At 40.4% G+C, this 278,840-nt stretch overlaps 1 protein-coding gene and 1 long non-coding RNA gene across 3 annotated transcripts; one reads left to right on the top strand and one right to left on the bottom strand.

The window, feature by feature from the left end:
- Positions 1–48,257: 48,257 nt before the first annotated feature.
- Positions 48,258–150,432, bottom strand: ERICH1 (glutamate rich 1). 2 transcript variants are annotated; one of them, XR_014317102.1, is made up of 8 exons: positions 150,407–150,432; positions 136,440–136,631; positions 120,464–120,598; positions 87,875–88,249; positions 85,302–85,496; positions 76,575–76,756; positions 50,352–50,432; positions 48,258–48,305 (listed from the first exon to the last, which is right to left on the bottom strand). XR_014317102.1 is itself a non-coding variant. In XM_082755803.1 (6 exons), exons 1-6 carry the CDS (start codon positions 150,426–150,428, stop codon positions 76,683–76,685), a joined length of 993 nt encoding a protein of 330 aa, XP_082611929.1. In that variant the 5' UTR covers positions 150,429–150,432; the 3' UTR covers positions 76,188–76,682. The 2 variants fall into 2 exon arrangements, 1 of the variants encoding a protein (XP_082611929.1); XM_082755803.1 differs by lacking the exons at positions 48,258–48,305; positions 50,352–50,432 and having other exon boundaries at positions 76,188–76,756.
- A 300-nt stretch (positions 150,433–150,732) lies between these two features.
- LOC309876150 lies at positions 150,733–269,912 on the top strand. Its single transcript, XR_014317127.1, has 5 exons — positions 150,733–150,813; positions 232,067–232,121; positions 268,873–268,925; positions 269,053–269,244; positions 269,733–269,912. It is a non-coding gene; the product is annotated as an uncharacterized lncRNA (long non-coding RNA).
- The last annotated feature ends 8,928 nt before the right edge of the window (positions 269,913–278,840 follow it).

The raw sequence follows: 278,840 nt of genomic DNA, 5'->3' as shown, positions 1-278,840 counted from the left end.
CTGCACTACAGCACTGACCCTATATCCCTACCTGCCCCATCTCACTGCTCCACAGCACTGACCCTACACCTACCTGCCCTACAGCACTGACCCTATATCCCTACCTGCCCCATCTCTGCTCCACAGCAGTCACCCTACACCTACCTGCCCCACAGCACCAACCCTATACCCCTACCTGCTCCATCTCGCTGCCTCATGTCAGTCCCCCTACACCTACCTGCCCCATCCTGCTGCCCCACAGCAGTGCCCCTATAGCTCTACCCATCCCACCTCAGTGACACTATACCCCTACCTGCCCCACCTCGCTGCCTCACAACACTGACCCTATACCCTACCTGCCCCACCTTACTGCCCCACGACTGCTGCTCCCCTCAGAGCAGAAGACTGCTGGTGCACCCAGCCCCAAGCCCAGTAGCTCCCAGTTTGGTGGCCGAATGGCCCGACGTGGACGTAGCGCCCTTGGCACCAGCTGCTACTTCTGACGGTTCTCGTTTTGTTTTTAAACAGACAAGCTAGCATTACTCTGTAAAAATCCCCGCCCAGGCACTCATTTTTCCATTATTCCGAGTTAGGGTCAGGTGCCCAAAGAACCATGAAAGTGCTCTAAAAAGCCATTGCTGTTTTTTCTGCCTGCTTGTCATTACTCCCAAGTTTTCCAGCGAAAGGCCATAACCCTCATGCACTCCTCATGCATCACGGAAAGACGTGCAAGTCCTTCCTTGACTGCCTGAGCATTTTGGGGGCAAAACGGCAGCAATTAGGCAACAGCAGTGCTTCACCTTGCACATTTTTGGCTGCAATGTGCTCCTACCTGCTTAGCTGGAAAAGTGCTGACCTCGGGTGGAATGCCAGCTCCACATGCTCAGCATGCATAAGGGACATTGCTTCAGCTTCATCCCAATGCTATACGATCACCCACAGAGTCAAAGTTTGCAAATCAATAAAAAAACACTCTCACAGAACATCCTTATCCTGTAACTTCAGAGGCATCATCCTCGATCAGTGCAAAAATGAGATTGTAGTACTGATTAAAAAATTCTGTAATGACTAAGGAGTGCCCTGTAGGTAACTGTATTTATTACCTAACCACACAAAAGGCATGCGCTTCCCTTGAACCCGAAGTCACAGAATTTACTCCAGCACAGTTCTAGCCCTCCTGCCTGAAAATGAACTTAGCAAAATAATATTTTCATGTGGAAAGCAAACATACCAATGTTGGAAGTACTGGAAAAGCCTTTAGTTTTATGGTACATTTCTAAAAATCTTTATCTCATTTTCAGTCCCTTCTCCTGCAAGACTAAAAGCTATTAAGAATGAAGCCCAGATTTCCATTTTCCATCCTGCATTAATATTAACCAAATCACAAGAGGATAGGAGACGAAACACATTCTTAGTTATTAAAGACAGATCAGGCTTAGCATGAGCTTCCTCTAGAAGGCCAGGTCAATTTATAACTAGTTATTTATCTTCTCACTCCTTGTTTTATAAATTTATTAACAAAAATCAAGTAAGCAGGGCTCAGTATTTCTAATTTACACTGACTCATATTTGGGTAACTTTAAGTAGTAAAGTATTTCCTTTTATTTCAATTCTGTATTTATACTCTTAAAAAAATCATATATGTTATCAGTCACCACGTGGCCATAATATTTTAATCCATTGCCCTCCTTATGCTATATTTCTTACCCTTATCTGAATCATCAGCTCTACCATTAAGCTTCAATCCTGCAAATATTTATGACTGTGCTCAGATTTGGTCTCATGAAGAAATCCACTCAGCTTTCCCAATACAACTATGCACACAGAGAAAATTAACTGCATGCCTTTCAGGGGGTCTTTTTTTAGTTTTCTTAAGGTTTTGTGTTTGCTTGTTTGTGTAATTCTTATGTTTTCTCTTAAGCTTTTGGACATTGGTATGAAATCCGGGCTTTAACCGAGTCTCTGAAAATAGGTCCAATTGACTTCAGAGAGTGAGCATCAGTCCAGATTTTCTGTTTCTGTGAGACCCCAAGGCATGGTTGAGCACTGAAATGTTCTTCTAAACAGAATATTTCTTTTGCTGCTGATTTGTTCTACAGACTTTGTGCTTACAAATTTGTTATTTCCTTTTAAAACTAATTATGCACATCTAACCAAATTTTCCAGAGTATGAAGATGACATCCACGGAACTGCCCAGGATGAAAAAGAAAACAAAACACTTAAATATGAAGTTTCTTCCTCTAAGCATCTAGACTATGGTGTTTTCTTAAGTGCTGTGGAGGGGAAGTCTCTGAAATCCTCTTTGAGAATCTTATTGGATGGTATTTAAAATGTTACAAACATCTTTATAAATATCATTATGAGGAAAAATGGATGATTTTGCCTCTGAGCTCTCATCCTGTCTTCCTTAAGGGAAACACACAAACAAAACAGGAAAAAAAATCAGGAGGGAGGTAATAGAAAATACAGCCTTTGTCTCTGACTCTCATGGAAGACTGAGCTGTTTTGAAAGCAAAGCCAGACAACATGTCTTTAGCAACCACTTCATCACCTGGCAAAACATTTTGCTACCAAAACAGTGGTTTCTCCTGTGCTCTTTTCATCCAGGCTCCCACCCAGCAGTGGACGACATTGCTTTGGCAGACTGAACCAGACTCTAAGGAGACAGAAACCAAAAGGGGAAAGGTAAGAAAGAGCAATAGAGAGGTGACCTGCTGTGCCAGACAATGGCAAGCAACTGCTGACACTTGGCAGTTTCAATGTACTTTGGTGACTCCAGGCTGTAGGCTGCCTGTGCTCCATCCATGGTTTCAGGATCTCTGTTTACCCTAAGATCTTCCAGGGCTTGCCTTTTAAATGCCTCATGGCATATTTTGCTCATCTATGAGACCCACGCAAGGGGTCTATAACTCTTCATTTGGCAAACTAATCCAGACTGTGGCTCCCAGTCCTGAAAAGCATACAAACTGAGAGAAAGTGAACATAGCTGCAGTTCTGCTGCTCTAGGGAAAAAGCAGAAAGAAGCCAGGGATGGTGAGCCATGTTGTGTCAGAGGTGACAAATCCACTGTTGGTGCCACCACCAGCAACTTTGACACTCAGAGGGTTTAAGCAAACTGTTGGAGATGTACATTTGCTACTGGGAAAAGGCTCACCACTTCCCAGCAATGTTGGGCATGCATTAGGAACATCCTCTTCCTCCAGCAGCAGCCCGTACTTGGCCATTTTGTGGTGAGAACTGTCTTCATGGCTCCCTGCCAGGATGTAGCACAGGCTCTAGAGTAGCCACAGAACCTTTCCTGGATTCCTACCCCAGGTTAGAAGCAAGGGGTTTCACTTTCTGGAAGGTGGTAGTGCCAGAGCCCTAGGCTGGTATTAATCTCATGAAATTTTTAACATCTAGATATGTATACGCACTCATTCTCCCTTTCCAATCAATGTAGAGAAATACTCTGTGGTTTTGCCTTTTTCATCATACCTTCCTCAGCTGCTTACTGTAGGCATCTAGCTATAACCATAGCAAAGCTCATAAAAAAAGTAATGCCTGTGTTACCTGCTCAAAGCTGTAGAAGGGGAGGCGACTTCAGTGACTCGCAGTAAAGGAGTTCAGTGATGGTAAGGTTTTTCTTCTTCGTGTTTTCCCCCCATACACTTTCTAGTGGTTCCCTAGCAATATTTTAAACTGAACCATATGTAATATGTATGAGAGAATACATATTGTGTGATATGATACGCAGTTTTTATGACTGTGAATTCTGAATGACTACAGTACATGAGTTCTGCAAGTCATCAGAGTGTGCAAATAAAATATTTATGTTTCACCCTCTTATACAAAGATATTAGTCACATTTGCTGCAGAAAAGCTGTTTTAGAGCAGTGTGAAGAAGGTTGCATTTTAACTTTTTTGGAACTTAATTATAATTCCTGATTAAAACAAGTTGTAAAATACAGGAGAAAAAAAGAAAAAAGAAAAAAGAAAAAAAGAAAAAAGTCTAGGCATATTTTCTATATTCTTAAATAACTATTTTAAGCCTTTCTAACATCAAAGTGAGGTCCAACACTTTAAGGCAAAAGAGATCTTCTGTCTCTAGCCAAACTCAGTTCTTATTGATAGAAATAACACTTTGAAACTGAAATGATCTGATTTAAAATAGTGAAATGTATCAGAAAGCTTTTTGTGGCTTGGCATATTACTTATTCAATGAGTCCCTTTGTCCAAAGAAAATGTGTGAGGAATAAAAGCAAATGCTTCTGAAAGATCCACTTATTAAAAAAATTGACAGCTGGCTGAATTGACTGGAAGTCAGTTCAAGAAATACCAGAATTTTTAGAGGAAGCAGGTTTAGTGCATGGAAATGCATACTAAATTAATTTATACTCTGTCATTGCAATTTATTATAGAGATTTTATGTCCCCAGGGATGACATAGCAAAAATAGAAGAAGACCAGAACTGATGACAAAGATTGTTAGACATGGAAAAACATTCTTATGAAGATAGGTAAATACTATGCTTTAAAACAGAAATAAATAAGAGGAAATGGAATAAATGAAAAGAGACAAATACTGAAAAGGTACTGAAATAGAATTGCCTTTTCTCACCAGACATATATGAGGAAACATCCATTTAATCAAAGGATAATAAATTCATAACTGACAAAAGGAAACATATTTTTCAACCGTGTAATTTGCACGCTGTGTGAACTCATTTCCAAAGAATGTCATTGAAGTAGGATTCCAGAAACAGGAAGTTTTGAGGATAACAAGAACATCAGGTAACATAAGTAGAAACCAAAAAAAGCCTCAGATTTGAGGGAATATGCTAGTTTTCAGAAGCTAGATGTTAATAAAAATGTTAAAAGACTGAATTCTATGGTTTTCTACTGCAGGATTTCTTGTTGCAATGTAAATCAAATTAGCAGTAACCTCTATTGGAAGTAGGAAATTAGGATATAGACTGATAGAGCAGACGTGACCTCTCTGTTCTTACGTAACTTTTCCTTTCTATACATCCTTTTCAACAAACCTTCCTGGGCATAAAAGGATTAACATGCAGTGACCTGAATTAGTAGTGTTCTCTGCAGTGCATGCACTGGATAGAAACTGTGCTCAGAAGACTGCAAGTGCTAAAATTTCATTGTCTGCAGGAAACAAATGTCAGAATCTTAAGTGGGTGCAGTTCATTTTTCTGCGGTATGGTGGTTTTTGTATTACCGTGCTCAGAAAGAGATTTCCAAGAAATCTAGTGCATTTATGAATTTGAATTATCAAAAACTAATGAGAATTAAAAATTACCAGACTAACTCCTGATTATTGAAGCCACAGGGTATGGTACTCATGAGATATATTACCCAGTCTTGTACAAGAACAGCAAAAATAATCAATACCAAAATAATCAAATCCTCTTTTCTATTCAGATATCAAGTTAGCAGTGGAAGTACTAGAGTTAAGCCTGAAGAAACGTCCTTGACACTTTATTTAGTTGACAGTAAAACTTTAGTTGCAGATTCGGACCTATTCTGCCTGAAATGTATTTACAGATATACCAGGAATCACAACAGGCAAGGCATTTTCTGACAGATAGGGCTTTTTGTTCTACCATTATCTGAACAAAACAAAGCATGTTGGGGTTCAAAATGTGTCTGATTTGCCTACATACTGATGTCTACCAATGCAGCTGCTCAGGCTCTGTACTATGGGGATCAGCCAAGATATAAAATCATAAGATCATTTTTGTTGGAAAGGACCCTTGAGATCATCAAATCCAACCACCCACGTAACACTACCAAGTCCAGCACTAAACCACGTCCCAAAGCACCACATCCACAGGTCTTTTCAATAACTCCAAGGATAGGACTTCACCCGGGCAACCCGTCCCAATGCCTGACTGCTCTTTCTGAGAAGAAATGTCTCCTAATTTCCAGCCTGAACCTCCCCTGGCACAACTTGAGGCCATTTCCTCTAGTCCTATCACTAGCTACCTGTGAGAAGAGACCGACCCCCAGCTTGCCACACCTTCTTTTCAGGTAGCTATAGCCAGCAATGAGGCCTCCCCAAGCCTCCTTTCTACAGACCAACCAACCCCAGCTCCCTCAGCCACTCCCCATGTGTCTTGTTTTCTTGTCCCTTCACCGGTTTCATTGCTCTTCTCTGAACACATTCCAGCAACTCAGTATCTTTGTTGTAGTGAGGAGCCCAGAATTAAACAAAATATTCGAGATGCAGTCTCACCTGCACTGCCTATAAGGGGACAGTCACTTCCCCAGACCTGCTGGCCATGCCATTTCTGATGCAGGCAGGATGCCCTTGGCCTTCTTGGCCCTGTGGGCACACTGCTAGCTCACATTCAGCCGGCTGTCGACCAGCACCCCCGGGTCCTTTTCTGTCAGGCAGCTTTCCAGACACTCTTTCCCAAGCCTGTAACACTAGCTTGGGTTGTTATGGCCCACATGGCAGAGGTGACCTGTTTTCTTTGGAGAGCAAACTTTTCTCTACAGCTTTGGTCCAAATCTACAGCACAAGGCTGCAGAGCTTGCCTCCATGTTCTCTCCTCGCTCGGAGCATTGTGAGGTGAGTTCTCGAAAAAAAAATCTGAAAAAAAAAAACCCGCTACAGACAGAACAAAGCGATTGACAACGAATAACACTCCAGAAACACTGCAGTTCAACATTTCTTGTGCCAATTGACATCAGCAGTGGAAAGATAACAAAGGAACTACTCAGTGTGGAGGGAGAATCTCAAGGCACCTGCATACGACTCTCCTGGGGCCAATTATTCTGCAAGTATTTCTCAGTGATGCAGCGAGCACATAAGCTTTCACTAGACCATGCAGGAAGGAGCTCAGATTTTTTAATTAAGTCCTGTTTAAACTCTGTTAGCTGTCATTCTGCCTCTTAGAGCCAGGTGCTAGCCCAACCGTAACCAAATCTTCAAGCCCTCAGAGCAGAGAAAGGGCTAGGGAAAAAAAAAAAAAAAAAAAAAAAAAAAAGTGGAAAGTGAAAAGGAAGGTGTGTGAATCAAAAATAGATTGAGAAAATAGATTGAGAGGGCAGTGGAGCAGAACACCCTTCAACATCATCCATTGCTCCTGGATTGTGCCCAGGGAAGCAATGGATGCTGCCCAGGCTGATAGGAGAAGGAAGCACTTAAGCACTTGGCTGATAAGAGAAGGAAGACTGGAAGCACCTGGTCAGTTGGCAGGGTCCCTCCTGACTGTGCTTGCTTTTCCTGGTGGCTTGAATGGCTACTTTGGCCATGGCAAGGAGGAGGTTGATGAATAGGTCCTGTGTTTACCATCCCTTGTGTTACAAACATCTCAGGTAATCATTAACGAAAATGTGCTTGAAGAGTAAGCATTCTTTAATCTAGGAGGGACTGAAATGCTGTTGTGCATCAAGAAAGCCTGCTTTTTGTACGTCATGTGTGATTTAATGCTGAATTTTGTTTACTTGTAACTTCTATTCTTTCCTGACATTTAAAATGTTCCTTATTTGCCATAGTAATAATGGGCTTCTGATGTGAGAAAGCAAATTACACGCTTCCTTTATAGTGCAGCTTCAGTGCAATGATCTGAAAGTACTCACTTATATATTAGTGAATTAATCCTGACAACATATTTCTCAAATAACATCTTCATAGCTGGAAACTGCAGCTTATCTTTTTTGCCTCTTTTGCAAAGTTTGCTATTACTAGAATCAAACAACAAATCATGATTAATAATAATGTGCTATATATGCTGGAAGCCAACATACACATATTTTTCTAGCAAGCTTTGTCAAATCAGTTACAAAGCAAGCAGCAATTTCCTGACTTTGCATGTTTACTTACTCACTGTTTACTTACTAACCTGTTTTCTTTTCCAATACCACATGTACACTTGCAAGTATTGTTGCAGAAATGTCAATAAGTAGTCATGGATTGTATAACCAAACTATAAATAAATTTATTTCAGTGATCAAAAAAACAACTTATTCTCATCTGAGCAATACAACCTCATTGAAGTCACAGAAGCTTTTATCCAGCCTGCAGCAGAACAGGAGCATAGACATTGCCTCATTTATGTTTTTCCCGAGTCTTCCAGTTCCACAATGTCCCGTTCCCTCAAAGTAATTGTCCCATTGGAGTTTTGATTTCTATTGCTGTAGGATCAGTGTGATATGAAGCCTTCATATTTGAGAAATACTTTTTATTTTCTCCACTGCTAGCCCAGATTGCGGGCAGGAAGATATTGCAGGCAGTGCCTCACATAAATTGATAAGACACTTAAATACCATGCTTCTGTCTGGAAAGAAAGAAAGAGAATGAATCTCCTCACCCTGGAGAGAAGGGAATGTGTAAAGCTATTTATGGTGCAGCTGTAGGAATAACCACGTTTACGAACAAAACAGAAAAGATGCAAAAGCAAGGAATGGGAACCAATATCCTGCTGGAACAGCAAAGGGATACTTGCATTAGGGGGACCGAATCAAAAGTCCATAATGCCCCCCAGAAGTCGATTTGTCCATTGTGTTAGTTTGCACACATCCAGAGTGCCCAGCACTCAGGTATGTCTTTACTCTAGAAGCATAGTGTAGATTTTCAGAAAAGAGACCTTACCATCATTTAACTCCCTATTGCTGGCAGAGGATAAAAGTCTAGCCCAAAGTCTACTGAGCATTTCAGGTCTTACTGTCATCCTAAGATACGGACACATAATCACTTTCTCCTTCAAACACTGCATAGTCTATGAGCATGAGGATGCCAGTGGAATGCTGAGCTCAGATTCAGAAATATATGCTCAGTTTCTAATTTATGGGAGTAAAGAATTATGTGTGGTATAGAAGCGCACTATGGAGGCACAGAATTTTAGTTAAAAAAGAAAATGCCATCAAATACATTGAGAAATTAAGTTTGAAGAGTTGCAAAATGGTACAAAATACTAGCTAAGCAACTACACTGAGCCAACGGTGTGATAGAAGGTGTTAGAGATATGGCTTATAAAATTATATGCATATAGTTTTCATAGCGTTCTGCAGTGTAAGACTTGTCAGTCATGACCATTCAAAGTTCAAAATTATCTTAAAGCAAGTTATTATAACCTCAGTAAAACCACATGTGAATCTCCTATTCAGAATTAATCAGTTAAATTAATTTTGCTTACTATACTTTGAAAGTCTTTGAAAAGTAGACTAAATTATATTTACTCCTCATATATAGAGACTTGCTATTAATATGACCTTGATTTCATTTAATTCACTTTGCTTCCAAAGTAAAGTATGCAAAATTAAATTAAGGTGCCCTTTAATTCTGAACCAGTGTCCACACAGGATTAAAGGAAGTTTTATTAATCCACTTCAAAGTCACACCTGTAGTCAACTCAGATCACTTTCCCGAATGTTCCTACATAATCAAGGCTAGTGTGACACACAAATGTGGGAAACTCTGCTGTAGCTTGGATAATGACAGAGTAAGAAAGAGCGTTATAAATATTTCCACAGAAGTCATTACTCAGTTTTGATTATTAATTACTTTTCTAATAAAGTATGCAGGAGCCAGTGGCATTTTCCTAAATTTGCCTAAAGAAAGTGCCATCCCTATTAATGTTCTTCTCATTCTAATGAATTAGCATGAAAAAATATGTTCCCATGCACAGGCTAATGATGCAAGACAAAGTTTCTTTTTATTTCTGTGCTTCAACCAATTTACTGAAATCCTGGCCTCACTGAAATTTTTGATAAAAGTTTTTATCAATTTAGCAGAGATGTATTTTAATTCAAAATAACAGTATATGAAAGGGAGAGAAAAGACCTATATATGTATGTACAGGAAGATCAATTTAATCTAAACAGGTATTTGAGCAGATTAACTCTCGGTAAGACTTTTCTCTATGGGTAGATCAAGTTGTTTTTAATTTGAAATTTCCTAATCATGTTAATGAAAATGCTAGTTATACATCCATGGCCTTTTATTGTCCCTTATGCCTTTGAGATCAATATTAAAAATGAGATTTTGTTATCCAGTTAGAGTTCACAAGAGAAAGATTCGCTTCAGCTGCTTCAAAAACTATTTAAATGAGAATTGCTTTTTCTTCTCCATTCCCTCTTGATCACAGCAGTACTATCAGATACGCAATATGAAAGGACATCTAGCATTTACCCCATTTCTTCTGGCAGAGTCTTATCTAAGATGTTTCTGAATGAATACTAGAAGTGAGGGATATAGATTTCAGTGGATGTTGGACCAAGTCCCTAAATTCTGTTTTGCTAAAATTCAGATTCTTTTAAGTTATTTCCACCTGAACAGTTCTAAAGACTCTCCAATGGGGAGTGAGGAACACAACTGAAAAAAAGCCTGTCCAAACACTGAGGCACCTTTTGCTTGATCACATGTTGGGTTCCAAAGCTGGAGCTCCAGCCCTCTGAAAACTCTGGTCCAGTCCTGGCAGATTTGGGTTTTACATGTAGTGCTGCAGACACAAGAAGTAGTGAGGCTCTGAGTTTGAAGCAGAAGATTCAAATCACAACATTTTCATTATCTACACTTAGGAAATCTGGATAGCATTTTACAAGGCTGAGTCTTTGCAGACTTGCCAGTCCCTAACTTCACCGTCATTGAAAATGTTTTTCTTATCATTTAATCATTCCAAAGCCAGAACTCATGCAAAGTGCTTCAAAAACCATAAAGTTTTCAACAGTCATTTGCTGTCCGCCACTGTTCTCAATGCAACTAGCATCTAAATCCAGTGCAGATCACCGAGGAAACTGGAAGTTTGATACCTTACAAGAAAAGAAAAGAAAAAGTTTGAAAAACTTTTGAAAAGTTTTGAAAAACTTTGAAAAGAAAAGGTTTCTTATCTCCGGTAAGACATAGACCTACAATAATGTATATTTTTCACTTTTTATGCCAATTAATTTTTTAGCTCCAAATAATTTTTCCTTAGGTGTTCACTAATAATATGTTCAGTCATACTTACTAGAAAGGTCTACTGTGAGGCAGGTATGGATGAGCTAGTTAGTCTCTGAAAACTTACAGTGATTTGTTTGTGTGTCTTATTCTTAATGTAGGTCAGGTAAAAGAGACTACATCCCTTATGTTTGGGAATAAGGGAATATAAAGCTTGCTTCAGCCATGAGGGGTTTATTCCAATCTAGGAATTCAGTTTAGGCTAAAGCTGGAGAGATTTATGCTGGCTGAGAATTTGCTTATGCTTAAGAAGCTTATTTTGATTTGGAAAGTTCAGAGATTTTAGCACAGGCTTCAATTAGAAGAGTTTACCTTCCGTGGGGGAAATTTGCATACCAACACTTATTTCTCATAAGAATTTTGTAGTTTAAATTTGCATACTTTTCATTAAATTTAAAATAATGTTATTTATTTTTTCATAGATTTTCCATTCCTTTATTTCATCCACTGCTGATGAACCTACATATTCACGTTACAGTAATATTCTAAAATCACCAGCTTCTTTAAAATCCCACTGTACTCTTCTCCTGTCCTTAGTAGTCCCAGTAGGTACTTGGCATACATCCCTTTGCTTTTAAAATTGTGATAATTAACTGTCTAGTGCAGTTTTTCATTTGGTCATCAACTCACATTTATTGTTAGCAGAAAAATCAAAAAGTTTATCAGTTACTTGGGACTGAGAAATCCGCATGTTTCAGAAAAGTGTAGATCAATATCAAAAACAGTAAGCTTGCATTTCCTATGAGGACAAATGTTTAGATGTACAAATGCCATTGTAAATAATTCCCCATTGTCTGTGGTGCTGTCGCATAGTGCTGTAATCTCATAATCCTGCTTCTACAAACATGTTTTTAAACCTTCATGCTAGATTTGGCAATTGGCCTGTCCATCTCGAAGGTAAGCACACACCATTATGTGCGTGTGCACAGTCAGTCATCCTGCATTTTGCTCTTAAGAAATACCCAGTAAGTAAAGTTTCCTTTGAATTTCAAAGCAAATAACATCTGGTTTAGTCATCCTGTGCAAGGTTTCTGGATGAGTTCAGCAGCACAGGAGCCTGCACTTGATCAGTCCTGCCACAGCCTTTAAAGGCAAATATTGAACTGTTTCAGATGGCATAGGATAGCTCAGCTGTCAAACCACCAAATTAATCAATCTATACATGAAAGATTTTAACACTCCTCTTTTTTTTTTTTTTCTTCTCAAATAGAGGTTTGGCATCTCAGTATAAGACAGCAACACATCTTATGTCTGATGAAAGCCCAGCAGTGAGGCCATTTCAGCAGGAACTGAGAACATCCCACTGACCTAGATAGCAAGCTGGGTACCTGTTGTCCAGCTAAAACCTTCTTTAAGCACCAAACTCCCCAAGCACAGGGCTGGGACCATCGCTATACTGCAAGTGTCCAGCTTCCCCCGGATTTGCCAGCAGCCATTTGAGGGGAGGAGGCCTGGCCTCCACTGCAGCCACGGCACAAAAGCTTTGGTTTTCTGGCCCACAGTGGGTCTTTGCAGGTCTCACAAAGGGTGCCACCATCTCTTGTTTACAAGGTTGGTTCACAAAAGAGTGAAAAAAAAGAGTGTCTCTGCTGCTGGGATCCTGGGCATGGCAGCAGTCCTAGCCTTGCCCTCTTGCTGAAGCAAGATATTGCCCCGCTGGAAGGAGGGCAAGTGAAGGACAGAAGGAAAGAGAAGAAGAGCCTGGCAAAGCAGGAGTTTTTCTTAAAGCTGGAATGAATTATCCCTAAGGGACACTCCTTCGTGACTGTTGCAGCTACTCAGTTTCATGCAAAGAGCAGCTATATTCCAGAAAGCAGGGCCTGGAACTCCGATTCTTTCCTTTCCCATTATTATTTTTATTATTATTACTTTTATTATTATTACTTTTTTTTTTTTTTCCTGCAGAAATGCAAAGAGGACCTGCTCCCTGCATTTCTACAGACACACAAATGGCAGCTGACCTTGTCCCTCACAGCAGATACACAGAGAACACTCCTCATGTTTTCTCCATAAGTGTCCTTTCAATGACTGTGGTACAGTGTGACATGATATAGAGAGAACTATCATAGCAATGGAGCTAACTAACATGATATAGAGAGAACTAACATAGCAATGGAGAGTTTATTTTACCATGTAAAAATAAATAAATAAATAAATAAATAAATAAATAAATAAATAAATAATCTCCATTGCTAATAAAATAAAAAAGGAGGATTTGCTCAGATTGTTTACCAAAATACTCCTCCAAAAATTCTGGTGCGGCACGTGCAGACATGGGTTGAGTTACTCAACATGGAGACCCAACGGTGGTGCATCAGTTCCCATTTTGTTCAATGATCAGTGCCCCCATCTTAACCCACTGCCAGTAATCCTCAGGCTACTGAAGAAAGATCCCCAGCAGGCAGGATCTGAGCCAACCAAAATGAGGACATCCTTCCGTGACTCTTCTATAAACCTCTGCTGCCTAGCAGAGGTAATGCAGCCTCTGTCTTAACCACAGCTGCAGGAAAGAAAGAGAAATATATAGAGGGCATGAACCTGAACATATATTGTTGCATATTTTTATTTATTTAATTAAGCCTTGTGTTCTGGAGAGATCTTACTGTTGAATTTTGAGAATGTCACCATGACGTTATCTTTGACAATAAGTATAACAATAACAAGGCAAACAAAACAAAAGCCCTATACCTAATGACAAAAAAAGTGCAAAGCAACTCAGCTAGTCATACATATATGCAGAGATTTTCTCCATTAAGCAAGCCCATAGGGGAATGCCTGAGTAAACAACTGAATTACACTAGCATATAAATCAATAGATCTAGTCAATAAAAATGGCCATCCCAGTGCTGACCCCCCTCTATGAAAAAAGTCACTGGTGTTTCTCCCGCGGGTCTTCAGAAAAAATAATATAACATTAGCAAAGCCTAGCTTTTGTCTTTCAATGCAGTCCCAAGCAGGGGTGTAATGCATGATGACACGAGTCAGAGAATAGATGACAAAGATCAAAAGATAGTTGGGCTTTTTGGTTGGTTGGTTCGTTGTATATTTTGTTTTGTTTTGTTTATTGATTCCTTTTGCTTTATGAAGGCAGGAGATGTTAATAATGTTCCACAGTCTTAGATGAGAAGCACCATGCCTAAATTTTGCAAACCCAGCTGAAAAATGACTTAGTGACCACTCCTTACCCCCCTGTATTGGCAGTGCAGTGGCATTTCTAATGGGTTTATTGCTAGATATGCCTACTAGAGATGGAAATTATCTGATTATTCTAGAAAGGAAGTATGGTCTAAATGAATATTGGCCCCTCATGGTCCCAAATCCCATGTGTTGTCTTATGGGGTTGTTCCTCTTTATTCCAGTAGAATTTTATCACTGCAGGCACAATGAGTTACTTGGCAGATAGGCATTGCTCTTGAAGCAGCAATGGAAAATATTTTTATTGCAGGGTAAGTGTCCATTTTTACCAGTTTTACTAGGAAAAAAAAATAAAAATAAAAATAAAAATAAAAATAAAAATAAAAGCAGTAGCTTTGGCACTAAATGTCCTTATATTGCTAAAGTGATAAATGGCACCTTAGCCATGTGCATTGGCTAGTGGGACAGAATATCCATAGCAGCAAGGTGTATTATCAGAATGAGACACTCCAGTTTTACTTCCTCATCCAATTCTGCAACTGTCGAATAGTGAAGGAGAGCCGTTGTTGCATCTGTAGTTTCAGTCTCAGAATGAACAAAACTACTGTCCACAGTAAAAGAAAAGAAGGCGCATTTTATATTTGATGGAACTCTTATCCATTTTTTATGCATGTGTCAAAATGATTGTTAGTGTGCTATTGCGCTATAAATCTGTATGTTGTTAAGTTTAAGATAATCTGTACCAAATCTGTCATGCTTATTACTATCTATCACCCTTGTTGTTATCTGCTATCTTACCATGCCCATCTGTGAATGATTAAGACATCTATGAGTAAGTAATGTTATAAAACACAGAAATATTGCAAGAAAATACTATTGTACTGTGGCTTACTGTAATATTTGTCTCCCATAAAATGTAAGTAAGTGTTTTTAACTTTGGCATGGAAGAATGAATTGCAGCACTGTAAAAAACGTGATTTTTTTTTTGCAAAAGGAGGATGCTCTTCATCTAGCGTAGACGTTGGCATTCAAAACTTTCTTGCTGATATTTTGATTTTTATGTGCTTGGTGATGCTTCTGTGTTAGTTGAAATGTAAAAAGAGAACACTTTAATATAACACTACACTTATGTCTCAACTAAAAGACTGAGAGTAGAGCACATATGCTACACCATCAGAAATAGCAGAATCCTTTATAATTATTTAGTTCAAGCAGAAAACAAACTCTTCTGTACCATTTGCTCTTCAGCTAATGAATATCTTGTGTGGTTGGAGGTGTTCCATGAGCCGTGACCCTATAGTAAAGTTTATTTCTCTTGCCTTTTACAGTGGTCAGTAGCTATTTCATTTTAAGCTATTGTATAGAAATCTAAAGCATACAACTTAGCACTGCCAGTGCCTGTGGGGACGTTGCCAGGCTGCTGCAACACAACATGCGAGTCCTTCAGGGACAAGTTGTGTCTTGAAGCTATTAAAGTTGTGAATGAAAGATGCAGCGAAGTTTTGTGCATTCTGATGGAGCTGGTATTGCTGATGTTGGATATTGGATGATAATAATTTAGCCTGTGGTATATTAACACACAAAAAAATAATAATATGCAAATGTAATTAAGATTATGGCATAAGCTGCAGAAAGGAAAGAGGTGGAAAGAGAAATTTTATATTCAGTCCAGAATTGCTGTGTGTGATGTACAACGTGATGTATAAAGTGTCTAGTGTAACTCACTGAGGTGAAGATTTTGTTATGTTTCAATTTAATGCAACAGAGCAAGGTAGAAATATTAGATTGGTAGATCCTAGAGCTTTGTGTGGCCCAGTTTTTACTTGAATGTGGATCTGGGCATGGACTGGATTGGTTTGAAAAAAAAAAAAAAAAGCTGAAAAAACTGTTCAGTGGAAATCAAAGTCAAGGAAAAGCACCATGATGAAATCCTCAATATTATAAAGCACCTCATTCTGGTCTCCACAAATTCACCCGACAAAGCTAGAGCAAGAGAACAGCCTAAATCTAACCCAGTCTGGAAGAGTCCTTGCCTTAGTCCTGGGAAGACAGAATAAAGCAGATCAAATAAACACACATAAGGGAATGAAAAGTTCAGATGACAAAGACAGAAGAGAAAACATTTACTTCCTTGTTATTACTGTAGTCATTTATCTCCTGATTAAATTTTGTTTCTGTTCTGTGCCTCTTGCCAAGTGTTGGTTCATTCTCTTGCCACACTGGGGTACCACTTACCTGGCAGGAGTCCTCTGAGTGTCAATAGGTTAGGTTCACCTTTGGTTCTTCTTGGTTTAATGTCTTGGGAGGGTTTTGCTTTGGTTTTGTTTGTTTGTTTGTTTGTTATCAAGATTCCTGAGTAAAAGGTATGGGAGAACTATAAAATATCATTATTATTACCCTGAGTTTTAGTGAGGTCATAATGAACCTGACATAATGGACATTTTGTGGGGAGGGACTCTTTGTCAGGGAATGTAGTGATAGGACACAGATTAATGGCTTTAAAATAAAAGAAGGGTGAATTTACGTTAGATATAAGGAAGAAATTCTTTACTCTGAGGGAATGAGGCCCTGGCACAGGCTGCCCAGAGAAGCTGTGGATGCCCCATCCCTGGAGGTGTTCAAGGCTGGATGGGGCTTGGGGCCCATGGCAGGGGGGTTTTAAGGTTCCTTCCAACCCAAACCATTCTGTCATTCTATGGTTCTATGAAATAATAACAGTGCCACACTTCAATCTCATTCTGTATTTCTCATATAGGAAGAGTTTTGACAGAGACCTTGCAGGGCTTTGTCATAAATATGAGTATAAGGGAGGAATGTGTTAGCATATTCAAGGAGGAAAAAAAAAAGCATAATAAATATCTTAAGATCTAGATACTTAAATATTTATTTAGACTCTATGTTTAGACACCTAAAGATGGAATTTAAAGCTGCTGAACAATTCCAGATGTCCCCATCTTCAAAGGATGCTGGGAATGCTGCAGCCCCCTCAGCACTGCAGAGCACCAGCCTGATATTTAATCATGCATTCAAGTAACCTCAGACATTCAGTTTGGAAGATGCTCTCTGAAACCTCTGGATATTTGAAAAAGCAACAACAAAAGAAAAATAAATTCTCTATTAGCAGCAGTTAGCCTTCCCCAAACTTTGGGAAATCTATGGGACAGCTTTCTGTAAATGCTAGCAATAGCATGAGGAAACCAGTTTCTTTTCTGTTTGATGGAATTACTGCCTAAATCTCATTCTTTTGGCTCTACAGTTGGCAATGCTCTTTCAGAACTACTGACTGCCAGCGTAAAAATGTTGGGGCTGAGTCAGCAGCCATAGCACGCTGTAAATATTGAAGCTTGTGGAAAGAAGTGCGGCGTGGGAGTAACCTTTTCCTCCCTTCTGCATACTTCTAGGCACTTCATGCCCTTTTGCACAGTTACAAGTGCTTGAACATGAAGCAAAGAGCTGTCAGAGGCTGCGGAGCCATGCTGGAGGGGGGAGCACAGCTTGTGCCCCCATTCACTTGGCTGCCAAACTGCCTACAAGGTGCCCTCAGCTGCAGTGCGTGGAGGGGGGGTTAAATGAGATCCGTGCTCATGCTGCCCGCGGCTGAGCAGGGAAGCTCAGTGACTACAGGGAGGTGGAGATTTGTCTGCTCTAAAGAAATCCCAGCTGCCCATTTAACCACTACAGGAACAGCGAGGGCTTGGGGACTCATTCTTGCTGGGTCGGGCAGCTCGTTCTGCCTCACAGCAAATCTTGTGTGCAGGTGCTGAGATTTACACACCGACATGCAGAAATACCCTTCTGCCTCACGTGAACGTCTGGGATTCAGCCCTTCCTTTCAAGGTGTAATGCTCTATGGAGAACAAAAGAGCCAGTGAGATGTTTTCAGTGCCTGGCAGCTGGTGGGTGAGGAAGATAATGCCACCCAAATGAGTATGTTGTATCTCTGCTCGCAGACCAGTGGATTAACAGCGGTTCTAAGACATCACAGGCACTCGTTTCCTGTCTGCTCGATGAGGAAATGATACGCATTTGTTGTAGACTAAAATACCACAGCGAGAGGTAACCCAAGCCAAACGGATCACCAAAATCACAGGAACACCACTAAAATGTATTCCTGTGATGTTAGGTCCCCTTGGTTTTAGCCTGGCCCTGGTTTTGGGGGTTTTGTTGATAGAAGGTGTATCATTTTCCATAGCTGCAAGAAACTAAAAAAAGAAAAAAAAATATATATTTTTTTGTCAGTATAATGTGTTGGTATAATTAATTAACTCTTAGAGATAGTATTCCTGACTGACATTGCCACAGCACAACCTTTTTTAGGCTCAGGTTTAGCCTTCTGTAGGCAACCAGGAAACAACAGCAGCTTTAAGCATGCTGGCATTTCAGCTGCATTCCCACAGGGATAGGACATCTTTCCCATCACAGTAACAAACAGAGGAGCTGTTCTGGTGTATTTCAAGATATGCAAAAGGGGGACAAAAATTGCAAAGAGAACACATTTGGTGACACACACCAACCAGGTGTAGCCAGTGTTTCAGGGCATGAACTGAGTAAAAATTTCAGGGGAGGTATGCAAGTACTTTGTATCTGAATTACATTAAAAGTCTGAAAGAGCATCCTATTTCAGTACAAAGGGTTTGGTTTCATCTAGGAACAAAAGAAATATATATATACATATAACAAGATAAAATGTTTTTCTTGTTTTGTTTTGTAAAGGTCCACCGGATATCGTCCAGGGAAAATCAAAACCAGAGCTACAAGTGTGTGCAGAGAAGTGTGTGTGGTTTTACAGCAGGAAGGGAGAAATGAAAAGATATGTTCAGAGCATGCTGATCATTAGTGCTAGACAGGAAAGAATGGATTTTTTGTTTGTTTTTTTTTTGTTTGTTTGTTTGTTTTTATTTTAAAGTAAAAAAAAAATAAAAATGCAACCTATATTTGTATTTCTGTTGTAGCAGAGCTCATGGAGCCTCCCTCCAGCACCAAACCTGTCCCTGTCCCTGAAGGACCTCTCTCAGGGGAGAGGGGCACCCACCAAGTGGCACAAGCTGTTGGAGTCCAGGATGAGAGCTCTGAGCAGACAAAGACAAGGGTACACCCAAGGCCAAGCTCTGCCCACCAGAAAGCAGGCGGCCATCTCATTATGTTGCAGCTCCATGTAGTTGAATAACTGAGATCTCAGTTGAATGCCAGTGACTGGAGCCCTCAGCCAGCTCTGAAAGGAAGCAGTAATCAGTCCAGACACTTCACAGGGCTCTTTCCCTCCACTGTATATAAAAAGTGTGCTTATGACCAGGCAGATACCTTCTACTCTTCTGAAAACAGTGGTTAAAAAAAGCAAACATGCATGCAATCACCCATGTCCATCATCTCCAAGACAGACTGCATGAAACTGAATGGCTGGCTCTCTTCAGTTACAGGCAGTAATTTTGACATGTAAATGCACACTTAAAGTGCTTTATCAAGGCTCTTATTATTCCTGTACAGTTTAGCTCTGCACTATCCCTCTATTACTTTGGTAGGTGCACTTACAGCCAGGGAAACCCCACCCCTATGACTGTGTTATCATCTCGTGTTTTTCAAAATTAGCTGTTGGTTATGCTTCATGTGAGATGTGCTGTGAAATCCCTGTGAAAAGACGGATATTTGCAAGAGCAATGGACCGTGGAGGAGAAAGCAGAAAGATATGAGATCATTGGGTGCTCAAGGGTGTACATCTTTTTGTTAGCCAATATATCCAGCATGAGAAAGGGCATGTGAGCATAGACTTTGAAAAAGAACACTAACACTGTTTGTATTAAATGCTTTTTTAGTTAAACTTGAAATGTATGAAATTTTTAACGAGACTTGTATGGTGGTACCATAGGCAGTGAGATTCCCTTTTTACAGATAATGTTGTAATTCATGCAATAACAGCAGGGCACATGGTGTCCCACAGAACCACCTGGGGCCACCAAAATCAGAAAAATATTTGGTTGTTTGCTCTTTTCCCACCATCCTCAGTATGCTTTAGGTTTTGGTTAGCCTTGAAGAGGTTAGGCAGTTGGCCTAGATGGTCTTTGTAGGTCCCTTCCAACCGAACTATTCTGTTCTGTTCTGTTCTGTTCTGTTCTAATAAATTTGAGCTTTCTGTGGGTGCCTCACATGACAAGGTTTTATTGTTTGAAATTACTCTGAAGCGTATATTTTCCCTTCTGTGATCCTATACTACAGAATAAGACAAAACCATTAAAAGCATTTCTCTGGGAGATCATGCAGATGCCTACAAGAAGCAGTTTTTCATCACAAAGATAAGAGCAGCTGCAGTGAGTCAGACTGAAGGTCTGTCCTTCTGCTGTCTGACAGCCTCCGGTAGCTGTTCCTCGGGGAAACAGCATTACAGTTCAGAGCAGTGTTTCTCCAGACACACTTCTCTTTAGCTTTCATCAGTCTCCTACTTATGGAAACTAGCCACCTTTGACAAAATATCTTCCTAAAAATTTGTCCCGTAGCTTCTTGAAGCAGTTACTCACCTGACTTTCATATCCAGTAGCAATGCATGCTAACATTTTGCTTCTCCAACGCATGAAAAAGCATTTTCTTCTTTTTAATTGCCAAACTTTGCCAGAGGATTTCATTGGATGATCCCTAATTCTCCTGTCTGTGCCATCCCTGGTTGTAAAGAATTCTGTAAAAGCTGGCACACCTCTTTGAAGGTAACAAGTCATAGTTTTTTTCTTACAATCTGCCTTCTGTTCTGGTTTTCTGTGGCATCATCATGGCCATGGGCAGATGCTGTCATCAGAGAGGAATCATCTCCTGTACCAGATTCTGTTTCCCTAAGGTGAGAAAAAAAAATAACATTTGATATTCAAGATGCAGCTACACCATGAATTTCCATGATAGCCCTAATTTTCCCTAATTTTGCATTCCTGACTGATACTTCATTGCTGCTGTCCATGCTGACTCCTGTGGCTCCATTACCTCTTTTAACTCTGGTGGCATAACCTTGTGCATGTCCATGCTGAGAAGAGCATCAAGGAACTAATCCAGACCAACAGCAACAGAACAACAACCTGTATTAGCATCTTGTTTTCCAAATTATTCCTCTGATCTTGTTTATGGCAGATATCCACAGTCAGCCCCATAGAATACTGGTGGTGTCCTTGGAGGTCCTGGGAAATACCTGAAGTATCACAGCATGGTTTGGGTTGGGAGGGACCTTAAAGACCATCCACTTCCCACCCCTCTGTCATGGGCAGGGATAGAAGTAGCTACATGCAAACCCTCACTTTATTAGTTTCTTCAAAAAATGATAGATACACTGTAGGTTGAGTATTATTGTGTTAGTAGATCAAAAGACTTCTGCTCATCTTTAGGAAATAAGCATATTTTTATTTTGAATTGTGACAAATACGGTTTGTATTGCATTCATGGCTATGAGGTATGTAAAGTTACTTCCATATATACTGTACTTGTTAACATATGTCTGCAATAAAATACAATAGAAAAACAAGGCATGGCAATTGCTGTTTAGTAAAAACAAAAGTTATAATCATATATTTAAATAGATTGCATTGCTATAGAATGAAAAATTGCATTTCTATAGAAGAAGCCAGGAGAATAAACATGCAAATGTTTGATAACTTCGTGTATAAATTTATTATGCTGTGATTAATGCTCAAATAAATACCTCACTCTCCAGTCCAAGCAAAATATTTCTCAGGAAAGTTTTATTTCAAGTTTTTCTCACATTTCGATGGCAGGTAAGGAATGAGAATGGGGATGGGAAAAGGAAAACACATTTTCTCTGAGAACTGACTTCTTTTTCCAGACTCACAGATCTGTCCAGGACATCTCCTCCCCCCCACCCCCTTATTGGTCATTCAGAAAAAAAAAAAAAAAAAATCTAAAATATTAAAAGATTCTTGTGCAGATAGTGTTGGTTTGGGCAGCTTTCCCCTTCCACTCTTCCTCTGGCAGGGCTGGGATGCTCCTGCTCACCCTCCCCACCATTCCCACTGGGAACTGGGCAGGGAGCTGAGACACATTTGGGGTTCCTCTTCTCATCCCTAGACTTGACAGCACCGCAACACAAAACTTGGCCACCCTGACACTGCTGGAAGACCTCAGATTGCCTGCCCTCAGGGCTTCTCAGCACTTGGAAACCCTCTGAAATAGCTATTGCAGAACATTATCTGGGCACACGTCCGCTCTGGATGCTCCTGTTTCAGAATAGGAGTGCTTTTTTGGACTGGCTGTGATCCATATTCAGAGCTAATTCTGTAACAGCGTGGCAGCACAGAGACTCAAACCAAAATAGCTACTCAAAAATAATTGTTCTGGAATAATAATTACAACTCCTGTTTCTGCATCTAACATAGTTATTCGGGAATACCTCTTCCAGTGTGTGAGCCCCGAGTGTTCTGCCACCTGTGTTTTTCTCAATCAGGTGAAGAAAAATCCTTTTGCCAAAGTCCTGGGAAATAAAATAAAAACCTTGGGAAAAAAAAATGCTTCTCTAGACTGCAGTTATTTTGACAATAGATCAATCAAAGGTATCACACATTATTTTTGGTGCCTGAAGAGATGAATTCTGAGCTGTAGCTTCTGTTGCGTCACTGAGTTACTCACTGCTTTAAACTTAAATAAAGATGATTCATGGGCAATTAATGGCAAGGAAGAGAAATGCCATTTAGGATGCTGAAGTGATACAGAAGTTTATTTATTTGACATTGTTTTTTGGACCGGGCTTTACAGGTATTGGCAACAAGTGCTCAAGGGGTAACCTCAAGCTGGGTCCTTGTAGCTGGGATCTCAAGATCTCATTTAAACCAAAAACGCTCCAAACTGTCCCAGTTGTATGGCACTCTGGTGCAAACCAGTTTGCTTGTCAGGTGGGGAGAACAAGGCATCAGGTAGGGATTGGCTCAAATCTGGGCTCGCCAGCAAGGCCAGATGGGTACCACCAGTCTGAACTACACTGCCAAGGCTTGGGAAGAGCTTGCCAAACATCTGGGCTGGTCCCCAGGTGGTGCAGAGCAGACAGGGTTGGCTCTGTGCCTCAGGGCCTGAAGGACATTGCCCAGGGACACACTCATGGCTTGTGCTCCACAGTCCCCAGCCCCAGGGAAGGTGCCAGAGAAAGCAGAAGTGATGCTGGATGGAGAGAGCCAGCCAGGTGTTTGCTATATATGTTGCAGTAAGGAGCACTACAGATCAAATACTAGTTCTAGTAGTAAAATGTAAAGATAAGGGTCAGAAAGCACAGGAGGAAAGGCATCGGTGCCTTGAGCTTATGGCACTTGGCAGTGACAGCTCCTCTCTAACTGGTGGTGCTTCAGAGGACCAGTCACCACCAGGAGCTGCCACCAAGCTGAGGTGCTCTGAGGGCCTCACTAGGAAGCCCTCTCTCCATCACCTGTAAGGGAGGATTACCTGGCTCTCAGAAAGCCTTACAGTTATTAAAAGCCCTCCAGACTTCCAGGGCTGTAATAAATTCTAGCATACAGCAAAAATAGGAAGACTGAAATTTCTCCGTGTTCAAGATCCACAAGGTAAAGTGCTAAGGTGGATGTCAGGCTGTTGTGTCTCTCATAGTTGCTGCTACAAGACCAAAGCATAGCAGATAAACACCAGGGCACTTTGTTAATTCCTTTATTAGCACTGGACAGAAATAGGCCTCTGCTATTTGCTGCGAAGAGTTAAATACTGAATGAGTACTGAGGAATAAATTGCCATTATGAATTATGAGTTAATGGGTGATGAAAATGTATAAATTATAGACATAAAATAATTATGCAAATTATATTCCTTCATCTGACCATTTATTTAGTGGAAACACATACACAGTATCTTTGCAGAGGGACCGTGGTGGCGGAAACTGTCCCATTGATGTATAACCTGCAAGCGTTGGAAGTAAACAAACTTCTGTTATAAATGGCATGGTCTTCCTTTCAGGAACCTCAAAGCTTTTCCTACAGTAAATAACTCCTTAAGGTGGTCCTCAAAAATATCACAAGATGGTGATGGACCTCTTGAGGTCACCTGGTCCTAACCTCCATCCAAATATACGGATGAAAAATTGGAGGCAGAGAACTGGCAAGGGAAGGGGAGGATTCAGGGTTTCCCTTTCCTTAAATTTCATGTCCCAGTTTTACCGCTGGCAGCAATGCATGGCTTTTTTTTTTTTTAAATTACAAAATTAGGGACAGTTTATACCCTTCCACTGCTTGGGCCCTGTGGTGCAGAGGACCACAGGGTGGTCCTTTGCATGAGAGACTCCTCAAGCCTTCCCCTTAGTGAAGTGTCCCTTCTCCGAACACGCTGCTGCAGCATTGCTTTGCAGGAGGTTTTGGGTGCAATCCAGTACATCTATCTTTGTTTTTCAAGCTGGTCACATACAATCCTCCCTGGGTTTTATGGTTATGCCGGCTGCTTTCTATTCAGACTAAATGAGCAAACAATTAAATATCCCGCTGTTCAGTCAGACCTAAAACAATGGTAGTAGCTGCCAAAGGCTAGACTGAATGTAAACACTAACACTGGGAATTAATTAGCTCAGGGATTGTCTGTGCATGTGTCTGTGTTATAGGAAGCAAGAACAGGCAGAATTTCAGCAGAAAGCCACGCAGACAGGAAAAGTCACATTTGTAAGTCAGGAATAAAAAGCAGAGGGCTGTTTTTTGGACAGAACGCTAGTCGAAGGGCAGGTTTGGAAATATGAAAATGGAAATTGGCTCTGTCTGATCTTTGAGCTTATGAGAACACCATTTGCCAATAAACATGACTGTATCCAAGAAATAGCTGACCATCGTCATTTTCTCCTGTTGACAAGGATGTAAAAGTCACTGTTAATGAGTTGGGCACTCATGATAAAAAGAGTAAACATATGATGTCTGATCTCTACTGTTATCCATCTTGGGTAATTAAAAGTTTCCTGTTAATTTGAAATCAGAAACTTGCACACCAACCTTGCTACCCCAGCTGTAAGCATTGCTGAAGCCTCGCAGCACCAACACAGCCCTGGCTTTGGCACAGCTCAATGCACAGATTTATTAATCACTCAGCCAGGCACTGCAGGAACTTCTAAAACACTTCTTTTGCTGATAGCCGCAGCAGTGAAGAGCCTTTTGCTGATAAGTGGGATTTTTAGCCGTGTTGGTTGCTTGTTGAAATGAAACTGCTGCTGATACAAAAAGCTTTCAGACGAAACTGGGATGAGGTAACTGGAAAATAGGACCAGATGTCCTGCCAACACCTGTATCACTTCAGTCCTGTGCATAAAGCAGCTAATGGGAATTAAAGTGTGCTGGCTGTAAGAGACAGGAGCCAACCCCAGCTCCTGAAGGACCAGGGAAGAACCCTCCATCAAGATCCTGCCTCCTCACCAAGAAGAGCAGCAACCAGCCCATGGCTTATTTGATTCAGTAGATGTGTTAGTCATCGAGGCAAGATATCAACCCACTAGCAGATTACTACATTTTGCTATACTTGTATGCAAAGTGTGCTCATTAGCACAGACTTCAAGTGCCCTGGCCTCTATCATTCCCAGCCATCCTGACCTCATAAAATCACAACTCCCCTTGCAACAATTGCTTTTCTGCAGGTCTAGGCTGAGGTTAATCACTAGCTTTAAGTATACTGAGTAAAAAATAGGTTTCAGTGGGTTAAATAGCTACTGATAGTTACTGTCCCTCAGCTTCAATGTGGAACGGCTGCCTGAGCACACCATAGAAGGCCACTTGTTATTATGAATATATAACCTCAACATTAAGTAATAATGATGGCTGAATTGTTATTGCTGAAATGCAATGAACAAGAGAGAATGTGTTTTCAAGAGCAGTAAATATACAGTAGTCATAAAGTAATCCCTGGAACAAGTATTGCCATGCAGAAGCTTTCATTTTCTCTCTCGTACTCCCAAATCTAATCATACTTTGCTATTTTTTTCCTCTTTTTCCCTGTTCCTACTCTCCTTTCTCTCTATCATTCTCCTCATTCCCACTTAAAACTTTCTGCTTCCTTGCACATTTATTTGCAATAAATAGGAAGGAAGTACTGCAGTCCTTCATTTTAGTGGCTCTTCACAGTGGAATCAAGATAAAATACAGAAGAGAAGGAAATAAGGAGACCTGCTTCAATTTCTGCTAACTTACTGCACGTCTGAAGTTCTCTCTGTGCTGATTTCCAGGGTTACTCTGTGTTCACATTACCGAATGTCTGACATTTATCTTTCGTTTTGATTTACACACACTCTAATTAATACAAATAATAAAGGAGAGAACTCTGCTGTGAAACTACAGAGGTTTACAAGTTGCTTTCAAATGTTTATTACTTTGCTAAAACCTGGATCCTGTAATCAGCTTCACAGATTATTCCTTGCATTCATAATGTCCTACTGACAACAAAATTGAAAGAACTGACAAAACAAAAGACGAATTCTCTATGGAGAAGATCCCAGTGTTAACATATGTCTGTTACTGATGTCAGGAAAGAAAGAAAGCAATAACGTAAGCCTCAATGAGCAGTTTTTTTCTGCAAGTTGAAACAATCTTTCTGATCAAACATTGTATGGGTCTGTGTCCCTCAATTACTAATTGTTGCATGCAATACCCAGCAGTAGCAATCACTCAAGTGATTCAATCATGCAATCACTCGATTTCTCAAAAAAAAAAAAAAAAAAAAAAAAAAAAAAAGTTATTCACCTAAAAAAAATAGCAGTGTCATTTGAGGAAAAAAATATCAAAGCAGCAAAGAGTATTAAGTGTGAAGTAACAGTAAAGAAGAGTTTTCCTACTGCCCCCAGCACAGCACAGGAGCTGTAAGGCTGTAAGGAAGATCCAACATAAGGAAGAAGAAGCTTCTCTACCTGTTACTTCTTTCTTCAATTAAAAAATAGGATTCTTTTTTCTCTTAACCAAGCAAAGATGGGATTCAGAAGACCTGGATATTAGTTTGTTGCTTTTGATCTAAAAGGTGTTTGTTTGTTTGTTTTCCACTTCCATATTACCAAGTAGATGGCCAAGAGAAGTATCTGCTGCTCATGGCAAGCTCACAGTACTTTTGTGTCTCTACACAACACGGTAAGTCTTCAGAGGCTGCCAAGCCAGCAGTACCACAGGGATGAGAATTCTGCTTTCCCCAGATAATTGCAGTTTAAAGGTAGATCTTGCCCCCGATCATATCCTACACACCCTTTCTGAGCTGGCCCCACCATGAACCAGACTGGATCTATGCGTGCTGTGATGTGTTGTCAGTTAAACACGTAGAAAGAACATGTGCATTTTATCAGTTCCATGCAAGTCATCAGACTTTTCTCTGCCTTTACCAGTTCATACCATGATCAGAAATTCTGGAATAAGTAAACACTCCTCAATCACTTCCAGCTGTAAGAAATTGGTCTCAAAAGGATATGAGCATCTATTCCAAGTTCTTGAGCCCTGAGCAACAAGTTTAATTTGTTACTTGTCACATTAGATTGCAAAGCAATCTAGGCATTTATACAGAATTCTATAATAGGAGGAATTTATATGTATTCAAATCAAAACATTTTCAGTCTGCCATGCAGCCAAGGAAGGCAATGCCTATTTATCATAGTCTGCTGATACTGGTTCAAAAGGCCATTGCATTATGGACAGAAATATAGACATAGTCAGTTTTCCTATCACCACAAGTCAGCAGCAATGACAGGCCCGCTGACAGACAATTCAAGTATTCTCTTAAGTCCTCCACCCTCAAACCCATATTTCACTGCTTCAGCATACCTATTTCACTGGTAGCATGAACTATCCAGAGGCTATTCAGGGACACTTTACAATGTCAAGCCTTTTGTTCAAAAAGTGGTCCCAGCACAGATCCTTAGAGCACCTTTCCCATTGCGTTGGGTCAGTAGCTCAAGCCTACGCCTTTCTACTGACCTTCGTTCTCCCCAGAGGCAATCAGGAGTATGTAGCCTATCTCGTCCTAATAGCTCCGTGTTAGTGGAGGTGACACCAGTTAACACAGTTCTTCTACGTGTCTAATCTAACTTGCACATTGCTTTTGCACTCTCCAGGAGCTGCACCACAGAGGGGTCAGGGGCTCCATGCAGAGCTGGAGGTCTTCCAGCAGACAGCCCAGTGTTGACTCAGGGGACAGCACCGAGAGAACTCTTCCCCAGAAGAGTCCTATTGCAAGGTGAAAATTAAGACTTCTTCCTCTAACTGAGAGAGAATTTCAGCCTTGGCCATTCAACACAAACTCGACTTGGGGAGTTTTCATATGCCAAATACCCTGTGTTATGTTCTGATCTTACAGTTTTCTTGGGTTTTATGCAGATACTTAAGCAAATTACCCTCCAGTGTGAAACTTCTTTACTGAGTGCCACAACTGAAATACCAGAGTGCAGGCCAAAGCACCGGGCCACACAGGAAGGTTTAAGCAGGAATTAATTTAGGTAGAACAGTATTTGGACCTAATCCCAAGTGCAGGAGCTTGGTTATTTAGTTGTAGCACAGCTGTTCACGTCAACGTGCCAGAAGCAAAAAGCATCAAGGAGGCTGGGAGAACACGAAGAGCACGGCCTCAAGGGGTAGCACAAGGAAGAGAAGAAATGTATTTGGAAATTAATAATTACAGTCCAACTGCAATCAGAAAAATAAGAGTTTGTAATAGTCAAAGCACTTCATTTGGCTTATATTTTTGTTTTAAGTCACTTTCTCCTTTATGACTGCAAAAGTCAAGGGTAAGGACCCCTTGTGTATCCACGATGTGGATCATACCTGTACCTCCTCTTGTGTCTTCTCATTGGAAACACAAAGGACAGCCTGTTCCTGATTCACACCACAGCAACAGCAAGGCCTGCCTGAATACATCAGCCCAAGGCAATAACAACAGCTTTCTTTAAGGCAACAAGATACAAGTGCTTCCTTTCAAATCACACTACGCTACTGAAAGATAGATTTCACCTGTCATCCCCAAGAGAACCAGCTCTGATTTATACCAGTGTAACTGAAGACATCAACACACCAAGGATTAGCAGGCTACTTTCATAATAGCTTAATAGTAATGGCCCAAATACATTTCTCTGACCCAACGGGAAATACAACGTAATTCCAGATAGGTTGCTTGCTTTCCACTGAGAAAGGAACAACATCATGTTTGCCATGGAGTAAAATTGTTCAGATTAGCAGTTGTTGTGCCGTAGCTAACACACAGTAAATTTACAGGATAGCATGCTTACAGGTCCGTAATCCTGAGAGCAGCATCATGCCCAAAGGCCTGGTGAGACAATATGAACGGGTTACTCAACAGTTGAATTTAATTAGGATTCCAATCAGAGTGGAAAAAGGAAAATAAACAACTAATAATCTTATGCTAAAAAATCAGGATAATTAAGCTAACACTCATATTTATATTTAGAAAATATGTGCAGCTGTGTCAGATGAGGAGGTTATTTTCTCCAGCATATGCTTTCCTGCTAGCTGTCCTTCTTCCATTGTAAACTTGCCCCATGGCCTGGGAGATGTTGGGTGTCTTCCTTCTGGGATTGCTATGTTCATCAGAGTGAACAGGGTCAGCCAGGACACTTTAAATAACATCTCTTTGGTGACCTGTCCCTTGGACTATGAGGGATCAGGGACAGGGAGCTAATGGAGGAGTCTTGATTGGGGAGCAGAAGGTGGGGAGCCTCTCACCTGCTAGCTGACTTGCAGGAAGAGGTGTGCTTCTCCTCCAGAAGTCCCAGCTTTGAAGTCTCACAATAAGAAAAGGGAAATTTTCCAGAGTCTTGTTTCTGGATAAGAAATATTAGAAGTAGGCCCTATCTCTCCCAATCCCCCTTCTTTTCTGCTCCCTTGTTCCCCTTCTCTGTTCAGTAGTGCAATGTTCTCCATAATTGATAAGAAGCTCAACATGAGCCAGCAATGTGTGCTTGCAGCCCAGAAAGTCAACTGTATCCTAGCTTGCAAAAAGGAACCATCACCAGAAGGTCAAGGGAGATGATTTTCTTATTCTGCTCTCCCAAGACCCTACCTGGAGTGCTGCATTCAGCCTACAGGAAAGCTGGAGAGGGACTCTTTGTCAGGAAGTGTAGTGATGATAGGACAAGGAGGAAGGGCTTTAAGCTAAAGAAGGGTGAATTTAGATTAGATATAAAGGAGAAATTCTTTACTCAGAGGGTGGTGAGGCACTGGCACAGGTTGCCCAGAGGAGCTGTGGATGCCCCATCCCTGGAGGTGTTCAAGGCCAGGCTGGATGGGGCTTTGAGCAACCTGGTCTGGTGGGAGGTGTCCCTGCCCATGGCAGGGGGTTGGACCTAGGTGATCTCTGAGGTCCCTTCCTACTTAAAACATTCTGTGATTTGTTTTGTAATTGTGTCCTTGTGGTGGCACATCACTGTACTTCTTCTGTCTCTCCTGCTAAACCAGACCCTTTGCTCTCTGGGACATCATTCATGTGGTGGGCAGAGGTTTGGCTGAGACAGACCCCAGGAGGTGTGTACTGGAGCAGCTGGTGCTCTGGTTGCAGGTCTGGAGGCAGCAGGAGAGTTTCTTGTCTTTAGTCTCAGGCTCCAAGGGTTGTAATCATGATCAGTATACATAGTTCTTGTTTTCATCTTTCTTCTCCTTCCTTCTGAACCTTCCAAAACCTCATCTGCAAACACATTATTGCTTGCTTTCAAGCTTTCTCTTGTTTCTATCTTCTTGGTTTTGTTGTTTTTCTCTTTTCTCTCTCTCTCTCTTTTTTTTTTTTTTTTTTTTTCCCTTCAACATTACCTTTTTACCTTCTTCTTTCGGACCTGTTGAAAACACATTTCCTCCAGGAGCTGAGTGCCATGGCCACAGCATAACAGACTGTACTCTACAGGGGGCCCTGCCACTGGGATCATCTCTTCCTTGTACTAGCTGATTTAAGAAGATCCTTATCCTGAAAGATTTTTTTTTTTTTTTTAATACATAGGTGGAGAAATTGATGGTAGAATTGGGTGGCTTTTTGATGTGGCTGTTTTCCTGCTAACAGCAGGAATTGCGGAGCAAACAGCAGTGCCTGTGCTCAGGGTTCCCAGCTTCTTTCCCTGCCAGGGTGCAGCTGAAATATTTATTTCCTCTTCACAGGGTCACGTTCCAGTTCCTGTTTTGACTTCGGTTTCTCTAGGCTCCTGTTCTGCTGTTTTTTCCTGTTTCCCTTCACAAAGCAGCAGCTCAGACATCCTCCACCTGAATGTGCCTTGCCCATGCCTTTGTGTTATGGGCCAAGGGCACTCAACTCTCTGCCGCACTTACTGGTTCTCGCTGCTACCTGAAACACAAGAGCGTTGTAGCTGAAGCATGTCAGATTATAGTAGGGTTTTGTTATATTTTGGGAGGTTGGATTTTTGTTTTTACTCTTTGATAGTTCCAAATCCTCATCTGGTGGCAGTTTGCTTGCCTTTTGATGACAAAGTTAGCAAGAAAAGGGGCTTCCATCTTGAGCTTATGCATGAACTTATTTTATATTCGAATGGGGATGTGTGTGTGCAAATATGTCTTCCAGGAGCTATATATCTGAGCCATTGCTGATGCCCTGAGGTTCTGGACAAATAACGTTAAATCACAACATATAACTTGTCGCTTCTGGCTTGCTAACAGAAGAACTGACGTTGCAGAGAACAACAGAATGGCTTTGGGGTGTGTGTGTGTGTGAACGGAGCAGTTTTCGTTATGTATGTAAGACCCAGCTGGTTTGACAGCAAAAGCATGGATGATGAATGGGAAATGAATGTAAAAACTGGTCTTGCAGTGTTTGGGCTCACAGGCAGTTAACCTTTCAGGCTCAGCTGGTGCACAGTGTCTCCTTCACAGGAGCACCCCGAGGAAGGATGCAAAGTTTGTAAAGTCCAGAGTAAAATTAAGTTGCAAGTTACTATCTTCACTTTGGTTACTTTTTACGGGAGGGCTGTTTACTGCAGGTGAAGTCACTGGTGAGCAGGTTACACTTAAAAGAATCTTTATTGTTGATGATTGGAAGAAAAATACTGACTGGACTCATTACATTGAGTTACACCAACTGTATACCTAGTAGTAGGTATCAAATGTCCAAAATAAAAAATTAACCTGAGGTGGACAATGTAAAGCAATAAATATCACAGACTAGTGAAAGACTCTTTCCAAAGCTTTAAACAACCCCATCTAGACAATCCTGATTCTTCCAGCACTGTGGTGGGAGATTGAAGACACTGACTTTAACGCAGAATGTTTTGACAAAATCTGTTGCTGATCATTGAAAGAGTTTTTTTTTGTTTGTTTTGTTTTAAAAAAAATAATACATAAAAATAAGAAGCATGCTATTTGCCTCAAGATTTGCCTAGTTCTATAACCAGTATCCAGGCTGTTCCTGGCTCTGATATTCACAGTGTGAAGCCAGAACTGAGCTTTGCAACCCTGTGAAATTGGCTGCTGGAGACACCCCATGACATGGGTGGTCCTTGAGGTTTCACTCATCCCCTCTTTTATCAAAAAAGGATCAAGAGGGTGGCTGGTCTCTATGTGCAGGGTGGTGACACGTGCTCCCCAGGGCAGCAGATGGAGGCTCCAAGCTCCTCAGGCACCGTGGTGGGACAGGGCAAGGGGGACAGGGGTCTGGAGCCTAATTTTATGCCCTCTTTTGAGAGCTGAGAGCAGCTCCTGAGGCACAGGGAGAGCAGAGGTGCCCTGATGTGCCTTGAGAAAGCCCTTCTGGAACTTCAAACTGAGAAATGACACCGTGGTATCCTGCTCTTGCTTCTTTTCATTTTAATACCGTTTCCCAGTGAAAATATTTACAAGCTAAATATGTTGTTGGTGATAAGAGGGCTATGTAGGAGCTCTTTTAATGTTATCCCACCACTGTAGGATATTCCTGCCTCGACACTTTTGTCCAGATGCTTATTATTATTTTGTTTTTATGGATCACATTTAATTGTCAGGAAATAGCTCAGACAAAACTTAAATATTATGCAAAGGTTTCTGAAGATGGCTCCATTACTGAGAACAATGACTGGTAGGAGATTTCCCTGGGAGTGGTGCGATTTATGTCGTGGGGAGACTATCACGTGCAGCTTGCTCCAGAAATATGAAGCTACTTCAGTAAAAACATTTGAAGAGCCAATTATCTAAAGCACTTGGAAAGTATTTACAGGGAAGAATGTGCTTTTTGGTATATTCAAAGTAATGCCTATCATTGCATTCACTTCTTACTGAAGCAGAATACTCAGAATTCTCTAGAAAAAAAGCAACTAATAATTATTACATGAAAGGGAACGTGGTGGTTGCAGAGACTTGAGACTGCAATTCTGAGAAATAGCTTTGGGCAACTCGGCTCAGAGAGAAATGTCTATGGACAGCCAAGAGCAGTGATTGATTTCCCATTTTCCAACCACACTGACACTTATCTGATCAGACCAGTCATATATAAATATATATTTTTAAAATTTTTTCTCTATGGCTTTCCACAGAAGTGCTTTCAGTTAGCTTTTATGACAGAAATTCCAGTTTACTCATTTAAGTTGACAGGCATCCTCTTTTTTCTTTTTTTTTTTTTTTTGAAAAGTTATCCAAAAGTTTGCAATCTTCCAAACTTTTTACAAATGTATAAAACATGGGTTACTAAACAACATATCTATTTTTTTCTTCCTTAATCTTTCAGAAACAAGTCTACAATTTTATAAAAAAGTCTGGAGAATCCAAGAGTAAAGCCCAAAAGTTTTAATGATATTTATTTGATGGCAATTTTGTGTGAATTTAGATCCTAATCCAAACCCAGTGTAGTCAACACAAGCGGTATCATCACCATCAGACCTTCTCTGCTGTCTGTGGAGTGTTGTCTCATTATAACCAGGGAGTAACTGGTCCCTCCTCTCAGCCCATTTAACTACAGACATAAAACCTAGTAGTCAGAAGTCTTCCTATCAATAGATAAGTTTTTTCCACTTCCTGTTACTTTTTGACTTATTTCCACTCTCAGCCTGTCTTTCACAAGGTCAGATGGGTGGAAGCTGTTGCTCTCCACCTGAGCCCCAGATGAAGCTTGAAGAATGACATGACTTGCAATTAGAAATACCTCTTGTAACACCGACCTCTCTTGCTGTGTGGTGTGTGGCACAGTGCCACGAGCTGGTGCACCAGAAAAACTGAGGAGGCAGGCAAATGAAGTGCAAAGACAAGACTGACCAGGCAGGATGGGCTACAAATGAGGTGCAAGCAAGGAAAATATAAAATCAGTTTCGATTCTGAAGGACTATCTTGTCAAATTATTCCTTCTTGCTAGATAGCAGAGTGCTATCAAATGAAGTGGGGTTGAATTCACATGAGTAAAATTTTATTTTTTCCAGAGTGATGGAGTTACTTAAGACTGGGATGTTTTAAGATATCTGGTAGTGTTCATTCCACAAGCTGAACTGCCTCTTACTTCAGACTGTGATGTCAGTCCGCTCTGTCCTCAATGGGATTTTATCTTTTAGCAACCCCAAACTTACCATATCCCATGGGGCCACACTTCACATTAGTTGCACTTTGTCAGAGAGACACCCTAAAGAGTGAGTTCTCATTGATTGTAGAGAATTCCCCTCCCTTGTTCCCCAGGGTGTACCATTAAATAATGGGTTACATATGCAGTTACAGACTTGCTGTGCCACTCTATATTCTGCATACTGATAGGTGTGCAGCCAACCCAGCAGCAGAACCTGCTGAGCAGAATCCTGTTGGCCAGCCCTACCACAGCAAGGAGCATCCCTCATTTTAACAACAGAGATTTGGTGCAAGACCAGTGTGTCTTCATGGGACCGTCATCCCTGTGGGGTACATAGAGGGCATTTTTATGGAATGGTTGCTTTTAATGCTTCTTCTCAGGGAAAACTTTCCTGAGATAGATAGATTTCATGTTTTTCTTCAACACAGGAATTTCATGAGACTTCTGCTTCCATTGAGGGTGTTGTCAGGGGACGTTCCTGAGCTATTGTAAATATTAAAAGCAGCTAAGTAAACGTACTGCTGACATAATTTTATATGCACCCACTTAAATCTGAATGGAACTAGTCAATCTAAATGTCCAGAATTGGACTGAGGACTCAAAGCGAAGGAAAGGGGAAAGCCAACCCACCCACCCCTCTTTGTACACCAAAGTACTTCAGGTGAATATTCACTCCAGAAATCCCCTCACAATCATTGTATGAAGTACAATGGTTGGGCTTGATGATGATTGGATTTGATCGTAAGGGTCTTTCCAAACAAAATGAGTCTTTGATTCTAAGCAGGCTTTGACCTACAGCATTTGTATATGGATGGCATTTAAAAAGTTGTTCACCACCCCTCTAGCCCTGATGTAATTTCTGTTTCCGTGTATCACAGTAGGAGCAAACTGGATCACTCCTAATAGCCCAGCCCTTGCATTTGGTCCCAAGCATTTCCTACTGTGATAATAACCCTGCACATTTCTTTGCTTGCTCTCCATAAATGTATTAGTAGGCACAAGGAACCACTATGTATTAAACCAGTGTTGGTGGCCGCAGCACAACAGCAAGAGCTTCACCCAGCAGCTTTTGCATCAAGTTAACATCTTCTGCCTTCTTTAAAGATATTTAGAGTTTAAAGTGACAGAGATTGCCTTATTCCCAGTACAGTGTTCCACGGGGTGAGGCAGTTTTTTGGCAGCGATGAGAAGGATGAATCATTTGTCTAAACCACTCAACCTTGTTATACACTCAGCTGGTAAATAGAAGTCGCACCCAGGTCTGTGCTCACAGACTCCTAAAGAGGAACATATCTCATCACTTGTAGAAAGGAGGAAAAATTAAATTTGCTAACATTACGATTTTCACAGCACTTAAAATAATCAGCAGCTGGGGCTAGGAGTCCATTTATTTTCCTTTTCAATTCTCTGTTCTCTTCTGGTTCTTCCTTTATCTTTTAAGCACAGATACAAGGGGCTGACTGAATTCTTACTCACTGCTGTTATGTGAAACTTTCCTGGTTGGCAAAACTAATGGTACATCAAAAAAAGTCTGCCTTCTTACATCTGTAAAGGCAGGAGTTTGCACAGGTAGGTTTATGAATATGTCCTTGTAACAGGGATGCTTTAAGGATCTCATCTGGAGATGTGTCCTCAAATTCCTTCCAGTAATGGATATTCAGATTCAGTTATTCCGGAGAGCAAGTCTACGAGTCATCAGAGATTACTTAAAATGAAAGATGCACGTCATTTTTATGGATCATCCTCGGCAGGCAGCACTGAAAAATGATGTATAGTGAGTCAGACTGGATCCATTTGTTGAGGAGCCTGAGGGTCCAGGTCTCTGGGCCTGCCATGTGTCCAACACATGGCTCCAACTGGCTGCTGCGGGGTGAGAAAGCTCTTCCATGCTCCTCCACTTGGTATCTCAGCGGGGTTTGCATGGAGGTCATTGCCTCCAGCAGGGCAAGGCTGTTGGCTGGTTGTGCAACTGATAAAATGATGCTGGTTCTGACAGCAAATGTTAAAGTTTCAACCCCTCTGTCTGCGAAAGGTGACCCAGGATATTGCCAAGAATAGCTTTGGCCTGGTGTTGGCCCAAGTTCTTCAGGTTGTCCTAGAGCTGGTTGAAAAAAGAGCTAGATTTCAACAAGAGATTAACAGAGATACTTGAGATACTTTTCACTGAGTATTTTTATCTTTTTTTTTTTTTTTTTTTTTTTTTTTTTTTGGACCAGTTCTATTTGCGCCTACATTTCTGAAAGAAATATCCTTTCTCTTCTCTCTTAGTCTTCATACTTCACCCACGCCAGTGCTGTGTGAACAGCTCAGAGCTAAGAAGGAAACCCACAATAACATTTTGTCTCTCGATGATCAATAGCATGTGAAATAAAAGCTCTGTTACTAAAAATAAACAAGGAATTTCTGCTTTCGCATTAACTTGACTTTACCTTAGGCATATAAACTATTATTTGGGTTACATAATGTTGATAGTAAAAAAAACAAAACAAAAACAACCAACAATAACACTGGGCTGGTGAATTGGATCGTGAACAACAATGGCAGTAACAGGAAGAGTTACTTGTACTTAGAAAGTCAAACATTAGAATGGGGCATAAAATAGATAAAATGCTAAAACTGGGCAAAAACTGCAGAAATGGGAACTGAAACTGTGCTCCTTCACCAAAACTGGACACCAAACTCCCTCTCTGGTCAAGGGAGCCAAGGGAGGCTCCCAGAGAGGAGGTGGTGGATGTTAAGTGCCTCAGGGGGCTTTGCCCTGTGGATGTGCAGCTGTGGCTGCTGAGACCAGGTCTAACTCTGAGACCTTATGGTCCAGCAGCCCTACACTGCAAGGAGAAGGTGAGCACAGAGGTGAGAAACTTGCTGCTGTCCTTCCTCCCATGAAGGGACTGCGACTGCAGACGTCCTCAATGGCGCAGTATTGCAGTGCGATTCTCTCAGGACTGGGTTTTTCACTTGAGGTGATTGCAGCTGTTTACCGCTTGCAAACAATCTCACAGCTCTGTCTTGGAGATTATAACAGAAACATTAATTAATTACGTTTAGTGAATTACTTTTGTTGAAGTTCACTCAGTCTGTTTTTGTGTGTGCAGTCACATTACTTTGGGGAACCACGGGAAGAACAGGGAAGGCACTAAGAGATCCATGGCATGAAGTTTTTGGCCAGGTTTCATACTCGAGCTTTTGGATGCTGTTCTGCTGCTGCTCGATGGTGTTCCCTGTGCACCCCCTCTGCTGGAGCAGGACCCTGCCTCCTCCCCAGCCCCAATAAAGAGGCCACAGGTGTCTGCTCGTGGAGCTCCTGGTGCCACCTCCAGCCCTCCTCATCCTGGGACGGGTGCTTTGACTGCTGGGCTGCCAGGGCTCAAAGTGCTGAAGAACTGGCACAGGCTGCCCAGAGAGGCAGTGGGGTCTGCTCCTTGGAGATCTTCAAATGCCACCTGGACATGGCCTGGACACCCTGCTCTGGGTGGCCCTGCTTGAACAGGGGTTGGGCCTGATGGGCTCCAGAGGTCCCTTCCCACCTCAGCCATTCTGTGGTTCTGAGCTGTGGCATCCACCTGACGTGGCACTGCTAATTTCTGTGAGGTGAAATTTTGTGATACCTGAAGAAAGCCACCTGGATTTGGCTTCAATGTCTTTATAAATCTAAGACAGACTTTTTTTTCTTCTTTTTCTTTTTCTTTTTCTTTTTCTTTTTCTTTTTCTTTTTCTTTTTCTTTTTCTTTTTCTTTTTCTTTTTCTTTTTCTTTTTCTTTTTCTTTTTCTTTTTCTTTTCCTTTTCCTTTTTCCTCTTTCTTTTTCTTTTCCTGTAATTTTATGGACTCTTTACCAGGAAGAGTGGGCAGAACAACAAGAAATTGACTCTTCTGGCACTTCTTTTACTAAATAAAATTGAAAACTGATGACTTCCAGCTCTGCCCTTGTACTGAACAAAGCTCAGTAGCACTTGGCAATGCTGCCATGCATGTTGATGTGCCTGTACATCAAACTGCAGGAAGGAGAAGGTCTGAGATCCTGAGTCCCTGCTTGAATGTTAGGTGGCATCCTCCATCTGGTGATTCTCCAGTATCAAGCACTGGTTGATGTGCTGGCCTCTCAGTCTGGTCTTGGTGAGTTTCTTATACAAACCAGCTTTATCCAGAATTAACACCAGGGCTGCCTGGGGCTGCGTTATGTATCCATTAAAATATCATCAGGCAAGACGACCTTAGCTTTGCCAGAATGCAGTGTGAAAAGCACACCAGCTTGGTGTGAGAGCCCTGCTCTAGATGTCCGCACGAGACGGCCTCCTGCCCCCGCAGGGGTTTGACAGAGATGACTTGTGCTGTGATTCACCCCATCGATCCTGTGCTCCTGCTCGTCCCATGTTTGTACAGCTGATGTTTTTCCCCAGGCATCAGGCTTTTTGCACTTATCCTTCTGGAATTGCACTGCCGGTTTGAGATCACCCTCCAGATTTCAGATCATTGTGAATTCTGCTCCTGCCTTTAGGCACTTGCAGACCTTCCTGGGTTGATGTTTTATGCATACCCACTTTCATAATATGAGTCATTAGTAAAAATATCAAGCAGCCCCCGTTCTCAGCAGCGTGCAGCAACCCATTCTGTACTTTTTCTCCCGGATACCCAAAGAATACTGTTCATTCTTTGTAGTTATCAGATGAGATTTCATTACAGCAGCTCATTTAAGAGTGTATTTCCCCAGCTTGCTTACAAGACTATTCTGTGACCATCTAACTTACGACAGTGCTTGCCCACTTGCTTGTTAGCTTGTCAGAGAAGGGAACTGGGTTGGTTCCACATGATTTATTCCTGGTAAACAAGTTAGCTGCTTTTTATCATCTTAGTTTTCTGTGGGTTTGCAGATAGCTACGATTACTTGTTGAGTACTCTTGAGTGTTTGCTGAGTGCTGTTGAATTGCAAGCTGATCCTAGGCTTTTTAGGATATTTACCCTTTTTCAGTCTTCTGGGAACTCACCTGAATTTCAGATACAACCACTAATGGCTCTGAGTGCTTCAGCCAGATCCCAACGTACTCCAGAGACAGATTCCTCAGGTCCACCTGATAATAGCACAGTTATTAGGTGAGTGCTTGCTCTCTAGCAGCAGCATCTCTCAGGTAATGGATTCTGATTCTAAAATACTACTTAAAGTAACCATACACAGGTTATATTAATTAGACATAACATCTAAGAGCACTGTTTCAGACTTTGTAGATACAAAGCATCTGAGACTTTGGCATAACTCCCTTTCAACATTATCTAATACAGCGTGGACACTTTCAGTGAGGTTGATGGTCTGAGCAATTCAGTTATTTCCTCATTCTCTCTGTGCAGATTTATTGATGCCTTTCCCCCTCCTTTTATTAGGAGCCGGTGACAAATAAGGCAGGAAAAACATTCTATTGCTCCCTTTTGGCTTTTCAGAAACTCTAACAGGTTGTCTGGGTGACCTGTCACACTTTGCATCGTGCTCATTTGCATGGAGAACCATTGGGGCAGGATATTATGTTTAGCTTGTTTGTGCGTGCCAAGCACAACAGGGAGATCCTTGGGGCCTCCAGCAGCAATTGCAACAGCAGTTGTAAACATCCATTCATTAAGGACTGATATCATCCCTGGCTGTATGACACTTAACAAGCTACTTATGCAGCTGGAGGAAGGGAAGACCGCTGAGTCAGTTGCTGATGGATGTGGAGCCAGATGACTTAAGATCTTGGCAAGGTTGGATTTGTTCTCAGGAGGAGAGGACCTCAGGCACCCAGGAGGCCATCATTTCTGTACAAGATTTTTTAATTTTTATTGCAGAGACCATTATTTTCATCGCTGCATCTCTACCTACAACATCAGCTCATTTTCTGCGCAGTAAATACCAAGGCTTTTTGGTGGCTTTGCCTGGCAGTGTCTAGAAATGGCCACCATGGGCAGAGCAGAGGCATGAAGGCAAGGGTGAAGTACGGAAATAGCTGCCAGCATCCCCATCGGACAGGCACGTAGAGCCTGACGCTGCTCTCCACATTATCCATTTCTCTCCCACGGGGCAAAGTGGATGGTTTGGGGTTCTTGGCGCCACCTCTGCTCACGCAGCACAAAGCACACACAGCACTTTATTTACGGTGCAGCACAGATCTGCTGATAACTCACCCCTGGCGATATTGCACAATTACTTATAAATGCCTGCATTGAAAGCAAATGAAAATTATTATTTATGGAGAACTTCTCAGCAGTCCCTGGGATTAAAGAATGTAATAACCAGTAACATTTTATGCCAAGCATTGTGTTAACAGAAAGAATACTATCATATAGATATTGACAAAAGAATATTTCATCAGAAGGGCTGTTAGACTATGAGCATATGCAGCGTACCTTTAAAGGAACCAAGCAAATCAAAGTGGAGCACAACTCACTTTTTACTCAGATCTCAGAGATGACAGTGGAGTTCACGAGGAACATGGGATGGCCCATGGGTGGAGGTGTTTCAGTACTGATGTGTGTAAGATCATTTCTTGTGCTGCTTCACTCCCCGTGTCACATGCATTGCACTGTGCCAGGGTGCTGGGCATCTCAGAATGACGAGCATTAATTCTGCCTGAAGAGGACTGTGGCATCGTTAGCTTGGGACAAATGAGTGGCAAGGGCAGTGTGCTTTGCTTGTGAGTACACATTTACATCTCCAGTGTAAGTGTAATCTTACTCAGTGCTGCTCCAGGCTCTCAGGGTTGTCCAAGTGCCTCAGGTCAGTGCCCAGGCTCTGCTTTCTTGGACTCTGCAGCTGAGCTGCTCCCTGTGAAAGCTATCCAGATCCTGGCAGTTGTGCCTCTGAATTTGCTAACTGATTATCTCAGTATCTGTCCTCAATGGGAAATTACTGTCTCACCCCCCCTTGGGCTTTCTAAAGGCGAGGTGCCCAGTCCAAGTGATTTCTCCACATGCTTTCTGAGTCAATGAGGAGAGAGGCACATGTTTGGTGGTGGAACTGGCCCTCCTCTTCTGGGCACCTCCAGAGGGGATCAGCTGCTCTCTGGACATGTCGATTTTTGGCACTGGCTATAGAGAAAACCTACAGAAATAGCTTGGGCTGAGCATTTAATATGCAGTGTCTGAGTTTTAGTGAGATAAAGGTCTAGCATCCAACTTCAGTGGCAACATCCTTGAGCAAACTCTGGGCTTTTTAACGTGTTACGCAGTGAAGAAATATTTTTGCTTTTGTGTGGGAGGGCAGCTATGAAGTGGAAGTCAGACTGCATGATTTAACAGAAGAAGGAAAACAAACACCAAACCCACAAAAACCTGTTTGTGACCCAGTATAAGCTGGTGGGTTTACATTCACCTTCCTGTCTTTTTGGCACAACTTACATTGAGACTGTGGGAGAACTAAACCACAGCTCAAACTACACAGGGCTCGAGTCCCCAGTGCTGCTAAATGTCTGCAGGAGCACTGGCTGATGGCAGCCACCTCTGGCTCTGATGGATGCTAGGCTCCCTGCATGGCCTGTGAGGTCGGATTTAAACCTCCCTTCCTCCTCCTGGAGGGATGTTTGCTCTTCTCTCTTGCTCTGTGCTGAATTATGCCTATCCTTTCATTGCACACTGCTCTGTATGATGGGGTCAGCCGAGGCCTCGGTGCCTTTCTGCTCGGCAAGGAAAAGGCCAGAGAGATGTAGGCAGGGACGCGAATACAAAGAGCTGAACTGTTCTTTATTGAAAAATTGATGAGAAGGAGGAAAAATACATTGCAGATATCTTTGCATGGCCAACACTGCCGGTGTTTCTGCAGTTTCTCCCCTTGGGATGAATATTGTCAAATTAACAGTCTAATTCCAGCAGGGGATGCAACAGTATGAAAAACCCTTAGGTGATGTCTGCAGCCTTGGAAGTGAGGGTAAATCCGGGTTTTCTGTGCTGTCCCCCCACCCTTTCTTTCCCCATCTACAGTGAGGGTCTACCACGATGTGGCTGGGAGCAGCACACACTCCTGTGCACCTTTTTTTTCCCTTTCTTTAGGGCAAAGCTTTCTCTTTAAAAAGAATTATGGCTCAGTTATGACAGGAAAGCCACACGTTGCTTGAGTTATTCCCAGCCAGTGATGATTCTGTTCAAGCCTTTATGCATTTTGGCTTTATGTGCCACCATCCCTTTTGGGCTGATAGTTTAAAGTTCCTGTAATTCATTACCGAAGAACACACAGTGAAGGACAAAACAATTTGTTATTTGCTATTTTTTAAAAAGATTCAAAATGTTTATCAGCAACAGGGTCACTCTCCATTGGTATTTCTCCCTTACTCTGGTTTAAATCATGGAAGGAAGATACACCCCCTTTCCCCAGTCAGGAAAATTACAGAAAAAAATAAAATATTCCCCAAACATAAAGTAAATCCCTGTGTAAGGAAACCATGCACGTTCCTTCAGCTCATTTTAAAGTCCCTTCAGGCGGCTGCCAGGCCACAAGGTGGAAGTGGCTTCCAGAAACCACTTTGCTGTCCAGCAAAAGCCAGCCCTTGCTGCCCACAGAGGGAGCTAATGGGACCCAAATTTTTGGTGGCTCGTGCTCGCTGAGATGAGTCTCGACCACAATTTCTGAATGGAAACATACTGAAGCAACTACTGGGAATTAATCCAAATCCTCACTCAGTTTGGCATCAGACACGTCCTGTAACCACCCTGCCTCAAATTTTTCCCTTGCAGGATGGATTTCATTAGAGGGGGTGCTGTGGATTATATGAAGCTCCTACAAACATTGGAAAAGGATTGGGTTACTGTTTTCCAAGCTTATTGTCCTCTTAAGATATTTTCACAGACATTCTGCTATGGAGGTGGAGAAACATCTTTTTCTGGGCCTCCTTGGACTGTTTTTATACTTGCAAACACTCACTACAAAGACAGGAGAACTCTGATTAAAAGTCAGTCCCATACCATAGCTCATGATTACATGCTTAGTTAAAACCTGAAGTGAACATAGCTCCAGGAACCATATTAATCTACTGTGTGATTAAACTACCTCTCAGATACCTTGTTAATTTGCTGTCTTTGTGGAAGAGTAAAAAGAAAGTCATATGAAAGACAAGACAGATTGAGGGGATTAATTTATGTTGTCACTGGCTATTCATAACTAAGGGGGAAAAGCAATGATAAACATTGACGTCTTTTGTTTGTTTTATCATTGATGGGAACTTTAATTGGGAATTGAAAAGGTGATGTGGACACAGATCATACTGACAAGGATGATTGAGTTTTCAATGGTGTGTTACCATCACAGCAGCACCCAAAACCTCAGCTGAGGTCAGACATGTATCTGGCACAAGCAAAAACACAGGGTATAAAGATAAGGGTTTCTCAGCAAGGTACCAAGGGTTGTGCAGTCAGAACAACCCAGAGCCATGCAGCAGCTCCCCTGAGGGCCAGGGCCTTCCTTAAACAAGGAGCTGGATACCTGCTTTGTCCAACATGAAACTCCAGGGTAGCTGAAGGACAGAAAATAACCCATCCCACTTGTTTGTTTCTTCAGACTGTATCAGCAGATGTGTACATAATTTAGGGATAGAAGAGATCTTGTTTTGATTTTATTCTCTCTTTATATGCAGATTAAGTCACAGAGTGACGATTCCATTACCACTGCCAAATGAGTGACCAAGTGTCTGCTGACTGGTAACTGTTCGAGTTCTTCTTGGTCTGTGGCATATCTGGAGATACACAGTCTTCAGGTCTATAACCTCCAATTTTATAGATCAATAATGCTTTAGAGTGGGAATTGTGATACAAAACCATAATTTTCAGAAGATCTGCAAAAAGATATCACAGATGTTGCATTCGTTTTATACTTTACTTCTTATTGAATGAGTGTGAGTAAATGTTCCGGGCTGTCCATTGTGACGAAGATGTGAAGAAGACAGAAAGATGTGAAGATGTGAAGAAGACAGAAATTCTGCTTTGGAGAACTTAGTATACATATGTGAAAGTTTTCCATTCCAAGTGGATTTAATGGACTTTATTTAGCTCAACAGGCCAAGCTTGAATGCTCCCTGATATACGCTAGTAATGCCATTCCCCTCAAACCACTCTCCACTCTACATCTATTTGAAGAGAATACCAAAGATGTTTGGTTTTCTGATTATTTAATACTTTCATTCCACTTGACTTTAGGAGGTGGACTCGGGCACACAAACCACGCTGCTACAAAATCTCCTGGGATTCCTTCTCAAAGAATAAAATAATTAGCTTGATGTATTGAGGCATAAATCAAACTAGAGAAGCGACTGCTGACAGAATTGGATTTGCTTAGTTAAAATTGTTTGGCATCAGGAGATATTAACCTATATTTGCCTGATTTTCAACAGAAAATCTGTAAAACAAATTTTATGAAATGGCTTTTAAAGTGTATTTGTGAAGAAGGTCTAATATTTACTTATTTAAATCCTACTTCTGCTTCAATATTTTTACAAGCTAGCAAAGGTAAAAAGTATTTCCTGGAGCATAATTCCACAAACATAACAACTTATGTTCCAAATGAAATCCATTGCTGGTGTTTCTTAAAAGCCTTGCAAAAGGCTTTGAGCAGCCTCCCGAAGCTCACCAGGCTCCCAACTTTCATCAGCATTCAATTGCTGATAACTTGCCAACATTTCTGAAGTAAAATCCATATAAACAAAAGTACAAATATGTTTAAAATGTAAATGCTTTTTGGGGGAGATCAAGGAAGAGATTAAATACCTCCGTTTGGCAAAGGATACAAGGATGTTCCTTAAACACCCCTTTGACTTCAATGAGACATAAACATGTGCTTGAAGTCTGGTGTGCTCAGAGCTTGAAGGACTAAACTTGCAGGCAGGTTTGGGAATTGCAACATGGAGCAGCATCCCACCCAGCTGTCGGGAGCCATTCTTCTTACTGGAGTCTGCAGGCTGAAATTAGCTGTCTATAAACATGGCAAACTTAGGTCAGGTCCAAGAGCAGAAGATGACATGCTGGCTGTGGTGAGGGAAAGGAGGTGAACTAAGTAAGTAATGAGGAGGAAGAAGTCTTCAGTTTGTCCTAATTCTGAATGTAGGCCCCTTCCTGTAGTGGATGTGTAGCTCTGAGAAGGTCATATCATGACTCTCCTCCTGTAGGATCAGGAATTCACGGGACCATGCCAGTCCTGCCAAGGAAATCATCTCAAGAGGAAGAAGGCACAGTGCCAATGGCTCATTTGTAAGAATCTCACTGGTTTTACTTCTTCCTCTGCCAAGGAGTGCTTGTTCTAACAAACAAACAAGAGGACAGAGGGAAGAGGGGATGTTATCTTCCAGCCATGTTTTGGGCAAACCTGTCTCCCTCCCAGCCACAGGGAGGATAAGAAGATGACTGTATCATTGCGCACCCACACAAGGTTTAATGTCCTCCTGCTCATCATGCCCTGGTTACCTGGCTGCAGAGAAGCCTGTAGGTAGATCTTCCAGAGAGCCTCAGCAGCAAAAGGAATAGGCAAGGGAATGTCCTTCACGGCCAGTGTGAGCTGGCAGCTGTGGTTTAGAAAATCTAAATTTTGGATTTAGATTTTTACTGCAGCAGATATGCTTGTTGTAGATGCCTACATCTTCTGCTGGATGGAATCCTAACTTTTTACCCAAAGATGACTTTCAGCCCAGGCCCAAATCACCATCATCAAATTTGAATGTATCCTTTCTGTAATTAATTTCCATTTTACCTTCCTGCTGCTTCACTCTATGTTCCTGAGGCTCCAAAGTCCCATATCTTTGCTGAGTTCTCCATGGCCCCATTTGTATATTGCCTGTGTTGACCTTCTGATGGTTTCATTGGTCCCAAGTAAAACTTCCAAAACTATTGAAAGCAATTCTCATGGAAAAAATACGTGAGCTCCATTTCCATGATGCAGTAAGATGAGCATGTGTCACTGGTCAAGTTATCATTTATTTTAATTTGTTCTAGTGTATCTTCTGAAAATCATATTGTTATTGTACTTAAAATTGCACCATGTTATTATACTTGGCTTTTATCTAAGAGAAGAATTCATATTAGCATAGTAATGGAAGTGATAACGGCTGCTGATTTTGCATTCACCTTGCAGGAGTGCAGGAAAGTAGTTGAAAGAAACACAGCTCACCCAGATCATGTGCATTGATTAGAAAGTCATGATTATTACACACAGGGGGGAGGGAGATGTCACTCCATATATCCTCAGTCAATGTGATGAAATGCTTTCCAGCTCTATCACTTTTGTCAAAAGAATCATGTTTTGTTGTTGTTGTTGTTGTTGTTGTCTATTTTAATTTCTTGTAGGTAGAAGACAGAAGATGGAATATTCCATTACATGATGATTTTAATTTTAAATATAAACAGAAGGCTGTACAAGATGGAGGCAATTTGTGGTTTGGTAAATTGCAAAAAAAAATGACCTTGTAAACAATGCTTTTCTAATCTTCAAATTAACCACAGTTGTGGGGAGAAGAGAGACATCTCTTGGAGGGGGTGAGAATGGAAAACAGGGAGCAGAACAATTTGAAAAGAACAGGTAAGAATTTCAACCTTATTCAATTTGTGGTTTGTAAAATTGAGCTGAACAATCTGAAGACTTCAAAACATTCAGCTGTGTAGGATGCCCCTTAGTGGTTGAATATAAATATTGTTGACAGAAGAAAGAACTTTAAACATTGAAAAAAAATGCATTTATTAACAGAGAACAAAGGATTTCAAACAATAACATATGTACAGAAGTGCCTACTAAGCCATGTTTACATAAAGCATCAGAAACAGCTGCAAAATGCTAAACAGTAGTGACAGACCATTCCTGAATAAGGTATTACATTGAGTGAACAGAACAAGAAAACAAGAGAAAAGGAGGGAAAAAAGGTCAGTCTCTATTTTATTTTAATCAGAATGCATATTTTGGAATGACGAGTTTCTGCAGAGGAATAATGAACAGTTGTTGAACTCTACAACAAAACCCAACCCAAATTTTTTACTGATCCTTTCTAGAGTTTCTGTACAGTATTACAAAGTTATCTGGTCTGGTGTCACGGTTCCTTTCCAATAATGTACTGATGGTATAGCCTCCAGCCATCTCTGCTGTTGCAGAAGGGTATCAGCACGTGTTTCAATAAACAAACATTTCTACACAAGAGGTATCAAAAAGATGTCTAAGATTCAATAGTAAAGGTTACAGTGCACAAACTCAGTAATCCACGTAAATGTGTATCTCAGTTAGATATAACAGTAAAAGTAGTCTATGAGAGATGACTTTTATCTGGTTTAACTCTTGTCATGTTTCCTTTTCAAAATCAGTCTTTGCATAGGAGTCAACGTGCAAAAGCTGTAGCAAGGCAATGCTAAGCATGGCATCCTCATCAATCTGCTTACAACTACTCTGAATTTAACTCTATCTTATACTTTCAGATGTCCCTTTATGTATGCACTGGATAACAAAGGAAATCCATTATATTTACAGACAATGCTTGGAAATCTGATGCCTCCATTAGTCCATGATTCTTTTTTCTTTCTTGGAGAAATCTGTATTCTTCCATCCTTTCAACTTTGCATGTAGAAATCGAGGCTGCAAAGTGCAAAGTGTTTCTTTACGTCCACATTGGTCATGGAGACAGAAAAGCTACTCATCAGCACTACTGACACAAGCATTTATTTCTTGGGCTACGTCCCAACACAGCTTAAAGGGTCACAGGAAGTCTCTTCTGTTGAGCCAACTGGTGTGTGCTGTAGCTGGAGAGACTGATCCCAAACATGCCCAGGAGCAAGGCAGTCCGTTGCAGCAGTATGTCCGATGAGTTGACAACTATTTTTCCTGCAGCTTGAGTCTATGGGGAAAACAGGGCAAGTTATAAACTGGTTCTGCTGAGTGCGAAACAAAAGCAAGGCTCTGGAACCTACAAGGCAGTTTTTTAATTTTTCGTGTCATTCAATATAGTATGATTCTGCTTTCTGCTGAAGAGTGTTTGGCACAAGCTGTTAAATGTTTTGGAGGGATTCTCTTTTTATCACTTTGTAAGACAAAGGACACATTTCTGATCTGATTTGTCTTTCATTTATAATTCAGTGATTTCAGTGACGGATTTTCAGTGATGGGGTTCCCTCTGGTAACTTGGCTGAGAGGGAGAGCTGCTGAATCAAGCTTAGAGGCTTAGGAATAAAGGAGAAAAGACTTTCTCATTCTGTGAAATAGAAAGGTCTCTTCCTTCCCACAGATTAGCTCCTAATACAGTGATGCTCCCTTGAATGTTAGTTATTAATTCAGGAAAGCAATGGATCAGTAATGTCTTTCATTAGCTCCACAGGTAGCACTAGACCAAGCAGACAAGCTTTAACACAGGTTTGCTCTTCATCAAGTCTGACAAAGCAGCAGGAAATGCCAATCAAATTAAAGATAAAAATTATTTACTGATTATCTGAATAACAATAAGAAAAAAAAAATACTGTTGTTTGCATAATACAAGTGTATGATACACCGACCAAGAAGCAGAAGCATATTTGCATAGATTCCCTGCAGAGCAAAACACAAATTCTTGCACATATTGACACTGTGAGTTAAAACATATTGTGCATCTTTCTAGTTGTGGCATTTCTTATATGAAATGATGACTAAGCCTTACACAAAGACTTCATTCTTTAAGCTCTCTCTTGCACTCAATGGATGGGAACCACTGAAATGACTGACAAAGCTCCAATTCCAAGGAGCCTGATTTTCACTTCCAGATTCTGTAATGTTTTCTGTCTGAGCTTTGATAACCAGAGCTCAGTGCTCTGACCTTGATAAACGTGGCTGACAGTGTGGCTACTTCAGCAGGAGAATAAACACAAAAGAAATTCCAAATAATATTACTATGGAATGGTGATATCAAAAGATAAGCGGGGATGCATGGAAGGAATTGATTGCTAGGGCTGAAACACAGTAGCCTTAGCTCTGCCATATCACTTCTCAACCACCAAAGGCTATGAGTTTGAATGCAGATCGCATTGCTAACAGCTGTGAGATTGTCCCACAAAAGAACATACATTCTGTAAATATCAGAATATGGAATACAGTAAAGAAGATGCCCTACTTTGTAATATCTTCCCCATGGGTGTTTTATTCTCAATTATTCAGCTGATTTAAAATATTTTCTAACCATATTGTTATTTTTTCTTCATATAACAACCAATACTCTGGACCCTCAGTGTTCCAGAGGTCAATACTCTCTGAGTTTTCTTTATCATCCTTACGCCCTTAGATATAAAGAAATTCTTCACTCAGAGGATGGTGAGGCACTGGCACAGGTTGCCCAGAGAAGCTGTGGATGTCCTGTCCATGGAGGTGCTCAAGGCCAGGCTGGATGGGGCTTTGAGCAACCTGGTCTGGTGGGAGGTGTCCCTGCCTATGACAGGGAGGTTGGAACCAGGTGGTCTTTAAGGTCCCATCCAACCCAAACCATTCTGTGATTCTGTGATTCTAATCATAGAAGTCAATTGAAGTGTTTCACTGACAACTTGTTATAATTCCTTTGAAGCCCCATCATTTTCATTCCCATTAAAGTTTCCCTACTGCCCCAAACGCAAAAAATCACTCCAAGCTAAAATGAGGGAGAAGGATTTTAAGTTTAAGTACTGCAGAAATACAAGCTTTGTCCAGTATTCTGCATTTGGTATTCCAGCATGATAACAATTATCATGAATTATCATAATGCATTTACTTTTCAGCAGAGGCTTAATTAAGATTTCTTTGAGTTGTTATGAATGTTAACCCACCAGAAGCCAGGGTTCCCTTGGGTTGGTCATGTAATAATTTGAAACAAAATCAGTCTGAGCAAGAAAAATACTGGTATTTCAGAGATCTAATTAAAAAGAGAAAAAAGTCAGAATTTTCATACCTGCAACAACCTTATATACCCAGGTGTCATTCTCCGTAGAGGAATAACCATTATTTCTAAGTATTCGTGGAACTTCTGTACCTGCAATTTTAGAACAGAGAAAACATTACTAATTCCCAAGGATTCTTACACAGTGACCTCCAAATGAAACAGAAGATTAAATCTAATATGCTTTGTTACAGAGCCAAAGCACTCCAAGAAGCAACATATGCAAACATTTTTTCCTCACCTGGTGCTCTTCTCCTCGTAAACCCCTTACATGCTAACGTTCTGCTAGTATATAAAGGCCAGTTCAGTTGCATAACCTGTCACATGTGATCTGTCTGCAAAGCTTAGGTGTTGGCAGAAGCCACAAGTGTCTTGCCTGGGGCTAGGTATGTCTGAGATATCAGAAGGTTCTTTGGGAATGTCTGAAGCTCATTAAGAAAGCAAAGCAATAGCTGACCTCCTTCAGAACAAAAGGGCCTAAGTCTGTCTTATAGATAGCACTGGACATCAAAAAAAGAGGTCATTATAGCATTTTGTATCATGGAGTGACAATGCAAATAGGATTGGATTGCTTTTATGTGACTTAGAGCATGTATTTATATCCACAGGACAACCTGGCTGTGTAGGAAGCTTAATTCAGCCATGACCCAAGTTGAAAGGATGTGCTAATATAGGAAGGCTATTTGGAGGCACATTTAAAAATAAGCTTTTTCTTTTCTGATAGCATTCTCTTTTATGCAGTGTTATACGTGTTATTGCCCTTTTTTTCCACTGCTGAAACTTTACACCTAGAAAATACGTAATCTAATATTTGTTATTACTATTATTACTACTTTCTCTTAACTGCGATTTCTTTTCACTGCAGTGAGCTTGGATTCAGTTCTGCTCCTGGGGTTACATAGTACACAATGTGAAAAATGGTAATCAGTAACTCTGGTCTACAGAATCAATTTCTCTTTCTTTAAGCAGTGTCCATGGACACACTGTGCCAAGAAAGCTCCTTTTTCCCATTATCAATATATGCAACTTGAGTAACGATAGCAAGGTACAATTTAGCTCCAATTACGGTCACACTTCTAAACACAAAGAGTCAATCTCCAGGTGATGTCAGCCAGTGTGTGCACTGTGAACTCACATTGCTCATCAGAAGTGCTCAGCAGAACAGCACTGACTCTGTATTGGGTTTACATGGCAAGGGTTTGGTATCAGGGGGCTGCAGGGATGGCCTCAGTGAGCAGAGCCCAGCAGCTGCCCCATGTCAGGTCAGAGCCAGCTCCAGACAGCTCCAAAAGGGACCTGCTGCTGGACAGAGCTGTGCCCAGTGAGCAAAGTTGGTTGGGCCTCTGGAAGAACAGACTGAAGAAAGGGGAAAAAAAAAAAAACAAAAAAAAAAAAAAAAAACAAACTAACAAAAAAAAAAAAAAAAAAAAAACAAAACAAACAAACAAAAAAAAACACTGTGCAACAGCAGCTGGGAGAGGAGTGAGAAAGTGAGAGAAGCAGCCCTGCAACCCCCAGGGTCAGTGCAGAAGCAGGGCAGGAGGTGCTCCAGGCATGCAGCACAAGTTCCCCTGTGGCCTGTGGAGAGGCCCCTGGTGGAGCAGGCTGTCCCCCTGCAGCCCATGGGTCCCACATGGAGCAGATCTCCACGCTGCAGCCCCCCCATGGGTGGAGGAGCCCCCGGTGGAGCAGGTGGATTTGGCCTGGAGGAGGCTGCGGCCCATGGAGAGCCCCCGCAGGAGCAGGCCCCGGGCTGGAGCTGCAGCCCGTGGAGAGGAGCCCACGAAGGAGCAGGGGGTCTGGGGGGAGCTGCTGCCCATGTTGATTGTTGAATGATCTCCCTGTCCTTGTCACAGCCTGTGAGACCTTTTCATCATATTTTTCTCCCCTTTTCCCTTTGAGGAGGGGGAGTAAGAGAGGTTGTGGTGGAGTTCAGCTGCCCAGCTGTGTGAAACCACCACAGACTTTCATTCTTTTGGTCTCTCTCTACTATGGCATTCTGTAGCTTGCAGAGAAATATTCTTGCCATAAACCAGCAGAAACACATAATGTGCCTACTTGGAGAAATACTCTACATTAGGAATTCCACGATACCAGTTATCAAGAATTATTGTAACTCATTAAGCAGGTGCCTAGTTAATGTCACATGAAGGAATGATGCTGTTTTATTCTGAGGCTCTGGTTTGCAGGCAGATCTTATTTTTCTTGTGCTGCACCACATTTATACCATACAAACTCTCTTGGCATCAGTGGAGTTATGTCTCATCCATAAAAAAGGTAGTTGAGTTGCACTAGTCCTGTACCATCAATCTAAGTACTAAAATAGTGGGAAATTGCTAATCTGGGCATTTTTTAACATGCATTTGTACAATGACTCCTTGCTAAATCTTAAATGCTATATACTTCAGCTATAGGAAAGACTGTATTAATGGGAAACATTTGGCATAAAATTTGGAGCCAGCTGAAATTCATGGAAATAATTCTTCCTGATTTGGGTTCATATTATCATAACAGGAGAAACCACTGAAACACAGCCTATTAGTAAATACAAGTTACTGTGCCCATACAAACAAGTTTGGGGTTAAAATCAATACTGGAAAAAGGCAAAAGTTATTTATTTATTTATTTATTTTATTGTTTCTCAGAGTACTCCACGTGCTAACTTCTGTACAAACAGAAAAGCACCCAGCATCGCTGCCTGGAGCATGCTGCTAGAGCCTCGGAGCCTGCATTCTTTTGGAAAGACACAGAATGCTGATTTTTTTCCTTTAAATCTCCTGTCTGGCTCATATGCAGAGCAAGAGATAGTTATTGCAGTATCAAAATTTCAGTAGCTTCAAAAATGTACTACTGACGATTTTTGTAATTGTGTGTGTGATTCTTTCAGTTCAGAGGATGGCAGCAGAAAGGAGAGGGGAGCATCCTGGGGCATGGCATTCAGGAAAGGAGAGCTTTCCAAGCATGCATCTTTGTGCTGAAAAAATAAAAGGGAACAGAACCAGTATGCCTTGCATGCCACAGCTGCCTTTAAAAGTGATTTCCTGGCCATGCACAGCACAGTTAAACTGACGAATGTTTCTTGTAATTGCAGGTGTTACCAAAATCTCTATGACTTTCCTGAGGACTCTAAAAGAATCACATGCACAAGTCATTTCTGGAGGACTTTGAGCAAAAGTCTGCCTCAGTTCCTTTGAAATCAGGACACTGATTTAAGGAAGGTTTTGTAGCCCACAGCAAGCCTTTGTCCACTCTGATAGGCATGCCTCAAATATTAAGGATGACATTACACTGTAATCATTTCTGGACTTGTTGCTTTCCCTATGTGCCCCAGAGTTGGTTAGCTTCTCTTTCACACACAGCTGCTTCTCTCATCATCCTGAATTAACAATCATTCTGCTGTTGTCTCTTAAAACCGGGCTCAACTTTCCTGATTTTTGTTGGTGTCTGTGCTCTGGTCAGTGATTCCTGTTTTCCAGCTCATTTTTTCTATCTACTTTCCATTATATTTACTTTTGTCCTCAAGAACAAAAAAGAAAGGCAGCTTTTTCAACATTTCCCTCTACATCAAAACTTCAAATTTAGTGCCAGAAATTTCTCTTCAAAAGAAAGACTTGTGCTGCTTTTGTCTGGTGGTTAGGACTTGCCATTGCAGACCCTTGAAGCTGCTGGTTTGTGGCACTTGAGAGAATCTGGATGGTAGGTGAGTCTAAGGCATACAGCAGTCCACTGCATACTGTTTTACCACTGTGTTTTCTTGTTTCTTAAACATAAAACAGAATAATATAGAAACACAGAATGGTTTGGGTTGGAAGAGACCTTAAAGACCATCTCATTCCAACTGCCCTGCCATGGGCAGGGACACCTCCCACCAGACCAGGTTGCCCAAAGCCCCATCCAGCCTGGCCTTGAACATTTCCAGGGATGGGGCATCCACAGCTTCTCTGGCAGCACATGTCGGTGCCTCCCCACATCTTTAGCCATCATGCAGCAGAGGGGGAGGGGAGTGAGGCAAGCTGGCAGGGCGCAAGAGCTGCGAGCACCGGCACAGTGAGAGGGTCTCACGGGCTGGTGAGAGCAGCTTCTCACATTTGTGTGGAAGCCCAGACTGCAGAGCTGCAGCCACACGTGGCTGCTCTGCGAAGGATGCTGAGTCAGGTTCACCTGCACAAGGACCTATCAGTGGAGTTTGCAGCTGCTGCCATACCCCGAGTCTAACACAGAGAGAGTTACTTCTGGTCAGAAACCAAAGAAGAAAGGGGAGGGAAAAGAAGAGAGGAAATAAAAATGGGGAAAAGGGAAAGCTCAGTGGCCAGTAGGAAGATAAGTGATGGAGGTCTCCAGGCGAGCAGCCTCCCCAGGGCTCCCCTCCAGCACTGCAGGGTCCCCCAATAACACTCCTGAAGAAATAACACAGGTTTCATTGGGACCTGCTCAAAGTCTTGGTGGTAGTGATCACAAGGACACACTACAGACATGTTAATGGCTTTGCTGGGGCAAGGACCATGAGGCCCAGGAGGGGAACACCCTGCCTCAGGGCCCTGGGGGAACCTCCTGGGTGGTTGGGGTGATGGGCACCCTGCTGCCAGGGGAAGGAAGGTGCACACCTGCACACAGGAGGCTGTCGGTATCACAAAGGCACCCAAGGCCCTGTGCAATGTGGTGGTAAGTGTGCCTACTTGTGGGCATCAGTTATTTGTGATCCGCCATATGCTCAAGTGACTGAAGCCAATGTCTCCCAGCAGCTGTTGCTCCTCCTACATGATAAAGACTGTTTGCAGGACAACCCCCATGTGCGGTTCCATTTTTGAGCAATAAGTTGGTTTTAAGCAAGATTCTCCGCTGGCTTTGGGGGTAACTGAGCTTGCTTTACACAAGGCCTTCAAAACTGATAGAGGTGCAGTATTGCACAAGAGGATTTTCTCTAAAGCAAATACAATTTTTATTCCATACCTGGACAACAATAGCAAATTGCATCATTTTCAAGTCAAAATTTTGAAAATAATTAAGATATTTAACTGAAGAAGTACTTTCCAAATTCACCATCCTTACACAGGCCAGGGAAAGGAATATGTCCAGTATTCTGAACTTACAGGTGGCTTCAACTCTGTGTGCAGGATGGGAGTAACACACGATACTGTCTGTCTGTGCAAACAAATTAAACAAACCATATGAATGAAACAAAGCAGCAAATCTTCCTCTACACACAACCATATGAAAAACGTGGGGCTTTTTGTACTTAAACGGTCCTTAGATCTGAGAGTACTTCCTCACAAATCATTACATGCAATATTTAACAATGAAAGGGAAGCTAACAGGAATTTTGCCTAAAATAAACGTAACTTGAAACACCAGCTCTTCAGCTGTAACAGGTTTGGGCACCATCAGCTCATAGAAGAAAGCCGTGGTACTGCCCCAAAGAGCCTACAATCCACGTGGAAGCAGATGGATGCCAACAGATGGAGGAGCACTGAGAAACAAAGAGAATATAGCGCTTGGCATGGGAGGCAATGTTCTCAGCTCACTCACAGTCAGATTGTTTCCAAATTTTTGTAGGCGTTGCAGCAAAGTACAGTGTTAAGGAGGGATCTGAAGGTGGCTAATGAATTTTAAGATGATGAGACAGGCAAGGAACAAGAACAATGTTAGTCATATTGTTGCATTACACAGTAATATCTTTGTGGAGCACAAAATTAGAGAGCTGTATTGAAGCGTGCTGCTGGCAGAAGTAGGAAATACTGTCAATAAAAGAGGACTGGAACACTGTGTGGATGAGCGGAGGCATAGATTGACAATTGCAAACAGTACAGTCCTCAAAGTCATCTGAGGTTATGGTTAGACAGTAGCAAGAGACTGTGTTGCTGAGGCTTATGGAGTTACCAATGAAGTAGCTTAAACTACTCATTATTTCATGCTGAGAATTGACTAGTTCACTTCCCACAGCTCCAGTGTGAAGTGGTTACTCCCGTATTTGCAGCCAGTCTACCCACGTTGCTTTGATGACATTGAGGGACAGAATAATAGAAACAGACAAAAATTTAACAGCAAAAAGCCGCCACAGAATACCAGAAAATCAAGTTAATTTCTGCTATGAAGAAAGGAGAACTTCTGCTGTGAAAGAAAATTGTATGTTAGAAATTACTGCAGATTGTGTCTGTTAGAATGTACATGGGAAAAAAAAAAAAAAGGAAGAAAAAAAGAATTGGATGTATATTTTCTTAAAAGAACTCTGTGAGCCCTTACTGTGATGCAATTGTAGAAATAGGAAAAGTGATCAGTGAAAAAGTGATAGAAAAAGTGTGGCATTTTTTTAAAAGTATTTCCAAAATAAAGGTAGGTGAGCATTGCTGTCACTGGCAGTAGCACAGACAGCACAAAGGCACTAGCACAACTCCCCTGGCATGTGCTTCTGGCCACTCAGGGCTAGATTCCTCCCCTCTAGCCTTAGACCTGTACAGTGTAGATGGCTGCCTGTGAACTAGTTGCTGTAAACCACCAATGTAATTTGCCTATTTTAGATATCTATGCTGAAAAGGCAAAGAAGTGATGATTGATAATACAATGAGATAATACAGCCAGCTCAGATGCAGACATCAATAACATAAACACAGTCACATGGATTGCACTCCATTGATTAGAACAAGAGAATTCAAAGAAACCTTGTACAAGTAAGGGTTACTAAGATGACTATTGTGTATGAAAAGCATAAATCACCAGAAGCAGTTATAAAAAATTGTCTTGTTCAACCTTGCAAAATGAACACTGGAATGGATACAATTGCTTCTTATAAATACAAAGAGGAACAAATACCAGAGAAAGGGAACTGCTGCTTAGGCCAAAGGTTAGCATTGCATGCACAAACAACTCCAGCCATGAAGAGATTTATTATGAAAATAAGGCAACTTCTGATGTAGAGTGGATTTCTGAAACTTTGCAAAAGAGAAAGCAGATGAAAGTAGTTTTAACATGTAACTTAGCCTTTCTTCTGTGTCCCTAGATCTTATGGTACTGCATGGAAACTTCATCATGTAGTGTAACAGTTGACAAAGCAGGTGCATAAATTCGTAGTAGACACCTGATTCCTTATTAGCTGCTTTAAATCACAGACACCAAGGGCCATATGACACGAAGTAGATTCTTTGGAACAGTGCAACTTCCATTGTAGTGCCTGGTAGTAAAGAGCTGACAGTTTTATGGCAGTGTAAAAGCATTCAGAGAAATTACTCTTAGACTCCTAATAACACAAGATGTAGTAACAAAATGACTCATCCTCATTCTTCTTTATATTACATTGAACTTTTACAGCACAGCATTCAATTGAAATAGTCCAGGTGGGGCTCCATGTACCACTGTAGTTAACTGCCTCCCTACTACGCCTTCTAAACAGCTGTTGCCCAGGAATTTCCTAGGTGCTTCTTGCTACTGTAGAAAATACAGATTTATTTTAAAGTTTTCTGCCTAATACCTATGAGAGTTTGGAAGGAAGAAAACTGCTTCCTTACTTATATTTGTGACAGGCAGCTGTCAGTGGTTAAATGCCTGCACATCTTGTCACTACTCAGAGAAGATCTGTAACTGGAGACTTTCTTTGTCTCATTTAGTGTTAGTCTTTGGACATGGAGGGTCTTCGAGATCCACTCTTTCTCAAAAGGCCAGTACAAGAATGCTACTTAAGTTCTCCTTGTGGTGGTTTCACCCTGCTGGGCAGTTGAACTCCACCACAACTGCTCTCTCACTCCCCCTCCTCAAAGGAAGAAGGGGAGAAAACATGATACAAAGGGTTCAAGGGTTGAGATAAGGACAGGGAGATCACTCAACAATTATCGTCATGAACAAAACAGATTCCATGTAGGGCGATTAGCTGTCCTTTCTGATTTTATCATGTGTGTGCTTCCCACAGGCAGCAGCTCTTCAAGAACTGCTCCCACATGGCTCCGTACCATGGGGTCCATCCGTCAGGAGCAAAATGCTCCAGTACGGGTCCCCCATATGTGGGTGGCAGCTCCCCTCAGACCCCCTGCTCCTGCGTGGGCTTCTCTCCACGGGCTGCAGCCTACTCCAGGCCACATCCACCTGCTTCACCAGGAGCTCCTCCACGGGCTGCAGGGGAGCTTCTGCTCCATGCCTGGAGCAACTCCTGCCCTCCTTCTGCACCGACCTTGGCGGCTGTAGGGACAGAAATGTGTTTCTCTCACTTTTCTCACTCCTCTTTCCCAGCTGCTGTTGCACAGCAGTTTTCCCCCTTTCTTCAATCTGCTCTCCCAGAGCAGATTGCTCTCAACCAGCATTGCCAACTGAATCACAGAATCAAAGAATATCCTGAGTTGGAAGGGATCTATAAGGATCATTGAGTCCAACTCCTGGGTGTCCAAAGGACCACCCCAAAATCATGTCATATGTCTTAAAGCGTTGTCCAAATACTTCTTGAACTCCATCAGGCTTGGTGTCATGACCACTGCCCTGGGTGCAGAACCTTTCCCTCACACCCAGCCTTGATTTGTACAGCTTTGCAGGAACTGTGGATTGAACTGCAACAGGAAACTGGGCTAGCAGATACGGGCAAGGTGAGGAGAGGGTAGAAGCTTGTCCACTGTGCAAGTGACATTGCACCACAAGTGCTTTCCTGTTGTGTCTTTTGCTTTAAAGCCACTTCTGGAAAGTGGGTTGAGTATTTAAAACTCAGAGGGGAATAATGACTGTCTTTTTTAAGCAACAGCTTTATGCCTTGCTGCTTCTGAGATAGGCTCAGGAATCAGCCAGCACAACATGATACCAGAGATGCTGGAACACTGCACACTGTTCTCATTGGCCTGGGAATTATCTCAGGTGAATATTGGTGGAAAGATTTATCCACATCAATTGTTTTGGGAAGGTTGATATCTAGCAGGCAGTGAACAAACTTCCAGCGGAGGTCCCAGATAACCCTGGAAATAGTTGGTAATAGAGCTTCAATGCACTGTCTTGCAACAATCCCCGTGTTCAGATCACATGCCAACTACTTCAGCAAGGAGGTGCAATGGAAGCACGCACAATGCAATCCTGACAGTTTCTGAAGAAGGTGGGTATAATCATACACCATAATGCCATTTTCTAACTATTGTGTCACTGCTGTTCTGCCTAGGGAAGCTTATGGCAGACCTGTGGATATATCTGGATACACACCACTTACAAGACGCATCATTACTCAAGAGCACATCCAATCCTGTGACTGTGCCAATTACCTGCTATTAATCCAAGGTGGTATGTTATTTGTTGTCTAAAGGAGTGACATATAATGGCTGCTATTTGGCAAAGAACCAAGGCATTAGGCTCTTTCTTGTGAAAAGCCTGCATTTTCCCTTCCACTTAGAAGAGATGGAACAAAGAGAGGTGAGCTCGTTAACGAACAAGGCACACCCCTTCAACTCTGGTCTCCTTCCCGAAGTCCACTAGATTCCATCTACATCAGGACACCCACCAGATATTGGCTCCTGTGCCAGGCTGAACACGTGTTCCTGGCTAGTCAGTCCTCAGTGGGTGTTTTTCATTGTAAGAATCAATATTATAAATCGTATTACAATCTGCAATGAGAACTCTTCATGTTGTGTCCTTTGCTGCTGATGAGATAAAGAGCTCGGCTGTCTCAGTCTGCATGGTCTCACAGACATCCCTCACTCCATCTGCAGAGTCCCAGTTGATGAGAGGCTCCATCACAGCATCCCAGGTATCTTCTGCAGCGTGATACACAGTGAACAGCTATACAGACCTGCTGGGTTGTTACTTATTCAATACATATATACACACAGCCCAGAGACTTTTGAATGTGTATGAAGCTGGACAGATAATTCCCAGCAGTTCTATATTGCTGCTGGGAAATTTTCTTAGTAATTCTGTGCGTATAAACAGGTGCCTGTGCATCTATTGAACAGGATTCCTTCTCCTCCTCCTCCTCTGCATCCCACACTGAAACCCTATTACATATATGCCAAATCTTCACAGTGAATCCCACAAATGTGAAACCTTAAGAAATAGCCTTCTGACATGTAATTCTGGAAGTGCAGGTATCTGAGTATGGCAGCTGAGGATAGAAAGCCATGAGATCTCCTGTGACGCTTGACAATGACTCGAAGGCTTGTGAAGAACTGTCATATTTTATGTATGAGAAAGACCCTAACATACAGTACCCTGTCACCTGTAACTTGCTTTTCTCTGTAGCTAGGGACATTTTTGATTTGTCTCAGAGAAGAGCCACAGCATGGAAAAATATATGCAGTAAGGAAGTTTGAGGTACCAGGACTCTGGAATGGAAAAGGGTTTATTCTAGGAAGATAATATGGATATATTCAAAGCACAACCATAATTTTTGTTCTAATTCTGAAGTACTAATTTACAACAGAAGTACACAACTCCAGTCAATCATTTCACTGGTACATCTCTGTTCTTTTCAAACAAATTTTTCAGATACTCAAAATGCGTGGGTTAGTATATTCCATTTGGTTTTATAAATTGTGAGTCATAAATCCTACAATGACGGTTTGTGATTTTTTTTTTCCCCAAACTAAAACTTCAGGGTTTACACTTCAAAGCACCAGATCTACTAAAGATCTGCTAAAGCCTGAAGAATCTTCTTTTTGGAAGGGCTGGAACTTGTTCTACATGTGATCACAGTAAAAACGAACCTGGAGTTATTAACAAAATGCAGAATTTTATACAGATTTACCCTTACTGCATAAAGAAATGTGTCTGAACATTGAGAAATTCTAAACTATTCATCTGAAGTTTTCCTTAGTGGACTGATAAGAAAGTTACTTACACTTGGCAATTATGGATATCTAGATCTGTAACATCCACAGAAAGTTTCTAATTTGGAAAATGTAAATGATTTGATCCATCCTGGTAGATATAAAAGTCTGAATATATACTGCTGTATGCTGCAGGTTTCCACTGCACAGGCTAATGAATTAGTTCACCTAGAATACAAAAGGTCTGTAAATTGTCCTGTAAGACTTCAAACTACAATATGATAAGACATAATAAATTACTGGAGCCTTCCAAGTATGATAGAAAATGCTTTAAAACTATAAACTAAATTACATGGTTTTAGTGGGAACTTTTCTTGTTGAATTTCTGTTCTTGCACACTTTCCGACACATTCCCTTGTTTTGTTTCCTTGTAATTGCCTTCACATTGTCTATTGTATATGGTTCCCACCCATTACTATCTGTCTTACAATTTAAAAGTTCTAATCCCTTAATAGGACTTCTATTATTTCTGGAATGGCATTGTGCCAGCACAGTTGCGGCTACTTAGCACGATTGGTGATCTATATTTAGGCCTAATCCCGAGTAAAGGTACATTTCTTATGCTGTGAACTCTCTAGTTGAACCCTGGAAGATTCTTCCATCAGGTTCAGCAGGGTGAAAAACAACCTACGCAGGAAATAAAGCATGAAAAATTCATTAATCAAAAGAGTAGCATTTCTATAATGTTTATTTTTTCATTAGGCAGTCTTTATTCTGATTAAGTGTTGTGGCTGTCTGACTGTGAGGCCAAGCAGAAATGATTAAAACAGAATTTAAATTACCTAGGAGCAGAAAGCAAAACAAGAGGGGAACAGTAGTGAACATCTGCACTTAAGCATGACACCCTGGACTTAGCACTGACTTCTCTCTTCAGAGACTGCATCTCCCATATCACGAGACTAAGAGATCACTAGGACCAGATGGTATCCACCTAAGGGCTCTAAACCAACTGAAGGATGAAATAACACAAATGTTAACTGCGGTGTGTAACATCTCAGAGAATTGTCTCAGTATCAGAGGCCTGGTAAAATGGTGGTAAAACAGCAAATTGTTACAAAAGGTTCCAGGGGTGAGCTGAGGAACTACAGACAGCTAGTGGGTCGAGGGAAGTGACTGTCCCAGTCTGCTCTGTGCTAGGGCGTCCTCACCTTGAGCACTGTGTGCAGGTTTGGGTACCACAGTATAAAAAAGAACATGAAACTATTAGAGAGTGTCCAAAGGTAGGCTAAAAAGATGGTGAAGGCTCCAGAGGGGTGAGGGCAAGACATATGAGGAGCAGCTGAGGTCCCTTGGTTTGTTCAGCCCAGAGCAGAGCAGGCTGAGGGGAGGCCTCATGGCGGCCTGCAGCTCCCTCACGAGGGGAGCGGAGGGGCAGGCGCTGAGCTCTGCTCTCTGGGGACAGCGACAGGACCCAAGAGAACGGCATGGAGCTGGGACAGGGGAGGGTCAGGTTGGGGGTTAGGGAAAAGTTCTGCACCCAGAGGGTGGTTGGGCACTGGGACAGGCACCAAGCCTGCTGGAGTTTGGACAATGCTCTTAAACATATGGTTTGATTTTTAGGTAGTCCTGCATGGAGCCAAGAGTTGTGAGTCCCTTCCAACTTGGCATATTCTATATGTCTATGATTCTGTGAGACCAGCTATCCTGATGTCCTCGTTCAGCAAATCAGTAATCACCACTGTAAGGAACAGAATGAGCAGACACATGGAAAAATGCATTGGGCAACAGTCCATGAAGCTTCATGGGAAGGGAAGAGACATACTTCATAAGCCTATTATTATTATTATTATCATTATTATTATTATTATAGGAATTGGCAAATAAATGGTCAAGGTATACTAAATTGGATTTTTAAAAATTGAAAAAAAAATCTCTTAAATGGAAGTCTCATGGGCTATGAAGATCCTCATTTGTATGAATAAGCAATTACAAGACTAAAGAAAAGGTAGGAATGCCAAGTGTTCCCACTGGAAGGAAATCACCAATGCAATCCCATGGGACTTTGTGCTGCGATCTGTGCTGCTCAGCAAAGTCCTAAATGACCTGCAAAAGGTGATGAATAATGGGGGAACAGAGACTGCTGATTCCACTGTGTTGATTACAAAGACAAAAATTGAAAGCTGACTGTGCAGAGCTGCAGAAGCACACTTTGATCATGAACAACTCGTGATAAAATGGCAGATGAAATTCTATATAGGGTATGGCAAAGGTGTACAGACAGCTATGTAGGCTGATTATGACCATTCAGGAATGAAATAGCATTTCTATGAAAATGTCAGCTCAGTAACCAGTAAGGGTCAAAAAAGCAACCAATTATTTGTAAAGGACTACAGAACAAAGCAAAGAACACTTCAAAAACATGCGGTGAACCTGTGGTTTTAATAACATGGGCAGTTTCGGTTCTCCATCTCCAAAAGGATGACGCAGAGTTGAAAAAGATACAGGGATGTGCAAAAAGTATATAATCAAAAGTAAGAAAAGTTTCTCTATGAATAATGTGTAAACAGGACTCTTCAAGTTAGACGTGTCCTTTTCTCTTTCCTGCTTCATTATTTTTTTCCTACGTCTTCCTCTACTTCTCATGTTCCTACCAACATTTCTGTAGCCTTTTCAGACCTTCAGACAAATAAGATTTTTTGAATATGGACTGGATTTTCTTTCCTTACCCTGAGTTCAAGGGAAGGGTTTCTCTAATCTTCCTGTACTCCTCCAAGGCAGGAATTGCATAAGCATTAACATCCCCCTCACATACAAAGGAAAAAAAAATATTCCTTTGAGATTTTATCTCCTTCTTGCACCATAGCCTTGTCAACAAGGTTTTTACTGATTATCAGATGTTGATTTCTCCAGTTTCAAGGCTGATGGGCTGCTTTCAATGCAGTGCTGTCCTGCGAATTAGGAGCTGCTGTGCCACACTGTCTCATCCTGAAGGTAATTTCAGAGCTCACTGCAAACTTCTTCCATTTACAGCACTCAGAAATATCAGTTTCGGCCAACTGCTTTTCCCTGATAGGTAGGTGGTATTACTAGCTAGGCACAGTTCAGTCACTTATGGGAAATTTGTGTTAATTTTATTTGGAAACTGGAGTAAAGGCACTGTAATAGCCAGGGGGTGCAAATACCCTGGCTGCTTCAACTTAAAATTTAGCTCTGAACAACTTTTGACTCCAATGGAAAACTCACTCTAGCTTGAGAGACATATTCAGGGAGTCCCACTCATTTAAGCCAAAGAGAGGCATTGAATTAATGAGAAAGGCAATGCTTCAATCCTTGGCTCACACCATTTCAAAGACCAGTGTGTGGTTTGGTCCAGGAGAAACAGGACTGATGGGCTGCAGGCTGTCCTTCATGTAAGTTCCATGAAGACCTTCCATGAGATACATATCAATTAATTGCTACAAACCTTTACATTAAAGTCTTTTCCTACCAGAGATTGCTTTTTAAACTCATCTATAGTGTTCAATGGACATAGATTATGCAGAATCCTCCTTTGCTTGGTTCCCTGTCATCTGCAGCACTGACCTTGGTTAGCTTAGTGTATTTTTGTGAGCATTAAAAGCTCAGTGGAAGGCTACCCTCAGTGTGGCAATGTGAAGGAAAAAAAAAAAAAAAAGCAAGTCATTATAAAAATGCAAAGCACAACCAAGGGAGGGTGCTTTAATTTCAGACAGACAGCTGTAAAATTGCTTAGTAAAGATAGTTGGAAATTTCTGTTTGCATTTCCTCCCAATTGCAATGCAGAGGTGAATGGCTGTGTACTGATAGAGCCATCTGTCTTGTGGGTGCCTGGAGGAAGCCTCTGCACCAAAGCAATACTGCCAGTTTTACAGTTAGCATCCTGGTGCACAATACTCTTGAGCTGAGAGCTGAGCTTCCACCGCGTGAGGGCATTGCGCAGAACAGAATACTCAGCTGAAATGACTCCTGCTCACAAGCACACGCTGACAGATTGGGAAAAGGAATAAATATTCCTGCAGGGCATAGCGGCAACGCAAGCACACGGCTCCATGCACTGAGATAACATCAAGGTCCATGAACTCAGATTTGAACCCAGAGAAGAAAAAGAACAGAAACGGTGTGTACAATGCCTTTATTGGGTAGGCTTTCAGATGACTTGCTTATCCTGGACATGCACAGAGAATGACAAAAAATGTGGGGAATCAGGAAAGAGAAGGTGGCAGACTGGCCTGGTTTGTATTTCTAACAGCTATTTTTATTCTTTTGGTAGTACTATAGGGTTCTTTTCAAATTTCTTTGGTTGGCTTCACAGAAAACCCTATTTAAGAGACTTCTGTACAAAGCATTAGTAATTTCTAGGTAACAGTAGTTCCGATGATTTGGATCAGCCTTGGACAACTGGATCTGCATTAAGGTTGGTAAAGAGGCCCCTCAGTTATTCAAAAGACTAATGATCCTCTTATGGACCCTCTTATGGAGTGCCAACTCAGCTTTGTGACTTTTACGTCCCGAGTTTCCCACCACTCCCATCTGAAAGTGCAAGCCTCAGGTAATTCACGAGGGTGTTGTTAAGCACAGCGCACAACGGCTCTGTGAACCACCATCACAATCTACAAGTGAAAAACACAATCACATATGCATATAACCCATCTCTCCTTCCCTCCTGCTCACATCACCTTGTTGCCAGCTGCTTCCCAGGACCTTGCCATGTTCAGATTCTCATCACGTGGTACCTGCCAGGCAGTGAGACGGCTTTTTGGTCTGTGAAACGGGGCCTTACACATCCTGTAGGGCTTTTGGAGAAAGTGGAGTAGGCTTCTTGAAACACAACAGTCAGATAAGTATTTGTACCTCAGGTACCCTGACAAGGACACCTGAAATGTTCTTGGCTTGATGTTTAACTTCGACAGCTTTTGCTTATGCATGAGGGAATCAGATTGAAAGAAAGTTCCCAGGACATATTGACAGAAACACCACTTTTTGTTCCCTAAAAAGTTTAGGGGAGAGTTAAAACACCTTTTGGAACCCTAGAAGACATGTTCTGTGTTAGCACAGAGACAGAATTTAGGAGCAGGAGGCTGTATACTGTGTGTTTGTATGAGGGGTTCATACAGCCACAGGTCAGACTCTGGCCAGGGCAATTAGACTTTCCTCAAGGAAAGCTGCAGAACTGCATTCACCAGCTTTATTTGCACAGAAGAAATTGATATATTGCTCTGAATCTCTCTTATCTTTGGCTGTTTTTTTCCTCCTTTTTCATTTTTTTTTTTTTCAGTTTCTGGTACAAAACATTTAATGCTGCCTTCTAACTGCAGGCTCCTGCAGCTGGTGCAGGGGTGGTACCAGTTGTAAGTTGTTTCCTTTCATCTTTAGCGCTGGTGCTAATTGGCCTTACTGTGACTTTGCTGGTTGCTGTGCTGCTATGCTGTTATTACTCCACTGTGTTTCCACTGTGCAGCTTTGGGGCCAGCCTGTGATACAGCCTTGACTAAAGGGAGCAATGAGGGTGATGAACCATCGCACTGAAGTGAGAACCCCACAGGCAGCTCGATCTCATATAAGGATCTTCCTGAGTATTTGCTCCTGCATTCTTCTGGCCTGTGACAGCTCTGGACAGACTGACAGGGACTTCTCTATGCTGTTTCTAGCTCCTGCAGAAAATGTTAATGCAGCCTGCATTTGGATTCATGGCACCAGCTGCCTCTCCTCTGCAACTGGGCATTCCACAAGTAGCAGAAGCTGGGAGATAAGACGTTAGATGAACATCTCTAATGAATCCTCACACTGGTGTCGAACAATCGATGAGAGTATAGATGATGTTTAGGTAGTTAATGCTAATACTGAGAGTTAAAGGTCTGTGCTATGCCCCTGGAAATGTGCTCAGAGAACTGCTTCTGTAAAAGCTTGAAAATTTGCATGCCCACTGTAAAACCATGAATGCAACTTCCCACGCAAATTTCTAAGTTTCAAACTGTATTTTTCATCAGTAGATAATGTGCTTTTTGCAGGGATCTTCCTTCAATTATCGGCTGCAACACAACCAATAATACACACACTAGACACCATCACAGGATTGTCTTGTTGAACACAGAGAATACTGGAAACACAACAGCACATTGCATTTTGGTGACAGAACTAAAGTTATGGATCACATATTGCAGAAAAAGAAACAACTACAATTTTTCCTTTGATGTTTAAAAACAAGGGGTCTTTCAGAATAAACATTCTTAACTAACACAAACCATTCCCTGCAGAGCAGCAAATGCAAAATAAACACATAAGACAAAGTTGAAAGGCCATTTAAGTGAATGCTTTTCATGTATTCTGCTTCCTCTTAGATATACTTTAAAAACAAAGATTTACATATTTTTGTAATGTGTCTTTAGTTTGGACTCTTATCCTTACCTAAAAAAAATAACGCTTGCTCTTGCAGAAAAATGAATAAATATTTGTCGAGAGCAGCAGTCATTACAAATTGTGCTATTTAGACTCATGTGGAGTTACCTAGTGCCACATGACTTTCTGACCAAAAGAAAAAAAAAAAAAGCATAGCAGACAATAAAGTGCATGTTAAATTATAAATCAGTTAGATGGTCTGTGTTCAGTTTTCCAAAAGAAGGAAGAAATAGGGCATTGTGACTGGCATAATTTCTCTATTGGATCTATTTCTCTTTGGATCCCATAAAGAATTGTATTTGATTCAACACCGTTCAGAATTTTTATTAATGATTTGTAAGAAAACATATAATCATTGCTGGAAAAGTTTGCAGATGACTCCAAGATTAGCAGCCAGTAGGCATTAATGAAAGCAGTATAGGCACACAAAGCAATCTATCATTTACTAATTTAGACATAGTCAAAGAAAATTAATGTTGATATGACCACACAAAAGGTCAGAACAAGAAGGACAGAACCTGGGACTATATCCTAGAAAGCAATAAATTTCAAGATTAGCTATGGGTTCTTTTAACATGGCAAATAATTCAACATGGACTCTACACAATCGTATGGCAAAAAGTGGATATAAACGATGGAGAAAGTTGGCACTGCTGAGATTTTAAATGAGGTTCTGTGTGCAGTTCACACACACTTGTTCTCTAAGTGATGTAAAAAAAAAGGAGACAATGTAGAAGAGAGCCATAAAAATGATTTGAAGACTGTAGAAAATGCCTTAAAGCAAGTAATTTAAAGAGACAATCCTCTCAGGTTACCAAAAAGGAGGTTGCCTTGTAGCTTGATTACAGTGTTCAAATGCTTTTACAGACAAAATACTGGCTAGTGAGGGGCTATTTTAATCTAGTGTAGAAAAGCATACCAAGAACTAATGGTTGAAAGTTAAATTTAGACAAATTCAAATAAAAAAAATAACACGGATTTCTAACAGTAAGAGTGACTGGGTAGTGAAATAAATGACCAAGGAGGCTAAGTCTTCATTTCTTGATGCCTTTAAATCAAGCTTGCCTGTCTCTGCACAAGACTTCCTTTAGCCAAAAAAACAAATTGTGCTTTTGTCAGAGTCAAGTTACTGGTCTCCATCCTGAAGTAAAAGGAAAATTTATGGCCTGATATCCAGATGGGGTCACAGAAGATAATCTCCTGTCCTTTTCTGCCTTAACCTCCATCAATCTATCAATTTACTGAGAGAATACAAAGAAAAAAACTCCCTGAGTGACTTTTGCCATCTGTATAACAATGTGATTCAGAGCAGACTGTAAATCACCCGGTAATAAGTATGTGTCAGACACTATCAAGATTAATATATTCTTGCAATGCCTTCTAATTTAAAAGTTTAGAGTTATTTAATATTTTACACATTAATTTTATACTGGGTAATTGAATTAATGTGGAAGGGTTAAGCAGACGGGCTAATGAAACACTGTGCCATGTACTTAGCTTAATGTGGTTGGAAAAATCGATGCACTTTGGTCTGTCAGTTAGCAATCAGAGATTTAATTGAATAACATGTCAAGTATTTTAAACTGTTTACCAATGTAAATAGAATCCAGCACTATAGTAATGGTAATAAGCTAAGGTGCTTTCTCTGAATTCCAAGCAGATTTGAACACGACCTTCACTTTAAGCTCCTACCACATCAGATTCAGATCAAACAGCTATCATTACATCTACAGAGCTTGGCGATTACTCCTATGATTTGATGCTTTATTTGCCATCGGTTCACTCTCCCAAACACAGGTAACGGGTAACCAGTTTGCTTTAGGCCACCTTGTGCATGAGTGCGTAATGGGAAGGAGAGGAAAGGAGGAGAAGCCCCTCCTCAGCATGCGCTGGGTGAGTTCCAAGCACAGCTGTACTCTTTTCTCTTCTCCCTTTTACCACCTCTGGGCACTGGTTTCCCAACAGAAGGTGTGAAAGCAGCAAGAAGAGGGGTCATGGCCCCATCCAAGCTGAAGAAGCTTGCCACTACCAGACCAGCACCTTGAGCAGGTGATGCTTTAGTAATGCAAAATGTACCCTCCTGTCTTAGTTGCAGTGAGTGCATTTTTTTCAACAAGATCCAGGTGCCTGCAATGTAGATGTTTCCATCTGACCTGCTTGTTTATGCTCCCATAACAGCCAACGTAAAGGCAGAAGTTCTTCTCTCTGTACCACTGTTCTCATCCTAAAATAGATGTCTAGAAGTGATCAGTTACACCGGGCTGTACAGGTATCTATTTCATCCAGTGATTTTAAAGGTTCTCAGATGGAAATATCTACACTGCAGAAATCAAAGTTAGGAGAAGTGAATCCCAGCCTGCAAGCCTCCAAGCTCTCCTTAGGAAGATGAACACTGCCTCCAATGCATATACTAGGGAGTACCTGGTCCTTGTTTCAGTAGACAGATCACGTGTGCAATATAAAATGATTATGCTATTTTTAACCATCAGCACCTTGCTTACAAAATTTTCTAGCATATTCCTTATCATAGTTTAAGCTGTTACATTACCCTAGCACACCTGAGATGTAATAGCATTGTGCTGGGTGCTGTACAAATTCACAATCCCTGCGTCAAATTGCTTCTAGCTTAAGAAAAAACAGATGAGAAAATAGGCAGATTGATGTGGGAGTATACAGATACAATAAGGCAACATTAGTCATCACAGTAGGCAGTTGTCTTAGCACACTACTGACCTAGCTGCTGCCGAGCTGTTGGGCAGCATTATGGCAAAGGACTGTTTTAAAGAAGGCAAGGAAGAAGACAGAAAGACTGCTCTGTAGAGGTCTGTGGAGAAAAACCACACAAGTGTTAATCTGAAAACATAGCAAATGGGTGATGGAAGCTTGTACCAGAGGCAGAGAGAATGGAGGAACCATCTGTGCACCGAGGGACTGAGGAGACTGGCAAAGATCTTGAAAGAGAAGAAAAGCAGCCTCTAGTTGACGCAACCTATAGCAGCCTACAGTTGATGTAACAGAAAAGAAGGAATTAAACCAGAGATTCATTCCTTCCCTATTTTTGTGCAGACCTCTTCAATCTAAGATAACACTTTTTTTTTTTAATGCACCCTAAAATAGGATGTAACAATGTAAAAGAGAACTACAGCTTGTTTATGTATTTTACAGCTGTATATAGTTCATTAAGCTGAACACAGACTATTTATTCTACCAAGTTAAGCACTTGGCTCGGAGAATGTCCTTATTAAAGCTGTACGTTTGGCCTTTACTGACTATGGAGCACTTATACTGTTTTCAAATAATACATAAAATACAAAGTTCTTCCCTAGATTTTTAGACGTAGGAAACATACACAGCATTTCTAAGCTTCTCCTTTTTCTTTATAAGTATGTAGTGTGTTTTTCCGCCGTGGCTATGTTCAGCATATATTTGGCAGTTTAAAAATATAATTCTTCTTCGTTTAAGAAAACATGTATTAAAATCGTGAAATACTCAGACATTATAATTATCCTATTCAAAAAAAAATTACTTAGATGCAATGCAGAGGACCAAGTAGTTAACAATGAAGCTAAATTAGCTACACAAGCACATGCAATGCAGCCCTCCTTACGTACAACCTAGGGTTGAAGCAATTATTCACAAAATCTTAACTACAACCTGAGGTTGGCCTAAATATCAGCATTTTTCCATTCTTAACAGTTTTTTTTTTTTTTTTTCCCCACTTCTACTCTTTACTGTTGATACAGCATACCATACAAGCCTAATACACACAACTTTTCATTCTACATCTCTGGACTGTTTTTATGATATACCTGATACTACTGAGTGAAGTATGTTTTCTTCAAAGACAGCTTAACAATTTTCTGCTTTCATGCTGCCACTCACCACTTTTTTTCCTTCCGTGGCTTTTTTTGAAAGGCTTTTTTTTCAACATGGCATTTCAGAGATTCAGCCTACGGAGCAGCACCCCTCTGTACTGGTACAGGGGAGAAAAGCCAGCTGCCATAGAAAACACTTTAGGGAATTTATAACCCTACAAGACTGCAAAGTGCTATAAAAATACTGCACCATTTAAGAAACAGTAAAACTCTATAGCAATAGGGACTGCTCCCCATATTATCTTAGCCACAGAAGAAAAGAATTAGGGCCTTAAAGGCAATTTTGAGAATAAACCATGTACTTATATATAGCAACAATGGCTTTGGACTCATACTCTTGCATACAAGCAGTGACCAGATATTCACTACTGCAGAGGCTCAAAACTACTTCATCCTGTTTTCTTTCTACATGGAGTAGGGAAGGGACCAACATCTACTCAGAGCCCGTCTTCATCTTCACTTCCACCAAGCTGCTATTTCTCCCTTGCTATGTAATGTTCAATTATGCAAACTAGAAAATCAACTCTTGAATCCACATGCAGGCTGCTTTTTAGTCAATCCTTAAATTTTTCCTACTCTTGGAGTCTATGTAAGCTTTTTTTTTATTAATGTAAAAGTTATATCTTTTATGTTGATGGAGCTACGTACAGTGGAGTAAAAACACACTGTGTTTACTGATAGAGATTAATTTACAGTTTTCAGTTTTTATATCCTGGATGTGTTGGTTATAACCCTGTTTGGGTAAACAATAAAAGGTATAGGGAGAATCAGCATCACTTCTTTTAGAGGAGCACAGAAAAGTGACTACGCATTAAAATTCTGGTGTGTGAAATCTTTTTTACTGCAAATAGAGTGTTAAACATTGAACCAAATAATGCTTCCCCCTGTCATTTTTAGTACATTGCCTAACTGATACTATTATAGGATGGGTAATGTCCTTTTCTTTTGCTTTTAAACTAGATCTTTCTGCTGTGTACTCCCACATGTTGCTTTAAAGTGTTCTTCTGCATCTTACAGTTGAGCACGCCATTGTTTGGTGTGTTTGTTTCAGAAACAAGTAAACTTGTGTGACTGTTTTTATCTCCAGCGACGATCTACGACATATCTGCTTGGATATGGTCCTATTTTCTGAACTCTCAGACATCTCAGATTTTACTTTATCCTCTGCTCTTTATAATCCCTGTTAGCGGTAGGTTTGATAAGTGTAAGATTCAGCTCATATCACAGGTCATTTACAAAGACATCAGATATCACTGCCACTGACTTGCTATGCTCTGAAATGTTTCCCAGGCTAGCTTTGTTAGGACCAGTTCATTTCTGCACTAAATATAAGGCTCAGACAGTGGTTGAAACGAAAGGAAAAAAGAGAGACTGAAACCAGTCTTTTCTCCATTATTGCCCCATTCAAGCAAAAGAACATTTTTGATTTAAGAAATTTTATTCACATTCTGGGATTAGACTGCTGACAGTACAAATATTGCTGATTAGCAAAGATACCCGTATCTGTTCCTCTGTGTGCAGCTATTTAAGATTCAGCTTAATTAATAAATCATTTTACTAGTACGAGAAGTGGCTAAGCATTGAAACAGAAATAATAAAGAGAAATTCTTAATGCAGAATTCTGTTATACTAAGGATGGCATTCCACGATTAAATTCTTTTACCACCTCTTTGAAAGGTCCTACCCACAATGAAAACCATAATAAAGTTAAGGTCTTATCATAATAAAATTGCCCAATAAACTGCATAAACAACTAAAAAGCAAAATAATATTTCAGCCCAGAAAACATGTTTAAGTAAAATCTGGTAAACTGACCACCAGCCTACTCTCAGTTAATGTGCAACTTTTTCCCCACCTATCATACATGTCACATATATACATATAAAACATGTTTCTACATCATCAAAAGTGTACTTCTTTTGGGAATCTTAGCTTCTCCCAGTCCATAAACAACACACAACCCTTAGCACTGTGTGTAATCAATTCTAGGAAGGTAACAGATAGGAAGTAAATGGAGCGTGACCCTATCTAACTACAGCATATACAGGGACTTGTATGGGCTACCAACAGCATAGAAGGTTTTTCAAGTTTTGCTTACTATGACTAAGAACCAGGGGACTTTCTGCACTCTTTCCTTTGTATGCTTGGGTAATAGCAGGCCTTTTCTTGACATACACGGGTTAAAAAAGTCAATAAAGAAACTGCTTATGCAACAACTAAATCCATTACCTGAGGTGAAAATAACATTACTAAGGTTACAAAGCCAATCTGTAAGGGCATGTGGAATGTTCATTCATGTCAGATCAAGGACCTTTTCACTTCAAAGGGAATCATAAGTAACAGAGAGAGCAATAAACAAAACCCACAGCAAGCAATAACAGAGATTATAGTAAGGACTAAAGCTCTCCAGTCACTAATTGATGGTCCATTAAGAAACTACAGGCATAGCTCTGGAGATCACCAATCTGGACTTTGTAACATAAGAAGGGGTAAAAAGATAAACTGGGTTATGGATACACAAGGAGGGCCTGTGGGACGATGCATAATTTATTAAGGAATGTTTAGGAGAAAGGCTAAAAGAGAGAAAAAGGGGGAATGGGGAGGAAAAAGGGGAGATTAGAGGAGAAAGGCTAAAAGGGGGCAGTCACATGTAAGCAGCCACAAGTCAGACCAGTTATCTAACTGAACCCTGCCCCTGATCCCCACAGTCCATTCCATTTTCTAATTAATCCTTTTAAATTATCTTTGCATGTAAATCTCATTCTCTATCCCCTGTGTGAGTGCTGCAAATTCCAGATACCCTCCAATGCAGAAGCTAGAGCAAGTGAACTAAGAACCAGCATCTGGAGACAGACCTTGGGTGACAGCAGCCTCCACGTCTGTGGTGCCAGTCACTGGACTGAGCGAGGGTCTCAGCATCAGAAACCAGGGGGAACAGTATTTTTATTTTCTCCTAGTCTGATTTGTGTGTCTGTGTACATGTACAAAGCTTCAAGCTGGACTACTCAGTGAGTAGGAGGCTCAGGGTCTGGGCAGAGAGGCCGAGGCCAGGCTGACAGTGGAAGGATCAGGGTGCTTGTGTGACGGGTCTGAAGGTGTGCATCTGTTGGATGGAGTGCGTCAGGCTGGACTAGATGAGGAGCAGGAGACCCAAAGAGCAGCTGAGAGGGCCCAGGATTCAGGCAGGGATATCAGACAGGCTGAGTGCTCGTGCTGACATTTGAGGGATCCGCGAATGTGAGTATGCCTTTGCATCTAGAAAGTGAAGGTATGTGTGTTTTCACTAGTGAGCTTTGGTCATAATAGGGCAGAGAAGATGATTCATAGAATCATAGAATATCCTGAGTTGGAAGGGACCCTTAAGGATCATCAAGTCCGACTCTTGACACTGCACAGGTCTACCCAAAAGTTCAGACCATGTGACTAAGTGCACAGTCCAATCTCTTCTTAAATTCAGACAGGCTCGGTGCAGTGATTGTCTGTACTTAGGTTTTATGCAAGGCTTAGCAGGGTTACTCATGGGTGTTGTTAAAGACAGTGCCCTGACTGTGGCAGTCTGTCAGTCAGAAACACGAGAACTGCAGGTGCATCCATCGTTGTGAGACGGAGGGACTGAGGGACATCCAGGTCTCCAGGAGCACCAGGTTGGGCTCCAGCAAAGGAGCAGGAATCAAATCCCCAGGTCCTGGAGCCCATCAAAGGCACCAGCCTTATAGCATCCCTTAACACAGTCCCTCAAGTATCAGGAAATGCAGGAATTACAGTTGTTTGCACAGTCCTAATTTTACCTGTTTTGGACTTGTGTTTTATGATACTGTCTTTAATTACACAGTTCCATTTATTTTTTTAATTTTCACTGTACGGGATAGATGATGCTTACCTAATGAGCTGCTATATACCCTTTTGGTGTGGTTATGAAGCCTCACTTACTGCACAACATTCACACCTCAATCTGAGGATGAGGTGATTCATTTCCTGTGGGGTCTGTCTATAGGGTACCTAGGTGCTCACATTCAAGTGACATTTTCTTTATTCTCCAGCTGCGGGGCTGAGGCACACAGCAGCTCAGTGAAAAACCACAGCTACAATTCAGTGCTTATGTGTTAGCAAGTCAGGAACTTCACAATGGGGAATATGCTGTTAGTTTCCTCTGTGTGAGGCCTGATTTAGATATCTTTCCTAACAGATAAAAACCTAACTCAAGTTCTCCAGGGTTGCACACACTTGACTTAGCCATAACACCATTTTTTCTGTACCTGCTATCCTTTGGCATGACCCTTCTATTTTTTTTTCTAACTAATGAGAAAGAGGTATGGTTGTATATACAAAAGTATCACTAAAACAGTGCCTTACAATAGGATATACCAGGCAACATAATAAAAAGACAAAGCAAAAAACATGCTGTATTTATACAGTACTTGCCAGTAGTATATCTCCAAGCACATGTTGGCAGAGATAAATATGTTGTCCCCATTGTACTGATGAGGAAACCGAGACCTTAGGACATGAAACAGCTTCCCCTATATCACCTGTATCAGGTAAATGACTCAGCTGAGAGAAGAGTCCCTCGCTTACAAAGCATTTTTTTTCAGGGTTTAAAATCGTTTTACAACTACGCCATGGATATAATCTATTGTATCGTCTACACAAAGATAAATGCTAGTGCAGAAGGACAGCACAGTAATCAGTAAGAGAACCCAGTTCTGTAGTTCTTCAGTCAGTGAAGCCCACAAAATCGTAATACACTGGGCAATGGAATTGTTCTGAAAAGCTCCTGTATAATTCCAAAGAGTACCTACATGATGCAGGTATAGAAATTTATTGACTTCCATAATTTATCAGTTTATTCAGCAAAAATACAGTCCTCAGATGCATTTTTGCTTCAATTTAATAAATATAAAAATACATATAAAAATACAATATTTTTATGTTTCAGGTAGACAGTTATATATATCACATAAACAAGAAAAGTCAAGATATAAAACTTCCAGAAAGGAACTATCAATTAATAAACATAAAAATTACTATACCTCTTAAACAAAATACTTGTTACAAACTTAATCATTTTAGATACGGCCCATATCCCAAAGTGAAATATACACACTCATCCAGCTGGAGATTCAGGCCATACAGCGTATGTGTAATTCTTGACCAAGAACAAAAATCATATGTAGTTGTACCGTTTATTGTCTTCTGGAGTTTTTAACAATGAAAAATAATTATTTTACCTGAAGGTGTAGAATGTATATTGACAGTGCTCTTCCTGAATAATTGCTACTTGGTTAAGAGCTTGTATATTAAATTTTAACCCTGCACATGTGGACCCAGGCAAGGCTTTATTTCCTGTTCCTCACAGGAAGGATATCTGTAATCCAGTAGTGAAACAGAGTAATGACTGTCTTGGTATGATCTGAAACAAAGAAAAAATATTTATCCTGAAATATCTCCATAACATTTCTGAACATTAAAGAAAAACAGTTATGTGAACATCTGTTTCTATTTGATATCATCATTTCTATAAAAACAATACAGACATTGGAGCTTAAAGGCTAATATATATGAATTTTTAGATAAACAGGTGCATTTTCTTGAAGGAGGTCAGTTATTTGTATGAGATACAATTTTGGTTCTTTATTATTGAATGCTTCATTTATTATGGTTCATTAATTCAGAAGAAAGGATTTAAATGATCTGACCATATGGGTAAGGCTAAAAGAGTGCAATCTTCTCCATTTCTTTCTTTCTGGAGAGTAATTTCACACATTATTATTTACATTACAGTAGCACCTAGAAGTCCAAGTTGTGAATAAGTCTTCTTCTGTTAAATCACATTTAGACAGCTGTATTAAAGCTCACAAATTTCCCGTCTTAATTCAAGGTTTATCTATTTAACTTTATTTATTTTTAATGATAGGAATTTCTACAGTACTTATCACACAATATCACATTTAAGATGATTCTATAATGTTATGCTAATGCAACTTTCACATTTCATTTCCTTTTCTTTGAATGCTCATTCAAAAAAAAAAAAAAAGTTTAAATTTAATCATTTTAGGGCTTCTGTGTATCTGTATTGGCACACAGTAACTCTATTACTTCTGGCCTGTGAAATGTATCCCCACACACAAAGGAGACATATATAAAGGACAAATCTCCAAAAAATTACAGTTAAAAGAAGCTTCTAGCTCATTGGTGAGTGATAATTTCCTAGGCAACACGGGAAGAGTATATTTGAGACCCGACACTAACCAACATAGGGAAAATGTTAGTAGATAATGGAATGAAGATGAGTAGAAACCAAATGAGTTCATAAATTAGGAGATAATGACATATTTTTTAAAATTAGGTGATCACCTATGCTTTAATAATTCATGTGAAATGAGAATTAAGTAGCCCTCATTTCAAAGCTATCGTTTCCAACCAGCAAATGGAGCATTACTTCCAGGTACAGCTCTTTGCTTTTGCCCACTGCACTGTGCAGGATCACAAAGGCATATGGCCACCTGGTTTCTGATAGAGGCCAGCAAAGCTCCCATCACTAGAAATGTGTGTCTGTTTGACTTGTTAAGCTTTCTGTCCCCTGCATTTAGAGAAAACTGTAGGTGGAGCTATGTGTTTTTCATTAAAGACTGCAAAATAAATGGAAATAGCAATAGGACATCGTTCCTTTTTTAAAACCTGAGAACAACGAAACTTTAGCTAACCATTTGCAAACAAAATTTGTTGACCACCCTCAATTTTGTATGATCACTGAAGTACAAGGTTCTATGCAGTCTCCCATTTATGAGGTGATAACTAGACAGATCAATCAGTGTCTCTTAATCATAGGGATTCTTGCTCTTTTCAAGTATGTTTTTCCTCTTGGATGAAGGGCTAAATATAATACATAACTGTTGATCATCTGTTTCAACCTCTTTGGCAATTTACTCTTCCTGAAGAAGTTTTCTGACCCACCTTCTTATACCTTTATTTGACATGGCAAATAGTGAGATCTAAGAGCTGAAGATAAAACAGAGAAACTTTTATTTTATTTCATTGTTGCTTTCTTCTTTTGGCTGAACCCTGTTTCCAAATCTGAGTAACATGCTAGGACACATGGAGGAAGTTCTAACGCATGCTCTTCAAGCAGTGGTTTTAAAACTTGTGGCCTTCCGCAGACCTTGGGCAATCCACAGCCTTATTCTAAAGCAGTGAAAAGTACTGTGAAAAGTAACAGAAAAACAAGGCTGCCACCAGCTAAGGCTGTCACCTTGCTAAATGGAATTTGGTACAATCAATGAAAAATTAAAAAAAAAAAAAAAAGTTATATAATGATATGTTTACTTAGTAGTTTACTAATGGAGAATGTGTATTTATATGAGAAAGACAGATTCCTTCTCAGTGTTTTTTCCTAACTCTTTCCTTCATTGAAGTAAATTAAAAACTGGGCAAAACATAGCACCCATTATTCTTTCTTTGATGCTGGCACCTTTAAGTAGAATCATAGCTAGAGAAAAAGGGTTAACATGTTGCTTCCTGAACTACAGGAAATAAAATGGGTTCATTTTGTGAAAATAAGACTCCCTGCTAAAATTAAGAAAAATTGTTTTATTTTCAGTATGTTAAGAAGGAATAACCTTTCCTTTTGGGACATCATGTCCCAGTAAAAATAGTCAAAACCAGAAAAAAGGCAAGAAAATCACACAATCTTGTAAAAAAAAAAAAAGATTTCTATGATGTAGTCTACATTTTTATCTTCATAAACAGTCCTACTCTGCATTTCTATTACAAGAACTTGAATTTGCTGAGACAACAGGTTTTTATAACTGACTATCACCTGCTCATTGGAAATGAAATCTAAAATTTTAGGAACTGGGCAAGACAATCTATTATTGAGACAAAGATAGTAAAAATAAACATATAATTAAAAGGCTAATTCAAGGTAAAATTTTATAGCATTATATTCTCATTCACTGAAAGCCCTCTGTTACAAATAGAATGTATTGTTAAACTCTGCTGAGCTAAATTAATATCTAGCAGGTGTTCAATTATCCTTTAATAATTCATAGCAATATATTTTCTTCTCACATTGTTGTACCTCATGAATATCAAATCAACTAAGTTACACCACTGTGAACCTGGCATGAGATTAGATTAGAGCCTGGAGTGACAACAGTTACTAGGAAAAAAATCAACAGGAAGAGTAAACAGTTTCAGGCTGTACCATCAGAAACATAAATGAATTTAAAAACATCACTCAGAAAATTGTTTTCTGCTTTTTCAAGTGACAAAGACATCCACCTGAAAATCAGGGTAGTTGCATGGATGTGTTTCTAATTTGTTTCTGTTTTTTCTTCTCTCTGCAATTTGATATTTCTGGTATATAAAAGGAAACAGCAGCTTGCCTGAAGGCTGCAAAACCAACAGATTTCCTACTGTATTCAGTAGAATTTGGCTAAGGCCTGTAAGAAATATCAGGAATGTGGTCACTTCAACAGCTCCACTTTGATTTAATCAATAGAAGCTGAATTAGGTCATTTAATAAAAGGCCAATTACCACAACCACTATTCCTGCTGAGTCCTGCTTAGTTTGCAAGTGTGTACTAAATCCAGAGAGACTATCTGATAAGAATTAATGTCACAGAATCTAGTCTTGAAATTGATGATTGAATGCAAGACGGATTTTGTTCCATGCATACCTGGATACTTCGTATCTATCTGTCGTGGTTTAACCCGACCGGCAGCTAAACACCACGCAGCCGTTCGCTCACCCTCCCCCCTCCCTCTCTGGGACGGGGGAGAGAAATGGAAAGTGAAGCCCGTGAGTTGAGATAAAGACAGTTTAATAAGACAGGAAAAAAAAAAAATAACAAAAATAATAATAACAATAATAATAATGATGATACAATGGTGATAATACGAAAGTAATAATAGTATGTACAAACAAGTGATGCACAATGCAATTGCTCACCACCCGCTGACCGATGCCCAGCCTAACCCCGAGCAGTCCGGCCCCCTCCCCCCGGCTAGCCACCCCTATATATTGTTTAGCATGACGTCAGATGGTATGGAATACCCCTTTGGCTAGTTTGGGTCACCTGTCCTGGGTCTGTCCCCTCCCAGCTCTTACTGCACCCCCCAGCCTGCCCGTTGGCAGGACAGAGCAAAGGCTGAGATGTCCTTGGCTTAGTATAAGCACTGCTCTGCAACAATTAAAGCATCGGGGTGTTATCAGCACTCTTCTCATTCTAAGCCAAAACACAGCATTCCACCAGCTACTAGGAAGAAAATTAATTCTGTGCTAACTGAAACCAGGACATCTATCCACCCCTTATTCCATACCATTTATGTCATGCTCAGGTTACACTCTTTTCCATACATTCTAATTAGTCACCTATAGTAATCATGGTAGTGATAACATACAGTATAATATACTATTTAACATGGTGCAATTCAGTTCATGGGCTATTCTCACCCAGTATTAAATCTCCTTGAGGTACACACCGGACCTCTCCGTTCTTTTGCATCACCCACCAAGTATATCCAGGTCCCTGAGCGAAAACAATTCCACGAATAGGTTTGCCTTTTCCTGAGGCAGGAGTAGCCCAGACTGTTTTACCCAGCATATTTTTTACATGCACTACAGGAACTTTATCCCCATCTACAGTACGTAACAGGTTTGATTGGGCAGGTCCAGCTCGGTTGGTAGATCCCCTAGTATTGACTAACCAGGTGGCCTTTGCCAAATGCGTATCCCAGTTTTTGAACGTCCCAGCGCCCATTGCTTTCAAGGTAGTCTTTAACAGGCCATTGTATCGTTCAACTTTCCCGGAGGCTGGTGCATGATAGGGGATGTGATACACCCACTCAATACCATGTTCTTTGGCCCAAGTGTCTATAAGGTTGTTTCGGAAGTGAGTCCCATTGTCTGATTCTATTCTTTCTGGGGTGCCATGTCGCCATAGGACTTGCTTTTCAAGGCCCAGGATGGTGTTCCGGGCGGTAGCATGAGGCACAGGATATGTTTCCAGCCATCCGGTGGTTGCTTCCACCATTGTAAGTACGTGGCGCTTGCCATTGCGAGTTTGAGGGAGTGTGATGTAATCAATCTGCCAGGCCTCTCCATATTTATATTTCAGCCATCGTCCTCCATACCAAAGAGGCTTTGACCGTTTGGCTTGCTTGATTGCAGCACATGTTTCACAGTCATGAATAACCTGTGCTATAGCGTCCATGGTCAAGTCCACCCCTCGATCACGAGCCCATCTGTATGTTGCATCTCTACCTTGATGGCCTGAAGTGTCATGGGCCCATCGGGCTATAAATAATTCACCTTTATGCTGCCAATCCAGGTCCACCTGAGCTACTTCAATCTTAGCAGCCTGATCCACCTGCTGGTTGTTTTGATGTTCTTCAGTAGCCCGATTCTTGGGCACATGAGCATCTACGTGGCGTACTTTCACAGCCAGGTTCTCTACCCGAGCAGCAATATCTTGCCACAATGCAGCAGCCCAGATAGGTTTGCCCCTACGCTGCCAGTTGTTTTGCTTCCATTGCTGTAACCATCCCCACAGGGCATTTGCTACCATCCATGAATCGGTGTAGAGATAGAGAACTGGCCATTTTTCTCGTTCAGCAATGTCTAAAGCCAGCTGAATGGCTTTCACTTCTGCAAACTGACTCGATTCACCTTCTCCCTCAGCAGCTTCTGCAACTCGTCGCGTAGGACTCCATACAGCAGCCTTCCATCTCCGATGCTTCCCCACAATACGACAGGACCCATCAGTGAACAGGGCATATTTCTTTTCATTCTCTGGCAACTGGTTGTACAGTGGGGCTTCTTCAGCACGACCCACCTCCTCCTCTGATGATATCCCAAAGTATTTGCCTTCTGGCCAGTCCATGATCACTTCCAATATTCCTGGGCGACTGGGGTTTCCTATTCGAGCCCGCTGAGTAATCAGTGCAACCCACTTGCTCCATGTAGCATCAGTTGCATGATGCGTAGAGGGGACCCTTCCCTTGAACATCCAGCCTAGTACCGGTAATCGGGGTGCTAGGAGGAGCTGCGCTTCAGTACCGACCACCTCCGAAGCAGATCGAACTCCTTCATATGCTGCCAATATCTCTTTTTCAGTTGGAGTATAGCGGGCCTCAGATCCTCTGTATCCCCGACTCCAAAACCCCAGAGGCCGACCTCGAGTTTCCCCAGGTTCTTTCTGCCAGAGGCTCCAGGTGGGGCCGTTCTCCCCGGCTGCAGTGTAGAGCACATTCTTTACATCTGGTCCTGTTCGAACTGGCCCAAGGGCTACTGCATGGACTATTTCCTGCTTGATTTGTTCAAAGGCTTGTCGTTGTTCAGGGCCCCATTCAAACTCATTCTTCTTACGAGTTACTTGGTAGAGTGGGTTTACAATCAGACTGTAATTTGGGATGTGCATTCTCCAAAACCCCACAACACCTAGGAAAGTCTGTGTTTCTTTTTTGTTAGTTGGTGGAGACATAGCTGTTATTTTGTTGATCACATCCATTGGGATTTGACGACGTCCATCTTGCCATTTTATTCCTAAAAACTGGATCTCCCGTGCAGGTCCTTTGACTTTCGCACTGGCCATATGGGACTATTGAAAGGTGAATGAGTCTTGCTGATCACTCCTTGGCTCTCCAATTGACGAATTAGCTTATGGATGGGAATCAGGGAGTCTCGGTTGGTGCGATATTGCCGCCGGTGCACAGTTGTGGTAGCAATTGGCACTTGCTGTTCTTCGACCCTCAGCAACCCCACAACAGAGGGGTCCTCTGAGAGACCAGGCAAGGTAGATAATTGTTTAATGCCCTCTGTCTCTAAGGCAGCAATACCAAAAGCCCACCGGAACCCTTTTGGGTCCTTGCAGTATCCTCTTCTAAGATAGTCTATGCCAAGGATACATGGAGCATCCGGACCAGTCACAATGCGGTGCTTTTCCCACTCATTCCCAGTCAGACTCACTTCAGCCTCCAATACAGTCAACTGCTGAGATCCCCCTGTCACTCCACAAATATAGATGGGCTCTGGCCCCACGTTGGGCGCCAAAAAGACTGTCGTGGTTTAACCCGACCGGCAGCTAAACACCACGCAGCCGTTCGCTCACCCTCCCCCCTCCCTCTCTGGGACGGGGGAGAGAAATGGAAAGTGAAGCCCGTGAGTTGAGATAAAGACAGTTTAATAAGACAGGAAAAAAAAAAAATAACAAAAATAATAATAACAATAATAATAATGATGATACAATGGTGATAATACGAAAGTAATAATAGTATGTACAAACAAGTGATGCACAATGCAATTGCTCACCACCCGCTGACCGATGCCCAGCCTAACCCCGAGCAGTCCGGCCCCCTCCCCCCGGCTAGCCACCCCTATATATTGTTTAGCATGACGTCAGATGGTATGGAATACCCCTTTGGCTAGTTTGGGTCACCTGTCCTGGGTCTGTCCCCTCCCAGCTCTTACTGCACCCCCCAGCCTGCCCGTTGGCAGGACAGAGCAAAGGCTGAGATGTCCTTGGCTTAGTATAAGCACTGCTCTGCAACAATTAAAGCATCGGGGTGTTATCAGCACTCTTCTCATTCTAAGCCAAAACACAGCATTCCACCAGCTACTAGGAAGAAAATTAATTCTGTGCTAACTGAAACCAGGACACTATCAGAACCTGAAGGGCTGTCACAGAACTTTTTTACATCTTGAAGAATCCATATTTAACTGTTTAAAAGTGTCCATTTCAAAATTTATCAGCTATGAGCTCTGCAGGCAGGAATTCTCTCTTTTCTGTATTATAACAAAACACAGCATACAGTGTGCTCCAATCTTGACTGTGATCTTTGGCCACTATCATGCTGTAAATTATTTAATGATGTTGTGAACAGCAGTCTCTTCTTTGAATGTTATTGCTAAGCATCTGAGAGCTATGATCTTATTTACTCTGTTACCACACTACTACCATTTGAGCCATTACTTTTAAAAGAACTTAGAGGATGATCTGAAATGGTTGAGATTCTCTTGTGCCATAGCAAGTGCTCTCAGCTCTGATTAAATTCCTTGGGAGGCAAGAAAATTCAGCACATCTTGTAGATTTGGCTGCTGCCACCAACAAATGTACTAATGACAAGTATGAATGAGCATTTAAATATCAACTGCTTCAAAAATGAATTGTTATGGACCTTGTATGGGCTACATGCTCATCTCACAATCACTTGAGCAACTATTAACTGTCCAAGAAGAAATCTTACTAAAATTACAGGGGATATAATAGAGAACAAAAGGAACATGAGTGGAATCAGACTTGGGCCTCAGGGATGAAAGGGTTTAGTAACGTAATATTTTTTCTTTTTATAAATGACATTATTATGTTATTTATTATAGAGACTTTGCTTTTTTACATAATTAACAGTGTTTTTAGCAACTTAAAACTGACATTTATATTTAAACAATAACAAACCAGTAAAGCAAAACTAGCAAGCAAAATCTATGTGTTGAAGAAGCCATGTAGGTAACCAAAAATGAAATGAAATAATGGGCTTTACTGATTCATATGCATGTAAAATACATCTTACACTGGGTGACTGAAAACTCCAAGATAAACATGTTAATTTCAATGATTTAAAAAGATTATAAAGACAGCATATTAAAATATTCTTTAAACATGACTAAATATTAAAACAATTCAGACTAAAAATAAAAAAAATTTAAGAACCTTAATCATCTTGTACTCTGCAGTCATTGCATAAAATGAAGTTTCTGTACTTTTAATTCCCTGTTTCTTGTTTGGTTATTATTATATTTTCTGTGGGAAATATGCTTTCAGATATTGTATAAACACATATTTACCACTTCTGCCACAATTATTTACAGCTTCCCTATACAAACCTCTGACAAATCTGAATTTTAATCCACACAAAAAAAGAACATCAGTGAATGATCATGCCTGAATGGTACATACCAGGAGGCATCATGGAATGTTCTTGGAATTGTTTCAAAGCATCGTTCAGTCTGTCAATATCCTGTAGCAATACAAGGGATTTCAGCTGATGTAGATGGGTCACATCTGAGGAAGATATGTTGCGAGATTCAAGATGTTGTAAAAGTTCTTGAGTAGTTGCTGAATTTACAGCAGAATCCGTGCATTCTGATTTATCTGGAAAACAATGGGAAAACACATTCAAAACATTCAACATGTATGGAGAATTTTCAAAGATAGTGCCTTCCTTTTTAGTGTAACTTACAATCAGACATCATGTACTAAAGAGCAGTCTGTTCATTTTTTCATTATTTAAACAATGATAAGAGGGGAAAATACCAAATTCAAAAACTAAAAAGGACAATAGAATTCATCATGACACATATGCAAGAGGAATCTAAATTTGGTATGACGACGAGACTGTACAGTAGACAAAAGACTTCGCTTCTTATACAGTACATATTACAAAAATCCACACGTGGAGACAGGAAACAATTGCATGGAGCTAATGCAAAGCACTTCTGGAGGCATCCAATTACCTTGTTACTGTACTTTAATGTTTTTATTTAACAAGCGGATATTACAGCATGCGACACAGCAGAGAAGGACACACTTTGTTTCTATGGTGCCAAAGCACAAATTAATTCTCCCATTCCAGTAACAATGGAACATCTCTTTAACCACACTCCCTTTATAAGTTAAAATATTTATAAGTTATAATCTTTCTTTTTTTTTTTTTTTAACCAGCAGACCAAGTGGTAAGAATAGATTTTTCCCGATTCAGCTTTCTGACATAAGCACAAGAAGTATAATCCAATGTGACCACTTGAAAACCCTGCTAAAAGCAATGGCTTCCAACTTTGTCTAAAAAAAAAAGGGGAGTGTTAAAGTCACTCAACTAGAAAAGGCAAACAGCATGATGCCAGAGCTATATTTAAACTAGGACTTGCCTAACAAGAAAGTTAGTCACACCGATGTAAGGATGTGAGATCTTACCAGCAGATGGCCCAACCTTCTGATCTGCAGGTTTGACAGCAGGGCTAGTCAGTCCGTCTGCCACTGCTAAAACCTGAACTTGATGTCCTGGGAAGCCAGGCAGCTAAATAATTTTTATTTAAATCTACATGTGACACAGCTGTGGACAATCGACCAGTTGTCTGTTCTGGACCACGTGTTAACAACAGAATGGTTAACTGAGTTTACAATTTTACTCAGTTACTCTGGATTTACACTACAACAACTGTAAAAAGCAGTGTAGTTTACGTTTACTTAGCTATACACTGAAGTAGTAAGATCCTTGTTTCTGGTGATGGAAATACATTAGCCAGAAAGTAGGATGGCTTTCAAATGCTAGACAGTGCATGAAGACCTGACACAGAGGAAATATTGTAACAGTAAGCATAGAAAATTCTGTATATAAATCTTAAGAAAAACAAATGAAAATGCTGATGTCACCCTAAGAGGGTTTTTAAAGTAATTCTGTAATCTAGAGATGAATTTTATGGGAGTAGGGGCTGACAGCTCTGACTGAAAATGGACTCATACAGGTAGGTAAGCTGTTTAGTCTTCATGTAGCTCCACAAAGACAGTCAAGGCCATGCACTTTGAAAATATTTTCACTGCTTTTTTCCAGTTTTACAAGGCAGTTATCATTTTAAAGCTATGTTCTGAGCTGAACAACTAAAGAATGCTTTATCTTGCGTTTAAGATAGAACATTTAATTCTAGATGATACCAGCATAAGCTGGTATATGTACAGATCATTTTAATTATCATTAAAACATCATTATTTCTGGAAGGCATTAATGACATAAGCACCATACAAACAGCTGTTTTGGAGGGCAACAGAAGAAACATACTTAGCTACAACAATATGAATTTCCCTGATTTTAGTGTCCAGAATGAGCATTCAATAGGCCATTAGGGAAAATATCCATGTAAACCTATTTAAAGTGCTATGTAATGTGCATTGAACATCAGATGACACTCATCTCATTCACAAGTACTTTATGCCAATACCCTTTCCCAATGCCAACAGTATCTTCCTCTTTCCTCTTGGATGCAGTCTGTCTAGATTTCATTATACATTACAAATAAATCTCCCCCTGGGAAGGAGAGCTTTTCAAAAAGTAGGTTGGTTCAGAGATAGCAAGCATGAAAGTAGTTTAGAATAGCAATTATTGCCCTCATTTGGAGCTTTTTGAAAGGAAGTAACCCTTCTGGATGTTTGCTTTCAGAGAAAAGAAGAATTTGGTTCATTTAAACCACTACACTTACCCAAGCACATTGGAATGTTTTAAAAATGAGAAAGGAATATTATGTGCATTTTCAAAGACAGAGAAACAAAGACCACAGTTTTCTACATTGATGTGGATGCTTTAATGTACACACCAGGACATGGGACAAATGCTAAGCATCTGCATCTCTTACAAATTCAAAAGATAATTCTCTGGTAGATTTGGACCATTCTACAGAAATAAGAACCAGACACCTATTTTCTCAACATGTTAATACTTAAAAAAAAAAAAAAAAAAAAAAGGAGAAAATGATACATACTGTCAGCAAAATAAATTTGTTGTGTTGCCTGCAAGAAATCCAGGATGCTATCTGCCTTTTCATCTATGTCTTTTAAGCCTGCTGCTCCTTCTCTGTTGTTTTTGTCAGGCTGATATGTAAAATCCACACCAGTATTTTTTGTTAGCAAGCCAGCTGCTCTCATTTTTTCTTTCTGTCGCTTCTTTTTCATTTTCCTCTTTTTGTTTTTGCTCATTTTGGGGCTGTCTATCTGCTGCAGCTGTAAATTATCTTGAACAAGAGTCTCTTGCGTTCTGGATTCTGTTTGTTCTCCATGCAGACTTTTAGAATTTTGCAAACTGCTCTTTTGTTTCTTCCTTCGAATGCGTTTTCTTTTGGTTTGTCCTTGATACTCCTCTGCAGATTCAAAAGAGAAATGATAGTTGTAAATAAGAAGATCTGTAATAAGCATTTTGGAACTGCATACAATGAAATATTACTCCCTTCAAACTCCGGGACGTCTGAGTGGCTCTAACCTTACTTTTATGATTAGAATGCCTTTCAGTGCTACAATGTCAAAGCCAACTTTTGTGAATGCAGAGAGTAAGAAAAGTTCTTTTCCCTTCTGCTTTCAGAAAAGATTGTACTGTCCTTTGTGCTATATACTTTACATCACATTTACTCTCTTAAGGCAGATACTGTGGTTCTACGCAGAGTGAGGTCAAAAGCATTACCAAGGCAAAAACCAATATGGGCATGCTGGGGGACATGGGATGAGGAGCTCCTCCAAGAGGTCCACACAACCAGTTGGTAGATTGACCAAGAAGGCAAGAATGCAAGTAATTTACAACAAAAGACTGATGTGTCCCTCCATGGTAGTTCTGTGCCTTAAAAACACCACTCATCCGTTTCTGACTCTTCTACTTTCTCCTCCTTAAACATCATTTCCCTTTGGGATACCTTCCTGCTAGCTCAGCTTTGGACATCAGCTTTATAGGTAAAGCACGCAGGGCATCAGTGACCTTGGCAAGTAATCTCTGATCTCTTTAGCAGCCTGTCTTGGTTCTGCCATTCCCTTGTTATATTATAATTTCCTTACGAGCTAATTCTTCAAAAGGCTCAAATGTCAAGGGAAGGAAGTCCCTCTTGCTCTCCAAGACAGCTTTCAAGTTGCTCTGTTCAGATCTTATCACCGTGCACAAAGCCAGAACTCTGAAGTCATCTCTGACCCTGAACTGACTTGCTCCCACACACACTCTCCTGTGAATGTAAGCCTTCCTGGCACCAGCAAGGGAAGACTGCCAGAATCCATCTTGCCTTTGACTGCACTGCTGCAGAAATCTGTATTTATGCCTATAATAATTTCCTGTCTAATTAACTGAAATCCCCTCTTCCATAGTCTAACGAAACCCTCACACATTTAATCATGGAGCCCCGAGAGCCAGCGTTCTTCCAAAGCCTTGCTGCAGAAGGTTCAGCCATTTATCCTTCCCTCAACCTCTGCCTGCACATTTCTAAATTTTTTACAATGTGCTGAGCCCAGTGGGCTTTTTTTCCTGGTTTTATGCCATTCTCTCAGGGTCAAGGATCTTTGCTTGCCCAATGCCGGAGTCACGCAGCAGACACCTGTAGCCCATCTCCTGTTTCCAAACGCTCTGCAGTGTCCTGAACTGCCTCTGACATCCTCAGTGTGCTCGGCTTCCTCATCACTCCTCCCCCTCCAGTCTTTGCCTCTATTTTCTCCAGAGTCGGAGGCCCTCTCTTTCATTTCTGTTTCTTTTTCTGTCTTGAACTCTGTCAGCTCTGAGCCACTTTCTCTCTTTAAATATCGCTACAAGACTTTTAGTTCTTTAGCTGACAGATGACTCACCGCAAAGCAATTTTCCATACTTTCTATGAAGAAGGCTGTGTAAAAATAAATGCGCTGTATTGTAATTGAACACCACAGCGTGCTAATGACACACCAAACGTCACCTTGTACCCACAGCGTGGAATGTTTTGCATGCATGGTATTTGAACTAAATATCTTTATACATGATTTGGGCATATGGGATGTGGGAAAGATAACGGCTGTGCAGTCCTGTAGGAACGAAATATCAGAACCGAAGGCAGATATGAATGGTGAAAGATAACATAAACAAAACATCAGTGCTTCATCTTAAGATCTCCTTTGGAATTGCACGGGAGTGTTTTTGTTCCAGTAGGTGAATTCCCCTATGATCACAGATCCGTTGTTCCTCCTTAAAATCTCTCAGCCCTCGGTGAACTTGAACACGCAGTCTGCTAACACAGCTACTCTAATTCGTGCTCTCAGCAAAGTGGCCCAACATGCCTTTTAAGCATCGAAGATCCAGTAAATCACAGCAAAACTATGGCACGTTGTGCAGTCAAGCACCCTCTGTTGGTTTGAAACCATTTAAAAAGATGGTACACAAGGGAGAAGAGGGCTTAAGATAATTGAAGTTTTGAGTCAAATCCAGAAGTTTCCTTATCCATGCTAGCTCAGGACAGCAGAAAGTCTCAGAGGGGGTGAAGCTGTCAAAATGCAGAACGAATTTACTCTTCCCATATATATGTTATTAGGATAAATGCCTGATTGAAAGGAAATCAGAACTGTGCTGAGCTTCCTCCAACACAGGAGACAAATCAAACCCAAGACATTACCTGGTTCTCTTTAGGAGTTAACCTGGCAGTCCTCTAGCAGGTTGTTTTTGACATTCTTTCCTCTATATATCCCTTATATTTCCCACATATCATAACATCTCTTCAGTAAGACTGAAATTTTGCCTCAGTTATTCCAGGATCCTCCCTGTTGGACAGTCAGCAGATTTCAGCCTCAAATACTGCCCCCTGTGAGGGAACTACTAGTGATTTGGCATCAGGAACAGATACAATTAGATGCTGATAAATGCAAAACAATGCACAGAAAGGGGATTAATTTGGACAACTCGCGGCTACAGTCAGAGTGACCTGTTATCAATGCAGGAAAAGCAAAACAAAACCCAAGCCTGCTTTCCATGGACCTGGTGTCACTATGAAAACATTTGTTCTGTAAGTATCAGTGATCAAATCAGCAACCACCTTGTTTGCATACCAAAGAAACAGCATAGAAAATAACAGGAACAATATTACAAAGCTATTATATAGATCTGTTGTACTCTTCAAGCTTGTCATGCTTTATTTCGTAGCATAGTCCCAGCATAAGATGTTGGCAGAAGAGAACATGGCTCTCACAGAAGTTATCACAGACATGCCCAAAAGATATCTATTATTTGACTTGAAACAAAGATTAATAAAATGGGCTTTATTTCTGCCTCCTCATGCACGAAGGTGAAATCTAATTAATCTGAGCAGTTTCACAAGCAAATAGAAAAAAGCAAACACTTAAATTCTGAACAATACAATTAACTTATTGAATTCACATGTGTGTGGTAAGCACAGAAGCCAAGAGCTTAATGGGATTCACGAAATGGTTGTTTATACAGGCAGCAAGGCTGTAACAGCTATGCTAGCACATAAATAGGAGTTGTAGAAGAAATATAAACCACAATGTTTAAGTCACAGCCCTCAGAGTGACATTAAATGAAATGTTCAGGGGGAGTCACCTCCTGTAACTTGAGCTGTCTGAAAAGTAAATACTTAGTGCGTACTTAGACCTATGCTCCTGCTAACAAACCGAGAGGCTGGAAGCTTTATCCCTGGAGGTGTTCAAGGCCAGGCTGGATGGGGCTTGGAGCAACCTGGTCTAGTGGGAGGTGTCCCTGTCCATGGCAGGGGGTTGGAACTGGGTGATCTTTAAGGTCCCTTCCAACCCAAGCCATTCTGTGATTCTATGATTCTATGAAGTTTCCTAAAGCAATCTGCCTCATCCTAAACCACCTGGGATAAAAATACACCCTAAAGGTCTGCGTCTCTCTCTCCCTTCCTTTCTTAATTACAGAGGAAACGTAGACAGGGAATTTGGACTGGTTGCTTTCATTAACCGAGAAGAATTAGTCTCTTTAACAAAAATTAACAATATGGATGAAAATGCTTCATAAAAAAAGCCTGTATTTTTTGAATTTTTACTAATGAAAAAAATTCACTGTTCTATGCTCAAACCCTTTTGACCGACTCTCTACATTTCTAAGCAGTAGGGAGGGCCTGATAACATTTCAGGATGTGTGACTTTGGCTGCAATAATTTTTACTATGGACTACTGAGGCTTGCTGTGTCTAAGAAGCATAACTGTAACTACATGGCATGTGTACTACACAAGCAATCTTAATAACATGTTGATTAGATACTTCAGTAACACTGACAGAAACACCAGCTTTTGGACCACGCAAACTATAACCACAGCTGTATTGTCAGCTTGTCCTAAATCCACAAGAGCTAATGGTTTGTTTTCTCTCTCTGTTCCTTAATGGCCTGTCACCTCTCTCCAAAGACCCATCTCTGCTCCACAGGTGGCTTAATTTATCACATAATCTCATTATCTAGAGGCAAGTGTCTTTAACCTGCTTAGCCCGGACTTGGTGCCCTCAGTCAGACTGAGCCGAGTAGCTTCCAAACAATGCTTGTGAACATTTTCTAGCCATGGTCATCACAATAGGATAAGCATTCCTTGCTGCCTTGGTAAGAACACTCTCTTCAGGAACTAAGATTTGAAAATACCTGTTCGCATTTTTGTCCTGCCTTATTATTTTTAGCCTTCCCTGATGCAGTTTACCATGCGGCTCCACTGTCACACTAGTCTGCCGGACAGAATGATGTGGCAGTGGCCCGAAAAATGAAATTTAGCACCAAAAGAAAAAGTCATCAACTAACAACTTATCTCGTCTGGAGTGAAGCATTTAAAACTCTTCTCCATGCAAACTGCATGTCACTTTAACAGAAGAGGCACAGCTCCATCGATAAACAGACCTGAAATGAAGACTCAGTTTATAAAAACTGCTTCCTACATTTTGATAATGGAAAGTCAGCACATTCAGTTTGTATCTTAAAAAAAATATTAAAAATCATGATTTACATTAGGACTTTGAATATGCTGACTTTATTTATTAACTTGTTTTATATTAGTGAGGTATACCACGTAATTCATCAGGGCAGACAGGGAGACACAGAGATTAAATGCCCTACGGTGAGCAAACTGCTGCTGCTGGCTGTATCTCCCACTGAGACTAACCATTGGGCACATTGCTGGCAGCCACATGATTGAAAAGAGCTTCCTCGAGTTCAGGTGTGTTCTTCCAGTTCCTTCAGACGTTGGCAGATGGAAACATTCAGGGAAAGTATCATGTAACACAATGAAAAATGGGAGACTATTTGCTTAGGGGCCTGCACGTCTAAGGTATGCAAAGTTTCATATCATGCCAAACTGCAGTGTTTGGCTTTGAGCATCTGAGAATAAACTGATGATGTTAAGGATTTTTAAGAATCAAGCCCCTAAAAATATTATTAGAACATGCCTACATTCCTGTAGAACAGCCCAGCAACCCCAACAGCCAAAAAAATAATAATAAAAAAAAAAAGATAAAGTAGCCTGAGGAAAAGATAGTCAAAGTACATCCTCTGAGCTCCTCTGCAATGTGCTCATCATAACTCAAGTATGGCAGCTGGCTCTCCTGCTCAAGGACCAACTCCCACAGAATGCTTTCCGGACGTTGTTCATGGTAATTTTGTTCTTTTGCTGAGATGAAACAGGATGTTTCTCTCTCCTTATTATTCATCCAGTTTAAACTTTTCTCCTGTGATATAGTAATGGATTTTCCACGGTGTACCAAGCAGTCAATGCAGAAGAATTTCATTTTGGTTTATGATTTTGCAAGAGAGAAAAAGTGTCATTTTTAGTGCAAATTAAAATATCAGCAGGCTGTAATTTGACCAAGATAGAAAACCCGTGGATAACAAATGCAACAAAATGTAATGGTTCATTATAATAAAAGCAATATTGAAAAGATCTCAGGAGCACAGGACTTCACGTTAATATTTTCAGTCTCTTGTGTTATTTTGGAAATCACTTCAACCTGTCATTCGAGATGACCCCTCCACTTCTAATGGTTTTAGTTAGCTTCAACACTTTTGATGTTGGAGAAACCTGCAAAAGACTGGAAGCTGTTCATTAAAGGAACTGTCTTATGTTTGTTCTTTCATACTGCTCTATGTTCTTAAAGTCACAAATGAAGGGTTTTTACAAAAATGGGTAAATGCTGCATAAACGCTGCCCGCCACAACAGATTGCTGCCTTTCTGATTTAAAGCAAATCCAACTAACAGTGATGACAACAATTAATAAAGGCAGATACCACATAGTCTGCAATGGGTTTGTATCCTAAATGCTTACCTGGCTCTATACACAGATGAGTTTCTTTTATTCATAAGCTGTACTGAACTCCTGCCATTAGAGGTCACAACAGATATCTGCCTGCTACTGTAACCTGTATCACTCAGTGGCCATACACAGCATTCAAGATATGGTAAACTGCATATTTATACAGTGGTGTAATGATGTTCATTGTTCAGTACTTTTTACCCTAGTAATTCTTATAATTTTATTTATTTTTGACTGCTACTGAAATCTGAAATGTTCTTTTCACAGAGTAATTTATCATACTGCAAAAACTTACTCTTGCTTGGCAACAGCCAGGTGAGAGCCCATCATATTACAGGCAAATTTGGTGTTTTTTTTTCCTAACTGTATCACATGACAACTATCTGAAATGAGTTTCACCTGCCATTTTTGAAAAGTCACTCAACCTAAGACAATATTGCAATAAGCTCTTGTCTTCAGTACAGTCAACAGCTGTGCTTCATTGGGAAACCTTCTGACTTCACTGTTCTCTCTTTTTACCTGACCAGTAATTGAATGCAAGCCTTCAGTTGTGACCTCCTCTATTTTGAGAAGTGCTATTTTCTGTTTCTCTCAATGCCTACTCTGAGACTTTACCTTTTACATTATTTCTTAAAAATCTTTGGTGAGGAGCTTTATCAAAAACTTTGGAAATTTAAGGAAAGCACATCAGCTGTAGTACCAATAAGGAATGGTCCAGCACTGAATTCTCCAGTTTCTTCTGAAGATAACATAGACACAAAGAATTTATTTAAGTTCTCTGAAACAGGTCTCTCTAAGAATGACTTCTACACCATGATCATTGGCTCAACCAACTCTGGAAGGCACGCTGGTCCTGAGGCATCAAAAATAAGACTTACTACTTCTGATTCTTTGCACATTTTCTCAAACCTCCTGTAGCCTGCCCTACTGTGTTTTTACATTTAAATCTGTTAAAAACGTCATTTTCAGCTTTTAAAATGGACACCCAATTATTGCTCACAACTTCCTTTACTCTGTCATCTAGCTGTGCTGTCTTCCTTTAGCTTTTTCTCAAGCCTTTCAAAACAGGTGGTGGGTGCTGGCCTCGTATTTCACATATGGTGTCCTCAAGTAGCTCCCTCACCACCTGGTGCAGCTTCCTTCGCTCAGCTGACACTCTTAGGTTCTTCTTAGTAAGAATCTTTATTTCTGTGTGCATCACAGAGAAGTGGATCATAGCTGTTGTGGTTGTGTTGTTGCTGTGTCAGTAGGATTTTGAGCCTCATTTCATTCCAGCTGCTGTTGCAACGTGCCTCTTCTGGATCCCAGGACCCATCTCCACTCAGGACAAAGTCCAGGGTCGTATTTCCTCTAAAAGCCCCTCTAACCAACTGCTCAGGTATTAGACGGATCTTAAAACAGGCTGCACAACATCCTAATATGTGGCAGTCACATAACCTGCACAGGGAGAAACTAAAGACCCCATCATTGCCCTTTATCTGCTGCTCCTCTGATCTTCCAGCACCCAACAATGTGTATTCACCATCCCAGCTGGACACACGATGAAACAGAATCTGAGCTTGCTTTGCTATTTGATACGTACACTCAGTACACAAACACATTGATCTAAGGCATCCAGGAGATACTTGAAATGATTCCAATGAATAAATTAATACTGACAATATGTTTCAGGCCTCCTGTCACTTTATGCAAAATGTGCTTTACGGAGGCCTTATTAAGTTTTCCTAAATAATAACCTAGCTGTTACAGTTCAGCGACATAATTTTTAAACGAAAGCAAATATTTTGACCTGTTAATGATCCTTCTCATTAATGTTATTATTATTTCTGATTTCAAGCTCCCTGTCTTCATTCATTTTGGTTTTCTTGGGGTGAAGTGCAAACAACCTGAGCCAGTCATCTTTGAAGGGAGGCATCACACAGCATTTCCTACATGGGATCATCTCAGTGGTGATTGCCAAAAGCAGTGAGAATGATTGTGTTGACTCAGTGAGAAACTCTTTGAGAAATTCAGTGAGAAAAATATAGAGAACAAAGCAGATTCACAGCCATGAACAAAGAACAGAGATTCAATGACAACCAGTAACTCTTTTGAAGGCTACCAAATCAGAAATGCTCAAGGATCCTAAAGCTGCCTACAGTGTTTTTGCAGTTTAGCAGCTGCAAAGACTAATTGCTTCTAAATACAGAAATCGCCTTAGTCTTTGGCTGATAAGATTAAGTTTTTGTATTTGAACAGACAGTATCACCATGAGTTGGAGGGGGAGATTTGTAACATTTGTATTAAAAATGGGAGACATTTGATGTCACATGTACACTAAAAAACTTGTTCTTTCACCTAACTTTGCAGGCAACAACTTTATATTCAAATAATTTTCTTTAAAATCTTTTTTTTTTTTTTCTCCGAGATCTAGTTTCCAATGACTGCTTAGGTTAAAGAATCCAAACCTCTCATTTTGCTCAGAATAATATCAGAAATGATAAGAACAGCTGCAAGCTTAAAATCCTGATCAGCATTTAAAATGATCCTTCCAAATATACCAGCTAAAATGTGCAAGAAGTTATTTAGACTACAGGACCACAGGCTATTAAATGATAAGCAACCTAATGGAAACCTGATACTTAGTTTTCCCTTGTGGTAAAACAGCACCAAAGAGCAGATCTAACAGTACATGGATACTGAAATAGCAAAATGAAGACACTCATCAACAAAACCCAGACCCAATTTATCAACTTCATATCAAAGTAATCAAATATTTACAGGTGGTAACTTGTTAATAGAATTATTGCAGTATTTCACAACATTTCTTAACTTTTTACACAGCATGCAATAACCAATCACATTTAACATCACATATGAAAGAGATGCCACAACTACAATTTATCACATGCTTCTCTAAGTGAATCATATTTCAGAATACATTGGAAAAGGGAAGTCTGAAAGAATGTAAATCTTCCCTGTGTTTCATTTTGCATTATTTCCTTTATCCATCTGTCTTTGGATACTAACTCCTATTTTAATTAAATTTCATGCCAAAGTGTCTAAGCAGTTTTGTATAAAAAAGGATGCTTTAGAGTCTGGGTTCAGCTTATTTTTATCAATCACTCTGTAAATCACACTGTAGTGATAGTTCCCTTTTAAAGAACAGTTGAAAACATTTGTGTAAATAATTTCTTTATGACCAAGTGTTCTATGTTAAGCTAATCGTATACATAAATATGTGAACAGGTATGCTGTGATAATGAGAAATACCACATGGAAGACCCCAAATAGCTATGTAAACCAGTAATCTGCCAATCTGCAATAGTCGGGAATCTGGTGCCACAGTCTTTCCAGTGCAGTGGGTTGGTCTTGGTTACAAGCTGCAGTGGGGTTCTCACGGGGCCAGAGCTCTGAGGTCTGACTGCTCATTCCTTTTTTCCACGAGGAACACTTTTAAAATACTGCAATGGTTTTAATATAGGAAAGCTAGGTTGTACTCGAACAGGTACTAGGACAGGTGACTTTCTGGGGGTGAAAACTCAAAATAAGGCAAATGAAAACTAAACAATCTGGAAACACATCTCCATCTTTGCAAACCAGTCCTCTTTACTCAGGCTTGCTCTCAGTCCAGCACATTGGTGACTTCCACAGCTGCAGAAAAGTCTACACAACCCCCTTTGGATCCTGAGAAGTCCCTCTCTCTATCACTTCTGAAGCCTGGGAACCTGCTGTTCTTAGCTGATGTCTGGTCTCTGCTATGTACAGGCTTGGCCACCATCATCTCTCCACCACGTGTCTGCCCTTTGCTGTCTAGAGAGTTAAACTCTTTTAGCAAATGTCTCCTTGTCAACTAAGGACTCTATCTTAGCTTCTCTCCTGGACAGCTACAGTGTTTCAAATAATTAAATATGATGTTATAATGTAATGATTCCTAACAAAGCGCAAAAAAAAAAAAAAAAAAAAAAAAAAAAAAAAAAAAAAAAGTGGTACCATGCTCTCCATAAATGTTTAGGAAGTGACTGGAGTAATTTTGATGTTTGTATTGGGTTTACTTGACAATGATTTGGAAGCAAGGGGGCTGCAGGGGTGGCCTTGGTGAGCAGAGCCCAGCAGCTGCCCCGTGTCAGGTCAGAGCCAGCTCCAGACAGCTCCAAAAGGGATCTGGTGCTGGACAGAGCTGGGCCCAGTGAGCAAAGTTGGTTGGGCCTCTGGAAGAACAGACTGAAGAAAGGGAAAAAAAAAACAAAAAACACACTGTGCAACAGCAGCTGGGAGAGGAGTGAGAAAGTGAGAGAAGCAGCCCTGCAGCCCCCAGGGTCAGTGCAGAAGCAGGGCAGGAGGTGCTCCAGGCAGGCAGCACAAGTTCCCCTGTGGCCTGTGGAGAGGCCCCTGGTGGAGCAGGCTGTCCCCCTGCAGCCCATGGGTCCCACATGGAGCAGATCTCCACGCTGCAGCCCCCTCATGGGTGGAGGAGCCCCCGGTGGAGCAGGTGGATGTGGCCTGGAGGAGGCTGTGGCCCATGGAGAGTCCCCGCAGGAGCAGGCCCCAGGCCAGAGCTGCAGCCCATGGAGAGGAGCCCACGCAGGAGCAGGGGGCCTGGGGGGAGCTGCTGCCTGTGGGGGGACCCATGCTGGAGCAGTTTGCTCCTGACCCATGGACCCCATGGTACGGAGCCATGTGGGAGCAGTGCTTGAAGAGCTGCTGGCTGTGGGCAGCCCCCGCAGGCTCAGTTCGGGAAGGATGGCATCCCGTGGGAGAGACCCCACATGTAGGGTTAGGGACTGGCTCAGGAGCTGCCCAGAGGGGTAAAACCCCAATAATGTTCTCCACAAGCGATCAGACATTACACATGCTCTTTTCTCCTAGAGATTGATCCTCATCTACATTTGCTCTGTGTTACTAGATCTCCTACTTCTAGGCATAGCAAAACATTACTGGGATAACACAGATCAGTCAGTCTATCATTTCCAAGATTCCTTATGCTGCTTCCTATAAATGAAGCACTTAAAATGGCAATGTGAGCACATTGACCAGTCTTTCCACCATAGTAATATGCCGAGTTCTTTTTAGTTCCCATTTAATTTGGTGAAAACCAAGTTGTTCAGCATCTCACTGAAGGATAGTATCCTTCTTTGAAGATGAGAGACTTTCTTACTGCTTTCCAGTTGTATGACATGATCTGTGAAATAACCCTGCTATGATAAAGGAATATTCATTCACCTGCCTACACTTCATGTTATATTTTATACACATCTTAAAATCTTTCATCTGCCTGCAGAACACATGTTTTTCTCATCATATATTGCATCCTCAGTACAGAACAGTGGTGATGCTATTGCTTTCTTTGCTTTACTTAGTGTATTGCCTGGCACCTTTACAAACTGAAAATTAATTTTTTCTTTTCTACCTCATAGAACTTCAGGTATCAGTAGTGATATGTCATAGACTACACATAATATGGCACAGACATGCATAATTTTTCTTTTCCTTTGATATATTTATACATGTACCTAGATGCCTATTACTGATTATCTCGCATGCTTTAGTGCACTGGCTGATGTATGCTACTAATAATGCCTTTGGGAGGAAGGCAAATTTCCTTGCCATAAAAAGCCATCACTTCAGAAGAATAAAAATGTTCTCCCAAAGAGAGCTTATTCTTATGCAAGCACCTAACTTTAACCTATATGCTGGCTTTTGGGAAGGAGCTTCTCCCTAAATGAAATACCCAGGAGGAGGTAAGAAAACTGAGACAGAAAGAGAGGGGAATAAACCCAGGTCTAACAAGTCCCTCTCTAGAATCACCTCAGTGACTCTTCCTTTCTACATTTTCCACAATCTGGACAAGATTCGGGCAAAAAGATGACAACACAGGACATTTAGTAGCCCTAAGAGTTTATTGCAATACCGTGTCACTGAATAAAGCCTGGGACACATTAACTCTGTTCCCATGTCTCTAAAGTCTTTGAACCTCTAGGTAGGGGCTGGAGGAGCAAAGTCCCTCCCACTGTAAGCAAAGAGCGGGTTTGAGACCACCTCATAAAACTCAACAGGTACAAGTCCATGGGGCCCAATGACATGCATCCCAGGGCCCTGAGGGGCTGATGGAGTTGCCAAGCTTCTCTCAGAGACTTCGGAGAAGAACTCACTGAGTGTAGCCCTGCAGAGAAGGACTTAGGGTTCTGGTGGACAAAAAGCTCGACATGAGCCAGCAATGCACACCTGCAGCCCAGAAGGCCAACTGCAACCTGGGCTGCATCAAGAGAGAAGTGGCCAGCAGTTCGAGAGAGGGGATTGTGCCCCTCTGCTCTGCCCTTGTGAGGCCCTACCTGGAGTGCTGCGTCCTGGTCTGGAGACCCCAGCACAAGAAGGATGTGGGTCTGCTAGAGCAGGTCCAGAGGAGGGCCACAGAGATGATCAGAGGACAGGAGCACCTCTCCTGTGAAGAAAGGCTGAGAGAGCTGGGGATGTTCAGCCTAAAGAAGAGAAGGCTCCAGGGAGACCTCACTGCAGCTTTTCAACACAGGGGTTTACAGAAAAAGACGGAGAGCAACTTTTTGCTCAGGCAGATAATGACAGGACAAGGGGGGATGGTTTTAAACTGAAAGAAGGGAGATTTAGATTAAAGGGGGAAATTCTTCACTCAGAGAGTGGTGAGGCACTGGAATTTACTTGATGGATTTTTCCTGAAGAGATACAATTACATTATCAGGCTATAGCCCAGAAGCTTAAACTTTAACATGTGCACATAAATAAAAAACACCCTCAAAAACCCCACTTCCATCCTCCTCGTCTGGTTCTGCCTAAAAATAATTTGATTTGTGGTGCAAAACTGCTTTTCTTTACATTTGCAATTTGACACTACTCTTTCCAGTTGTAGAGACTTTTCAGCCGTAAACATTTCTGTCCAAAGTGGAAAACACCCCGCATCGCATTTCCAAAGTGGGTATCTCAGCACCATTCCCACAGTGAGACACTCAAAGTTTGTCTAAAACTTTGTCTCAGCTTGAGTAAGGGACTCAGTTTTCAATAAAGCAGCTCTTCTGGAGTAGTGACAATGTTACAAAATCACATTATCTGGCAAAGTATTTCTTCTGCATTGGATTTCTGCTATACTTTAATTCAAACCTTTTCAAAAGCTGAAAACAAACGATATAGAATTTTTCCCTAATAAAGACTTTGCTTATAGTCTGTCTCATCTCACTTATTTTCAAAAGGGTATTCAGGCTCACTACATTAACGCTGCAGAAATTGTTTCCACCAGTACTTAGGGTACCCAAGTTATAACTGATTTTTCCAAAGTTTTCTAACACTAAAAAATGTATTTTATATTCAGAGCTCCATGACACATCCCACACAGAATTTTGTTTAAACTTGAAACAATGTAAAAAATGACTTCTTCGTTTTATTTGTACAGAACAAAAAGCAGCCTGGTTATAAGCTCCAGTTACAAAAAATCTTCCCCTACATCATTAAGCCAGGTGGCATAAAGTGAAGGAGTGAAGGTGCTGGATCTAGATGCAAGGAAAATAGGCTTCATTTGGCCTTTTCTTTTGAACTTTCAGAAGACAAACACTTTTACAGCTGATTAGACAATGCAGGCTGGCTAACTTGGTATCAGCGATTTAAAATGATCTGCATGCCTCTGGAATAATTACATACTTTACATGACTGCTACTGATCTATACAAAATACCTGAGTCTTTTACACTCTGCTCCTATTACTCTTGTATCACAGGATGGATGAGATTAAAATTGCTTTCTCAGTAATTATGCGTTTTGCATAGAATTTCTGGGTGGTAGTATACTTTATTAAAATAGTAACCCCTTTTGTAAATAAATTAATGGGCTGTGTTTCTACACAGGTCCTAAATATACAGGTTTTTACGCACAACTCAGCTACGTTTCCATTCTTTCCAAAAGACAGCTAAATGAGTTGCAAAATGAAACCAGATCATGTTAAGGATCATCAGTGCTGCTCACTGATGAACAGCAACAAGAAAGCAGGACTGGAACTCAAAAAAAGTTACTTAGACAAAAACAAAATCCAAGAAATTTACAGTAAGACAGGCTACCTGCACAGCTCACCAGCAAAGCCAATTTTCTTAAAATTTCACTGGAATACTGAGCTTGAAACCACACTCCCAACCCTTCAGGAAAGCTATTTTAGTCAAGTTAGAAAAGAGACAACCCACTCCAGGTTTCTGCAATCTCAAAGAATTAGCAGCTTGACTTTGGAAGCCAGCTCTTGCATTCACAGGACTTATTTCATCCTGGAATACCGAAGAGTTCACAATAAACCTCACAGCAAGTGGCATGACCAACAAAATGCACTGATGGCTTTGGGCTCCCTAGAGATAATGGCCAGAGGTCTGAGCTCTGCAAAAGCAGGACTGGCCACCTGAAGAGAGACATGAGATGCTTGGCTCAACAGTTTTGGCTAGTTTTTTGGGTGAGAGAAGATCAAGGGAGAGTACAGCCTAGATTTTTACTACTCTCTAATTCATCACAGGAGAGATGTGACAACCAGGACTTCACACAAGATTCACTTCTTCTGCCATTACCTTATATGCAGCAAGTAGAGAGAATTTCCACTGTACTAACAAGGACGGTGATGCAAAAAGCTGGCAGAAATTCACCAGAAAACAGACTTCAAACAGCTCAGAATAATTCAGAGCTTTTGATTTATTTAGCTTTTAAGATAAGCATTTCACTGTAAGGAAGTTTAAGCGTGCAGAATTACTATCATTAAAAGAGGAGGCAAAAAAAATTGTAAATAAATTTGAACTAGGATACATAACATACAATGATGTTATATTACAAACTGCTAGACGCCATTTCTCTTTAGTATATGCATATTTAACCAATAATGTTTTTTTTAACAAACCAAAAATGCCAGATATAGAGAGAATAGGAAAAGCACTGTAGATGACAACTGCAGAGCAGAGTCAAGTAATTTAACCACTGCATTTTTATGTACACATTTTTCTACATACATACAACAGTTCTTATAGCATCTATAAAGCTTTTGCTGAAGTTCTCAACACTATATATAAGATTTTGAGCTAAACACTTAAAGTATGGTGTTTATTTTCAAATGCATTCATTTCTGAGTATTAGTGGGTGCTGTACATTTTTAATAATTATATTAAACACAATTTTTAATAATTATAATTACAATTTCCAGATGTGTGCCAAATGACATTATGTATCAGAATTTTTCTATGGGAAAACTAATTTCTAAGATTATTTAAACAGAGATCTAAATTCCATGCAGTCACTGAAGTATCTTATCATCTATCTGAAATTAGAAATACTGGTATACGTGTATATAAGCACACATACAAAGACAGGAAACACTGCAGATGGTATTTGATCGTCTTTCATTCTTTCTTGATATATTCTTTTTATTTTTAAGAAAAAAAAATCAAAACTGTAGAATATTTAGCATTAAAACATTCAACCCATCAAAACAATGTTCAGGACCATGGTTCCACAGTTTGGCTGAGCAGCATTTTAGAACTGACTACAAATGCTTACTTCACCAGGCATCTACATGCTTTAAAAACAGTCACGTGTAAACATAGCTGAAGAATCACTGAGGAGTAGAAAAACTGAGAGACAGCATAAAACGTGTTTTTATTTTCCATTTAAAAAGCCCAACAGAAAGTGACTTATTAGTGGAGATAAACGTCAGATGAAAATGAAAGAGCTGTATCACTGTTTTATTACTTCAGGTCTTGAAGTCTATGGCTATGTGTTGCCACTTCTTAAGGAGCTGTAAGAAGCACAAAGTAACATTCCTCTCCTCTATACTGTTCGACTATATACCAAGTGAAGTACTTGAAAACAGAACCAACCAATTCTCTCCTCTGGCAGAACATGAGGAACCATGGACGTTATGCTCTTTTCAGTAAAAGTGCTACAGTGCAGCTACGGTATTTAACTGAGATGTATAAGCTACCACTATATTCGCTCTCCCTTCTGAGGTCACAGAACAAGAAACAAGCTTTTCCAAATAAGCCTGATCCTAGCTAGACTTATCACTTGTTGTAATGCCATTAGATGCCTTGCTCTTCTGCTGATTATATGGGCAGTTTAATAGGGCATTGTGATGGGCTTCAGTGAAGGAACAAAGCCAGGTCCTTGCACAAATCTGTTCTATCAGTCCAGGATAGGAAACTACAGAGACCAGCCCAGTACCCCACAGCAGTTGCTGCCTCTCTGTGCTGATGTATCAACACAGTCAAGTTCAACCATGTTCCTGTACACACACTTTTGCTCATGACTTTATGTTTGGGCTGCCACAGCATTTTTTTTTTATTATTCAATAATATATTGTTTGTGATATATTTGTTATATTGTTTGTGATACGTGTATTGCTTGCAATATGAAAAGTGCATTGATCTGAGCATTTAGTAACATTCCCTGGGAATGACTCTTAATTGGGATGAACACTCAATTAAGCTACCTTGTCTTTAAATCCAACACAATTGTTTATTAAAACAGCACCCGAAGATGCTTGGACTTACTGTGTCAGTATCTATATAGACAACGGAGAGAGACACACAAAGACCCAAGGTAACAGCTAAGGCTGAAACCAAACAAATAAAGGACTTAAGGGGAAACTTGACCTAAATTTACTAGTTAGTAGAACTAAGGTATCTTTGCAGATCTTCCTTGTTCTTTTTCATCTTTTAGTCAATATACAGTTGCTACACTTGAGCACTAAGAGATACTTGAGAGGTTTTCACATTATTCACCGTTTTTTCTAAAATACTAGCTGAGTTAATACAGATGTCCCTATATTTAATGCTAGTCACTTTTCATAAAGTTTCACAGCAAATCCTTTTTCTATCCACTTTACAGATGCATGCCTCTGTCATTTTTGCAAATCATTTACTTACATATTGTTTTATAATCATGAGGATAAAGCATTCTGTAAAAAAAATTGGCATGTTAAATGAAGAGTACTGTCTTTCTAAAGGTAAGGGTTTAGAAGCTAACGGCCAAAAAATAAGATGAACTATTTATTTGTCCAGGCTGAGAAAAGATGTTTCCCATTGTAAATACTCAGGAAATGCTGAAATACTGATGGAACTGAGAGCATATTAAAAATATAAACATACTGGAATGGTCTGTGAAAACTCTGCAAGACTAAGCCATCCAGATAAGCAAGTACTTAGATAAGTACTTGGATATCTAAGTTGTATTTAAGACAGCAGCATAAAAGGAATTAGGCTCATCATGTATTCAGGAAGCGTGTTTTGTATTAGATTTTTGCTAGGTTCTCATTGAGGTGTTGCAATCATTAGTACCATTTTACTTAAGATTACTGCATCTAGTGTACTGTTCAAGCTACCAAAATGAAGACTTTATCTAATTTTATACCTGGCATTGTGACAGTGCAAAAACAAAGCAAGAAAATGCTTTTTTTTTTTTTTTTTTTTTTTTGTGGCAAGCTGTGCAAGAGTGCTGATATCTGGTGCGGTGTTCTGCTTTCACCTTCGTTCAGGTTCCAAAATCACGCTACCATATCACCCACTGTAGTGGGTTTACGTGGCAAGGTTTTGGTAGCAGGGAGCCATAGGGGTGGTTTCTGTGAGAAAGATCTAGAAGCTGCCCCATGTTTGGGAAGGGCCCCATTGTTTTCCAGATCCGAGCCAATAAGCGATGTTGTTTTGCGCCTCTGTGAGAGCATATTTAAGACAGGGAAAAAACGCTGCGCCACACAGCAGCCGGGAGAGTCAAGGGAGTGGGAGAACAGCCTTGCACCAAGGTCAGTGTAGAAGGAGGGGGAGAGGTGCTCCAGGCGCCGGAGCAGAAGTCCCCTGCGGCCTGTGGTGAGGACCATGGTGAAGCAGGATGTCCCCCTGCAGCCCATGGAGTACCACGGTGGAGCAGGGTTCCACGCTGCAGCCCGTGGAGGAGACCACGGTGGAGCAGGTGGCCCTGCACCGACGGAGGCTGCCGCCTGTGGAAGACCCCTGCCGGAGCAGATTCTGGGCCGGACCTGTAGCCCGTGGAGAGGAGCCCACGCAGGAGCAGGTGATCTGGCAGGAGCTGCTGCCCGTAGGGGAGCCAGGTTGGAGCAGTTTTCTCCTGAGGGATGGACCCCGTGGTACGGACCCATATCTGGAGCAGTTCTGGAAGAGCTGCTGCCTGTGGGAAGCCCACGCCGGATCAGTTCATCAAGGACTGCATCCCGTGGGTGGGACCCCACAGCACAGGGGACGAGAGTGACCGAGAAGGAGCGGCAGAGAAGAAGTGCTGTAGACTGACCATAACCCCCATTCCCCGTTCCCCTGCGCCGCTCGGGGGGAGGAGGTGGAAAAGGGTGGATGGGGGGGGGGAAGGTGCTTTTGTTTTTTTTTTCCTTTGTTTTCTCACTTCTCTCGCTTGTTAGTTGTAGGCAATAAATCTTACTATCTCCTTATGCCGAGTCTGTTTTGCCCGTTACAATAATTATTGCGTGATTTTCTCGTCCTTATCTCAATCCTTGAGCCCTTTTCACATATTTTCTCCCCATTCCTCTTTGAGGAGGGGGAGTGAGAGAGCGGCTGTGGTGGAGCTCGGCTGCCCACTCGAGCGGAACCACGACACCCACTAAGACTAAAGAAATCTGGATTGAGAGAATGTGTTGGTACCAGTCAGGATTTTATGTCACATTGCATTTTCCATCATGCTCTACACACCTTGAAGTTGGACTTATCAGTGAACTAAGCTTATATTGCATTCTCTCCGTGTTTAATGTGTCTAAGTGCTACAAATTAACAGCTAACATTTATGAATACTGGTTTTAAATCACCCCTTATAAAAAAGCAACCTAAATTGTTTCGTGTGCTTATTAAATTAGGTTGGTGGAAGACTGGTATCATCGGGCTAAAGAAGCAAAAATAGTCCTGTAGAACAGGTTCTGAGTTCTCTCCTTCTCCCTCAGCAGAAAGATGCAGAGAAACAGTTTGTAGGGTGAGATATAGAGAAGTCCTTGCCAAATGTCATCAACCCAGCCAGAAATAAATAGCTCTGAGACAGTACGGTAACTCATTTCTTAGAAAGTACAGGAGCAGGCAGAATGTGTATGAATTCACACCATTTCACCTATCATCACACCAGCTAGGCTAAGACTGGAGGCTCAAGACTATTGTTTAAAGTATCTGCCTCAAGAAAAGAAGGGAAGTGTCAGATGCTGACAGTGGTCCATGGGTCAGTGGAGGTCATGCCCTCCACTACAGCCAGCCGGTGCTCAGCTACTGTAAACTGACAGATTCACTCCCATGAGCACAGCCGTGCTGGTTACCCCAGCTGAGAATCTGCAAACACCCAGATTTTACGCAGAGGAGTTTGAGGTAGAGCATCATCAGCCAGCTACAAATCAGCCAGTTTTGTAAACCGGAGATTCAGCTGTTGAAGAGACCCGCTCTTTATCAGGAGAGACTGCCCCAAATCCAGCTTGCGCAGTGGCTGCCAAAAGAGCCTGGAAATGAAAAGAAACTAACGGTGCACAGATCCAGAACAGGAATACATGATTTTGGTAGCAATAATATGAAAAACTGCAGTAGCTTTGGTCAGCCAGAACATGCTGCCCAAAGCTACTGGGGATCCCTGGAATGAACTTAGGTTGCTGGTAGTGTGTTTTGGATAGATTAGAGCAATAAATTTGTGTGCCGGTATTTCTGACTTTTGCTGTATCAACATAACTTCAATTTTTTCAGTTCCCAGCAGATCCCTAGGAAGCAAGAAGGTGAGCGAGACTGATGTATGGCACAGGTATTGTGTATCCTGTAATACTGAGCAATCACGAACCTAGAGTGAAGTATGGGATTTTCTTTATTTCCATTAGCCTACTATACGCTTCCACAGAAGGCTCTGGCAGAGTGCAAGTTACTAACAGGGCACGCTCCAAATACGAACCAATTTCTGCTTGCAGGGCTAAGATTGAAGGAAGATAGCACGAAACTAGCAAAAAGAATTATTTAACAAAAATACTGGAAAGACGAGATGAAGTGCAATTTTCAAAGCTTCCTTGATACACGTTACAATTGTACAGAGGGTTGTTAAGGACTTTAAAAAGACTGAAACCTGTAAATTTTGTAAAGAACAGTATCCACGGGCAAAGGATATGAGATTGGGAAATTTCCCAAGTGGAGGCTGAATGGAGACGTGCTACTGAAAGCTATTTCAATGCATGGCTGTAAGCCTACAAACTGCCATAAATTACAACAGCTGCTATAACAAAATAGTGATAAAATGAAATCATTGGGTATGCTTGTTTCTGGCTTCCAACACAAGGCAGAAGCACTACCACAAGGACTCTATCAGCAGCATTTTCTGTACATTATACAAAATACTTACATAAAGCTATTATGTATTAGAAGAGCCATGGTTATTACCATGCACACATTCTTTTTTCCTGCCATCTTCATTTTCTCCTTCATGTTAGAACCAAGCTTTCTGCTCTGTTTTTATGGTGTCCAGAGTATTTAAACAGTGTGGTAGCTTATAACAACAGAAATTCTGCATTCAAACAGCTTTCTTCTTGCACCCACCTCTGTATTTTTTAAATGTGAGAACTGAAATAACAGCGTTGAAACAAGCCAGGTTAGACACAAAAAGCGACATGAGCACTAACAGTGAGAAGAAGAGCCAGGGTCACATTCTTCTGCTTAGTATTCAGAAGTGCATTGTCTGTCAGCAGATGTTTGGGTTTTAACTGTAGGATATCAACATGTTGCTTTGGTTCAATACTAACAGGTTCACAAGCTACAGCAGAGCAGAAGCAGTCACCATTTTACATGCACCACCTATAGGCAGTCAAAAGGAAAATGCCACATGCATTAACGGTAACCAGAAACCTCTCCAAGATCTACAAAACAACCAAATCTCCTTCCACAGGTGATGAGCTGAGATACAGAATGATGAAGCACTCGAGCAGTCAAAGACACAGATGAATCTGTGTATTTACTGACATGCCTTCCCCCTTAAGCCAGTACCCTACTGACTTCACCCTGCTGCTCCATGACAACTTAACAAAAGCTTAGGTCTTGATTGTGTTCACTGTTAAACAAGGAGGTGAAAGTAGCCAAGTGGGGTCACACTTTGGGAGTGCTGGGGGTCTGCTCAAGTGAGGCAGCAACTGTGACCACGCTGACTTTTTGCTTGGATCTAGGAATTGTGGTGGCGGCCTGTCCTCTCTCTCTCTCTCCTGTTTCTTACCAGTTGCCTCAGCATGACAACAGTGAAGTGACTGAGTGGGCTGGGGGCAAGAGTAGAAAATTGGTATGGGAAGCTAAAGGAATGCAGTCAGGAAAGGTAAAAAAATAAAAAAAAATAAAAAAAAATAGAAGGCCACCATGCCTCTTGATTCAGTGATGCTTATCTGTCAGAGGAGGGGATGCTCATCAAAAATGTTTGAAATCACTGTCATCTGAAATCAAACAAAAAGCAAGGAAAAAATGCCACAGAGATAAGGGCCCTAATTTTCTCTGCTTCACATACTGCCAGCTGATTAGCTGAAGCTACTTTAATCAAATTACAGACTTGTAAACAAGAGATTCAGTCTGAGACCCTGATTGTATCATCGAGAGTGAAATAAGAAACAAAGAAATGATGAAAGGCAAGTGTACCACAGACAGGGAAGGTAACAAGCAGAGCAAACAAGTCTCAGTAAAATGCACTTGTTCATCAGTTCTTATTCCGCTCAAGCACACGCTTGCCTTTTGGGTTCCATCAATTGCTTTTACTCTGTTGAAATGTGAAGGCATACCCCAAGATCGGGGTTACCTTGTTTTCTGCACTATGGAAACACAAAGCAGTAAGATCTCATTTCAAAGTTACATTTTTGTCATGCAGGTACTTAAGGCTTTCTCAAAAGTATGCACAAAATGAATTAATTACAGCTCTCCTGAGACCCAACCTGGAGTACTGCGTTCAGCTCTGGGGCCTCCACAGCACAAGAAGGACATGGCAATGTTAAAAATGCGTCCAGAGGAGGGCCACAAATATGATCAGAGGGTTGGAGCACCCCTCCTACAAAGACAAGATGAGAGTTAGCATTGTCCAGCCTGGAGCAGAGAAGGCTCCAGGGAGACCTTATAGCAGCCGTCCAGTACCTAATGGGGGCCTACAGGAAAGCTGGGGAGGGACTCTTTCAGGAGTGGAGTGATAGGATGGGATTAATGCTTTTACATTGAAAAAGGGTAGGTTTAGATTAGCTATTAGGAAGAAGTTCTTTACTCTGAGGGTGGTGAGGCACTGCAACAAGTTGCCCAGAGAAGCTGTGGATGCCCCAATCCCTGGAGGTGTTCAAGGCCAGGCAGGATGGGGCTCTGAGCAACCTGGTCTAGTGGGTGGTGTCCCTGCCCATGGCAGGGGGGGGTGGAACTAGGTGATCTCTAAGGTCCCTTCCAACACAAACCATTCTGTGATTTTATAGGTATCAAAGACCACATTAACAAAACCATTAACATGCAGCCACGGCTATGGTAAACCATTATCAGTATATCACATTACTACAATCTTTGTTTTTCCTCAATGCATTTTCAGCCTTCCCTAGCATCATAATTTCCACTGAAGCTCTGGGACAAAAATCTTTGCCATTAGACTTCTAATGACATCTTCCAGAGGTTTTTTTTTTTTTTTTTTTTAATTGGGCTGTCTAACAGCATGTATCTACAAGAACTACTGAAGACTTCAGTGACATTAAACAACTTCTAATCCATATCATAATGCGTAAGTTCTGTAATAAATCCATATGTTTGTGGATATATTGGCATTTAGAAGATGTAAATAGTTATAGACAGGGAAAGTTAAAAGTGACTGGTTTATGTATTTTATGTAAACCTTAACTGTATGATTCATAGTTATAGTTCAGATTGATAGCCCAATCCTGTGTTTAAAAAATGTCAGTGGGCAGCAGCAGATTTCATGCTCACCTTCAAGAGGTGCAGACTTGTTTGTTGTGAAATCAAGAGACATGATTACTCGATTCTGTCTGGCTGCTTGACAGATCACAAATTGCTTGTAATACTACTACAAGATACTGGTATCCTGGGGATGTTTTCTGAAAGTGACTGTCCAAGCTACATCTACCTCAAGTGTTCATAATGTCACATGTAGTACACTAAAAAAAAGCTAACCCTAAAGCAGTCACACTAGTCAGCTAGCTTTTGCAGCATGGCGCATAAGCAAGCATCAACCTTGAAGTATATATATAAATTCCCTGGAAATCAATAGGCTAAGTTAAACAAATTTTTAGAATTCTGGAAGTTACTTAAAAGAACAGGTATCATGTTAAAAAGGAAACCTGTTCGTAACTGTAAATGTGACCCACTGGATCTATGTTTATTTATTTACTTTTAATAAGCTTAACACAACAATTAAACACTTTATTTGAACTCTGAAAAAACACATGCTTTTTAAATTGTTATCAATTTCAGAATTACCTGTGGCAATTTTACCTATTAGGAATGTCATTGCATCTGTCAACAAATGTAAGATCTACAGAAAGAACTTTTTTGGGGAAAAAAAATCTGAGGTACAGAGCTGTTCAGATACCTCAGATATCTCTGAACCCAACGTCTCTACTTGTTTGTTGCATCTTTTGCTGTAACTACTTCCAAAATGTCAAGTACACTTAAGCTGAAGAAGAAACTGGCTGAGAGAAAAAAGTTACTTAGCCTCACAGACATCTCCCCTTTCAAGTTATTGATTAATCTATAAACATCAAGAACATTATGGAAAAGCTTATATTAACAGCCTCAGAGTGTCATTGTGCTACAGCTTGCTTTTGAAGGACAACAAACACGAGAATGCCTGAAGTGGTCGACAGCTCAGGAAAATCTGCCTTTCACAAACAGTGAGCCATGCGTTAATTTCTTAAGGACCATGCAATAAAACACTGGTTTAGTGATAAACAGCGGCATGTAAACTGGCAGAGAATTAAAACCAGAACATCCAAAATTAACTAGGGCAATTAGGACATCAAACAGTAATAGAAATTTTAAAAAGTTAACCTGCCTACTAGTACAGAATCATACCACCACTGGTTTTTCCTTGCCTGTTTATTGAAAAAGCACTCTTCCAAGCAGTAACTCTTCCACATTAGGTTATCAACCTGCAAGTGCTTTATTCTATCTTTCCTTTCTAGAAGGGAAAAGACCCATGGTCTGAGGAAAGGAAGAAAGACACAAACATTATAGCAGTACAGTTTTAGAAATAGCTCAAATACTTTTTATTTTTTTCCCCAGCAAATTGTAGAAAAATGTCAGGACATCTGCTTATAAATCATATTCACTTATTAATGCTATCATTTGAAATATAATAAGTGAATCTGTGCTTCAAAAACATTGATCATAATGCTAAGTTAAGAATCGTACTTGACAGCATTTAATTTACATGTGTTATTTGGACATATTTAATGAAGTCCTAAATTAGATGTTATTTTTATCTGCAAGTATTCCATAATTAGTTAGCTGGTGGATTTATTATTTGATGGAACAAGTCTGGAAGGAAGAAATTTTATTACTTTGTTTACAAATGTAGTATCTGCACTTCCAAATTTCCATAGTTCCCTCAAAATGTTTTGTTAAACACTTTGAATGCTCAGAACACAGGGAGTTGCCACAGTCAGGCCAGTTAATCTAGGACCATCGTACCAGCCAACCTAACTACAGCTTTTAGTCATAGATTAAAAACCAGATTCAGAAAGGCAATTGCATGGGTGCTTAAGTTTCTTAGACTTCAAGATAAGTGGAGTTTATTCCAAGTTCTTTCCTGAACTGTAATCATTTATTTAAAATTGGTAATAGTAGTCATTGCTGAGTACTGTTAAACATTACGATTTATACTTGAGACATACTACAAAGACAAGGTATGTTTTTAACACCAAGATAATTGTAAGCATGAATGGATTGATCAGCATTTAGAAGTGCAGGGATTTTTTAATGTAATTTCTTAACTGTCTTCTACTGTTATTTCTTCCAATTATTATTATTTAAATTGATACAGTATTAGTTTCTTCAATGACAACTCTGGGAAATCTGCTGTTATTGGGATGCTGGGACATGTTCAAGTCATGTGGTATGACTCCTAGAATGACAACTGTAAGACGTGAGCTATTAATATATTAAAAAAAAACAATAAATACTTCAGATTTGGATGCCCTTTCCTTATCAACACATACTGCCTATGAATTCAGAACACAGAGATACGGTTTGAGACTGCTTAAAAAAATAGCTGTCAATGTAAAATTGTAATCAAAGCTTGGTTCTGCAGGGACTGGCAGGAAGCTTGCTGCTACTTGGCATTTTCATCAGTAATTAACATTAAAATTACTGTTGATAAAAAAAGCAATGAGAATAGAGAAACGATACATAAGCAGTACTTGGTAATAAAGTCCTTAACAAACAAATGCTAACACACACATTTTAACCACAGTCCAATGCAGCTGTTTATCAGAAACATTATCCAAGAGACTGACTTCTGGAAATGGTCAAGGTATCACTATCTCAAATAACATGAGGTCTTGGTGCAATGCGGTAGCAGAAAAACATTGATACAATTTCTAGGCATATATATTTTTATATATATAAAAAGACAGTAGTGGGTAGAAATACAAAGACTATTTTATTTCAACACATGGCCTTGTAGAAACCAAAAATATTACAAGCAATACTGAGTTCATATTTCAAAGAGGATGTTGTGAAAAAGGAGATACAGAAAAGAGCTACAAAAATAACTTGAGGATTGAAGTAAATATCTTAGAACAACACACGATAAGTGAATCTGTTTTATCAAATCAAAAAGATTGATGGGTGACTTGATTATGGTGCTTCTTTGTGGGAAGAAAACACTGTTTAAAAAAGGCTCTTTACTCAAATGGAAAAAGGAAGAACAAAGCATTTTTCATTTATTTACTTATTTTAAGATAGAGGACAATTAACTATTGGAACAAATAAGCAGAAAGTAGTGGAGTCTTATGACATCTTTGAAATGCGCATGGTATTTATTTATTGTTGCAAACAAGCAGCTGAGCTTTGTGTAAGACCTCTCTAAGAGGTACAGAGGATTAAATTACATGGTCTAATGATTCCCCTGGTTTCAAGCATTATGAATCTTTTTGTAACCTTCTATTTCACAAGTGGTGCTACCTACCACTGAACAGGTTCACTGGCAGCCTTAGCTGCTTAAAACATATTGTTCCCTTGGTGTTGAGTACCTCAGTTCTGTAACGCATCAGATTTCCAACCACCTGCCAAGAATGTAAGTAGTCAACACACGATTCCAACTAACATCTCCTTAACAACAAACAGAGGCTTAAGTAGTATTAAGCCTTCCTAAAATGGCTGCCTTAAACCTTAAGTGAATCTGAAGACACTACAGAAACTTGTCTTTTGCTGATCAGTAAGTTCAAACATTTTTGCCAGCAGAACCACACTTAGAAATGCAGTAGTTTTTAGAAGGTTTACTAAGGATCCCTCCAAAGCCACTATCCCTCATGGACACGGCTAGTAATTTCCTGGGATGCATCTTCCACCTATGTTCAAATACCTTAATTGACTTGTGAGAGAGATCTCTAAGTTCATCACCTCGGTTTAAACCTCTTACTGCAGTAGCACTGATTGGAAGAAATAAATAACAAAGATCAGAAGTCCAAAGGTCAGCTGCATTAACAATTGACTTGTATGCATCTCTCACCTACAATTTGCACTACCCTGGGCCAACAAATATGCTCCAGTGGGTGAGGATACGTACCAAAGAAGTACCTTCCACATTATTTCAGACTTGTCAGCTTTCAGAAGGTAGAAGAAAATGGGTTGCTTTCTTCCATTTCTCTAACTTGACTTCTTTACAGCATGGCAATGGAGTGTCTGAGATGGACTCTTTGTAGCTAAAACACTAGCTCATAATGCACCCATCAGGAGGTAGGATAAAGCACAGTTAGGTCTTGCTCCTTTTGTCTACATAAAAGGTTTCAGTAAAACCAGGTAGGTTATTATCAGGATAGAAACAACAGGATATCATCAGATGAATACTGCACTGCAGTTCAAGAATATGAAGGAAAAATAATTGAGACTTGACAGGAACAAAAAGGGGTTATGGAATTAAAAATAAAGAATTACTCTAAAGAACATGACTCTTTGCATTCTCTGTTCTTTCATGTGCCCTTGACTTTTGCATATTCCTGAACTGTTACACACTGTCTTTATTTTCTACTGTCTCTGGGTCAAGAATTTGCTCTGCCATGAATCTAAGAAACACCAAATACCACTTTGGGACTCTCTATAAAAATATGGATTTAATATTAAAACACTTCATAGAGAAATTATATTCCAGTCCAGTGCTTTGTGCACAATAAAATTATTTTATGTTATAGCCTATTATCTTAGCTTATATTAGAATGTTCAGGAAGAAATGTTGCTGGAGAAATCAAACGGTTATCTTTGAGAAGGAACAAGGCTACACTTTTAGCATTCACATTTTAATGGAAGATACAATATTTCTATTGTTTCACCTGTCTTGAAATAAATAGCAAGAACTCCACAGTTTAGCTTTATCTTATAAAACAAACTACGCAAAACAAATCAAAACTAAGCTACTGCTTTGGAGTAAGTTAATGAATACATAATTAAAGTCTCCTGGATTCTCCTTATTTTGAGAACATCCTTTAAAACATAGTGAATATTTAAGGGACTACTCCTGAAGAAATATTTCTCAATAAAAAGATAATAAAAATAAATAGAATCATAGATCAAAATTAAAGAGCTTTAAGCTATGAAAATATTGACTTCATGACCAGAATTTGATATTTACTTATAGCTCAAAATCACATATTTTTATGCCCCTGTCAAAAGTATAAAGTCCATTGCTAAAATAAAGTTGGCAATGCATTAATATGTACCAATGCAAACACAAAAATCTTTGAAAAAGAAAATAAATTCTCTATATTATTTCCTCTCTTTACTATCTAATTCAATTCTATCAACAAGAGGTAGACCTGAGCACACCATCACAGTGACTCAAATCATAAAAATAATCAAGTCAAGGAAGTTCTTAAAATAATAGAAAACACGGTCTGATATATTGTCCTATGAACATAGGGTAAACTTTACTTTCACTATTTTCTTGAAAGACCAAACAGTCTTAGATTTTTCTTCTGATTATGAGACATTCATCAACCACCAGCTTACACAAAGGAAGCAAACCTGAAACTTTATTTCCATCCCTCTCACCTCTGGGAAGTCACATGAAGAAGCCAAGACACCTCACACAACTCTAAAACCCAACTCTGTTGGGTCATTTACGTATGTATCACAAGGTAATTGCATAAGGTCAGGGGCATGACCGGTCACAATTAACTTATTTGACACAATAGGGAAAATTTTGAAATGCTAAAAACAACATGTAGAGGCAGATAGAGAAACACATTGAAATATGCACAAAGACCCACTTTTTTGTTTTTCTTCTTAAGAAGCTTGTCTGGACAAAATTCATTTCATTATGACAAGACCAACCATAAAATAGCTACAAGCTTAAAGAAGAAGAATGGACAAATACAAATTTATTTTATAGCCGACAAGAAATTAATTTATAACTGTAATTAACTTCAATTTTTAATAACTCAGAAACATGTCATAGATAAATTAGTGTAGTGACTATTTCATTTTTCCATGGATGAATTTAATGCAGTGAAATATCTGCCATAGCGCATCTATTCCCCCTAATAATCTTGTTATATTAATTTAGATAGACACAAATGTTGTTTTCTTAGTTTATAGAAAAAGTCATGCCACAAATCTGCAATGAAATGTAACTAAGTTCATAGAATGGCTGAGGTTGGCAGGAACTCTGGAGGTCCTCTGGTCCAACCCCCTGCTCAAGCAAGGCCATCTAGAGCAGGCTACCCAGGACCATGTCCAGGCAGCTTTTGAAGATCTCCCAGGAAGAGACTGCACAACTTCTCTGGGCAACCTGTGCCAGTGCTCCATCACCTGCACAGTACCAAAGTGCTTCCTGATGTCCAGATGGAACCACCTGTTTCTCATTTTGTGACCACTGCCTCTTGGCCTGTCAAAATTTTAATCCCAAAATAAGGTCAGAGTATTTTCATGAGATAGAAAATAACTTTCTAGTTTATTGAACCTGCTTATCTGAATTTCCACAAAATTTATTTCCCCCACTTCTGGGTCCAAAAGCTAAAAAAAGCCTAGAAAGGCACTAGATGCACCACGTAATCTGTAGTAAACATATGTGCACTTGAAGAAATTTAAGAAAGCACAGCCTCTCAGAGGCTTAACCTTGACTGAGTTAAATGAACATAGACTGAAGGCACTCATTTGACATTTATCATTGTCACATTTTGACTGATCCACTTGGGTGTGTGAGGGATTTTGTTATATTTTTGAAAGCCACACAGACTCTGACCTCAGAATCAGTCCCTAGATACTTGCTCATATGCATATCTACTATTAATGGAAGGATATTTGAAAGTTTTTTCTTTAATTAAATTTATTTTTTTTCTAAACTGAGGAGTCAGACAGGAAACTCTCAATAACACAGTATCTTCAAGAAAGGCAACACTGCTTAGGTAGTAAAACCTCTGAGCTTTTACCTCTACACACTACTAGAGGTTAAACTGTATCACTTTTCTGCTTTACTGTAGCCATCACTTTTCGTTTTGATGTATTTCTAACTATTCTGGGTATACAACCATATCTAGACCAGGAAACTAAATAATACATGGCATGATTTTTTCCATATTTTCTTTCCATATTTTATAAGCATTGCCTGAACTTGCAGCCTTTGACCCAATTTTATTTAAATCCTTAAATTAAATACAATAAAACACATATACCAGAGTAAAATTAACCATATTCTTCAACTCTGTAGGATAAGCACAAACATCTAATTCTGTAATCCACATTCAGAACAAATGTGTGTCTTCAACTGTAGCAAGATCTAGCACATAAAAAAGGACAGTGAAACACTAGAATACATGGAAAAAGGCTGGTAAGACAATCTTCCTTCCTAGAGGTTTTTAAAGAACAGATTAGGAAAATGCCTGGCAAGAATGACATTTATAGTCAAGCTTACCTTGCAATCAGAATGTAAAAAGCCTAAACAACACTTCAGACTTATTTTTTCTTGATTCCATGATAACCTATAAAGTCACACAGTAAACCAACCCGAAAACGTGTCTCCCAAAATTCCATACGTGTTTGTTAACTGTTAAAGCAGAACCTAAAATTCAAAACCTATTCTTACTGAATGAACACTGAGACTGGGATCAGCTGTAAGAGATCACCATCCAGCTCAGTACTGTCACTAAGCAACACCAGAGCACTACTTACTCCCATCGTGGTTGAAGAGTATTTTTTGTTTGTTTGTTTTCAGTACTAGAGGAAAAAAAGATTAAAGCCAAAAGAGCAAGTAAAGCCATTGTTCAACAGTATATCCATTGTAAAACTAGACAAATATTTATATGTCCCTAAGAAGGGACAATATAATGCAACCCTAAATTCTCTTCTGCTTTACTGCTATGCAATATATGACCATCTAGCATGTACCATATAGTGATTTATTGCTAGATTTTCAACAGTAACTGAGTAACTCTACCACAAAAGATCTGTACTGATACCATGAGTATATCCTAAGATAAGGGTATAATCTCGGTTGTAGAAGTGTTGAGAGGGTTGGGCTCTGAAGTTATATTTAGAAGTCATGCAAGTCCCTGTATAAAAGCAAATGTTATAGGGCTATTTACCAGCTAAGTATTATGAGACTTAATTTACTCATTTGCTGAACACAGAAGAAGGGAAGTGTTCCTCTAATGTCTGAAAGGAAATCACAAAGATTAAGCAGAGATCATACAACATGGAGGAGGAAAAAGACTGCTTTAATATCAGAGTAAGCAGCAGCTGGAACCTGAAATGCTGTAGAACCCAATGAATTGTCCAAAGATAACTACGTAATTAAAATGTAAGGATAATTTAGGAATAGAATCTGGACTGAGCGCGAATCCTTTCTTACAACGGGAAAAGCAAAACTTGCAAGTTGTGCACTGAAACACCTTCTTTACCTTAATCCCAATAGAATCAAGATGTACTGTTATATTAATCTGATAAAGTTATTTCTTCCCTTATCCAAGACAAAAGATCTCTTAATTTCACAGTGAGAAAGAACATTCAGTGTGCCACCACCAGTCATGCTCTACATTGACTCTGTTGCACTAACCTCATATGCAGATTCAAGTATGTATCAGGCTGCCTTCATGGCATGTTTCCCCACACAAAGGTGAGATGCCTTCCCACGTGTTACAAGCAGGATACTAACCACAGCCTGTATCAAGAACAGAGCTCTGAATAGAGTACAGACCCAATTTTCAAGCTGAAAATTCACCCATGTGGGTACTGTTTTCAAAAGGCAAGGCACACTTGCCTTTCTGTATTTGCAGGTTGAATCTCAGGTTTTCCTTAGTGAATCTCCAAGTAGAAATAGGCAGTATTTAGTAAATTACTATTTATTAAATATTTTACCTCAGCAGGCTTACCTAGATGTTTACTTTGCTGTGGACTGCTCTTAGTAGCTGTTAATAACATAGCAGATGACAGCGATACACAATTTTGAACAAACACATCCATAGAAACATAGCAGTTGAAAAAAACTAAATGGATCTGTCTTATGTAAGCTAAGCACTTCTTTCTAAGATGGAATCACTTTAACTGCAGCAATAACATTCAGAAAAACATGTTTTTTATTGAAGTTCACTTAAGAGACCATTCCTCTACAGATCCTGTTCTGCTTCTCTTCTATCCTTTGACAGGTTCTGAAGTTATCTGGTCACAGCTTCTCATCAGAACACCTCTCAAAGCTTATGGATTGGTATTGATTCCCTACCACATCCCAACAGGTGAACTTCTCCCAACAGGGAGAGGTAAGCCTCTGGTAACTCCCCAGAATATCTGCGTTATGACTTAGTAAAACAGGTGTGATCTAGTGTTCTTCTTAAAAATAATATGACAGTAATCACGCATTATATACATGTGGTACTTGAATGGGAGAAGCTGAAGACTTAGTCTCCAGATATACTTTATGTTATTTCAGCAAGGTCAACAGCACTGTATGGTTATAAACAAGCACTGTATCTGGTCTTCAAGCTAACAAAGGATATGAACCCATACGAATATACATCTCAATTTTGCTTATGTTGCAAAACAGTGACACCCACTGGCAGCAAGAGTTTAAATACTTAATTGTTGCAATTTGGATCTACTTGGTGATGCTTGCTAGCAAGTTTCTCTGAGAAAAATTCATCACAGTAACAACCATACAAACTTACCTGTAGAGTCAGCACTATCCTCCGAGTTTTCAGAAGCTGAAATACTATTAGTATCTTGAGTAACTGCAACATAACCCTCAGGAGGAAGATTCACTGTGTACATTTTCCTTGGAGGCAGAACTGTATTGTCACTACCTACAAAACAGAAAAACAAGGTGTCTTGCTATTGATCTCAGTAAAGATTTTCTCAAACATTTTGCCAACTAAATCAAGAAGAACAAGTGGTCTCAAAATCATTAACGAGAAAAAGTGAGAGCGCGTCAGATGTGGAATACTGAAATTATCGTACGACCAACAAAATTGCACTGAATTCTGTAGCAGCTACAAATAAATTAATTCTCCAGAGGTTAGTTCTTTCTATTAGAAACACTTTTTTTTTTTTTGTCATAGAATCCTTCTGCCCTAACTTAAGAAGCTTCCACTTACAATGATACACTAAAAGACACTACATATTTCTCCCTATTCAGCATGAGCAGACACTATTTTTGTAAGAACTGTTTCACAGAAGATGGAGAGATTAAAAGTGATACAAGTAATAGAAAAAGAATCACAGAAGTGTGGTTTGTCTATTCGCAGACTTTTTAAGATATAATCTAGGTGCAGTTGTAAAGGGCACAAAGATAAAGTGAGTCTGAAAACCACACTTGACTAAGCCTCAGCAATTCCTGCCCAAGAGGGTTCACCTCCCTATCTCTTCTCGAAGAGTGCCAAGAGCCAGCTTCCCAACTATTTCATTACATAAGAAATACTATTTGTTACAATAGCAGTAGGCTGCTTTTGTAGAATTTCTTTCCCCTTTAAAAAGGTATTTAGAAACGTACTACAGCACTCTTGCACAATCTTGACATTTGTTTGCTAGGCAAGAAGTAACTCTGTAGGAATGACTGATGCTTCTCTGTTCCAATTACTTTTTTTTCTTTTTCTCTGTAACGACAACAATTGGGATCAACTACAGGGAGACAAAAGCCTATCTAGAAGACCAAGATGTTCAGGTTGTCTCCAGATGCTTCACTGTAATTTTAGATGGTTCAGCATGTTCTTTTCCCATCAGCTTGCTCCATAAGCCAGCATCAACACAGCGTAAAGCTTCCCTCCTTGAGGATAACTTGCCCCTTTAAAAATAGATGGAAACGTTGTAAATGTTGTAATGCTATTTGCTGAAAAGGTCTTTGGCAGGTGCACAAAATTAAGGATGTGCACAGATCTGAACACAGATGTGCAAGATCTGAAATGATCCAAGCCCATTACCAAGCTGTACCAATGGGTAGATGAATACCTCAATATTTAAAATGTAGCTGTGTCTGATAGAAGCACAGATCCCTAACAAGAATTATTTCTATAACGAAATAGCTTTCACCAAGTCCTTTTCCATCCAAATAAGTAATTTATCTATACAGGTTGAAATTTCTCAGATAAAACATTTCCAAGAGTTCAGCATGACTGATCACCTAGATATCTGTGATGATTACATTTCAGAATATTTAAGGCACTTTTGAAAAGCTACATATCACAGTTGTTTTTATTATCAGGATGCAAGCTTTTTATTTTGATAATACATGAGAAAACAGTTGTTTTTCTTGAACAAGCCAAAAAATTTCAAACCAATGTTGATGATGCTTCAAAGGCTAATAAAGGAAGTTAAATAATTAATACAATATGATGAAGAGCAATTATGTGATTTGGAAAAAAATTAACTAAAATTAATTTTGAGTAATTCTTTTACAAGTCCTTTTTGCGAAGCTGATGCCAAATCACTGAACTGGCAGTACTTGCATTGTTCCCCGCCCCATGTTGATTAATGATGAAGTGTTAATTGGTGATGGTTTTAATTTACAAGTATGTGTAAATATATTTTGAATTACTCCCTTCTGAATAATTTTAAAATTTTCTTTCCCTGCATTTCACCTTTTTTCCCCCCTTTATTTTCAAGTTCTATAAAACCATAGACAACTGTAAAACATTAAACTCAATTTGCAGTAGTCATGGCTAACTAAAACCCTTTAATCATACAAGAATTGGATTTATTAGGGGATACATTAACCTCCTAGAACAAAACAGCTGAACAAAACAGAATTTGGGGGGGAAATCTGTTAACACCTACTCTCGCAAAGAAGAACATTAACAACTGTTATTACGTAAAGGAGTGAGCACTCAAAAGAAATGTAAGAAATTTTTAAATGGAAGCCCCCATATTATTTACCCTATGTAAATCTTGAAGTAGTTTATAAACCATGAATAAGGCGTTAGTCTTTGTTAATCCTGTATAATTACATAAAACCAGTTACCATATCATAAAAACAGTACATGCACAGCTGTATAATCTCAGCACATCAATTGCTCAGTCTCAAACCACGAAGTCTGGAGTTTTCCAGACAGAGGCCAGTCTCCCTGGGCTAAGCAGAGATGGATTGACTACAAAGTCCTAAAGCTGCTGCAAAGCAGTTAAGCATCTAAAAACATGACACCATACTTTTTTTAAAAAACACACGCATATTTGAAACTAATAAAAATAATTAGATACTGGAAGTACTCAAAAATGCCCTTCTTCCTACTAGTTAGAAGTCATGAATTCACCAAATTGATAATTCCAGTAACAAAACTAGATCACACCAGTTATCAGTGAATCCCTAAGTGATTTGTTGCAGCATCATTAACGAAAGAAGTACAGTTTGGAGGGAGCTACATTTTTGTAACCTTAACGTGTTATGGGAAATTGAACAAATGCACTTATCCAAGAAGCATAATGGGTGTGTTTTCCTTGTCTAATGCACCACAAAGAGAAAACTCAAAAGTCTTATTGTATTTGCATACAGAAAATGATAGGTGCTTATCCACAGGTAGCATAGGGAAACAATTAACAGTTTATGAGGTTTCATTTTATTCAATAAAAAAGCACAAATATTTAAAGAATGCTTACAAAATCAAAGAAGAACAAATATCATTCTTAAAGGTAAACTATGAATACAGAATAAATATTTTGAATCAACTTGTCTCCTATTCATATTCCAGTCCACAACTTTCCCCACACAAGGCTCCTTTGCATATAAATCAACCTTGTGCACAGAGTGGGGAAGTGCATCTAAACTGCATCGTTACCAAGGTTACATCTGCAAGGATGTCAGCAGCCTGGCTAGCTATGTCACCGCTTGCTGCCCTGCCCCAGACAAGTACAGGACCTTTTACGGAGCTGAGGGTAAAGCTTCCATCTCACCTTAGCTGAGTGAAGTTGCCAACTGCTCAGTCTGTCATCATTTCAGGTAAAGATAGTGTGTTTTGTTTCAGGTTAGTTTTACAATCTTAAAGCTTTTTAAAGCTTTCTCCTACCTGCAGCTTGGAGTGTTGGTATTTCAGCATGGCTTCAGCCTGAACATCTTTGTGCTGTCACACCTGGCAACACCTTGAACATGTTCTGGCCACAGATGCATTCATGTAACCTCAGCCCTGTGCTTGCTGGTAGGAATGACTGATTAATCCCTGGGCAACGATGAGGCTTCATGTTTCTGTGGTGGGTTGGCCCTGGCCAGCAACCACCCAGCCGCTTGCTCGTTTCCCCCTCAGCAGCAGAGGGAACAAATGGGGTCAATAAGCATGGGAAAGTTCCTGGGCTGAGATAAAACTAAGGAGATCACTTACTGGTAACTGCCGGAAGCAAAACAGACTTCATTAAGAGAAATTAATTTATTGCCAGTTAATATAGATAGTTAATTGTGGGTTTGGGCATTGGGACGCAAACACCATCCTGCTGTGGGGTTAATTTTGAAGGAACTGGAATTAGCTGTTAGCTGTGGAACAAGACAGGGAAGCCCCTGGACTCTTCTCAGAGAGGCCACCCCTGCAGCACTCCTGTTACCAAAACCCTGCCACCTCTACCAAATATGGCTTCCCATTCTTACACCAAAAACCTGTCTTTATCAGCAAGTGCTTTCCTGCAGCTCAGAAAGCCTCAGTTCCACAGTGTGGAAGTAGTAGAGCAAATAGAGGACCAAGGACCAGTGGTCAGCCAGAACCTCTTGCAGACTTTTCCAAACAGTAGCCAAGAGGCAAGTTAGCTGCCCCTGACTTTAGGAAGTTTCACCTTGGAAACACCCAGCCATCACTTGGGGAAGAGCAGGAGAAGAGGTTAGCCTCAGAAGAGTTCCTTATAGAAAACCCCAGGAAGGCAGAGATGGATGCTGGATCAAAGCCAAGGTCTGATTAACCCAGAGCCAGGGATTTTAACAGAAGTCGATATTCTTCAGGTTAGCATTTACTGTAACCCCACCGCAGAAGAAATGGTCTTGACAAAAACAAGGCTCGAAGGTGATCTGTGATCTCCTTTAAAATGTTTGCATTACTGTATTTTGTTGAATATGACCATATTCCAGCCCTTATTTTCATTAAATATAAAGTAGATTGAGGCTATGACATGAAAATTAGGACACTTGTTTTAGCGAAGTGACAGCCATCACACTAATGGAAGCTTTGTGCTACTTTGCTAGGTACAAAGTCACCATTGCAGGTAGGAACTTAGTTTTCACAAAGATATGGAACTCCCTTACGAAGAGCTAATAGACGTAATTTACTATCATGGTAATCATTTTAGCTTGTTTAACACCTCTAAAGTGCACAGTCTTTCTCATTTAATTAATCCTTAAATAACTTCTCATCTGCAAACATTAGTATCCAATCCATCCCCCTCATTAAATGTAGCTTATTGTTTAAATGAGGAGAGCCACTCAAGTAAGTCTTTGGGTAAAGATACGCTCCTTCCAAAGATTCTTCATCATTTTCTAAATAAAAGTTAACTGACTGGCTTTTGGATATCTAATGATATCAAGTTATGCTACTTGCTGTTATCATGTATTTCATTGGCACCAATACCTGTATCGGAATACTGAAAAATCATTTTCTTCCACAAAGTATACTTCAGATTTACAGTTTTAAAGATGTCTGCTATTCTGTTTTGAATGATAAATTCTCCTGCTTGCCAGGTAAGATTTCATAGTGTGCGTTTTTACTCAAAATTGTAAAATTTACATAGACTCAAACAAAAAAATAATGAAAGAAAAAAATAATCAAGTGCACACCTCCAGCTCAGAAAATACCCAGGTTGTGAACCATTGGACAACATTACTGGGAAACAGTACAGTATCCCTACTTTATTCCAATACTCTTTTCAGCAATGCCACTTGTAACTGCACAGAGGTTTAGATGGCAGTACTAAAATTTCTAGATTGACCTTATTTTCTGCTACTGTGTAAACAGTTGTCTTTATACAGAGAAGGTCCACTATCCTTTGACATTCAAGAAATAGCATGTTTTTGCTTCTCTCCCAGATTTGCAGTAGAAGCCTGGCCACATTATACAAGTCTGCTCCCTGTTCTTAGGCTGCACACCATTTGTGTCTGGCAGCATGCTGTCGCTCAAGTCACTTCGTTCCAACCTCCATCCTGACACTTCATGTCATTCTAGGTGACACTTCATTAAGAACAGAGAGCTGAAGTTACAGAGGCTGCTCCCTCTGCTCAACTAATGGAAATGGCTATAAAGTAAACAAAGTCTGTACTTACAGAGTCTTTCCTAAGCATTCCCTTTATGACTTGGTGATTTAATACTTCAATTAAATAAATAAAACTAGGTCTTCTACCCACAGACCTTTGGCCCACAGTAGCTTGTGCAAGTTAGCACACTGCTGGAGAACTAACAAGATGGATGATCAGAAGCAGTTTCTTTCATCCCGCCTTAATTCCTTTGAGGAATTAAGACTAATGTATGACAATCTACACCTGGTCCTCACAGAATCATAAAGGCTGGAAAAGACCTCCAAGATCTTCTGGTCCAACTGTCCCCCAGCCACCAATATTACCCACTAAACCACGTCCCTAAGCACCACTAAGCTTCTCAGGAGACTGGATGAGTACAAGGTTTCCCCAGGCAGTTCCTTAGGGAGATAGCACTCACCCATAGCTTAACACAGATGCAAGGTATGGATGGAACCAATGCCTACAGCAGGTCTCTCCCTATGGGCAGAGTCACTCATTGGAACGGGTTGCCCAGGGAGGTTGTGGAGTCATTGTCCCTGGGGGTGTTCAAGGAAAGGTTGGACATGGTGCTTAGGGACATGGTTTAGTGGGTGACATTGGCAGTAGGGTGATGGTTGGACCAGATGACCTGGGAAGTCTTTTCTAACCTTAATGATTTCATGCAAATTGGAGACAACGGAAAAGAAAGAGGGTAACCGCTGTCCAGCCTTACAATTCTTCCTTTCCAACATACTCAGACAAAGACTAGATTTTTCAATGAAACCAGATACAACGACCCAGTGCCAGCCGTAGCCTTTTCAACTAAGTGTATTGCAATATTTTTGGAAAGAAGGGTCTACATCATATTTAAAAAGCTATGTTTCAGCCTATGTATTCAAGCGTGAATGTCTGAATAGAGGAGAAGGGGAATGGAAGGACGAATAACAGCACCCAAACTAACAATGATCCACATGCCTACCTTACATTAAAGGTCTCATACATCTAGATGTGGTACTAATGTAATTATTTTTGTTAAGCCCTGGCTACTTTGGAAAAGCCATCTACTTTGGATTTTATGTTCTGCTTTTAAATTGTTTAGCTTTAAAAAAATTGGAAGATAATTTAAAAATCTAAGGTTCAAACACCCATCACAGGTCCTCTTAACACTTCCTTATTCAGATTCATCACCTAGCTGAGAAGTATGCAATTATAATGTTGTCATTCAGCAGCACTGAGAACTTCAGTGCCTGAAGTGCTATTAGGGCTTATGCACAACTAAGGGCAAAGTACCCATTCTTAAGGGCTTTGGAATAGAGCATGTTTCTTTTTGTGGCAATTCACCCATAACTATTTCTCAAAGCTGGCTCATTATTTACGCCGCAGGCTCATTGAAGTCTTTCCTATTTATTAGCATTTTGCTGTACTGTCTCATGATTTCTCTGACTCTAAACGCTGGTAGTTTATTTCTGCCAGCGTATTTGCACATCTCACAGTTTTTATGGCCATGTATTTATTTTCATGTAGATTGCAGCTTCTATATAGTATAAGATTAACATTTGTTTCCACTGAATACTAGGCCTTATTATATTCTCATTTGTATTAGAAGCAGGAATCCAATTTCTTTCTTAAGAGCTCAAACAAGTGTACGATGATCTAAAAACAAATAAAGATTTTTTTTTCCTTTTCCTATTTTAAAGTACGCCACAGGTCATTATATAGCTACACAAAGAAAAGAAACAAGGAACCGTTCTCTTGGTTTTCTATTTCTTACATGTGTTTTTTTTTGTAGCCAGCAAAAATGACACTCATCTATGAGTTCGGTTTAAAACACATTTGTAAACCATTTTGTCTCCTGTTACTATCTCCAATGGAATAATTGAAGAAGTTATCAATGAAAGTGACATCATCAAACAAGGAATTTATATACCTCATTAGATTACTAAAGTCTGCAGGCTGTAGAAGTTTAATACAAGTATGCTCATAGGACTAGAAGATTAAAAGAAAATAACAAAAAAAAAAAATCAAAAGTACTTCCTTACCACTGTCTCTTCCCTCACCTTGATGGAAATAAAATACTTCAGAAGGAAATTAAGGTCAATAAATATATAGCTATTTTATGAGGCCAAAAGTTGAGATAGGAAATTCATAAAAAGCAAGGAACAACTGAGCTCAAATTTATTTGCTTCACCACCTCCCACAAGTACGCTAACTCCTAAGATTTTATTTTTTTTAGACACCAAGAAAGGCTGCACTATAGCTCATTTTATTGAGGATAGGACTTACTAGTATTACTCAAACTCAGTTTCATTATGTTAGACCTGGCAAACATTCTTTGTCACAGAGAAAACAAAGAAAAGTAGATATGCTTCTTTTTCCTCTTCTCACTCTTCAGCTATGTATGAACTATTGGAACATCAGCATTCCTTTGGAAAAAGCACAACACAAAGTGAGAATGAAGTAGGGAAAAACCTTGAGCTAGGAAACCAAGAAACAGAATACTTCCCAGAACAGAATTTGTCTACAGGTAGATGAAAATTTTAGAATTCTAAGACAGAAGAATAATAATTGTATACAGGTGACATATATACAATTAAAAAAAAAAAAAAAAAAAGAGCAGCTTGTGGCACTTTGAACTTTCTGAAAGCTGAGTATCTGAGGTAATGATGAAACACTATACAGCTAAAGTGTTAAGCCACTTTTTTAACAGCTTCATTTTCTTGTATACATCCTGGAATATGATAATAGATGATATTTTGCTTATATGTCTAAGAAATCAAGTTGTATAAACATGAGAATAAAGCTATCTTAAAAATCTTAAGTTAGCACATAGCTCTATCATTTCTCCTAGTGCTGTAGATCTTATTTGTTCACACAAATAAGAACACACCTTTCCAAAGACAAGTTCATACCTGTCAATCAATATAATTTAAAACATAATGCAGTAGCACTGAATCTAAAAGGCCATGTCTGTGTTGTAATTATCTAATTGCACTCACTGATTGAGTGATTACATTATGACTGGGACTTACCTGAAATTAGTCCAGGAAACAAACAGATGTGCTCATCAGAATAACAGTAAACAAAGTTTAAGGTTTAACCACTCCTTTACCCCCAAGGCCACCATTTTTATCTCATAGTCATCAGTAAGAGTCCACTCTTGTTTGCTGACAAGAATAATGCAAATCCCGGGAGCACAAAAAATATGGGAAATCCTTTGCCCTGAACTTAATTCAGTAACAAATTCACAGTATAATACTTGCACTCATTTCAAGTAATGGTTAGAAGGTACAGTTGGTGGGAAAGACAAGTAGGAAACAAGCAATGTGTAACAAGAACAAACACGAAGTTTGACTGAATAACTACAATTTTGACAGTGACAGCTTAAGTTCACCACTCACAGCATACATGGGTGCACGAGAGGCATCTCACACATTTTTTTTTGTCATTAATGCATTAAAATAATTTCAAACAGGAAGCCAGGGTGGACAGCGCAAATGCCAACACACACACAAACCATACTGGAAGTTAGATTTACCTCAGGATTGTCTGTCAGCCCTCCTCTAGTTGAAACAAGTCCATTTTATTGAGATAACCTTACACAAGCCATTTTCTGTTTCCTTTCTCAAGATAGCGAGCTTCCCTGCAGCTGGCTACAGCTAGGTTTAGAATTTGTTTACACATACAGCTAAAGCTGGCATTTTCTACTCCAATTAAGCAACTGCTACATACTATTAGATGAGCTATTTGTTAAATTGCTTTCAGTTGTCACAGAAGCCAGCAGATTTCTCTATGACAGCGAAGCTGTTTGAAATGAAGATGTAGAAGAGAAGAACAAGTGTACATACATACGCAAGAATGCTGGAAAAGGAAAGAACGGGTCAACCAGCAGCAAAAAAAACATTGCTAGGGGAACCAGAGACCAAACGACAAGGCAGTTTCTGTCACAACTGAAGTTAGAGATATTATACAGGCAGCCCACTCACTCTGAACAGAGACAGGATATAAATACATTTTTTCCTCCCCCAAGTCCCAGATTTTTACATTCCCTTTCAAGCATATAGCTACCAGCTTGGAAATCTGGTTGAGCCCTGTTTCCACCATAACCACAAGAGGTTGGTGTCAAACATTCGTTTTTGGATATATTTGTTCCATTTGCACAGTATAAAGCCATTGTAATAAAGCATGTAATGAGAGAATTTATAGACTCTTGAGAGAAGAACACAAGACTGTGTGACAACACTTTGTTGTATAATTATAATCTCCATTGCTCTTGAGCTTATTCACAATAGACAGCCTTTCAGAGCAATTAACTGCTGAAGTGATGCTGAACTGCTGAACCAGTCCCTAAAGCTGCTCACTGCATTGTGTGCTGCTAGAGTTTCTGTCCTTAAGCGTAAGCACTTCAGCAGTTTGATCAACTGAAAGCCAGTACTGACCATATATATAATATATATTTCTTTGACAAGTGTTGCCTTCTAGGTGCTTCTGTCACTAACCTAAGTTTTCTATAACATGATGGCTCCAGGAAGACAGGAGTAGGGCTAGTAAGGAGACAGTCCATGTATCGCAGCTCTGATGATTTCTGAAACACAGTGTACTGACAGCATTAACAACTGTAATGGAAAAGGTAGGGTGGACAACCCACACAAAGAAAAGTCTAACAGCTGCACTGAATTTTAACAGGAAATCCATACATGGAACCCAGCAATGCTGGGATATTCCACAGGTGGTAAGATTCATGTTTTTATTTTGAAAACATGAATTAAACTGCATTTTTGTCTACTCTGGTAGAACAACATAGTATTCTCCCCCAACCCTCCCAAAATTAAAACTTTGAACTTTGGAATAGTAATATCTTCACATTTTTCTTCATTAACACTTCAACAAAAGGAGGAAACAAAAAACATCAGGCAGGATGTCTCCACAAGATCTCACACTGTCTAGGCCCTCTGCATTTCAATTTTGTTTAACGAAGTAGGGAAAAAAGCCAAAAGTGAAGCATGCATTCTAGGAAAGATTCACCTGTATACAATTATTCATCTTCAATTCTTAAATTTTAAGCTTTATAAGGACGGACAATGCTAAATATCAATCAGCAAATTCCAAGCCCTTTAAGAGATGGCTAATAATCCTGGACAAGAAAAAGACCCAGGATTAGGGAGGCCATTAAAAATTCAATTCTAAAGGTAGCAAGTCTCAAGTCTCTAGCCAGATACATGGAAGTTTATTTTAAATATGCACTATTAAAGGTTTTATGAGTAATTAGCAAGGTTTTAAAGTATCAACAGAAGTAAAATCAGAGAATTACAGGTCTCAAGAGAAATATCCGCCATGAAATTAATCCTTGTTGCACGTAAATGCTGCCCTAAAAAGGGTTGGAAACAAACAAAATCAATCCTCAAAATACAAAATTCAGACAAAGGCCACATTTAAGCGAGTAATTTATACTTAGAAATGCTTCCTTAGTCATTTGCCAGACACTTTTTTTTTTCCTCCCTTCCATACAGCAAGTTTTTAGGTATTTACACTTGAAAACATGTTTGCAAGGTGATAGAAAAGAAAGTTAAATCCCCTTCTTTGTAGGAGCTTTCAGTTTTCCATTTGCTCTTTAATACTTTGGCACTCAACAATGCTCAGGTTAATTACATATATGCCTTGATTTTAAAAGGTTTAAGGTAAGAGAATAGGCTATCTAAACCCTCTATAAATTTCATGTTGAGGCAAGAAGAACCTCTATTTGGAATCCTTTTGAATTTAAGAGCCATAACTTAAATTTAATGAATTTAAGAGCCATTTGAAATTAAGAGCCATAACTCTTGCAATAGAAAAATCAGGTTCCTTAATGGAAGAAATGTTTAGAAAGTCTTACTTATTTGTCCTAGGGATAAAATCCTTTTTTCTTTTTTGTTAAATTAATTTTCTTACTGAAAACTATGGCAGAATAGGGAAAAAAACTATTTAGGAAAATTAGAATCCAAAAGGAAGGTATACTCCTGAACAAAAATTTCGGCCACAGATTGATTAAGGTCACTTAAAAATCTTTTTAAGAGTGAGATATAAGCAATTATCCTCCCTCTCCTCCCTCGTTGGGATTCAGAAGAACAGTGGCATCTACACATTTTCTCCAACCCTAACAGAACTATCCCCATCCATAAGAAAATGTAAATATCTATCAGAAGATCTGTCTGAAGTCACAAAAGACAGAATCCCTCAGAATTTTTATTTTATCTCCAACTATTCTTGGTCTTATTGTAAGCTTCTGTTCTCGAACTGTGTGTGTAATTTTACGGGACAACCATTTCTGATACTAAACTAACCTTTCAAGATTAAATTAGAACAAGCCATAAACACTGGTTCTGGTGTTTTGAATACTTAAGCATCTTAACTTTAACTTACTTGATTTGAAAAGACACATTTAAATCCAAGTATTTACAGGATCCAGAAGTACAGCCTTAAAATTTTATGGACATATTTCCTATTATACTTCAAGATACAAGATTTGTAGCATTGCTGTAAGCATTCTAATAAATACACAAAACTGGAGGTGTGTGTGGGGTAGCTTGTCAATGTTGGAAATGCTATTTTCACAATATGAAAGTTGGTGTTAAAGGTAAGCTAAATATTGTAATGAGTTTTGTAGCAAAAGCTGTTACTCAATGCTAGAAAATACTTGGACCTTAAGTCAAGTTCCTTTTATGGAAATCCAGTTTCTTACTGACACTAAATTTATTTTTTCAGTAGATTTTTGTAGGACTGACAATCACTTTCAAACTAGGACGGAGTTCATATCTATGCTAAAAATGCCTCTCATTTTCCATTCTCCATCTTAAACTCAAGACTACTGCTTCTTAAACAGCCAGCTTTTAAATAACTATCTAACCCCATAACCCTTGTTGTACTAAAAAAGAAGTTACTTAATATAAGATCAGAAAAATTGGTCAATGCCTTTATGCCTTTTTTTTTTCCAAGACTACACAGTCGATTGCTCCAAATCTTATAGCTTATCACTAAACATATACTTTCAGTGTTCAATGCCATAAAAATCACAACATGTAGATGACTGTTCATGCAAGAGCTCTTATTAAATTTGAATGAAGCCATAAACAGAAAAGAATGGTTATCTACTGGCTTCACAGCTGGGTAACCGATTTCTCTTTTCCTATGAGTTTATCCCTACAACCTTCTCCAAAGCTTTTCTCGTTTTTTAGTAGACATTTATAGAACATCAATTAAGGCGGAACCCCTTCTGTAGTACCATAGCATTTACTTGCCTCCAACAGAAAATAAACTCTGGTAGTTTGCTGCTAATTTAAAGGACAGCCTTGTTGCTTTACTGTGAAAATCCTAAATAAGGAGATATGGAATTGGTCTTTTTTTGCTTCATCTTCTTTCCCATGAGTTGCATTTTACCTGCATTGAGATTTTGGATAAAAAGCCTGTGTTTATACCTGGTTCCTAAAACAGTATGATTAAAATTAACAAGAACAGAGGAGTTATACATCAACTAAGTTCTCCTCACCTCCCACTTCAGCTGGAATTTAGGCAGACCATAATTTATAAGGAACGCCAAGCACTCAGTACAAATGAAGGCATTTTTCAGCATAAGAAGTTACCCTGTAGTTACACTAATTCAGTGTGTCTTCATGATAGGAAATGAACAGCCTGTTAACTGTTTCCCGAAGACAATTCTTTCCAAATGCTATTTAATATCACTTTATAGCATAAGTTTAATGCTTTATCAGCCCTTCAAAATTGTACGTCATTATCAACTTCAGAAAAGTACAGATGTAGAAAAACAAAACGGGCAAACAAATGGAAATACAACAAGTAGAGACTTAGAGGCAATTTTCTGTCACTACATGCAACACAGGACAACAGCCACACAAACCTTCAAAGGCAAATTCCATTATGAAGGGATGTAAGAAAGCACTGTAGCCAGGCTATTACTAGCCATCCTCATTGCAGAGGGGGTGAGGGTTTGCTTTGTGTTTTTTTTTTTGTTTTTTCTTTTAACCAAAAGAAAAAAACACGAAAAGGCAATGGATGCACAGAATAGTGGTTGTTGGAAAGAACTTACAAAGGTCATCAGTCATTCAAGACTGATTCAATTAGATCAAGTTTTCCAGTACATTGCTCAATTTTTAATATCTCCAAGGATGGAGATACCAGAACCCTCTTCTAAGCAACCCATTCCAATGCTTGATCAGCCTCAAGGCTGTATTTTACCTGCCTCCCCACCCCGGGGAATCACACCTGCCACAATGCGTTTGTTGTACAGTTCAGTCTTCTGTTTCCTCCCTCCACCCATCTGGTAGCTGAAGTAAGGATACTTCCTCCTAATTGTCTCCAAACTTCAGGAAGCTCAGTTCTCTGTCTCTACTCATACCTAAGGAGATCCAGCTCGCTGACCATCATGGTGCCCACCACTAGACTCTCTCTAGCTTGTCACCACCTTCCTTCTACTAAGGAGCCCACTGGTCACAGCACTTCCAGCATGGCCTCACTCCAATACGGTCTCACCAAAGTAAGGTGCTACTCTATCTTCTCACAAAAGGTACAACTGCTTCCTCCAACCTGCTGGCTACACTGCTAATACAGCACAACACGTAGTCAGCTTTCTTTGTTGCAAGGATGCACTTTGCTGACTCACCCCGCTGGGAGTCCTCCAGCACCCCAGGTCCTTTTTGGTAGAGCTGCTTTGATCCCCAGCCTGCACCGTAAGTTATTCTGTGCCGGACACAGGGCTTTGCAGTCCAGTATTAATCTCTGAGGTACATGCTAGCACATAGACATCTATTGAACTCTGTATGGCTGATCACCAACTTTTAAGACTGGCAGTCTCTCCACCTATCTGATCACTCATTTGCCTAGCTGCTATCTTACCACACTGGTGACGAAAATACTAGGGGAGGCTGCGTTGCAGGACATGCTAAAAATTAAACAATATGTACAGCGTTATTCTTGCCTTCAGGCCAATCGTGCCATCATAGAAGGCAATCAGGTTGATTAAGCACAACCTGCCTTTGTTAAATCAAGGCTTACCACTCCTGGTCTCCTTTTAGTTATTCCCATGCTTGGAAATATCTTCCAGAAGGATTTACCCTATACTGTGTTTGCAGTTTCCCAGATCCTCCTTCTTGCCTTTCTTGAAGGACGAGTATATTTGTCTTTCCTAGCCACCATGAGTTTTCAAAGATGATTGAAAGCAGCTTCACAAGCCAGTAGCCAGATCCCCTGGATGCACACCATCTTGTCCCACTGACACGCAATTTGCTTGAGTACTCCGCAGCCATCATCATCATGTACTCTGGGTAATGATTCTTTCCCATAGACTTTATCATTAGGCTCAGGGTCCTTGGAGACTGGAGGACAAATCTTAACAGTAAAAACCTGAGGCAAAAGAGGCACTAAGCACCTCAGCCTTTTCCTTTTCTTCAATTACTAGTTCCTTGCACGTTGAGCAGTTAGTCCTTTGTACATTCAGACGAGTCTTCCATTGGATTCTACCAAGATCCCTGAACACAACTCTGTTCCCATGTAGTACACAGTTCTAATTCGACTAGCCAATTTACTAATTTCTTTCAGGACTTTGATCTTCTGTCCCTCACCACACCTGTGATCAGTTCTTCCCTGTCTGTAAGTAACAGGTTTAGCTAAGCACCATCCCTGGAGAAAGCTTTTTATACTCTAAGGAAATGTGCCTTTGTATTTCAAGTCAAACAGTTTAATGACCTCTTTCAGTTACAGCACAATTCGATTTTAGATGAGCTACACAAAGCAATTCACACTTGTTCTACATGTAAGCACAGAGCCTTTCACCCGCAAGCAATACCCACAGCTACTTAATTTCACAGCTCTGTCACCTTTTGGCAATAGCACCCATGTTTTACAACCCATTTGAAAAAAGACTTTTTACTTACCTGTCAAAATATTCACATCACTTTCATTGCACACATACACACTGAAAATAACACTCTTTAGCAGGGCACAGATGTATTGCCTGAACTAGTATTTACAACCACCTGGGGTTTCTGTTGCAACACAAGGACAGGAAATTAGTGCTGATCATTGTACTCCCCCCAATCTAATCCTTCCAAACTCTAATACTTGCGCAGAGTTGTAACAGTATAATTAATTTTCTCACTGTTAAACAGATAAAAGACATTTATAGAATCACAGAATATCCCTAGTTGGAAGGGACCCACTAGGATCAGAAGTCCAACTCCTGGCTCCAGCTTCATATTAGCTACTGCTAGACACTGCATACACACATATACACCAAGGCTATTTCTTATCTGTCAGAGGACTTATGCACTGACTGCAAGTATTCTAGGTATCAAGTACTGCTAGCACTTTTATTCAGATTTGTCTGTTAGCATCAACTGAATGAAAAAGAAGTAGATACTACACTGTTCTCAAATAAAGGAACTATATTTAAGAGCATATTATCAGAAAAAAAGAGCATGCAGTCTCACCTTGAAATGATTTGCTGGGTGCATCACTTGATGTACTAGCACCTGCTGACAGAGTCTGAACATTTTCCAAGTCTTTCTCTCTGGATTTTGAGCCCGGATTTTTGAGAATCACCTCCTCTTCTCCACTCGAAGTATGCACAAGAGATGAAGAAGTTTCAGGATAGAGACGTTTCAGTACGTTCCTTATGAACACTGTGTGGGAATAAAACATTTTCAAATAGAAAAAAAAATCAGATAAATTTGATTTTCAGATCAGATAAAATTAGATAATTCTGATTTTAAAAAAATCAGACAAATCAATTTAGAGATGGTTGAAGACATTAAAAAATAAAAATTAGAAAACTAATTGACACAAAGTAGTTTTCCTCATATTCAATGCAAGTCTGTCTTCAGCAGTCCCTATCTCTCCCATGTAATAAAATCAAAATTAATATATAAGTCCTAAACTGCATGAGAATAAGCCAGCTTTAAAACCCCAGAGTTCACTAGTGACACGACATACATTTGACTAGATTTTGGCAATAAATTAATACGGTACATTTGCAGGCTAAACACACAATTTTTAAATTTCTTTTAAAAACAAGCATCTTCCTACACAAGTGTTACAAGGCAGCTCGAAATGCAGGTCTCTTCTGTCAGAGGTATTGCAATTGGATCACTCATTAGAATCAGTAAGCTACAACTGCTTAATCACATGAAAAAAACTAAAATTAGACAGTAGCAGAACACATGGTAACCCAATTATTTCCACAGAAGTAGCAGTATTCTTATACGCCTCTTCCTCTTATGGGCCACCTTCTCATGACACCTGCAATCTGCTACTACTTAATCAAACGATGCTTGCATTTGAGTAAAAAAAAAAAAAGAAATATATGTAAATAATCTAGTCATCAAGAAAATCATCACCTTTACATGAATGCATGCATGTTGCTTCAAGTGACTGAAACATGTTTTATAAAATTATGAAGTACCACTAAAAACATTTGTCTACTGTAGAACATCCTTAGTTTCACATATTCTACATGGTCAACCAGATATTGCAGGATGGAGGAGAGGTGAGGAGGAGGGAAGAGAGATTTGGAGGAAAATATAATTGGAATTAAGATTCCATAAGTTTAACAGACACCATACAAGTGACTTGGTGCAGATTCTTAGAGTAATTCTGAACGGAAATTGCAGCTTACAGATATGTGTACTATTGTCAAATAAGTCTCTTCAATGAATAGCTTTCCTCCACAGCTAAGGAATCAGCTTCACCAAGGTGGGACATCCTTGAACCACCAGTCTTGGATAGAAAAGTTTAATCTTCCTGCCATCTCCCCACATGCACCTTGGTGATGTTTCCATGGTCATGTAAATGAATAGCTACTAGGGAGAACAGAATCACAGAATTTTCTAGGTTGGAAGAGACCTCAAGGTCATCGAGTCCAACCTCTGACCTAACGCTAACAGTCCCCACTAAACCATATCCCTAAGCTCTACATCTAAACGTCTTTTAAAGACCTCCAGGGATGGTGACTCCACCACCTCCCTGGGCAGCCTGTTCCAGTGCCTCCAGACCGAACACATCGGTCAACCTTTTTAAGCTCCTACTAGCTTATGCATCATCACTAACTCTTAGCTTGGACTCCACCTCTTGAATAATATCATTGATCTTATCAAAAGACCTAAGAAAAGAGCTAAGCCTGAAGAGGTACTTGTGCAGAAAGCTTTGCCTATGATGCCTGAATTCATTTTTTCTACACTTATCCATCATAAAGTGACATGAAAAATGCTGTGGCAAGCAACCAGTGATGTCCCCTTCAAGAAAGCACAATCAATTTTGCAAGCTAAGTGTTAAAACTAGTGTTAAAACTAAGTTAAAACTATTGCTCCCAGAAAGAGAGATTTCAACAACTGAATGTGCATTGAACACGTATTTTCTTTTAATAATGGTTCCTTGCCTAGATGTTCTATAGATAGAAAGACAAAACCCACATATACTGGCCTTACAGGAAAGTTAGAGAAAGTAGACAGAAATAAACAGTGCAGTAAGAAAAAGTTCACTGGTCTTTGCAGATCTCTGACTTTAAATCAAGTTATCTGAGAGGTTTATTTGGGATCCTCTCCCTGAGTACAGCTAACACTGCAACGTTTTACTGAAATTCAGAAGTGCTGTTACCAAATTAACATTCAGGCACTTGTACTGAGGAAGCTGTTCTCCCAAAGCAAATGCTCATTGAGATATTGACAAAGCTATATATGGAAATACATTTTCTCCAAATCTGCTGAAGAGAACCAACTTCCTGATAGCTTCAGTGGAGGTTATGCTCCCCACCTTAAAATTGGATTTTTCTAGTCATCCGTTCAAACACCCCCTTCTTCCATTTTAAAAATAAATGCCTATACTCAAAACGCACATTAGCATTGCTTCAGAAAGCAATACGAGATCAGTTTTAAGATGTTCCTATTCTCATGGGTTCTCCTTGTCTGCAATACCTGTATCTGAGAAAGCAAGCTGAACATCACTTGCCTTTGGAGGGTACAAATATTATGGAAGCGTTATTTCTAAGCTAGAGAAATTTTTGTGAAACATTTACCTAGATGGTTAACAGCAATGGATTTACTTCAGCAAAGATGTGGTTTAGCTGCCAACACAAGCAGCATCCAATCTCACTGGCTTTGAGCACAAGCACAGGAAGAAGCAGCTGGGTGCAAAGTGGGGGAGCTGTTTGCAGCGTTTTCACACCTGGCAGCAGCTTTGCAGTACTGAGAGGCACCTCATCAGGGGAGTGATAAATCCCTATAACCACAACAGAATGGAAATGGGCAGCAGCAACACATAGGGCATGACAAGTTCCCTGTCTGGGACCAGACACAGAACGGGTTGGGTTGGAAGGGACCTTCAACACCACCCAGTTCCAGCCCCCTGCCATGGACAGGGACACCTCCCACCAGACCAGGTTGCTCCAAGCCCCATCCAGCCTGGCCTTGAGCACCTCCAGGGCCATTTGAATGCAGCAGGAAGGAACGCACCCCAGCAGTACGCCTTCCTCAGGAAAATAAGAAGGTAGTATCACTAGAGTAGCTAGAAAAAAAAAAAAAAAAAAAGAAAAAAGACTAAATTATTCTGAGATATTTGGAATCCTAAATATATTCTTGCCTGGGAAAAACAAAAAAACCTGCCTGTGGTCCAAGCCTTTTTGATCAAGTTTGTCCTGGGTATCAATGAGCAAGGAAATTAGGCTCTGAGGAATACCTATCCTGCCATGCTTAACAGCTTTACACGTTCCAAAGAAGCAATCTGCTTTGCTTGTTTGCATCTCAGAGCTAAGCTACCAAAAACATTTTTCAGCTGATAGAGGATACCCTTTCCTCAGGGTTTTATTGCTGCAATTACTAAATAAATAAATAAAATCCTGTGATATCAATGAGTGTTGGCTTAACCACAGGAGGCTGTTCTTGCCTGATGCTACAAAGCTTTTCTCCCCCATTCAAAACCCTTCTTAACCTGGAGTTTTTGGTATTAAGCAGCATCAAAGATCTGTCAACCTGGTAAGAACTGCTCAGACTCTTAAAAATAACTACCTCTTAAAGGGAGATAGGCAATTTAAGAAAATTCGAGGAAAAACATCTGCAACCAGAGATATATCTAACTTAGCAGAGCTCCAAAATGGAATAATACTTGCTCTCAGCACGCCAGGAGCACAGCTAAGCACGTGCAGATATTTATGGGGTTGTTTTCCGGTCAATATAACAGAGGGAGGAACTGCAGATCTGCATGCTCTTTCAAGAGACCAATCCAGGAATGTATTTCAACCCTTGGTAGCAGACTTACTTCTGAACAATCACAAGCAATTTGGAGATGTGGTTTTAGAACACCTCATGAGCTGACTATAAAATACAGGAAGATGAAGAATGAGGTATTTGGAGTCTAACAACAACAAGTTGCCACACTTACGTACCATGATGATGTGCAAGGCATCAGAGGGTTTCATGCTTTCTAAGTTTTGGAGGAGGACATTACTGAATGTCACATACTGTATCTGGACAGCTCTAATTTCCAGTAGGATGCAAACAGTAAGATGCTTTCTGAGTTTTATAGGGAATATATTCTGCAATGTGTGGAAAAATTTCCCCACAGCCATACATTAGTAACGGGGGACATGGTTCTGAATACCTGGCCACACAGTGACAACAGGAGAAAGCTCTAAGGCTCTGGCTTAGATGAACATGGCCCGGGAACCCCCACATTTTGGGGTTCTGGGTTATCACAGCAGAGCTATAATTTTAATTCAGTATAGCATGTGGGAAGACTTGTCTGTTCGATGTCTTCACAACACAGAACTGGAAGTTTTTAACCACATTTTTTGTGCTCTTTCCCTTCTCGGAAGGTGATGGGACTTCAGCTGTGATAACAGGTAATATTATTTTTAAAATGCTTCAGTGTATGCTGTCGAAACTGAGATACTGCAGACAAGGACAGCATTACTCTTTCTATAACCACCAGCTAAAAATGACTTTGCATTTCAAATCTACCTGGAGCTGCCAGACCTCATACTGCACGTGCTCACAGGTGCACGTGGTGGTGGTGCCACTACTGTGCATGTTGTGCCAAGGTTGTCAAATGGACTGAACACACAGTTCAACCCTGCAAAAGGGAAACTTCACAATATTACAGATATAGTGAAGAGGCGGCACTGCACAGTAATAATATTAACAGAAGGATCCGGACCAAATTCTAAGGGTTTGAAGAGAGTCTCTGCACCTTTCCTGCATAGAAGGACTAAGCTAGACCGACACTCCCTGTGTTAACAAGGTTACAAAGATAAAAGAGAAAAATGAAGCCTTAAGGACTATATTTTCAGTTGGTGTGGGGTGCTGTCCATGCTTAGGAAGACAAGCAAAAATTCCTAAGTGGAGATTAATAAACTGCAAATGACTACAGAAGAAAACCTGCGTGTACTATCAATCATGGGAGAGACCCAGCCACTACCGTGATTAAAATCATGTACGATGACAGTTTGATCCAAGACTCCGCCGGGCAAAATATTTTTTAATCTGGGACAGGAAAATGTACAGCATTAAAATACGAATCTAGGAAGACCTTGCTGGAAACACTACATGGCTGTAAGTCTGCTGCACACAGCTAGCTACTGAACTCCAATCAGAGCAGACAGCAAAGCTTCTACAATAACCAACAAGACACAGAAGAATAAGGAGAAACTTTGGCTGTTTAATATAAGCAAACAAATGCCAAAAAAACTTTAAGGATGAAATGGTGAGAAGTGTTACATAGCTCATGGATAAGGTTGCATTCGACCATGTCATAATACTAGAAACTAGTAGTGAGTAAGAGTTGCCAAACTAAATGCATTGATGAGCATCTAGAAGTTTATTAAAGAAAACTCGAGAACTAACAGGTCAGAACAGAGCCTTTAGGAAAGTCTCTTCCATTGAACTAACTTGTACTGTGCTGTTTTTAACAAAAAAGCTAGACCTGACTCCTGAAGATTGAGTTTAACCTTGTAGGAACCCTGGAGTGATCTATGAAGAACACAGTTACTGACATGCAAAAAAACCCACAACAAGTCAAAGCTCAAGTTTATGTGATTGCACTGGGTCCTGTATTTGTTACAAGGAAAAAGAAAAAAAAAATTGGTTATGAGGCTCACTAGGGAAAGCAAAATTTTCCAAACGTAATGGTGGAGCTATTACAAAAAACTGCTTCTGAATTCATTATATCTGCTACCTGATAGATTTAGACCAGCAAGAATCTAGAACAGGTCTCTGATGTTAGAACCAGCAAAAAGGAGACACAACACAAACAGCAGTAGCTAGGCTGAATTTCACAGACCCACTACCAGTGTACAAGGCAGACATTCTTAAGTACGTTGAGTTTTACCCACTACACGGCTTTTATTTTTGTAAAGAGTAAAAACCACAATGATCTTCATACAGTAACCAAGATCCTAAATTTGGCTTGCATGTAGGGCCCACCAACAACACCTAAGGCACAGTCACATTTAAGAGCAGTACGTAGAAATGCACATACACAACACTTAAAACATTAGGGTTAGATTTTGCCTTATTTCTTTACAGAAATCCCACATCAAGTTTTCTACTTAAAGAACAGGAAGCACAACTTGGCTTATGGTAGTGGCAGATACCAGTGTTAAGAAGCCAACCGTGGAAGACAGTCACTGCGTTCCTGCTCCAAGTATAACTGTATTTAAACACAGGCTGGTAATAAAGCTGTGAGGGAAGTTCAGAAGTCATTTTACAGTGAAGTACAAGGCTTCAAAGGAAACAAACAAAAACCAATGGGGCCTTGTGTATTTGATGTAGAGCTGCAGTCACAAAATTAAAATAACAGTTGGTGTATTTCAGTAGAAAACTTCAATTCTGATAGACCTACAAATATATATTAAAAAAACAAACAAACAAACACACACATACATTCTCTAATACTGTCTTCTGAACTGGATTTCTATTTAGACTTCTGAAGTGAAATAGATTTATTTTCTTTCCAGACAAAGCTAGGCAATGCTACCAGAACACCCAGCCTGTACCTTAAAGCACTGGATTTTCCTACTGCATAATGAAGCTGAAGCAACACCTGAAGATGCATCTTTCCAGGAATTCCTTGGTGATGAAAAGCAGCCAGTATTTTCAGGAGAGCTTAAAACAGGTACTAAACCCTTTCCATAGCTAATTCTTGACATCAGACAACTAAAAAAAAAGAGCACCAGGTGTCTGCAGTTCGACATAACAGAAGCAAAACAAGAACTCCAAGAAATAGAGCACTGAATATGTACTGGGTACAGGTACAAATAGTGAACTTCCAGGAACTTTTCACCAGTTAAGACTGAAAAGCCTTCCTTCAAATAATGCATTGTTCGCTATTTGAGTATTGAACTGACACCATGAAGTTCCTTGCTTTACACACACGTGCAAACTGCCCACAAGTGCCAAGACAGGAGCAGCGCTGCAGATTTATGACGGCTCCCCCGGAGCTGACAGCATGACTGAAGACTCAGTTAACACTACAGACTGTAACAAAAGCAGGATGAATAGCTAAACAAACAGAGTTCTGATCAACAGCAGAAGCATTCCTGTCCGGCTGAGTGTAGGAGGACGCTGTCCTCAAAAAGCATTTCTGTGGAGAATGCTCGCCGTGTACTTCTGGCTACCTGCCACGTATACTGTAAGCACCCCCGCCGCGTGCCTCTGTTGGTTGCCTGCTGCCTACTCAAATGCAAGTTGGGCAGCACGAATAAAATAAACGGCATCGGGAGTGCTGAACACAGAGCTCCGAGAGGCTTGCAACTTGACCTACTTGATCTTTCTCTCTCCTACAGACAGGAGTGCTGTGCAACTAGGGAACCAGGAATTTCTCCTGAAGCCAGCTACGTGGAAGATGTTTCAACACATTATTTCTGCTGATGCTGAGAAGACAGGAGTGCAGCAGGTCAGAAGAGGATCAGAAGAGCTGGCAATGATAATGCACACACAGAACTATGGACAAGGCTTCATTAAAATGTACAGTTCATCCGAACAATCAGCACACAATTACTCTCCGATATGCAAGAAAATTTAAATCCTTGAAGTCTCTTTTGTTATGTACGCCTATGAAGGCTGTGATGAGCCAGTCACTTTACAGAATGGAAGAGACCTCCAGACACCATCCAGCCTAGCCCCAATGCTCAAAGCAGGGTGAGCTGGGGCAGCATGCTTAGGGCCTTGTCCAGCCAAGTTCAACAATCCCATTATGTGGATACTCAGCTCCTCCTAACCACAGCTAGATAGTCAGCTCTTGAGCAGTGACACTCAAGGACACCACATGGAGAAGGAACAAAAAAAAGTTAACATACTTGGATTTCAGCAAGACTCAGGGTGTAAAAGTGTTTTAAGAGACCCCTGCGTACAGAAAACATTAGCTAGACTGACATTTTTACCAGCTAGCAGGTGGGAAACTGATGAGTACTTCCATCTAGCAGCTGTTCTCCATCCCCTTAAGCAGTTTTCTACAAAGCTTACTTCCCCTTCAATCACGCAAGACAGAATTTCATGTTTTAGGTCTTCTGGATTATTTCTGAAGGAGCTGCTCAGCTGGCCAAGCTGATGAACCTTGTATTGTTTCGGCCTGACACACAGAGCCATGACCCAAGAATCTGCACGTCTCAAAAAGAGAAGTAGCACCTAGTTCACACTGCAGACGCCAGGAGCAAAATTCAGTTTGCAGTTACACCACTGAGCGATAGACACGTGCAAGGCATCATGCTCAGATTGCACATCAGACACCCCTCCGGAGAGCTGCTGTGTATACCAGACAGCAATTCATCAGGCCAGCCACTGGGCATCCAAAATTCATCAGGCCAGCCACTGGTACCACTGGGTACAAACGAAGCTGTACTGAGTACAAACCCCTTTATCACAGAGCCATAGAAGAGCTTGGGTTGGAAGGGACCTTAAGGATCACCCCGTTCCAACCCCCTGCCATGAGCAGGGACACCTCCTAGGTTGCCCAAAGCCCCATCCAGCCTGGCCTTGAATACTTCCAGGGATGGGGCATCCACAGCTTCTCTGGGCAACCTGCTCCACTAGATCAGGTTGGCCAGAGCCTTCTGGAAATCAATACACGCACATCTGAGAATTAGATTTGTTAACCTTGACCTGAGCCTCATAATACAAGGCTAGTCAGATACGCATTGCTTCCAGACAAAAACAAAACCCCAAATCATCCTTCTTTCTATAGCCAAAACCTCAAATGCGGATCAAAGAGGGGACAGCTGAGATCTCTAAGACACCAGAACCACTGCTGGAAACAGCAGAGACCAGAGCTCTGGATTAAGTGAAACGTGTGTCTGCAGACAAGTTCTAGCCGTAACTACAAGTTCTAGACTTAACTACATCTACAAATCAATAGCTCTACATATTAATTCTCTCTTTTTAACCCCAGAAAGCCCTTGTTTCTTAAAAGCATTTACTTGCTGAAATTCTTTCTTGATGAATTTGCCAAATAATTTTTCAGCTTCATGTTTCAGTGTTGAATTCACTTGGTACCTTAAGGCCAGAAAGAACACTAAGGCCATCTCGGCTGAAGGACTGGAAGAAATAATTTTACACACTTACCCACACTGAGACCAACTTGTGTCTGAATACATATAACTTATCCCAAAAGACCTTGGAGGCCCTTCAAGAAGTGGAGGCACTAAATACTTCACTTAAGTTTTTTGTACTGCTTAATCACCTCTCCAAGTATAATCTTACAGTTCTATTACCCAGAAAAACCATGAATGACAGCTTAAAGGGAAAAATGTACATTTTTTGGCTGCATGTCCACACAAGGTGGGAACTTTCCTCTCCTCCAGTTTTACAATTTATCTCACTGACATTCCATATAGCAGGTAACTTTACTCTTAAAAAAGCTATTAATTTAAGTGGAAAAAGAGGACCCATTGCTTGGGTATCAAACAGAATTTATTTGCATTCAAGGTCATGTGAATTCTGTGCTTGGGCTGCTAGATGTCAGCTGCCTGCATCTCAGCACTGTTGTTAACCATAACGCCATGGGGAGCTGCATGAGAAGCTCATATGTTGTCATTTTTAATCTGCTGTGTAATACTAATTTCACCATCTTAAGGTTTGTCTCAAGACCTCAGTTGTTATTCTCTCCGAAACAACGTCCATTAGCGTTCCATGTCCCATTAGACATTAAAACCAGATACTAATTGCCTAGATTTTACTTGTCCTATTCTTTACTACAGTTCAATAACTACATAGTTTAAAGAACTTCCAGCTTTGTGCTGTAATATAGCAGTCCATAAAAAAGTGTCTCAATTTATCTTCTCACTTAGCACTGTGTTTTATCAGACATGGAAAAATCACTGCTACCCGAAACTTCAGTAATTTATCATTCTCCCTTTCTTTGAGGCAACTCTTGAATGAGAGCAACTTATTTAAGTATACGGCTTAACACAAGTCATTTGAGGAGAAAGAATGGAAAAAATATATAAATGACTGCATACCCTGAACTTTTGTATTCAGCTAAATTAATCAGTAAGTCACAACAGGCAAGTGATTTACCAGAGATTGACCTCTGGGCATCCAGACCAACACAGTTTACAGCAATTGCAGATACAAAACAGTAAGATATTCACTACAGAAAGCAGACATTTATTTTCTCTTCTTAGCTAAGATGAAACTGATGCAGCTTCACTAAGCACGATCCCCGTGTCACATCGCAGCTTCACATCAGTACGCCTGGTGTTGTACCTGTCAGCAAGTTCTACACGACTGTGTAGTTCAATACGGATCTGACTAATAGATCGTGCCATCCTGTCTCAACAAAGGCTTTAGAGATCTCTCAGTAGGCCACCTCAGTCGCGACCGCAGGCTCCCAGACATCTAATAAACTTGACTTGACATGACACGGGATGCAGATAATCAGACACGCAGCTATCACAATGAGAACATCAGGATTTTGTTTCAGCTGTTCGTAAGAACCCCCTGTGCCTCGTGGTGAAGCCTTGTTACGCTGGGTCTTCTTACTACAGTCCTGGGAAAACGAAGCATCCTCACCATGGTATCAGTCTGTGCATGCTATCCGTGCTTCCAGGTGTCTTTCACAATACATTGCTCACACTGCACAACCAAACAGACCTCACTCAGAACAGATAAAACACCTCACATCCATTCTTAAGAAAGAAGCTCAATTTTGCTGAGTAAAAATGATAATAACTCTTGCTATTCAAAGTTGGGCCAAGCATAAATCCTGGCAGTAGGAAACTCTTCTTACCCTCTCTTCTCAAGAAGTAGATGGCAAGCGGGGAAGGGCATGAGAAGGTGAAGAAAACATCAATCACCCAAATTGTGCATTTCAACATCACTGGCCACCAAAACCAGCTCTACCAACAATGATTTAAGCTTTCTAAATGTCAGGAAGTTTAAACCTTACTTCAGCTAGACCATTGCAACTGAAGAACTCTTACCCTGCTTTAGGGATGCAAAGAACACAAGGCCTGAAGCAAGCACACTGTAGCACACAAATGCTGGTTGAAGTTAAAGCAGCAGCCTTTTCCTTCTGAGCAAGTACAGTAAGTTTTTACTAAATCTTGTCAGTTCCTTGTTCCGTTCTAATACAGAAACGCCTTTGGCATCGCCAAGTAATCCTACAGTAGATGCTGCAGGTAACATGGAAAACAGGCCAGCTGTACAATAATGGCCTGAAGCACTGCTGTAAGAATAGCTGAAAACTAGTGAAAAAACACAATTCAGAGTTCAGATTGCTGAAAAGGAAGAAAAAATATGGAAATTTTAAAGCAAGCTTGCTCTCCCTGCTTGTAGGAAACTAGACGCCCAAAATACAAGTATTTACAGAACAACCACAAAACTATCGGGGTAGTATCACTGGGCATAAACCCTTATATACAATCTAAGTACAACTGCATGTCCACATCACTGTCTTCAGGGAGTAAATATACCCCTTCTTGCTGTGACTATTTGATTGCAACAGAAAAACCAACAATTTCTGCAAATGTCCCCACATACATATAACAAATCAATATCTTATTAAATAGCCCATCATTACCAAGTACTGGAAGATTCAAGGAAAGAGGATTTTTCTTTTCTTGTTAGTTACAAAGGGTACTTTAATATAAGCCATTAAGCAACCCTCAATAGAAGTGCACATTTCTAGACACATTGATTTCAACCTTTTGCACCAAACACGACCAGAAAAATGAGAAATCATACACTGCCTACTGAAAATGACAAGCTAGTGACTTTCTGAGGATTGCTCCAAGATATTCCATAGACAATCTTTCTAGACAGTTGGAAACTACTAATTAACAGCTTAAAAGCTAGATTTGTGGAATCAAAAGCCATCACATACTGATTGTTAAAAATAAATAAATAAATAAATAAAAACACCAAGCCCAGAAATGACACCCTTTCCCCACTTTTACCAAATAACACAAGTACATACACCCGATCCCCAAAAAAGTACCCTAGCATCTTCACACAGATACATGTCTCTCTCATGGACCATTCTGCAAAGTATTGAAGAAATGCTCCAAAATATTATTTCAAAAGAGTAAGCCAAAAAAATAAAAATAAAAAATAAACCACACCCACAAAACTGGAAAAAAAAAACCACACCATTACAAACCAAAGAAACACCTCTCCATCTCATTTCAATCCCTATAAAAGTACGAGCTTCCTGCCCCAAACTTAAGACTCATCTCAAAAAGACTGAGATGCCACTCCTCAAAGCACTGTTCTCACTGCTCAAAAGTATTTTGTTAGTGTTGCTGTTCTTTTAATCACCCAAACCTCAGACAGGAAGCCTTCTGTAGCATCACTTCCTACAGCATGGTAAGTTTTCTAACACTTCTTAGCAGTGAAGGTCAGTGATCTGTAGGACACCTACACCCATACCTTAAGCCTACCCATCAGCAGCTGGAAGGGCACTCTGTAAGCCTGTATGACAGCATAACTTTGGAACCACACAAACTTTCAAGAACAATGAATGTGGCTTTGAAGAAGCAGCTGATGACGTTTAACAGCTACGAACTCCAAATTTGTCAGTGCAGTGAGGATAATCATTTTGTCAATAATGCATACAATAAGAAATGCTGGTTCATCTAGGCCTGCTATGTATCATTGGTATATGTGACTGAAAGACAACTAAAAGACACATACAAAACTCAAAAGCATTTGACTTTCTCTGTTAGGCCTGTCCAATCCAGTGCTGGCAAAGTCAATAATAAGTATATCTTACTTAGTATGCCAGCAGTGTAGGTATCTGTAAGTAACGAGGATTCTCTTCAGTGACAATTAGTACCACAACCTGGTACCACAATTAGTACCACAAGCTGTTGACCACCCCTTCCATTCTGTCTTCAAGTGTTCATTTGTAATACAGACCAAAAAAAAAAAAAAAAAAATCAAAAAAAAAAACAAACACAGAATCTGTATACACAGGACCAAAAGAGATCTTAAGGAGATGCAAATAAACCTTTTTCAGCTCTTTTCCGAGACACTTTTTCCCTTTAAAGGCATACAGTTTTACAGAATAGCAAGTCACCAGTTCCCATACATGCTATCAGCTGCCGAGCCTGTGCAGATAAAGTTGCAGACTGCCAACTTTGTCGTTTCACCCCAGGCGACCACACGGCATCCCATCCGTCTCCTACTGCTTGCTGTATTTTATTCCCAATCTCAAACCACCATCCTTTAGAGGGGCTGCAGAGGACAGGAGCACTTCCTAACTTTAAAGGCAGTCGCTCAGCACGATCGGTTTAGCTTTCTCACCCGCCTTAGCGAAACAAGCAGCTCTTTATTTAACCTTTAAGAAGCCGGAGCCCTGTGGCATTTGCTTTCCTTGCTCTCAGCCCTAAGTCCCACGTTTACTTACACGCTCACTCTTCCCAACTCGCTCCCTCCCACCGGCCAGCAGCGCCGGACAGACAGACAGACGGACACCAGGCAGGGTTACCCCACCCACCACCACCCGTACCCAAAGCAGCGATCGCTTCTCCGGCTCTGCAGCTCCTCCAGAGCCCCCCTGAGGGCACAGGGCGGCCCCGAGCCCCCCATCACCCCCCTCGCACAGGGGACGGGAGGCGCTGAGCCCCGCAGGGCACAAGCAGGCACCGAGCGGGCTGCAGCCGGGCTCGGGCCGCTCCGTTTTGCTCCCTCAGCGCTCCCGGGGGAGCCGCGGCAGCAGCCCGGGGGCGAGCCGAGCTTATCCAAATTAACAGAAACAACATAAAATAACAACAAAGGGCGGCGGTGCCGAGCCCCGGAGCTCACAGCACGGACCCTACCGCGCTCCTTCCCCTCTCCCAGCCCCCCAAACCCGCCGGCAGGGCGAGGCGGAGCAGGGACGGCTCCTCTGTGGGGAGCCCCCGGCCGCTAACCGCCACCCCGCGACCGTTGCGGGCCGTTACCGGCCGCCATGACGCGCCCCGCCGCCGCCTCACCTTCCCTCCAGCCCAGGGCCATGGCCCCTCCGCTCCGCCGGCGGCCCCGCCCTCCCGCGCCCCGCCCCGGCCCGTCCATCAGCCGCTTCGCGCCTTCCTATTGGCTGGCGGCGGGGCGGGGGGCGGGCCCTCTTCCCCCCACCCCCCTCCGCGGGCTCCGGCAGGGGGCGCGCGGCCGCGCGCACTCGGCCGCGGGGGCGCGCACGGGGAGGGGAGAGGAGGGGGGGGCCCGGCGGGGCGCTGCTGGGTGCGCGGCGCTGCTCCTCCTCCTCCTCCTCCTCCTCCTCCTCCTCCTCCTCCTCCTCCTCCTCCTCCTCCCGCACCCGCACCCGCACCGAGGCGGCAGCCCCGCGCCCAGCCCGCCCCTGCCCCGGTAATAATGCACTAGAATGTCAGCGCTGAGAAAGGTACGGGGACAGCGGGGGGCTGAGGGGGTCGGCGGGCGAGGGGCGAGGGCACGGTGCCGCCAGGGCAGCGCCGCTGCAATTTGGGGGGACGCGGAGGGGTGTGGGGGGGGGGTCGGTGCCGGGGGCTCACGGCCGCGGAGCACCCCCAAATCACACGGGGGGGGCGCGCTGGGGAGGGGGGGCTGGCGGAGGGTCGTGGGGAGAGGGCAGGAGTGTGCGGAGCGGGGCGGTGCTCCCAAATCCCAAACCTTCCCCGGGTGATGCTCCCAAACCTTCCCGGAGTGATGTTCCTAAACCTTTCTTAGGTGATGCTCCCAAATCCCTCCCGGTGATGCTCCCAGACCCTTCCCGGGTGCTGCTCCCAAATCTCTCCCGGGTGATGCTCCCAAACCTTTCCCCATCAATGCTCCCAAATCCCTCCCGAGCACTATCCCCAAACCTTTCCCCAGCGATGCCCCGAGCCCCGCGGCGATGCTCCCCATCCTTTCCCACTCGCTGCTCCCCAAAACCTCCCCCAGTTTCCATCACGGAGCCCCTCACCCCGGCCGGGAGGGGGTTTCAGCCCACCCCCGCGGTGCCCCCGGCAGAGCAGGGAAAGCGGGACGAGGAAAAGTTTCAGCCCGGCACTTCGGGCTCCAAAAGCCGTCGCCGGCTGCTTTCGGCGGAGCCTCTCCTCTCGGCACCGCAAGTTTTCGCTGTGCTCCACGCCGCTGCTTGTAGGGCTGAGCAGGTTTTATCCTCGGTATCCGAAAGGCTGCGTGGCGTGTCCCCGTTTCCCCCCTTCCCCAATCGTTTTTATATGCTTTCGAAACACCCGGCGTGTGGTTAAATTACATTGTATTGTATACTCGGGTTGTATTTAACACTCTCGTGAATTGCAGGGCTGTTGTGTGTTGGGGATTTAATTCTGAGCGCTGTAGTGATCTGACACAATATTCCTAAGTTGGGGAACGCATTTATTATGCCCTCGTTCGGTTCAACGTGAAGTAAAAACTAGGACTGTCAAATACCTTCCTTGATTCTGTTGTAGATTACTGCCAGCTTTTCGTTTTAGCACCGCACGGTGCTGTTGGCATCTAGTTGCACGTATACCTGCCTGCCCTCAGGGCAAAGCCGGGCGTCCCTCCTCCTCGCCTTTCTAGAATTTGCAGCCCCCCTGAAATTGCCTGAGATCTCTGCCACAAACGAAGGGTGCGCTTAGAGGCAAATTGTACGATGGATGGCTCCACGGAGGGGCTGAGGAGAGCCTGTGCTGGCCATGCAGGTGGCAAAACCCCACGGTGGTGGTGATGCTCCTAGGGACTGAACGGCAGCGGGGTGTCCCGAAGTGCAGGGAAACGTCCCACGGCAGCTAGAGCTGAGGTTGTTGGCCGTGCCAAGCTCCCGCAGGCTGCCGAGTCGAGGCAGAAATCGAGCAGGATGAAGTTTGTTACAACTAACTAATAATTCTTTCTGATAAGTATCAAGCAAGTTGCTTTAATATAAGTGAGCAGGTGTGATATCTCTAGGGGGAAATGTGTTCCTGTCCCGCTGTGCCTGTGCACCACGGAGCATCCCACCTGCAGCATGGCTGCTGCAGCTCCCTTGAGCCTCCTAGCCAAGGGTACAGTAGGTTTTTGTCTGACAGCGGATGCTCTGATAGGAAATATGCACAGACAGCCTTAACAACTACATTTCATCTTGATTGAGAGCTTTATCTGGCTAAACTACAGAAATTTGAATAATTATTGGGATAGTTTTTGTGTACCTTAGCAAAGGTGGTCAGACATTATTTTACACCTGCCTTTCCTAGGCGGGAACTTTTTTCCCTGCTTGCAATTACACGTAGTCAAAGCAATTTCCCTGCGTAGCGATGATAATCCTATGAGTAGTTTTGGTAATAAAAAGAACGTTGAAATAAACCCTTGTTTTTTCAAAGGTGTACCATCAGGGGGCCCTTTCAAACTGCATCAGTCAAACGAAAACAGCTGCTTCAGTTCTACTGCGTGAACAAGACAATTCCTGTTAGATGCCTCAGTTCATCACCGCAGAGAATTAGTTTATCTAACCACACGTGGTAAAGGGGGTGACCACTAATGCAGAAAGTGAGAGCTCATCAGTTATGACTGTATTTAAGAGAGATTTTCAGTTCTTAAAACTCTGTTGTAAGGACCAAAACGTCCCACCTGAGTCCACAGTAGGCTGTTTGCTAAATGGGTAGTTTTGTTTGGCTAACTACAGAAAGGAATTAAATGTAGATGAGTTTGCTTCGCGAAAATTCATAGTCATCCACGAACCATATGGCTTTCTTACCTCTCGTAGAGAAATACATCTATGCATGGCAGATACAGTATGTCAACAGCTATGATCAAATATAAGTAGAAGTGGGCACGGATGATTCAGAATCTCCTTTAGAGCAGGCCTGCCTGAGACTACAACTTCTCATATCTCAGCCCATATATATCTCCATTATAGAATTATGCTTCCCGAAAGAGATTATAGTTCATCACAGCTACTTTCTGCTGTAGGGGCCAAAATGATTCATTAAAGCAAAGTACTGTTCCTATTACATTTTTTTTTTTTTTTAGGAAATGTCAAGCAGCAGTTTATTCACTTAGCACACACTCAGTTGTAATGAGAGGCAGGGAATCACTGCAGCTAGATTTCTCAATCAGTGCTGCTACAAATGTGCATAAAGAACACACGCACACAACAGTATGGAGAGCACAGCTCTCACTTTGTTCTTACCCATTTCTCACTGTGATTCCTTAACTACTTGCTTTGTGCACAGAAGTTGCTATGCATTTTCCTGCCGTGTTTTCACATTTCTCTGTCCTTGCCAGTTCAGAAAAATGAACAACAAATAGCTTCCAGTATGGCATTGGCCCTTAGCCCTCTGATTTATTTTGTGGTTTCATAACCATATATTCTTACCAGCTAAAAAGGTTTTCTTTCCACTTCTGGTAGTAAATGTGGTGTGTGTATGTGGTAATATGTATCTGCTGGTAAATGTGTCAGGTATACCACAGAAGGTGGCTTTTATTTTATATGGGGAGTGCCTGTTGTCTTCATTCAAACTTGTTAGTGCTGTGTGTGACAAAGTAGATAAATCGATGGTAATGAAACAGGTCAAAAATACAGTCAAATATATGCATAATTCCAAGAAGGCAAAATCAGTAATTTAGAAACGCAGATTTTATATATGCACAAATAATTCGAGGAGGACCATACACCAGAGCTCTATCTGTAGCTCCCCATCATCCTTCATAGCTGCTCCCTCTCCACCCAGAGTCCTTCCACCACTCTTAATCTTATATCCCCCATCTTGAGTATTGTCTTTAAAAAGCACATTTATGTCAGAGGAAAGAAGAGCCTATTAGATCTGCCTGATACACTGAGCTTAGATTTGCAACAACAAGTTTTATTCTAGCAAATGTAAAGGTTAAGTCTTGTTAATGAAATTGCAGAGTTAAGAAAGGAAAGCATAAAACTAAGGAACACAGATTTATTGTTGGACACCAGTTGCTTGTGGTCATTTAAGGTGTCCGTGATACATATTTCATCCTGGATGCTGAGAGGCTGATCAAGCAGCATTCACCCTCTGGAGCACTGCCTTTAGGAGGGAGCAACTCTCCTGCATTGCCCTGGAAAGGTAACAGGTCTGCACTGACAGCAATTCAAAAAAAAATTTTTTTTTTTTGATCTGCCTCCTTATTATCCTTCTTCTGTTCTTTTAATTTAGGCAATATTGTATTGTCAATAAACCCTAAGGTGTGGGTGAGAATGCAAATCAATTGTTTAAGCTTGTCTGGAATCTAATTACCCTTAGCATGCGTGTTTTTCATAAGATGTTGACTTCTTACACACAATTTATTTTTGTGCATTGGAGGTCAACTGAATTAGTTGTCTCTGATTCTTTACTTCTCAACAGTATGACTTGCATTGTAAGCTTTTTAATTCCTTAATAACAATATGCAAATTGCATAAAATAAAATATCAGCAAAGTTTCCAGCAACTCTGATAGTTTTGTCATTGGATAGGCTGGTGACTTTTCCTGAAAACAATATATGGACTTATTAATGGTGCAGATATTCAACTTAGCCTTTAAGGAAACTGCTCAAATCATTTCACTCTGGCAGTGCCACTCTGGGAGCTCGTGCAGCTGTAGGGGTACAGAAGTGTGTTATGGTCTTGATGTGTGTTTTCCTGGCAGTGAGGAGCACAAAGAACTTCCCCGCTTTCACACCTTCCTTCTAGCTTCACAAGTAGCCCATAAAAATAACACAGAGCAAATGGCTTCAATAGCCACAAGTGGGAGGTTATTCTTGACCTTTTTTTTCTTTTTTTTTTCCCCTGAATGGCAGACAGTAGGGAGAGAATCTCATGATGTTACTATTTCTTTTATTTCTTCTAGAGTAATCTTTAAAGGTGGAGGGAAGGAAAAAACCCAGAGGATCTTCTGCTCTCACATTTTTATTGATTTATGGCTTAATAAGTCATTGGGATATAAAGCTACAGAGCATAAATACTCTTACTCAATCGAATTTGTCTAAACCGAGCCCAAGTAAGATAAAGATGACACTTTCACTTCATTCATGCGGAGCGAAATTCTCTCCAGAGAGAACCAGCACCAGGCCCACCTTGTGTCCTCTGCACAACAGCACATTTCACTCTAAATGAACAAATAAATTCTTGAATTTTAGAGATGAATAACAATCATCTTCCCTGATGAGCAGAAAGGAGGACATAGCTTGCTTTTCTGCCTTTCATTTACTTTCCTTGAGCTCACAGCCTTTCAAATCCTGTCTGGTTGAAGCCACAGGAAGAACCTAGGCTGTTTTTTTTTTTTTTTTTTTTTTTTTTTTTTTTTTTTTTCAATAGAAAAGAAAATGGAAAAGCACAACGGTGTTTATTGAAAAATCTGTGCATCTGCCTGAATTATTCATCATTTCCGTAAACAGGCTTCCTGTAGCACGATGTAGATGAAATATGTAGACTTAATAATGAGAATTTGTCCTCTTAAAATTGGGCCATCACGTAGCAAGAAGAGTGAGTAAGAAGTATGAATGTCCTGTGGTCGGGAAGGCTTTGGGCTCTCATTGGCAAGGATGACCCAAGTTCACCTCCCTTCTGAAGACAAATTCAGCCCCTCTGATGTTTCTCTCTCTTTCTCACTGTGGGACATGAAATAGCTTTTCTCTTTGCTTTGATTTGTGCTGGTGGCTTTGTCAATCCAGCCTCTGGCCCCTTTTTTTGGCTGTTTTAGGGTTATCTTTGCCATAGTGTTTTACTGAAAGGTTAGGATATTTTAAAAATGTAAATGTGTGGATTGCTCCAGTTATACATTATATACATTAGATTTTTATTTCAATCTAAGGTTTTGATCTCACTCAATTAAGGGTCTGTTTACAAATGGCGTCACGTAGGAATAGCTACTGTCATTTGTATTCATACCTCAAATGTCAAATATTAGTTTTCAAATACAAGTTATTATTGAATTTAAGAGAATCACTCTGAAATTTAAGAGATGTATTCTAAAATAACTAATGCAAGTGATGTTTTCTTAGTTCTGTAACAGAATCTTAAGTTTGCTGTTCTCTTTTGGGAATTCAAATGGGTAAATGGGACTGATGCTTTTTTTTCTGTGAGTTTTAGTAGGCTGAGAAATCAAAATGTTACACACAGACTAGATACAGTTGCCTCACAGCATGCAGTTTGTTTAAGCTATGATACACTGTGATTTGTAGATTAGAGTGTTTCTGTCACGAGTATCTGCACAGAGCAGGTTAGAGCACTGCGTGCAGGTAATGCAGCAGTACGTCTGAAAATGCAGCGTTACTTTTGCCATCAGTCCTGAAGCACACTGGCCTCTGTAGCATGTCTCATCTTCACGCTACGTCTGTGTTTATTCATTATGCAAGAGGTGCATGTAAAATGCGAGCTGCTTCAAAAGAAGTTATTGTGATAACATTTAGGAGGGATGCCATGAGTTATCATATCCTGTTCTTTTACAGCAATGTGCGTTGTAAGCAATTTGATAAGATTTCTTAAATGGTAATTTGGAATTTACCACTCCAAAATCTTCACATATATGGTGACACTTTTAAAAGAAAACCCTCCTCTGTACAATATTTTCAGCCACGTTTCTCCTTTTGGAAGATAAAGCAACCTCATATAACACTGACCTTTCTTAGGAAAAACTTGACCTATCTACACCTCAAAATTTCAGCTGCAAGGAGATTTAGGAAGTTATGTATTACTTCAGGAATCGAAAGGCACGTGCGTTGACCTTTGAAAATAATGAAATAGATGACCAAAGCATTATAATAGATTTAAACAGTTGAATCCAATGGTTTGAGGGTCTGTTATATTTCTTCTCAAATTGAGAAGTGGTATGGTAATTTTGGACGCTTCCCAAAGTTTTATCTTTTTCCTGCCTAGAAAATGTTTCTCTACAGCTAAAATGAATTGTTACAGGTTACATAAATCGGTGGAAATGTTCTTATGGCCATCAGTAAAAGATCCCCTGTAGTGATGTGTGTTCGTTCTTGAGGTCATTTATAGAGCGGTTAATGTTACTGGATATTGCTTGGTTTTGAGTTTTCTTTTTGACACACACTTCATTCTTCTCTCTTTCTTAACTATTGCATTTCAAAATAGCATTTTCATTTTATGGTGCTTTTGGAGACTGTACATTCCTTAGTAAATGTCTCAAACGTTATTATTGCTAACTTGAAATGTGCTTACAATTTACAGCAGGCAGGTCCTTTCAGGGTGGAAGTCATTCTCAAATACCCCTTGTCATGCATAAATTACGAAATGCACTTTCTTTCCTAACTGATGTCAGGTCTCCCATCATTTCCCTGTGAATTTCTGTCTCTTTTTGCTTTCCAAAGTTATCATGAATTGCTGTCCTAAAAATGATGCAGAAAGGGAAAAATGCAGAGCTGAGAGCTGCACTGTATACCAGGCTGTAGCATGCTGCTTTGATCAATAAAATAGGAAAGTTTCTCCCATATAACTGTATCATATTCAGACTGCAGTCTCTTCCAGGAGCTTTCTTAGCCTTTGCTTGTAGGCAACCTCCTGTTTAGTTGCATACCCAAGTAATGTAAAACAGTTTTTGTGTGTTTTTTAGCCAGAGAATAAGTGACTTTTCATGACTTCTTCAGTATAACCTCTTTTTTTTGTGTGTGTATTTGTTAATCTATTTAAATTACATTCCCTTATTAAAAGCAAACAGCAAGCAAAACAACAAAAGACAAACATCTTGGTGGTATTCTTCCTGGTTTGATGGAATTTCATTTAAAATGTCCTGACAAATTTCCATCCCCAGCACGAACACGGACACTGAAACTTAGCAAACTAAGTGTGGTGCCTGGGAACCCAAAGAATGTGTGAAGGCTTACATTCTGACTACAGTGTCAAAATGAAAGACAAAATCTTGCTTCACTGCTTGCAAGATTAGTGCTACAAGTAAAGATTGCCACATTAACATTTCTGCTTTTCTGCACTTCTTAATGTTGAAATTTATAAGCCCCAGGGGTCACATATTAGAGCAAGCCCATGTTAATGTTGGAAAGGTAGTCAAAAGGAAAGGTGCCACGGAGGGGTTTGGGAAAGCATTGTGATATGGCTTGGGTCCAGAAGAAAAGGAGGCAAATGATCAAGGATATAGGTGGAAGTATATGTATGTAACAGGAAAACTGGTGAAAAGATCCTAATAGGGCAGTGCAGGGGAAGACTATTTTTGTTGTCTTTTTCTGGTTAAATGTAGTGGGCTAAGAATAGGGGAAAGGAACAAGCTGCGTAAACAGGAACAAGCTGCATAACACCTCTTCTCTGAGATACCATACACTTTTCACAAACTGCATCATGAAAGACTTAAATATTTCCATGTTGCAAAGCTGCACAGATAATAGAAACCTTCATCAGCACTGGGTGCGTGTATGCATCTTGATATTGAAGGGGCTCAGCTGATCACAAAGTAGCTGTCAGGCTGTGTTGCTGCTGTTCTTTACTTGAAAAAGATGACCCATAAAATAGGGTAATTGGTCAAAAAAAAAAAACAAAACACGGTAGGAATACATTTTCTGCAAGTAAGCATTATGCTGTTCTTAATTCCAGTTGCATAATTCCATATTACCTTGAATAAAACTTGTCTCTCTTTTTCAACACATTTCATGAGGTTGGCCCAAGTTACCCTGAAGAAACATCTTACCCATCATTACCATGACTTACCACACAAGCTACATTCCTCCTGACCAACGGAATGAAATTTCCTATGTTTCTGATTTTGGAGCACAAGGAACAAAGTATTCTTGGCAGCCACGCTGTTCCTGTACAAATTCTCTTCTGAAAGACATCAGTGTGATCATTAGTCTTCATTTTTTTCAGAGCAAGACTTAAAATTGTCTTCTCCAGCCTTGCCCTCCCTTTGTAAATATGTCTGGCTCTTGTAATCGCTACCACCGGTGAGATCTCAGTTGAAAGGTTTTCATGAAGTACCAAAATAAACAGCAATGTCCGTGCATGCAGGATGTTCTGGTTATGAAGGAATGGTGGATACACTAAAATATTACTCAGTAAAAGCCTCTGGATGAATTTATTTAAAAACTTTATCTATGAAAATTTACATTGCCATTCAGTACAACTATTTTTTTGGGGCCTATAATTACGTGTATTGTGCAATTGATCTAGACGGTTTTATGGTGTTCTTCTAAATTACTTGATTTTTCATATCTTGTTTTAACACAAATCTATGCAAGCCTATATACCATAAACCTATTAGAAAAATAGACTCTTTATGTAAGTAATGGATTGTTACTATACCTAAGCATCAATATACTTTCCACGCAGAAGAGCAGAGAAAGAATTTAGATTGCAGCCTTAACAGTAACTTTTTAACATCTTTAGTATCCTTAGACTTCACAGAATTTAAGAGTAATTAAAATATTCCTGCAGAAAAAAAAAAAAAAAAAAAAAAAATCCAAACACCCCTCCTCCCAACAAATTCTAAAACAAATTACTAAAGTGTAATAAAATAGACTGGAAAATCACAAGACAGTATAGAATTAACAATGCTGAGCAATAGGTAATTAGTATTCATATAGTCATTATGAAGATGAAACTAGTAATAATTTTATCCATATGGATGAAGGCAGTTAATAGTTCCTAAGTCTGTGGAAAAAAATATGAACTGTAAGAGAACAAAATTGATTCCTGTTAAAAATGAAATAGGATATAATATAGTTTAGGGATTATTTATGGGATTTTTTTGTTTCAGATGCATGACTTGAAACTTTGATTTTTATTCAGAAGTCAATTGAATGATTTTCCAGGACTTTTGCATGTGTTAACAGGAAACAACCATATCTTGCTGAACTTCCTTGATAAGTAAATACAATTTTAATATATATTTTTTTCCCTACAGCCATTTTCACCAGACTTTTGAGAAATTTCAGCTGGTGCTGAAGTGATATATTTCATATTTCACTTAAAAATATCCTACACTCATGTTTGTGCATGAACCTGGGCCTTCACTTAGTGTCTTGTTGCAGTAACACAGGCTGAGTGAAATCTCTATTTCCATTTGTGGCTTGGTCCCTACAAACTCTGCAGGCTTCCTCTTGCACATCATTGGTTTATTTGCTTTACCAGTGCTTGTTTCTATGTCATTTGGATGGCTTGGGGGTGAAAGAGAAAGCAGAATCCTCATATTCGACAGGAGGAAATACTGTGATAGCACTAGCTTGTGCCAAGCAGCTGGGTGCAGTTGGGCTCTCATCAAGGCCCCGCATGATTTAAGGTACCTTAGCACCTCCAAGATGCCTGTGTAGACCTGGCTGGTGCAGCAGAGACCAGCTATGGCCTGGACCAGGGGAGCCCAGCACCTCTTGAGGAGTATCAGCTGCCCAGGACTGGCCAGCAGGAGCAGGACAGGCCTTTGCTGCCACCATCGAGGAGTTCTGGGCCATATTGGGTGCCCTGGGATCACCCTTCTGCCCCTCAGTCACTGTTCCTAAGTATCCCACATAACCTGTGGGCCGTATCTACCAGCTCAGTGTGTATCTGCTGACCTCAGGTATCTCACAGCTTCCCAAATAACACCAGGCACCGATTCGCAAGCAGCCAACTCTTGCCCTAGGCATGCATTTCCATCTCAACACAGGGAGCTGTTCAAGAGGCTGTACCTAATTCTAAGCATTTGATGGAAAGAACTTCACGGGGAAAACAAATCTAAAATGAATGGATCCTAGAGATTTATGTGCGTTTGTGTTTATTATTTGATATAATAAATGAGCCCACATAAAAGTGCTTTCCTGATGTGCTTGGAGAACATTCTGCTGCCTGTGTGCAAATGTGAGCTGTTAGTTGCTCAGACTTCAGCTTATTTGTATTTATTTTTCACAAATTAGCCTGTTTCCCCATGAAATCTAGCCATCTCAAATACTTGAAGTGTTTGAACTCCGCCATTTCAGTTACATGTGAACGAGGAAGTTTTTGCACATGCCTCACCGTGGTGCGGGTTTTGGTTTTAGTATCATATTTGGGCTGTGTCATACTTTTCACCGTAAAAAGTATAGCTTGAATATATCATCATGAATATATTTTGAGCTAAATGTGCTTAAAAATAATCATAAAATTTGGTTGGACAGAGAAAACATGGGCATTTTTAACTGACAAGACTGCTTAAAAGAGAAACTGTATTTTCAGCTCATCTATATTGTATACCAGCAAATAATCCATGTTCCTTCACTGAGAAACAGCATTTTCCTTCTGTTCTGGCAGTAGTCAGAAAAAAAGAGCGAAATGCCCCAAAACAGCAGGCTGGGATATCAACTCAGTGGTGGCTGGAGAGAGAATATCACCAAGTTATTTTCCTGTAGCTTCATAGTCCCCTGTGTTTTGTCGCCTCCCCTGCTGTCAGTAACCACTAAAGGTGTGCCAGGTACCCAAGACTCCCCTGTACTTGGTGCCATAACAGGGCTTGCTCAGCCTCTGTGCTTTTTTTTAATGGCCATACCACCTTTGGGGCTTGCAGCAGCAGGGAAATTGTCTGCCTATTTTTCAGTGGTGTTGTTGGGTTGCCCATCTCACTGAACTTGCTGAGGGCTGCCTTGGTCGCCAGCATGGTGGGAATTCCTGCAGTACTGTGGGCTGTTTGTCTGGAGTCAGGGAAACCTGAAGAAGGAGAGAGACTTTGGCTGTGGAAATGCCTGGGAGGTGGTGCCCAAAGGGTGCTGTAGTCTCCATGGAAGATACCATTTTCAGGCCATGCCAACATGGAGCACCATGTAATGTTTCACTGCCAAACCACAATTGCAAGCTCTACACCTTGCCCCATTGCACAGACACTGAACACCCTTCAGGCTGTTGTGTTTTGGGAACGTTTCAGTCAGCATTCCTCTCTGCTGATCTCAAGTAATGACTGAAAATGCAAGGGGACAGCTTTAGTGTCCACCCTGAACAGCGTTGCGTGCTTTTCCATCATTTTTACAGATTTCCTTTGAAAGAGCTGACAACGCGTGATCTATTTTAAATACTGCTCCAGGAGATAAAATTATTTTGGTCTAAATGAAATCAATAAGCAGTATTAAATACAGCGTAAGGTTTAAGTGAGCAAAAAATAAAATAAAATCCAGTGACCCTCAGTATTTATCATATGTCAGGGCTGGTATAACAACCCTTAGCTAATTGGTTTCTCCTTTCTGTAAAGCAAACAGCTTACTAAAACCAAGAAACCCTTCTCACTCTGAAGCCCTTTTGAAGGCATGAGTAGTAACAGGTGCGCTTTTGGTGTCTCCTCCTTTATTCCAGGCTTCCGTTTTTTCTCTGGGGTCCCTATTCTTCAGAAACCCTGGACCATATTCTCCTCTGATTCCACGTGTGCATTGGGAAATCTTCCCAAAGTTTTTCTGTGTAGCCCTCTGCAAAGCCAGGTGCTGGTGACACCCAGCTTTGTGCCTCCCTCACCTGTACTGCTGCTTTACAAGCTGGCATGGCACAGTTGACCTCCTGAGGCTCCTTGCCTTACAGCAGCACCTGGCAGACACCACCTTTCCCCTGCCCCTGCTCTCGTGTCCAATATTGTGGAATCGATTGGATTTTTCCAACAGAGAAGCACTTTTAAGTTCTTAATAAAAATTAACGCGGCTCTCCCTGGCTAGCTTTTTCCCCCTAATGCTCTCTCTTTGCTGTCTTCTTGCCTCTCAGTTAGAATTCTGATGTTGTTGGATCCTTGATTTGCTGTATTGAAAAATTTCTGAAATAAATAAGAACATTGCTTACATCTGTGGATAATGCCAATCCCATATGTATGGTGCTCGGAAGTGTTGCCTAGCAAAGTCTGTGAATCTTGATGAAATGTTAGTTCCTTTTCATAACTTACATCTGTTATTTCTCACACTATTTGATATATTTTACGTGCTTTTGTGATCCTGATTTTTAAAGAAAGGGAATTTGTGTCCAAATGGACTCGTGGACTCCTTTCTTTGAAACGTTTGTCACTGAACATGAGATTCATCTGATTAAACATGTGGTAGCTGCCTCCACCAGAGCAGCTACTGGTCATTCGTGGTTCGTGTGAGGTGAGTGGGGTGAGATGGGCAGCCCCGAGGGGTTCAGTCTTACCCTAAAGAAATTCAGCTGCATTGTCTCTGAAAAGTGCTACCTGTCACAACACTGGAGCCTGAGATCACAAGAAGGGGATTTCTGTCACAAGGTCATATGTTATTTGTTGGTATGGTGAGTTCCAGCTGGGAAATGTACAGGTAGTCTCTGCTTGAATACCTTCCAGGAGAACTTTGGCCACACAGTTAAACAGATCTTGAAGGAATAACCTTTTCATATTAGCTTCTCACTGGTGATAAAGATACTTTTAAGATCAAGATAAATGCATAAAGACATCAGAAATACCTATTTTTTCATTGGTATAAGACTGCACTTGAATCCACTGTTCTCATGCATTGAGCTCTACAGGAAGCTAAAAACTGCATCGTAGCCCTCTGTTAACTTCGCGTTGCATGTCCTGCATGCACACCCACTTTTCATAGCAAATCAAATCTGATCTAGAGTAGTTCCAGACAGGAGTGGGGCTAGGATTATTGCCTTTTTTTTTTTTTTTTTTTCTTTTTTTAATAATAAAAACATAAATCAGTGAATACATTTTGCTTGGTGATTCTTTTCCTTGCTGAGCAACAGGAGGCTAAGATGAAGAAAAAAAGCTTGTTTGGAGCCTATTTGGAACATGCCAATAATAGCAGTTGTTGGTAATGATTCTGTTCCGTATGAGTACATGACATGCTCCTTCTCTCTTGTGATAAAAGCTTTAAATGTGAATACCCAGGAAGTGCCAGCATTCTAATTGCTCCCTGTAGTTAAGTACATAAAAATATCAGATGCATAAAATATTTTGGCATGAGAAGTAGATGGGTAAAGAAATAGGGTACACTTAAGAATCCAGGAATATAGAGTGGAGGCAAAAGTGTCATCCTAAAATACCTGACATTGCCTTTGTCTGAAGCTGCAAATATTGGTGAGGGAGGTTTAACTGTCTTGTAAGGAATGGGCTTGAGGTCTCTTTTGAACTGGAGCCACATTTTTGTCAGCCACATTTGAACTGGAGACCTTTGATCTAAAAGCTGGTTCTTTTAACATGACTTTTCATTTCTAGTTAGTTGTAGTACTGATTTCAAAACTCTGAAAAGTGGAAAGCTTTATAAAGACCTGGAAACATAAACTCCATCCATACTGCTCTTAGGATGTATGCATCCTGTACTTACATGGCTGATATGCTATTGATTTTAAAAGAACTTAACCCAGAATTAAGATAGAAAAACAAAAAGTTTTAAAAAATGAATCATAAGTGGTAACAAAAGGCCTTTTAGAAAAAGAACTCATTTCTCTTTTTAATTCTAACTGAACTTATTTTGGCATTTTGTGAATTAAAACTGCTGCTGATTGTTGTAATGTTAAAGAGAAAATTGCCATTTAAACTGTATGTTTAGTCAAAAAGTTATACTTCCATAATCCAGCTAACGTAAAAGTGATAAATTGTCAGCATACATTATACACATCATTATCCACACACCCATTATATCAGCAGATGTATCTAATGATTTTCAAGGTTTATAAAAATATTTTAATTAAATAGATATTGGTATTACTCCAACTGAAGCATCTGTAAGTCATCCCTTTCCTACTGAGTTTAGCATCTTCAAAAGGAACATGTACATTTTTAAATATAGAGTCTTCTCTGTTGTTCTGTAAGCATGAAATCAAATCAGGTTTTGTGGTTCTGTATTCAAAAGGTTTTACAATAGATCCCTAGATGTTTTTATTACTTGAAATTCAACATTTTTGTTCCTCCAGACAGCCTATGTGTTTTGTGTTTAAGCTGCTTGGGCAGCTTAATTTTTGTCTGTGTCCAGCTGATTTCTAAATTGTTTTCTGTTGCTCTTGATTATTGAGTATTTGGTTTAGCTTAGTTCTGCAGTGCAAAATGAAAAGGAAAATGAAGGTAACTTTGTAATACAATTATGACTATTCTCCCTCCAGTCCTCATCAACACTGTCATGATCAGTTGTATAATGATATTGAAGAAATATTTAAATAAAACTTTTACCTCATTTTAGGAATAAAAAAAAATGTAAATAAGTAGTTTATAGATATAGTTACCATACATATATGTAGTACATATGTCTAAATTTGATCTAAGCATTGATATATAATACTTTACAGGGAGGAAAACCAAGCTTTTTTTACTTCTGCATAACTGTAGCCTGTATGCATTGTCACCACTACAGTTAAAATATTCTTGTTTTCCTGCTGAATTTTATATTGCAATCCATCACTTTCTTTCCATTTCCAATTCCATACAGAATTTTACTGAAAGAAAGTGGAAGGAAAGGTAGAAATGTTTTCATAGAATCTCAGAATGGTTTGGGTTGCAAAGGACTTTAAAGATCACAGAATCACAGAATCACAGAATTTCTAGGTTGGAAGAGACCTCAAGATCATCGAGTCCAACCTCTGACCTAACGCTAGCAGTCCCCATTAAACCATATCCCTAAGCTCTACATCTAAACGTCTTTTGAAGACTTCCAGGGATGGTGACTGCACCACCTCCCTGGGCAGCCTGTTCCAATGCCTCACAACCCTTTCAGTGAAGAAGTTCTTCCTAACATCTAACCTAAAACTCCCCTGGCTCAACTTAAGCCCATTCCCCCTCGTCCTGTCACCAGACACGTGGGAGAACAGGCCAACCCCCACCTCGCTACAGCCTCCCTTGAGGTACCTATAGAGAGCGATAAGGTCGCCCCTGAGCCTCCTCTTCTCCAGGCTGAACAAGCCCAGCTCCCTCAGCCGCTCCTCGTAGGACTTGTTCTCCAGGCCCCTCACCAGCTTCGTCGCCCTTCTCTGCACCCGCTCAAGCACCTCGATGTCCTTCTTGTAGCGAGGGGCCCAAAACTGAACACAGTACTCGAGGTGCGGCCTCACCAGAGCTGAGTACAGGGGGACGATCACCTCCCTAGCCCTGCTGGTCACGCTGTTCCTAATACAAGCCAGGATGCCGTTGGCCTTCTTGGCCACCTGAGCACACTGCTGGCTCATATTCAGCCGACTATCCACCATCACTCCCAGGTCCTTCTCTGCATGGCAGCTCTCCAACCATGCCTCTCCCAGCCTGTAGCTCTGCTTGGGGTTATTGCGCCCCAGGTGCAGGACCGGCACTTGGCCTTGTTGAACTTCATGCAGTTGACCTCAGCCCATCGGTGCAGCCTATCCAGATCCTCCTGCAGAGCTTTCCTACCCTCAAGCAGATCGACACACGCACCTAACTTGGTGTCATCTGCAAACTTACTGAGGGTGCACTCAATGCCCTCGTCCAGATCATCGATGAAGATATTAAAGAGGACCGGCCCCAGCACCGAGCCCTGGGGGACGCCACTAGTGACTGGCCTCCAACTGGACTTGGATCCATTCACCACGACTCTTTGGGCCCGGCTATCCAGCCAGTTTCTAACCCAACGAAGCGTGCACCAGTCCAAGCCAAGAGCAGCCAGTTTCTTGAGGAGAATGCTGTGGGAGACGGTGTCAAAAGCCTTGCTGAAGTCAAGGTAGACCACATCCACAGCCTTTCCCTCATCCACCCAGCGCGTCACTTTGTCATAGAAGGAGATCAGGTTCGTCAAGCAGGACCTGCCTTTCATAAACCCATGCTGACTGGGCCTGATCACCTGCTTGCCCTGCAAGTGCTGCGTGATGACTCTCAGGAGGATCTGCTCCATGGGCTTCCCTGGCACTGAGGTCAAACTGACAGGCCTGTAGTTTCCCGGGTCTGCCCTCCGGCCCTTCTTGTAGATGGGCGTCACATTTGCTAGCCGCCAGTCAACTGGGACCTCCCCCGATCGCCAGGACTGCTGATAAATGATGGACAGTGGCTTGGCCAGCTCCTCTGCCAGTTCTCTCAGTACCCTTGGGTGGATCCCATCTGGCCCCATCGACTTATGCACATCCAAGTGCCGTAGCAGGTTCCAACCCCCTGCCACAGACGAAGATGTCTTTCCCTAGATCATGTTGCTCAAAGCCCTCTCCAACCCAGCTTTGAACATGTCCAGGGATGGGGCACAGCTTTTCTGGGCAGCCTCACCCAGAACCTCACCACCCTCATCATAAAAAGAAGTGAGGCGAGGCTCTGCACTTTTGTATAAATTCTGTATCAAAAGAATGATGTTTTCTACGAAGTAATAAATTTCAGTGTTGTACACACCACTGTCTTTCCTTACATCAGACCCTTTTACACTTTTTCTGAGCAAAACGGTTGGTTTTGAAGAATCACATTCTGTATGTTCGATTGCTCTAATCAACTCTACCATCTAACTCCAAATTCTGGGGGGTAGATTTCTGTCAGAATCTAAACATGATATTCAGTTCAGGATTAAGATACCTAAATTTAGTTGTCTGCCTATATGTGAGGGGATTCATCAGCATAAACTCAGACATCTGCTGCATTTTCACAAGCCCTGAGTTATTCTATGTGACTCTCAACTAGGCTAAAGGGCTTCAGTCTTTCTTAGGTCCTGTGTAATTTTTTTTTCAGCCTTAGCAGAGCTCCTGAGTAAACAGGCAGCCTCAGAAGTTATTAGACACTTGTACTGATTGATTGAATCACTGACTTGATTCCTACATGCCTAAGCTCCCCCTGTAGTGCACAGAGATCCGGTCAGCACAGGGAAGGCAGCAGAGATTCAGTTCATCAGCCACCACATGTGCAGTAAACTTAGGCATCCCATGGTAGTTCAGGTGCTTTAGGTTATCTGGGATGTCTGCATGGGCTGGAAGGGGTGTTGTAGGACCTGTAGTGTTCTTTAGAAATGGCAGATAGAGGGTAGGCAGGATACCTGAGGGCACCTGCAGTGACACGAGACACTGATATGTGAGCAGCTGAAGTGAGCCCTCACTGCGTGGTCGCAGGCTCCATTGAGACTAAGGGAAGCACAGGCACTGTGGTAACCTTGACACCTGAATTTTGGTATTGTATATCTTTGAGCTGAATTCCACCTTACTGAGAATTTGGATACTAATTTAGCATCTTTCTCTTTGTCTATTTGTCTTTCACAACCCGAAACTTCATTGTCGTATCTATGAACTACTATACTAGTCCCTCAACTGAAGAGTCCCATTCCCATAAACTAACTCTCTTTTGTTTGGCCACTAAATCATATTCAAGATGGTCACTTAACATCCAAACAACACCCTGTTATGTACATCTTCTGTGGCTGATTAAACCTTTGAACACATACCGCTAATTTTGATGAACCAGCATCCAAGTAGCTAGGACCATGATTGGCAAATCATGTCTAGAAGCTTCTAGTCAAATCCTTTACTGACCTTTTACTACTGAAATGTTGCCTCAATTTTGTGAAGTGTAAAGTGTGGAAATGTGAGGTTTATGGCAACCTTCTCATCAAAGTACTGCTAGGAAGTATGAACAGAAGTCAGAGCTGAAGTCAAACTATGTAATAACTGCAATTGCAGTACCTCACACTTCTGGATTATCTAAGGGTTTCAAAGTGTTTTGCAGACGTTAATTAACACCACAACAGAGTGAAGTGTGTATTGTTAGCTTGTGCCCATGTCTTTGAGAATGAGTAGTGAATGAAAAAGAAGCTACAAACTCATTCTGAGGCCTTGGGAAAAATCATTCATACTGTTACCTTCTCCTTCAGCCAGATAGTAGTGCTTTTTCCGTATGCAGCAAGGAGCTGAGAGGGTATGCTAGTCCATCTAAAATGGCAAGTGCAGGGGTGTTGTTGCAGCCAAAAATATTGCAGGCAGTACACATATTGTGACTTATTTACATTAGTCACAATATGTGGAATTCATATAGTGCAGATGTCTCCATGTGAGCTTCTTGGATTTCTTTATAGTCAAGATCTAGTTATTGTAAAGTGCAATTAATCTCATTCTAAAGTAGGTGTCTGAATAGATCAGACTGACTGGAAAGGATGCCTGGGGCTGAGTAGTTCAGATGTAGGAGAACTGAATCTCCTCCTACCTGTTCCGTGGGCAAAACTGCTATGATTTTGTCTTTAAAAATACACATTTAATTTTACTGAGCCACAGTTAGCACACCAGATGTGTGCTAACTCAGTGTCTCAGAATGTCTGTTCTAAGCATTTGCCACAGTGCTGTATCCGAATTTTCATTTAATTAAAAATACAAAGTAATTGCTTCATCATTTTATACAAACACAAGGCCAATACCCATTATGTCTGTGTGGACATCTAGAGCAGCAAGAAAAGAAATGAACAAGGTTTTGCCTTGCAGGACTGAGGAAGATTTCTAGGACTTCTGTGCTCTTCCGTAAAGTGGTCTCTGAGCTTTGTTCAGTTTCCTCACACATCTCATGCAATCCTGTCCCCATGTATCCATGCTAATCTCCAGATGACACTTAAGGAAGGTGTGGTCTCCGAAAGGCTCTGCATCACACCTGTGATGATCACTGTGCATGTGACTTGGGTACTGGTACCTGAGTGTTCAGGTGGCACAGACATCCACATGTGGACAGTTGGTAAGATTTTCATCAAGATTAACATCCAGAAACTTACTTGTCTACATGTAAGTGGGTTCCAGGATGCTCAATGTTTATGTCTTCATGGTCAATTGATTGATTCAACTCATTATTGAAAGCAGTATGCATGCTCAGGAGATGGGGGAGAGGGTCATCTGCCTTGCATCTGCTGTATGGCTGAGGCATCTAAACTCAGAAAGTTCATCCACAGAGCAAGAAGTTACTGTTGTCTCCAGAAACATCTCAAGCAGTATTGGAACAGTTGCATTTAAGCAGTTGTATTAATTCCTAGATCTCACCTGAGTAGAATGGCCTTTCATCTAGCATGTCTGTAGGCATATTTGTATAAACAACTATGTTTAGGTCTCTTAAACACTGAGTTATTCTTATCTAAAGGAAAATCACATTCTATACAGCTTGCAGCAATGAGGATTTCAGAGCAAGCACAGGGCATCCACGCTGGAACTGTACAGATTTACTCATCTGAGTCCTCACTCTCATCCTAATTATGTAAAGTATCCTAGAGCCATGTTTCTTTCACAGTCATGCCTGATACTTCTACTAGGAAAATATACTAGTCTTTCAAAGCAAATGAGTAGGATTTACAGAATATTTGTTGTTATTCTCCAGAATTATAGAATCATAGAATATCCTGAGTTGGAAGGGACCCACAAGGATCATCAAGCCCAACTCCTGGATGATTCTATGATTCTGTGAATGATGACATTTTTCTGCTAGCTTTTAATGAGCTCAGAAACAATGAAACAAACAAACAAAAATACCCTCCCCCAAAAAAACAAACAAACAAACAAAAAAACACTCACGAAGCAACTTAAAACATTATGAAAGTTTTTATGTAAGATTTTAGTAAATTTGTATGTGTGGGACCCGCACCACTCAGTTACTGAAATAAATGAATAGGTTGATGCTGAATATCTTACAGTTTTGTTTTTTGAATAATATTAATATTCACATGCTGTTCACTCAATTTACTCAGAAATTCTTTGAAATTCCTCTCTGTATTCAAAGGCTAAAAAATGATTTAAATATGAAGAAGAAACAGCATGTTGCTAATTCACATTAAAGTGGATGCATATTTAAGCTTTACATTTGCTGTGAAACCACAAGTGGTGCATAGTGGAATATCCGTAGTGCTTGCAAAATTATATTAAGCGATTCACAGAGTGTTTTTCCTAAGGAATAAATATACTAAGTAAAGTCAGTATAGACAGAGAACTCAGATATCCTCAAACCTGCTCAAGTGCTGTAGCCACAAGAACCATATTTAATATCTTATATCTTAAAATTGATCATCAATTTTTAATATTTAAACTCAGGAAAGTTCAAATGTAAACTACTTAAATTGGGAAGGGCAAGTCCATTAATACCAATCAGGATTTAGTACCAACTTCCGAGCCCTTTGTCTTTGCTAGTGAAAATGCCAGGCAAGAGGAAAAGCCAGAAGTGTGAGCAGTCTGCAAGTGAATCCACACAAAAGGGAAATGGTAAATTGTGGGAGTTACACGAAGAGCATGAGTCCTGTTAAAAACCTGTGTGTATCTAAGTGGAGCAGTGGACAACTGTGTATTTACTTTACCTGCACCTACTGCACAAAGTGGAGAGGAAATAAACCAGACTGTACAGGAATATCTCTAGTCTAAAAGCTGTGAAGCTGTGTGAGGGCAATGCTCTGTACAGCGTAATAAACCCTGCTGTGTCTGTGAATGAATGTGCTAATTCTTTTCAAGTGATTTTTCTTGTCACTTTTGCTGATGAGCATAAGGGTTTGGCCATGGTGTTTCTTTGGAAAATAGCAAGTCATTGTGTATATTTGGACATGAAATGACTCGCATTTATGCTGAGATAAATATTAGAAATTAACAAATATTTCAAATTGACCATATGGAAAGGAAGCTTTCTATAACATGTAGCACCACTCCAAAATCTATTTTAAAATCAAGTGTCTGCAAACTCATCGAGGTTTATAAGACTTCATATATAACTATTTCATAATTCAGGCACTGTGATTTTCCTACAGGATGATCCTTTTTTTTGGTCTTGTACTTGTGGAGAAAATTTTGCTTGGTCAGAGGGCAAATAGGTTGGGTTGATATTGGGTTGATACTATATAATACAGTCACCTTGCCCTCACTTAGAAAAGGTGTAAGTAAATAACTAACCAGGATAAACTGAGATGTCTGGTGTGCACGCTCTGTTCAATAATTTCTTGTGCCATTGGAGTGATATCAGAAACACAATGTCGTGATGGTTTTGCTGATAAGTGAAGAGGAAAGCTGTGTTTCGGAGGTTCTGAATTGGGAATTGACACAATAGTAAAGCTGCAGTCCTGATACTAATTTCAGTGGGAGCCTTGTTAGTCCATACATGAATTTGCATTGTTATTCCAGCTCTTGAAATTTCTGTCAATCACGGTTGTCTTTCTCTAAGAAAAAAAATAATTTATATTACTCCTCTGAAATATTGTAGTGTGCCTTTATATGATTGCTTTTCAATCAAGGTGTTCCTGTCCTAAATGGAGAATGAAAAGCAGACTAGCAGCACAACCTCTTCACTTTCTATTCAGATTTTCTCTCTAAATTTACCTCAGGATAATAAGAACATAAAATGCAGCTTTTGAAATTTAGAATGGATATGTCTGTAGTAAAAAAATTACTCTGGAAGTGTTGATAGCTGTTGTAAAAAGTGAGAGTTGACAAAAGAAGCTTACAATATATGAAAGATAGGGAAGCAGTTCAAAATGTGATCACATTAATAAAAGAGCTTAATGCAACACTAAGCTTCATCAAATGAGAGCTTATATTGTCTACAAAACCTTTTATTGTATGGTTTTTGGCTCTCTTCATCTCTCCCCCGTTTTTCCATTTTTATTTGTTTTATCATACTCCAGTCACGCTCTTAATCATCCAGCCGTATTCCGTTCAGTGAAAAGAACAGAATAAATATTTCAGTTGGAAGGGGCCTACAGAGATTAACAAATCCAACTGCCTGACCACTTCAGGACTGACCAAAAGGGAAAGCATATTCATGAGGGCACTGTCCCAATGCCTCTTGAGCACTGACAGGCCTGGGGCATCAGCCACCTCTCTAGGAAGCCTGTTCCAGTGTTTGACCACCCTCAGTGTGAGGAAGTTTTTCCTAACACCCAGTCTGACCCTCTCCTGGCACAGCTCTGTGCCATTCCCTCGCGTCCTGCCATCAATGACCAGGGAGCAGACAGGGGCACCTCCCTCTGTGCGTCCCCTCCTCAGGGAGCTGCAGGGAGCAGCGAGGCTGCCTCTCGGCCTCCTCTTCTCCAGACTGGGCAACCCAAGTGTCCTCAGCGTCTCCTCACAGGACATGTCCTCATAGGACGTGCCTTCCCCTACTCTTACTGCTTCCCAGTCCTCATCACTTAGCCGTGCCTCCACTTCTGGGAATTTCTCTGTGAACAATGCATTTCAAAGCCTGCTTTGAGTTTCCTTAATCATTAATGATTTCCGTAATCATCCCAAGAGGATCTGCTATTGGAAACACAGTTCTTCCAGCCTTTAAGGAGCTATATTTTGGTCATTAATGCTCAGCTATCATAGGTCAGACCCAAAAGATGGCAAGTGAACAGTTGACTTAGGAAGGAACTGGGGAACCGGGGAACTGGGGAACCAGCGGAGCACATGGCATAATTCAGAAAGGTTCTTTGTACCAGACTAGGCTTTTACACATATAAGTAGTTTCATTCATATAGTTCTTTTTAATTGATTTCTGTGTGTTTGCTGATCAAAAATAGTTACTTTACTGAACATGAGACTAAAAAAAGAGTTCTTAGATTTTAACAGCTATTTCAAAGATCGGTCAAGATGTAACTGCTAGTCAGGAGGATCTTGGAAACCTTTGGATCAGGAAACCCTTCAATGCTGACTGTTGAAAGCCAGGAGTATACATTCAGAGAAGGATCATTTTGCTTCTTCTATTTCCTTAAGTGTCCCCTGCTAACCATTGGTGAAATGAGGACACTAGTGGTACATGGACATTGCTCTGAGCTGGTGTAGCCATTCTTGTGATAATGTCTTAAGGACGTGGACATTGGCCAAATCCTGAGTTAGTAAAATTCTTTATATTTGCATTAAAGAAATTAAAGCACTTTACATAAATCGAGTTTCTGTCTTAGCATCTCGTATTTCTTTGAAAGTATCTACCATGTGCTAGGGACTTAGAGAATTTAATCCTGGTCTTTAGGAATGACTTGCATAAAAGAGCGTCCCAGTCAATAGTTTTAAAAACTACTCATCAGCAAGGAAAGTAAATTATCAAAATTATTTTAATTAATGTATCCCATGTAAGCCTTTTGCTATCAGGCTTTGGCTTTCTAAACCTGTAATTATATATTGTTATCCCTTTACAGATTAAAAGGTTATCCTTCGAGCTTTTCAGTTTGTTTTATTGGAGAATAGAATTCATTTGATTTCCCTGGTAAATTTTAGAGACTGAAGTAATGTCTTTTTTGTTGCTGTTGTGTGTTATTTTTTTATTTTTTATTTTTCCTCTTCCTTGAGTAACATGGAAATATTTCATTGCTTATGGTTTCAGCCCCTCATGTACTTTGCAGTTAGGGCTTGGTGAATCTCTTCTGAGCAATTCTGTATGTGGCCTAGAGGTTGGATGTTCTTGTGTTGTTTCATTTATCTTGTTCTCTGAAGTAATTTAATGTCCTCTTGGGTGTATACTTAGTGAAGTATGGCAGTTATTATCCTTAGCAACAACAGAGTTTCCTTAATCATTAACATAGCTTTCTGCAGAGTGACAATTATTTTGTACACTTAATAAATGAAATGGGAGTCCTCCCGATCATCAGTCAGTCACTGTGTAATTTCAGTTTGCATCCTAATACATATTCAGAAGTGCCCAAATAAAGGTATTTCATGTTCTCTGACTTTACAGCTCTCAGGTTCCTGACTTTACAACTTTACAACAAATATTTTATTTTACTTGTCTAGATCCTTCTGTAACTAAATAAATGTTAATATTTTTAATGAATTGTGCATCAGTAGCATACACATTAGCTACCATACTCTCTGTCACTCATGCTTAAGAATTAAATTGATCCAATAGAAGCAGAAGGCATTTATTTTAGTTAGACCAGTCATGGGGAGAAGATGGGTAATAATTGGGAATGGTGGGAAATGCATCCAGCAGTATGCACAGGTATTTGGATGATTTTGAGAGACACGGTAGCTACATGGCATAGTTTTGTTGCATTTCTCTTATTTTATTTGCATTGCAGTAGAGCATATGTCTAAAGGTCCCAACTGCATTCGCTTCTTAAAATCTGCATGAGTAACACTGTCTAAAGCACAAGTGGTGAGAAAGCAAACACGCTCACAGAGAAAGGTAGTGTCTTGTTTAAGGCTGCAAAACAACAAGTGCCTTTTCCACAAAATGACACTATGCCAGATAAGACTGGCATGAGAAAAAAGAAATAAAGGATGCATCAGACACATTTGATGATTTTCTTTCCTTCCCTCCCCCCCCCCCCCTTTTTTTTTTCTTTTGACCTGACGTGGCTGCTTCATTTTGTAATGGTGAGATACTGGAATGGGCCTGCCCCAAAAGCAAGAATTTCATTAAAAATTACCCTGTTAGGGATTCAGTATCTAGGACTGAAAAGAATCATGTGGACCACTGAGATAACATCATCATATACCTCAATGAGACTGATTTAAGTTCCTTGCCTTGCCTTGCCTTGCCTTTCCTTTCCTCCTCTTTTTCATATTTCAGAATGCTGTTCTAGATGCTTTCTATTTTAAGTGTTTAAAACAAACTAAATTTATTCATACCCATATCAGACAGCACTCACCTTTCCATTTCCTTTGAACTGAATACTGTCAGGATGCTTCAGGTGTTTCTCTATAAAGTGAAAGGGCAGCATTCATTTCTTACTGCCAATAGAATTAGTGGCTTAATTAATTTGCCTTTTCCACATCACTGGTCAGTGCTCAAGATACGGGACTATTAGCTGTTTTTCCCAGTATCACTAAAATAACTCTTAAAAAGTGTTTTCAAGAGCCAAATATTGTTCTGAGTGAAATATATATGTTATGAAATTCTTCCTAACCTATATTAATTTTAAAGCACCGTTTGCATAGTAGAAGTGAAATAGTGAGTAATAGCACTGACAGCAGTGCCCTGTGGTATCTGGGGCATGGAAGAGAAATGTCTGTGCTCTGTGATCCTCTCCAAATATATATATATATATATATATATATATATATATATATATATATATATATATATTTTTTTTTTTTTTTCCCAAGGCAAGGCAAAAAGCACCCCCTTGATTTATGTACCTGCTAAATTTTGAAGTCTGAGAAAATTGTGGAGAGAACATTTCAAAGGAAATGGCAAATATTTTGTAGTGGAAATTAATATGTAATTGATTTCTAAGGGTTACTGCTTCTTCCCTGTATCTCAGAGTCTACAGAAAGATAGTACCCAATACTGCCAATAATTGTGTTTGTGGAATTACCCACTTAAATTAATTGAATTAACTCTAGTGGTTTAAGTTACTTTTATGTTTGCAGCTTGTATTGGGTTTATGTGGCAATGGTTTGGTAGCGGGACAGCTGCAGGGGTGGCTTCTGAGCAGAGCCCAGCAGCTGCCCCATGTCAGATGAGAGCCAGCTCCAACCAGCTTCAAAAGGGACCCACTGCTGGACAGAGCTGAGCTAGGGAGCGATGTGGGGTGGGCCTCTGGGAGAGCAGATTGAAGGAAGGGAAAAAAACAAAAAAAAAAACAAAGAAAAAAAAAAAAACTGCTGCGCAACTGCAGCTGGGAGAGAGGACAGAGAAATGTGAGAGAAGCAGCCCTGCAGACCCCAGGGTCAGTGCAGAAGGGCAGGAGGTGCTCCAGGCACGCAGCAGCAGTTCCCCCGCGGCCTGTGCAGAGGCCCCTGGTGGAGCAGGCTGTCCCCCTGCAGCCCATGGGTCCCACATGGAGCAGATCTCCACATTGTAGCCCATGGAGGAGCCCCTGGTGGAGCAGGTGGATGTGGCCTGGAGGAGGCTGCAGCCCATGGAGAGTCCCCGCAGGAGCAGTCCCCGGGCCGGAGCTGCAGCCCGTGGAGAGGAGCCCACATAGGAGCAGGGGGCTGGGGGGAGCTGCCGCCTGTGGGGGACCTGTGCTGGAACAGATTGCTTCTGGGGGATGGACCCCGTGGTACGGAGCCATGTGGGAGCAGCTTTTCAAGAGCTGCTGCCTGTGGGCAGCCCCCACAGGATGAGTTTGGGAAGGATGGCATCCCGTGGGAGGGATGCCACGTGGAGCAGGGGCAGGGAGTGACTGAGAAGGAGCGGTGGAGATGAAGCATCAGGGACGGACCGCAGCCCCTATTCCTTGTTCCCCTGTGCTGCTTGTGGGGAGGAGGTGGAAGAGGGTGGAATAGGGGAAAGGTTTGCTTTTAGTTCTCACTGCTGTAGTCTGCTAGTGATAGGCAATAAATTACATTAATCTCCCAGTGCTGAGTCTGTTTTGCCTGTGACTGTAATTGGTGAGCAATCTCCCTGTCCTTATCTCAACCCTTGAGCCCTTCTGCACTGTATTTTCTCCCCTTTACTTTGAGTGGGGGGAGTGAGAGAGCAGTTGTGGTGGAGTTTAGCTGCCCAGCAAGGTGAAACCACCACACAGGTTCCTAAGCACAGACTAAATGCTGCTTCAGCTTCCTCAATTTCACACTGTACCTTTATTTCTTAGCTCCCTTCAGGCCTTTCTTGCGTCAGATTTCCTCTCCTGGACCTCATGAATTATACCTTAGAGTCCTCTGTCACTTCTTATATTTTCAAGCAGTTCTGCTGATATCTTGACAAGTCTAATTGACACTCAATTCTCTTGGGCAGGATGCAGCACTGAGGAAACCCTATTCCTCATATCCAGCGTAGTGTCATGGGAACTTCCAGTGTTTCCATCATCACTTGGCTTTCCCTTTTCTCCCTTTGTAGAAATATCCTATCCCATCTATAAATTCTCCATATCAAATGGTGTTTCTGCTGCATATTACACTGCATGAAGCGTGCGGGTGGCCTGCTCACCCTGCTTGAGGCACTGCTGTGAGGCAGGTGTAGTGGCCAGTTACACTAGGATGTGGTCTAGAAAGAAGATGACACTGTGGGGTGTAGAGTATAGCTTTATTGACTCAGATTTTAAGGCTAACAGTACTACTGTGAATATCTGAACTTGTTGCCTGGATGTTGCTTGTCAGGGACCAATGGTCCTCAACACATGCTCCTCCCAAGACTGCTTCTTATTGCTCATGGAGACTTGAAACTATAAAGCCTGAAACAGGCTGACAGGGGAGATTATGACATTTACCAGAGCTGATTACCAGGCTATGATTGTTACCCATTGGTCAGCAAAGAGTGGGAGGTTCCTCCCCTTAAATTGCATCCAAGATTTCCTGCCTCAAGTCATCAACTTCTTGAAAAAAAAAAAAAAAAAGAAAGAAAAAGAAAATAAAAGAAATTACTGTTCTAGAAATTTCTGTTCTACAGAATAAGAGAGAAAAGGAACAGAGAAGACAGAGATGAAATGAGAGAAAATAGAGAAGGGAATTAAAGTAAGTGATTTCTTTTTCCAAACAGAAGAAATTAAAGCAGACAGTAGCAATGAAGTAGCAATAGAGGGAAGACAATACTGTTTTGGGGCAGAATAGTCAGATGAATTTCCAGTTCTGAGCTTACCACGTGACTCATACTGGTGAACTGGGTTTAATAACTCACCAGTCAGCACTTTTCCTTCACCTGTCCTACATGCCCCTTTCCTTTTAATACATAAGCTGTAATTACAGGCAATGCAACAAGTACAGCTGTGTTCTGCTTATCTTTTCTATACATTAACAGACATTAAGTGGTACTAGAGGACAGCTCATGAATTTCCCACTGCTTTTAGCATGTCCTTGTACCATAGCCTAAGAAAAGAGAGGAGAGAGGAGTTTTACAGCACACTTTGAAGGTTAACAGACCTGAGCATTCGGAAACCCTGGGGGTAAATGAATCCCAAACTGAGACCCCATCACAAAAAAAATCTTTCTCATTTATACCATAAAAATACAGTTGAACATCCCTGTGGATCTTGGCTGCAGTATGATTTCCCAGGGACAGAAGCAATTTCTCAAGTAATATGGTCCCAAATCACACAAGGCATTGTAGGTCGCAGCCAACATTTGGCTCCCACCTTGAAACATATTGTATTTTCATTATAGTATATAAGAGACTCAGGCACTTCCTTTCCTTTTATCAGAAGTTTCAAATTTAGGCCACAAGACTCTTGCTATAAACTCCTGAATGTGCCTATTTGCTTGTGACAGGAGGTGCTTGTGTAAGACTTGCTTCTGCTGGGGAAGCAGTAAAGCAGGGTATTGAGATGGCATAAAGCATTGCCAGGTATTCATCAGCCTTTTTATTCTGGGCTGCCATTTCATGCGATGATTTATAATCCCACTTCTAAATTCCCTCCTCTGCCTTTCCTGTTTTACCACACTGCCTTGGCTCTGGGTTTTAGAGGGGGACAGCTGTTGAGCCTCTGCTGCTGTAGGGCTGTTTGGTCAGGCAAAGGTGGTCTCAGTTTAATTCAGTACCCTCAGCTCTGTGACCAAGATAATGAATAGTGTGTTTTCTGTGGAATTCAAAGTCTCAAGTGTAGCGTATATTGGACACAAGCTAAGTTCCTCTGACGTCAGTGCAGTCTTCCACTGATTAGGATGGCCTTTGGATGTGGCCCAGAGCTATCAACTAAAATGGATGTAGCTGTGTTTTAATAAGCAGATGATTACAGGTAAGTATTTGCAATTAAATGAAAACTAAATAGGCTAAATTATTCTCAGGGGTAATTCTGTTGTTTTCAATGGAGTTATACCAATAACTGATTTGACCCAATATTTTGTTTATAGCAGGGCTCATGAAGTGCTAATTATATTGGTCACATTAGTGAAAAACAAACAGACCTCGGCTTTGTTTGTATGGTCAAACAATGTAATTATGAATGCTGGAACTGACAGCTAAGCTTAATATGGAATACTGAGCACTAACTAAAAATGCATGTGAAACACTTTGTTGGGAGTACATACTGTACGGAAACTGGAACATATTTTTGGACAGCATCCCTGGCTTTGCAAATCAGATGCTAAGATTCAGCAAAGATGAGTCTTGAAGGTAAGGAACACTCCAGCAGAAAAAAAAAAAGTAATACAAGTGTTAGTCATGGATGACATTGCACTGTGAATGAAGGTTCAGCTGAAATAATTAAAGATTAACAAAGATATTTAAGCCATCTCTAACTCAGAATATTGAAACAATTTACTTGTTATTTAATTTACTGTACGAGTGACGTGAATCTGAGCAAAATTGCCCATGGTAAATGTGGAGGTACAACTGTAATTTTGTTTGTATTAGCCAAGTTGGCCAAAGCAAAATCCTGACAGTCCTAACAGAAATCTATAGAAGAGGAGATCCCATTTAACAATATCTTATATAACCAAACCATATTATCTTAGTTCATATGTCCTTTAAATCTGTTTTGTCGAGACTCACTGGAGAGCTTGGTGTATAATGCACTACATGTACTATCATTACACAATAAATTAACACAATATTTTAAGATAAATCACTATTTGCATTTCAAAGGAATTATCTTAATAGGGCAAAACATTTTTCAAGCTGCCAGTGCTTGAATGCAGGTTTACATTTAGGTCATTAAAAAGTTATTAGAAAATACTGAGAAGATAGTAATAGTTAGCTACATGAAGATCTAGATGAGAAATGTGAAGTGGAACACCAAAACTGAAAATTTTTACTCTTTCAATTCTTCTGTTCTTATGAAAATGAGAAAAATAGGATTTACTGGGAGCAGAAGTGCTACACCATCTTTTGCCATCTAACTGAATAATTGTGTTTATTGCTGATGCAGGGCTCTGCTTTACAAAAACCTACCACACTCACCAGAATTGCTATCGGAGATGAATTATGGGACTGCTGTTCTGGCTAATGTCCATTAAATGGGGGCAATGACACATTTCTCTGTATAGATTCCAATACACCCCTCCTAGGTAAGCAGCTATTATATTCACCCACCAACCCTCCTACTCTCTTATAATACACCTTTAGCTCACTGTCAAAAATACCTCTGGAGTTCAAGTGATTTATTTTTGCTCAGAAGGCTTTCAGAAACAATCGGGAGTTCTTTGTTTTTATTACACCATTTTTCTCAGTAACCAGTGGGGAAAAGATTAAAATATTAATCTGTGCCTCTTATATGAACAATTTATAGTTTTTAGAACATCTCTTTCCATAAAGGAGTATTATCTTTATTATTATTATTATACCAATGGAGAGTATTTCAAGGTGTATTACCATACCAGAAAATGGTTGGCCATGTCTTTAAGATGTAGGCAATCGTATATAGTGTATAGACAGAGGACTAGAAGAATGAGATGGGTTTGTACAGTTCTAAGAAGTTTCTGGCCATAAGTCCTTGCTTGAGACCGTTGACACAGTTATGGAATTAATAGTATCTCTGTCCCATTTCTGGTCCCTCTGGAGCCAGTCCTACTGGTGTCAGGTCTTATGCCTGTTCTGTGTCGGGATGTAAGCTCAGCCTTTAACCTACATTGCTACCAGAATCTAGGTGCTGTTCCAGCTCTGCTGTTATTCAAGTCTGCTTGAATGCTCCTGCTTCTTAATCTTGCTACTCCCCAGCTACTATGTAGGAAGCATTTATCCAGAGAGACAAAACATTAGAGGAAAGTACTTGAAAGCCGTAGTCAATTTGTATGTTTATCTGGTTGTATGCTATTTTATCCAGACACATTAGAGTGACTTCTCTTTTCAAGGGAGGAAGCCAACTCATGTTAATTTAAGAAGGTTAGTTATTTTTAATGTAGCAGTTCCTAACATTTCTGGGCAGTTCTCAGTGATTTTGCATCCTCCTCTCCCCTTAGTACCGTGTCTGCTCCTTCCCACTAGTCACAGGTCCCCTTGGAGCCAATCCAAGCGGAGTTTGGGTTAGCACCACTCCCAGCCCCACATCTTCCCTTGCAGCTCTCCTACCCTTCCCAGACCTCTGTTGTGGAACAGAGGCTGGGAAGCTCCCCATCCCACAGCCACCCCCTGCCACACCTTGTGGTGCTGCCTGATGGTCAGATGGACACCTCTTGTGTTCCTCAAGTGCCACCACTTATGCAGTTTGTGCCCATTGCCTTTGTCCTGGCACTGGGCACCACTGAAAGGAGCCTGGTTCCACCTCTCTTCAGGTATTGATGAGCCCTGAGCCTCCTCTTCTCCAGGGTGAACAGTCCCTGCTCTCAGCCTTTCCTCATAGGAGAGTGTTTAGTGTTTTCATCGTCTTCATGGCTCTTTATTGGACCCTCTCCAGTAGCTCCATGTATCTCATACTGCGAGGCCCAGAACTGGACACAGTATAGATGTGCAGCCTCACCACTGCTGAGTGGAGGGGAAATTTTGCATCAAACTTCCTTGTTTCTTAGCTGGCTGCTTAGTCGGATAGTGCACCACTGACATGGTTGTTCAATCATTGGCCTGTTAGGCCCATTTAACATTAGAGGCATTTGGTTGCTGCTTTGTGTCTGGGACTATTAGTTGGAAGTGTTTATTACTCTCTGATGTTCTAACTCATCAACTTACAGCTACGTTTTGGGCAGGGGTCAACATCCACTGTGCTAGCAGGTGACTGTTAATACAGAACTGATTCAGTCTGTTTGGTTAGGAAATTTTAATGTTATTTCATTATTAAAATCATTTGTTCCATAGAAAGGTGACAGCTAGTCATCACACTTCTTGAAAAGTCATTTTCCAATTATTTTGATTCATAAATTGGTAGATTTTTAAATTTCACTATGGACTGCTGTTTCATTCCTCCAGCCCAGAGAGGGTCATTGCAGTATTTTAATGTTTCCTTAATAGTTTTCCTAGGCTGTATCTTTAAGACAAGAGGAAACAAAGCTTTCCCCTAACTGAAGCAACTGGCAGGGCCCCTCCATCTCTCAGTTTTCACTTCAGTAAGGTACATGAGGACAAGCTTCAACCAGTCTAAGCAATAATGCGATTTCCAAGTGATCTTGCACTCTGGTGCATTGCTTAAAATTCCTTTCAGCAATGATATTAATGTCTCAGGGGTGCCATCTCATTGCAAAAGTGCTGGTAGAAGGATAATGCTTCTTGGTGTTTTGTTCTCTCTTCTTTGTTCCTTGCGGCTCCTGTTAGTTTGTGGAAATTAATAGGCTAGAATGGAAAGTGTTGCTCTTTATTCTCCCTGTTCAGAGAAATTCATGTCCTTTCTTTCCCAAATCATTTTGAAGAAGGAGGAAGGGAAGAAAAAATCTCCATACTTTGGTGGGCTGGCTGGATTCAAATACCAGCCACTGTTGCCCTTTCATTGGTGTTCAGCAGTCTTTGTGAGATTGTTTTGGAAGCCTCTCCAGCACATGAATTTGCAATCTGCTGATACATATGCCACAGAGTTGAAAGTGTTTTTCATTCGTGAGGAACCTCTCAGAGCATCGTTAGGTTTCCTGCACTGTATCAGGCCTCTGCCAGCGTTACCCCTACATTTCATCAGTCTTTGGTAGCCGAGGTGAGTCATTGCTGCTGCTCTATAACAAACTCATTCTGCAGATGAACTTGCTGTATCTATAACATAAAACATTTTACTACTTTCATAATTACAGCATCAAACAATTATTGTATAAAAGCTTGCTATTACATCGAAACTAGATTCAAATGTACATAAAAGGTTATACTACTAATATACTCACATTTCAGTGTCAATAAAATGTTGCCTTAAATGAAGCATTTCCAAATCATACCAAGGGCATGGTCTCCTTGGAGTCTGGAGATAAAGATGTGCTTATAAAAAAACACCACAGTGTGTTTAAGAGTTCTACAACTTCTAAAAGTTGGTTTCTTTTAAGATGAAGATAAGATGATGTAAAGAATTTTATTTTTCAAAGTTTATATTTTGAAAACACCTTCCTTGCCTTCACTTCTCTTTATTAAAAATGGAGAGCATCTTTGTATTATTTTACAGAGTATTAAAATAAAATGTTGGGGTGGAGACCATACCCATTGCAGTCTGAAATCTGCACAAGAAAATGTCTCTCTTTTTGTCTCTCTTTCTCTATTTTTAGAAGTCTTACATTCACATGCTCTCCTGAATAAATTGTCCACAGATATCACTTAGCAATTATACCATATTAATAATACATAATTAAAGGTTTTCATGAAGTGTTCTACCTATGCCTAAAATAACACCAGCTAATCCTTACAAACAATTATCAAATAAGTAAACAAAGCAGGCATTTTAAAGTTTTGTTCCAGACCTGAGACACCCGTACAGAGACAATAGGTACAGATCTATAGCTACAAGGGTGAGTGTCTTCCTTGATGCATGGGGATCTCCCACAATGAAAGAAAAGAGTTGTCGTAATTATCTTGAAAATTTGTGTAATCTATTTGTGTATAAAATATATTTGCGTACATATTACATGAATATTCAAAAGAATTACCTGTATAATTTGAATAATAAGGAAATAAGCAAGGAAAGCCTAAGCTTGTAAATTCTTACATTCTTCACATATGGTCACCCAACTTATTCATCTGCAGCAGTGCTGCAAGCTCAAGGGATCTCACTTGTGAACAATAAAAAATGTGCCTTAAAGTTTCCAAGGTACTTACTAGGTCTTTTTCTAAGTTGTTCATCAATAAATCCATTGAAGTGCAAGATGGCTACTTGAGCAAATGAGAAGGTAATAACTCAGTTTCACTGTGCTCCAAAGAAAATGATTTTTTTTTTTTTCCAACAATTAGCAGTTTATAGCTGATTTGTTTCTCACTCCAGCATGCTCCTCTCGAGTTTGGATAACTTTTGATACCTGATTCTTCCTTAGCCTGCAGTGGATCCACACATGGGTAAATAGACAGTCAAACTACTCTGTGAAAAGAACTGAAAAACACCTTCTGTCTTCCATATTAGCAGTGGGGGCATATATTTCCTGTGTTGATGTTACCACAAGTTATATTGAGTGGAAGGAGAAAGCTTTAGTTCACAAGTTTAACATTACCATTGCCTGTTTATGCTTGTCCCTCCTGCTACGTATTATCCAAATAACCCTTCTTTTGTAATTTTGCAGTTGCTTGGGATAAAGTCTAAAATAATGCCCAAATGCAGAATCTACTTTGAAAACTAGTCCCCAGACTGCAATGTAAAGAGTGAGCTTAAAAATGTCATTTACACAAAATCTGGTAGTTGCACAACCCCATCTGATGATGAGATGCTTTCCATTCCATTTACCTCCTGTATTTCCTACTTTAAAATTCCCCAAGTTTTGTGTTAGTTCAAAGACTAGTAAACAATTGGGTAGAGCATTAGTTTCGAGTAAAAGGAAAACATTGAGCTGATGCATGCTTCACTGTCCCATTCTTAGATGCACATATCCTGTAGTCTTCATACTTCAAAGGATACTTTAGACAAATGGCCCTCTGAAATTGCATCTATATTCTCCTGAACCATCGGGGGTATAGGATCAGGCAAAGAATATACCCAGGACTGAATGAATCATAGGCTCATTTCATATAATGACTGTTTGGAGGAGTTGAGGATTGGCAATTTGGAGGAATACTCATTTAAGAACGTTGAGGATTAAGAACTGACTGTGCATATGCATATGAGAAAAAATTCCTAATAATCCTGATGGATTTTCCTAATACATGACCCAAGTATTAGTAAGTTTATAGTTAAGATAAATTTGGCCAGACTCTTCTTTGCACAAAGACACAGCATGCTGTTCAGATGACTTAGAGTAGCGCACTCACTTCTAGGCACCTTTGCCAACGAAGCACTTTGAGAGATCTCAGGAATGCCACTGTGAAAGATGTGTGCACTCATCCCCAGCGCTGCAGTTCCTTATTTCTGGTCCTATCTCCTGAGAACAGAGTCCTCAGTCCTGAGATGAAGCCCACAGAAACTTTATATGGTACCTGGGGAGAGAAGAGCATTTCAGGACTGGATGTGAAGTGGCTAGCATGTCGAACAAGACAGCTCTTCATGTAGCTCAGTGTGAAGTCTTCTCGAAGTAGCCAGAAGGGATGCTTGGTGTCCTAAATAGATGTGACCTAAATTTTAGACTTTTGCAAGATTTAGGTGCATATGGCGGGGACCTTCCTCTACTCAGGCTCTGAAAATATTAACTTCCCTTAAGCACGTACGATGGCAACCTTTCTCCCTTTAAAAAATAAATACATTATTTTGAGGTTTTGTTTTGAAACAAAGTCAACACCCTGCTGTGGTTTTGGTCCTGTTCTGAATCCTGGGGTATTCACAGGAGGCATCTTTTTGCCATGCCTGGGAGAAATGGCCTCTCACCTCCAAGTAGGATGCTTGAACCTATGGGAGCATTCTCTGGGCCTCTTGTGAACATTGCATCTGTTTGCTTGGAAGCATACGTCCTCTCACTGGTCTAGTGTAGGTGAGAATAAGGGCTTGTAATGCTAGAAAGTCTTCTTACGTAGTCCTATGGTACTGGAAAGTCCTTATTCCAAAGGGAGCCTTTGGAATATTTTGGTGAATGTACTGCAGTTTATGTATGGTGAATTTATCAACAAAACTGAAGTGGTCCAAGTAAAACATTAGTTTTAGGAAACATGGACTAGATTTTTAGTGATATTCTCAGCAAGAATGTAAACTGTGATGTATGGTATTTAACATCTATGTTGTATACATCATATAGTATCATGTAAAGTAGCCATTGCACCAGGCAGCAGTGTGCTTCAAAGGCAGCAGAGTTCTAAGATGATAAAAAATTTCTGCTAGCCTTTGCTTAGCTTCAGGAGCAAGTAAATATAACCAAAGAGTCTGCTGATTTTCTGCTTGTTGCCCCTGCACAAGGCGAGGAGCAGACAGAGAAGAAGATGCCAGGAGGGTGATCAGTCTCAACCCCTCTGCACTGAGGGGTGATTTAGAAATATAAATCCAATTTAGATAAACTGATTCCATCAATCCAAACCAATCCAATCCAGTCCCATCCAAATGAATCCAGTCTGTTATTTAAAGACAGCAATTAATGATATAAACAATGATAAACACAAGTAATATTTATACTTTTTAATGGGGAATTACTAGCTTCACTAATATTGCACATCATCCTGTCTCCAAGCATGTCTCCAAAAGTGGGGGAACACAGGTGGAAGAGAAGATTTTTGAGACCTTGTGGGTTCACTCCCCTCCCATGACAGTCATGGGCCTCTGGGTAGCATGGTTAGTTAGTCCTGTTTGTGTCATCTTAGTGGAGTTTGGGATAAAATTCTGAGAAAGCCAAATTACCACTTTATTCTGTAATGGTGAAATCTGTTTCCCATGTAAGCCAGCCTGTCTTTTCGCTGTGAACCAACCTACAGTGAAGCAGTGGTGAAATAAGCATTAAGCAAGAATGTAGACCACACTGTATAGATGAAAGAAAACTAGTGGGATGCAAGGATGAATTCTCCAACATCATATCGACTGACTTGGGATGTGCAAATAGTATTTGTGAGACTGAGAGAAGATGAGTTGTAATTCAGTGTTCAGTGCTGACAGGCAAGCCAAACTAACATTTCATTTCTAAAGGCTATGGAAAAAACGATTTTACTGGTTTCTGAGTAGGAATTGTTTAGATTTGATTTGATTTTGCTAAAATAAAAATGCTCCATTTCTACTGTAAATCAAACCAAAGAGCTTAGCTCAGTTTTAAATGCCAGTGTATCTAACAAAATTGTTTATGGCTGTTTCTATGCCGCTGTATGCAGCCTCAGGATGAGATGAAGGCAAATGCAGCTACACATCCACACTGCTTGCCTGCAGGAGCACCCCCTGACAGTAGCCCCGATGCAGCCCTGTATTTTGGGAGGGAACTGAGATGACCCTGCTATTAAAAGGTCACCATGTTCCTCAGGGTGCTTTTACCTTAGGAGTGAGTGGTACCAGGTCTTCAGCTGTTGTATTGGTCTTTGGGGTGATGTAGCTGAGAAGGTGGCTCAGTTTTCTTTCTTGCAGGGGTTTCTGGGCATCATCCAGGCTCTGTGGGATTACAGGTGTGTAAAACAGCTCTTTTCTTAATGCAGCCTGGTCTACAAAGAATTCAGATGAAGAATTAAATCTTAAAAGAACTCTAGGCGGGAGACAGGTATCCAAATCCAAAGAAAGTGGATGAAGTAACAAGTTTCTGTTAGTAAGGCTCCACCTGCTCCTACATGTAGGAGTGGCCATATTTACAGTGAGAATTCATGGGAATATTTTATGGAGCCCAGATCTTGCCACTACCAAGTCAGATCTCTCTGTTCATCTTTTATGAAAGAAAGGACATCTAAAGTTTATGAAAGAAAAAATATTTCCTAATGTGGATCTAGGGCTAAAGGCTTAGTGCATCAGTCCCCAAAGAGAATGAAATTCCTCCTCATTGTTTTCTGGAAAGTTCTTGAATTCAAGGAAAAAAAAAAAAAAAAAAAAAAAAAAGTGGTAGTAAAATATACCCATCTCCATAGCCTGCAGTAGGTTGCTTTGGCGTACTGCCCATGGTGGGACACATTGTTAGGTACCTCTGATTTCTTTGGATATGGTATAGGAAGCCTAAACACTGAGTACAATATAAAGGAATATTGAATTTTGGATGCTGTTGACTTGAGATGTCTGGGCAGCCAGTTGGAGTAGAGGTACTGCATTGCTTAGCATAATGGAAGAAAGCCAAAATCTTAATTCCTTGAATACTATACAAATAATGGCATCTGAGGACTTGTCCGTGTCCTTTCGGGTCCAGGTTATTAGCTTTTTCTTCCTGTCTCCTTACTTTTTAGCTCCTTTCACAGACGCTTGGAGAAATAGCTGCCAATATGTCAGTGTCCTAGCCCTCGCATCTGCGACCAGCTCCCAGGGAACCCCCTCAGGGCCACCTCAGTGAAGCTTCAGCTGGGGATAATCAAATTTTGCCATGAAATTCAGCTTCTGTTGTTTCATCAATTAGTGAACCAAGGACAGGGTGTGAGTATATAATGCAATGAGCCTGAACTGTAGCAGATTAGTAAGTTTCTGTTTGTCAGTTGAGTTGCCATGTTGTTCAAAGTGTCGCTTGGATATCCTTAGAGCTTTGAAAGGTATTGCTTGAGCTGCACTGTTATCCAAACACAATCCCTGCTCATGTGTGGGTCAGCTCTTGGGGTACACACAATAGGTCTGATGACTTTCAGATACATCAGATTCAATATATATATTTTTTTCATGTGTGTTTCTGTTTGCAAATTTCTCATCAAAAATGAAACAATCTTCCCCAAAAGTGCACCTTCATGCTTTATCTATCTATCTATCTATCTATCTATCTATCTATCTATCTATTTTTATGCCAATATAAAAATTGTCTGACTGCACTGGTGATTTTATTGATTTGACCCAGGAGGTTCTGGGTATTAGTTAGAATCGTTATTTTAACTCATTTTTGTTAATGACATAACATTTCCTTTTTCCACGTTTTTATCACGTTTCTTGGGTTGAGTAGAGGATGGTTCAATACAGAAATACATTGCATTTTCCATTCACTGGACTTCTATTACCTGTGCTGCAATGCTGATTATCCTAAACAAGCTCAGCTCTTTCTTTGATCTTTTTAAAATATAATGTCCAACATGCTTTGTGAATGAATGATTAGATCATACAGTTCCAGATTTTTGCAGTTTTCCTGTACCTTGCATGAAAAGAGCAAAAGGATTGCTGTAAACCTTTGCAGTATACTACAGCAAAACTGAATACATCAGAAAGGTTTTCCTGTAGTATGATTGTTGCCATGCAGTATGTGTCCCTGTGCTTGCTTGTTTCATGCTACATTGCTGTGCTTAATTGAATTAAAAGCTGCTTGGGACCATGCTTTTGGTTTGCTCTGTGTGCACAGTATGAATTTAAACCCCCCCCCCCTTTTTTTTTTCCTCTTTCTCTCTCTCTCTTTTTTTTTTTTTTTTTTTTTTTTTTTTTTTTGGGAGGGGTGGGGTGGAGTCTTCTGCACTTTTTATTGCATTTCCCCATTCCTATTCATTCCTTATCTTAGGATTTCTCATCCTCTGAAGCACCAGAGTAGCTACCACGAGTTCACCTACTGCTGCTACGTGGGAATGCCTGCAGCAGGCACGAGACTCACACATTATGGGGACATCTCAGGTACTGCTTTAAGCTCCTAGGGCAAAAAGCCTTTATTTCTGGCAAAGACAGTGGGCTGAGAATACTGTATGAGTTTTGGGCCTCGGCATGATGGTGGGAACAGCATGGAACACTGACTGCCTCTGGGGTGGTGAGACCAAGAAGAAGTCATTGCTCCTGGGCAATGCTTATCACTCCCTTCGTGGTGACATTCCCCAAATTGCCCCAAACCCTCCTTCCTTGTCTCCCTGCCGCATAGGAACCCGCTGAGCACTTTGTTAAAACCTCCAGCTGAGATGGATTGCAGCAGAGTTCGGTTTGACAGGGCGAGCTTCATGAGGGGCTTCTGGTGGGGCTGTCTGTGGAAGCTGTAGGCCCTGCAGATGGATCAAAGTGGTTGGTGACCACTGGGCACTGACGGTGGCAACCAGAACCGCCCTGGGTGTGCTCTGAGGTGGTGGCAGCCGTGGGTTACTTGTGACACACGGGGAGGACCAGTGGCAGCTTCACAGAAGTGGCAGGTCGTGGCCCGAAGGGGTCTGGCTCATGTCTGCTCACAGCCCATGGCTGCCGGCAGCAGGCCCTGCGCAGTACAGAGCTTTCCAGAAAGCTCTTTGGCTGCTTCAGTGCAATGAAGTTTTTATGGCTAACACTTCAGTATTGCAACAGCTAACAAACAGACCAATTCTGTTAAAAGTGGAGGCAATTAACATTCAGGGGAAAAAATGCCTTGAAGTTGTCAGCTTTCGGGCTAAGAATATTGCAGCAATGCCCTCTAGTGTTGCTTTCCTTAAAGTGTGGCTGCTTCCCAGGCAAGATCCCCTTGTACACAAGGCGGCTTTATCCTTCTCTGCTTGCCCTAGACACACAACACATAAGAAAAAGATCAGATTCAGGGTATTTGACCTTTTCCTAGCAATATGGGAGTATGCGTTAGTTACCTATATTACTTTTAATTGACCGAATAATGTTACGGAATGCCCATAAATTTCTGGTGCGAGGTTTTCTTTCCCCTGAACTTAAAGCTGAAGAAATAAAAACTCGAAGCCCTAAGTACATTCTAGATGCTCATGTGCTGCTGGGATTTGATTTAGCTTTATTACATTGAATGTTACTGTAATTCTGAAAATGCTTGAACTAAGTGTAGGCTTTTTTTTTTTTTTTTTTTTTCCCTGTTAATAATTAATTAAGTCATGGTCGTGTAAGTAGAAGAGTAGGACCTGAAATTGAATTTTGGGTTATGGTTGCTGATGGTAGGGTGGATATATGACCTATAAATAACATCAAGTGAGGCACAATATACATCTAGTAGATTTTATACAGCTGGATAGGTTCCATTTTCTCTGTGTGGTCATAGCTAGCTGGTTAATATTTCTATAGTCTCTATGTACTATCAAAAGTATATCTAAAAATATGGATGAAAGCTTCATCTCGAAACTCTGATCACAGAACAGTTGTTATGCGACATTTACAAAGCCTGTTTAAGCCGTCTGTTTTCTAGGCTTTGACTTCAGTTTCTAATTACACAGTAAAAATATGATGGTGAGAAATGAATAATGAAAGTGAAGAGGTGATGGATACAGTACAAAACACAGTTTAAGTTACTTGTCTCACGTACTTTAAGAATATATTTCAACATGAAAACTGTTTCTGGAGGAATTAAAGTGGCAATGCAGGAATTTCATGGAGAGAACCTTGAGTATGCAAAAGGAAATTAATCCAAACCCATCTTTTTCCAGATACATGCTTCAGATTGTTTGAGTCTTAGTATTTTCTTTATAGTATAGGTTCAATAACTGTAAAATACTGAAGGCTATTAGTTTTAACAGCTCTGTTTGTGGTCAGCTTTGCAATGTAAACTGTTGGCCATTAGTATGGGCGAGCTACTTGAGATGTAAATCCATGTCATGATGAGGAGGAAGATATATGTCATCATATAAAAAGTAACCCAGTAAGAAATACATTGTGAATGAATCATAAAGATTGTGACCTTTTCCAAGCCTAGCAATTTAAAAATATTGGGTTGAATATAGGGTAGTTATAATCTTGAAAGCTATCTTCTCTATTCCATTGCCTTCTTTTTTCGTATTTATTTTATAGCCACTCTTGCTGACCTAGATGAAAATCTTAATATTTTCAGTGTTTTTTTTTTTTTTTTTTCCTTAGATGTTTTCCTACGTAACTACCAATGTTACAGGTTCTCTGGAGAAGACCAGTTACAAACATATGATGACCTCTAAAATCATGCTTTTGATACACTATGCATATGTGACAAGCAGTGACAAGCAAAATAAGAAGCCTATGTCTTTGTAAAGGCTCAGGGTCCGGTCTGTGCTCTCTGATGCTGTAAGCTGAGTTTAAATAACTCACAGGTCTCCCACCCTCCCCTTGCTTGTAAACCATTTTGTACCAAAACCAGTGATTCTGAACCTATGTCACTCCAGGTGACTGCATATAATGACAGAGCAAGCTTTGGGGAATCTCTCCTTAAATGTTACTGCCTTTGCTAGTCTATTCCTAAAGAAAAGAAAGGGTAATTTCTCCCATCTGAAATCTTTTTGTTCTCCTTTGGTTGAAGGATGTGGAGGAAGAGAGGTATAAATTACTATGGGAATAATTCCAGTCTCAGAATTAAACAACAAAATAGTGCTGAAAACCAGATATATGTTGTAACATGGTGCTTATTTAGAAAGAAGGGCACCAATAAAACTGGGGGCAGGAAAAGCATGTTATATTTGCTTTAGGTGAGCGTGGTGCTGAAACTTCATATTACAATCAAATGAATTTACTTTGTAAGAGTAATTTTTTTGTTGCAGGGGAAGTGTATGCACATAAAAGATTAATGGGTTTTCTATTTAAATATATAAATTAAAACTGTGTGCAAAGTGCTGTTTGCACATCAATAATTGCCTTGTGCCCAACTGCCAGCCAGGCTAAACAGCTCACCAAACACCGAAAAGGTACTTGATGGCTTTCTTTATCTGCTCTTACTCATTGGCTACAGCATGTAGTTTTTGCTTTAAAAACGTGTTTTTGCTGCAGGGTAACTCACTGACACAAGCCATCCTGAGATAAAGTCACTGTAGGAAAGCCCTGTGGGCTTTTCTCAGAGGGTAAAACATCTTAAGGATTGGATGATAGCTCTGCCTGTGGTCGACCTGGCCTAGTTTACCTCATGATGCCCCTGAAGAGCTTTTTCTTCAGTGTAGCTTTATGGCTTATTTTTTAGTTACACTCCAAGGTCAAATGATCCATTTTCTTACTGGGGAAGTAAAAGTTTACAGAAATTGTTCTACAAAAGCTGACACCATTGCCATTGAAAGTGGAGCATTAATATGTGCCTCATTTTGTTTAGGCTGCTGAACCGTGACAGTCTAAAATTCAGGCAGAAGCAGCTGATTTCCAGGACTATGGACATGGAAGTTATTTATCCCCATGGTCGATACAAAGCACTTCTTTCCCTCAGGTGTGCATGCTGCAGACTTAAGCTACAGATTTGTTTATGTACTTCTCTTGTTTTCAAATCTGGCTACACATAAATTCACCACTTATCCAAATTGTAGAGAAAACTGTAAGCCCATTAGCCACCTGTACCTTTTAAAAATAAAAATAATAAAAATAATAAATAGTAATAAATAATAAATAGTAATCAAGCTTGGAGTTACTCAAACAAGACCACAGGTCACACAGCATTGGTAAATAGTGAGCAGCCATTTCAATTTTGCCTAAGAAAGCTGGTTGCCTGATTTTATAGAACTGGAGAAGTATACACCAGAGAGGAAAGAAGATGAAGAAAATGTGAAAGAGCTTCTGAATAACCATTGGTTATATAGTTAAATAGACTGGAATGCTTCAGGTTGGGAAAGAAGCAGCTGAGAAAAGTCTACAAGTTGCAAGAAGAAAGTGAACAAGGAAAAAACATCTCTTTCTACCCACATGGGAACAAGAGGTCATCAGCTAAAACTTGCAGGCAGCAGATTCACGATATGTGAAAGGGTCTGCATACAGCACATAGGTGTGAAGCTCCTGGATGTGGGATCTTTCATGTGACAAAAATTTCAGAGCTTTCTAATCAGACTAATTTGGGGAAGGGACGTATATGAAGGTCTATTAAACACAAAGGGCTCAATTCAGTTGCCAGAACTTGTGTTTTTTGTTGTCTTCTGAGATACTTAAGGGTGTCCATGGCATCTCGTGGGGCTGGCACTGGATCTGTGGTGGAGCTCTGTCCTTCTGCAGAGGGAGCTGGAGGCCAGGTGCACTATTGTTGGGCACCACAAATGGCTCGTGATGCCTGTGGGAGACCAACCAAGACCTCTAGCGTGTCTCAGAAGAGACCATGTGCTGACAAACCTGCCATCAATGACCACCTGTAGTGGTGGAGCACCACTGGCGTGGGGTGGAGCACATTGCTGGTGACCCCACTGAGTGTCACCTTATGCCGTGAGCCTGGGGGACACAGACACCCCCTTGCGAAGGGAGAGCCACATCCACGGCTTCGAGTGCCTCCCATGAGACTTGGCAGGTCAGCTCAGCTGGCAAGTTGTTCTCTGGAAAGGTGATACAGTTGTTCCACTGGAGCACAGATAGCAAGTAAAGAACAATGTAAATAGCCTTAAAATGAAGCAAGTGCTGTCTCGTGACACGTACGGAAGAAAAGCTATTGAGTTTTGTGTCAGAGTGGTGAAATGAGGAGAAACATAGAATCCATAGGTTTTCGTTTCCTAAGTATCTGTTGGGTTGCCAGGAGATGTCAAATCTCTGAAACGTTTTTTTTTTTTTTTATAGGATTAGCTAGTTTTGTTGACTTGGGTCAGCTGTTTCTATATTTCATTACAATTTCAGTACTATTATAGGCCTTTTTGAATGGGGCAGCATCAATGGTAAATTTTCAGTGGCTCTGTCGGTGTGTAATTCACCCTGCACCAGATTCCTTGACTTCACAGAAGCCAGCATCCCTTCCTCACAGCCCATGGAGCTCAGAAGCAGAGAACCAGACCCTAATTTGCTTCCTAGTTCTTAATATGTGGTATCTTGGCTTACACAAGTATTCCTGGAGCTATTTTAGGGTTTTGCTGTTTTCCTTGCTATTCTCTTGTTTTTACCATTCAGCTGTAAGTGTGGAGGAGAGAGGTGATAGCTTCTAAGTGATCACTCTGCATCAATCCCAACGCTGCTGCCCTGAAAAGATAAAATTTATGTATTGAAAGCACATGAACACAAAACAGCACTTCAGCTTGCATTGTTGTTACTTCTTTTTGTGGGTAGCGTGCTGTTTCTGGTGGCTAAATCAGAACTTACCTTCAGAAAGCAAGCAAACACATCTATCGCTAATGGCTGGCTACAGCCAATCTTACTCCCGAGTCCCACATCCTCTCGTACTGCTATTACTTTGCATTTATTGTGGATTTCATGAAGTGCTTTATGAGTGCTGCACACACTATGAGCCCCCTTTGAAAGTCACAAGATTTGACTGTTGCAATGTTTTCTGAAATAAAGCTCTGCACAGGCTCTAACTAGTGCACAAACTTAGAGCTTTATGTAGGATAATTTAGTTATCCCAGTTAATTACAGCTGCTAGACTGTGTAAGTGTGCACATACGTATAAACATACATATAAGTATGCTGAGGCACCTGTCACAGAATTTACTACTGCTTCCCATGTATTTCTCCATGAACTGTCTACCCCAGCTATTATCTAGTCAATGAATGAAATATGTGATGTGGATTGCATGGTATTTTCTTAAGCTTCAAATAAGGAAATTAGTTCTGAGTGGGATTTACCACTGTGGATCAGCAGATATAACCTAGAGTATTTGTAAATATAGTCCTTTTTTTCTGACTTACGCATGCTATATATGCTGGGAAATTTGTAAAGTACAGTTTGATTGCTATCTATACATGGTGCCACTTATTTTATAGAGCTCTGCATTGTACCATACTAGAAACGCTGGCTAGTTTTTGTGTAGATGAAAGCACAGCAGATGCTGAGACTAGGTTATTTCAAGAAAGTCTTGATGAAGTCAGGCAAGGAGTGTACAAATCCCAACAACTGACTGAGCAAAAACTTTCATGAAGGTTGTAAAAAAGAACAACAACAACCAAACAAAACCAAAACAACACAAACAAGCTGAACAAAATAATAAATAATAATTAAAAGAAGAAATCCTACTGAGTAAGTGTAATGGGAATCAGAAGATCCGAGCTCTCTTCAGTCATTTGCTGGATGGGCACTCAGTCTTGTGCTGCTTGAGGAGGTCTTGGAGGGGAAGGGAGAACAACTGCTATGTTGTTTGAGTTCCTGGGGCTGCTGGGTTTGATTTCTGCACTGCCCTCTTCCTTCCCACGTTTGTACTGTGAGCAGCCATCCCCACACAACTGCACTCCAGCTGTGCTCTTCGAACACAGCTCCTTTCCACCAAAGCCCAAATGGCTTCATACATCAAGATGTGATAGAAACAGAGAGGTATTTTGCAGCATTTAAGGTCTCCTGTCTAAAACCTAGAATTTGTAAAATACTCATTCATTTGCCTGTGGGATTAATTCTGAGAAGCTGCTTTCCCATTAGTACTCTGCCAGAGAGCAGACCATTTTTAAAGCAGTAAAACAGCTGCAGCATTGCCTGCTAGATGGAGTGATGTTCAGTTCCCTCTTCTGTCTGAAGGGACACGGGCTCCAGGTTCCCTACAGGCAGTAGAGCTGACTTCTCTAGTTCTTCATCTTGGAGGAAGTCCTTTGGAGTTTCTTCTTTGGCATGAATTATTAAGTCTTACTGGGGCAAGAGAGAAAAAAGAGATGCTGAGGCTTGTTGTTGAGGATCCTTCTCTGGGCAAGGAAATGGCTGTGCTGTCTCTGCAAATGCTTACTACGCCGTACTCACTTGAATAGCTCTACTCACTAGAGGAAGAACTCATTTTCAAATCCCCCATCCTGCGTATTTGTCCTGCTCAAGTCCAAAAAGATAAAAAAAAAAATAAAAAATAAAAAATAATCCATGCATGATATAACAACTGTAGTAGGAGGGATCATAGACATGAACCTCCACAGCGGTTTACTACGAGCATTCACCTTGATGACAAAAGATGCTGGTTGTTTGAGTCTAGTCAGCTGTGGCAAGAATTAAGTCCTTTTTTTCACCTTGTGTTGGAGGCTGAAGGATTCCAGCTCTATTTTGTGGGCAAGAGCGGCTGTGGGCACCCACGTATGGAAGCTGGGGAGGTCCAGCAGCCTGGAATTGAGTGCTTGGGAGAATTAGGATTCTCATCACATTGCTCCCTCAGTTATTTCCACGTGGCCTAGGCAATGCCCACACTCAGTGCTGTGGTCTTGTGATTCCTGTTTTATGCAGCTGTTTTCATGAGTTTTATAGAGAACCTGCACTCCTAGGTCCCTGAAGGAGCCTTGCTGGTTGCAGTAGGCTACGAGTGGAGCGTTTAATCTTGCAGCATTTGAGCCTGTAGATGACTTTCTCATTTTGTCTCCTTATCTGTCGGTAAAACATACAGCACTAAGTGAGCAGTAAATACATAATATCACAGTTATGCAAAATAGAGAGTTGCTGTTTTGGGACATTATTCAAAATGTGTGCCCAGTCTGTGTCCTCTGAGGGACTGCAGAGGCAGAGAGGCAGCACAGAGATTCCTGGTACAGGTCCCTGGAGGCACAAGTGCGGAGGGAACACCTCTTGTCATCCACGGGAGCTGGCAGCAAGTGGCTGGGCTTGACCATGCTGACTTAGGGCATCTTGCAGAGGTTTCTGAGTTCATGTTAGTCCTTCTCATCAAGTTTGGATGCTGTGAATACTCCCACATCCAGTAGACTTGAGGGATATATTGATGATTCTGTGCTGTCCATTACAATTAATGCTCTTCTGATGGTTGCTTACCTACCTACACTTTATTTTGGGCATTTTTTCCCCATAAAATACCATCACTGAGGACAACTTGAAAAACATCTTATTCATTAGAAAGTGATGGTTATTGCTAATGAAACACGGATCACACAGGTGACTTGATGTACCTCTCACTGCTGCCTGAAACATTTGTTCTGTATGCACACCATTCAGCTGCTCTATGAAAGGACTGTGTGATTCTGCTCTTTTTTTTTTTTTTTAATTATTATTTCATTTATTTATTTATTTATTTTGTGATAGTCCTTTTAAAAAGCAAAGCTCTGGACACCCTGAGTGAATGTACCTTACCTTGTTGATGCTCTCAAAACAAAATTTTGTCCAGGGTAGACACACCTTCAAAATAATCTTTTGCCTTGCTTCAGTGAGGCTCACTTTCTCAGCACCTTTCAGCTTTCTTTTCCATTCCTTCCATCTCCAACTTGCGTAAGAGATGTCAAGAGCATGATTTAATTGGAATAGGTCTGCTCAGAGTGAATGAGTGAAATAGGCTGGCCACTGACTTGCCAGTGAGAACACTCTTGAAATACAACATGATCACAGCTAGGATAGTCAAGAAAAAGCTCAAATTCAACTGTCTGAAATGCTTCATGCTAAAAAAAGAGGCTGTGTTTCTAAAAAAGTCTTCTTGGAAAGGGAAATGAACTGATTAAGGATCATCGTTTCCTTTGAAAATAGGTTAAGCATTATAAACCCTGTAAATTTTCCAGCAAGTTCTGATGTACCTTTATAAGTTGTTCCAAAATGTGGCAAATAAAGATTATTTAAAGTGTGATATGTTATTTTTAGCTTTTACAAAAATAAGTTGCTTAAAATTTAGAATGCCATAATAACAAAATAGTCTTGTACAGAACCATTTTAATGGAATACAGAAACAAGAGTTATTTCCCTATTTCATTTCATAATGGAGATAAATTAAGAAACTAATTAAAGTGCAGCTAAATTGGCCACAGTTCAGAAGTTTTTGAGGAAAAAAAATCTTTTTTCACTCCTTTAAAAAAACAACATAAGATATGGGAGGGTATTTTAAGCAAAAGCGTTCTGAGGTAATGAATTGAATCAAATGGGTCCCTTAATTTGCTACTTTATTTTTGTTATATTTCAAAATTCATATTCTGGTTCAAGCAGAGATGGCCTTTGCAATTTGATGCTCTCTGAGAATATTGGAAAAACTGACTGTAAATTGGAATTTGCACAATGAACTGTCAGTGAAATTTAGCTTTGCTCAGAGATCTGGAATAAGAATTATGCTACATGTAAGTCGTATTAAGGCCTCTGTGAGAATCAGATTGTACTACTCTAAGATAATGCATAATTGATTTTATCTTGGAAATGTATATTATTACTCCTCTTTGTATAAGATGAATGAGTCTGACAGACAAAATACTTCATTTAAAAGACAAATGACAAATCCTTGTCCTTTGATTTCCTTCCTGTCCTCATGGTAAAATCTAAATTATTTCTCCTTATTTTCTTCTACTGTGACTCTAGTTTAGTTTCCTCATTTTCTTCCATTGAATTTATGCGTATTTAGTAGTTATAGTACAAGTTGTGTAACTAGAAGTACTTTGCCTCAAGAAACCAATCTCAATTGTTCACATTCTGCTGGAACTGTGCAGGCAGGTAGCAATGAAGGATTGGGAAGTTCTTGGTCTCTTTGTTTTGTAATTTCACTAGTTATGATTTTATTTAGAAGAAAGTGGTGAAATGGTAATAAATGCATGCAGCAACTTATATTGCTGTGGTATATACATGGCTATACTGAAGAAAATTGGTAGCAACAAATAATAGTGATTGAAAGTGCCCGTGAATCTCAGTAGACAACTACCCAATTAGAGCACTTTTCAAACGTATATTGAGAGCAAAGAGATAATTGGGTCATTTCAGTGGACGGTAAGAAAAAAAAAAAAAAAGACACAAGTTGGGTCAGCTCAATCTAGAGGTGAAGCAGATGGTTTAAGTGCCACATAAGAGCCACCGCCTTTAGGGTCTGGATACTTGAAGGCCCTGGAAAGCCAGATGGGCTGTTGGTGACAATGTGCAGTGGATGGGTGCTCTCCAAGGCCGGGCTGGCCATGTGCACCCTTCCTGCAAAGAGGTGTGCATAGGAACTACAGCAATGGGACCTAAAACCCTGACTCTTCAGGGTGTCCCCTGTTTCTCTATCGCCAGCTCTACCTCACTCCCTTCCCTTTCTGTTTGCGAAGTGGCCAAACTCTCTTGTTGCCTCAGCAAAATGCAGACAGCGCTCTGTGAAAGCTGTGAGCCTGCCTCGGATGATGGAAATCTTCCAGGGTCTTCCAGGTTGTCAGTTCTGGGTAATTTGCTCCCCAGAGTTATGGAGAAAGTAGCTGAGGCAACTTCTGAATCACCAGTGTGGATCCTGGGGAGCTAAGAAAATTTCAGAGAATTGGAAAAGCACTAATGCTGTTCAAGTGTCTGAAAAGGGTAGAAAACAGGACCTAGAAACTGCCCCCTTGTATGAACTCAGATTCCAGTAAAATGCTGGAATAGTTAGCTTGGAAAGGATGGTTAGAAAATACAAATAGTATCAGTCAATATGGTTTGATGGAAAGGGAATCTTGTCAAATAAATGTGTTACCTTTCTTTGACAGGATTATAGATTGGTTGATGGAAGCAACTGTGTGGATACAGAGGCAATTTCATTTCTCCGAAGTATTTACCTTGGTATCACAGGGTATTTTGATTAAAACCTGGAGGTGTGGAAGAGGGATAAACAACTGTCTCATTTGCAGGTTTGACCATGTCTTTTCCTTGAGTGGACCTGCAGAGACCGGTTATTGAATGAAAGCTATTCCATGATTTTGGTAACTGTCTATGTGAAAACATGGTTGGTAAAGTTTGAGGAAGGCACACAGATGTTGGGAAGTGATGTGAATTCTTCTCTAAACAGTTTCTGTTCAAGAATTTGTTGTGATTAATCCAAGTGCAACGTAAGGAATTGAGGACAAGGAATGAGGGCTGTTAGCAGAGAAAGGGAAGGGCAGTCCTGGGAGGCAGTATGGGGGAGAGGCCGTGCGGTAGATGTGGAGACCTGCCTGGAAGTGAGCTCAGGTAAATGTTCCAGCTGCAGAGCTAATTCTTTCTTGAATGTGTAAGGGAGGGGGATGAGGAAGAAGCTGAGACAAAATTTTGTCCCGAACTGGCAGGACTGCTGTCAGAGTGCTGCAGTCTGCTGCTGGCATTTCACAGCAGGTTTGGAGGTCCTCAAGAGAAGTCCCAGCAGGACTGCAGCACAGAAGCTCTGTGAGGGCAGTGCCAGGAGCTCCAGCTGCTCAGACTGAAGGGGCCGTGGAGGGGACACCAGGTGACTGAATATGAGCACTCGAGCAGGATAAAGGTGTCTGACAGGAGCATGCTTTTCTGCCTTGCAGGCAAAGGCACAGCAAGAACCTGGGGCTGGAGATTAAGTTAAATTAACAGAGTTGTGGTTTGGGATTTGGGGATTTGCCCAGGGCTCTTTGTGTGCAGCTTGCAGTGTGGATATCAGCCTAGGTAGAAATGCAGAATGAAGCAGATGAGAAATCAGAGATGAGCCACTACATTGACTGCTCTTCACTTCCAGCCTGTGACTTCTACGATTACAGTTGTCTTTCCAAATGAATGTATTAGTCTCTAACCACGTCCATCCAAGAGATGTGTCTTGCCCCACAGGTAAATTGTATGGCATTTCTCAGTGACACCGTTGCTACTCTAGCTCCCAACAAAGGGAGATAATAAAATAGAAGTGAGCTTGGCTACCTGTGTTAATAAGGTAATACAAAGTCCAATCCAAAGCCCACTGAAATCACTGCAAATTGATCGCTGCCCAAGAGCCCAGCAAAATATAAAATGGATTATGCCAGTCTACTGAAAAAAAAGCAAAAATGAGATGTATACAATTATATGCATTTGAGATACAGCTTATTTAAAAGCATATTGTAAATCTCTCGTAGCACTCTTTCAAATTTAAATATTCATATATAAGCTTTTTTTTTTTTGAAAAACATACTTGATGGTGAAGGCTTGCAGTGGAATTTTAAAAAGTTTTCATGTTTATGTGTATATGTAAGCTAAATATATATGCGTGTGAATATATTTATAATTTTAAGTATAATAAAAATCTGTGCCTTTTATCATATAATATAAAAGAAGTAAAACATGAAACTGACTGACAGGTGACTGTGGTGTTTAAACTAGCAGGGATAAGTGATTTGTTTTCAAAATTCAGGAGCCGTAAAAATCCAGCATTATGTATTGAGCGATTTAAAAAAATATATAGTTAGTCTAACTTTGATGAAATCCTTTCAATTTATTTTGAGCGGCAGAGTGCACTGCTGTGGATCCTGCGTAGTCAGCCTTTGCAGTCAATGGAGGGAACAGACTTTTCGAGATGCCTCAGCTCTCTGCCATAGAAACCCATCTGGATCACTCTCTTAGGGTGCCTGCTTCTTTCTGTTGCCTATGGAGAGTATCCAGGGTGACAAACCAAGATTCAGCCATAGTGCTTTCTGGCAGCTGAACGGAATCTGAATCCCAACCAAGCAGATATGAATCCCATCCCATGTTTCTGCAGCACCTATCCAGCTGTGGTTGGTTGGCTTTTGGCTGCTCGCAGCCTTTTTGGCAGCTCCCTGAGCCTGTCTGTTGTCTTCCTGGCAGGCTCCCGATCACCCATGGGCTCCCATCTCATCCCCAGCTCCACTGCTGCTAGGAGAGGAGCTGGCCCACTGCACACCTTGGCCTAGAGCATTTGCACTTTGGCAGTGCTGGTTGTCTCCTCGTAGGTTTTCCTTCAGGGCATGGTCACTTATTTTTAAACAATACGTTGGTTCTGCTCCAAGGGATCTAAACCCATGATGGACCAGTGAAGGAAGGTAAGGGTGAAGGTTAGGGTGGAAGCATCCTAGCAATTCTCATCTGTAAAATGTACACCACTGGTTCTGTGTGATGACTTCCTATAATTTCTTTTTGTAGCACAAAGCACAGATCTAGTGAAGGATAGCAGGTTTTTGGTGATGGACATCACTTATGGAGGCTTCTGTGGTCACTTTAGAGGCTTCAGAGCATTCAGTCATATGAGGTGTGGGGAGTAAAACAAGGAGGAGGTCATGGTGGATACCAGGCAACTTTTTGTCAGGTGTCATGAAGACTGAAGTAGAAGAACTCATGTTTATGCATAAAGTTGTGCCTTTTTTTTTTTTTTTTTTTGATTTAATTTTCATTTGATGTCCACGTTTTGCAGTTTTTGAGAGAAGAAAGAAATCAGTCAGATGGAGCTAATAATCATAAGGGCAGATAATTTCCTGGAATAAAAGAGGTTTTTTATTGATGTTGGGCTAGATCATTGGTGGGAACCTCTCCTCTGCAGGATGACACCAGAGCTTGCTGCACCAGGCAGTGCTCTTGGGCTACTGCTTCTGTAGCAGTGACATCCTCTGCTGTCCAAAGCTCCCCTTGTAACCTTCTAGTGCTGAGAAGATCAGGTCCTCCAGGACTCCCTGAGCTCTGTCCAAACCTGTGGAGGCCCTGACCTGGCCCTTGGCAGCACTTGAAGACTCCTAAGGATGCAAACGCCAAGGCTGATGTCTCCTCTGGAGAGCTGAGCTCTGTGGTGCAGTTCCTCTTGCCCTCCTGAGCCGTGCTGAGACCCTCTTCTCCCAACAGCTTGTGCACAATTTCTTCGTGTTCCTCCCATGTCCATACTCTAGACTGCTGTTGCATTCATTAGGGACTGTGAAAGTTTAAGTTAGGGGTAAGCAGGATCCTGACAAAGTTATTATTACATTAATCACACTTAGGCAAAATACGAGAGCGAAGAACATGCAAACCATCCCTCATATATCAATATCTCCTTTCCTTAAAACAAAACAAATGATTCAAGGGTGCAATAAAAAACATAAACAAGGCTACAAGCTTGCAAAATGTTCATGAAATAAAATAGAAATGTATGAGTTCACCTAGGCAGATCCGCAAACTGTCATATTTAATGTCTGCTATTAGATCAGCATGTTAGTTTACAGGCACCTAGGGAGAAGTGAGCTAGGTGGGAACAATATTAAGCAGTACAACGTAAACACATATTCAACAGTTATGAGTAGTTAGATCAAGTGGAATATGCAGGATGTGCTGTTCAAAGTCTATTTGCCAAGGCAGAATAATGAAGATTGATTTCACTTTAATTTTTACATGTTTTGCATCAAAAATATGAATGGTTTGCTTCAGGAAAATAGATGCATAGAAGCATTCTGGATGTTAAAAGTACCCTTGAAAATACACAGGGCTGTTGTGTCAGTGTGTTGGCAGTGCTTTGCATAGCAAGCTGCTCTCTGCTAATGTGTGCAGCAACTTCTGTCCACCTGAAGTACGTGCTCTCTGTTATTTTCTGCATGACACATTGTTAGGTCTTTTAGTCACTGACTCCTCTGTCCCCCTCGAACATATTTATTTAAATATGGTTTCCTTTGTGTGCTTCCACGCCTTTCTATACAAATATTTCTGACTAAACCTCACACTTGCAGGTAATTAAGAGACGACGTCGACAGAGGTAGAAGGCTGTCACCAGAGGACGGTCTCCTGCAGCTAGAGTGCCATGGTTAATGTTCAGGAGTTTTTTAAAGATGTAAAGTGAAATAGACAGGCTGTTAATCTGAAATGTATCCCGTGACAGTGCTCAGTTTCAGTGACCCTACTCCTGGTTCTCACTAAGGGATTCATTTTGCTGACACCCCTTCCCCTTCCCATGCGCACTGTGATAGCGTTTTCAAAAAGCTGCATTGCGAGGGCAGCTCGTGGATGAGTTTGTGCGCTTATCACCCCCAAACTGCATAGAAATGTGAGCTGCTCTCCAGCCAGAGTAAAAAGTGAAATATCTTTCCTATCTGGCAGACGGCTGTGAAATACATCCCTCTGTCTTTCCCATTTAGTCAGTAATTTCCCCTCAAATGTTAGCATCAGCTACAGTTATGCAGACCTCAGACATTGCAGTGATGGCTGAGAGGTGACAGCCTCTATAGAAAGCCCTAATACTGAAGGATCGTTCAGCCTCATTCACTCAAATTTCTTGGTTTTGCTTGCTTTGATTTGACCTTTGTTTTCAAATAGTGCATTTTTTGTTGTTGTTTGTTTCTTTTTTTCCCCCTAGGGATATGGAAGCTTCCATACAGGATCAGACTAGAAATCCTGCTAATGTAATGTCCTGTCTATATTATGTTCATGTTCTTCAAAAGAAAATGAAACTCCCATTTGGCAGACTTGTAATTAAATATGCCTTTGCAGGAAAAAAAAAATCTGAAACTACTAACAACCCTATTTAATTTTAGATAAAGAGAAGATAATTTTTAAATAAAAAGTTATACACTTTAGATAAAGAAGTTATAAACTTGCAAGTTTGTTATATTTTGTAATGAAGTAGCTACAAAAATGTGCAGTGCTTCTTTTCAAAATTATTTTGTTTTCTATCTTCCCGAGTCAACAAATTAAGTTCTAGCACATCTGCTATATTTCTTCTCTTTAAGGAGCTTCTGAAATTCAGAAGTCGTCCTTTTTCACCATTTTTGTTTTGAGGGACTGTAGCTGTTTGAGCAGCATCAGCACCTGTAGATGGTTTAAATTCTATGAACACCATTTTGCTATGGGCGATGTTTCAGAAAAGAATCCATCTTCTTGTTAGGACACAAAGTTGGTACTGAGCACGCCCTAAATGCACTTCCTTCTGCTGCCTGTTTAATATCAGATAAGATAAAAGATTAGCAAGAATCCAGCTGAGAACTGCTGCATGCTAACAAGAGATCTAATCAGAAAACCCACTGAGAAGCCAGGATTCAGCCCTGTTGCTTCCACCTGCCTTTGAATGACATTTCCTTGGCTACTTCAGTTCTGTTTCTGTGTTTTTACCCATTGTCTTCTTCCATGGATTCCACACTGTGCTGAGGTTTAGCTCTCTGCAGCCAGCTGACCACTCATCTCCTGACTCGTTTGTACTTGCTTCCCTCCTTCCCCCATGTATTTTCCTGTCTGGCATGCAGCATCACTGCAGTCTTCTTGCAGTCAGTTTTCCCTCTTGAATTTTGCTTGCTGAACCCTGCACATCCTTCCCTGTTCCCTGTGAACGCATTGCTTAAACATTTTCCTCTTACTGGGTCTATTCCATATTCTTTCCTGTTCACACTCGCTGCTGCAGCTGGTAGCATTATGCAATACAAATAAAATAACTGATTAACTGATTAGCTCTTTTCTCTCTTTGTGAAGCAGTTATATAAACTGATTCTATTTGTTGTCAATTTATGCATAAGCCTTTGCTGAGTAGTTGAGATACATATTTGCTAGTCTGTGGGTACTTCACAAACTGCTTACTTTGATTATTAGCTTTTCAGTGTGTGATTAGTCATCTAAATCACAGGGTATCAGTATTGCCAACTTTAAACATTACAAATCATGAGTCAGTCTCAAAAAATCATGGGATTGTTTAAAAATGATGTGGCTTTTTTTTTTTTTTTTTTTTTTTTCCTTTTAAAAATACTTCTGCAGTTTGTTTTTCTACTTGGCTTCTGAGCCTTTGGGTTTCATTTGTTTCATGTTGTCAAGCTTTTCTTTGTGGATTAGAAAACTTTTTAGTTAAGAAAGTTATGTTTATTTTGCAATCTCCTGGTTTAATGATCTGGATCTTGAAGAAAAATAATGGGAAAGTAAAATAAAATCATGAGTCAGCAAAGCTATACTATGTTATCTTACTGAATGAATGAAAATTTCAGCACAAGAAATAAGGAATACTAAAAAAGATGAATAGAGATAACATTTTCCATATTTATTTAAATTCAAATAATTTAAAGCCTTCACATTAAAATGTGAGATGTGTTAGGCTTCAGTTTCATAATGTTGTCCCTACAGCCCCCTTGGGGATGGGGAAAGAGTGTAAAAAAGTTTTTTTTTTAAAAAAGCTAGCTAACTCATATGGGCAATAAATCAAGCCACAGAAACCATACTATTAAAAAACTTGACATCAGCCTTTCATATGCATGAGGCTCATATATATGTGCAAATATAATCTTTGTAGTGATGGACTGCCATCCTTCAAAAGTTAATTCACTCAGGCGTATTTCTGCTTTAATGTATCTGTACAAGTCTCCTAGATCAGGCGTGACCAGTCCATGAGCTTTGTGTTACCTGTTGGGGCAGCTCACACCACCCATGCCCCATATTCTTTATTTGATGGTAGTGTGAGATTGATTCAGCATTGTACCAGGCATTCACCTTGCTTTAGTCTGCCCTGTCTGGCTTCTGTAGCCCTCAAGGGAGAAATGACCTTCATGGCCACAAGAGTGAGCTGTTGGGCTTGTGGCCCACCTTGGTTTGAAGGCATCAGGCAGGGTTTCTAGGTTTCTGGTTCTGAAGGTACCAGGCAACCTTTCAGGATTTGTAGCCACTTGTTATCTTCCTTGGGCTCCACACCACTTCTTCAAGCTGCTGATGCTGCTTCCATCACCACACCCTACCTGGGGACCAGTGGGCTTTGCACAGAAGGCAAAGTCCACTTTGAGCAAACCTTTTAAATGTGTCTGTGAGGCAGCTGTCAGTTCTGAACTCTTAACATTTTGGCACTGCTCATTATAAATCATAACATTTTCTTTTCTAGGAGAAAGCTTGTCTGTACAGAGTCACTCTTACAGCAAATAATCTAAATAAAAATGATAAAAATTTGCATGAAAGCAAAGTAAATGTCATCATGATCTTACATTCCTCAAAAGCAGTACCAGGTGCAGCTTAGTTAAAGGCACAAATCCCAAGATGAACAGCTTAAATCCCATGGAAGACTTCATATCGTATTCTGTGATTCTATGATATCGCTCACTGCTGGTAACCTGGCACCGTGCATAACTCCCACATCAAACTGCCCTAACCTTGAGCCAGCATTTGCTTTCAAAAACAGTTTTATCTTCTTACTATCTATACATTTTAGAAGTGCTGATTTCTCTAGAAGATACACCACTGAAAATGCAAAAATAAAATAAAAATAAAAATAAAAATAAAAATAAAAATAAATTAGTGAGTACGTGGGTATTTCAAATTATCTTTGAAATACCTTGTATACTTTGTACTTGAAATATCTTATACTCGGACTCAACCTCAGAAACTGAACCTAGTTTTGAGACAGGCCAGGAGTTGTTTCTCTCCACCACGTTGACTGTTCCTTAGCAGAGACACCAACAAGAGTCCATGTAGGTAACTCTATCTAGAGCTTGCATCCCAAGATCTTCTTTTTACAACACTCCTCTGCACTTAGCCATAACAACCTTTTATAAGATTTGTATGTCCCTTTATTTTTTAACACATTTGTGTTAGAGCAATTTGTGGCCATGCCAGTGCTCATCACCACCAAGACATGCAGCCTAACATTTCCACAAGTTAAGCACACACTAACGTGGCAAAAGTCCTATACAAATCCTTCAAAGCCATGTTTCAAAATTTTTGCCAGTTGGGCAAAAGCTGATGATTCAGCCTTTACAGGTAGGGAGATACCTCCAGGTGGCTCAGTTCTTGGTGGTGGTGTTTAGAGGGCAGCAGATAACACGTTTCCTGTAGCACCTTTCTTTTCTTTACTTCTAAGACATCAAACTTTAAGGAAAGAAGCAAGCCAGCATCAAGGCATTGGGCAGAGCTTGTGTGGGAAAGCCTGCACTGTGTTGGGACTGTGCTCCCCTGAGAGGCTGCAGAGTTTGTCTTCTCTTCCCAGCCTTCTCCACACTCTGGGTCTGTCTCCAGAGCTTCCTTTGCCGCTTGATCTGGTCATCCTCCAGCAACCACTGTCTGTTTTACAGCTCTCAGTGGGCTATGCTATGTTTGCACCAACCTCTGCTGCACTCCGGATGGCTTTGACGGAGTGCAGAGTCTCTTGGCACACCTCACCTGGTTGTTGCTTGACGTGAAAGTCATGGGATTCCCCGTGCTGCAACTTGTTATCTCATCGTGTCACAGGCACTGCATCACAGGGGAAAGGAACAAGCTGGCTGTCACTGTCCTCCTCCAAAGCTAGCCCTAGGGCAGCAGTTTGAGCCACAGCACTGCTGGAGCCCTGTATGCCACCTTCCTCTAGCATCTGAGCTAGCTCTGAATGAGCTATGGTAACATGCACTGTGGATGCCTCCGAGCTTTTTTCTCTCCTTCTCTCTCTCATCAGCTTTGTTTTCTACCCTGCCTCACAATCTTTTCCCCTGTTACTTTGCACAGACCAGATATCTCCCCCAGGCTTCTTGCTGCCAGTTGCAAATTGTGTTGTAGCTTCTTATCTACCCAATTCATTTCTTCTCAGTGTTTATCTCAGTAGCCTCTTCACATAACCTCCCTGAGTAGCTCATTTAGTAGAGTTCAAGCAGCAGCCACCACGACCAAGCAAGTAGCTAAAGTACCTGTTTCTAGCCCTTCTGGAAGGGGTAAAGATGCATAGGTTTGTAAAAACATAAGGTCAGTGTGATACAAATGTGAGTTTCATTCTACGGATTCATCTAGCTTCCCTTTGAAATAGTGTGAGATGTGTTTCAGTCGTGACTGCAGGAGATGCTAAAAGTAACAAATATAGCCAGAAGAGCTTCTCTGGGCACATCTGAAATGGGGGATTTTGGAACATTTCCCAGCACCTTCAACTGAGTACTCAGGCCAGACCGTCACTGTTTGTTGGACAGAAACCCAAACACATAAGTAGAGAGTGAACCATCATGTGTTCCTCTATGCGCTCCCATCTGGAGCATGGGATTGGAATTTCTGCAAGAGCTCCACAGCATTTCTGAGGGGAAAAAAAAAAAAAAAAAAAAAAAAAAAAAAGAGTAGCAAAGGACAAGTCTACTCGATTCTTCTCTAGATAACATACATTAACAGTTCAGTTGCCAGTGCTTTGGATGTGAACTACAAAGGACCGTTAAAGATGCTCTAAAGAACCACTGTTCATTTCCTCTTCCAAGCCATTATCTGACTAATAAAAAGAAAAAGGTTTTTAAAAGTGAGTCGGTGTATTTCTGATTTTAATGATGTGTTATTGCTGTCCTCTGCCATCTTACATGGGATATTGTAGAGAAATAGGCACCAATTACATTAGTTTTTTTGTAACTACAGACCTGGGTTTCCAGAAAACAGAAAAGCCTCAGGAAAGAACAGAGATGCAGCAATACATGATTAGACTGGAAATTGAGAGATATAATACTTTTGTTGCATATTTAACAGCTTGTTTCAAGGCATGAGGGAGCCTTGTAAATCACTGGACATGTGGAAGATAGCACATTAGTGGAAGGTCATAATGATAATCTATAATGACAGAATGAGAGATCAAGTATATTCATTTTAATATTATAATACTTATACTTAGCATACAAGAAGATTTCTTGAGGCCAAAGCACACACAGCAGAATGTTATTCCATTGCCAGAATTTTGTAAGATATTGTGAATTTATCTGCAAATGGGTCCATATGCTACAACATCTAACATGAAATTCAAGAGCAATCTGCCTAAAGAAAAATGATCTTTGTGTGCAGTACAAGAACAAGACCTGCTTTGGAGCAGCTGACTAATGAAAAATGTTAGATAAGTGCAGTTAGGGAATGCGGTTAAGGCTCTCAGGTCCAGATCTGAAAGGATCTTAAGTCAGGTGCCTGTCTCCAGGAGCTGAATTCACAGGGTATATCTAAGCCCTAGCTTATTACAGAGTAGCTTCCTTCCCTGGCAGCTGAAGAAGTCTTATTTTCAGCCCTTGGAGGTTTAAACATGAGTCATAATAAGTCTTGTAACTGCTATAGGTCATTTTAGAGAAGAAAAACTCTGTATTGCTTTTCTTTTGAAATGTAGCTGTAGTTTTCTTTTGAAATGCTCTCTGGGAGGAGATAAGGAAGATGCAGCTGTCTGCTTAGGGCTCTCTGCTGGCAGTGACGGTGTGTGGTTCTGATCCCTGCTTCCTGAGCTATCTCGTGTATTTGTATTTAGATAGTCACCGGATGAAATGCAGAAGCTATCCAGGGAAATTTCCCTGCCTCACATGTTCTCTCTGAAGAAAAATGCAGCGAACTGCTCTACCTAATCATGCCAGGTCCTTCACCTGCCTTTTGCTTCATGATCATCATACCTGTACGGATGTCTTCTGGGTGTAATAATCTTCCACTGGCCTGGGAGTTACCTAATGGAAATGTTACCAGAAGTAGCAGGTTTCACATACATAAATGTTTTCAGTGATATTTTACCTCACGTACATTTTACAAACTGCACATAAATTCCATTGGCAATCACAGAAGAGATATCTACATAATTTTTGAGCTCCTTTAATGCTTACAGAACATAGCAGAGTTTTTCACAAGGAGTCATTCATATATAGCAGTTTCACTGTCCTGGTGGTTTGAAAAAAAAATCAGGTATGTTTGAAGGAAAAAGAACGCAAAAATGATAGCCACAGTGTTGGGCAATGATAATTCTCTGGAAACCTGATTATTAGTTTGTGATTTAGATTATTTATTTATTTTTAATTGGTTTTGGCTATATCAACACTATGAGAAATTACCTGTGTTCTTATAAAAGTGTATCTGATGGTGTAAGGGCTCCAATGTGGGTTTCTCCTAGGAGGGTTTGATACAGCCAGGCCCAGTGCCTGCTTTTCAATGTGCTAAGCAGATTTCAGCTGAAAACCCTTCTGACTACTCCTGTCTCCAATTCTTGCAGAATTTGCTGTTTTTCTTTCCTGTCAGGTTTCGACTTTTTATGTTTAAGCTCTTTCAAGTTTTCTCTTGAAGGGAGAAGAAAGGTTGTGATCTGCCTCAGCTGAGCCATGCAGGCTGAAGCCCTGGGCTGCCTCCACGTGCTTCTTGCCTTCACTCCTCCTGCCGAGGTCACTGTCCCCTCAGATCTAGGGCTGTATCATCTAAAGGACTCAGTTTAACTTTTAAACACCTAACAAAAGGGTTTGCTGTAAAAATCAATGCTCAGGGTGAAGTCAGAGGGTGAACACAGAGCTCATCTCTCTCAGGCCACTGGTCTGCTGTTATCAAATGCGGTGGTTCTGCTCCATCTCACCTCCCCTCAGCCCTAGCTGTGTGGTCCTGCCCTCTCCCTGAAGGGGATCTAGCTCAGTAACCAGCAGAAATTAGCTTACTTTTTTATTAATTTATTTCTGGATTCGTTTTCTGCCAGCAAAGTGAATGGGCTCAGCACAGGCCTGATAAGCAGCCAAATGAGTGTAAGAGAAGGTGTCTGGGCAGCGGGTGGAAAGAGCGGGACAGCCTCCTCTGCTGCCGGCAGCATTGGCTCTCGTCCCTTTTAATCACCTTCCAGTACTCCGTGCTGCAAGCAGGGACAGCTCAACAACTACTGCTTGGTGGTCTGATAGCTGAGCTACCCCCAATGTGGACATAGCTTTTGTGACAAGGATGGTGTAGGTAGCAAGGGGCAGGAACCTCAACAGCCGTCCCAAAGCAGACCATCCCCAAGTCTGCATGTGAGCCCGTCTTTGTTCTCTTTTATCCCATATACCTAATTCACAGGGATGAACAGGTTTTTTATGGACTTTCCAAAACCAGCAGCCACAATAAAGCCAACACTATAATCACACATCCCAGATGCTTCTTTGGATGAAACCAGCTATAGAAGGATAATTTTGGAGAAGGAGAATGAGCAGGTGAACACAGTGAAGATGTAATGAAATTGATAGACTTAATTATAGTATTTGCTGCTGTGAAAGCTATAATGCTGTCTAATCAGGTAAAATATGGGAAGACTAAGGAATTGCTGTTTTGTCTATTTACTCTGCTATTTTTAGAGTTTATTGAATAACATACCTAGTATACCATGTAGGCTGTAAAGGTGTACATAGAAATATATAAGGTAATTGCCTGTTTGGTAAGAGCACAAACTGATAAAGCTTTTGTGAAGTACAATAGCACCCAAAATTCAGGTGGCTCAGGCTGTACATTCACATTTTCTGTGTTCTTGTTTGCCTGATCACCCCTCATTGAAAAACAAAACAAAACAAAACAAAAAAAAACCACACCTCTAGTTTGTTGTAGTATCATTCACTACAGTACATCAGAAAATGTCTGTGTAAACTAGAACAAAAGGTTATTGCTCCTAGCTGTTACTATAACAAATGCCATTACTAATGTACTGATACTGTGAAAGACTACTGTGTTAATTTGAACCACAGCCAGGTTCATTTTTATGGTCTGGCTGCTCTGTGATACTTCAGTAATGATTGTTTTGCACAACTCAGTAGAGCCAAGTTTGACCACTGAACTATTTGAACATTATTGTTTTTGCTTCTTTGGGCTTGTGGTGTGCTGGGCAAAGCAGCAGGGAGCAAGGCATTATGCCCCAGGTCCCAGGAACAGTTATGCACACTTTCTTTCTCATTCCTACATAGTTGTAGCTCTTTAGAGAGTAGTGCCAAATTCTCTTCTAGTTTGAATTAGTTTAAAAAAATAGTAAATGTAACCAGCATTAGTTTAAAAATGACAAATAAGCCAATTACAAAGCAACACAAATTAAGAACCAAACCAAAACAAACAGAAAAACCACCCGTACATTCAGAGAAAATGCAAACTCCTTCGTTTTACTAACATTGTATGAAATAAAAACTTTAAATTTTTATGTACAGGAGCACACACTATATGTTCCTGTTTTGCTTATCCTGGTGGCAACGCCCATCCTCTCAATCCAAACGCACCTGCTCCAGTGTGACTGAGTCAACAGAAGTGATGTTGCTGTCCTCATGGGACTGCCTCTGATTTAGTGAATATTTTCATCATCAAAGCAGTGCCTGAAAGATCAATTTTACTCTTAGACACTAAAACAGGAAAATACTGACCAAATCCTTCAGAACTTACATTTACGAGTGAAGTGTCCTTAAATGAAAGGATGATCATCATACATATTATATATATATATGTGTATATGGCACTAACAATTAGAGATCAGTAGTGTGTTCTCCTAATTTGCTTCTGCAAGGAAACTTTGAAATGCGTTGAGTATTCAAAGTAGCCATACTTACAGCCCTGTTTATGGATTCCATAAGCCAAAAAGTAGCCAATTAGTCGTCATCTTCTGTTGTCCAGTGTGGTATTTCTCTTTCTCAGCAAAAGGCTTCAAAAGTGTCAAAGATGTAATAAACCATGCTCAAGGCTGCCATGAGATGGGCTGGCACCTATAAGGTGATGCAGGGGATGCAAAACATAAGGTATAGATACCAATGCCAGCATCATAGCTATATTAGATCTTAGATCATAAAGTGGCTCAGGTTGGAAGGGACCTTAAAGATCATCTAACTCCAACCCAACTGCTGTAGGCAGGGACACCTCCCACTAGATCAGGTTGGCCAAGGCCCCATCCAGCCTGGCCTTGAACACTTCCATGGATGGCGGATCCATAACTTCTCTTGGCAACCTGTTCCAGTGCCTCACTACCCTTACAGTGAAGAATTTCCTCCTAATGTCTAATCTCAATCTATCCTCTTCTAGTTCTAAGACCATTCCCCCTTGTCCTGTCATTACCTACCTGGGTAAAGAGTCCTTCTCCATCTTTTTTATAAGCGCCCTTTAAGTATTGAAAAGCTGCAATGAGGTCTCCCCAGAGCTTTCTCTTCTCCAGGCTGAACATCCCCAGCTCTCTCAGCCTTCCTTCATAGGAGAGGTGCTCCAGCCCTCTGATCATCTTTATGTCCCTCCTCTGGACCCACTCTAACAGCCCCACATCCTTCTTGTGCTGGGAACCCCAAACCTGGATGCAGCGCTCCAAGTGGAGCCTCATGAGGGCAGAGCAGAGGGGCACAATCACCTCCCTTGACCTGCTGGTCACAGAGTTAAATATTATCTAAGAAATGATAGCAAATGAGGATAATTGTTTATTTTGCATTATGTTCTTGTGCATTAAGTTTCTCAGCTGAAATACTCAGTGGTTTTAAAGTTATGACCCAAACATGTATGTAGTGACTGTAGCTAGTTTTACCAATTTAAATATTTATTAATTTAATAATACATTTACTATTAATCACGTCTATGCTGTGTCCTAACAAAATGCTAAAGCACATACTTAAAAGTTAAGCGTGTGATTAAATGTGGAGAGACTGCTGAATTGGGACTCTAGGAAGTGACTCATGAGAGGATACTCATCTCAGCAAAATACTAAACTGCAGTGAGCGTCTCTGCTTCAGCAGGACATCACTGCCCTGTGTATAAGAGCAAGCACAACTTCCTCCAGTCACATGTCAATTTTCGTGAATCTTACTCTCTACTGACATTACTGTGCAAATATCTTAAACAAAGCCTTATTGCCTTGTTTCATCCCTGTTGCCAGTTGTTAAATCTTTAACCACAGTCTGACTTTCGATTTCTCATGCTTTTAAGTGTCTGATTTCCTGCAAAGGGTGCCAAGTGTTTGCTTCCCATTACAAATTGTTCTAAATCTTTCTTATACAAGATGACAAGTGCACAATACATGCCAGCGAGGATTCCAGTACTGAGAAGTGGACCAACATTCATGCTATTTTTCTTTAGACTATGTCATAACCATGAACTTGAATGGGCTGCAGCAAATTTTTGTTTGGTAAGTGAATAGGAGGGATGTCTTCAAATATTTTTTCATTAGTACTCCAATGTATGAAAAAATACAAACAACCATGTTTCCTTATATGATCATATCAATAGCTGTGCTGTTCCTCTTGCTCCCTTTATCTTACAAGTAAATAAATGATCAGGAAATAGCAGGTCACGTTTGAAAGGGAATGTTTGTTCACCTACCGCAAAATTCACTATGGTACTGAAAGGAGCATCCTTTCCTAGAGTTGAGTCAAAGGGGAATACTCATAGTATTAAAAAGGAAAAAAAATGCAGTTTTTCTTAGAAAACTTTGATTTTATATAACACTTATTTTTTCACATTTGCACTGATATGAATTTCTTCATTATGTCACATAACAATAATTCTTCTGCTTTCTCATAGATAAAGTTGTCTCCTGTTTGTGTTATAAAGAGACAATTCAACAAAATGAGTTGTCATTACTGCTGTGAGATAATATAAAGTAATCACAGTAACATCAGAAAGGATTGAAAATTTTCCAGATTCTAAGGAGATATTATGAAACATCCATAGATTCCTAGCATTTGACTGCGTACTGTTTTCTGTATAATCTGTATTGATTGCAACAAACACCTTACTTTTCATAGGACTTATTCCAAACACTCTGAACAGCCAATTAGATGTGGTTACCACTTGACTTTTTGTGTATTTAAATAACAAAAACAGGTCTAAGGCAGTCTGATTTTTTTTTGGGGGACATTACAACAATTCTTTCCTAAGCTGTCAGAAGAGTCCAGGTGTGTACTCCCCATTAACTCTGAGTGGGCAATATTTTGAAAAATTTTATATCATTACATCCTGGGCATATAGCAAGGATTTTTTAATGCTTTTCATACATTCAGGAACCATATAAACACCTCTGTTGCACAATGATTTACCAAAATGTCTTTTAGAATATTTGTGTAAATAAACAGGCCACTTAAACTTTGAAGTCTTGGCTGGTATCAAACCAACATTTTGGGTAACTTAATAGCATTTTGGCTTGAGTAAGCAATAAGAATAGTGAGTGTCAGAGCCCCTTTGTATTTTTGTCAGGACCATGTTGTTGGAACAGGCTCAGACAACTTCATTGCTAATTCTAGATTCAGGTTTGAAGAGGCAGAATTCCATTCTTGGGAAAACAAACAAACAAACAAACAAAACAACAAGAACAACAAAAACATAAATTGCTGGAGTTTACCAGGGATGTGGTAACATCAGTGCTGAAGTGTCTGAAGGTCAGATGACCCATGAGAGCAATTAAAATGCTGAAACAGGAGCATATGCCAATGGAGATGGTTTGTCTACTAGTCAGTTACTTGTTCTTCAGTGTTTTCAGCAGGCTAGGCTTGTCAAGCAGACTGATTATATATTTCAGCATTACGTGTCTTAACCTTTTGTTCTCAGGAGGTGACATTTCCTTGAAAGCAGCATGAAAGGAAGAATTAAAAATAAATAGATTGAAAACAACCAACTGGATAGCCAAGAAGGAAGGGGGAAAAAAATCCCTTTAAAACTACATTTATTTTAGCTTATGGTTAAGAAAGAACATATATAAAAGCTCTGTTTTTCCACATATCTACAAACAAAAATATTGCCACATCTTTCCACCAGAACTTGTACTTATTTCTCTGATAGAAATGAAGGCTTTAGAAACATTGCAAAAGAACAGCAAAAAAAAAAGAAAGTCAGAAAACTAGAAAACTGTGCAGCCCCATTGCCCCTTGCAAACTCCCAAAGCATACAGACCTGAAGGAAAGAGTAATTGCTTATTTTTAAGGGTGTACTTTCTGTGCTCTTCTGGGATATAGCTGAGACAGGTCCTAACACTCTTCTTAATTCAAAGTCAGGTGTCCACCTTTGGTCTGCTTTGTTCTTGGGAGAGTGCTGTAACTCACTCTGGTACTGGATCACTGGGGACATTTCACTGGACCCTGTGAAAATAATTCTACATTGTACAAAATACTTAAACAACTGTTAGCAAAGAGGCAGGAACTTTTTTTAGGAACTTTTTTTTTTTTTTTTTTTTTAGAAAGTCCTCTGACTGCTAAATTGTAGAGTCCTTTGTGATCTGAGTAACATTTTGCTAATTGTGCAAAATGGAGGAAATCGTCATCCCAAAAGGTGCATTTCATCTTGCAGTAACGGACCATGACAGCCTTTTAAAAGCTAAGAGCCTAGCATCTCCATGTGGTAGATGTTTGACTTGCAGCTCAGCCTCCCAGACTGTGGATAAATGTGCCTCCATTGCATATTCCTCAAGAGGTGAGGCAACACTGTCATTTCCATCACCAGCTTTGTTGACACTCTTGGGGATTCCCTAGGATCCCTTGGCTCATCCCACAGTGTTGGAGGAGTGTCACCTGCTGAGGACTAGGCACCGTTAAGTTCAGGTGAGACCTTTGTGCAGGTTTTTGATCTCTCTTTTCACCTTTATAGGCATCAGAAATAACCTTTCTGTGGATACAGCTTTTGGTTCTCTAGTGGTACGTAGACCCCGAGCTGATAAAAGATTAGAACAATTTATGGAAGCAACACAGGTTTAACAGCATGGTATCATCAGCTCACAGATTAAAACTGCCCTGCTGCTCTTCCCATTTGTATTCTCAAAACCCAGCTGCACACATTATGCACTCCTTCCTCAAAAACCCACGCCAGAAGAAAATCTGTTCAACTGGAATTGAAATAACTATACCCTGCTATCTGAGACCTATCTTTGCTTTATCTCACTTTCAGCAAAATCTCCCCAGATGAATGGGTCTTGCAATAACCTGTCATATTGTTCAATATTGAATGAAACATGGGTAATAATGATAAATTTTGTTTTTAAAGAGAAAGCTATTATTTCCATAAGAATGCTTGCTTGTTGGGGAAGGAGGTATGGGCAGTCACTTTGTGTTTTGAAATCTATATCCCCTTGTGCCATCAAACATTGCTAAGGGCATGAAGCGAGGCTCAGGCATCCTTCTCTGTTTGCTCTCTTTGCATGAAAGACTTGTGTAACCTAAATCTATGAAATAAGTATTCCTAAAAATAACCCTTCTTTCTCTGTTTTTCTGCCATCACTTGCAGTTGTCCATCAGGAGTGAAATGCCCCAGTTCTGTGTATGCATGAATTCTGTAGTGTGCTGCTACCTCGGTATGCTGGGCCAAAAGATGATAGAATGGGCTTCGATAAACTATGCCTGTGTTGCAGTTTTCAGGCCATCTTTCACCTGGCCAGAGGAGACAGCTAGATAAAATTGCAGACACCTGATTCATCTCTGCTATTGTCCCATTGAGGAAAGAGAGTGCTCCAAAGTGACGGAAGTATAAAAGTCACCTTTGAAGTACAATACCACATAATTTTAACAGGTCTACTCCGGTCCTAATACAATGGGGACTTCAATTTTCCCACTGTGTATAGATGGAAATATGTATAGGTGACTTCTATTTCTTAGCTATAAATAAACTTGAAATTAGATACAGCAAATACATTCTGAAAGCAACCATATGTCAAAGTTATACCAGTAATAAATTATAAACTCTTAGGGGACTTCCTTGCTAGTTCAAGTCATGACCCACCACTCACTTCTGATTCATGAGTTGTTACTCGATTCACAGTGAGAAAGGTCTCTGAAATCAGTACCATAAATGCAGGTAAACAGTTAGGATTTTGTGTGTGTGTGTATGTGTTAACTTTTGTACTTAAAACAACTTTGCTCATCTTACTCGTAACTTCTGAATTGAATTTCCTTGTATGTATGTGACTCCTACACAGCAGAATAAAGCAGGCCATTGGGAGAGTTTTGTTGCCAAGACCTGGTACAAAACTATAAACTTTCATTTTTAATGAAGATTACTTTCCTTCTAACAAAGATGCAGGGGAGGACTTTTACTCTGTTTTATGTGTTTAATGGATGAGCTTCTCCGGTGCAAATACAGGTATCAAAATCTTTAGGATCCCTGTGCTTCACATGTCAATCTTAAACAGAGTTCTAGAACAGCGAGGAGGAATAACACTCAGGGCTCACCGGCATTTGTCATGTATATATTATTATTGTGTAAGTAATATGTGCATTAGAATCTCATAAGTTATTGAAGATGTGAATTAAAGAGACTTTTTGTAACAAGCCACAGCATAAAGGCATTCCACAACACTGTCCCAGACAAAAACCTGAGGGACCAAGTTCCGGCTGGCTTTGTGGTGTGTGGGTGAGATGAAAGCCAGCCGAGCATCTCAGCTTTCTTCTAACAAAACCTGAGGGGACCAAGACGTGACTGGCTTTGTTCAGCCGTGTGTGGGCGAGGTGGAAGTGGAAAGATCATCTCACATCTCCTCTGGCAAAACCTTTCAGGTTACTTTGAAGTACTGCCAGGTCCAGCCCTCTCCTCATTTGCAAGGAGCTTCCACATTCTCCAGCACTGATTTTGGGGTGTTCCTGAGTTGGGAAGGCTTTTTTTTCCCCTCTGTGTGCTTCTGTCACAGGCTGCTGCAGCCACAGCACTATCCATGTCTGTCTGACAGCAATTCAGCTCCGAGGCCTGTGAGCAGAACAGGTTGGCATTTAGGACCCAAGGTGACTCATGATGAGCACTGTGACTTCTGCTCAGGAGAAATGACTGAGGAGACCAGAAATCTCTGTCGCAGGGACTCTGGCACATGTCTCTGCAGTGTATGTGCATTCCCATGTGTGTGCTGACAGCCCGTCAGCCGACTTTAGTGCAGGAGAAGCACGAGGGAGTAGCCAGGGCCTCTCTGCTAAAGGGTTTACAATTCTCCATCATCGCTTATCTGTACCACTGTAGTACCGTAATCTCCAACTAGGAGACCTCACAGTCTAGGCATTGCAAGAGACTCACATACTTCATAGCTAAATAGATTAACAGGGAAGGAAAAGGGATTACTATTAGCATTTTTTGCATTTTAATGAATGAAAATGAAGTTGCTTTATCTGACCAAAAATATATCTGCAAGTGCTACATTTTTTTTATTATTATTATTTTCTCTAAACACAGTCAGATGCTTAAAGATAAATACATCATAATAACTCAGTCAAATATTTCTTTAGATAAGTGACTTCTGCCAAATCACTCTCCACATTTTACTCTTAAATTAATTAAACAATTACAGCCCTGGGGTGACTACTTTGTAACTTTGGAGGGAATAGCTGTCGTTAGTTAGCTGGCTTCTAAAGCTGCTATGCTTCTGTATGGCTTTTGGGTTTTGGGTTTTGCATGTAGATGTGAATGTGCTCATTATTCAAATTTAAGATTCATTAGTAGAAATAGAAATTGTATTCGTCTATTATACATAAATTTGGGAGACGATGGAGAACTGTTGCCTTTTAATGTATATCGTACTGTGATTTTTGACTCCATTAGCACATTAAATCTAGTATATTTCAACTGTGGAATAAATTTGGGTCGGAGGAGACTTCTAGAGGTTATCTAGTCTCACCGTCTGGTCAATGCAGGACAACTTTGAAAGTTAGAGCAGGTTTCTCAAGACTTTATCTATTTCAGTTTTGAAAATCTTCAAGGATGGAGATTCCACAGCCTCTCTGTGATTTTCTTTTTTTCTTTTTTTTTTTTTTTTTTCTGTCCAGACAATTTCCTTTGCTGTAACTTGAAAACAGTGCCTTGCGTCCCTTCACTGTGCACCTACGAGGACAGTCAGGTTCTGTCTTCTCCATAATGCTTTCAGTGCAATTAGATCCCTCTTCAGCTTTCTCTTGTCTTTCTCAGGATCCCCCCGGTCCCTCAGCATGAGAAGGCCATCACCTTCCAAAGACAGCAGAACAAGGACTCACACTCATCATTGTATCACACCCAGCTCTAGAGGGCTTGCCATATGCAGCTGGCCTAGGTGATCCCTTCCTTGATTCCCCTGGATGCACAGCTCAGGAGTGAGGCCAGGGGATGGGTGAACCTCTGCCATTGCAGCAGCAAACTCTTGAGATGGCTGGTCTGGTCAGCAGTTAAGTGTCACTGATTCTCCAGAAGGGAATATCCAACTGTTATTACCCATTGCTTCCTTTCTGTTACCTGTGGATCAGGCTCATTCTCCTTCCAGCCTTTGGAATGGACACCTGCCGCCATCCACCACTGTTGGGACCTTTGTGGGTCCCTTGACAAGGGCAGTCTGTGGCCCTCTCTTCTTCAGAAGGAGATGACACTTGGGCTTATGCTCCTGCAGAGTATCTGTGGAGGATCATGACCAACCTTTGGAGTATTAGTGGGCTGCTACAGTAATTTCTGACCTGTGAACCAGCTGAGACACACCAGAGAGCAGGATATCCTCCATGTAGGTATTGCCATTAGCTAGGAGATGCTACTGCTGCATACGGTGGTAACAAATGAAAGAAATATTTGTGATTTCTAGTTTACACCAAAACCTGTTTCTCTGATCCAATTGTAAGTGCAAGCGAATTTGTTTACGTCACTTTATATGTAGTGCAATGATTGTTCTTCTGTCAGGTTTTTTAGGAATACATCATTTGAAGGAAAGTTGAAAACATAACCACTTTTGTCCTGAGATTTATCCTCCTCTTCATTTGCTTTTGGAAAAAGAAATTATAGCATCAATTGAAAAGTCTTGGTCTTTTCCTCCCAGCAGTGTTACTGTGTCCATTTGGGGGCATCATCATCTCTCAGATTCAGAGCTCTTTGACATTGCTTGTTTCAGATTTTTGAAGGTCTTAATTTGGACAGCAGTGCAATTATTTTGACACCAAACTGATGTGTTCCCAATGGACCTGTGTTTATCACACTGTATTTAGTCTGAGGCATTGTAAGTAATCTGTAGATTCTCTTTTAAGTGCAGTCAATTACGGTAATTGGACCTAGAGTTCACAAATACATGGGTCACTATAGCAAGGTCTTGGTCTGTCAGCGAGTAGTGTACTCTTCTGAAAAGCAAAAGATGTATAGGAGGTGTTATTGTTGCTAATGCACTGTTCTCAACGAGAGTAAAAACTGAAGAAGTCAGAAAACAGTAAGTTTACAGGCTCTTGCTACTACCACCAGTTATTTTCCTATATCGTTAAATCATTAAGTATAGTGATACAGAGAAAAGGCAGTTCTAAGTTATTTGATTGGATCACTTCAGAGCAAGATGTGCTGCTAACTTTTGGCTAACTATTCATGCTAACACATGAATATATATTTATTTTTTTCCAGAGACTTGCCTAGTTCTCTGTTTAGTGCATATTACATTTTTATGAGAACTATGTGAAGAGAGCATACTTTAGATGATAACTTTTAAAATATTTCATATTTATAAGTGCTTGTTAAATGCAGGACAATTCTAATTAGTTCATGATAATGCAAATGAATCTGAAATGTGTCATAGTGATAATAATATTTTCTTTCCTGGGCCGTCAAAAAACGATCAAACCTGTGTTTAGCTTAACTTGCTGTGGCTTTTATTCCTTCAATAAAAGGAATTAAAAAAAGATAGTGTATGGAGCTTTATAACAATACAATATTTCTTCTAGCATTTCTTTCCCTTATTTAGTTTTGATTCAGATGTACAGAATAGATTATGCAGTCAGCAGTGGGTTCCTCACTACTTAAATGTCTGTCACTTTTATTTGAAAATTCTGCTACAGAAACATTGCTTCTGTTGTTGGTATCAATACTTCCTTTAATCATGGAAAGGGTTTTAAGAAAAATCCTTTTTTTTTTTTTTTTGAGATGCAATGCAATCTGAAAAACAAAACAAAACAAAACAAAAACCACCAACATATTAGTATGGATGTTGTAATGTTTTCAGAATAATTCTGAGATATATCTTCCTTAACCCAACATTTCCTTTTATTCAAAATCAAAAGGAGACAATATACATATTTAAATGTGATTTGATATGCCATGATAAATACATTAATACAATATAAAAGTATTTGATATGTGGCAAATATGTTTTTTTTTTTTTTTTTAATATAACTTGTCCTTTCAATAAACATGTTTTATTTATGTTCTTGGTATCTAACTGGGAATGGTAGACTAAGGTCCAGGATGGTAAGAGAAGAGAATACTTTCACTCAAAAGAACACAAAGCAGATGAATCATTAGCAACTTCTGTTTTGGCATTAAATTAGCATGAAAGTTCACCAGTGAATATGTGAAATTGGATATTGGACAACAGCAATCTAGTGAAGTCTTGAAGTAACATAATTGGACAAGCCTGGGACATCTCATCAGAATACAATGGAATGAACTGACAAGCCAGCCTTCCTACTCGAGCCGCAGTGGGTGGGAAACATTTTGGCACAGCCTGCCTTTGCAGCAGGGTGCTGCTCATCAGGAGCCATGGTGAAAGGTTGTTTCCTTGGGAGGGCAGAGGAACTGACAGCCAGCAGGGAATGATTGAAAGACATTAAAAAAGCTCCACTGTTTTTCAGCCACACCAGATACACTAAAAATTGAGTCAATATTTTCCATGTCAACAGTGAGCTCTTCCTCTGGATTTGCCATTATCATAGAAACATAGAATATCCTGAGTTGGGAGGGACCCACAAGGATCACTGAGTCCAACTGCTGGCTCCACACAGGACCACCCCAAAATCAGACCCAATGTCTGAGAGCATTGTCCAAACACTTCTTGAACTCTGGTAGCTCGATGCTGTGACCACTGCCCTGGGGAGCCTGTCCCAGTGCCCGACCACCCTCTGAGTGCAGACCCTTTCCCTAACCCCCAGCCTGACCCTCCCCTGTCCCAGCTCCATGCCGTTCCCTCAGGTCCTGTCTCTGTCCCCAGAGAGCAGAGCTCAGCACCTGTCCCTCTGTTCCCCTAGTGAGGGAGCTGCAGGCTGCCATGAGGCATCTCCTCAGCCTGCTCTGCTCTGGACTGAACAAACCAAGGGACCTCAGCTGCTCCTCTTACATTTTCGCCTCCAGACCCTTTGCCACCCTCATAGCCCTCCCTCAAACACTCTCTAACAGTTTTATGTCCTTCTTATATTGTGGCACCCAAAACTTAGGAATGGGGTTAGCATTGCTCTGGCACCACAGGCGCATGGTTGGGTAAGAGCTGCAAGGGCAGGGCCCTCTGGTCCTGATGCTCTCCTCAAGAGCTAGATGTTTGATGAGTAACTTGGTAGTGTTGCTGATGCCAGTGTGGGTTGTATCCATTAACCACTTCAAGGGGGACTTAAAAAAGAGCCACTGGTAATCTTAGGTTGCCTCTGAGTACTTACATGAGCTGAAATGATACCATTATGCTGGGTTGATACAATCCCTAGATAACCCTTTAAAAGCGTAACAAAATCTAATGATGCTTGTGAGAATGGAATGAAGCGCAGATTCAGCTTCTTGTAGGTTGAACCCACTGCAAACTGTTATAAAGCATTTCCATTTCAGCACCTGGCTACAAGTACCTGACTGGTTTGGAAGAAGAAACAGAGTAATGCTGTAATGATAACCCTTTAGCTTATGGTGGTCCATATCACACAACAGCTTGTGAACAGGAAACCTTGCCTACTTCTCATACCCTGAGGGCAAATACCTTTACAGATTTGTTAGATAATTGGCTGCTTGTTCGTTGACTGCTAGGCCAGGTTGATTGCTGGACTTCATGATCTCGAAGGTCTTCTCCAATCTAAATGATTCTGTGGTTCAACAAAAGGCTGAATCCTGAACACTTCCTTTTTGCTGAATGAGAAGCAGGGAATAGGTTACAGATGAGTAGGACCTTCTCCTTTTAACAGTTCAGACATCTAAAATCCTCAGTCCAAAGTCCAAAAGAGGGAAACTTCGTAATAAAGAGGAAACCCAAATAGATTACGCCTCTGCAGTGACAAGAGACAGCAAAAGACCTTCACGGAAGTGAGAGTGCAGCATTTCAAATGTTTATAAGATCTAGTTGTTACAAACACCATCTCAAAACATCTCTGTAGTAGCTGATAAGGAAATCTTGCCTAAAACATAAGTACCAAAACAAATATAAGGAAAAGCAAATACGGAGATATAATGGATAAGATACTTAGAATGAAAAAAATACAATTCCTTCTGTGCAGTTTGTGTGGATTGTAGGGAAGCAGCAATGCTTAGCATTGAGCAATGCAGATACCAATGCCTAGGGGGTGCCTGCCTTTTTTTAAAAAAAGTGACACAACATTTGAAAGACGAAAAGACAGGAACTCACTGGTTCACACCAAAACATCTAAACTCTATTCTCTCCAGTACAGTACTGCTTCCAAATAAAATGCGAGGGGAACTTTATGAGATTACTCTGCCCAAGGGCCATTTTTTTGTAATCAACAATGCATGAGTAAAGATCAAATTTTGTAATACATTTTCTCAATATTTTTGTAAACCTATATGTATTTGCCCACCATATGTATGACAGATTTTCTTCTGAATATTACCGTAATCTTGCCACTAAAATGTTTCACATGCTAATTATAATAGTCTTGGGGGAGGGAGGTTAAGAGGATAGGGATTTATCTCAGAGGCAGTCCTTGGCAGAGGTTGAACATAAGCACAAGGACCATGTATATATCCAGTGTGGTTGGCATGGCCAAAAGTTGATAATAAAAAGTTGATAACCTTTGAAATCTTTGGGATCACTGGATTTCTAGGATGCAAAAAGCAGAGACAAATATCCCATCACAATCTGGGACTTGAAAATCAAGCCAGGGTTTTTCCCTTCTGGAAACTTATATACCACCCTTTAACTTCTGCCTTGAATTTTACTCTGACTCCAGATTTGGGAGTTCTGTAATTTTGGACCTGGGAAACTGTTTATCTTCATTTAACTTACTTTTCAGCAATATTTTTTAATTTAGTTAACAAATGTGAACAGATGAGAGAAAATAATACAGTTTACTTTCCTATAGCCATTTTAACAGTATAAGTAGAGGAGAAAGCAGTCAGAACATCTTTATCATTCAATACCATTGAGAAGTCTGAACATACTCTTGCAGCAGATCCTTTCAAGTGCGTAGATATTAATTTAACAGAGGCATTTTTCATGGTGGAATTATTTTACTTCATGTTTCAGTTTCTCTGTAAGGTTTTCCTTCCTTCCTTCCTTCCTTCCTTTCTTCCTTCCTTCCTTCCTTCCTTGTCTTATGAGGAGCAGCTGAGGGCACTGGGGTTGCTTAGTCTGGAGAAGAGGAGGCTCAGGGGAGACCTTATTTCTCTCTACAACTATGTGAAAGGAACGTGTGGGGAGCTGGGGGTCGGCCTCTTCTCACAGATAACCAGTGATAGGACTAGAGGGAATGGCCTCAAGTTGCACGAGAGGAGGTTCAGGTTGGAAATGAGGAGACATTTCTTCTCAGAAAGAGCAGTCAGGCATTGGGATGGGTTACCCAGGGAGGTGGTGGAGTCACCATCACTGGGGGTGTTTAAAGAAAGGTTGGACGTGGTGCTTAGGGACATGGTTTAGTGGGTGACATTGGTGGCAGGGGGATGGTTTGACCAGATGATCTTGAAGGTCTTTTCCAACCTTAACGATTCTATAATTCTATGGTTCTTTCTCTTTCCTTTTTGAAACTGTGTTAGGTGTTAGTACTTTCCAAACATAAACAAATTTTGTAAGGATCATTTCTAGTCCTTGTTAAACCACATTAAAAAAAGTATTGCATACTGAACATGCAGAGAACTCAAATGTCTTATTTTTGTGAAATGAAAGAAGCATACATATAAAAATATTATATAAAGATATGTGAATACTCTCTGCTGCTCTGAGAAGCTTTCTGCATACCTATATTGCATTTCTACACCTATAGTTGATCTATATATTATTTTGAACATTAATTATGGCTTATAAATATTTGTATGTATATATGTATATACATACGTGTGTGTATATATATATATACATGTACGCAGCAAGCTGTAATGAAAACAATTATGAACAGGTCCTGACTAATATCCACTGACATCAATTAGAAGTTTTCATTGAATCTGAGGAAGTTTTTGCATTGACACCATGATCTAAGATTGCTCTCTTGCTACACATGATTACGTAATTGTATACTGTGGGACCAGAGCTAATTTGGCTACTGCTAGGGAAGCACCTTGATGATAACGACACGCTACCTGCTGTGTTATTTATTCTATTTCTGTGTCTCTGAGTCCAGTTTGAATTTAGTATTGTGATGCCTTAGCTTCCAGCTGACAGCTTATAAAACAACTGAAGGTTAAATCTTCGGCTTAATGCAACTGATACCTAAAATATTTTAAAAATATTTATTTATTTATTTATTTATTTTTTCCCACAAGGAAAAAGAAGCATGTTCAAAAGCAATCTTCTATTCTTCTGTATATATATATATATATATATATATATATATATATATATTTTTTTTTTTTTTCTGCTTGTGAAGCCCTACTGTTGCTCCTATGTTTTGACTTCTTTTGAGTTCTTTATCAGAAACCACTCCAGGTCTGGTTGTGGTTGTGGTTGAGATTGTCACTCAGATTGCACCTGTTCAGGTAAAGTTTCAAGCCACAATAATAACAACAACAACAACATCAACAATAAAATATAGTGTCTATCTATGAAAATAAGGAAAAAACGCTGAGATGTAAAGGCGTTCTAAGAAGTAAGATGGGGATTGCAACATTCAAATGAATGAAAAGCAAGAATCAGGGGAAAGGAGAGACATGTAGAGGGAAAGGTGACAATTTTGCTGAGGAATGCTCATGTCATTTTCCCTAGGGAGGAGAGGAACGGAGTGGGGAGAAGGTGGGAGGAGAGCTGTGTGAAGAGGCTCTTGGGTACCATGGAGATGGGTACAGTGTAAAAATCTGTATACTGTAGATAAGTAAGTGGGAGGTTGATATCAAACTCCTACCAGCCAGAAATGAGCTTTGTACAGGGTAAACATGTTAAGGGGTGGGGAGAAGGCAGCATTGTTTTAGCCTCTTCCATGCTGGTTGCCTACTTGACACTTAAGAGAACAGAGGGAAGGGAAAAGCAAATGTTTTTCAAGCTTGTTTCTTTCAGTGTGACTGTTCTCTTATCTGTATCGTGCCTACCAGGAATGTAAAAAATGTGTTCTAGAGCTTTTCTTTTCCCAATGAAATTGTCTTGCTATTCTAGACCTGCTCTTTTTCCTGTCTCTTCTTTTCATTTCAGCCTTAATTTGATTAACTGGGTGCTCATAATAAATTCATAATGCTTCTCCATGATTTGTGAATGTGGGGAAAAAAATGTGACAGATTCACTAGGAACTAAGTGTTACTTTGTGTCTGAGTAAGACAGGGTGTTTTCAAAATTCAGTCTTTGTGTTACACTGCTTTGAAAGACTGTCTCTGCTCATTTTAGGATTTATTTGTTCTCTGCTTCTAATTTTTATGCTTTCAATGCCTATAAGACTGTGCTGCTATTTATATCCATGGCCATAAGGAAAATGCAATAGTTTCTAAATGTTATGATGCACTTCTAAGAATCACTGGATTTTTTTTTTTAAAGTTCAAGAAACAGTATAGAATGATGTATAGTTTACTAGTAAAATGTTGTTATTTGTGCTATTGATTCTTCTTAAAATACAGGCTTCCTGCTGTCTCTAAATGTGGGTAAGGCAAGCTGATACTTCGGTTCAAGTCCTACCTACTCTATTCCCTTAAATAGTCCTACTTGAAGCAAGCTGGCTAGTTTTGTGACTACTTCAAGCAAGAAGGATTTCTGCTTAAAGAAGCAATGCTGAAAGGTCTTCTGTATACCAAAAGAGATGAGAAGGGGCAGTATTTAGTTGCATGCAGAAATTTGGAAGTACCAGTTCTCAAACATGCACATGTGTGTACAGCTTTGTCTGTCAGCAGACAGTAAGGACTCTAACACTGAGTGCTTGAGCTTGCAACAACATTTTTTGATAGAGTTTCCTTAAATGGTTATTTTTTACATGCATCCAAAACAACCTTCCCTTACACTGCAGGGGCAAAAGGATGTGAAAGTGCTTCTGAAGCCCTGTGGCTCAGAGGCATGGACCTGGCTTTGGCTCTGAGGGCATTAACTTAAGGACAGTAGGACCTCTTTAAATCAAAAAAAAAAAAAAAAAAAAAAAAGTGAAGTAAAAAGAACAGGCTTAGAAGTAGGTAGCTGTAAGCCTATCACAGAACCACAGAATGGTTGAGGTTGGACAGACCTCTGAAGGCATCTGGTCCAACCCCTGCTCAAGCAGGGCCACCCAGAGCAGGCTGCCCGGGCCCATGTCCAGGTGGCATTTGAAGATCTCTAAGGAGGAGACTCCACAACCTCTCTGGGCAACCTGTGCCAGTGCTCTGTCACCCTCACAGTAAAGAAGTGCCCCCTCATATTAAGACAACTTCCTGTGCTTCAGTTTGTGCCCGTTGCCTCTTGTCCTGTCCCCTGGGCACCACTGAAAAGAGCCTGGCTTTGTCATCTTTGCACCCTCCCTTCAGCTATTTACAAACATTGGTAAGAACCCCCCTGAAACTTAGGTTTTACTTCTGCCCTCAAATTTTCTGGACTTCCAAGAGCGGTGCTGGTGACCGATGTCATGGCTAGGGAAGGGAGCACTGGCCTGGCAGCCTCTAGAAATCTTGGCAGCTACAGCCCTGCACCTCTCAGGGGCAAAAGCACACGTGTGTATGTTTGAAAGGGTGAGCTGAAGGAGTCTGGGAAAAATAAGCTGCTTAGCAAGCCAAAGGTGCTTACAAGAGGTGCTACAATGTGATAAAGCCCCAAATTGTGAGCATAAATTGCGTTTCCAACAAAGCAGTGTCCTCATAATCTGTCGGGGGGATATGCTGAGAAGTTTCTGTAGATCTGCCTTGATTGCCCTGTGCCTAACATCCACCACTTAAACTCAGCTTGCTTTCCCTTTTATCAAAAAGCTTATCTTTAGAATAATGCCAGATTTATTTTTGCAAGAGCTTATATTTAAATGCTTTGTTTTCAGTAGAGTTTAGAGGAGCTGGGGGGGAGATTTCTTCTCACTGTAGCTTTGTGTCCAAGACAGCTTTCTGCCCTCAGACTGGCTCTTCAAGTTAAAATGCCAATAAAAGCACAGTTTCGCAGTGGCACTGCCTCTGCATGTGTGTGTTCAGGAGGAAGCATTGTGCAGCAAGTTTCTTAAGACTTTAATTTGTTGTGCTGGAGGACAGAGGAGCTGAAGTGTTGGTCCCCCAGGGGTTATCAGCATGTGTATTGGACAAGGCTGCAGGGAGGGACGAGGCCCTGTGGTGTTGCTGCAGGGCACTGCGTGTCCAATTCCCTCATCCCTACCTTGGCCAAACTGCAACAGCAGCCTGTGATAAAAGGTCCCTAGGCCCTAAAGTATTTTCTGTCACGAATTTTCAGGTTGGATATTAGGAAGAACTTCTTTGCTGAAAAGGTTGTTAGGCATTGGAATGGGCTGCCCAGGGAAGTGGTTGAGTCACCACCCCTGGAGGTCTTGAAAAGACATTTAGATGTAGAGCTTAGTGATATGGTTTAGTGAAGGACTGGTTAGTGTTAGGTCAGAAGTTGGACTAGGTGATCTTGAGGTCTCTTCCAACTTAGAAATTTTGTGATTCCGTGACTCTAAAACTTAACGCAAGCTGTGGTGTTGCCTAGGGTGTTCTCAGTGGTTAGAAGGCCAGAAGACCGGCATTTCCACACAGTGATTAGACAGGATGCTGGTCTCCTGTTCGTAGACGATTTTTTTTTTTTTTTTTGAGCCTTTCAGACTTTAAAGGACACCTGTTGACCCCCAAGGGACAATTTATAGAGGGCGTCTCAGAGCATGGCTTTTAATTGGCTTTTTCTCTGAAACAGTAAAGGAAGAGCTGTTAAACTTTAAGCTGCAGTTTTACAGATGCTGATAGTGTTGTAGACAGTGTTAATTATAGATGTAAAAGTCAGACTAAAATAGGTCTTGGGTGCTTCTAGTTTGCTGCTGGAAGGAGCACCAAAACTGCACCAAAACAGGTGACTTCAGTGTATAAACCTGTGAAGAAATGTAGGTCCCTGCCCAGAAGAAAGGGCCAGTGGTAGTGGGAAACTTCTGCAGCATTTCTCAGTGGCTGCCAGGGGCAATCAGCACAGTGGATGTGGTGAACCGCAAGCATAGGACCTCATCTGTCCCTGTTCCCTTGAGTTTCTTGCTCAAGCTTTTGTGGTTTTGTGTTAGCTACTGGAAATGGGCATCTGAGAAAGGAAGTGCTGTGATCTGGAGTCTGATCTTCCATGATTTATGAAAAGCCGAACCTCATAGCCCCAGGGCTAAACATGCAAAATAAGGAATAGCAGCAGCATTGACCGATAACCTGCTATCTTTCTAAGCTGAACACATTTAATTGTGTTTATATCATTTACTCAACTTTTCAATATCATAGTCTGCAGGAGGGGGTGACACTACGGGCAATACTAAGAAACCAGCCTTGTACCATTCTTCTCAGCATGTGGTTCCTAACGAGTAAGGTTCAAATTTGCACAGTACAACAGTTAATTTGCATCCAGAATGAAAGCACAAAGCTTGATCAGATATGCACTCCGACAATCATCAGCTCTTCATGTGATGTTGAAAATACATGTATGTTAATGTCTGCTTCTTTGTTTCCACAGGTTCTGCCTGGCATACTGCAGAAGCATTGCTGTATTTTGCCTGACAGGAACACAGGTAAACTTTTCTCTTAGCGAGTTAATATTGGATTATGAAAATACAAACACAAATTGGATTATACGGAGAAGTCCTGTTTGCTACTTAGAGTCACTGGAGTCTGTTCTAGTTAGTGATGGTGAGGGTACTTAGCTTGTTTAAATCATCTGATTTTATATGAAGATTTTGTGTTTTCTGTTAGCTTTCTGGAGCTGTTGCTTTTGTAGGGATTGCTATCAGGTCTTGCTTATAAAGGTACTTGTATGAATTTCTGAAGTGTCTCTTGTTAATTATAAAGTTACAGTTCTGGAGAGAAAAGAGAAAGAGTCTGAAATATGGTCCTCTTGATTCACAGAAGTGTGAAAGTCTTGTGTTAGTTCTGACTGCAGATAAATGCTTGCTTTGTGCTTATTTTTTAGGTACTAAGGGGTTAGAATATGACACAGGGTGTATCATTAATGATGCCTTGCTATTGTGCAGGAGACTTAAATAATAAGTTTGTGACCAGAACAAATGAATTGATGAGAACAATAGCATGGACAAGAAGAAAACGATTAAGTAATTTTACATTCTTTTATTACAGGGAAAACAATTTCTTCTAAAATAAGCTTTAAAATCATTTTTAGAATGTTATAAGTTGGGTGAAACTGACAGAATATGGATGGAATTGTGAGTTTGATTTAACAGACTAATTTCAGAGAGGCAGAAGAAAAAACACAGCTTGTTTTCAGTACCTGTTTAATAGAATATATGTGAATGCTTGCAGCTCTTAAGACTTCTTCCCTTTCCCCCCCCTTCCAGTAGTGACAATTAAAACAAACCAGTTTGTTCCTTGGCTTGCTGTTACTTGTATTTCAGGTGCAGTTTGCACTGAGCGTAATTGCATAGAGAACTTGACGACTGTGTTGAACTGTAGTGTGACTCGTGATTACCTGCAGCTCCTCAAAGAAAAGTTAAAATCTCATTTCCATTTTCATCTGTGAACATGGGAGGAGTACATTATAGTAAGACAGTTAATAATACACCTCTTCTGGAAAGAATTTGAAAGTTTGTAATTAGTGAACAGATTGCAGACAGACTTTGCCTTTGTATTTATTTCCTGAAAACTTTGCCAAGGAAACACTGTATAATGACCAAAGCCTGTTTTGTGTACTCTTGTGTTGATTATCTTTTAAAATTTTATCTGTAGTAGAAAGATTTGATCCAGGTTCTATTGATGACTAAACTCTTCTTGACTTGTACAGAAGTGCATCAAGTAGGTATCAAAGCCAGTTTGATGGCCTGGTGTTGGGCACTGAGAATCTTACCATTTGGCTAAACAGGGTGAAATATGCCTTCATAATCAATATCAAGAAAGCTGTTTATATAAAATACCAAGTACCTACTAAATCCCAGTCACTTTCGGAAGTGCTTTCATTTGTGCATGAGAGAAGCTTGCTGGTAAAATTTTGTTTTGAAGATTTTTGACCTAGGCTCTTTGAAGAAGAATCCCATTAGTTTCTGGCATGTAAAAACTTCTGTACAACTCAAGCACACTTAGGTATGAAAATAGTTGTCATTTCTACTGCTTCTATGTGACTGCTACGAGTATTTTTATGCCTACCTACTGTGTAGTTGGGAGTTGCCAGCAGGTGCAAAGTAGATAATGTCTGTGTTCCGTTTTCCCTGTTTCCCTCATTTATGGTGTTTAAATCCTTGGCAGAAAGGAGTAGAAGAAGAGTTCAGAGAGGATGTGTGTGTGGGGAGGGGATTCAGTTCCTTACTGGAGGAGAGGAATGACTGAATTTCTAGCAGATTGCAGGTGCAGTTGTAGGATCCCAACACAAAAGAGGTTAAACAGAAGCGAGAAGATTGCCAGTGTGTTGTCTGAGCAGCAGGCCCTCTTGCCAGGATTTTATGGGGGTACATTTTGTCAGCCTGTTTTCAACCTGGGGAGCTGTACTCTCCGGGAGCTCTTACAGATGGAGCTGTGGCCTTTGCAGGGGAGCTTGCCTTCTGCAGCCCTGAAAAGAAGAGCAGTTTGCATGTCCTTCCATTCACATTTTCTCATGTAACCTAGAGTGAATAATTAAGGCTGTCTGTCCTTTCTTTGCTCCTTCCTGTCTTCTGTGTGTCTGTTTGATGGAGGCAGCTTGGAACTACTTTGCGGTAGGGGATTTACATTGCTGGGAGGCTGAGTTTGGTTGGTGGAGTTGATTAGAGATATGTGAGCCATTTTCCTGTTTGGTTGTGTCAGAATCCATGAGTCTACACTAAGAAGAAGGCATTTATTAAATTTCTGTGAATTTGGAACCTGCTATCTGAATTCAGATGTGTACATTGTATATAATCTTGGCCAGTTCAGTTCTCATTAAGTGAGTCTGAAGAAACAGCCGGATTGCAAGCTTCAGATCGTTGTGTTCAGTTGCTGGTGTTTGGAGGAATTTAGGAATGTGCAGCGCTGGGTGTTCCTAATGAAAAGGAGAGAAAGAGATGGATGGGGGAATGGGAGAAGAAAGAGAAGAAGAAGCATAAAACAAGACCTCCAAAACCACTGGGGAAGAGCACAGATGTGGGGAGGAGGATGGGTGAAAGGCAGAAGCAGTATTAGTTTCCCCACTTGTTTATATCTATTTAGGAGTTCAGGAGTGGCCAGTTTAGGAGTCTTCAGCTACAGGTTGAAGAGTGCTCCTCTGACCAACCTCTTTCACAGTCTTCGCACAAGAGCTGCTGGGGATCTGCATCCCCAAGAGAGAAACGAGCCCTGGAGAATGGTGAGGCCAGTGCTGCCAGGCCATCCCATCCCCTCACCTGGCTGCCCTCCAAGCCTTGTCCATCCTGGAGTCTCAGGGAATACGTGTAACAAGTCTTTGAATTAGTACGGCCCTGGATCGCCTGTGCCCTGGAAAACTGCGAGTCCCACTGACTCTTCCTTCACCATGTAAAAGGTTGAAGTGCCACCACGGACTCTCTTGGTGTCAATATTCTGTATCTGTAAACCAGAGAACAGAGATATGTATGGGAAGAAACGACACAGGGGCAGAGATAACCTTCCCCATCTACCTCAAACTTTTATTTTCAGTGCTTATAACTTGGCTATGAAAACATTTAAGGCAGAACCTTTCAAAAAGGAGGATAGAAAGTAATTCAGCTGCTATCTAGCAATGCAGTTTTGGAAGACATATTTAATGAGATTAGTTGCTTCAAAGGTGGAAGAAGGTTTTATTTTTTAAACAAATAAAGCAGTTACAAGATCTCTGTCTGAGCTGAGTGCTTGCATTAAGCTTTTCTAATAGATGATGATGTTTCATTTCTGAAGTGTTAATTTATTTGTGGCTTTCTTTTAATCACAAGTATATTTTCATTACTAAATTAACAAATTCATATGGCACATATTGGCATAACGTATGTTCATTACCATGTTAGCTAGTATCCAGAACCTGTATTTGCCACATAACCCATGCCTCAAGAGGCAAAAGATCCCAGATCAGACTCCTTTATTCTGTACTTCCTTCTTGTTTGCCATAAGCACAACGAACAACTTCACTGATGCCCATTCCTGGTTTCTTTCCATCTCCCTTAAGTTAACCAGCCAGCAGCAACTGCGGTGCATTAGCAGGTATAAAGGTAATTGGGAGAAAAGCAGTTACATGCTCTGTACAGGTGTTACTAACAAGTTCATAAGGGGAAACAGTGTGAAGGTACTAATGACCTGGCGGGGAGCAGCTTCCTTATTTTCTCAAGTTATATTCCTCTCTCTTTCAAGCTGCAGCTGGAAGAAATAAGCCACCCCTATTGATGTATGTCCACCACCCTTGGTGCGTGCATGCATCCAGTGCAGCCAGCCATAATTCCCTTTACAAACATTTCCAGGAATGATCCATCCCCAGCCTGCTGGAACTCTTCAGCCAAGTCAGAAGTCCCTCTTGTTGCTGTTTGAGCACTTCTGTAAATCTTAAACAGATGCCAGGGCTGTCATTTCCCTTCTCCCCTTAGCAAGGTTTGCAGTTATGATGGTTGGGAGAGCTGTTTGTACAGTATGATCAGTGTGTTTGGTTTCTACCCTTGAAATGAAGGTAGCCTTTAAGTACAGAATATCTTGTCATTCCTTACAAAATAAATAAATAAATAAATGAGAGGTAGAAATGCAGCTTTGAAAAAGAGAAGTCAGTATTCAGTGATGTGGATTACTTCTTAAATTATTATTATTTTTTAATTGTTTTATTTCTAGTCTTGCTTGAAGTAGAGCTCTTAGGCAGTGCATATGGGTTGTTTAGCTATAGATACTTTCACGCAAAGAAAAAGAGGAAATTTATGTGAAAGCTTATGCTTTTGTGTATGCTATGTTTAATCAGGCTCAGTCTAGATCAGTGAAATATTTGGAGTTTGATTTTTGCCTATGCCAGGGCTCCCAGCATTCTGATCTGGCCCTGTAAGTGATCCTCAAGGCGAATACAAATATACCTGGTATAGCAAAAAGGGACTTATCAGTGGGACTCATTAACAGAGTGTGCTCTGTGCAATTTTTGTCATTGCTGCAGCTGTTAAATGGATATTCTTGCACCGCAGAGATGCTGATGGGTATACGCTGTGTCTGCCATGGTTGTGCTCTTGAAGCACAGTTATTAGTTTCCTGTGATGCAAGAAAATTGCACAAGCAGCTTCTGTACTATCCTTTTCCGTCATAGCTGTGAGTTTGATATGTGGTGGACTGCTAAATTTGGGCTCATTTTTTCTGCTGAAGATCTCAGAGGAAGTAATGAATCAATAGTCACTAACAGTTTCTCGTGTTGATTTGTTCTCTGGTGCTTTAAGCTCACATTTCCTCTCCGATGGCAAAGGAGAACGGAGGTAAAATAAAGCACAGCCACACCTATCAGGATGACTTGATTCTGATAAATAGCTCTGTTAAACTTTAAATAACACTCTTCAAAAAAAGAGAAAAGAAAGATTTATGCTGTCTCAAGTTTCTTCATCATCCATTTTCAGGTCAGTTCTTGTGTGCCGATACTGCACTTGCCTAAGACATTACCTCCTTCGTTATGATCGTTCTGTTTTGTCCATTATATTGGCTGAAATTGCATTGACACAAAGTGGGACCAGTGTTCTGTTCTCTACAAAGAATGAATAATATCTGTTTGAGAAAGTGGTAATTGCTTTAGATACAAAAGCAGGAGTTTAATAATAACCAATCTCTTGTTTGGGTAAAGCATAGCCCAAGACAGTAATGTTTCATCCTTCTTTTGTTTGCTTTTCTTCCTGTTGCTTGAAGAGCAAATATTGAACCGGCGAAAAATCTAAGATGGTATTAAAAAGAATTCCTCTATGAAACTTTACTAAAGTGAGTAAAGAAGTTAACATTGCCTTTTTTTTTTTCCTTTTTTATTTTTTTTTTCTCCTTAATATGTACAATTGGGTTGCCCTAGTAGCTTTTATAATACAAGGAATGTGAAGTGGTGCTCAGAACCTATGTGCTTTATAGCTAGCAAATACATTACTAGCTTCTATTTTTGTTTGTTTGTTTGTTTTTCCCATATATACATTAGTTAAACTGGAATGGATGTTTGTAAGAAGAGCCATCCGTATGACTGGACTCAAAACGCACGTGTATGGACTGGGCAGCAGCCAGTTTGATTTCACAGAAGGAATTACAGGACAGTGTCTGGAAGTCAAAGCTCTGTTACAAAAAATAAGTTATCCTTTTTGTTAGTATATCATCCTCTATCTGAACGTTTCAGGGTGCTTAATTAATTGTGATGGATTCTTGCCTGGTGCAGCTGAGATAAAGAAATTTTATCCTTACATTTTACAGAAGATGAAGTCAGATTATCAGCTGTTGCAATGCAAGAATATTCACTAGGGTTACGTGTAATCCTGCTTAGAAGTCCTTTGCCTGACTCAAGGCTGTCCTTTTCCTTTCAAAACGTAGCTATAGATTTTTAGGCAGCTCCTGCAGGCTTCACCTGCTGCCTGCTTGCTGAGTTCAACACGAGCACTCTCATTCAGATGTTCAGCTGCAGGCTGCCTGCTGGTACTTTCCAGCCCTGTTTCCATGGAAATGAGAATTAGAGGGGTGAAAATAAAGCAAGAGTAAGTATTTTCTTAATCTTCTGCTTAATCCGGAAGTTCTCATACCTTGCTATCAAGGTTGTTTTGCTTTCAGTTGACCAGTCGTGTGATGCTAACCTTTGCAAAATACAAATAAATAAATTCCTCTCATTTAGACCTGTTATGAGCAATTCCAGTTACCATAACTCGGTAGAGGTGTACGGGGTCACTAGTAAAGGATAAAGAAGGGAGAACTGAACTGGACTGTGCAAGCAAAAACAGATGAAAGGGTGTGAAGTGATATCCAGTGGCAGGGGTGATAAGCTGTGACAGAAGTTCTTGTCAAATGTAACTCACATTGTGAAAAATGTTGACAGCAATTAATTGGAGAATGAACCTGAGGGAGGAAATCATCCTGGCCAGAGAAGATCTAATTTAAATGCTCCAGTCTGAGTGTGAAACAAAGAATATCCTCAGATGCATTTGGAGCATAATTTGGACTCCTCATTTCTCCCTAGAGATTCTTGCTCTCCAGCCCCTTTTCCCCTGCATTACTGACCTGACCTGACCAGCAGAGTCAGAGCTGTGCGGAGGTGTGTATCGTGGGGTGAGCCTCCTAGTTATTGCAAACAACTCATTCTTATGTTCACTCTTCTGCCCTTTTCTTGCTGGCTGAACCTCAGCCTATGTTTAATGTTAGCCTTTCCTTGGGGAAGAGGAGGTCTGGGCTCTCTGGACTGTTTTCCTTACTCTGCCTGCAGTGATCAACGAAGCTAGCAGGGAGGCAGGAATGGGAGGGACCCAGCCTCTAGTGTGCCCAGGGAGGATCAGTTATACCCACATCTTTCCTGACAGATGTCTGCTAGCCTTTCCAGGCCTTGTTTTCAGGTTACTTGACCTTACCACTGAAGACTTTTCCTTGTTCATAACCCACATCTTCCTTGCTGCAACTTGGGCTTGTTAACTCATCTGGACAATAGGTACTTTCTGTTCCCCAGCTCCTTGTAGATATCCTGTCTGAAGGCCTTATTTGGTCTTCCCTCTCTTTATTTTTTAACACCTAGGCTAAAAAAATCCACTTTCCCCCCTCTTCCATTCTTCCATGTATATTACACTAGCATACATCTAAAACTGTTTTTTTTTTTTTTTTTTTTTTTCCTAATGAGCCTTTTTTATTCCCACCTGGATTTGTTTAGAAAAGAGTGCAGAGTGTAACCATTCTCTAAATGTGACGTGATAGCTGATTAGCTAATGTCTAATGTTCCATTTTTGCACTGCATAAACTTTTGTATACTTTTGTCTGTGTCCTTTCTTCTTCCAGATGACTTGACTTGGCTGAACATGTTAACACTGGCTAAAGTCTTGGAAAAAGATGGACTTTTTTTTTTTTTTTTTTTTCTTCTGGAAAGATGATCTGATGGTAGGAATGAATGAAATTCAAATAGTTAAATATCAGGTGGTTTGGGTAAAGATACTGAACTTTTTTATTTTAATATCCCTGAGGGGGTGAGGTTTCATTTCTAGATTTCCTGTTTCTGTTTCTGCAAGCTGAATACAAGCCTGTTACCTGAACTTTGGTCTTCAGTCAGTGTTTCACTCTAGCTTTTCTAATACCTACAGATCAGCAGCACAGGGAGCACGGCTGTAAGGGACCAGGGTGTTGGTTCCACTTCTTGCAATGATTCAGTGTGTGGATGAGGAACAACTGGCAAGAGCTGAAGATCAGATAGTTTGCAGTGATGTCAAGGGGGACACTCAGAGCAGGTTGCCCAAGACCATGCATCTCCAGGCATCTCTCAAAGATCTCCAAAGAGAGAGACCCCACAGCCTCTCTGGGAAACCTGTGCCAGTGCTCCAGTATTCAGGAATCTTGACTACTTCAATGTCTTCAATACTTCCAGCAGTAGAGCTAATTAATATTTGTTGTTGCACATACGATAATTGGACAGGTCAGGAGATTCTGGATATGTGTGAGGATAAAATTGTTTAAGACCCTAGCTGGCCCGGATCTCTGTGCCATTTGGATTATGAAGCCAAAACCAAGATATTAACACAGTGCTCTACTGCTTCAGCCTTTTCATAGTACCCTAGCTGGCTAGAAGTCCTTTTTGGTGTTCAGCATCCTTCACTGTGCCCAGTCTGTCCCTCCTTTCTGATGTTTTTTTCCCTCTCATTACCATTATTGGAAGTCATGATTGTGTTTCACCCCAAACTACGTAGTCCTCAAACCAAAACTGAGCAAGCTGATGTTTGGACGTCACATTACATGTCCCGAGATCAATACAACATCCTCCCCTGAAAGGCAAGGCTGACTAGCCCTGGTGCTCTGAGGACTAAATATAACCCATGAGCTGTAAAATACCACTTTCACAGCAATCTCAGCCTCATGTGCATTGACGAGGATGTGTGTGGGGGAGCAGGGGCTGAAGAAGGGGCTCTAACTTGGTAAAGCGTTCTTCTAGAGGCAGAGATGTGAGTGGGCATATGTGTTTGCCATCTCTTTGTCTAGCATCAGAAGAGCTCTGGTGGCTGAAGGTGTGTAGGAAGGAAATTCTCTTCAGAAAACAGCATCTCTTGCAGGAAAGCTTTCTTGACCTTTATTTCTGAGATGTTTTGTAAAGCGTTCCCAATGTGTACAGCTCAGCTACCGAAGGAAGAGATAACAAATGTACATCATAAACTCCATACAGCTCTGATAACCAGTCCTGTTAATAATGTGATGTGGCTGAGCATTGCTAAACAAAGGCAGTGAGTAGAATGGCTGATTTCTATATGCCAGAGGTCAGGATTTTTGTTTTTCAGTGCTTCCATCTATTTGTGAAATGGTTGCCCAGGCAGTATATGAATCACGTGGACTGAGGGGGTGTGTATGTGTCTGTGAGTGTACTATACACAGGCATTCTCTTGCGAAGGAATACAGTTTTGAGGTCCACTGCCAAAATGTGCGGTGTTGCCAACAAAGTGCATTGTGTGGGTAGAGGTAAAGAGCATGTAATTGAGCAGAGAAATCGAAAGACAGAAATTTCTACTCATACTGTAAGGTAAAATGTGCTTCTAAAGAAGATAAAATCTTAGTACTGTTTTGTAGAACAACCACCAATTAATGGCGAGGAGCACAGGGAATTCATATGGGTCTAGGAGGATTATAGCTGTAATGCAGCCTGAGGAGTCTTGGATTCATTGGTTTCATATGGATGCAATAGGCCACGCTGGGACTTTGTTCCCACTGGTGGATCTGGCTTTGATTATGGGCCAGAAGAAACTGTTCCCTCACCTTTTAAAGGTCTCAGTGCCTACACTGAACTATTTGTGCTCCCTGTTTCATTAGTGTCGTGTCTCACTCCAGCCACTGCGAGGCAACTCGAAAATAAGGACAGATCTCTTGGCTGGTATGCATTAATCATTCACTTGTGCAAAGCATAGAAGTAACAAACACATTTTTATTTGCTGCCAGTTCCTCAACATTATATTATTTCTCTCTCTCTCTCTCTCTCTTTTTTTTTTTTTTCCCCTTAAATTTCAATTTAACTAGTTTGTTGTCCTAAAAATATATCCTTCTTTGATTTGGGAAGAATCCCAGTTCTGAGAGGAGGAAGTGTAATGGAAACAGCATCGTAAGTGCCCGCTAAACTCTTATCCCAGATTCAGTTCAGTTCTAACATAATCTCCATTTTTGTGGAAGCTCTTTTGAAGAACAGAACATACATATATGTATATATTTAGGGAACATGGGAATAATGGATATTAGCTAAAAGTTTTATTGTAAAAAGGATGTAAATTAGAAAAAATGAGGAACAGAGCTCACATTGCTAACTCCTAAATATATAAATATATATTTCCAGAAATCACGTTTGCTTTGTTTTATCCTTTCCCTACCCCCATTTTTACTAGAAGAATGAGAGAGGATGGGGAATCAGGTTCTGTGTCTGAGATGCTCAGTGTTAGGTAACTTTTATTTTCATAAGAGGCCCAAATGATGCTTGGTTTGCTCTAAGGCATGGTGCTTAATTTGGTTTGCCTCAGTCTTTAGCGGCAATACCGGATGTTCTCTGGATACCCAGTACCCTGAGCTGGTGGAAGGGGATGGGGAGCAGGATTTGGCCCTCATTATCCATGAAGAACTGGTTGGTGACCTACTACGGCACTTAGATGTGCACAAGTCGATGGGGCCAGATGGGATCCACCCAAGGGTACTGAGGGAACTGGCAGAGGAGCTGGCCAAGCCACTGTCCATCATTTATCAACAGTCCTGGCTATCGGGGGAGGTCCCAATCGACTGGCGGCTAGCAAACGTGACGCCCATCTACAAGAAGGGCCGGAGGGCTGACCCAGGAAACTACAGGCCTGTCAGTTTGACCTCAGTGCCAGGAAAGCTCATGGAGCAGATCCTCCTGAGAGTCATCATGCAGCACTTGAAGGGGAAGCAGGCGATCAGGCCCAGTCAGCATGGCTTTATGAAAGGCAGGTCCTGCCTGACGAACCTGATCTCCTTCTATGACAGAGTGACGCGCTGGGTGGATGAGGGAAAGGCTGTGGATGTGGTCTACCTTGACTTCAGCAAGGCTTTTGACACCGTCTCCCACAGCATTCTCCTCAAGAAACTGGCTGCTCTTGGCTTGGACTGGCGCACGCTTCGTTGGGTTAGAAACTGGCTGGATAGCCGGGCCCAAAGAGTCGTGGTGAATGGAGCCAAGTCCAGTTGGAGGCCAGTCACTAGTGGCGTCCCCCAGGGCTCGGTGCTGGGGCCGGTCCTCTTTAATATCTTCATCGATGATCTGGACGAGGGCATCGAGTGCACCCTCAGTAAGTTTGCAGATGACACCAAGTTAGGTGCGTGTGTCGATCTGCTTGAGGGTAGGAAAGCTCTGCAGGAGGATCTGGATAGGCTGGACCGATGGGCTGAGGTCAATTGCATGAAGTTTAACAAGGCCAAGTGCCGGGTCCTGCACCTGGGGCGCAATAACCCCAAGCAGAGCTACAGGCTGGGAGAGGAATGGTTGGAAAGCTGCCAGGCAGAGAAGGACCTGGGAGTGATGGTGGATAGTCGGCTGAATATGAGCCAGCAGTGTGCTCAGGTGGCCAAGAAGGCCAACGGCATCCTGGCTTGTATTAGGAACAGCGTGACCAGCAGGGCTAGGGAGGTGATCGTCCCCCTGTACTCAGCTCTGGTGAGGCCGCACCTCGAGTACTGTGTTCAGTTTTGGGCCCCTCGCTACAAGAAGGACATCGAGGTGCTTGAGCGGGTGCAGAGAAGGGCGACGAAGCTGGTGAGGGGCCTGGAGAACAAGTCCTACGAGGAGCGGCTGAGGGAGCTGGGCTTGTTCAGCCTGGAGAAGAGGAGGCTCAGGGGCGACCTTATCGCTCTTTTTAGGTACCTCAAGGGAGGCTGTAGCGAGGTGGGGGTTGATCTGTTCTCCCACGTGCCTGGTGACAGGACGAGGGGGAATGGGTTTAAGTTGAGCCAGGGGAGTTTTAGGCTAGATGTTAGGAAGAACTTCTTCACTGAAAGGGTTGCGAGGCATTGGAACAGGCTGCCCAGGGAAGTGGTGGAGTCACCATCCTTGGAAGTCTTCAAAAGACGTTTAGATGTAGAGCTTAGGGATATGGTTTAGTGGAGGGCTGTTAGCGTTAGGTTGGAGGTTGGACTCGATGACCTTGAGGTCTCTTCCAACCTAGAAAATTCTGTGATTCTGTGATTCTGTGACTTGCATTTAACTCCCTAAGATTAATAACAGACCTACAAAGCTGTGGCATACAGGCCTCTCCATGACAAAAACAGGGGCTGTGCATTTTCCAGAAAAAGACATCCCACTTCCACTGATGCACTGGTGGAGACTTCTTCCAGACCTACCTTTTTTCTTTCACCTGACTTTATTAATGTACAATTTTTCCTGTCTTCCTTTCTTCTTCTATTAGCTGGGGGGGGAAGGAGTACTAAAACATACATTTTGTTATCAAAACATCTGAGCTGTTCATGCTTTCCGTTTAAAGATAACCTACAGTGATATTCTCTATGCTTAAAAGGGTTATTCTATGCTAGAATGGTTTTATTTGTAGTAATGCTGCATGACGTGGTTCTCCTGTCTTTTGGGATACTATAACATAATAGGCACTATAAATAACAGCTGCTAATGTCTACAATCGTGCACAACAGGCAGTAATTTAACCACTTGTCTCCTTTCTGTCATGATGGGAAATATCAAATGCTTCTGCACCAATAAGGCATCTGATCCCCGAAGCTGCTAGTGGTGGTTATTGTAGAAGTACATGACCAGAGGCAGCTCTGTAGTCTCTGCACTTGAGCTTGAAACGTAGCAAATGCTTCCATGCATGTGGTTTAGGTGTCTCAGTGTGACTCTGCCTTGGACAAGACACTCTCCCAAAGTGGCAGTCAAGAGGAGGAATGCTGTTGAACAGGGAGGAAAAGCAGAATAAGAGCCTAAGAACAGCAAAAAGTGACCTGTTAGCTTATCACCCTTGTGGCAAATATCACTGGGACAGGGAAGGGGCAAAGAAGAAGATGACATTTCCTCATAAAGGAAAGCGGTGTTTCAGTACACCTCTGTGAAAGTAATTCTGCAAGACTGGATGCACATTGTCATTTGTAGATGCTATTAATTTTATTGAACTATATTAGTCTGCTAGACCTAGGTAGTTAACTGCTTAAGTGAGGAAATACGAATTTCTAGTTGATTAAGAGGGTGCTGTGAACAAGCAAAGAATAAGGGTGTTATTCGGACGTGGCTTAAAATCAGGGAAGAGGCAATGGGCAAGAGCACAGCCCCGCAGAAACCACGAGAAGCATAACTCACAACAGCGTTCATCTGACAGCAAACCCTGCGGATGAATCATCTGAAGATTTTTAGTGGTATATATAGGAAACCTAAACTTCCCAAAGAATAATGGTGTCATGACAGAAAGCCATGGGGGCATTTACAGACTGTCTTACATTATATAATGGCTTCTTGAGTGTCCTTTGTAAACTGAGGACTGATCCTCTGTACTGTACCATTAACACTTCTTGTGAGCCAGGAGCCTCCATACTGAACATGGGCAGAACAATGCTGGAGGCTTCAGCTGACAGAACTTTAATTCATGAACCACCTTCACAAATATATTTGGAAATGGTGAGTCACAGAAATCAGCCCACAAGGCACAAGAAATTACATCATGGTTAAACTGTAGGTGATTATAAATGTAGGGGGTAAGATATCACATAAGCTTCGGGGAAAGGGAAGCATATTTTGAAAACGCCTCAATACTTTTTGCTCCTGTGCTTGTTTGGAGGGCAATTGGAGGAAGCAACATGAAATTGAAAAGCCTGAAGAGCAGGAACGAGCATGGCGTGGACTCATATTAATGTGTTAAAAGGAGCGATCTTTCTCTTGTTGCCACAAAGACTTAGAAATCCTGCACAGTCCTGAGCACCTCTGCATTAGGACTGGTGATCCGTGTTTCATATACCTGAATATAAATCCTGCTGATGTGTTCTGTGTGCACTAAATATATGCTGTAACGATTCTTTAAAAAAGATCATTAGAATTTGTTGCCCGGTGCTGAAATTTTCGAACTCTCCCAGTCTCTATGGAAACTGTAATAGTAAGAAGACACAATAAACAAATGTGCTGTATTATAAGCCTCCTCTTCGTAGGACATTCATTTTATTAATATCTGTCTGCATTATTCTGGTGGCAGGTATTGTGCATCTGACCATCCAAACAGTAATGTGTCTACTTCCTTTCACCGAAGACTTCTCTGCTACCTTTGAGGGCTTTTGCTTTGGTCTTTAATCATTTTCCTGAACTGTTTGTGGGGTGGTAGGTGCCAGTAGTTAGTGCATTACTGCAGGTAATACTTGCTTAGCTCATAGAGTAGTGGGTGCTTAATAACATCTAAAGTGCTTCAAAAACAGGAAAATCTTAAAGTGTAGAAGTAAACTTGTTGCTCGCTAATAAAAGAAAAATAAAACTTCCTTTGCAGGAACTTTCCTTCTTTTGAACCTGCTTGTTGTCTTTCAGGGGTGTAGCTGGAAAGGTCTTGCTTTCTAAGAATAACCAGTATGCCTTTCGTGGAAGAAATTGCATCTCATAAAATGGAGTATCATCTTCTGTAGCGATGCTTCGTTGTGGTCCTTGAGGCAGTTTGTGCAGCAGGGAGAGCTGTGTGTGTTCTGGACAGCTAAACACCACAAGGATGGTGAGGAGGATGGCCTCCACCTCTGCTTGGCAGCACTGGGGCATGGAGCATGGAGCATGTCCCCTGCCATGCTGAGGGCCCCATGTGTTGCAGGTGCATGTGCTGAACCGGAGAGTTTGAGCTGAGGAGGCGAATTCTGTACTCACTGTTGATACAATGAACTTCCCGCAGGATTACTGATCTCGCCTTATGTTTTAGGAATGAGTCTTCCCCTGCTGCTGAAAGAGGTAGTCAGATTTTTAAAGATAAAAACTGTGGTGAAGGAATTCAAGTGGCTTAGTGAAATCTATAGTAAGAGTCAGGGTCAGAATGAATAGATACTGCTATATCAAAGAGATGACTTTGCTAGATTCTTTCACTTTTCATGGATGATAAAGAGCCTAACTCTTCAAAAATGTAGAGATTTGATGAATTAAAAATGGATAAACTAAACTGTCATAGCAATAAGTTATTTTCATTTAGGTATCCTCTCCAAATTAGGACTTTTTTTCCCTTTTTAACTTTGAGCAGGACCTGTGCTTGAGTGTTTTTTTTGGAAACGAAGAAGTCAAAACTGAAATAGCCAAAGTTAGGAAGGGGTAAACCTCTTTGATTTTGGTGTGGTGAAGAGACTGCTGGCACTCAAGTTACTGGGAATTTATTCTGAACTTTTTCTGTCATGCAGGATTGCAATGAGGTCGATACCTTTACTTCAGTTTGTAATATTAAATACATTTTAACAACTTGAAGAGAATTGCCATCCAATAAGCAAGATACTTCACATATTTCATCGCTATGGACAATGTGTAATGCTTAATTCATTGAAGAACTGCTGTGTTCGACAAAAACAATTGCTAACTTTTAGTGGTAGCTGGTTTTGAAAATGTAGAAGAGAAATTGATGTGGATGCTGGGGCAAAGGGAAGATGTTGGTCCTTTCCTGAGAAACACAAAGCATAGCTCAAAACCTTGCTGTTCTCCTGGTGGCAGTAGTGAGACACCAAAACCCCAATTTTTAGGTTTATTTTTTCAGATTCTTTAACAGTATTGTGTTTATTGTTGTTACTGGAGAAACTTTTTGGATACAATGGTGACCAACGCAACAGAATCCTTTGATATCCAATGAGAACTAGGCTGTTGGATGGGGCTAGAAATAGAAATACCTACTTCTGTCCATAAAACCAAAAGTGTCCTGGTATCATCCAAATGAGACAGCTTCTTTAGGCAGGCCGTAAAGTTCAGCTGAAACTCTTCAGATGCTTTCTATCACTTCAGAGGGACTAGCTGTGTGAGGAAGCCCTCATAACTGATGAACTTAAAGTGCTAATATAAGAACATCAGATTGTATAGGCAGAAAAAGATGATTTTAAAGGAATGAGAGTATTTTATTTCGCTTGTTGTTTTTTTTTTTTTTTTATATATCTTTTTTTTTTTTTTTCTTTTTTTTTTCTGGAAGGTGGAGTGTAAGCCTGCAATATGATTGTCTTTCCATTTCTTATATTAGCTTGAAAGAAAGTTTGCATTGTCCATTTTTTGGTTTTGATTGGACTTCATGTCATTGGGAATTGAAGTTCAAGAAAAGGTAGATCTGAAATAGATTTGATTGCTTGTCCTTTTAATTGCATGAGATTTGCCTTCATTGCGAAAGGCAGATTTTGCCCTTAAGGTGGACTTAATCAAAATCCCAACCTTGTAGCTGCAAAGATACAGTTCTGTTGGGAACCATTACAAGTAATTGTTGCTGGTCTGTATTCATTGTTTTCTGCTCCAGCTACTCTCTGACTTGTTTACTCAAGTAATTTATGTGTGGGGAGGCTGTAGTCATCTTTCTTCTTTTCAAACTCTATTGTGTAAGTCCTTGTGGAAGACATCCTATGTCATTTCATTATTTTTATTTTGTTGAGTTGTAACTCAAGAACATCACAGATCACTGATATATTCTCTGATGCTTTGTGTTTTCCTTTTCCTTTAGGGCCATTCACAACTCAGCATAGTCAATAACTGCAGTCTTCTCCCTTGTTGGTAGTTCTTCTCATCCTTGTTTTTTATTTATTTGTCAGCTTTATCACTTTATTAGATATTTTGCTGATTTCCATGCCTAATGTTTTGTGGCTCCCTGTAGGATTTTTTCTCTCTAGTTTTGTGTCCTTCTTTTTGATCTGATTTTGTTCTTTGTAACTTACCTATTTTTTTCTCACTTTTTTTTTTTTTTTTTTTTTTCCAGTCATGTAAGAGACACTTCTTAGGTTGATATTCAGTGTGCTTAAACTTAAGTAATTTACTCTTTTGGGCTAGCACATTCTTAACTATTTGGCATTAGGTAATGCTGGGCTGATTTCTCTGAAAAAAAAAAAAAATCTTTTATCATGGAGTCATGGAAGTTATTGACAAATTACTCTCAACAGTAAACTGCAGAGCATCTTTAACTCTCACTGACATCTCTGCTTGGCATTTTAGAAGACATATGGCTTCCTGAAAAACTGTTGTTATTTGTCTTGAATTTTGTTGCCTCACTGTTGGATCTTTTGAATAAGGTATAAAAATTGCACCATAAATATTTCTTTTCCCATTTAAGGAATCTGATGGAAGACAAGGCTTAACCTTATGCTTTCTAAGAGAACCTGGGAGGTTTAGCTTGCACTATGCATCTTTTGGTGTTTCTTTGTTATCTGCTTCCCCCTGGCATTGGGCATACATGCACAGCACAGTAGGTCTTGAATTTTGTCTCTCAAGATATGTGAGTAGGATAGAATGGGAGTGCCAAGAGTCCATTCATTTTGCAAAAGAAACAAAAATGTGTTGTTGTATTTTGTTTGTTTTGTGGGTGGTCAATGAAGTTAAGGATGGAACTTGTGTTAACCATTCTTACCTTCAAGGCTGTTCTATTTGCACCCTGGCCAGCCATGGTGAAGGCAGGTCAGTCATGCCAGAATGTTGTTGCTCTTGAGATTGAGTTTTCAAACTCTCACAAGCAACGCCTTCTCTAACACAATTCCTATTGCCTGTGATTTGCTTTTCAGAATTATTCTTCCTTTCCAAGAATTATGGTTTGCGTTTCCTAAGTTCTATATAGGTGATAAATAAAGCTTGTCCATAATTCAGGCTCTCTGGTACAGTTTAGTAATATCTCTGTCTTCTTGAGCATGTCCTGTACTGTTACCTTTGATATCTTCCTTATGGGTGGCAACTGTGAACTTACAGCATCATCTGCCTATGAACACAACTTCTTGTGGAATTGTTGCCTAGTTCTGTACAGAATCATGGAACAGTTTGGCTCAAAGCCCCATCCAGCCTGGCCTTGAACACTTCCAGGGATGGGGCATCCACAGCTTCTCTGGACAGCCTGTGCCAGTGCCTCACCACTCTCTGAGTGAAGAATTTTTTTCCTCATAACTAATCTAAATCTTTTTTTTACGTATGTATGTATAAGCTATATGTATATAGTTTAACAGCAATGTGAATGATAATTTCTCCTCATGTGGACTACCTGGAGAATGTGAAATGTACAAGAACTCTGCCTAATGGCATATTGTTTAATCTAGTATAAAACTTACTGTAGTAAGATCAATTAGGTATTTTTCAATTTTTTTCATTGTAATTGTATCTGAATTGATGGCTTTTCAAGTGTTTCCTATGTTTTCCATTTTAACTCATTCAGATAATAGATCATATAGTGTCTTATCCTTCACTAATGCAAACTCTGTTTGTACCCACTGGGAGGTCACTTCTGATGGCTGTGTAGCGTAGGGCAGGTTCCACGACTTTCTAAGGCTATGTTAAAAAGGTCCATGTTTGATCAGCCTTACAATTAGATACTGTGCAAAACACTTCAAACTGAATGTACCCTGTTTCAACTTTAAACCTACTGGTGTTTGTTCAGTCCGTAATGGCCACAGAGGATAGACGAGTGCTTCTGTTTTTGCAATGATGTATTATGTACCGGGAAACTTGCACTGGATTTGAGATTTCTCTTTTCCAGGAAAAAATATTGAAATAGATTCTTGGCCCTTGACTGTATTTTCTAAACCTGATGGGAAAAGGTAAATCTTGCCTTCACAAAGTCCTTTCCTCAAGTATGATATGATTGCATTGAGATATGCTCTTTCAGTGGGAACAAAATGTGACCAGAGTTCATTGATCCCAACAATGTCCTATAGTTATTCATTTTTTTTTTTATTATTATTATTTTTTCTTTCTATGTATATATCACAGAATCACAGAATTGAAGAGGTTGGAAGGGACCTTGAAAGACCATCGGGTCCAGTCCCCCTGCCAAGGCAGGTTCCTTACAGCAGGCTGCCCAGGTAGGCATCCAGACGGGCCTTGAATATCTCCAGAGAAGGAGATTCCACAACCTCCCTGGGCAGCCTGTTCCAATGCTCCGTCACCCTCACCATGAAGAAGTTCTTTCACATGTTGGTGCAGAACTTGTGCTCTATCTTGTGACCATTACTCCTTGTCCTGTCCCTGCAAACCACTGAAAACAGGTTGGCTGAATCCCTCTGTCTCCCACGCCTCAGGTATTTATACACATTGATGAGATCTCCTCTCAGTCTTCTCCAGGCTGAACAGACCCAGGTCTCTCAGCCTTTCCTCATAAGGAAGATGCTCCAGGCCCCGTATCATCTTTGTGGCCCTCTGCTGGACTCTTTCCAGGAGATCCCTGTCTTTTTTGTACCGGGGAGCCCAGAACTGAACTCAGTACTCCAGGTGAGGCCTGACCAGGGCAGAGGAGAGGGGGAGGATCACCTCCATTGACCTGCTGGATACACTCCTTTTAATGCACGCCAGGATCCCATTGACCCTCTTGGCCAATATATGTTTGTTTTATTTTTGTTTTGTTTTGTTTTTGCCCAAACAAAATCTTTAAAAAAAATTATTAAACATTTGCTTCTGTTCTGACACTAATTGAAAAGCAAATGATGCAGGCCAACACAGCAGCCCAGCAGTGTTAATGCTTCTTAAATGATGTGAATTGGAAGCGTAAGAAGAAAGTCTCAGTTTAAAAGCTGAGTTTTAAGAAAGCCATTATATGTTCATTTATAGACTGGTTCTTCATTATCGAATATATCCTCTCTCCATTCTTGCCTTCCTGAAATCCCCCATCTGTGGTAAATCATGCCTTTTTTAAAAGAGTTCTTGTTTCTATATCCTTATCCATAGTACTTAGTTCATTCCATTGAATTAATTTAGCAGTGATCTTTGCAGAAAGCCAAGAAAAACATTTAGCATGTTCTCATTAATGTCAGCATTGGAATTTTTAACACAAAAGTTTAATTTATGCTGTAGTTACTGACTTTGGGGTGCACAGATAATATTGCATGTTCACTGGTCAATGAGTAAATAATAGTCAAAAAGACTACAATGACTTTGTTCTGCAATTCCATATTGGCATATTTTAATAAAATAACTACCATCCCAGTGGTAATCTGTGTTTTCTTTACTTAACTATTTTTAATTGAATATGTTCACATTCAAATTACACAATAAGAACTAAATATGTAGGAGTTTAATCGCTCTGTTTTCTTATGTTATACAAAATATACAAATTCGGTTAGGCATATTGCTGCAATAATAATTTTGAACATTAAGTATTTTATGCAAATGAGTTAAAGATCATATATGTATGTAGTAAAAGCTGTGTAATTGTCTTCCACCTAGGTTTTTTCCCCTGCAAATTTCTTAATATTAAAACATTTTTTCACCTTGTGTGTGCCAGTTACTTTTTTCTAATGAAGGAGTCTGAAGAAGCTGTAGCCCAATTATAGCTTCTCTGTGTGTTTTTTTGTTTTGTTTTGTTTTGTTTTGAAAGCCTTTACTTCAAATTTCTTAAAGTTTTTATTATTATTTATTTATTCCATACGGAAGTTTAGTTCCAACTATTGGTGTGCAAGTCAAAAATAGCTTTATATTCTGTCTGGGATGTTCATTAATGCATCCGGGAAGTGTGTTAAAATAATGTTTTAAAGTTTGGTGAGTTTGTCTTTGTTGAGTATCGCATCAGCCTGGTTGTCAAATGTAAAGGTTATTTCTAAATATGGATGTGTAAATTAAAATGATGCAGAGCTGGCTTCTGGGCTTTCTGTCATCACAGATAGGAAAGTTTCTGTAGGCCTGATTTCTTCCTTGATTAGGACCTGATACAGCAAAGCACTTGAAAGTGTTCATCATTTTCAGTGAGCTCAAGGGCATCAGGGAAAAGTACATACTTGGTAGGGAAAAGTCAAATTTAAAAAATAAATTAAGAACAAGCAGAGGAATAAGCCCATCATAGTTGAAGAAGTTTGAAGATGTTAAAAAAGGAAGTCAGAGGGTTTCAATAAATAAGTCTATTCTTTATATGACTTTACAGGTTGAAGGCCTTGTATTAAGTGAGTTGTTTAGACTGTCCATACCAGTGGTATTTAAGAAAAATGTTAGTATCTGTAAAGTCAGGTCATTTATATCTAGACATCTGGAAAGAGTTATTTGAGAAAGTTTTCTGATTCATTATTAATACTGGAATAATTCAGAGAGAACTGAGACATATATCCACACCAGTCATAAACCAGTATGCCCAGTAGCAATCAGGATAGTTCCAGAAACAAATGAGTTTCATTTGGTACAAAAACTGAATCCTACCTCATATTTTTTGCTAGTAAACAGTTACACTTTTAGACTCTGTAATTTTTTATGTTTCTTTGAAAGTAGGTCTTGCCAAGAGATTTTTTCTTTGAGGTTTTAGTTCATTTCAGCCAAATGTGTATAAGTGCTGTAAGCAGTTTGACTCGATGCAGACAATTTTAAAACCATTGTTCTGTTTTAGCAGAACACAGACTTAATGGGCTGGATGCTGGTTAAAAGACAGACCTCAAATGTTGTCGTGACTGCATTGAAACAAGGTTGTGGAACAGATGTGCAGCAAGTGGCAGCAGGTTTAACCCTATTCAGCACTAACCTGGAGGTAAAGATGGGAAAAAAATCTTTTAAAGCTTGTATCTGAAATGAACAACTGGAACACCATGAATAGCTATTAGAGTAGCCAGTTACATAAATCAATCTCATATGTGCCTAGTAAGCTGGACACCTTCCAACAAAGCTGCTTTGGTTTAGGGGAGAGCGAAGTGGTCCATTAGGAGCAATAAAGGAAGGTCACAATTCTAGTATTGACTACAGCAGCATAATAAAATATTTTTGGAAGTTTCAACTTTTTCAGTTCTGTGGTAAAGAGACTAAACACGTTTTGTGGGAGTTAAAAGTCTGACTTGCTGGTAGGGTATTTAAATAGAGAACTAGGGAATAGGAAGGGGAGAATTAAAAATGGGACTATTGAAATTAGTATTAGAACATTACAGGTTTCTTGTGTGGAAGAGGTCTTGGATAAACTTGTGGACATGTAGAAAAGAGAAAAAAGACAACAAGCAAACAAACAAACAAACAAACAAAAACCTTAAGATCTGGGTAAAATGCCTCACAGTTTGACCTAGAGCTTGATCTTTGGGTTTTCAGAAAAAGTAGGTGTATTTGGGTTGAACCATATGAATATCACTCCAGGGTGAAAAACATTTTCTAATAAAAAGTTCTTCAATCTATCTGGAAAAAGTAGAACAATAACACAGACAGACTGCATACAAGATATATTTATATATATATATATTGATGGCAAAGATGTTTAGCCAGTGGAATGGCCACTTCCCATAACAAATTGTTCATTTCTCCATTTTAGATCTGTTTTGTATCACATTTATCATACCTAAGGAATTTGTGTTTGACCCTTTCAGCTCAGGGAGATCAGGCCTGTCTAGTTAGAGGTGTATTTATAGAATATGCATGAGACATGCACTGTGATTCCTATCCAAATGTTAACCCTTCTGAACACCAGGCTCCTTAGCCTCCCTCACCTTCATTTATTGGAAATTGCAAACTACTTGTCATTCAGGTGCTAATGCGCTTCAGGTAAATCTAAAGATCTTCATCTGTGCTGCTTTACTTATTTACTTGTGCAACTGAGTGCATACACTGATTGCCATTAAGACTGTAATTACTGTTTGCCAATTTGGCTAAATATAAAATTAGATATTAGCTGCAGTGAGGTAACCACTGAACTTAAAAAAATATATATATATATATATATATATCCTTCCTTCTTTTTGCTATTCCAAGTAGACCATTTTTTTCCTAATTTTTATTGCATGTTATTTTTTCTGAAAATGCTTTGTGCTGTGCAATTTCAGTGGTCAAGTTGCTGGTGCTGGAGCCAGTAACACAATTACATGGAGCTGATGAGTGCCTCTAAAAGGTTATGTTTTAGACAACCAAGTTGGCTGGAGTTTTTGTGTAAAATGTAGATGTCTTTGTAGAAATAGACTTTGAGCAAGATGGTTTAATAATCCTTTCCAGGTTTTTGTGAAACAATAAACTGTATGTGAGAGGCTTTTCCAGTAATTAATGGCTCCAGGAGCAGGCCCAAATTCTTTCTTCATCAGAGCCTGCTACCTGTACAATGCAGCCTGTGTATTCTCCTGAAAATTACACTTAAATTACTATCTTATTCCCAGCTGTCTTTAACTTCACAGCTTTTAACTTTCATCTTGATGCTATCATGGATGGAGCTTTCTGTCTTTAAAGTGATCATTAGCTATGCAGATGAACAACCTGAAGAGCAGTTTCATTGCAGTACCTCTGAATGTATCTGACTGTTAAGTGTAACATGGAATAACAGGATATCAACTGTCGCTTGCTGAGAGGTACATGCGTCCACTGGAGCAGTCTTTCCCTGACAAATACCCAGAAACTTTCCTCATCTAGTTTTGTACACAAATAAGTGCTATATTCAGCATCTAACTGCTGAGTTCAAAGTCAAATTTTAAGAGTCTGAAAACATTACATGCTTGTGATGTGTGTGATGAATGTGACTTGCGTGAGACTAAGTGCAGAGACATGTTTCTCAAAACATTGGAAAGTGTTTCTTGAGCAGAGTAGTGCAGTATTTTTCTTGTTGCATGTGCGAATTGTGTTGTTGTCACAGTGGGACTTGTACACGTTTTTAAATAATTCTCCTAGATAAAGGAGGGCTCAAGCTGTTGCCAAGTTATTCATGAATTCAGCTCTACTTATTTTCAAAAAGAAAACCCAATTCTTATTAAAGTATTTTTGCTACATAAGTGCTTTGCCTACACAAGAGAGTAATTAAGCAATTTCTTTAAAATACCAAGAACAGCAAAAAAATAAAATAAATACACAATATCAATGCATTTTAAATTTAAAGGAAAATATCAATCCTGGTATGTCAGAAGCATGTAAATTAATTTAATCAGCTGTGATAGCAAAGTTTTTATGTTAAATAAATAATGGCATCATTAGAATTTCAAGCAGTGATTCTGCAAACATTTCTCAGGGACAAACCATGCAACCAAGTAAAGTTGTACTGATTTTAAGTGGGTTCCTGACAGGTTACAGCATGGGAAATGAGGAGAATGTCTTATTTTCTGTCAGAGGGGAGTTACTTTATTACTTTATTGATGTGATTATGTTTTGGAAGCTTAATGGCTGCTGAGTCACAGAAGTTCAGAGTCTTGTCATAAAATTGTAGTTTTGCCGCGCACACCCAGAGTAGAAAACCAGTAATTCCCACAGTTGGATGAATTGGAAAATGAATGCATAATGCTCCTGGGCTTTAAGCATTTTATAACATATTTCTCTTTCATACAAATACGAAGACAAGTTCTGTGATGAGTTCTTATAAGTTGATGAGTCTGTTGTTTAGTAGTGAATCTACTTTTGTAGGCTGGAGACATTGGCAAGACATGCTCCATGTATCATGCACTGCAAAAAGATCAATCCAAGAGCAGCACAATCCAAGACTGTTGACAACCTCTTAACTGAATTTTGTAATGGGAATGATAATGCTTGCTTCAGAGAGTGGAAATTTTAAACATTATTAAAAACTAAAAGCAATTACAGTGACTCAGAAAAAAAAATAAATACAATAATTGAAACTAGAAAAGACTATAATGAGATTATAATGGTACAATAATAATAAAAACAAATAATAAGCAAAGGAAGATTACGCTATCAAATATGTAAAGCTCCTGACAATAGCTAGTGAGCAGAATGGGTAAGATGGATGGGGAACATTTTGGAAACTTGATGAGGCAGTAATTATCTGTGAGCTGTGCTGCAGCATTACTAGAGGTGGTAAGAGATTGCCCTCTTGGAGAATTGGTGGACTTGCCAAATCTGAGCACTCTCTGTATCTGTGCTGGGAGCACAGCAAGGGTAGGGCAATAGGGGCACACAATCCACTTTTTCGTTTGTGAGGCTGAATGCAGGACACGTCTCGAATGTTTGCTCATAAATTAATTTCCCACAGTGCCAATTCTGGCCTGTGATACTATCCCATCTCAGCAGCAATATTAAAATTCAACAGTGAGAAATTAGGTAAGAGAGAGATCAAAATATCATTCTTCCTTGTACTGTGGTAGCTCCCACAGGTCTTCTGGAACCTTAGATTACCCTTATTAATATTTCTGCAAACTTACAGGTGAGGCCACCATGAACCTGGGCACACATCACTGGAGTTATACGTGCAGGGGCACTGCAGGGAGGTTTGGCTGCCTGTCATCACCCTGTGGTCCCTGGAGGGATTTACGTTGGTGAGAAGAGCCAATCCTGATCTTGGATGACCAGTCCTACACTCCCCCATTGCCAGGGCTGTGGAAAAATCCATCTGAGCACATGCAAAAAACCAATCCAGATGAAAATTTACCCTTTTAGCCTGCATTGATTCCCAGTTGTGCAGCTTCAGGTCCCATTGTAACGCCAGAAGAACCAAGCGGTCAAATGTTGGGGTAGCAGAGCTGCCTTGAGGTTTCCAGCTTATGCACTCCTGGATCAGTAGGGTTAGGTGCAGAGATTTATTACAAAGTAAAGAGTTAACATTGTTTTCAACAGCTACTCACTGAATTTCCAGATGACGTATTTTTTTCATTCCGTTATGTCTCCCAGGTTTACGTCCAGATAATAATGTGTTTAGCAGTGAAAGGAGTATTTTGTTCCTATTAAGGACTGCAAGACTTCAGTCTGGTTGTAGGATTTTGTTTTTACAGGGCTGGTAGCTAGATATTTGTGTTCCTCACAACAGTTTGACATGAGCTCTTCTTCTTGAGAACAGATTCTGCTTAGTTTTTTAACATAGATTTTGTGTTGATTGGCTTTTCAGATTATTGCTTTGAGCCCTTTCTCTCTCTCTCTCTCTCTTTTTTTTTCCCTTTTTCTTTCTTATTTTAGATTAGAAATTATGGATATGATTTCATCCAGACAGTAAATAAGGACTGAGGCTACATCTGTACTAGTAAACAGAACCATGCAGTGCACAGATCTTATCTTATTGCTCCCTGCAAAACCTTTGCTAGCCTAATTCATTTATTTTTATTTTTATTTTTTTTGACACTGGTTTCTTTTTTTTTTTGCTCAGGCCAAAACTATCCTTTCCTCAGACAATGCCTAGACATTGGCTGAGGCTAAGGAGCTGCCCAGTGGGAAGCTTCTTGGTTGCAGCCGCTTTATTTTGGGGTGCAAGGCAGCTGTGTGGAAAGGCTGTGCATGTTGGCATCATAGTAAGAGGCTGTTCCCTGGTGAAAGTTATTTACTGGTATGGAAGGGGCACAGACTTCTGTGAACAGATAGCAGGGACAGGTTGTTTATAGGCTGTGGTCTGGGAAGTGCAAGTGGGATTCACAGGTTCTTGATGTGATCCTAGAAGAATAAAATTGAGTATTCAGAATTCCTGATAATGATCAGGGTTATCCCTTGCGTCTTCCTATTCCCAACACCTTGTTGGTAGTTCTGCACCTTGGTGCTGCTCGTTTTTGTCTCTCTTCCTCAGGCTACGCACTCCGGGCTCACTTCTTGCTGAGGAAATCTGAGTCACCACCTCTGAACTTCCCATTGCAATCAATACTGGTGTTCCCTGGATACCAGACGTACTTTGAACCCTGTGTCTTAGTGTGGCTGTTCTTATGAAGAATTTAATTTTTTTCTGAGAACGACTGTGAACTAGTGATCTGAGCCAACTGAAGCAAAGAAAGGCTTCAAAAGTATGGATCAAGGCAATAAATGACATATATTCTTGCTTTGGTCCTCACATTGTACTGAAAGGCTCTTTGAAGTTGACAAGCTGTGTATCTGTAGAAAATGTAGTGCCTGGAAGAAAAAGGTCACTGCTTCTTGGTAATTGCAGTCGCACGTAGGAATAATAATGGGCAATGCTCATATGTGGGCATTCAGGTCTATCAATAAATCTCTTAAAACATAAACAAGATATGAATATGCCCTGAATTCAGAGAGCTGTCTTCAATTGTTCCTGGCCACACACAAGTTTGAGTTCTTCATGTTTACCCTAATAAAAGGTGAATGAAGTAGACAGTGACCTATTTTGTTTAAGAATGGAGCCTATATTATTCTAAAGGTCCTTTTCAGTTGGTAACTTTATCAATGTCATATTTTGGGTAATATTATTTGGCAATTTTCTTGTCTCAGCCACTTTTGGGTGCTCTTAGCAGAAGCTGAGTGCTTTCATCTTTCTCCCTAATAATCAAATACTCTTGCAGCAAACACTGTGCTCTAGGCACATTGATAGTGCCTCTGCTGGAGCTGGTGGGAACTCGGGACTTGAAAAGGGCATGGGTGCTGAATCACCGGCATCTTGCATTCTGATGAAAAATAGTAATAGTGACTTACAGCTTGCTCTCACCTAGAAGGCATTTGCTTAAATGGTATAATAAAGGTAGTAACACACTGGCAGCATAGGTGAGAACATCCGAGGATGGACTAGCAGGGGTAGGAGAGGGTAGGGTTAGACCCTGCTACTGTCCTGCCAGTGTAGGGGCATCCCTTGCCCCAGTGGTCGCTGCTGTGTGTCCTCCAAAGGTTTCCAATTCTGTCAGTTTGTTCTGCAGCTTCTGCCCATTAAGCTTGATTAGAACAGAAATGCACGTTGTACAGTGGGGCTATATATAGCTACCTCTATCATTCCAAGAAAAATGGTAAAATTATACATAGAAAAATGATTTGGAGGAAATGTAGAGGCAGTAATTTTTCCACTAGGAGGTTGGTTGCTGCAAAGGGGGAAGAGGAGAACCATGCCACCCAGGCTTGTGACACCTGGGTAAGTTGTTCCTGTGCCATCACTGAGCAGCTTAGTGTCAGTTTTTCTGGCATGGAGCAGACCTCGAGGATCACCTATGACCAATAATTGTGATCTGACATACAAAACTATAGAGCTATGTATGGTAAGAGACCTGTGTGTGGAAAGGTTGTGCCTACAGAATTTTAACTTTTTAGTATATTAACAATTTTCTCTTGATTATAATTTAGAGAAATGTAATTTACAATTTACAGACATTTAATTAGGCTATTAGCTTGAATTATGATGCAAGCAGGAAATAATATTTTCAAATTTGTTGAATGTACAAAATCTTTCAATGAAATGCTAACATACAAATATTTTTCTCACTATCTCTGGTATTATTTCTTTGCTACCTGGGAAGATTAGGAAAAGGAATTATAGTTGTTATTCCAGTTAAAGTCTCATACAGATTCTTCATGGCAGCACCTTGTATTTTGAATATTGCAAGGTGAATGGAAATAATTAGTTCTTAATCTCTCCTGCTGGGTCTATGCCTAAAAACCTAGTCCATGCAAGGAAAACACCAAATGTAATTTTCTTTCAGTTATATCTTTAGGTTTGAGGAAGAAAGAATCTTCCTTTTCTCACTTTCGTTAGTTTTGTCAATTAATATAAAAATTCCTCACCATTGTTGGAGTGAATTGTTGGGGTCTCAATATTTTTACAGCATAATTCTAAGGAAAATAAATAAAAAAGAGGCAGAACAGTGTTCATACCCATTTGAAAGTTGAAGTAAGAAAGGAGGCAGCCTGTGAGCAAGAGAGGCTGAAGGTTTTTTTTGTCATTCGTCTTAGGACTGCAGCTACTTTACCACTTTGCACCCATTTGTTATTTATGTAAACAGTTGGACCACAGGAAAATTCTGCAAGGAGGTCTGGATGGGCATCACCGGCACAGAAGAAAACATTCTCTTTAATTAAAATGTGGCCCTGTGCAAAATAGGAGCCCCATGGAGAGGTGGGTACAGTGAGGTTGTAATTAGCAGAGCTCAGCTGAAGTGAACATCAAGCATAGGAAAATTACACATAGCCAACTGAACTCAGCATCTTGAAAATCAGGTTTTTAAATCAACTTTAGTATCTGGGAATCTGATGTTTAGCTATAGTCAGTTGCTCCCTGCCATCCACACCCGAGGCTGATAGTTTATAATTTTTGCCTAAAATACCTATTCTGCCTGCTGTTCTTGAGAGAAAAAGTATCCTTTTATGATATTTGATGGTCATGTTTGCAAACTTTAATACTGAAACATGATGAAATTCTCTTCTGCGTGTACTAGTTCCAGCAGCGCTACCCTGACAGTATGTGGAACATCAGAGTGGAAATGCCCCAGCTTCACTTTAGGAGTTCTCGTCCCTAGTTTCCCACTTGCAAATGGGCAAATATCTCTAGCAGGTTCTTTTCTTTCACCTCGCATTCTTAACAGCCCTTTATCTGTCTGTTGGTTGACAACAGGGCACACGCAGGCATGCTTGCGTCCACTTTGGCCATGCTGTCTCTTTTCCTTGAAAGAACGGCTGAGGTCACTGGGCCTGTTCAGCCTGGAGAAGAGGAGGCTGAGGGGAGACCTCATCACAGTCTACAACTTCCTCGTAAGGGGGAGTCAAGAAGCAGGACACCTTTTCTCCATTAACACTAGTGACAGGACCCGCGGGAACGGGGTTAAGCTGAGGCAGGGGAAATTTAGGCTTGACGTCAGGAGGGGGTTCTTCACAGAGAGGGTGGTTGCACACTGGAACAGGCTCCCCAGGGAAGTGGTCACTGCACCGAGCCTGTCTGAATTTAAGAAGAGATTGGACTGTGCACTTAGTCACATGGTCTGAACTTTTGGGTAGACCTGTGCGGTGTCAAGAGTTGGACTTGATGATCCTTAAGGGTCCCTTCCAACTCAGGATATTCTATGATTCTATGATTCCCTCTACTCCATCCTCTTCTTGTCTCTCCCTCTTGCTGCTGCTGTGTGTCGGTGTCAGGCCCAAGCTCTGACTTAACCTACCCTCTGTGACCTCCTGAGCCATCCTGATTTTTGCCTAGCGGATCCTGATTGTTGCCTGCATTGACTTGAGAAGCTTAGGAATCCCACTGACTTGAGAAGTTTGGGCCCTTGGGAATCCCCTTGCTGAAGTATGATGATTTTGGCCTGGTGGTCCATGCAGCAATTACTTGACATTGCTCAGTGAAGCATGATCTTTAGAGGCCAAAGCATTGCTTCCAGCCATCTCTTCCTTGATGCAAAGCTATGGGCACAAATACTTTTTCATCAATAGTAGGAACATCCTTTTGTTTTCTTTAGTTTTGTATAGACACAAAATGATCTTCTTGGATGTACAGCTTCAGTGCAATGCTGTTTCATTCAACAGTATTAGCTACGGCTCTGTTGTCCTTCAATAAAAATGTGGCTTGTTTGGATTTCTTCTGGAAATCTAAATTAATGCTAAATGGGTAGCCAGTATGATTACAGTCAGGATAGTGCACAACAAACAGGCAAATTAGTGAAGATAAGGCCCAGTGCACAGTCTAAATGAAGCTGTTAATCATTAAGAATATGGTATTAGTAAAAATAGGTCAAGCTTGTGAGTACACCATGTGGTGACCATGCATGATCTTCCTACAGTATAAAAGCAAACTGGTGTTGGTTCTGCACACTTGGTCATTGCATGTCCTTCCAGCCTGGAAGGAATTCAGTGCATCACTAAGCAGTTGCTGGCTTTACTGGATAAAAATCCTATCCTGAGATAAATATTCCCAGAACCAATCCTTTAGCATTCAAACTGCCCTGGTTTGGCTAATGTCATTTTGCACATACTCCCTGCAGGCTGAAATGAATCAAGTCTTTAGCATGAGCTTGTGAACTTAACACATTCACACAAGAAGTATCCATCATACAAATTTTCCCAATAACAAAGCCATCAAAAACCTTGCACATAGTGAGATATAACATCCTTTATTCAGTGCACCAATTAGCCTCAGGATAAATTCTGTGAACTACTTTTGTTGGTCCATGTGTCTGTCTTGAGGTTTGCTGTTCCTGTTTTGGACCCAAAGTGTGCTTCTTAACACGTCTCTGCTCCCCCTGCACCCTTGAATAATTGATTAATAACAGATTCTCATGTCTATTCATAACGTTTATTTTCCTAGTAAGACTTCATTTGTTGCCTCTTTTTAGCTCACCAATAACTGTTGTAGAAAGTGACGATAATTCTTTAAAGATTCATTCAGATCATAGCTTTATTGTGGATTAATTCTGGCTTGAAATAAGTTATGCAATACACTAGCAGTTTTATAATTGGTAAATAAAATAAAAATACATTCAAGTGCCTTCACCAAACAAGGCATTTGTCAAAAAGACTTCCTTTTACCTCAGCCATTCTTTGGTATTTTAGCATTAAAGAAAATTTTTTGGAATATACTATTGTACACAGCTGTTTGGTAGGAGGAAGTGGGGGTGTCTTCAGTGAAACACATAAGTTTTGCATGCAAAGACTACTATTTTTATTGTGCATTAATATTCAGTTTTGTTGAAGTTTAACTGAATCAAGAAAAAACAAGTGTTGTGATGAACAGATTCTTGACAGTTACCAGTTCTCTGACAGTGATTTCATGACTAAGTGTCCTTGCCTTAGTATATAGCCTGCAAAATTAATGGCAATGTGTATCTCTCAGAGAAGAAAATGAAACCCATTATGATGCAGGGATTTATTGTTTTTTTCCTTTCTGCTATTATACTGTTATGCTTTATTATTCCTGAATCTCTCTGTCATGAAATGTGAATTAGATTTGTTTGATTTTATCTACTTGGCATTGTTAAGCTTTGTGACACAGGACCTAAAAGTTGAATGTAAATGTTATTTATGTTATTTATGGAGAAGAGGAGGCTGAGGGGAGACCTCATCACAGTCTACAACTTCCTCGTAAGGGGGTGTCGAGAGGCAGGAGACCTTTTCTCCATTAACACCAGTGACAGGACCCGCGGGAACGGGGTTAAGCTGAGGCAGGGGAAATTTAGGCTTGACGTCAGGAGGGGGTTCTTCACAGAGAGGGTGGTTGCACACTGGAACAGGCTCCCCAGGGAAGTGGTCACTGCACCGAGCCTGTCTGAATTTAAGAAGAGATTGGACTGTGCACTTAGTCACATGGTCTGAACTTTTGGGTAGACCTGTGCGGTGTCAAGAGTTGGACTTGATGATCCTTAAGGGTCCCTTCCAACTCAGGATATTCTATGATTCTATGATTCTATGATTCTATGTTCATTTGGTACTTTAGAAAAGTAGTCTTTAGTATTTGAAGAATCTGGGCAATATACAAACAGTTCTGGAAACATTATGGTTTGAGCATTTAAGCTAGCCCTTATACTCTCACTTCTTTTTGTCTTATTTTCCCTTTCCCCTTTCCCCCTTTCTCTCTTTCCCCTTTTTGCCTTTTCTCTCACCAGAATTAGAAATAATTTGGTAAACATTGGCTTGAAAGTTCTATTAGAGCAGAAACATTGTTTTGTTTTAACTTTTCCTCAAAGACTGAAAAACTAGGGAAAAAAAAGAAAAGAAAAAGTGGACCCCACTGTGGGTGTTCCTCATTGTGCCTTGCATAAGGATGTAGGGGGCAAACCTCTCCAGTTTTCCTTCTTCTACATCAGAATGGAGTTCAATCATGATCACACAACTACATTCACACAGGTCCTAAAAAAAAACAAAAAACAACAAACCAAACCAAAACAACAAACATACAAGCAAACAAGCCAAAACCAACTCAAAGCCCTGCTAAGGGCATTCAGTGAGGTGAAGGAGTATAGATATTTAGTTTAGTGTTCTGAGTGTTCTGCTTTTTTTTTTTGTTGGCCTGAGTTTATGGCATGTTCCAAACATCAAATAAACCCCGAGTATGTGTCATCCCTCTTGAACACCAGTTGCGGGCATGTGAGGTTGACAAGGCAACAAGTGCTATGTGACCCTTCCTGAAGTTAGAAGAGCTGAAGGATTGATTTGAGCTATTGACGGAATAATGTTCCTGGGGAGCTTATACCAGCTCTGTGACCCTCTCACCTGCACAGACATCTTGTGCTGCTGCATCCCTCTCATCTGTTGCAGGAAATGAAAGTTTGGTGGTGCTGGGGGGACCTCTGATGCCAGACTAACCTTACTGTGTGTAGAAGGCTTTGTGAAGAGTTCTTCCTTTTCCATTTGCAATCTAAAGTCTTACAAATTGCTCTGTCTGAGGGCAGGGAAGTGAAGACCTCTTACCAGGGACTGGGGTATCTGCTTCAAGCCTGCAGATGTAAGCCAATACACCATTTGGCTAGAGGAAAGTAATATTGATTAATGGTACAGGCAAAAGGATCTCAGTCTTTTTAAGCAAAGATACGCAAAAAGTTTTCAAAACAGCAACATATTTTCTACCCTGAAGCCCCTCTGTAAGCAATCTGAAAGTACTACTGTGCCTGGGCATTTTTCTTTTTTTCTATTGTTCAATTATTTATGATAACAGATAATGCAGTAGCATCGGTAAGCCGTAATTAGCCAAGTGCCTTCGTATCAACCACAAGAATGATGATGCTGGGAAGAGTTAAGTCTCTGCCCTGCTGATAGTTGCTGTTCTCCCCATTCTCCTTGAACACCACACGAAGAGTGACGTTTGCGTCCATTGTAAATAGTAATAGACCTGAAGGGAATTGCCTGTACCTCTGTACCTGCATTTGCTTTCTCATAAAAAAAAAAAAAAAAAAAAAAAGGAAATAACATTTTACTGAGGCACGTTTCTCCTGGCTGCTTGGAACAGGGGTCGGGTGACTCATGTTTGTGGTTGCTCATGCTTCAATCTCTTCTGCTGCTTACAGCTTGGTCTTGCTGTTTGTTTTGCACGTTTTGCCGCTCTCCTACTTGTTAAACATTTTATACCAGACCAATGAATAACAGTTGATGTCTGTCCTTTTCACCCAGCCAGATATGACTGTGAATAAAATACCTGCTCTGAAAGAAAAGAAAATTGGGAACAGGAAAACAAGTCAGTCTTTCAGCCAAGCAACAAACCACGGTCATATGCTTGAGGACAGATTTTAACCCCAGGTTTGAGCGACAATTAAACTATATTATGGCATGTTCCCAGCAGAGGATGGATAAGGAACATCAGATACAGCTTCTGAAGGAGCTCTTTTGTTGCTGGGACGCTTGCAGTTCTTCTGGCAATGACCTGAGGATCCTAACTGATCATAGCTCCCAATAGCTGGACTGGTCATTTCACAGAACTAGGACAGAGTTAAAGATTTTCCTTATGCTATTTTCCCTCTAATTTAGAACCACTGAGTTACCCTTTTTCAATGATATTTTTAAAAGTCTTAACTGCTTGCAATTTTATTTAATAAGCTAAAATGTTGCTTTTATGTTACATATTAACTTGCAAATAAGTCAGTCCAGATTTCCGATATGCATTTTGCACTCAGGGTAAAATATGGATATCAAGATGGAGTTGCAGGCTTAAAGAAATAATAATAGCAGTAATTCTGTTGAGTATGAACCCAGAAGGTCTATTGCAATTGCCTTGCCTGATCTTCTATATAAAACAGTTCAGAGGACTTCCTTTAAATAATATTTATGTAGAGTAGACCGTATCTTTTAGGGGAAAAATCTGATTATGATTTAAAAAAAAAATACAGTAATTTTAATAACAACTGGCCTTTTATCATTGTCTCCCTAATGCACATCTGAGCCACATCCTTAACAGCGGTTTACTTTAATGCCATTTCAATCTCCCATAATACTTTTTCGATATATCTTACTGCAAGAACATAAATAATATCTAGTGCCTTTACAGGATTTCATATTAATTAAGTGGAAATTATTTCTTATTTCCTGATGTAGAGGTTCTATAACATAAAATCGGGTTGTTGTTTCTGTCTTTGGATTTTTCTGTGTGTTTGTATTTTCTGAGAATGGCTTTATTTTGAGTAACAAGATTTTTGCTTTTAAGAAATACAGGGCAAGACACAAATCAGTTAGAGAGTTGTTGACAATATTCAAAAATCTTTTATACTGAAAAATGTGAAATCATTAAATTTATCATACAGTCTGCAATTGAAAGCAGGAAAGAGGGTGCTGGCTAGATACTGTATTCAGGACTCCAATGAAATAGTACAAATAAAAAATCAGTGTTTTCCAAATAAAATAGTCTTTAATTGTTTTTCCCAGTAAGGACTTCTTCCACCTCCACACTAATAAGCATTCTTCTGTGCTTCAACTAGCTACCCACTCACTTTCTCTCTTTAAAGACATCGGCTCTTCCAATTACCATTGAGAATTTTCAGTCTCTCATTAAATTTGGAGCAGTAGGCAATTTAATCAGGTGGTAATCAGTGTAACATTACAGAAAATGACCTTTAGAAATTGTATGTTAGAAATCTGGATACTCGGTTTTATCATACACATTCTTAGTGTTTAGTTAGTTTACAGTTCTCTTTGGAAAAAAAATAGATGTAGACAGTACTGCAATGTGGTCAAAAGTAGAAACAATGATTTTCTTTACACATCGTTGTCTTTGATTTTATGTGAAATCTCCTATAAATCAAGCAAATATTAAATTTGGTTCCCCTCTTCTAAAGCCCTGTTTGTACAGGCTCGAACAAGCGTGGAGCTGACAGGGACTCTGGAATGTTGGTTACAGCATAATTCCTCGGACAAAATCCACTTTTTGGCTGTTTATTTTTGTTTTCCTAGTTAAAGTACCATCTCCCATTCCTTGCAAAGAAGAAACCCTTTTGCAGAGGGAGGTTTTACGTTACAAGGTGTGATTCAGAGAGTACTCGTGGGCTGTGGAAGTGCAGCTGACGGCGCCTGTGGGAGCAGCAGGCAAGCAGAGTACTGCAGTCTGCTGCGGGGCTTGGTCTTCTCTGCTGTGGGGACAGGGGCCAGTGGCTCCAGAGAATCCTTTTCCAGACCCCTCTAGAGATTTAAGGCATCACTTTGTCAAAGAGTTTGCTTAAACAAGGGCAAATAGATAGAATGGGAAAGCTGCCAGCCCAAAATGAGTGGTCTGCTGGCACAGCATGGTTTGGCATGGCATAATTCTGATGAAGCATGCTAAGCCATTCAGTACGATTGCTGCCTGTGTTCATTACAAGTTGGCAAATTGTAACTACCCTCATACAAATAAGCCATTGCAAATTTGGTTTTTAGTTAAGCAAATTTAGTTGGGTAGTAGAACTGAGATCCAAAGCAACTGCCTGTCCCTTGCACTCAAATCACAAATCAATATTTTTTTTCTCCCCATTCATGACTTTACAAGCACATGTAGTCCTTAAAATTTCTGGGATTTACAGCTTAGTCACAAAATTCTACACCCCCTCTGGTACGAGGCTTTTTATCTGTGATCCAGACCAGTTAAAGCTGTGCACTTGTATGCTGTTTGGAGGCTGCCTATGTAATGCCTGCATCATACAAGGTGAACAGAGAAGATTTGCCTTTTGGCACTCTTCTAGCAGTGATGTGAGTTGGGTGTATGGTCTGGGGTAGTAGACCCAGTGTACTTTGTGTTTCTTACACACTAGCATTGTCTGAGGATCTAAACATCTTTTTCATATTATATCACATTAAGTTATGTTATAGAACACTATTTAGCACTGCCAGCCAGAGGAGAAGATACATCATCCTCTTACACATCTGTATCATAAATACAAAAATATTCATGTTAAGAAAGCAGGACGACCAGTATTTCCTAAGAGAAGTATTTTAAAGGTGTTACTGTCATAGCAGTTCTGCTTCAGTTTTGGTGATGAAATCTGAATCGGCTCCTTGCAGGAAAAGAATACCACTTTCATGAGATTAGAATTAACGAAGAGGCACCAATTTCTCCCCTTGGTGGATTAGAGAAATTAGCAAAAAAACAGTATGCCAAAAGTGAGCATCCCAGTACTACCCTTACATATTTCCTGAGTACACATCCAGGAAGAAAATCTGACAGTGAAGCAGTGTTTAATGGTCTTTCTTTCACAGTTGGTGAATAACAAAAATGTTCAGCAAAATGAACCTCAGGAGAGAGGCCAAACTCAAGAGCAACTAAGTGGAAATTAAAAACCATGAGAACTTTGAATGGCTACTTATCAAAAGAGAAATGGGTTCCCTCTGCTGTCTTCTGGATTAAAAATCTGTTTTACAAAATATGAAATGAGAATGTTAAAATACTAGCCACTGATACACAACACTGTAATTCGTTGAATATTTTAGGATTCTGCTTTGAGTTGTTGTCTCTAAGCAACACGTCAGTCAGTGTTGCACTATTTCATATGACTATAAAATATATACATTTTTTCTCACCTAAATAGCGAGATTGTTAAAACCTTTGAGGACAGCTATGTTAAACAGTGGATTAGTTGGTAAAAGCCAGAAGATCGATATTTGATTGTTTTGACTCCTCACTATAGGACTCAACTGGGAAAGCTGCTCGTCAAAAACACATTGAAATGGAGACAAAAAGGTAAGATTGAGAAACAGAATACTTTTAATATCTTATAGAACCACAAATTATCAATAAGTTAAGAAAAAATAAAAACATTGAGTACAGTAGAGCATAGTTTTAAGATCATACCTTTATCCTTATTCAGAGATATGAATTACCGGGTGTGTAACGAGATTAATTGAAGAAAAGTCTGGAGGGAATTTTACAGATGTCCTAGTCATGAGAAACTTTGCAAAAAGCTTGTGAAGCTGCCCACAGATTTGAAGCTGTGAGAAATCTGAAATGCCACGGATGACTATGACGCTACTTAAAATTGCTGAGGTTAATGGACTGCATGGTAGGTATTATGAATGTCACTTAACTGCACTGCTTTTACAGAACATAGTTTTCCTCTTCTAATAATGTTAATTATGAAACACACATAATCTGAGACAACATAATGGATGCTATTGTTCCATTTGTGAAAACACTTGATGTTTATCAGTGCTAGTGAGGGACAGCATGCTGCATAATTCTGCTGTATTTAATTTTATATTGTACATAATATGACACTACTGTGGATATGCTTTTTTGCATGCCAGTTGAACACCACAGTTTTCATCTTCACATTAGAATATGCAATACAAATCTGTTCCCACTTTTATTATAGTAAAGAATTCAAAGTGAACCTCATCCAGTACATTCATTATTTTCGAAAATGAGTGAAGGTTTTCTTCAGCCTAATGAGTATTCTTTCCTTAAAAAAAAATAAAATAAAAATTGGTCTGGTCTTCAATACCTGAACATTTCTAATTAAATTTCTTTTTTTTTTTTTTTTCCCAACAGGTGTCCTGTCTCATTTGCTGGAGAACTACTTTGGACTGAATCAAGATATAAATAAAATTACCAAAGATCATGAAACAAATGTCATGGGCATAAGAGCTGGTAAATAGCAACAGCTACAGAGAGTAGAAGTCTACATTCAAAACAGTCCTGTTTAAAAAAGGTTTTGAACTTTAAGCCCCTTCCTTTCCTTTTATTCTGGGAAGTGTAGATGATAGCGTTTGAATTTTATCCTGGATATACAAAGATGTATGTTTTAATAAAGTCCTGTGAACATTTATACGAGTGTTTTGTTCTTGCTATGAACTAATGAGGCCAAAAGACAAAGGCCTCTTTCATATGTCACAAAGTGCTTTCTACAGATTGATAAACTTCATCAAATATTTGTTACCTTTATACGGAGAGGTATTACTCCACAACTTGGGTTATTTCTAGAAATTGTACCCCCTCACTTCTGTACCTTTGATAATGATTATGTGGGATGTGTCATGTCCATCTCTTACTTGCCCCATAACCTACTTTCAATTAAATGAAATATTTGGGATTTGGAAGGATTTTTCATTTACCATTTTGATAGCAAAATTTAGAATATAATTAAGATTGACTATAGTATTTCTGAGCTCGAGATCTCATTTTTCTGTAATGTGTAAATCCTATCAGTCCCATGCAGGTTGAAAGCTTAAGTGTTTTACAGATTCTAAAAGTGTTGTCTGTTGAGCTGCATTTAGCCACTTTTGAAGTACTGCAAATAAAACATTCTCTGCTTCCGCATTACAAGCAAGGAAGCACTGATTTGGAGAGAAGTTCTTGAAGATATGCTGTACTGTTCATAGCTCTGAGGTACTATGTTACAGAAATTTCTTTAATTTTCTGCTCCTTCATACCCATCCCTAACAAACTGTTTTGTTGAAAGCTTAAATTAATAATATTACAACAATAAAATTCACAGCTATTGTTCAGGTCTTTGTTCAGTTGCTTTCTGTCCTGAGTACTTCCAGTCTTGATAAAGGATAAAATCGTTTCCCCACACTGGTGTGGCAAAAAAGAGCACTCTGATCACATATGCTAACAGATTGGTTTAAAGACACACCTCTCAAAAATAGTAGATACAGAAAAAGTGAAAATAATAGTTCAGTGAAAAACATAGAAGTTGTTGATATTAAGAAACAAGAAGAAATGTAAAGAGTTCCATCAGGAGGTCCATATGCTTGTCTTTAATGAATGTGTGGTTTTGTCTTTGAATCATCTGTCTATAAAGGAAAGAAGCAACCAAAACACAACTTTTTTGTCATGAACAGAGAAATATCTTTGAGCTTTATGCACACATACCTTTTGAAAATGTCTTTTTAATCCACAGTTCTAATTCAGCTTGGACTTAGTCTTCGGTGACACATTTTGAGTTAGAAATAAACATACACACACACACACATATATAAGCTCAGTACTAGCTGAAAATTATCTTATTGCTGGTTTATGTGAGATGAATCCAGTTCTTGAAAAACACCACTGTAATGAACAGAAAACTATTCAATTTTATTATTTTCAGCAAAAGAACATTTTCTGAGCCCAGTAAGTCCTTCTCCAGCCACATCATTTAGAAAGGCGGCCCCATTAACACTCATGATACTGGGTGTTTGCTCATGTATGAGCAAAGCCTACTACTATTGTTAGTGCTCTGTCAAACAAAAGGCGATTAACTGCTGAGAGTCCCAGACTGGAAAATGCAATGTTAATGTCCATTTCCCTTTCATTATTATTGTAAGCAGGCGCATTCTGTAATGGGGCTCTATAGGGAAAAAAGTTGCCTTCCCAAATCCCATTAGCTCTGCTCAGAACTGCTGCATTGCGGATACACGTATGCCTGCAGCCCACGCCTTTGGACCGGGGCATCACCCTGTGGTCTTTAGCAATTATAACCAACACTTAACTTGTATGATTGCCTCTTCAGCTCCTACAAGCCAACAGATTATGGCTAAAATTCTCCTCTGAAGGCATGAAAAGGCAATTATAAAAATGTGGGAATAACAAAGCATTTATCAGAACTCTGTGCTGTAGTGTGTGATTGGAATGGTCGTATGTAACCTTTATTTTTCCTCCCTATTGGCTATATTGTCCATGCTGTCACAGGAACCCACATTCAGAGGATACATAATGCACCGAATGCTCCACGGTGACATTGCAGTCATCACTAAGAGACAGACCCTGAAAGTTTTGTAAGATTGTCACTGAATTCCTGATGCTGGGCCCAGCTGTGCCTGGTGTTTAGGCCAATGCCTAGGGAAAATTCCATCGAACAAACTGCTGTCTTGAGCTAAACAGTAGAAACTATTAATGTTAAATGTGAGAATTCAGAAGTGAATTTTGTTTTAGGAAATACAGAAACATGCCTATGCATTTAGTAGTTTTTGAATGCTCAGAGATTAAACGGTGAGAAAAAGATCAAGTCCTTACAGTTATCAGCACATGGACTATAGTATGCCATTAATTTACCAGATTGTGAGGGCTTTCAGAATTTCTGTCTTATCAACCAACTTTGCTACCTTGGGTACAGAAATCATCCAAAGTCACCCAGAAATCAGGAACCATGTCTTCCACCTGGCATCTGTTTTGTGTCAAGAGGCTCCAGAACTTGACTTCCAGGGTTCTTGGAAATATGTGGCCTCTCTGAGCATCCATCTCCCCTCTTATGAAATAATAATAAAAATAATATATTCACACAGATACTTTAGGAGTTAAATAATTAATGTTTTGAGTAGCTTTATGCAAAAGCACTTTGTATGATTAAGTACCGCTTTAATTAATTAGTTTAGGAATTTGATAATATTCTTTGTGGGCTCCTGCAGTGTTTCGTTTAGAAGAATGCTATTTGGTCTTCCCAAGGGTGTATGCAGGACAGTGCACCTAGGACACAACCACAGACCTTGTCTCTGTCCCTCCAAATGAGAGAAGACTAACTGTTAACTGTTGGAGAAGTTAAATTTCTTTGTATCTCCTCCTTCAGATAGCTCCTTACCAAATATGAGTTACTATGCTGGGGTGGGATTTTTTTTTTTTTTCTCTGAAAGTATTAATTGGAAGGGCTTACATTAAAATGTTGGAACCCCAAGTAAGTATTGGTACTGTTCAACAGGACTGTGTGCATAGAATCACAGAATGGTTTGAATTAGAAGGGACCTTACAGATTATCTAATTCCAACTTCCTGCCATGAGTAAGGACACCTCTCACCAAACCAGGTTGCTCAAAGCCTCATCCAACCTGGCCTTGAACACTTCCAGGGATAGGGCATCCACAGCTTCTGTGGGCAACCTCTGCCAGTGCCTCACCACCCTCATCATAAAAAAAAAAAAAAAAAAAAAAAAAAATTCTTCCTTATGTCCATTCTAAACCCTCTTTCAGTTTGAAACCATTATCTCTTGTCCTGTCACTGCAGGCCCTGGTAAAAAGTCTCCATCTTCCTTATCAGACACCTTGAAGTACTGAAAGGCCATGATTTAATAGCAACTGCCTGTTTTCCTAACACTCCTCTTGATCCTTGGGACAAATAGGTCAGATACATTTTTTAAATTATCCATGCTATTATACTTGATGTTTGATATCCTGAAATATGAGCTTGGGGTGATTCTAACAGGTCTTCTCAGTTGGTTCACTGTAGGCAGTTTGCAGTTTGTGCTACGTGGGAGATGTCAAAGGGACACAGTGAGAGTCAGGCCAAGTGCCTAAATTCCCATCTCACTGCAGAAATAAAAATAGTTATATGTGGTTTTGCAAATTCATACACCCAAACAGTAATGGCTTCATTTTCCAAGCTGCTCTTCCCACTGAATATTGCAGATAAAGCACTCTTTATTTAGAAATGCAATTCTGACTGTTATGGGTATAATGGCTAGTAATGATGCCAATGGCAAGCATGGAGCACTTGTCTTTCACATTTCAGGAGGAAAAAAAAAATTATTTTACAAACTTATCTGTTCTTCAATAAATACTAAAATTGCAATCTTTCCTTATGATAAAACCAAATAATCCAGGTCCATGCTAGGCACAGGTTTCTGAGATGGCATCCTTCAATTTTAGGGCCAAATATACATTTGAGTGGGAAAGATAGATGAGGAAGTACATTTTTGGGTGAGGAAATAGTGTCTGCCCTGTTTTTTTCGTCTTCACCTTGAAGGGAGAAGGGAGAAGAGATCATTTTATGGTACAGTGCAGATGTATCTCTTCTTCCAAAATGATAAGCTTTTACAACGATATTGATCTGCACGTTGAGACCACCATGCTTACAAATGCCTTGAATATTTAAGGAATTTTAGCCAGAGGGATAGTTCCCCGATGTCTGAACACATCTGCTGTCTAGCTGTAGGTGGACAGTCGCCTCTGAGTGCTTTAGCCTATTCATCTATGCAAATGCTGAAACTCAGATTCACTTTTAACTTTCCTCCACTTTGCATCAGTTCATGTGCTCTCAGCTTCCCTTGCTAGCTTCCAGCCTGGTGGCTAGCATGGTGGAGTCTGTTTCCAGATTGTGGCTTCTAGATGCTATGGAAACAGAAATAAATATTTTCAACCTTTTTTTTTTTTTTTTTTTTTTTTTTTTTTTGTATTTCAGATTATGTAAGTGCACCAGTAACAATGCATGGCAAAGGGAGTGCAGTAATTGAATGTGCTGTGAGAGCTTACTCTTTGTTGCTTAGCAATTAAATGTATGCACGTAGCAGCAGCACTGACAAAAATGCTAATAAAAGGTGACAAGTTATATCTCCTGAAAAAAAATTACACAATTAAGTAAAAAAATCTTTGACGAGATACCAGAGCAGCAGCAAATGGTACATACTGATAGATCTTGTCCCTCCTGAAGGCAAGATCTTCAGGTACTGGCCACTAGAGGGGCTGAGATGATGGGAATAGAAGGGATCCACATTTATAGCATGGGCTACAGACACACAGTTGTGCAAACATGGTAAGGCTTTTTGTTATTGTTGTTGTTGTTCCTTTATTATTTGTATATATTTTTTCTCTGTAAAATGTCTAGAAACATGTTCTGTTTTCTCTGTTTCATTTTTTTCTCCTTGATGTTCAGGTTTGCCGATTTTTCAGAGCACCTCTTTCAACCGAATTTCTGACTTTCCTAGCAGATCCTTGAGTCACAGTAAAAGATTTGATTTATATAACATGATGCAACCTGTCGTCTTAGTGTAAATAGGTTTATCTATAAAACTGCGTCTTTCATAGTACCAAACTGCTCCATTTGCTTTCTTAATTTAGGGCAAACACGAAGCAGAGGAACTGCATTGTAGGCTGTAATTCTCAAAAAAAGCCCAGCATTTACAGACTCCTTTCTTTCTGTGATTTGTATGTTTAACCTTTCACTCCTCTCTCATCCTTAGTCTCCTTCAAAAATCTCTTGTCACCTGGATTTTGCTCAGGAAGTGCACTGCTACTTGGACCGGTTAATACTTATTAAAACACTTGCTTTGCTGTGGGTATAGTGTTAAGGGTTTTATTGGAGCTTTTTCCAAAACAGCTTGACACACTGTTGCATGAAATTCCTTTCACTACATTTAGTAAAGGAATTGCTTACGGGCTGGAAATAATTGCTCTTAAAGAGTTTGTTAATGTCTGTGGTATTTAGCAAATATTAGTTACATGCAGGATTTGAAAAGTTTTGTTTTCTTCTAGCAATTCTTTCTTCCTTTTTTTTTTTTTTTTTTTTTTTTTTTTTTTGGGCTTTCCTTCATTAGCTTTCAGCTCACCATAGTGCTGATTCTGCATTTGACAATCTGCCTGCATAGTGAATTGCAGGATCTGGGCCCAATTTTGATCTATTTATATTATAGTCCATTTCATTTTAACTGAATGCAAGTACTAATTTGGCCATACTTGCTCTCAGTGTTATCTCAAGTTGTGCCAAATCATCAGACAGTCCATTTGGAGTTTGGCGGGCTTTGCTGAAACTCCTGCATTTCTGGTCAAGTGCTATTGAAAAATACTTCTATTTATCAAACAAAAGTAGCTTACCTCTTGGCTTGGTTCAGCAATCCTAATTTTCTATTCCATGAATTAGAAAGTAAGATACTACAGACCCTGAATCAGTGCAGATCAGATTGTATTCTGTGTAAATAATATGAATTAAACTAGTTTTAATTCATGTACTATACCTCTTAAGAAAAAAAAATAAATGAAAACATACAGTAAAAATAATGATGGCAAACTGAAATGTTACTGGTCTCCTCTTCTCTGTCTTCTTTGTAAGTGTATTGATAGAAGAGTAATTGAGATAACTGCACAGAGAACAGTGCTGTTGTATGATACAAACAGCTAAAGGCTATTTGGAGAGATTTTTCTGACTAGTCAAGTTCGTGTTCACTTCATTTCTTAAGTTTTCCCCAAAAAAGGATTTTTTTAGCATGTGTTAAGCAGGTAGGAATTATCCTATACAGATGAAATTGTACCTAGACCCCAAGCCAGCTAGGGTAAATATATCAGAGGGCAAGGTAGAAAGACAGTAAAAGTGCAACAGATTGTTGTGCTAAAATATTCTGTGTGCATTTGGTTGTGATCTTTTTAATGAGATGGTTTACAACTTGTTCAGGACATTGAATCAAAGATCCAGAAGAGGAAAGATATGACTCCACTGGGTTGATATAAAAACAAATTTCCCTGATTTCTCTCTTCCCTCTTCCCCCTACTCCAGTAAATGTTATCTTGGCAAAATGTGCTCTGAGTGAATCAGTTTGATTTGTGAAATACTCTTCTCCGAAGGCTGCATTTAGAAAACTACTTCCAAATAAGTGTATGCTATCCAAAAGTATCAGAAATATTTCAAGCCTTAGAAATAGTTTTTAAAACATATTTACATATTTCTTTCTTCCCATATTACATGCAATGACATGCAAATACGGTTTGTGCATGTGTGTATTTACATATATGTGTGTGCATATGAAAAAGCAAATACTTTTTAGAAATGTCTATTTAAATGTCTGCCTGGAAATGCATGCAGTATGTTCTTTTTTAAGTAGCCTCCTCCTGGTGGTACCTTCACTGAGATTCTCACCAGTTCCCATGTAGTGTTCTGTAAATACCCTGTGAGAATGACTAGCAAGGAGGATGATCTTGCATAACAGGCAGCTGACTAATTTAGACCAAGAACACTGATCTACAATGACTGAAATAGTCTCAGTCTTGTTTCATTTTTGACATTTGAAGTTTTAGCATTATACTCTATACCTCTGTATTTCGGTCTGCGGAAGTCACTGCTCATATATTCAACCATTTTCAGGTAGAGCAAGAAAGGGATAAACCATTCTAAATATCAAAGAAAGGGCAGGATTTTGTGTGTTGTGTATGTTCCTGACACACAGAGAGTGCCAGGTAACATTTATGTAAATGATCTCTACCCTATACCACTTCTTTGGATAAGTACCATAGTAGACCATCTTATCCATCTTTCTGAGCTGGCTACTTTGCCCTTTGTATTTTATTCACCTTTCACTGTACCTTGACCTAAGCTGTTCTTCTCTTTTATCCAACTAGTTTAATTCAGGTTTTAACAAAGAGACCGCTTCCAAAAAACAAAATTTGTTGTCTATCTCTCACCTGCATCTTCTTCAGTTTTGGACCATGCATGTAAAGGCTGGGGCAGTGAGGTGTGTTTGTGAGGTGGTGCCACCTCTGTGGCCATCTATCCCACTGAGTTTGGAGATACTACTTTCAGTGCAGCTCTAACAGAGGCTGCAAAGAGGCAGGACTTGCCTGAGCACTGGCCGGGTCTGGGCCTGAAGCCAAGGGATGAAGCTGAGATGGAACATGAGTCCTATGAGGAACAGATGAGGGAACTGGGTTTGTTTAGTCTGGAGAAGAGGAAGCTCAGGGGACACCTTATTGCTCTCTACAGCTACCTGAAAGGAAGGTGTTGGCCTCTTCTCACAGGTAACCAGTGATAGGACTAGAGGGAATGGCCTCAAGTTGTGCCAGGGGAGGTTCAGGTTGGAAATTCGGAAACATTTCTTCTCAGAAGGAGCAGTCAGACAATGGAATGGGTTGCTCAGGGAGGTGGTGGAATCACTGTCCCTGAGGGTATTTAAGGAAAGGTTGGACATGGTTTAGTGGCTGACATTGGTAGTAGGGTGATGGGTTGACCAGATGATCTTGAAGGTCTTTTCCAACCATAGTGATTCTATCACTGTATGGCAAGGTGGGAATGTTTTTGAGTGAAAATGACTGATGATCAGTATAGCTGCTTGGAGGTCCACTCTGGTGTTTTCATGTGATTGATACCCATCTCTTGCCATAGGTGTTTATACAGAGTCAGTGCCATTGAGTAATATGTGGTATTTACATAACCATTTGAGTCCACTGGGTGACTGAAATTTCCTTGCCACAATTGACTCTGCTCTTCATCCATGATCTTGAACTTTTGTTAGAAAAGACCTTATAAATCTTCAGATGCACCACTCTACATTTGATACACAAAAAGCCATACATCTTATATTCCTTGCTACCATAAAAATGTGACTCATCACTGCAACTAATTTTGTTTTGAGAAACAGTGAACTGCATCAGAATTCCTAAGGTAGGAAGAAGTAAGGGAAGAAATGACTGCGTAGTTTGCTAGATTTGTTTTAAGTGATGGTTTCTAAAATCTGAATTCCTTAAAAATATAAGAAAAGAGTAGCCAGTAGTGTGAATAAACTTTACAGGAAAATAAGCAGTCATCTGTGTTTTGTTTTTTTCTTTTTCTCTCTTTTTTTTTTTTTTTATTTTTTCTTATTTTTCTCCCCAGCATGTCTTGCATACAGTCATGAGCTCAGCAGTTTTAATCTTAAATTGGTTCACAGCAACTGCTTATACCTAGCTTACAGAATATGTCGTTATCAAAAAGGAAAACTTGCCTGAGTTGAAATTTTCTTTCTCGCTAACAAACACAAGAAGGAAGTGATGGGTAAAATTTAGAACACTATTGTATAATAAATGAGTAATCAGAGGAAATTTAATGCATGGACAACAATCTCGCTGTTCTGTTGCTCAGATACACAGCTTGCCTGAATCTAAATATATTGATTTATAAAAGGTGCGTATTTGGTGATACATATCCTGTAAGCCTGCAAAACAGTGAA

This window comes from Aythya marila (assembly GCF_965140915.1).
Source record: "Aythya marila genome assembly, chromosome: 3".
Classification (NCBI taxonomy): Eukaryota; Metazoa; Chordata; class Aves; order Anseriformes; family Anatidae; genus Aythya; species Aythya marila.
Note: the sequence above shows the minus strand (reverse complement) of the source record. Positions and strands in the feature narration are given on the sequence as shown.

Bases quoted from the DNA above. Each gene is read 5' to 3' on its own strand.
- ERICH1 (XM_082755803.1), bottom strand. From the start codon at position 150,428: ATGGCCCTGGGCTGGAGGGAAG. The intron at 136,632-150,406 runs GTGAGGCGGCGG...ATTCCCACACAG, and splicing joins GGCCCTGGGCTGGAGGGAAG to TGTTCATAAGGAACGTACTG. The intron at 120,599-136,439 runs GTGAGACTGCAT...TCTGTTTTGTAG, and splicing joins ACCCAGCAAATCATTTCAAG to GTAGTGACAATACAGTTCTG.